Raw genomic sequence first — 288358 nt, 5'->3', positions numbered from 1 at the left:
CCAGCAAGGCCAGGGTTAGTAAGTTGTGGCACATTCCAGCAAGGCCAGGGTTAGTAAGTTGTGGCACGTTCCAGCAAGGCCAGGGTTAGTAAGTTGTGGCACGTTCCAGTATGGCCAGGGTTAGTAAGTTGTGGCACGTTCCAGCATGGCCAGGGTTAGTAAGTTGTGGCACGTTCCAGCATGGCCAGGGTTAGTAAGTTGTGACAAGTTCCAGCAAGGCCAGGGTTAGTAAGTTGTGGCACGTTCCAGCATGGCCAGGGTTAGTAAGTTGTGGCACGTTCCAGCAAGGCCAGGGTTAGTAAGTTGTGGCACGTTCCTGCAAGGCCAGGGTTAGTAAGTTGTGGCACATTCCAGCAAGGCCAGGGTTAGTAAGTTGTGGCAAGTTCCAGTATGGCCAGGGTTAGTAAGTTGTGGCATGTTCCAGCAAGGCCAGGGTTAGTAAGTTGTGGCAAGTTCCAGCATGGCCAGGGTTAGTAAGTTGTGACACGTTCCAGTATGGCCAGGGTTAGTAAGTTGTGGCACGTTCCAGCATGGCCAGGGTTAGTAAGTTGTGACACGTTCCAGTATGGCCAGGGTTAGTAAGTTGTGGCACGTTCCAGCAAGGCCAGGGTTAGTAAGTTGTGGCACGTTCCAGCAAGGCCAGGGTTAGTAAGTTGTGGCACGTTCCAGTATGGCCAGGGTTAGTAAGTTGTGGCATGTTCCAGCAAGGCCAGGGTTAGTAAGTTGTGGCATGTTCCAGTATGGCCAGGGTTAGTAAGTTGTGGCATGTTCCAGCAAGGCCAGGGTTAGTAAGTTGTGGCACGTTCCAGTATGGCCAGGGTTAGTAAGTTGTGGCACGTTCCAGTATGGCCAGGGTTAGTAAGTTGTGGCACGTTCCAGCAAGGCCAGGGTTAGTAAGTTGTGGCACGTTCCAGCAAGGCCAGGGTTAGTAAGTTGTGGCACATTCCAGCAAGGCCAGGGTTAGTAAGTTGTGGCAAGTTCCAGTATGGCCAGGGTTAGTAAGTTGTGGCACGTTCCAGTATGGCCAGGGTTAGTAAGTTGTGGCACGTTCCAGTATGGCCAGGGTTAGTAAGTTGTGGCACGTTCCAGCAAGGCCAGGGTTAGTAAGTTGTGGCACGTTCCAGTATGGCCAGGGTTAGTAAGTTGTGGCACGTTCCAGTATGGCCAGGGTTAGTAAGTTGTGGCACGTTCCAGTATGGCCAGGGTTAGTAAGTTGTGGCACGTTCCAGTATGGCCAGGGTTAGTAAGTTGTGGCACGTTCCAGTATGGCCAGGGTTAGTAAGTTGTGGCACGTTCCAGCAAGGCCAGGGTTAGTAAGCTGTGGCACGTTCCAGCAAGGCCAGGGTTAGTAAGTTGTGGCACGTTCCAGCAAGGCCAGGGTTAGTAAGTTGTGGCACGTTCCAGCAAGGCCAGGGTTAGTAAGTTGTGGCACGTTCCAGCATGGCCAGGGTTAGTAAGTTGTGGCACGTTCCAGTATGGCCAGGGTTAGTAAGTTGTGGCACGTTCCAGCAAGGCCAGGGTTAGTAAGTTGTGGCACGTTCCAGCATGGCCAGGGTTAGTAAGTTGTGGCACGTTCCAGCATGGCCAGGGTTAGTAAGTTGTGGCACGTTCCAGCAAGGCCAGGGTTAGTAAGTTGTGGCACGTTCCAGTATGGCCAGGGTTAGTAAGTTGTGGCACATTCCAGCAAGGCCAGGGTTAGTAAGTTGTGGCAAGTTCCAGTATGGCCAGGGTTAGTAAGTTGTGGCACGTTCCAGTATGGCCAGGGTTAGTAAGTTGTGGCACGTTCCAGTATGGCCAGGGTTAGTAAGCTGTGGCACGTTCCAGCATGGCCAGGGTTAGTAAGTTGTGGCACGTTCCAGTATGGCCAGGGTTAGTAAGTTGTGGCACGTTCCAGCAAGGCCAGGGTTAGTAAGTTGTGGCACGTTCCAGTATGGCCAGGGTTAGTAAGTTGTGGCACGTTCCAGTATGGCCAGGGTTAGTAAGTTGTGGCACGTTCCAGTATGGCCAGGGTTAGTAAGTTGTGGCACGTTCCAGTATGGCCAGGGTTAGTAAGTTGTGGCACGTTCCAGCAAGGCCAGGGTTAGTAAGCTGTGGCACGTTCCAGCAAGGCCAGGGTTAGTAAGTTGTGGCACGTTCCAGCAAGGCCAGGGTTAGTAAGTTGTGGCACGTTCCAGCAAGGCCAGGGTTAGTAAGTTGTGGCACGTTCCAGCATGGCCAGGGTTAGTAAGTTGTGGCACGTTCCAGTATGGCCAGGGTTAGTAAGTTGTGGCACGTTCCAGCATGGCCAGGGTTAGTAAGTTGTGGCACGTTCCAGCATGGCCAGGGTTAGTAAGTTGTGGCACGTTCCAGCAAGGCCAGGGTTAGTAAGTTGTGGCACGTTCCAGCAAGGCCAGGGTTAGTAAGTTGTGGCACGTTCCAGTATGGCCAGGGTTAGTAAGTTGTGGCACATTCCAGCAAGGCCAGGGTTAGTAAGTTGTGGCAAGTTCCAGTATGGCCAGGGTTAGTAAGTTGTGGCACGTTCCAGTATGGCCAGGGTTAGTAAGTTGTGGCACGTTCCAGTATGGCCAGGGTTAGTAAGCTGTGGCACGTTCCAGCATGGCCAGGGTTAGTAAGTTGTGGCACGTTCCAGTATGGCCAGGGTTAGTAAGTTGTGGCACGTTCCAGCAAGGCCAGGGTTAGTAAGTTGTGGCACGTTCCAGTATGGCCAGGGTTAGTAAGTTGTGGCACATTCCAGCAAGGCCAGGGTTAGTAAGTTGTGGCAAGTTCCAGCAAGGCCAGGGTTAGTAAGTTGTGGCACGTTCCAGCAAGGCCAGGGTTAGTAAGTTGTGGCACGTTCCAGTATGGCCAGGGTTAGTAAGTTGTGGCACATTCCAGCAAGGCCAGGGTTAGTAAGTTGTGGCACGTTCCAGTATGGCCAGGGTTAGTAAGTTGTGGCACGTTCCAGCAAGGCCAGGGTTAGTAAGTTGTGGCACGTTCCAGCAAGGCCAGGGTTAGTAAGTTGTGGCACGTTCCAGTATGGCCAGGGTTAGTAAGTTGTGGCACGTTCCAGCAAGGCCAGGGTTAGTAAGTTGTGGCACGTTCCAGCAAGGCCAGGGTTAGTAAGTTGTGGCAAGTTCCAGTATGGCCAGGGTTAGTAAGCTGTGGCACGTTCCAGCATGGCCAGGGTTAGTAAGTTGTGGCACGTTCCAGTATGGCCAGGGTTAGTAAGTTGTGGCACGTTCCAGCAAGGCCAGGGTTAGTAAGTTGTGGCACGTTCCAGCATGGCCAGGGTTAGTAAGTTGTGGCACGTTCCAGTATGGCCAGGGTTAGTAAGTTGTGGCACGTTCCAGCATGGCCAGGGTTAGTAAGTTGTGGCACGTTCCAGTATGGCCAGGGTTAGTAAGTTGTGGCACGTTCCAGTATGGCCAGGGTTAGTAAGTTGTGACAAGTTCCAGCAAGGCCAGGGTTAGTAAGTTGTGGCACGTTCCAGCAAGGCCAGGGTTAGTAAGTTGTGGCACGTTCCAGCATGGCCAGGGTTAGTAAGTTGTGGCACGTTCCAGCAAGGCCAGGGTTAGTAAGTTGTGGCACATTCCAGCAAGGCCAGGGTTAGTAAGTTGTGGCAAGTTCCAGTATGGCCAGGGTTAGTAAGTTGTGGCATGTTCCAGCAAGGCCAGGGTTAGTAAGTTGTGGCAAGTTCCAGCATGGCCAGGGTTAGTAAGTTGTGACACGTTCCAGTATGGCCAGGGTTAGTAAGTTGTGGCACGTTCCAGTATGGCCAGGGTTAGTAAGTTGTGGCACGTTCCAGCATGGCCAGGGTTAGTAAGTTGTGGCACGTTCCAGCAAGGCCAGGGTTAGTAAGTTGTGGCACGTTCCAGTATGGCCAGGGTTAGTAAGTTGTGGCACATTCCAGCAAGGCCAGGGTTAGTAAGTTGTGGCACATTCCAGCAAGGCCAGGGTTAGTAAGTTGTGGCAAGTTCCAGTATGGCCAGGGTTAGTAAGTTGTGGCACGTTCCAGTATGGCCAGGGTTAGTAAGTTGTGGCACGTTCCAGCAAGGCCAGGGTTAGTAAGTTGTGGCACGTTCCAGCAAGGCCAGGGTTAGTAAGTTGTGGCACGTTCCAGTATGGCCAGGGTTAGTAAGTTGTGACAAGTTCCAGCAAGGCCAGGGTTAGTAAGTTGTGGCACGTTCCAGCAAGGCCAGGGTTAGTAAGTTGTGGCACGTTCCAGCATGGCCAGGGTTAGTAAGTTGTGGCACGTTCCAGTATGGCCAGGGTTAGTAAGTTGTGGCACGTTCCAGCAAGGCCAGGGTTAGTAAGTTGTGGCACGTTCCAGTATGGCCAGGGTTAGTAAGTTGTGGCACGTTCCAGTATGGCCAGGGTTAGTAAGTTGTGGCACATTCCAGCAAGGCCAGGGTTAGTAAGTTGTGGCAAGTTCCAGTATGGCCAGGGTTAGTAAGTTGTGGCACGTTCCAGTATGGCCAGGGTTAGTAAGTTGTGGCACGTTCCAGTATGGCCAGGGTTAGTAAGCTGTGGCACGTTCCAGCATGGCCAGGGTTAGTAAGTTGTGGCACGTTCCAGTATGGCCAGGGTTAGTAAGTTGTGGCACGTTCCAGCAAGGCCAGGGTTAGTAAGTTGTGGCACGTTCCAGTATGGCCAGGGTTAGTAAGTTGTGGCACATTCCAGCAAGGCCAGGGTTAGTAAGTTGTGGCAAGTTCCAGCAAGGCCAGGGTTAGTAAGTTGTGGCACGTTCCAGCAAGGCCAGGGTTAGTAAGTTGTGGCACGTTCCAGTATGGCCAGGGTTAGTAAGTTGTGGCACATTCCAGCAAGGCCAGGGTTAGTAAGTTGTGGCACGTTCCAGTATGGCCAGGGTTAGTAAGTTGTGGCACGTTCCAGCAAGGCCAGGGTTAGTAAGTTGTGGCACGTTCCAGCAAGGCCAGGGTTAGTAAGTTGTGGCACGTTCCAGTATGGCCAGGGTTAGTAAGTTGTGGCACGTTCCAGCAAGGCCAGGGTTAGTAAGTTGTGGCACGTTCCAGCAAGGCCAGGGTTAGTAAGTTGTGGCAAGTTCCAGTATGGCCAGGGTTAGTAAGCTGTGGCACGTTCCAGCATGGCCAGGGTTAGTAAGTTGTGGCACGTTCCAGTATGGCCAGGGTTAGTAAGTTGTGGCACGTTCCAGTATGGCCAGGGTTAGTAAGTTGTGGCACGTTCCAGCAAGGCCAGGGTTAGTAAGTTGTGGCACGTTCCAGCATGGCCAGGGTTAGTAAGTTGTGGCACGTTCCAGTATGGCCAGGGTTAGTAAGTTGTGGCACGTTCCAGCATGGCCAGGGTTAGTAAGTTGTGGCACGTTCCAGTATGGCCAGGGTTAGTAAGTTGTGGCACGTTCCAGTATGGCCAGGGTTAGTAAGTTGTGACAAGTTCCAGCAAGGCCAGGGTTAGTAAGTTGTGGCACGTTCCAGCAAGGCCAGGGTTAGTAAGTTGTGGCACGTTCCAGCAAGGCCAGGGTTAGTAAGTTGTGGCACGTTCCAGCAAGGCCAGGGTTAGTAAGTTGTGGCACGTTCCAGCAAGGCCAGAGTTAGTAAGTTGTGGCACGTTCCAGTATGGCCAGGGTTAGTAAGTTGTGGCACGTTCCAGTATGGCCAGGGTTAGTAAGTTGTGGCACGTTCCAGCAAGGCCAGGGTTAGTAAGTTGTGGCACGTTCCAGTATGGCCAGGGTTAGTAAGTTGTGGCACGTTCCAGTATGGCCAGGGTTAGTAAGTTGTGGCACGTTCCAGCAAGGCCAGGGTTAGTAAGTTGTGGCAAGTTCCAGTATGGCCAGGGTTAGTAAGTTGTGGCACGTTCCAGTATGGCCAGGGTTAGTAAGTTGTGGCACGTTCCAGTATGGCCAGGGTTAGTAAGCTGTGGCACGTTCCAGCATGGCCAGGGTTAGTAAGTTGTGGCACGTTCCAGCAAGGCCAGGGTTAGTAAGTTGTGACACGTTCCAGCATGGCCAGGGTTAGTAAGTTGTGGCACGTTCCAGCAAGGCCAGGGTTAGTAAGTTGTGGCACGTTCCAGCAAGGCCAGGGTTAGTAAGTTGTGGCACGTTCCAGCAAGGCCAGGGTTAGTAAGTTGTGGCACGTTCCAGCAAGGCCAGGGTTAGTAAGTTGTGACACGTTCCAGTATGGCCAGGGTTAGTAAGTTGTGGCACGTTCCAGCATGGCCAGGGTTAGTAAGTTGTGGCACGTTCCAGTATGGCCAGGGTTAGTAAGTTGTGGCAAGTTCCAGTATGGCCAGGGTTAGTAAGTTGTGGCACGTTCCAGTATGGCCAGGGTTAGTAAGTTGTGGCACGTTCCAGCAAGGCCAGGGTTAGTAAGTTGTGGCACGTTCCAGTATGGCCAGGGTTAGTAAGTTGTGGCACGTTCCAGTATGGCCAGGGTTAGTAAGTTGTGGCACGTTCCAGTATGGCCAGGGTTAGTAAGTTGTGGCACGTTCCAGTATGGCCAGGGTTAGTAAGTTGTGGCACGTTCCAGCAAGGCCAGGGTTAGTAAGCTGTGGCACGTTCCAGCAAGGCCAGGGTTAGTAAGTTGTGGCACGTTCCAGCAAGGCCAGGGTTAGTAAGTTGTGGCACGTTCCAGCAAGGCCAGGGTTAGTAAGTTGTGGCACGTTCCAGCATGGCCAGGGTTAGTAAGTTGTGGCACGTTCCAGTATGGCCAGGGTTAGTAAGTTGTGGCACGTTCCAGCAAGGCCAGGGTTAGTAAGTTGTGGCACGTTCCAGTATGGCCAGGGTTAGTAAGTTGTGGCACGTTCCAGCATGGCCAGGGTTAGTAAGTTGTGGCACGTTCCAGTATGGCCAGGGTTAGTAAGTTGTGGCACATTCCAGCAAGGCCAGGGTTAGTAAGTTGTGGCAAGTTCCAGTATGGCCAGGGTTAGTAAGTTGTGGCACGTTCCAGTATGGCCAGGGTTAGTAAGTTGTGGCACGTTCCAGCATGGCCAGGGTTAGTAAGCTGTGGCACGTTCCAGCATGGCCAGGGTTAGTAAGTTGTGGCACGTTCCAGTATGGCCAGGGTTAGTAAGTTGTGGCACGTTCCAGCAAGGCCAGGGTTAGTAAGTTGTGGCACGTTCCAGTATGGCCAGGGTTAGTAAGTTGTGGCACGTTCCAGTATGGCCAGGGTTAGTAAGTTGTGGCACGTTCCAGTATGGCCAGGGTTAGTAAGTTGTGGCACGTTCCAGTATGGCCAGGGTTAGTAAGTTGTGGCACGTTCCAGCAAGGCCAGGGTTAGTAAGCTGTGGCACGTTCCAGCAAGGCCAGGGTTAGTAAGTTGTGGCACGTTCCAGTATGGCCAGGGTTAGTAAGTTGTGGCACGTTCCAGCAAGGCCAGGGTTAGTAAGTTGTGGCACGTTCCAGCATGGCCAGGGTTAGTAAGTTGTGGCACGTTCCAGCAAGGCCAGGGTTAGTAAGTTTTGGCACGTTCCAGCAAGGCCAGGGTTAGTAAGTTGTGGCACGTTCCAGCAAGGCCAGGGTTAGTAAGTTGTGGCACGTTCCAGTATGGCCAGGGTTAGTAAGTTGTGGCACATTCCAGCATGGCCAGGGTTAGTAAGTTGTGACAAGTTCCAGCAAGGCCAGGGTTAGTAAGTTGTGGCACGTTCCAGCAAGGCCAGGGTTAGTAAGTTGTGGCACGTTCCAGTATGGCCAGGGTTAGTAAGTTGTGGCACATTCCAGCAAGGCCAGGGTTAGTAAGTTGTGGCACGTTCCAGCAAGGCCAGGGTTAGTAAGTTGTGGCAAGTTCCAGTATGGCCAGGGTTAGTAAGTTGTGGCACGTTCCAGTATGGCCAGGGTTAGTAAGTTGTGGCACGTTCCAGTATGGCCAGGGTTAGTAAGTTGTGGCACGTTCCAGCAAGGCCAGGGTTAGTAAGTTGTGGCACGTTCCAGTATGGCCAGGGTTAGTAAGTTGTGACAAGTTCCAGCAAGGCCAGGGTTAGTAAGTTGTGACAAGTTCCAGTATGGCCAGGGTTAGTAAGTTGTGGCACGTTCCAGTATGGCCAGGGTTAGTAAGTTGTGGCATGTTCCAGCAAGGCCAGGGTTAGTAAGTTGTGGCACGTTCCAGCAAGGCCAGGGTTAGTAAGTTGTGGCACGTTCCAGCAAGGCCAGGGTTAGTAAGTTGTGGCACGTTCCAGCAAGGCCAGGGTTAGTAAGTTGTGGCACGTTCCAGTATGGCCAGGGTTAGTAAGTTGTGACAAGTTCCAGTATGGCCAGGGTTAGTAAGTTGTGGCACGTTCCAGTATGGCCAGGGTTAGTAAGTTGTGGTACGTTCCAGTATGGCCAGGGTTAGTAAGTTGTGGCACGTTCCAGTATGGCCAGGGTTAGTAAGTTGTGGCACGTTCCAGCAAGGCCAGGGTTAGTAAGTTGTGGCATTTTCCAGCAAGGCCAGGGTTAGTAAGTTGTGACAAGTTCCAGTATGGCCAGGGTTAGTAAGTTGTGGCACGTTCCAGTATGGCCAGGGTTAGTAAGTTGTGACAAGTTCCAGCATGGCCAGGGTTAGTAAGTTGTGACAAGTTCCAGCAAGGCCAGGGTTAGTAAGTTGTGGCACGTTCCAGTATGGCCAGGGTTAGTAAGTTGTGGCACGTTCCAGTATGGCCAGGGTTAGTAAGTTGTGGCACGTTCCAGCAAGGCCAGGGTTAGTAAGTTGTGGCACGTTCCAGTATGGCCAGGGTTAGTAAGTTGTGGCACGTTCCAGTATGGCCAGGGTTAGTAAGTTGTGGCATTTTCCAGCAAGGCCAGGGTTAGTAAGTTGTGGCACGTTCCAGTATGGCCAGGGTTAGTAAGTTGTGACAAGTTCCAGCAAGGCCAGGGTTAGTAAGTTGTGGCACGTTCCAGTATGGCCAGGGTTAGTAAGTTGTGGCACGTTCCAGTATGGCCAGGGTTAGTAAATTGTGGCAAGTTCCAGTATGGCCAGGGTTAGTAAGTTGTGGCACGTTCCAGTATGGCCAGGGTTAGTAAGTTGTGACATTTTCCAGCATGGCCAGGGTTAGTAAGTTGTGGCACGTTCCAGCAAGGCCAGGGTTAGTAAGTTGTGGCACTTTCCAGCAAGGCCAGGGTTAGTAAGTTGTGGCATGTTCCAGCAAGGCCAGGGTTAGTAAGTTGTGGCAAGTTCCAGTATGGCCAGGGTTAGTAAGTTGTGGCACGTTCCAGTATGGCCAGGGTTAGTAAGTTGTGGCACGTTCCAGTATGGCCAGGGTTAGTAAGTTGTGGCACGTTCCAGTATGGCCAGGGTTAGTAAGTTGTGGCACGTTCCAGTATGGCCAGGGTTAGTAAGTTGTGGCACGTTCCAGCAAGGCCAGGGTTAGTAAGTTGTGGCACGTTCCACCATGGCCAGGGTTAGTAAGTTGTGACAAGTTCCAGTATGGCCAGGGTTAGTAAGTTGTGACAAGTTCCAGCAAGGCCAGGGTTAGTAAGTTGTGACAAGTTCCAGTATGGCCAGGGTTAGTAAGTTGTGACAAGTTCCAGCAAGGCCAGGGTTAGTAAGTTGTGGCACGTTCCAGTATGGCCAGGGTTAGTAAGTTGTGGCACGTTCCAGCAAGGCCAGGGTTAGTAAGTTGTGACAAGTTCCAGCAAGGCCAGGGTTAGTAAGTTGTGGCACGTTCCAGTATGGCCAGGGTTAGTAAGTTGTGGCACGTTCCAGCAAGGCCAGGGTTAGTAAGTTCTGGCACGTTCCAGCAAGGCCAGGGTTAGTAAGTTGTGACAAGTTCCAGCATGGCCAGGGTTAGTAAGTTGTGACAAGTTCCAGCAAGGCCAGGGTTAGTAAGTTGTGACAAGTTCCAGCAAGGCCAGGGTTAGTAAGTTGTGGCACGTTCCAGCAAGGCCAGGGTTAGTAAGTTGTGGCACGTTCCAGTATGGCCAGGGTTAGTAAGTTGTGGCACGTTCCAGCAAGGCCAGGGTTAGTAAGTTGTGGCACGTTCCAGCAAGGCCAGGGTTAGTAAGTTGTGGCACGTTCCAGCATGGCCAGGGTTAGTAAGTTGTGGCACGTTCCAGTATGGCCAGGGTTAGTAAGTTGTGACAAGTTCCAGTATGGCCAGGGTTAGTAAGTTGTGGCACGTTCCAGTATGGCCAGGGTTAGTAAGTTGTGACAAGTTCCAGTATGGCCAGGGTTAGTAAGTTGTGGCACGTTCCAGTATGGCCAGGGTTAGTAAGTTGTGGCACATTCCAGCAAGGCCAGGGTTAGTAAGTTGTGGCAAGTTCCAGTATGGCCAGGGTTAGTAAGTTGTGGCACGTTCCAGTATGGCCAGGGTTAGTAAGTTGTGGCACGTTCCAGTATGGCCAGGGTTAGTAAGCTGTGGCACGTTCCAGCATGGCCAGGGTTAGTAAGTTGTGGCACGTTCCAGTATGGCCAGGGTTAGTAAGTTGTGGCACGTTCCAGTATGGCCAGGGTTAGTAAGTTGTGGCACGTTCCAGTATGGCCAGGGTTAGTAAGTTGTGGCACGTTCCAGCAAGGCCAGGGTTAGTAAGTTGTGGCACGTTCCAGTATGGCCAGGGTTAGTAAGTTGTGGCACATTCCAGCAAGGCCAGGGTTAGTAAGTTGTGGCAAGTTCCAGTATGGCCAGGGTTAGTAAGTTGTGGCACGTTCCAGTATGGCCAGGGTTAGTAAGTTGTGGCACGTTCCAGTATGGCCAGGGTTAGTAAGCTGTGGCACGTTCCAGCATGGCCAGGGTTAGTAAGTTGTGGCACGTTCCAGTATGGCCAGGGTTAGTAAGTTGTGGCACGTTCCAGCAAGGCCAGGGTTAGTAAGTTGTGGCACGTTCCAGCAAGGCCAGGGTTAGTAAGTTGTGGCACGTTCCAGTATGGCCAGGGTTAGTAAGTTGTGGCACGTTCCAGTATGGCCAGGGTTAGTAAGTTGTGGCACGTTCCAGTATGGCCAGGGTTAGTAAGTTGTGGCACGTTCCAGTATGGCCAGGGTTAGTAAGTTGTGGCACGTTCCAGCAAGGCCAGGGTTAGTAAGTTGTGGCACGTTCCAGTATGGCCAGGGTTAGTAAGTTGTGGCACGTTCCAGCAAGGCCAGGGTTAGTAAGTTGTGGCACGTTCCAGCAAGGCCAGGGTTAGTAAGTTGTGGCACGTTCCAGCATGGCCAGGGTTAGTAAGTTGTGGCACGTTCCAGTATGGCCAGGGTTAGTAAGTTGTGGCACGTTCCAGCATGGCCAGGGTTAGTAAGTTGTGGCACGTTCCAGCATGGCCAGGGTTAGTAAGTTGTGGCACGTTCCAGCATGGCCAGGGTTAGTAAGTTGTGACACGTTCCAGCAAGGCCAGGGTTAGTAAGTTGTGGCACATTCCAGCAAGGCCAGGGTTAGTAAGTTGTGGCACGTTCCAGTATGGCCAGGGTTAGTAAGTTGTGGCACGTTCCAGTATGGCCAGGGTTAGTAAGTTGTGGCAAGTTCCAGTATGGCCAGGGTTAGTAAGCTGTGGCACGTTCCAGCATGGCCAGGGTTAGTAAGTTGTGGCACGTTCCAGTATGGCCAGGGTTAGTAAGTTGTGGCACGTTCCAGCAAGGCCAGGGTTAGTAAGTTGTGGCACGTTCCAGCATGGCCAGGGTTAGTAAGTTGTGGCACGTTCCAGTATGGCCAGGGTTAGTAAGTTGTGGCACGTTCCAGCATTGCCAGGGTTAGTAAGTTGTGGCACGTTCCAGTATGGCCAGGGTTAGTAAGTTGTGGCACGTTCCAGTATGGCCAGGGTTAGTAAGTTGTGACAAGTTCCAGCAAGGCCAGGGTTAGTAAGTTGTGGCACGTTCCAGCAAGGCCAGGGTTAGTAAGTTGTGGCACGTTCCAGCAAGGCCAGGGTTAGTAAGTTGTGGCACGTTCCAGCAAGGCCAGGGTTAGTAAGTTGTGGCACGTTCCAGCAAGGCCAGGGTTAGTAAGTTGTGGCACGTTCCAGTATGGCCAGGGTTAGTAAGTTGTGGCACATTCCAGCAAGGCCAGGGTTAGTAAGTTGTGGCACGTTCCAGCAAGGCCAGGGTTAGTAAGTTGTGGCAAGTTCCAGTATGGCCAGGGTTAGTAAGTTGTGGCACGTTCCAGCAAGGCCAGGGTTAGTAAGTTGTGGCACGTTCCAGTATGGCCAGGGTTAGTAAGTTGTGGCACGTTCCAGTATGGCCAGGGTTAGTAAGTTGTGGCACGTTCCAGCAAGGCCAGGGTTAGTAAGTTGTGGCACGTTCCAGTATGGCCAGGGTTAGTAAGTTGTGACAAGTTCCAGTATGGCCAGGGTTAGTAAGTTGTGGCACGTTCCAGTATGGCCAGGGTTAGTAAGTTGTGGCACGTTCCAGCAAGGCCAGGGTTAGTAAGTTGTGGCATTTTCCAGCAAGGCCAGGGTTAGTAAGTTGTGACAAGTTCCAGTATGGCCAGGGTTAGTAAGTTGTGGCACGTTCCAGTATGGCCAGGGTTAGTAAGTTGTGACAAGTTCCAGCATGGCCAGGGTTAGTAAGTTGTGACAAGTTCCAGCAAGGCCAGGGTTAGTAAGTTGTGGCACGTTCCAGCAAGGCCAGGGTTAGTAAGTTGTGACAAGTTCCAGCAAGGCCAGGGTTAGTAAGTTGTGGCACGTTCCAGCATGGCCAGGGTTAGTAAGTTGTGGCACGTTCCAGTATGGCCAGGGTTAGTAAGTTGTGGCATTTTCCAGCAAGGCCAGGGTTAGTAAGTTGTGGCACGTTCCAGTATGGCCAGGGTTAGTAAGTTGTGACAAGTTCCAGCAAGGCCAGGGTTAGTAAGTTGTGGCACGTTCCAGTATGGCCAGGGTTAGTAAATTGTGGCAAGTTCCAGTATGGCCAGGGTTAGTAAGTTGTGGCACGTTCCAGTATGGCCAGGGTTAGTAAGTTGTGACATTTTCCAGCATGGCCAGGGTTAGTAAGTTGTGGCACGTTCCAGCAAGGCCAGGGTTAGTAAGTTGTGGCACGTTCCAGCAAGGCCAGGGTTAGTAAGCTGTGGCACGTTCCAGCATGGCCAGGGTTAGTAAGTTGTGGCACGTTCCAGCAAGGCCAGGGTTAGTAAGCTGTGGCACGTTCCAGCATGGCCAGGGTTAGTAAGTTGTGGCACGTTCCAGCAAGGCCAGGGTTAGTAAGTTGTGGCACTTTCCAGCAAGGCCAGGGTTAGTAAGTTGTGGCATGTTCCAGCAAGGCCAGGGTTAGTAAGTTGTGGCACGTTCCAGTATGGCCAGGGTTAGTAAGTTGTGGCACGTTCCAGTATGGCCAGGGTTAGTAAGTTGTGGCACGTTCCAGTATGGCCAGGGTTAGTAAGTTGTGGCACGTTCCAGTATGGCCAGGGTTAGTAAGTTGTGGCACGTTCCAGCAAGGCCAGGGTTAGTAAGTTGTGGCACGTTCCACCATGGCCAGGGTTAGTAAGTTGTGACAAGTTCCAGTATGGCCAGGGTTAGTAAGTTGTGACAAGTTCCAGCAAGGCCAGGGTTAGTAAGTTGTGACAAGTTCCAGTATGGCCAGGGTTAGTAAGTTGTGACAAGTTCCAGCAAGGCCAGGGTTAGTAAGTTGTGGCACGTTCCAGTATGGCCAGGGTTAGTAAGTTGTGGCACGTTCCAGCAAGGCCAGGGTTAGTAAGTTGTGACAAGTTCCAGCAAGGCCAGGGTTAGTAAGTTGTGGCACGTTCCAGTATGGCCAGGGTTAGTAAGTTGTGGCACGTTCCAGCAAGGCCAGGGTTAGTAAGTTCTGGCACGTTCCAGCAAGGCCAGGGTTAGTAAGTTGTGACAAGTTCCAGCATGGCCAGGGTTAGTAAGTTGTGACAAGTTCCAGCAAGGCCAGGGTTAGTAAGTTGTGACAAGTTCCAGCAAGGCCAGGGTTAGTAAGTTGTGGCACGTTCCAGCAAGGCCAGGGTTAGTAAGTTGTGGCACGTTCCAGTATGGCCAGGGTTAGTAAGTTGTGGCACGTTCCAGCAAGGCCAGGGTTAGTAAGTTGTGGCACGTTCCAGCATGGCCAGGGTTAGTAAGTTGTGGCACGTTCCAGTATGGCCAGGGTTAGTAAGTTGTGACAAGTTCCAGTATGGCCAGGGTTAGTAAGTTGTGGCACGTTCCAGTATGGCCAGGGTTAGTAAGTTGTGACAAGTTCCAGTATGGCCAGGGTTAGTAAGTTGTGGCACGTTCCAGTATGGCCAGGGTTAGTAAGTTGTGGCATTTTCCAGCAAGGCCAGGGTTAGTAAGTTGTGGCACGTTCCAGTATGGCCAGGGTTAGTAAGTTGTGACAAGTTCCAGCAAGGCCAGGGTTAGTAAGTTGTGGCACGTTCCAGCAAGGCCAGGGTTAGTAAGTTGTGGCACGTTCCAGCAAGGCCAGGGTTAGTAAGTTGTGGCATTTTCCAGTATGGCCAGGGTTAGTAAGTTGTGACAAGTTCCAGTATGGCCAGGGTTAGTAAGTTGTGACAAGTTCCAGCAAGGCCAGGGTTAGTAAGTTGTGGCACGTTCCAGCAAGGCCAGGGTTAGTAAGTTGTGGCACGTTCCAGCAAGGCCAGGGTTAGTAAGTTGTGACAAGTTCCAGTATGGCCAGGGTTAGTAAGTTGTGGCACATTCCAGCAAGGCCAGGGTTAGTAAGTTGTGGCAAGTTCCAGTATGGCCAGGGTTAGTAAGTTGTGGCACGTTCCAGTATGGCCAGGGTTAGTAAGTTGTGGCACGTTCCAGCAAGGCCAGGGTTAGTAAGTTGTGGCACGTTCCAGCAAGGCCAGGGTTAGTAAGTTGTGGCACGTTCCAGCAAGGCCAGGGTTAGTAAGCTGTGGCACGTTCCAGCAAGGCCAGGGTTAGTAAGTTGTGGCACGTTCCAGCAAGGCCAGGGTTAGTAAGCTGTGGCACGTTCCAGCAAGGCCAGGGTTAGTAAGTTGTGGCACGTTCCAGTATGGCCAGGGTTAGTAAGTTGTGGCACGTTCCAGTATGGCCAGGGTTAGTAAGTTGTGACAAGTTCCAGCAAGGCCAGGGTTAGTAAGTTGTGGCACGTTCCAGCAAGGCCAGGGTTAGTAAGCTGTGGCACGTTCCAGCAAGGCCAGGGTTAGTAAGTTGTGGCACGTTCCAGCAAGGCCAGGGTTAGTAAGCTGTGGCATGTTCCAGCAAGGCCAGGGTTAGTAAGTTGTGGCACGTTCCAGCAAGGCCAGGGTTAGTAAGTTGTGGCACGTTCCAGCAAGGCCAGGGTTAGTAAGTTGTGGCACGTTCCAGCAAGGCCAGGGTTAGTAAGCTGTGGCACGTTCCAGCAAGGCCAGGGTTAGTAAGTTGTGGCACGTTCCAGTATGGCCAGGGTTAGTAAGTTGTGGCACGTTCCAGCAAGGCCAGGGTTAGTAAGTTGTGGCACGTTCCAGCAAGGCCAGGGTTAGTAAGTTGTGGCACGTTCCAGCAAGGCCAGGGTTAGTAAGTTGTGGCACGTTCCAGTATGGCCAGGGTTAGTAAGTTGTGGCATTTTCCAGTATGGCCAGGGTTAGTAAGTTGTGACAAGTTCCAGCAAGGCCAGGGTTAGTAAGTTGTGGCACGTTCCAGCATGGCCAGGGTTAGTAAGTTGTGGCACGTTCCAGCAAGGCCAGGGTTAGTAAGTTGTGGCACATTCCAGCAAGGCCAGGGTTAGTAAGTTGTGGCACGTTCCAGCAAGGCCAGGGTTAGTAAGTTGTGGCACGTTCCAGTATGGCCAGGGTTAGTAAGTTGTGGCACGTTCCAGCATGGCCAGGGTTAGTAAGTTGTGGCACGTTCCAGCATGGCCAGGGTTAGTAAGTTGTGACAAGTTCCAGCAAGGCCAGGGTTAGTAAGTTGTGGCACGTTCCAGCAAGGCCAGGGTTAGTAAGTTGTGGCACGTTCCAGCAAGGCCAGGGTTAGTAAGTTGTGGAACGTTCCAGTATGGCCAGGGTTAGTAAGTTGTGACAAGTTCCAGCAAGGCCAGGGTTAGTAAGTTGTGGCACGTTCCAGTATGGCCAGGGTTAGTAAGTTGTGGCACGTTCCAGTATGGCCAGGGTTAGTAAGTTGTGGCACGTTCCAGCAAGGCCAGGGTTAGTAAGTTGTGGCACGTTCCAGCAAGGCCAGGGTTAGTAAGTTGTGACAAGTTCCAGTATGGCCAGGGTTAGTAAGTTGTGGCACATTCCAGCAAGGCCAGGGTTAGTAAGTTGTGGCAAGTTCCAGTATGGCCAGGGTTAGTAAGTTGTGGCACGTTCCAGTATGGCCAGGGTTAGTAAGTTGTGACAAGTTCCAGTATGGCCAGGGTTAGTAAGTTGTGGCACGTTCCAGTATGGCCAGGGTTAGTAAGTTGTGGCACGTTCCAGCAAGGCCAGGGTTAGTAAGTTGTGGCACGTTCCAGCATGGCCAGGGTTAGTAAGTTGTGGCACGTTCCAGTATGGCCAGGGTTAGTAAGTTGTGGCACGTTCCAGCAAGGCCAGGGTTAGTAAGTTGTGGCACGTTCCAGCATGGCCAGGGTTAGTAAGTTGTGGCACGTTCCAGCAAGGCCAGGGTTAGTAAGTTGTGGCACGTTCCAGCAAGGCCAGGGTTAGTAAGTTGTGGCACGTTCCAGTATGGCCAGGGTTAGTAAGTTGTGGCATTTTCCAGTATGGCCAGGGTTAGTAAGTTGTGGCACGTTCCAGCAAGGCCAGGGTTAGTAAGTTGTGGCACGTTCCAGCAAGGCCAGGGTTAGTAAGTTGTGGCACGTTCCAGTATGGCCAGGGTTAGTAAGTTGTGGCACGTTCCAGCAAGGCCAGGGTTAGTAAGTTGTGGCACGTTCCAGCAAGGCCAGGGTTAGTAAGTTGTGGCACATTCCAGCAAGGCCAGGGTTAGTAAGTTGTGGCACGTTCCAGCAAGGCCAGGGTTAGTAAGTTGTGGCACGTTCCAGTATGGCCAGGGTTAGTAAGTTGTGGCATTTTCCAGTATGGCCAGGGTTAGTAAGTTGTGGCACGTTCCAGTATGGCCAGGGTTAGTAAGTTGTGGCACGTTCCAGCATGGCCAGGGTTAGTAAGTTGTGGCACGTTCCAGTATGGCCAGGGTTAGTAAGTTGTGGCACGTTCCAGCAAGGCCAGGGTTAGTAAGTTGTGACAAGTTCCAGTATGGCCAGGGTTAGTAAGTTGTGGCACGTTCCAGCAAGGCCAGGGTTAGTAAGTTGTGACAAGTTCCAGCAAGGCCAGGGTTAGTAAGTTGTGGCACGTTCCAGCATGGCCAGGGTTAGTAAGTTGTGGCACGTTCCAGCAAGGCCAGGGTTAGTAAGTTGTGGCACGTTCCAGCAAGGCCAGGGTTAGTAAGTTGTGGCACGTTCCAGTATGGCCAGGGTTAGTAAGTTGTGGCACGTTCCAGCAAGGCCAGGGTTAGTAAGTTGTGGCACGTTCCAGCAAGGCCAGGGTTAGTAAGTTGTGGCACGTTCCAGTATGGCCAGGGTTAGTAAGTTGTGGCACGTTCCAGCATGGCCAGGGTTAGTAAGTTGTGACAAGTTCCAGCAAGGCCAGGGTTAGTAAGTTGTGGCACGTTCCAGCATGGCCAGGGTTAGTAAGTTGTGGCACGTTCCAGCAAGGCCAGGGTTAGTAAGTTGTGGCACGTTCCAGCAAGGCCAGGGTTAGTAAGTTGTGGCACATTCCAGCAAGGCCAGGGTTAGTAAGTTGTGGCAAGTTCCAGTATGGCCAGGGTTAGTAAGTTGTGGCATGTTCCAGCAAGGCCAGGGTTAGTAAGTTGTGGCAAGTTCCAGTATGGCCAGGGTTAGTAAGTTGTGGCACGTTCCAGCATGGCCAGGGTTAGTAAGTTGTGACACGTTCCAGTATGGCCAGGGTTAGTAAGTTGTGGCACGTTCCAGTATGGCCAGGGTTAGTAAGTTGTGGCACGTTCCAGTATGGCCAGGGTTAGTAAGTTGTGGCACGTTCCAGCAAGGCCAGGGTTAGTAAGTTGTGGCACGTTCCAGTATGGCCAGGGTTAGTAAGTTGTGGCATGTTCCAGCAAGGCCAGGGTTAGTAAGTTGTGGCACGTTCCAGCAAGGCCAGGGTTAGTAAGTTGTGGCACGTTCCAGCAAGGCCAGGGTTAGTAAGTTGTGGCACATTCCAGCAAGGCCAGGGTTAGTAAGTTGTGGCAAGTTCCAGTATGGCCAGGGTTAGTAAGTTGTGGCACGTTCCAGTATGGCCAGGGTTAGTAAGTTGTGGCACGTTCCAGTATGGCCAGGGTTAGTAAGTTGTGGCACGTTCCAGCAAGGCCAGGGTTAGTAAGTTGTGGCACGTTCCAGCAAGGCCAGGGTTAGTAAGTTGTGGCACGTTCCAGCATGGCCAGGGTTAGTAAGTTGTGGCACGTTCCAGTATGGCCAGGGTTAGTAAGTTGTGGCACGTTCCAGCAAGGCCAGGGTTAGTAAGTTGTGGCACGTTCCAGCAAGGCCAGGGTTAGTAAGTTGTGGCATGTTCCAGCAAGGCCAGGGTTAGTAAGTTGTGGCATGTTCCAGCAAGGCCAGGGTTAGTAAGTTGTGGCATGTTCCAGCAAGGCCAGGGTTAGTAAGTTGTGGCACGTTCCAGTATGGCCAGGGTTAGTAAGTTGTGACAAGTTCCAGCAAGGCCAGGGTTAGTAAGTTGTGACAAGTTCCAGCAAGGCCAGGGTTAGTAAGTTGTGGCACGTTCCAGCAAGGCCAGGGTTAGTAAGTTGTGACAAGTTCCAGCAAGGCCAGGGTTAGTAAGTTGTGGCACGTTCCAGCAAGGCCAGGGTTAGTAAGTTGTGGCACGTTCCAGCAAGGCCAGGGTTAGTAAGTTGTGGCACGTTCCAGTATGGCCAGGGTTAGTAAGTTGTGGCACGTTCCAGCAAGGCCAGGGTTAGTAAGTTGTGGCATGTTCCAGCAAGGCCAGGGTTAGTAAGTTGTGGCACGTTCCAGTATGGCCAGGGTTAGTAAGTTGTGGCACGTTCCAGTATGGCCAGGGTTAGTAAGTTGTGGCACGTTCCAGCAAGGCCAGGGTTAGTAAGTTGTGGCATGTTCCAGCAAGGCCAGAGTTAGTAAGTTGTGGCACGTTCCAGTATGGCCAGGGTTAGTAAGTTGTGGCATTTTCCAGCAAGGCCAGGGTTAGTAAGTTGTGGCACGTTCCAGTATGGCCAGGGTTAGTAAGTTGTGGCACGTTCCAGCAAGGCCAGGGTTAGTAAGTTGTGGCACGTTCCAGTATGGCCAGGGTTAGTAAGTTGTGGCACGTTCCAGCAAGGCCAGGGTTAGTAAGTTGTGGCACGTTCCAGTATGGCCAGGGTTAGTAAGTTGTGGCATTTTCCAGCAAGGCCAGGGTTAGTAAGTTGTGGCACGTTCCAGTATGGCCAGGGTTAGTAAGTTGTGGCATTTTCCAGCAAGGCCAGGGTTAGTAAGTTGTGGCACGTTCCAGTATGGCCAGGGTTAGTAAGTTGTGGCACGTTCCAGCAAGGCCAGGGTTAGTAAGTTGTGACAAGTTCCAGCATGGCCAGGGTTAGTAAGTTGTGGCACGTTCCAGTATGGCCAGGGTTAGTAAGTTGTGGCACGTTCCAGTATGGCCAGGGTTAGTAAGTTGTGGCACGTTCCAGCAAGGCCAGGGTTAGTAAGTTGTGGCACGTTCCAGCAAGGCCAGGGTTAGTAAGTTGTGGCACGTTCCAGTATGGCCAGGGTTAGTAAGTTGTGGCACGTTCCAGTATGGCCAGGGTTAGTAAGTTGTGGCACGTTCCAGCATGGCCAGGGTTAGTAAGTTGTGACAAGTTCCAGCATGGCCAGGGTTAGTAAGTTGTGGCACGTTCCAGTATGGCCAGGGTTAGTAAGTTGTGGCACGTTCCAGTATGGCCAGGGTTAGTAAGTTGTGGCACGTTCCAGTATGGCCAGGGTTAGTAAGTTGTGGCACGTTCCAGTATGGCCAGGGTTAGTAAGTTGTGGCACGTTCCAGTATGGCCAGGGTTAGTAAGTTGTGGCATTTTCCAGCAAGGCCAGGGTTAGTAAGTTGTGGCACGTTCCAGTATGGCCAGGGTTAGTAAGTTGTGGCACGTTCCAGTATGGCCAGGGTTAGTAAGTTGTGTCACGTTCCAGTATGGCCAGGGTTAGTAAGTTGTGGCACGTTCCAGTATGGCCAGGGTTAGTAAGTTGTGGCATTTTCCAGCAAGGCCAGGGTTAGTAAGTTGTGGCACGTTCCAGCAAGGCCAGGGTTAGTAAGTTGTGGCAAGTTCCAGTATGGCCAGGGTTAGTAAGTTGTGGCACGTTCCAGTATGGCCAGGGTTAGTAAGTTGTGTCACGTTCCAGTATGGCCAGGGTTAGTAAGTTGTGGCACGTTCCAGCAAGGCCAGGGTTAGTAAGTTGTGTCACGTTCCAGTATGGCCAGGGTTAGTAAGTTGTGGCACGTTCCAGCAAGGCCAGGGTTAGTAAGTTGTGGCACGTTCCAGCATGGCCAGGGTTAGTAAGTTGTGGCACGTTCCAGTATGGCCAGGGTTAGTAAGTTGTGGCATTTTCCAGCAAGGCCAGGGTTAGTAAGTTGTGGCACGTTCCAGCAAGGCCAGGGTTAGTAAGTTGTGGCAAGTTCCAGTATGGCCAGGGTTAGTAAGTTGTGGCACGTTCCAGTATGGCCAGGGTTAGTAAGTTGTGGCACGTTCCAGTATGGCCAGGGTTAGTAAGTTGTGGCACGTTCCAGCATGGCCAGGGTTAGTAAGTTGTGACAAGTTCCAGCAAGGCCAGGGTTAGTAAGTTGTGGCACGTTCCAGTATGGCCAGGGTTAGTAAGTTGTGGCAAGTTCCAGTATGGCCAGGGTTAGTAAGTTGTGGCATGTTCCAGCAAGGCCAGGGTTAGTAAGTTGTGGCAAGTTCCAGTATGGCCAGGGTTAGTAAGTTGTGGCACGTTCCAGCATGGCCAGGGTTAGTAAGTTGTGACATGTTCCAGCAAGGCCAGGGTTAGTAAGTTGTGGCACGTTCCAGCATGGCCAGGGTTAGTAAGTTGTGGCATGTTCCAGCAAGGCCAGGGTTAGTAAGTTGTGGCAAGTTCCAGTATGGCCAGGGTTAGTAAGTTGTGGCACGTTCCAGCAAGGCCAGGGTTAGTAAGTTGTGGCACGTTCCAGCAAGGCCAGGGTTAGTAAGTTGTGGCATGTTCCAGCAAGGCCAGGGTTAGTAAGTTGTGGCAAGTTCCAGTATGGCCAGGGTTAGTAAGTTGTGGCACGTTCCAGTATGGCCAGGGTTAGTAAGTTGTGGCATTTTCCAGCAAGGCCAGGGTTAGTAAGTTGTGGCACGTTCCAGCAAGGCCAGGGTTAGTAAGTTGTGGCACGTTCCAGTATGGCCAGGGTTAGTAAGTTGTGGCACGTTCCAGTATGGCCAGGGTTAGTAAGTTGTGGCACGTTCCAGTATGGCCAGGGTTAGTAAGTTGTGGCACGTTCCAGCATGGCCAGGGTTAGTAAGTTGTGACAAGTTCCAGCAAGGCCAGGGTTAGTAAGTTGTGGCACGTTCCAGTATGGCCAGGGTTAGTAAGTTGTGGCACGTTCCAGTATGGCCAGGGTTAGTAAGTTGTGGCACGTTCCAGTATGGCCAGGGTTAGTAAGTTGTGGCACGTTCCAGTATGGCCAGGGTTAGTAAGTTGTGGCATTTTCCAGCAAGGCCAGGGTTAGTAAGTTGTGGCACGTTCCAGCAAGGCCAGGGTTAGTAAGTTGTGGCACGTTCCAGTATGGCCAGGGTTAGTAAGTTGTGGCACGTTCCAGTAAGGCCAGGGTTAGTAAGTTGTGGCACGTTCCAGCAAGGCCAGGGTTAGTAAGTTGTGGCACGTTCCAGCATGGCCAGGGTTAGTAAGTTGTGACAAGTTCCAGCAAGGCCAGGGTTAGTAAGTTGTGGCACGTTCCAGTATGGCCAGGGTTAGTAAGTTGTGGCAAGTTCCAGTATGGCCAGGGTTAGTAAGTTGTGGCATGTTCCAGCAAGGCCAGGGTTAGTAAGTTGTGGCAAGTTCCAGTATGGCCAGGGTTAGTAAGTTGTGGCACGTTCCAGCAAGGCCAGGGTTAGTAAGTTGTGACACGTTCCAGTATGGCCAGGGTTAGTAAGTTGTGGCACGTTCCAGTATGGCCAGGGTTAGTAAGTTGTGGCACGTTCCAGTATGGCCAGGGTTAGTAAGTTGTGGCACGTTCCAGTATGGCCAGGGTTAGTAAGTTGTGGCACGTTCCAGTATGGCCAGGGTTAGTAAGTTGTGGCACGTTCCAGCAAGGCCAGGGTTAGTAAGTTGTGGCACGTTCCAGTATGGCCAGGGTTAGTAAGTTGTGGCACGTTCCAGCAAGGCCAGGGTTAGTAAGTTGTGGCACGTTCCAGTATGGCCAGGGTTAGTAAGTTGTGGCACGTTCCAGCAAGGCCAGGGTTAGTAAGTTGTGGCACGTTCCAGCATGGCCAGGGTTAGTAAGTTGTGGCACGTTCCAGTATGGCCAGGGTTAGTAAGTTGTGGCACGTTCCAGCAAGGCCAGGGTTAGTAAGTTGTGGCACGTTCCAGCAAGGCCAGGGTTAGTAAGTTGTGGCACGTTCCAGCAAGGCCAGGGTTAGTAAGTTGTGGCATGTTCCAGCAAGGCCAGGGTTAGTAAGTTGTGGCACGTTCCAGTATGGCCAGGGTTAGTAAGTTGTGGCACGTTCCAGCAAGGCCAGGGTTAGTAAGTTGTGGCACGTTCCAGCAAGGCCAGGGTTAGTAAGTTGTGGCAAGCTATATCAGTGCCAGAAGCATGGCAGAACTTGCGGGCTACCTCCAGCACACCCTCAGAATGTATTGGTTTTTGATGCAACACATATCACTATGTTTTGATGTACATGTGGCAAATAAAACTATATATTTAAAAAGGCGGTAGGATGCATAGTTTGGGGAACTATGTCAATAGGCAGTTCAGGGCAAATCTTTTAGAAGCTTTACACCCTGCTGTGGATTCTCACCTCCTCCCTTGGCTCAAGAATGTATATTTAAACTGTACGTAAATAAATATGCAGAGCAGTTGGCCGAGCTTTAGTCTTACCCCCTCATCATTTTCATTTATGATTAAAGAGCGCACAAATATATCACATACGCAGATGTACGTGCACACACACACGCACACGACTGGACTAGAGGTATTCCATTGGAATTTGATATGGGACCCCTTGTTCTTAGTAATTATTTTTGTTTTTTGCTTAATTGATGAAGTGGAAGAGTAGGCTAGTAAGTTTGCAGATGACATGAAGATTGCTGATGTTGTGAATAGTGAAGAAGCCCATAAAACAAAATTGGCCATTCGGCCCATCGAGTCAGCTCCACCATTTCATCTTGAGTTGATCCAATCTCCCATTTAGTCCCATTCCCCTGCTTTCTCATCATAACCTTTGATGCCCTGACTACTCAGATACCTATCAATCTCTGCTTTAAATACACCCAATGACTTGGCCTCCACTGCCACCCGTGGCAACAAATTCCATAGATTCACCACCCACTGGCTAAAAATTTTTTTTCGCATCTCTGTTCTGAATGGGCGCCCTGCAATCCTCAAGTCATGTCCTCTCGTAATAGACTCCCCCACCATGGGAAACAACTTTGCCACATCCACTCTGTCCATACCTTTCAACATTCGAAATGTTTCTATGAGGTCCCCCCTCATTCTTCTGAACTCCAAGGAGTACAGTCCAAGAGCGGTCAAACGTTCCTCATATGTTAACCCTCTCATTCCTGGAATCATTCTAGTGAATCTTCTCTGAACCCTTTCCAATGACAGCACATCCTTTCTTAAATAAGGAGCCCAAAACTGCACAGAGTATTCCAAGTGAGGTCTTACCAGTTCCTTATAAAGCCTCAACATCACATCCCTTCTCCTATACTCTTTTCCTCTAAAAATTAACGCCAACATTGCATTCACCTTCTTCACCACCAACTCAACCTGGAGGTTAACCTTAAGGGTACCCTGCACGAGGACTCCCAAGTCCCGTTGCATCTCAGAACTTTGAATTCTCTCCCCATTTAAATAATAGTCTGCCCATTTATTTCTTCTACCAAAGTGCATGACCGTACACTTTCCAACATTGTAATTCATTTGCCACTTCTTTGCCCGTTCCCTCAATCTATCCAAGTCTCTCTGAAGACTCTCTGTTTCCTCAGCACTACCGGCCCCTCCTCTTATCTTTGTATCATCAGCAAACTTAGCCACAAAGCCATCTATTCCATAATCCAAATCGTTAATATACAACGTAAAAAGAAGCTGCCCCAACATGGACCCCTGTGGAACATTACTGGTAACCGGCAGCCAACCAGAATGGGATCCCTTTATTCCCACTCTCTGTTTCCTGCCACGTATGTAACTTTCCCATAATTCCATGGGCTCTTAGCTTGTTTAGCAGCCTCATGTGTGGCACCTTGTCAAAGGGCTTCTGAAAATCCAAATACACAACATCCGCTGCATCTCCCTTGTCTAGCCTACTTGTAATTTCCTCAGAAAATTGCACTAGGTTTGTCAGGCAGGATTTTCCTTTAAGGAAACCATGCTGAGTTCTGCATATTTTGTCATATGCCTCCAGGTACTCAGTAACCTCATCCTTGACAACCGACTCCAACAACTTCCCAACCACCGATGTCAAGCTAACAGGTCTATAATTTCCTTTTTGCTTCCTTGCCCACTTCTTAAATAGCGGAGTGACATTTGCAATCTTCCAGTCCTCTGGAACCAGGCCAGGACCTATTGACTTTTGAAAGATCATTGCTAATGCCTCCACAATCTCCACTGCTACTTCCTTCAGAAGATGAGGGTACATTCCATCTGGTCCAGGAGATTTATCTACCCTTAAACTATTCAGCTTCCTGAGTACTTCCTCTGTCATAATTGTGACTGCGCATATTTCTCTTCCCTGACACCCTTGAGTGTCCGGTATATTGCTGATGTCTTCCTCGGTGAAGACTGATGCAAAATACTCGTTCAATTCTTCCTCCATCTCTTATCTCCCATTACAATTTCTCCAGCATCATTTTCTATCGGTCCTATATCTACTCTCACCCGTCTTTTACTCTTTATATACTTGAAAAAGCTTTTAGTATCCTCTTTGATATTACTTGCTAGCTTTCTTTCATAGTTCATCTTTTCCCTCTTAATGACCTTCTTAGTTTCCTTTTGTAAGCTTTTAAAAACTTCCCAATCCTCTGTCTTCCCACTAATTTTTGCTTCCTTGTGTGCTCTCTGCTTTGCTTTTACTTTGGCTTTGACTTCCCTTGTCAGCCATGGTTGCATCCTTTTTCCATTCGAAAATTTCTTCTTTTTTGGAATACATCTGTCCTGCACCTTCCTCACTTCTCGCATAAACTCCAGCCACTGCTGCTCTGCCGTCCTTCCTGCTAGTGTCCCTTTCCAGTCAACCTTGGCCAGTTCCTCTCTCATGCCATTGTAATTTCCTTTACTCCACTGAAATACTGACACATCGGATTTCGGCTTCTCTTTCTCAAATTTCAAAGTGAACTCAATCATGTTATGATCACTGCCTCCTAAGGGTGCTGACATTGGAGAGGGTTCAGAGAAGATTCACTAGAATGATTCTGGGAACGAGAGGGTTAACATATGAGGAACGTTTGACTGCTCTTGGACTGACTCCTTGGAGTTTAGAAGAATGAGGGGGGACCTCATAGAAAATTTTGAAAGTTGAAAGGTATGGACAGAGTGGATGTGGCAAAGTTGTTTCCCGTGGTGGGGGAGTCTAGTACGAGAGGACATGACTTGAGGATTGCAGGGCACCCATTCAGAACAGAGATGTGAAAAAAATTTTTTAACCAGATGGTGGTGAATCTATGGAATCTGTTGCCACGGGCGGCAGTGGAGGCCAAGTCATAGTTCACAACAGGCCATTGATAAGATGTGGAGCTGGGCTGAGAAGTGACAGATGCAGTTCAATCTGGACACTTTGGAAGGTCAAAGATGAAGGCAGAATACAAGGTGAATGGCAGGATTCTTCACAGACTGGAAGAACAGGGGAATCAAAGGGCAACACACTTCATGCCTTCTTATGACCCTACCAATTTGAAGATTCCCCTGTCCACCATCCCCTCTGAAAGCATAGAACATAGAAATCTACAGCACATTACAGGTCTTCAACCCACAATGTTACGTCGACCATGTAAACTACTCTAGAAACCGTCTCGAACTTCCCTACCACATAGCCCTCTATTTTGCTAAGGTCCATGTACCTTCTAAGAGTCTCTCAGAAGACCCTGTTGTATCCGCCTCTACCACCTTCACTGCAGTGCATTCGATGCACCCACCACTCTCTGTGTGAAAAACTTACCCCTGACATCCCCCTTGTACCTACTGCCAAGCACCTTAAAACTGTGCCCCCTGATTAGTCATTTCAGCCCTGGGTAGAAAAAAGCCTCTGATTATCCACATGATCAATGATCTCATCATCTTATACACCTCTATCAGGTCACATCCTCTGTCACTTCAGGGAGAAAAGGTCAAGTTCACTCAACCTATTCTCATAAGGCATGCTCTCCAATCCAGGCAGCATCCTTGTAAATCTCCTCTTCACTCTCTCTATAGCATCCACATCTCTCCTGTACTGGGGTGATCTGAACTGAACACAGTTCTCCAAGTGGGGTCTTACTAATAGCAGACACTTCCTATGTAAGATTAAATTTTCCTCACAGATCCCCTTTAAAACTCCTTAAACCTATGCCTTCTTGTTTTTGAAATGACTGCAATGGCTTTGCCCTATCTTTAACACTCATAATTTGATAAACTTCTATAAGGCCACTCCTCAGCTTCCTTCACACCAGGGGAAACAAGCCCATCATAGCCAATCTCTTCACATACTTTAAATTCTCCAATCCAGGCAACATTCAGGTGAGTGTCCCCTGCACTGTCTCCAGTGCACCCACATCCTTCCTATAACGTGACAATCAGAGCTGCACAAACTGCACACAATGTGTGGCCTGGCCAGTGTAAAGTTATGGCAAAATGTCCCAATTTATATATTCTATGCTTGGTCCTGATGTTGGGTGCTATCCAAGTGGAATTTACACACTGTCTCCCCTTTGCCTAGGTTCTCCAGTTTCCCCCCCTCATCTCAAAGACTTAGACATGACATTTGGTAGGTTAACTGTCATTGTAAGTTGCCCCTAGTTTCCCTAGTTTAGGTGGATGAGAGGGGATTGGGAGCGGGGTGGAATCAATGAGTATGTGAGAGAGTACAGATTACCAGGAAATAATGGGGGGGGGGGGGGTAAACTGATAGGATTCTTCCAAGGGGCAGAATAAAGTTAAAGGGCTGAATAGCCTCCTATGGCTAATGGAATTTCCAAGAAGGAAAGATTAGTTTTATTTGTCTCATGGATATCAAAACTGAGAGTGAAATGCATCCTTTGTGTCAAATCAAATAAGTGAAGATTGTACAAACACGAGGAAATCTGTAGATGCTGGAAATTCAAACAACACATGCAAAATGCTAGTGAAATGCAGCAGGCCAGGCAGCATCTATAGGGAGAAGCACTGTCGACGTTTCGGGCCAAGACCCTTCGTCAGGACTAACTGAAAGGAGAGAAGGAGAGAAAGTGAAGTTTGTGCTGGGCAGCCAGCCAGTATCATTGCATGCCCACAACTTACTAACCCTAACTGTACATCTTCAGAATGTGGGAGGAAACCTGACCACTTGAAGGAAACTCACGTGGTCACGGAGAGAATGTACATACTCTTTACAAACAGTGGCAAGGAACAAACACCAATATTACAGCTAGCACTGTAAACCAATGTGGTAACTGCTACAGTACCATGCTTCGCTTTGTGAATATAAATTGATCAAACTTCAAATTCCAAGAAATCTCACGGAACCCACAGGACATTGAAGTGTATTTTTGAAAACTAGCCGGGAGGAATGCAAGAGCTATTTCCACATGGACTCAAACTTAGAATTTATACTAACCCAAGAAAATAAATAGAGTAATCAGACCAGGCTTAAATCCAAGTTGTTACTATTGTATGCCTTGTGGACTATCAGACAACAGGGTTCAGGTAAAAATAATGACATCATTGATTTTCCCTGAACCCTGTTGTCTCACAGTCTACAAGACAGAATAGTAACAACTTCCATTGGAATTCTGTTGCCAAGAACCTCTGTACATATAAACAACCAGCTCACTGCATGGAGGGAAATCCTTTCATCGGTTTTTCCAAATACACAGAATTTCCCTTCAAAGCATCAAACGGGATGATGTCCCTTTTGGAAGACAAGGATCTATTTCACAACGAAGGGTGGGGGCTGGGGGCTGATGATTGGGATGCCGTTCTATTTTGTAAGGTTTAATGTTTCCCTCTGAACAACTTTCATGGTCTTTCTTTGTTTCATGGCCATCTGGAGAAGACAAATTTCAGAGCTGCATGGTTTGATAATAAATGAACCTTTGACACAGAAGTGATCAGGATCCAAAGGTTAAGGCAAAAACAACAAAATCACAGGGGATTGCCACAATTAATAGTCACACTTTGAATGTACATTAGAAACAAGAAATGTTTGGGTAAGCTTTAATAATTCAAAAGCAAACTGTGGGGACATCTGTTAAACCATCTACATGAATATAAGATCTTAGGAAATAGAAGCAAATGTAGGCCATTAAGCCCCTGGAGTTCATCCCATTATACAAGACCATGGCAGATCTAGCTCATCAACACTTGCCTGCATTCTCCCCATATCCCATGATTCTACCAGTATCTAAAAATATTGGCCTTTAATGTGGCCTAAGCTCCACAGTTTCCTTAGATAGATAATTCCAGAACTTCATTCCCCTCTGGGTAAAGGACTCATCTCAGCTCTGACTTCATTCCTCTCTGGGAGAAGGTGTGTCTTCTCATCTTAGTCCTGAATAGCTGATCTCTTACTTAGAAACCATGATCCCTGGAAGCATAGATCCAGGTCACAGGTAACATCAGCCCTACATCCACCTGCTCAAGTGCCTCCAAGACACTTGCATGGTAGGTGCAGGCCATAAAGGACTTGATGTTACACGGAGAGGTGCAGTGTAAGGAGAATTGTAATAAGCCTCGACGAACAGTAAGTGGATGGGTGGCCAATGAAACCTAATGTTAAAAAATGCTAATGTATATGGGGATAGAGAACGGGAAGAAGCATTATAAACTGAACGGCATTATACTAAAAGGCACAAAGAGAGAGAAGGTGTATATGCTTAGTTCTCATAGTAGCAGGACAGGCTGAGAAAGTAGTCAAAGATCAGAGGATCCTGGTCTTTATAAGTAAGAGGTATGGAGACTAAGAATGAAGAAATTATGATGAACCTTTAAAGAATACTGCTTCACTCACAACTGAAGGGGATCTGGTAGAAGTTCTGAAAATCGTGAAGGATAGAGGCAAAGTGCTCCCATTAGCAAAGATGTCAAGAATCAGGTGAATGGCAAAAGAACCAAGTGATGTGACAGCATTTTTTATTTTACACAGCGAGTTACTAGATTGAACTATTAGTGGTGCCAGGTTCATCTGTGGTGTTAATGAGGAGGCCGAGTTAGCAAATGAAAGTTAATGGTTGGCCATGGTCAATATCACAAAGGAAGTCATTTGTGATGTTGGTAATGGACATTTCATCACAGTGCAGGAAAGAAATGAGACTGCAGGCTTTCAAGTACATGACTGAGAGAAAACTGACTATGGATAGGGGAGGTAACAGAATTTTCCAAAACAACTACATGTTTGCGTGAAGCCCTCTTGCTGACAGAACTCATTTCTTATCTCTTGTGATCTCAGCTCTTGCTCTGAGCTCAGACCGAACCAACAGATCTTCTTTTATACTTCAGAAATAAACTTTTCATGGTATCTCGAGTGAATCTGCAGATGCTGGAAATAAATAAAAACACAACATGCTGGCAGAACTCAGCAGGCCAGACAGCATCTATGGGAGGAGGTAGTGACGACCCTTCATCAGGAGGGCTGTCTGGCCTGCTGAGTTCTGCCAGCATTTTGTGTTTTCATGGTATCTGGTGTTTTAATCCAAGGTTCTTTTAGAAGTCAGGAACAAGACCCAAAGCTTATCGTTTCGTGATTGTTTTATTGAGAGTTGATAGGACAGAAGAAAACAGAACAGACAGTAACAGCTAATGTTAAGATTCAAGACAATTAATAAAATTAAAATTGTGATGCTTTGTGTTCAGCTATTATATACCAGTCGAGGTAAGTAAAATTTCATTCAGATCTATAGATAATAAACCAATTGGAGAATACTTATACAATACTACAGTAAATTCACCAAGGAGAAAGCACTGAATCACTTAATGCAGAACAAAGAAGCTTCCAGAATTATACTTCGTATAACCACCAGACATATTAAAGACTCACTGAACATCACAGGAGATCCTTTCTCCCTGTAGCTATAAGACTCTACAACTCCTCCTCCTTAAATATATAAGCAAATGGTTTCATTGCACATCTGTATTTTGCACTATTGCTTTTTAATGCACATTGTGTTCTTTTTCATACCTCAATGCTTACACTTTTTATTTTAAAGTATATATTTTTGACTGAGCAACTTTGCAACAATAATTTCCTTTGGGTTAAATAAAGTTTTATCTTAACTTAAGCTGTTTGTATATCAAGCCTACTTAAAATAAAAGCAGATATTAATAGTTAAACTGCAAAGAAAATGGCAAATAAATGGTCAAATCCAACGTTCTATTCACAATAAAAATATGAAAGAATAAACACAGTGCAAAACATTTGCATTCACTGTCAATACATTCAGCAGCATTTAAGGTTCTTGTTTAAAACAGTAACATTTTAGCCCCCTGGGTGATGCAGCATTTCAATATTTCTCTCTCTGACTCAGCCCCTCCATGTGTGACTGCGGGAGGAGCGTACATTCCCCTCGGAGGCTGTCCTGAGCTCCAGTGCATCCCTCAGGCAGTCGGCAGCAGATGGTAACTCAGGATGCGTGTCCCTCAGACTCATGGTACATTGTACCGACAGAACCTACTTCAGTATCTGAAAGAAGCCACTTTGCAAACCACACTGCCATCAAACATCCATCAAATTCAGTGCTTCCACAATTTCCACAGGTCTACCTCAATTTCTTCCCAATTAGTAAATATTTCAATATTAACATCAATTTGTCCCAGAACAGAAAGCAAATTCTGCCGTGTCAATGAAAGTATTAAGCAACTGGTAAATCAGTTTATCATTGTCATATACAGTAGAAAATCTTTGTTTTGAATGTTAATCCATATAGATAATTTCTTTACACATTGTATTTAGGTAGTACAAGGGAAAGAAATAGCAGAATCTGGAATAAAATTTTCCAGCTACAGTGGAGGCATATCATGATAAGGTAGTGTGAGCTCGAGCGTCGACCTTATACTGGGGGATCATTACAATAGTCTTATAACAGGGAGATAGAAGGTACTCTTGAGCTTGGAGGTATGTGTTTTCAGACCTTTGCATCTTCTGCTCGATGAGTGTAGAGTGGAGAAGAGAGAATGTCCGGGGTGGGTGTGGTCTATGATTATGTTGGCTGCTTAACTAAGTCAGTGAGAAGTGTAGACAGTGTCCATGGACAGGATTGAGGAGTCCTGAACACCTCAATCTGGATCACAATCAGCAGTAACTCTTTCAGCTACCCAGGCACCATAACTCAATGAAGCTCTGACTCTCCAGCTCTTCCCTCTTTTATTAACAGACTTCACTCAAACTAGTCTGGATCAAAGGCTTGCTGACACACTTTCCTGCGTAATGTTCCAAGGAACATGTTGGGATGGATTAAAGGTGAAAAATAAATGCAAGCTATAAACACTTAGGATTCTTTAGATGCTGGAAATCTTGAGTAACTAGCACAAAATACTGGAGTTGCTGTTGTTGAAATGAGGATTGAACAAAGTAAAATACTAAACTTTCAGAATTTGAACTTTGGACTGTACATGAAGAAGCAAAAATCACACTGTGGGGTCAGTAAAGCAATTCAATAAATTCCCAGAGATTGTGAGTTTATCCCAAATTAGGGAATTTGCAGTTCATGCCGCAGAGTACCATGGTCAATGTGTTGAATTATTCACATCTCTAGGCCACACGATTAGAACAACTGAATGGTAATCACTGATTCATTCACAAGTGAAATAGTAAACATCTCACCAAAGATAAACTGGGAACGTTTCCCAGGAATGAATGAGGTTGAGGGATGACATTATGAAAGCTTATAAACTCATGCGAGGTTATAGATAAGATGGATTGGTGGGAATCCAAGACTGGTTTAAGGTGAGAGGGGGAAAGATTTAAAGGTGACACGAGAATTAGGTTACTCACACAGGAGATGGTAGGTATATGGTAAGAACAGCAAGAGGAAGTGCTAGACGCAGGTACAATTACACTTTTTAAGACATTTGAAGAGGGTCATAGATATGAAGTGTTTAGAGGGATATGGACCAAAAGCAAACAAATGGGCCTAGCTCAGAAAAGCACCTTGGCCAGCATGGATGAGTTGGACCAAAGGCTTGTTTTGTGGTGTATGATAGATCTGGACTACAACACCTATTTCTCCAAAAGCTAAATAACCTCTTTACTGGCTACATAAAATTTTCTGTAAATTCAGAGCAACTACTAAACAAAGAAACAATAATGAATTAGTTGTTCATAAAGAATGACTGCTGAACACTTGCCCATGGAGTGGTCAGGTACCAGCAGGCTGTGGCTGGAGTGAGGCAAGAACATAGGTGATGAAACAGAGGTCCTCAGCTGGTGGCTTGCCTCTTACTGTGCCAATCTGGAAGCTCCTGAGGAGAGTGAGGTACAGCTTAGATTGGGGGACCACTTCACTGAGCACCTTCACTCTATCCACCACAAAAATCACAATTTACTGGTGGCCACCCCATTCTAATGCTGCTTCCCATTCTTAATTGTTCATCCATGGCCTCAAGTTAGTCTATTGCCACAATGAGGCCACTCCCAGGTAGGAGAAGCAACTCACACTGCACCTGACTTGGTACTTGGCACCAGGTTAGAGACTACCCAGCCTTATTCCATCTGGGCTTAATGGCATGAACATTGTCTTCCTAGCCTACAATAATTTCTCCCCATTCCCCTTCTCGTATTTTCAATTCTCCATTCTGGCTCCCCTCTCATCTGCCCATCACCTCACTCTGGTGTCCCTCCTTCCCTTTCTCTCATGATCCACTCTCCACTCCTATCTGATTCATCCTTCGTCAGCCCTTTATCTTTTCCACCTATCATTTTACAGCTGCTCACTTGATCCCCCTCACCTATCACCTAGTGTTCCTTCCCCTCCCCCACTTCCACACTGGCTTCTTCCCCCTTACTTTCCAGGGCGGATGAAGGGTTTAATCCAAAAATATTGACCTGTTACAAGCAAGGCGGCAGACAAACCCACGTGCAGAACACAGGCATGGACGCAGAGTCAGGAGCCGTTCTTGACGTAGCGAGCATGGAATCGGTATCCAGGAGTGATGCTAGACTTAGAACTGGCAGTCCTAAAAACCATGAAACTAGGTTACTCACACCAGAGTCAACCAACAAACTGGCAGCACCTTGTTGTGGTCACAGGGTTTTTATCCTGCATTTTCTGATGGAAAGCAGGTGTGTGTAGTTAGTGGAACCTGGGAATGATTGGATACTAAACGAGGGAATTGAGGCCCAATTCCTGAGGTAAATAGCCAGGTGGGGAATTGCCAGAAGGGACCATGACATGACCATCTACTCCCCTCCACAGATGCTGCCTGATCAGCTGAGTTTCTTCAGCATTTTGTGCATTGTTCTGGAAAAAGAATAATTCTGTTAGCTGGAAGGTGACTGTGCTATTTGAGATGAAAAACATTAAGATATTTAAACCCAAGAAGCAGGAGTAGAGTTTTTTGCCTTTCACTCAGATCAATTCTGATCTATTCTTCAACACCACCTCCTTGAACTGGCTCCTCTTTTGACTCAAATTCAGGTGCTCCCACTTTAAAAATGTTCGCTTTACACCACTTCGCTTTTACAAAAGACCTACATTTGTAATCTGTTTTTGCATTACAAAGGGGATTTTTGCTTTTACAAAAAATTTTCCCATATAAATTAATGGTTCTTCGCTTTATGCCATTTCGGTTTAAGAAAGGTTTCACTGGAACGCTCTACCTTTGTAAAGTGGAGGATACCTGCATTCAGTTAATATCTAAAACAAAATTACTAATTTTTGTCTTGAATATTTTGAGTTACTGAGCCTCTACACCACATCAGCCTTGAGTAGAGACTTCACCTTCTGCTTGCTGAAGACTTCCTGCTGAACTTTGTCCTGAACGGCTGAGGCCTTATACTGAGTCTCTGACCCCTGATTCTGGACACTCAACCAGGGAAACATTATGTGTGAATTTAGTATGAGATCGCCTGAGCTCAACAGATTAGACTTAGTCCAAATTGATCTCCCTTTAAAGGAGAAAACCTTTATAGGTAATCAGTCTGACGAACCATACAAGTACATTCTTCCATAGGAAGGGAATCTAGACCTGCACATCAGCATGTGTGCAGCTTGAAGGAGCCCACGTGTTAGATTGCAGCTGCCTTCCCGCTGCTCGAGTGTGAGAGCTGGCAGAGCACCCGTCTATTTTGGCAAGGAAGCACAAGAAGCTGGAAGAATTCTGAAGCTGCCCCTCTGATCTGAAATTTTCCTTCTGTGAGATCTCCACCTTCAACATTTGGAGACCTTTCCCAGTACATACCCACCTGAAAAGGTAATGGAATAGCACTGCAGAAAGCAGCACCATTGTGCAAAAAAAAATCTGAACACTGATTATGGCTTTAACATGATCCTTTGTTTTTTCTCACATATAAATTTATATTCCACAAATACTGGGATCACCTTGACAAGCCCAGCCTCATGCTATCCCGAATTTGAATCGGATTTATTGTCTTACCTTCCCATTCTACTGTATTAATCTGTTTCTCTTTCCACTGTTTCCAGCATTCTCTGTTTTTCTGATGTTCACCACCCTGGAATCTTTAGAAAAGGAGCCATTGAAAGATAATTGTCCCTACTAAATGAACTTCTCACTGAAGCTTCCAGTGACTGTTATTTTGAGTGGGGAAATGCAAGGAATAGTAAACATTGTGATATTTTTGTTCCCAAACCCCTCCTTAACCTTTCCCTCAATACTTCCCCTTAATCACTAAACCTTTGAATATTAAGAGATCACCAGACAAGATTTATTATTCACTTTCAGACTACAATTAACACAGCATTTTGCAGGGGATAAGAGGCCCGTCAGGGCTGTGTTAGTCCACAATGACTCTCAGCATTAGGAAGCAGTGAAGACTCAATTCAGTGGCTCCTGTCCACTGCATACTGAGGGAACCTTTGTCCAATGTTTCTTTCAGCTCCCAACTGATCTCTTACCGTTGTTACAATATTTTGAATAAAAAAATCATTGTTCTCTTTACTTTTTTAATTTGATCCACACAATAAGATACAACAATATACAGCAACAAACAGAACACTTACAAACAAAACAATCTTCCAGTTTACACTAAAATGTACAATCAACAATTGCAAATCTCCATCTTATATATGAGCCACAACTGATAAAACATTAAATACAAATGAGGTCTTCCTGTGTTCTCCCTGAGTTTAGTCATTCGTGGTCAGTGCCGTGCTCTCGAATTTTCATCCTGTTCCTGAAATGGATAGAATGAACACATTGTTATTTTCACTTGCACTGAGTTCAGTCTAAGTTCAGTGTTTCTTTATCAATGTCAATTCGAATCAAGGAAATGTATCTGATGCAAAATCCCAGCTAACACTTACATTGGAAGACTCTTCATGAGACAATTCAGTTGACTTGCTTCTCATCTGTAATAAAATATTCACATTGACATCTTTAGCATTGTAAGCAATCTGGACTTTTAGAAATATTTGCAAATGAAATTTTAAATTATATCCAATGAAAAGTAGTAGTAAGACTTAAAATTTTGGTACTGAGGTTCAGTTTTGAGTGGACATCCTTCACTAAGCCTTTCATGTACTGCAGTAAACAGTAAATCCTATCCTCAGGTATACTGACAAACATTGTAACCTTTCAAGAGTTTCACAAATTTCTCCAGATGAATCGTGGATAACATTCTAACTAGTTGCATCACCATTTAGTATGCAGAGGCCATTGCACAGGATTGAAAAAAAGCTGCAGGGATCTGTAAAGTCAGCTAGCACATCCACTATAGGCACTAGAGTCCCCAGCAATGAGGACAACTTCAAAAGGCAATGCCTCAAAAAGGCAGCATCCATCATTAAGGACTTTCATTACCCAGAACACACCCTCATTTCATTACCACCATCAAGGAGGTACAGAAGCCTAAAAACACATATTCAACATTTTAGGAACAGCTTCTTCCCCTCTACCATCAGATTTCTGAATGGACAATAAACCCATGTATGCTACCTCACTAATTTTTTTTGCTTCCTTTTCCAACATTTATTTAATTTAAAATATACATCTTATGGCAATTTTATTTATTTTATTATTATGTATGCAATGTACAAAACAACACATTTCATGACAGATGCATATGATACTAAACCTGATTCTGATTCTCTGTTGTATTGGCTATCTCCAACCAGACCAGCACAAGAATTACCCACATCATGATATTGTGGAACTTAAGTTCCCTTTATTTCTAAAAAAGATCTAACACATCAGCTACACAAAGGGTCAGTTAAAAACCTCTGTCAAAAATCAGATTACTTCCATGGCATAACTGATGTCCACATCATACTGCTCTTGGGAAAATGTTTGATTGACTGAAAAACCTAATGAACAATATCCAAGCTTCAAATTTATTTCGGTTGATGAACATTTTGGTTATACTTACATCTGAAGGCTCTTCTAGAGATGTTTCTTTTGACTTGCTTTTCACCTGCATTAAACATGAGCATTTATCATTTTAGCACTGAGCTCAATGACATACTTAGCAGTAACTTAAATGTTACTTTTTATATACGCAAGTGTTTAAACTTAAACCCTACAACCAGGCTTTTCTAAGACGAGTTTTAATGGGTCAAAGTTCAAGTGGAAAAGATTGCAATGAAAATCAATAGAGCCCTCATATGCTGGGCCTGTGGAATTACTTGTTAGAGTTATAATAGGCAATAATGGGGTTTTATTCAATGGGACTCACACAGTGGCCCTTTGATCCAACAGGTTCTAATGGTGTGGATTTCACACAGGAACCTCACAAATTCTAACTCTATGAACAAATGCTTCGGTTCTTTATTCTCTTCAAAGTTTCTTGAGCGTCCTAATGGATGCATCTGTCTTAGTTGCCTCAAACATTGATTCTGGGAATGTTCCACGCTGTTGCACTCTTTAGCAAAGACTCAAAGTTATGTTATTATGGGAAAAGGAGGGAACCACCGAGCCAGTGCCTGCATCTTGCAAGGCAAGCCATTCACGCCTATTTTCCTATACTTCTACTGAAGCCCTGGAAGTGTCTACGTAATTCCGTTATGAAAACTCCAGCTGGGTCTACTCCCCATCCCCATGCAGTGACAGATCAAACACACTTGGTTTAAAAAAGCTTTATTTTGCATATCGCCTCCTTTTTTTTAAACAAAAAACTTGATATTGTGTTCTTTGATCCCTGAGCCTTTATTTGCCTCTATTTATCCTCCTCTAAACCACTCATGACCTTGTCCATCTCATCAAATTCCAGATTAATTTACTTAGTACATGATCTCTTGGAAAGATATGGGAAAATACACAAAAAATAAGCACTATAATCTTTTAAAATGAATTCTTCCCATACAATTTGTTCTAATAGTTGAATTAAGGAACTTACACATTTATTGTTAATTTTTGAAAATCAACAGTTTTACTTACATCTGCTAATTCTTCCACTGATGCCTCCTTTGACTTTTCCATCTGGATGAGAAAATATTTTTTGATGTTTAGCTTAGTGAACAAGAGTGACCCTCTATAATTGTGTTTGTGTTTAGAGCATGGACACATTCAGGTTTTGCAATTTACTGCAAACCTGTGACAGACACACAGGCTTGTAAATGCTAATTGCAACATGACATCACCTAGAACCAGAATGTCATGCATTTGGCTGGCTTATTTTATCAGCTGCGCTGAATAAACTCATGTTCTGCATTTGACTTCAATTCAAACTATCTTTTATCAAATGGTGTAAGGGCTCCACAGGAGTCAAGCATCAGAACCCTCTGCCTCTGAACCCAACACTACAATCTAGTCTATTTCAACACGATTGGATTCAGGACTTAACTATCACTGTCAATCCTGCTTAGTAGGAATATTATTGGATAAAGTCCCAGTTTATACTCACACTTGAAATATTTTCCTGTGATGCTTCTTTTGATTCGGTACTGGCCTGTAAGAAAATATTAATAACACCACATCAGACAATGTATGGCCTTAGGCACTTTGTAAATTAACTTAAATTCAGCACCATGCAAAATATTTAATTAATAAATTACAAATAAGTTATTGCTAATTTTGACAGGTTATATTTGTTTTTCAATCACACAGTATTGCAGAAAAGAGCTAACCCACATAGCCCTCTAGCTATCCCACCTCTCCTTCTGCTATCTGGCAATAATTCCTACTGTACTCATCTGGTAGGGTTGTGTATCAATTGATAAACTAATAATAGCAACAGTTCCATGAATTGAGTTGCAGTGTTTAAAAATCTGGGAGGACTGGTGATTATTATTTATTGCCGGTTACAATAGAGCTACCTCAGAACTAGCCTGCTATTGATGTTCAGTTCACTAGAATCTTAAGAGAGAGAGAGGAAACAGTCGCCTTGTTGGGGCACATTCAATAGTCTTTTAATAACGGTTGGAAACCCTCCACAGAAACAGATCATCAGAATCCCCATCTAAATAAACTGTTATTTCACCAGTTGAATCCATACATTTACAGAAAGAAAATCATTTTTTTCACACTTTTCTTGCTTAGTTGGGGGGTTTTTTATTCACAAAAAATTTCAATCCTTAAGATAATTTTTTTGAGGCATTGTAAGTGTTATTACTTCGATGTACCTGTGTTATTTTTGAATAATAATAATAAAAAGGTTTGAAAAGAAAGAAAGAAAATCATTCAAATAATCATGAATTAATACTCACCTTTGATGTTTCCTCCACTGACTTCTCTTTTGATTTGGTTTTGTCCTGTGTTAAAATATAAATTTTACGTGATTAACAAAGTAGACTAAGAAACATTCAATAAGCAATCTCATATGTTAGAAATTCCATTGCCCCGAATTAAATACAGTAACTGAAGTTACCTCAATACTGGTTTCACTTGATTCCGTCGAGTCACTGTCACTGTCAACTGTCTTCAGACCGTCACACTCCACATCAACGTCAGCTACCTTATCGGCAAAAAATTCCACACGACTTTTGCAAACACCATTCTCCTATGAAAAGAAGATCAAATTTCTATGAGCTGACACAAAGTATTCTCTTTATATAAGGGAGTAGCAAAATAGCTCAGGACTTACAGCCGTAGATTCGGGACGGAATTGACAGCTGGGATAATCGAATTCCAGCCCGGAATTTTTGGAGCAAACTGTTTCTTTGACAGAGAACGTCAGATCCACGTTGTACGACAACCTGCCTGTGTGATAAGTCTGGTTAAAAAAAAACAAGGCATTATTGCATTGTGATAGAAGTATTCATACTTTGGTCAGGTAAAAATGAGATCAAGACAAATTTTTAGTTTCCAGTGATTCCAGTGGGACACCGAGATCATCAAAATATTTAAATTATCAAAGCAAATGAAATGTTCCTGTAACCATTGCAGAGATGGTCAATGCATCGGAACCTTTAACTATGAAAGAAAATAAAGAAACGACAGCTAATAGAATTCGGAAATAATTCAAGGGAAAATAGATCATGAATCGCAAATTTGCTTATCTTTTCAAAACTCATCTGCGTTTTTTTCTGCTATTCAGATGTTCTAAGCCAGATTGATTTGGAATTAACATTCCTGAGCCGATCATCATCCAATCACAAGCATGCTTGATTTAAGATTCAGCTCAATTTTAACCACTGACGTCTGATAAAATACTTAAACGTTATTGAAATCAATGAATAAGCCTGCACGTTCCGGGACACACTTACATTTGTCACGCCTCGCCTGCTGATACCACAGAGGTTGGGGATCTCAGTGATTTCATTCAGCTTTATAACCGAGGCTCTCAGAGCTTCCTTAGTGCTTGGCATTCCTGCAGAGAGAGGGAGAGAGAAAATGAAAGTCGTACAAGACAATCCAACAAACTTCAGTGAACTCTTCTCGCATTTCGTTCTCTGAGGTGCAGTTCCCCAGTACCTACCCAAGCAGTGGAGGATCTGTACAGCAACAAGGGCGAGCGGGTAGGATTTCATTCTGCCTCGTGTGCGATCAGCCGGCTGGTCTCTCAGTGAAGGAAATGCTTCTCTCTCTCTCTTTCGATTGCCTTCACCTCGCTGCCTCCAGTCTTTATATCCTGCACCCCCACCACATTCAAACACTGACTCGTGTTTGCTCAGCTCGCTGACCGTGGGCACCGGAACCAGATGAAAGGTGGGTTCTAGTTATGGGCAGAGCTTCCTCCCGGTATCGTCGTCGTGTTTAGATTTGGTGGGAAGCCGGGTGAGATGAGGTTTCATTCCTCGGAAGACGACATCATTACCTGATAACTCTAAACCCTTGGAGTAAGATCATGGAATTATTCAGTATGCTTATAACTTCCCTGTTGCTGGCACCATGATTCCAATGGAATTCTGGGTCTAACTGCTCTGTTCAATTTTAAGAACATTAGGAATTAGAAGCAAGTATAGGCCATTTGGTGCATCCCGCCTTCCCCACTATTCAATAAGTCATTGGTCTACCTGATACCTCTATCATTTTCCTGCAGTAATTTGATTGTTTCTACTTAATACCTGAGAGTCTTTCTCATTCTCATTCATGCTCAGCGATTGAACTCTCACAAGCCTCTTTGGTGGAGAATTTCAATGATTCACTACTGGGGTGATGAAATTTCTTCTCATCTTGGTCCTGCACGGACAAAACTTATTCTGAAACTGTGACCCCCAGTTCTGCACACTTGAGGTGGTCCAAATATTAACTCTGTATCTAACCTGTTGAGACCTATAGGGTTCACAATGATCCCTCCCTTTCTTCTAAGCTCCAAAGTGTGTAGGCATAACCTCTCCTCAGACTCCAAGCTTGCCATCCAAGGAATGAATATCGTGAAACTTCCCCGCTTTCCCCCGTCTTAATTTATTTTTTAGAATTTCATTCTCTGCACGAACCTCAATCAATACACAATCAACTGCCAGTTCCATATATGTTGTGTCAATATCTGTTTTGTCCTTAGACAATGCATCAGTGAAATGCTGGGTAGACTATTATGCAGGACCAAGACCCTGGAGTGTGGTCCTTTCCCACAGAACCTTTGCAGCAGTTGTACTGATCTTTAGCATGCACTTTTGCAACCTGGAGTTTACTATCTGGCAGCATTCATGTATGGATGTCTCAGTCCCCTGGAAAATCATTAAGCTTTGGGCAGACTGAAGTATGTCCTTCATCAGACTGATGACCTTCCAATATCAGTCGATGTTTGTCTTAATCTGGTGCAGCCCATAGATCATAGGGTCCTGAATTACATGTTACTCAGGGCGAAACTCTGATCGTATGAGGGATAAGAAACCAACAATGCTGTCCATGTAGAGGGAGGTTCTATAACACAAATATATTCTTCTTTACAGAAGGAGTCCAAATCTGCTTACAGTATTCCAGGTGTGATCTGTATAAAACATTACAATTTATTTGCATACAATATTCTAGATTTTATTTTGCATACTGTGTTCTAGATGTAATCCTGATTTTTATTGCATCTTTATTCCTCCCTAGTGTCTGTTTCCTCAACATTGGGATGTCTAAAACTAAAAGACATGAGTTTTAAGTTCTTAAGCAGCAAGGATGTCAGAAATTTTGGGGAGAAGCCAGAAGAATGAGGTTGAAAAGGATAATAAATCAGACGTGATGGTATAGTGGAGCAGACTTGGTGGGCCAAATATCCTAATTCTGCTGCTTTGTCTTACGGTCATATGGGAGGAGGAAGTTTAAAGGGGATCAAAAGACATACATTTTTCACAAAAATGATGACTGGTATCTGAGAGGTGGTGAAGGCAGAAACAGTAACAACAATTAAGAGTTATCTAAAATGGCACATGAATGAGCAGATCATAGAGGGATATGAAATTAATATAGTCAAGTGTGATTAATATAGATAGGCATGATGGTCAACATAGACAAAGTGGCAACACACACCAAGTGCTGGTGGAACACGGTAAGCCAGGCAGCATCTATAGGAAGAAGCACTGTCGACATTTTGGACCGAGATCCTTCGTCAGGACTACCTGAAAGAAAAGATAGTAAGATCAGCATCTGCAGATTTCCTCGTGATTGACAGAGTGGGCTGTGTTAGGGTACATTTTGGAGCTAGGGTAAATAGCAAATAATTAAGTTCAATAGTTGCCATTCTTCAGATTGCAGATTAAATTTAAAATGCAGCCCTGAACAATAGTTTCCTGGACTGTGGACTCCAGTTGATTGAAAACCAGATAATGTTGATTAACATTCATTTTGGGTGAATGAAGTGTGAGTGTGAAGAAGTTGTGTGAAAATCAGATGTAATTCGCAGGATGCATTGTAGCTATCGACTTGTCCTGCTGCTACCTTTGATCTTTAGCATATAAAATGTCAGGAATAGACTTCTTCCTCCAAGAGTGTTTCATATTGATGAAGAAAACACTTCTGTATCCGTTAGCTTCCGTGTCTATCTGGTAACTTTGTTCATGGTACTACAGGCTGAATGCCCTGTTTCTATTGTGCAAACCATAACTCAATGATTCAATGGCTTTATAATTCTTCCTCTATTCCTCTTTTTTCTACCTGTTCCTATCTTTAGCTAAATTCCTGGGTGATCAGTTGTTCTTCCCATTATCACTTACATAATTACAGTGCAAACCACATATAGAGCAAAGTATACAATATAAAGCCTAACATGGAATCAGTGTCCCCAAATACTTTGCCCAGTTGGCCAAATATGGTGCAGGAACTCCTGGAGATTGTGGAATTAGTGACTGATATCATTCCATTGGCCAGATTTGTACATACTGGATTACTTGTTCTGCTTTGCACAGGGTTTCACTCAGATATTGAAAAATAATCACCAGCTCCACTTCCATTTAAGTTAATGGGAAAACTGAGTTAGAATTCTTAATTTTGCATTTGAAAGCAATCAATGGAAGCACCTGATCCACAAAGGTCTACCATCAACCATATTCCTGTGTTAATGGTTTACAAGTTTCATTTGCTTTGGATCTCTCAGTGCTCTTGGCAGAGTAATATTTAATCATTAGTTTAGGGGCGTTTAACATCATGAATCACAGTTCAGCTGAGATTGTAAGCTTTCTGACTGAGCTAGCTTCTGAAAAGACACCATTGTGGTGACGCACTTCAAATACTAACACCTCTCCTGGAAGCAGAAGCCATGTAATCCCATATGCGTAGGTGCTCCTTAGAGAGGTTTGTTTTGGAGCAGGGCAGTATTGATGATTAAGGAGAAGTCCAAAACTTGTATATCCTGCTTTTGCAATTACATGGGGCTGTGTGGTGTCCCAAAGTTTTATGTGGGAGTAGAAGGGGGAGTATGAAGATATTAACCATAGAACACTACAGCACAGTACAGGCTCTTCAGCCCTCCATCTTGTGCTGAACCATATAATCCTTAAAGTACTAAACCCACGCTACCCCATAACCCTCCATTTTTCTTTCATCCATGTGCCTGTCCAATAGGCTCTTAAGTACCCCTAATGTTTTAGCCTCCACCACCATCCCTGGCAAGTCATTCCAGGCACTCACAGGCCTCTGTGGGGGAAAAAAAAACTTACCCCTGATGTCTCCCCTAAACTTCCCTCCCATAATTTTGTACATATGCCCTCTGGTGTTTGCTGCTGGTGCCCTGGGAAACAGGTACTGACTATCCACCCTATCTATGTCTCTCATAATCTTGTAGACCTCTATCAAGTCCCCTGTCATTCTGCTATGCTCCAAAGAGAAAAGTTCCAGCTCTGCTAACCTTGCTTCATTTGACTTGTTCTCCAAACCAGGCAACATCCTGGTAAATCTCCTCTGCATGCTCTCCATAGCTTCCATATCCTTCCTATAATGAGGTGACCAGTATTGAACACAATACTCTAAGTGCGGTCTCACCAGAGATTTGTAGAGTTGCAACATGACCTCTCTACTCTTGAAAGCAATCCACCTGTTAATGAAGACTAGCATCCCATAAGCCTTCTTAACTACCCTATCAACCTGTGCAGTGACCTTGAGGGATGTATGGATTTGAACCCCAATGCCCCTTTGTTCATTCACACTCTTAAGTAAATGACCATTAATCCTATACTCAGTCTTCTGGTTTGTCCTTCCAAAATGCATCACCTCACACTTGTCCGGATTGAACGCCATCTGCCATTTTTCTGCCCAACTCTGCAGACTGTCTATATCCTCTTGTAACCTTCGACCACCTACAGCTCCATCCACAATTCCTCCAATCTTCGTGTCATCCGCAAACTTACTCACCCATCTTTCCGCCTCTACATCCAGGTCGTTAATAAAAATCACAATTAGCTGGGGTCCCAGGATAGATCCCTGCGGCACTCCACTAGTCACCGACCTCCAGGCAGAATATTTTCCTTCCACAACTACCCTCTGCTTTCTTCCTTTAAGCCAATTTTTTATCCAAACAGCCAAGGTTCCACTTAACCCATGCCTCATGACTTTCTGGATGAGTCTCCCATGAGGGACCTTGTCAAATGCTTTGCTAAAGTCCATGTAGACCACATCCACTGCCCTCCCCTCATCAATTTCTTTTGTTACCTCTAAGAGGAGGAAAAGAACTTAAAACTTTGTATTAGTTCAACAAGGTGAAGATAAACAACTATCAATTTTTGCAGAAACTCTGAATATGCTATAATTGAAAATCAATGACCTTCAAATACCGTATAGTGGATTTTCTAATGAATAACATGGAAGTGTTCAAATTTGAATCATCTCCTCACATCTCATCATATTCAAAGCAATCTCATCTTGAAACTACTAGAAACTTTTGGTCTTCTATTCCTCCTGGAAATTTCATTTGAATTAACCATTTACTTTGTAAATCTTTTCAACATTGACTCCAGTTTACATTTAATCTTCAGAGTGATGACTATTAAGCCTTTGGAAAGTACCAAATTAGTCAACGCAGATTATGTTTGATTGGTGGTTGGTGTGGAGGTTGATGAGTGAATGAAATGATTACACAAAGGGCAGAATATGGGAGGAGGAACTGAGATGTAATAACTTCAATGTGCTGTCCAGCAAAGGTTAAAGAGGAAGGTCATGTACAAAGTCAACCTTCAGGCTACAACTTTGGAAGATTTTCATTAATTAGTCTGATTTCTTTTACTTAAACCAGAATTTGGGAAAAGGGATTGAAGTCATCACGTTAGGAACATAATGGGCATCTACTTTCACGTGATCTTACTGTTCAAGGTGATGAATATAAAGCTATACTGGCAGCCAAGTGAATCCAAAGGAGAAGCAAGCAATAATGAAGCAACTCTTCAGAATGAGTTCTGCTCTCAGTCAAGGTTTACTCATCCTCACTCCTCACAGAGGAAGAGCTGTGACTCTTATTTCCCTTCCATTGCTAGATGCCGTCTCTCCATCTGGTTTCAGAACCTTGCCCTTTAATGGCAGATGGGTTTTCAATTACAACACACTCCATCTTCATCTGCTAGTCCCGAACATCCACCTGTCATGATATCTGGCTCTTCTAATGCATTACAGTGCTCAACTCATGTAGTTCCTTTGCCAGACATTTCATTATGGCTTAAGTTCAAGGAATAAGACAATCATATAGTCCGACAGCACAAAGCAGGTCCTTTGGCCCAACTGGTCCATGATGATCAAGCTACCCATCTAAGCTAAACCCACTTGCATGCATTTGGCCTATATTCCTCTAAGACTTTCCTATCCATGTACCTAAGTACCTTTAAAAAGTTGTGAACCTCCCTGGCTGAACAACCTCTGGCAGCTCATTCCATACATTGCCCATCCTCTGGGTGAAAAATTTGCTCCTATGCCCTCTAGTTCTCGATTCCCCAAGCTCTGGAAAAATACTGCACACTTTGACCCTATCTATGCCCCCCATGATTTTATACTTCGTGATAACATCACCCCTTAATCTGCTGTGCTCCCATGAACAAAGTCCCAAACGGCTCAACCTCTCTCCATAACTCTGACTCTTTGAGTCCCAGCAATATCCACACAGATCTCCTCTGAACTCTTTTCAGCTTAGTGCCATTGTTCTCTAGCAAGGTGACAAGAAATGATCAAAATATTACACATGTGGCCACAGTAACTCTTGTACTGACTTTATGATGACACAGGACAAGACAGGACAAAGTCAGCATGGTTTCCTTAAGGGAAAATCTTGACTGACGACCCTGTTGGAATTCTTTGAGGAGATTACAAGAAGGATAGATAAAGGGGTGTAGTGGATGTTGTATATTTGGATTTTCAGAAGATCTTTGACAAGGTGCCACACACGAGGCTGCTTACCAAGTTAAGAGCCCATGGTATTAAAGGAAAGTTAAAGCATGGTTACAGCATTGCCTGATTGGTGTAGGAGGCAGCAAATAGGAATAAAAGGATCCCTTTCTGGTTGGCTGCTAGTGACTAGTGGTTTTCCGCAGGGGTTGATGTTGGGACTGCTTTTTATGCTGGTTATGAATGATTTAGATGATGAAATAGATGGCTTTGTCACCAAGTTTGCAGATGATATGAAGGTTGGTGGAAGGACAAGTAGCAGGTAGGATGCAGAAGGACTTAATTAGGAGAATGGGCAAGAAAGTGGCAAGTGAAGTTCAATGTTAAAAAGTGTACAGTCATGCACTTTTGTGGAGGAAATAAATGTGCAGGCTATTTTCTTAAAGGGGAGAAAATCCAAAATTCTCAGATACAAAGGGGATTTGGGGTCCTTGTGCAGTACACCCTAAAGGTTAACTGGCGGGTTGAGTCAGTGGTGAGGAAGGCAAATGCAATGTTAGCATTCACTTCAAGAGGTTTGGAATACAAGAACAGGGGAGTGATGCTAAGGCTTTGTAAGACATTGGTGAGGCTTCACCTTGAGTGTTGTGAACAGCTTTGTGCTCCTTATCGAAGAAAAGATGTGTTAACATTGGACAGTTCAGGGGAGGTTCACAAGGATAATTCTGGGATTGAAAGTGTTATCATATGAGGAACGTTTGATGGCTCTGGGCTTGTACTTGCTGAAATTTAGCAGGATGAGGGGGGGGATCTCATTGAAACCTTTTGAACGTTGAAAGGCCTAGACAGAGTAGATGTTTCCCATAGTGGTGGAATCTAGAACAAGTGGGCACAGCCTCAGGATAGAGGGGCATCCATTTAAAATAGAAATGCAGTGAAATTTCTTTAGCCGACGAGTGTTGAATTTGTGGAATTTGTTACCACAGGCAGCTGTGGAGGCCAGGTTGTCAGGTGTATTTAAAGCAGAGATTAATAGGTTCTTGATTGGCCATGGCATCAAATGTTACGGGGAGAAGGCTGGGGTGTGGGGCTGAGGAGAGGGGAGAAAAAGGATCAACCATGATTGAATGGCGGAGTGGACTCAATGGGCCAAATGGCCTAATTCTGTTCCTATGCTTTATGGTCTTTTACGGTCTAACTGCAACATAACATCACAGCATCCTTACCCAGTTCTCTAAGTGATGAAGGCCAGCTTGCTAAATTCCTTCCTCACCATCCTGTTTACCTGTGACAGCACTTCCACGGAACTATGTACTGCTAGGTCCCTCTGATTTACAACACTCCCCAGGCCCCTCTCATTGACTACTTCCTTAGAGGTTTGCAAAGATTCTGCATGACATCTAAAACTTTGACAAACTTCTATAGTGGTGTGGTGGAGAGTATATTGACTGGCTGCATCATAGGCCAAATCCAAGGCAGTGATGAATCAGCATATAAGAGGGAGATTGAAAATCTGTCTGAATGGTGTCATAGAAAAAAACTTCTTACTCAATGTTTGCAAGGCCAAGGAGTGTATTTTGACTTCAGGAGAAAGAAGACTCTGGTCCATGAGCCAGCCCTCATCGGGGGATCAGAGGTGGATATGTTCAGCAAATTTAAATTCCTCGGTGTTATTATTTTGGAGGAGCTGCAGCACCTCTATTTCCTTCAGCGTTTACAAAGGTTTGGCATGGCATCTAAAACTTTGACAGACTTCTATGGATGTGTAGTATATTGACTGGCTGTGTCACTATCCCTGATAGGGAAACATCAATGACGTTGAACGGAAAATCCTTCAAAAAGTAGTGGATATGGCTCAGTCCATCACAGATAAAGCCTTCCCCTTCACTGAGCACATTACACAAAGCGTAGTCACAGGAAAGCAGTATCCATCATCAGGTCATGCTCTCTTTTTGCTCCTGCCATCTTGAAGAAGGTATGGGAGCCTCAGAACTCTCACCACCAGGTTCAGGAACAGTTATTACCCCTCAACTATCAGGCTCTTGAACCAGAGGGGATAATTTCACACAACTTGCCCCATCATTGAAATGTCCTCACAACTTAGGGACTCACTTTCAAGGACTCATCATCTCATGTTGTCAATACTTACTGCTTATTTATTTATTATTTCTTTTTGTATTTACAAGGTTTGTTGTCTTTTGCACACTGGTTGAACCAAGTTGTTGCAGTCTTAAATTGAAACTATTATGCTTATTATTCTGTTGTGGGTTTATGGAGTATGCCCACAAGAAAATGAATCTCAGGGTTGTATATGGTAACATATATGTACTTCGATAATAAATGTAATTTGAACTTTGAACTTTTGAAATTCCACCCTCATGCATCCTTCTCAAAATACAACACTCTGCACTTATCCAAATTAATCTCCATCTGCTAATTGCCCAGAAGATCAAGATGCTCCCATAAATCCTGACAACCATCTTCACTGTCAAAGACACCCCATTTTTATTGTCATCTGTAGAGTTACAAACGTGTATGCTCTCATCAAAATCATTAATATAGTTAACTAATAGCAATGGGTTTAGCACAAAACTCTGGAGAAAGTGACTAGATATGAGTCTCTCGTCTGTAAAGCAATCCTCTGCTGGCACCTGCTGCTTCCTATCATCACAGTAGTTACGGTGGCATGCAATAGTTTGGGCACCCCAGTCAAAATTTCTGTTACTGTGAATAGTTAAGTGAAGATGAATTAATCTCCAAAAGTCATGAAGTTAAAGATGAAACATTCTCTTCAACATTTTCAGCAAGATTAGTGTATTATTTTTGTTTTGTATGATTTAAGTGAAAAAAGGAAAGGATCCCCATGCAAAAGTTTGGGCATCCCAAGAGATGTGAGCTCTCAGATAACTTTTACCAAGATCTTAAACCTTAAATCGCTTGTTAGGGCTATGGGTTGTTCACAGTCATTGTTTGGAAAGGCCAGGTGATGCAAATTTCAAAGCTTTATAAATACCTTGACTCCTCAAATGTTGTCCCAACATTTAGCACTCTGAAAATTAAAATAAATGATGCCCACAAAGCAGGAGCAGGTTATAAGAAGATAGTAAACTGTTTTCAGGTAGCCGTTTCCTCAGTTAAGAAATGGCAGTTAACAGGAATGGTGGAGGTCAAGTTGAGGTCTGGAAGACCAAGAAAACTTTCTGAGAGAACTGCTCGTAGGATTGCTAGAAAGGCAAATCAAAACCCCTGTCTGACTGCAAAAGACCTTCAGGAAGATTTAGCAGACTCTGGAGTGGTGGCGCACTGTTCCACTGTGCAGTGAGATCTGCACAAATATGACCTTCATGGAAGAGTTATCAGGAAAAAAAAACCTTTCCTGAGTTCTCCCCACAAAATTCAGCGTGAGAAGTTTGCAAAGGAACATCTAAACAAACCTGATGCATTCTGGAAACAAGTCTTGTGGACTGATGAAGTTAAAATAGAGCTTTTTGGCCACAATGTGCAAAAGTACGTTTGGAGAAAAGAGTGCAGAATTTCATGTAAAGAACACCTCTCCAAGTGTTAAGCACGGGAGTGGTTCTATCGTGCTTTGGGCTTGTGCTGCAGCCAGTGGCACGAGGAACATTTTACTGGTAGAGGGAAGAATGAATTCAATTAAATACCAGAAAATTCTGGAAGCAAACATCACACCATCTGTAAAAAAGCTGATGACGAAAAGAGGATAGCTTCCACAACAGGATAATGATCCTAAGCACACATCAAAATCCACAATGGACTACCTCAAGAGGCACAAGCTGAAGGTTTTGCCATGGCCCTCACAGTCCCCTGACCTAAACATCATCAAAAATCTGTGGATAGGCCTCAAAAGAGCAGTGCATGCAAGATGGCCGAAGAATCTCACAGAACTAGAAGCCTTTTGCAAGGAAGAATGGGCGAAAATCCCCCAAACAAGAATTGAAAGACTCTTTGCTGGCGACAGAAAGCATTTATAATCCGTGATACTTGCCAAAAGGGGTGTGACTAAGCACTGACCATGCAGGATGCCCAAACGTTTGCTTCAGGCCCTTTTCCTTTTTTGTTATTTTGAAACTATAAAAGATGGAAGTAAAAAAGTAATATTGCTTAAAGTATGAAATAAATGTGTCATCTTTAACTTTATGCCTTTGGAAATCAGATCATCTTTTACTTACTTAGCTATTCACAGTAACAGAAATTTTGGGCAGGGGTGCCCAAACTTTTGCATGCCACTGTATGTATTAAATTTGCTAATTCTCACTTGATACCATGAGTCTTAACCTCCCAGAGCAGGCTACCATGTGGAACCTTAACAAAGGCTTTTGGAAGTCCATTTACTTCACATTTACCAGCCTGCCCCTTGATTACTTCTTCAAAAAACTGAGTCAGATTTGTGAGACGTGATCCCCCATACTCAAAGCTGTGATAACAATACCTAATTAATCCATGTCTTTCCAACTGTTTGTATATATTATCCCCTCTGGCAACTTACTGACTACAGATGTTAAACTTAGAATCAGAATCAGTTTTATTATCAGCGGCATGTATCGTGAAATTTGTTAACTTAGCAGCAGCAGTTCAATGCAATACATGACAATATGAAAGAAAAATAAATAAGATTACATCATCTCACACCTGGCTAATAATAATGCAAATTTCTCAACCGGGGGTTTGCTATTTCTTCTCTAGCATCCTACAATGTTCTTGGATATACAGTGGTTTCCAGTTAATTGGGACACATTGGGTTCAGTACATTTTGACCTAATTAAGCAGCTGCCCCAATTAGTGGAAGTTTCATGGAAATAGTTAAAAGGTATAAATAAGATATGCTACCGTTTAACTGAATAACATATTATGTATTTAAATGAAATACATAACATATTAGAACAGTACCAATACTGCTGCTGGTTGTCTGTTGTATCCAGCGATGACAGGAAACCTGTGCAGGAGAGTTTTTAAAGTTGAAAAGTTATTGCACTGGGGCAGTTCCACTCTCTTGACCTTGGAAGTCCAAGTCCTCTGTTATGAATAGACATCACAACTGGGTCTTCCCTGGCCGCAGAGGATCACTCACTCTTTCTGTGCCTTGTCATGCCTTTCACTCTCCATGTAGCATTTAGGGAACTGCCTTTATGGCCGTTAGGTCTCACCTGCTGGAGCTGATTTTGCATGCTAGAACAGCTATGTCCCTATCTCATTACTCATTGGTTACCCTCCCCTGGTTTCGCCCACCTGTCGAAGCAGTGTACTGGGTGTTGGCAACTGTCACATGCAAGCAGCTACTTGAAGCCACAGGCGAGAGCTGAGTGTCCGGTGAGGAACAAAGATAAGGTAACATTCAAGATGATTGTCGATACCTTCAAATTCTTCATAGTCCCTAACTTTCTGAAGTAGTGAAATTGTTTCATTTTCATTCCCAGCCATTTCTGGCACCTCCAAGTCTGACTGCTTGAAACCGCAATGAGCAGAAGAGTTCTGAATTGTTTTACTGCTTACTTCTTGCCAACTATCAGTGACAAAAATCAATGCATTTTGAACACAAACACACAACTGATGCTATTAAAAAAACAGTAATTACTTTAAAAGGTAATTTGATTGAATCTATTTATCATTATTACATCATGATGGCTGCAGTATATTTTGTAGTATCTTGACAATAGAACTGCGATTTGTATATACAATGATTGCATTAAGCACCTAGAACTACTTGAGTTTTGCAATTTGAACATGGCACCTGAAGGCTATATTTTGAGCAGCCGTATTTGGAGATATTGGGAGAGGGGTTATGGTTATATCCACAATTATTGTCATCTTTTGCCTCATGATGCTGACCCTGAATTTTCCACATGATGGCAGCACTAAGCAATCTTTCTGTAAGTGAGGACTGGCAGAAGTGGCAACATAAAACAGATGTGGGACTGTGCTGTACAGGAACAGGCCTTTTGGACAACTATATCTTTGCTGATTGTGATTTAAACTGACCCCACCTACCAGCGCATGGTCTAATAGCCCTCTATACTCAACCTGTTCATGTGTCTGTTTAAACGCCTCTTGAACATCACTTTCATACCTGCTTCTGACATTTCTCTTGGCACCTACCACTTACTCTGAGTAAAGAACTTGCCTCATAAACCTTCGATTTCTTCACTTCTCATCTCAAAGTTATGCCCTCTGGTATGTGATATTTCCACCCTGGGAAGATGACTGACCATCTCTTTTTCTACCTCAAATAATTTCTATCTGGTCATGCATCAGCCTCTGATGGTCTAAAGCATAGGTGTCAAACTCAAGGCCCGCGGGCCATATCCGGCCCGGCGTACAATTATAACCGGCCCGCGAGATCATTTTAGATAGATCTATTATTTTAGTTATTAATGGCCCGGCGATATGAAGCCTATGATTGTAAGTTAATACCAATCATAAAAATAATGCTTGCTCAGCAGTCTTCTTCATAAGAAACGGAATTTATGAAGTGAAACACTGTAGTTATAGCAGAGACTGAGACACATGAGAACAGGCTGAAAAAACGGAGGCAATGAAAGCTGCGTTCGCACGCGCCCGACTGATCCGGCCCGCATGAAGCTGCATTTTGCCCAGTCCGGCCCATGACCTAAAATGAGGTTGACACCCCTGGTCTAAAGAAAAAAAAATCCAAACTTGTCCAACCCCTTCTTGTAGGAAATGCTCTCCAGTTCAGACAGCATCCTGATAAACCTTTTCTGCACCTTCTCCGAAGCCTCTCTAAAGCTCTCTGCATTGCACTTATCAGAGCTACACACAATCTCAAGGTTGTATACAGTATACATGCTACACACCATCTCAAAGTTGTATACAATATATACTCTTTGATAATAAATGTACTTTGACCATAGATTTATACAGCTGCAACACGACTTCTCAACTTCTAAACTCAACACTCTGACCAATGAAGGCAAGCATGTCGTACACTTTAATTTCTATCTCTCCCACTTAAGCTGCCATTTTCAGGGAGCAACATACTTGCACACCAAGATCCCCCTGTACCTCAAAACTCCAAAGATACCTGCCATTTTCTATATACTTTCCTCTTGCATTTGACCTTGCAAAATGCAACGTTCTACTCTTGTCCCATCTTCTGTGTCTTTGTGTGTGTGTCTGTGTCAAGTACAGCTGATAATACTGAGTGAGGTCGGTTCATTCAGCCAGTAAACCGACATCTCAACATACCAAGCTCATGTTGACCAGCGCACACGCATTAACAATAATCCCATTTCATTCCCCCCACATTCCCAGCAACTCGCCCCAGAAGCTACCACTTACCTGCACACCGGGGGCAAATTGCAGGAGCCAGTTCGCCTACAGGCACACAGCAGCTGGCAGAAACCCACAGTTTCTCCACAAGGACAACATGCACATTGCTCACAGACACCACATGAGGTCAGGATTGAACCAGGTTTACTGAAGCTGTGAGGCAGGAACCTCTGTTTCTACTAAGTTCAAAGCTTTGTGGTTTGTATTAAATAATAATCGTGCTAATGGAATGAATTAAAATTAATGAATTGTCATTTCTAGACAAGTTAAATTTAATCTTTCTTCAATGCTTTAGAGTCGGTGATACAGACGATTCTGGGGAAGTTATGTGATAGAAAGTTCTGGTTATCATTCATATTTCCAGACTCCACCTGTGACATGCTTTTCACCTATACAGTTTTAAAATATAAACTTTGGTTTATTATTGTCACATGTACCAAGATACAGTGAAAAGTCTTTGTCTTAACTTACTTAACATGTCATCTTTAAGCAAAAGACAATATAAGATGAGATTTCAAGAGAAACAAAGGTGTATAAATTTATATTTCAGAATTGCAATTTAAAGATTGATTCAAAAGTTAGAGTGTCTCACATTTTGCCTGACAAAATGTCTGTATTGCAGTGATGGTCATTGTACCTCTCTTGGCTCAATAGTTTTGCCAGTAAGTGGTGACAGCGTCCCCGAACTGGAAAGTACACTCAGTGGCCATTTGATTAGGTACACCTGCGCATTAATGTAAATATCTAATCAGCCAGTCACGTGGCAGCAACTCCACGCACAAAAGCTTTCAGACATGGTCAAGAGGTTCCATTGTCGTTCAGATCGGATGTCAATATGGGCAAGAAATATGATCGAAGTGACCTTGATCATGGAATGATTTTTGGTGCTGGACAGTTTCTCAGAAACCGCTGATCTGACATTTTCACACACAAAGGTCTCTGGAGTTTACAGAGAATGATGTGAAATGCAAAAAAAAATTCAATGAGTGGCAGTTTGTTTACTTATTGAGACACATCGTGGAATAGGCCCTTCCAGCCCTTCAGACTGCGCCAACCAAGCAATCCCCCAATTTAATTCTAAAAAACAATTAATCATGGGACAATTAACCTATCAGCTACAATGATTTATTAACCTACCAACAGGAACATTTTTGGACTGTATGAGGAAACCAGAGCACCCAGAGGAACCCAGGTGGTCACGAGGAGAATCTACAAGCTCCTTACAGGCAGCAGTGGGAATTGAGCCTGGGTCAGCTGTACTGTGAAGCACTGTGCTAACCACTATGCTACCGTACCGCCTGTAGGTGAAAACACCTTGTTAATGAGAGAGGTCAGAGTATAATGGCCAGACTGATTTTAGCTGACAGGAAGGCAATAGTAATTCAACTCGCCATGTATTCCAACAGTGGTGTGCAGGAAAACGTCTCTGATTGCACAAGACATTGAGCATTGTAGTGACCGGGTACAGAAGGTGCCATAATGAGGCCACTAAGTGGACCGAACCTGCAGTTCTTCAGTGTAAGGAGGAACCAAGATTCAGTTCCTAGCAGGGCAGACACTGTTGTTGCAATGCCATGTCTTGTAAAAATCTAGTCCTGCTGATATTTATCTTTATCTTTCAGATAAGAACACATATCCCATGTGTTTGGGACAAATTCAACCTTCCTTTGGAAAAGTTTGCAAAAATGCTAAGCAGCATAATATCCCTTCATTATGAAATACATTGACATTTCACTGTGGATGTCCAGTCCCTATACACCTCTATTCCCCACCAAGAAGGCCTCAAAGCTCTTAGTTTCTCTCTGAACACCAGACCCAAACAATTCCCCTCCAGCACCACTCTCCTCCATCTAGCAGAACTTGTCCTCACTCTTAATAATTTCTCCTTTGGCTCCTCCCACTTCCTCAAACAAAAGGTGTACCCATGGATATTTGCATGGGTCCCAGCTATGCCTACCTTGTTTTCAGCTACGTGGAGCAGTGTATATTCCAAGCCTACACTGGAGTCCGTCCCTCATTTTTGTACACTACATCAACTGTATTGTAGCTGCTTCCTGCACCCACGAGGAGCTTGTCAACTTCATCAACTTTGCCTCCAACTTCAACTCTTCCCTCAAATTTACTTGGTCCATTTCCAACACCTCCCTCCCCTTTCTAGATTTTACTATCTCTGTCTCTGGAGACAGCTTATCTAATGTCTATTATAAAGCCAAGGATTCCCACAGCTACCTGGACAATACCTCTTCCCACCCTGCTACTTGTAAGAACACCATCCCCTTCTCTCAATTACTCCATCTTCAGGACTAGCCTTTTCATTCTAGAATGAAGGAGATGTCCTCCTTTTTTCAAGGAAAGGGGCTTCCCTTCCTCCACCATCAGCGCTGCCCTCAATCCCATCTCTTTCATTTCATGCACGTCTGTTCTTACCCCATCTTCCTGCCACTGTACCGGGGATAGGGTTCCTCTTGTCCTCACCTACCACTCCACCAGCCTCCATGTTCAGCACATAATCTTCTGGATCTTCCGCTAACCCCAATGGGACCCCACCACCAAGGGTATCTTTCCCTCTCCCTCACTTTCTGCACGGATCACTCCCTTGTCCATTCATCCCTCCCCAATGATCTTCCTCCCGGCACTTATCCTTGCAAGTGGAACAAATGCTACACCTGTCCCTACACCTTCTCCCTCACAACCATTCAAGGCCCCAAACTGTCCTGTGAGTCTGTTGGTATCATCATCCAGTGCTCCTGTGTGGCCTCTTGTATAACGGTTAGACCCAATGTAGATTGGGAGGCTGTTTCGTAAGCACCTTTGCTCTGTCCACCAGAAGAAGCGGGACTTTCAAGTGGCCACCATTTTAATTCTATTTCCCATTCCCATTCCAATATGTCAATCCATGGCCTCCTCTACTGTTGCGATGAGACCACATTCGGGTTGGAGGAACAACACCTTATATTCCATCTAGATAGCCTCCAACCTGATGGCATGAACATCGAATTCTCGAACTTCCAGTAATGGTCCTCTCCCCTTTCCTTTATTATTTCCTTCCACTTTTCCCTCTCTCACCTTATCTCTTTGCCTGCCCATTGCCTCTCTCTGGTACTCCTCCCCCCTTTCTTTCTTCCATGGTCTTCTGTCCTCTCTTATTAGACTCCCCCTTCTCCAACCCTATATCTCTTTCACCAAACAACTTCCCAACTCTTTACTTCATCCCTCCCTCTTGGTTTATTCTTCTGCCAAAGTGCATGACCATACACCTCCCTACACTGTATTCACTTGCCACACTTCTTTGCCTATTCTCCTAATATGTCCAAATCCTTTGCCGACTACCTGTCCCTTCACTTATCTTTGTACTGTACACATACCTGGCCAGGAAGCCATGAATTCCATCATTATTGATATGTAATGTGACAAGTAGCAAACCCAACACTGATCCTTGAGGAACACTGCTAGTCATCAGCACTCAACCAGAAAAGGCTCCATTTATTCCCACTCTTTGCCTTCTGCCAGGCAGCCGGCTTTCCATTCATGCTAGTATCTTTCCTGTGAATGCCATGGACTCTTTATCTTGTTTAGCAACCTTATGTGTGGCACCTTGTCAAAGTTCTTCTGAAGATCCAAATCAACAATATCCACTGACTTTCCTTTGTCTATCCTGCCTGGTATTCCCTCAAAGAATTACAACTGATTTGTCAGGCGATTTCCCCTTAAAGACATCAAGCTGACGTTGGCATATTTTATTGTGTGCATTCAAGTACCCCGAAACCTCTTCCTTAATAATGGATTCTAACAGCTTTCAACTACCGAAGTCAGGCTAACTGCCCTATAATTTCCAGCTTCCCTTCTTAAATAGTGGAGTGACATTTGCAATTTCTAGTCTACTGGAACTATTGATTTTATTCTATCTCGCTGTTCTACTGTGAAAGCTAGCAAGAAAATGAATCTAAGGTAGTGTATGGTGTAACATAGAGCATACTTTGAAAATTTTACTTTGAACTTTCAACTGTTTCAGAATCTAGTAATTCTTCAAAGATCGCTACTATTGTTTTCCAATCTCTTCAGCTACTCTTTCAGAACTAAACAAACAATTATTAATGATGAATTGTTAAACCTGGGCACTTCAAAGTTGACATTCAAAGGACTGAACAAGTCTTTGCCAAATATGTACATTACTCTACATCACTATTGCCCTGGTATGGTCAAGCTGTAATGTTAATAGATAAACTAATTAGACTGATGTTTTGCATCAAGAAGCCTAAGTATATAGGAGCAGAAGTAGGTCCCTCTGCCCCTTGAGCCTGTCCTCCATTCAACATGATCAAGGATTATCTGATTAAATCTTATCTCTGCTTCTAAAACAGATTCCCAACATCTCCCTAATTCCTTAATCTTTCAATGATTAGTCAACCTTCTCTTTATATGTCTCCAATAGTCTACCTTCCACAACCCTCTGGAATAGAAAATTCCAGAGTTCTGGCACCTTCTACAAGAAAAAGTTGCTATATACCTCAATTTTAAATGACCATTCTTTATCTTGTAACTATGCCCCCAATTCAAAACTCTCAACCTGCCCCAGTTGTGTAGGCTCCCATTGAATGTTATTTATGAGTGTTGTCTGTATTGTAATCATAGATCACTCTGAAATTAAGTGAAGAAGAAACACAGGAAAGCACAGGAAATCAAGAGATTAGAGACTGGTGGACTCAACCACTTCCAGCACATTTGGTCAATGACATCTACAAGAGGGGATGCCTCAGGAAGATGGCATCCATCATCAGCAAACCCACCATCATGGCAATGCCCTCTTCTCCAGGGTACAGGAGCCTCGAGACCCGTATCTCAATGTTTAACAAAACTTTCCTCCCCACTGCTATCAAGGTTTAGAACCAATCTGAAAAATCTTAACGTTACCCTGGACTGTTTTCTTTCTCTCTCAACTTTCCATGAATGTTGTTATGTTTAAATTTTTCTTTACTTTGCCCATGTGTAAGTCATAAATAATTTACGTTAATTTCAGTTTGTGTTTACTTATATTTGTCCTTGTACTCTGCTGCTGCTGCAGATTGTTAATTAACATGACATTTGTACTGTTTATGTATGTCTATGATAACAATAAGCTTGAACTTGAATTCTTCCTCAGGGACAAATTAACAATGTTTGGAAAGCATCCAATAATGTTCAAGAACAACATCCCCTCTCCCACTGGCACAGCACAGACATTTTAATAAATAATAACAAACTTTATTCAGGGCATTTCAATCTAGGCTGCAGTATTTGATTGTAGTCTCAAATCCCAGTTGAACTTGTATTTCAATACACTTGTAGTGATGCACCTTTTGACTCTTTTTCTTTGGATCCGCATTTGCCTGTAAGAAAATATTTTCAGTGAGATGTTTATTACCAGTTCATTGACATCTTTGAACTGTGATCATGGATTTATTCTTCAAGTATAATTCCAAGTGGCTCAGGATGCTGGGATGTGAGGTCAATGGATATTCTACTGAGATCTAACACATGTCATCCACTATTGTATCTCTGATCCATGACTAAGGAAAGCCAGTACCATTTTGCTATACTAATGCTGGGAATCCATAGTAACATACACAAAATGGTGGGGGAGCTCAGCAGGTCAGGCCACATCTGTGGAAGTGAATAAAGAACCGAGACCCTTTACTGGGCTCTGAATTCTGCAGCATTCCTTAAGCATTTTGTGTGTGTTACCTTATTCCTATTATTAGCAATGATACAACAAAATCTGCTCTAGTATTGCTGTCCTTTCCAGATGTCCAGTCAAGCCTCATTTATCTACAGAGGAAAGCAAACTTCTTGATGCTGGGATCCATTCAGCACTCATTTACCAAATGTTGAAACCTTCACTGCACCTTCATGGTAGAAGTTGAGCTTCCCATGTGCTCAAACTAAAATTAGTTGACCGTTTACATTGTGCTCATTTTATTCATATAGCTTGAAAGAACTAATGAAAATAATAAAAAATAGAAGTCAGAAGCTAGTAAAAGTATTTAAAAACACTGTTAACTCATTTCAGATATTACAGCAGGCACAAATAATTATAAAATTTATCTTATTCTTAACTTTGTTTATTTGTGGTTGAAAATCTCCATTGAAAATGATGCAGCTTGCAATTATAAGTAGATCCAACCTGCTGTAGCTTCACCCTGTTTTAGGCTCTCTGCTTCTGAGTTCTGTGCCTGAATATGTACAAGAGCACCCTGGAAGATTTGTCAACGGCAATCTGTCAGTAAGCTTGAGACGTCCATTTCTTCATAGACATGTTTAAAGTGACCAACTGAGACCCAGAGCTCTCTATGGATCAGCTGGTGTTTGTCAGCTATCATCCATGGGGCAACATAGGAGGGTAGCGGTTCGCACAATGCTTTACAGTGCTAGCGATCACCGATCAGGCTTCAATTCCCGCCACTGTCTGTAAGGAGTTTGTACGTTTTTCCCTGTGACTGTGGTAGTTTCTGGTTTCCTCCCATGTTCCAAAGACATAAAGATTAGAGCATCAACGCAAACACAAGGAAATCTGCAGATGCTGGAAATTCAAGCAACACACACAAAATGCTGGTGGAACACAGCAGGCCAGGCAGCATCTATGGGGAGAAGCGCTGTCGAGGTTTCGGGCCGAGACCCTTGGTCAGGATTAGATTAGAGCATGCTATTTTGGTGCCGTGAGCCTTCAGCTCATCCTTGAACTGCGTTGATTGTTTACACAAATAACACATTTCACTGTTACATTTTAATGTTTCAATGCACGTGTGACCAATAAAGCTAATCTTCATAAATACATGATTAGGGAATGAGATCAACAAATAAAATGTCTAACAAATTCCTAATCTACACTCAGGTATGAAGCATCTTTATATGATGCCTCTTTTGATTTGGTTTTGTCCCATATTATAGCATTAAGATCGACATTGTTGACATAAGGCTTCAGTAAATAGCCTCATGGAACAAATTCTATTCTCCTAAATTGTGTAACTGTGAAGTAACCTTAATACTGGTTTCACCCCATTCCCAGCTGTCACTCCTGCTACCAACTGTCTTCAAACCTTCACACTCAAGTTCAAGTTTAATTATCATTCGACCAGACACATGAATGCCGCTAAACAAAACAGCATTCCTCTGGGGCTAAGGTGCAGAACACACACAGCCCATATAGTTCCGATAGTGCATACAGTTAGAAAAAATAATATTAGCAAAAGTCCCTGAGTGTCATGGCCTGAAGATTGGTGGTGCACGTGATGTCCTGGACCCATGTTTCTGTAAGAACAAACATGCAGCAGTTCCTCAGCTTGCGCTGGGTCAGCCGCAGAAGATAAATCAGCTTGCCCCACTCTGAACTAGCTGCCGACAATCCTGATTGTCTTCCCGGGAGAGCAGCACCGACGGGAAAGACCAGTCCCCAGCCCAGTATGGATTCCAATGCACCCACTGTACCTCTGTTCTCTCCCACACTGCCTCCCCGGGTAGCTGCCCACATAACACTGCAGCATAAGGGCCTGATCTATGCAAGAAATGAGGCCACATAGCTTCCCTGCCGTCTGTCTCACCACTGAAGCAATGAACTGGACTTACAGTATTTTGTATTACTAATGTCCATTGCAAGGAAAACACAAGATACACATTTGCACCACATCAATATCAACGACATAATCAGCAAAATATCCAGCATGGTTTTTACCTCTCTCCTGTCAATGTGAAATAACATATAATAAGATAATAGATGACTGTGAATACAAGACTGCAACAAGAAATGAAATGCAGCCTACATCAAGCGTACGCTGATGTATCTCAGGACTACTGTCCCTTTTGAGGGTATAATTCAATAACCACAGGCTTCCCAGTGATAAAACTCAAGAATGCCACCCTTTTGTCAATATGAACACTTTGGCTGGTGATCTTGGTGATTTCATTCAGTCTTTGAGCTGAAGCTCATCAAGTGTTGGCAGTCCTGCAAAGAGAAAAATGAAGTAATACCAAATGATTAAAGATTTTCAGTGATTTTTACAGCAGCGATGGTGAGGAGGAAGAATTTCATTCTGCTTTATGTGGGATCAGCGGGCTCGCTTCTCTGAGTGAAGAGGCTACTTCTCCCTTTCTCTGCCTCTTGATCTGCCTTCAACTTCATATCCTGCACCTCAGATACTGACTCCATGATACTTGTAGGCACAAGAACCAGTTGATGGCTAGGCTGTAATATGAGCAGAGCTTCCTCTTAATATCATCATTGTGTGTGGGTTTGGTGGAAGAGGAGAAGAAATGATCATCCATAATGTCTATGAATTCTCATTCTTACTTCATGGAATTATTCAGTATGATTTTAACGCTACTTGAATCATTTCCTGACTAGCCATTATCTCAGGAAAACGGGCTAAAACCAAAGACCTGTTTGAGCACCACTGATTTGAATGGAAACCATAATCCAGGTATTGTATGATCCTCCTCTCCTCTCCTCTCATTTTAAACGTATTTCCTATCCGTCCTTTTTTTTCTCCCTCCCTTACGATGTTGTCTTTTTGGGGATTGGCTCATTGACTCCCCGAAGATGCCCTTTGCCCTTCCCATGTTTCACATCTAAATGGAAAGAGCAGCAAGTACTCAGAGTCAGAGGGCAAGACCGATGGTCAAGCACATTCATGCACCATGTGGGGCTACTTGCTGATCCAGAGCTGGAACCCTGGCTGCTTTCTCTCCCATCACTGGCGAGGAGCAAGGAGTTATCATTTATCAAATGCGTCTGATGTTGATATTTCTGAGCACAGAGTGGGTCACCTTGGGTTATATGACACAGTTCCTAAGTCAACTATCAGAGATGATCAGCCTCAACTTTTCTTGGATTTTTTTTTCAGGCTTCCAAGTTTTGATTATCTAAACCCATTTGATATTTCACAGAGACTATAGGCCATTGTGCTTACAATAGGTAACTATGGCATTGATCTGAAGTCCTGTGTGCATGTAGCCCTTTTAGATCCATTTGTTGCTATACAGGGAGCATAGACCAGTGTTTTCAATGGGTAGTGATAGTATTGGTCTGAAATCTTTTGTAAATGTAGTACTTCTAAATCCATTTCACGCCACTTAGAAACTATAAGCCATTGTGTTTTCAACATGTAACACTTTGATCTGAAACCCTGCATGAATGCAGTGTTCCTTTAAAATCCTAAAAAAGTCAGGACAAACCTTTCAGAAGTGAAAATGTAGCACCCATGGGTGCTGGCCAAATTTCCTCGTGGTTTTATGGGGGCTGACTGTTAGATTTAAGGTTTGGTATACAGTAAATTGCTGGTGTCGCTGAGATTGGAACTATTCATTTAGTTAGCAATCCTCAAGGTTATACAAAGGCCACAACAGAAATACAGCATTCTAGTAACAATTGGAAATTTGAGTCCAAGGTATTGGGATTATTTCAGGTAGAAATAAGTTTGGACATATTTTGTTTCACTGTAGTGTCCTTCGCAGCCTTGCATACCTCACAGTGTCAGCTTACTATATAAAAACCTTCGGAAGAAGCCCACAGCAAACTCCAGGCTTTCTCTGCTTCACGTCACCAACAACAGGGACCAGTCATTGGCGAGTGTGGGCGTTGCATGCAGAGATTTACTTTGGACCAGGTTCTTGTTGACACTTGTGGAGAGGGGTGTGTTTGTTGCTTCCTGCCTGCCCAATTTGGAGTGGTCTCAGGCACCTGGGGGAGGGGAAGGATTCAGAGGCAGGAATGTAGAAGAGGTGGATGAGGATAATTATTGGTGGAATAAACAACTGCAGTGGGATAATATTTATTAAATCTCCATCATCAGCTCAGAACATTATGTGACTGTAAAGAATGATTAAAGTGAACAGGAAGAGGTTGTGTAGGTTACACTCTTGGGAGTATTGTAAGGCTAAATCTGTTCTTCCAGATCAGTCCTTGCACCATTGCCCAAAAATCTGAACATGTTCATATACTAATTATATTTTTATCATTCTGACAGCTTTTTCCCAGTTTACACTTCAAATTCTTCTTTATTTTCCCAACATTGATAAATGATTTCTGATGTACATGCACATAAATACAAGGCAGGGAGAAGTTATGGGTTTATGCAGCTCACATTTTTGAGTAGTTTACAGGCTGCTCAGCCGGTAAGTAGTTTGTATCTCACTTCAATTGGTGCAATGAACAGTGGTCACTCAGCATCTGCAGAGGTAAATGGACAGTCGACATTTGCCAACCTTCACCTGATCAGTCCAGCTGAAAGTCCTCGACCCAAAACTCCAACTTTCCATTTACCTCCTCAAATGCTGCCTGATCTACTGTTCCTCCAGTAGTTGCTTGTTGTTCCATATTCCAGCATGTATTGTTTCTTCTGTCTCCATGGTGCAATTACGCATCTCTTTCAGAAATTATTGATTTGTAAGAACATTTGAATCGAATGCTATTAAATCCAATGTCATATAACTCTCACTGGGAGTTCATAAAACATGATTAGTGATGGGAGAATTATTAAAAATGACTTGCATTTACACATTTCTTTTCACAGTCTCAGGAATCCCAAAGTGATTGATAACAATTGGAGATCTTTTCTTAAAGTAGCCAAGTTTCACCCAGCAGGTGAATATGACCCGACAATTTGTTTTTAGGAAGAACATTGGCCAGGAAGCAAGCAAAGCTGCCATGCTCTTCCTCAGAGTGTTGTGTACTGCAATTTTCCCATTCTGACACTGGATCATTGACCTGAAACATTAACTGTTTTCCTCTATTTAGCTGTGATACCTGACCTCCTGAATGACCTCAGCACTTCCTGATTTCCAGCCTCTGTAGTGTTTTTGATTTTCAATGTTTTGTGTAACGTCTGCGAGGTTATTTAAGATTTCTCTTTAATCTTTGCACATTGCATAAACCTTTCAGCCTTGATCTTGAGCTGGGCATTCTGGAGCAAGATTTGAACTCACCATCCACTAGTTCAAGACTAGCAAGCTGCCCACTCACTGCAACTGAATTTTATGTCACTATCAAAAGAAAATCATGTCAAATACGACAACTTTCGTAAATGAAAGTTCATATCCAGAATGCTACCTTCTGTTCTCTTGGTCTTTGAAAGTGTAGTCAGACTAATCATGTTTCCAGAGCAAAAAAAAAGTGCATGATGAATTCTGCAGGTCAGGCAGTGTCTGTGAATGAAAATGGTCAGTGGAAATTTCAGGACAAAGCCCTCAATCTGGAGCTACTTAACTTTCTATTTCATGCTTACATCATGGTGACCTACTTATGAATCAGTAAACAGTAAAACAGGGATAAAATCAAGGCCTTAGGTAACAGAAAGAGGTCCTTCAACCCATCAAATCCATGCTGACCATTAACCACCTATTTGCCCTAATCTTTCACCCACTTCATTTTATTCTCCCCACATTCCCATCAATTTTTCTGAGATTCTAAAAGGGATGATGGATGGTGGCTGATTAAACTACCAGCCTACACATCTTTGGGACACGGGAGAAAACCAGAGCACCCAGGAGAGGCACAGGGAGAATGTGCAAACCTCCACATAGACAGCATTGGAGATCAAGATTGTACCCAGATTACTGAAGCTATGAGGCAGTAGGTCTATTAGCTGTGCTACTGTTTGGGTCCAAGTTAGATATTTCGGCTAGTCAGGAGCTCCTGAGTCTTGTAACTGGAAATGGAGTTCTGAGAATGACATTCTAGTTTCTTGCTCTGTGACATTTTAATCCTTCCTTTAATCCCAGGTGGCATTGGTAACTTCATTGTAAGACACATGCTGGGTCATGAATCTGAGAACATAGAACATTACAGCACAGGAACGGGCCCTTCAGCCTCAAGGTTTGTACCAAATAGGTTGCTAAATTAAATTAATCCTTCTGTCTACACATTAATATCCCCTCCATTCTCTGCATGGTCATTTGTTCAGGTTACAACCCCTTGAATGATACAATGGTATCTGCTTGCACTACTACCCCTGGCAACATTTTGCATACCACTCTCTGGGTAAAAATAAAACTTGCCTTGTAAATCTCCTTAAAGTGGACACTTGGTTAGAATTGGGCAGATCACTGTTCTGCTGGTGATTTAGACTAATCTTGTGCATTGGTGTTGGTGTAGGTTCATTGTTGTCACATGAACCAAGATAATATGAAAACATTTTTGTTGGTCTTTGACAGATCATTCCATCATTAAGGACCCTCTCCATCCTGGACTTGTCTTCTTTTCATTACCATCATTATGGGGGAAGTACAGGACAAAGACCACATTCGATGATTTAGGAACAGCTTCTGCCCCTCTGTAATCAGATCTCTGAACAGTTCCTGAACTCATGAATATATCTCACTATTCCCCTTTCACACTATATTATTTATTTAAGTGTTTGTTTGTTTGTTTGTCTGTCTATCTATATACAGTATTTACCTATCTATTTGTGTATTTATTTACTTGTTTACCTATTCATTATTTATTTGTAACTAATAGTATTTTTTTGTGTCTTGCACTGTGCTGCTGCCACAAATCAACAAATTTCATGACATGCCAGTGATAATAAGCCCTGATTTTGATTCTGATAAACTGAGATAGTACAAAGAAAGCAGAATGCAGAATGGTGATGTAGATACATAGAAAGTGCAGTACAAGATGACAAATAAAGTGAAAAGGCTATGGAGATCAAAAGTTCATTCTTTATCATTTGAGAGGTCTATTCGAGTCCGCTGAAAGCAGGGTTACTCAGCTGTCCTTGAGACTCATAACTCGTGCTCTCAGGCTTTTTAAAATCTTGTCTCAATGGAAAGTGGAGAAGAGAAAATGACCAGAATGACAAATATTTTTAACTATGTTACCTGTTGTCCCAAAGCAGTTGACGGAGTCAATGGAGGGGAGGCAGATTTGCGTGCCAGGAGAAACCAGATAAACGCATCTCTAGAGCTACATAAGAACATAAGAAATAGGAGCAGGACTAGGCCATCTGGCCCATTGAGCCTGTTCCGCCATTCAATAAGATCATGGCTGATCTGGCCATAGACTAATCTCCACCTACCAGCCTTTTCCCCATAACCCTTAATTCCCCTTCTATGTTGAGGTAGCCTCCACTGCTTCATTGGGCAGAGAATTCCACAGATTCACCACTCCCTGGGAGAAGCAGTTCCACCTCATCTCCATCCTAAATCTACTCCCTCAAATTTTGAGGCTATTCTAGTCTCACCTATCAGTGGAAACAACTTTCCTGCCTCTATCTTATCTACCCCTTTCATAATTTTACATGTTTCTACAAGATCTACTCTCAGTCTTCTCACTTGGATGTGCTTGCATGTCTGACACACATCTGATGAACTCAATAGGTTATGGAGCTTCTGACAACCTATCTTAACCTGCGCTGAAGGACTAACTGAATTAGCAGCAGAGATTTTGCCTTCTAAGTCCTACACTGAAACCTATTGTATCTGATCACCTTCTTGGAGAGTTTGCTGGCATAATATGTGGATCATTGGGATCTCTTCTGGGGAAGGTATGACCTGTACAAAAGGAACAGTTAACATTTGAGCCTAAGGGGGTACAATATCCTTGCAGGCAGGTGGGCTAGAGATGTTTGGGTGGGTTTAATCTAATTTGCCAGGGGGATGGGAACCTGAGTGATAATGCAGAAGGTGAGGTAGCTGGTTTACAAACAGAAGCAATGTGCAGTAAGACCCCTAGCAAGCGGAGGCTGAAGGTAGGGCAAAATTCCATTCAACAGGATGATTTGCAAAATAAAAGGTGGACAAAATCAAAAAAAGGTTTGAAGGTAGATAAATCACCTGGATGGGAAAGAGGTGGTTGAAGAGATTGTGGAGGCATTAGTAATGATCTTTCAAGCATCACTAGATTACGGAAGGGATCTGGAAGACTGGAAAATTGCAGATGTCATTCCACTCTTGGAGAGGCAGAAAAAAAGAAATTATAGATCAGCTAGTCTGACCTCAGTGTTTGGGAAGATGTTGCAACCGATTGTTGAGGTACTTGGAGGTACATGATAAAATAGGTCGAAGTCAGCATGGTTTCATCAAGAGAAATCCTTGCCTGACGAATCTGTTGGAATTCTTTGAGAAACAGCAAGCATGATAGACAAAGGAGAATCAGTTGATGTTCTGTACTTGGATTTTCAGAATGCTTTGACAAGTTGCCACAGATGAGGCTCCTTAACAAGCTATGAGCCCATGGTATTACAGGAAAGGTTCTAGCATGGATAAAGCAGTGGCTGATTGGCAGGAGGCAAAGAGTGGGAATAAAGGGAACCTTTTCTGGTTAGGTTCCAGTAACTAGTGATGTTCAACAGGGATCTGTGTTGGGACCAATTCCTTTTATGTTATATGTCAATAATTTTGATGATGGAATTGATGGCTTTGTTGCAAAGTTTGCAGATGATACAAAGATAGGTGGATGGGCAAGTAGTTCTGAGGAAATAGGGAAGGTATAAGAAGGACTTAGACAAATTAAGAGGCTGCACAAAGAAGTGGCAGATGGAATACAGGGTTGAGAAGTGTATGGTCATGCACCTTGGTAGAAGAAATGAAAGGGTTGACTAAACGGAGAGAAAATACAAAAATCTGAGGCACAAAGAGATTTGGGAGTCCTTGTGCAGGATTCCCTAGAGGTTATTTTGCAGGTTGAGTCTGTGGTGAGGAAGGCACATGCAATGTTAGCATTCATTTCAAGAGGACTAGGCGAATAGCATTTGATGGCTATGGGACTGTATTCACTGGAACTTAGAAGAATGAGGGGTGACCTATTTGAAACCTGTTGAATGGTGAAAGGCCTTGATAGAGTGGATGTGGAAAGGATGTTTCCTATGGTGGGAGAGTCAAAGACCAGAGGAAACAACTTCAGAATCGGGGGATGTCCTTTTAGAATGATGAGGATGAATTTCTATAGCCAGAGTGTGGTGACTGTGTAAGAAGTTCTTTGCCAGGCAGCTGTGGAGGATACGTCTGTAGGTATATTTAAAGCAGGGGTTGATAGGTTCTTGATTGATCAGGACATGAAGGGATGCAGGGAGAAGGCAGGAGACTAGGACGGAAAATTGGATCAGCCATGATGAAATAGCAGAGCAGACTCAATGGGCCAAATGGATCATTTCTACTCCTATATCTTATGGTCTTATAAGTCTGAAATCAGCTAGTTCAAAATGCTTATTTATCCAGTCCTGTCATAGCTTAATTCAAGGTATTAAATATATCTTTTACACATCATGTATTGTCTCATTTATTTTTTAGAGCTGCCACATTGGTCATCCACATACAAAATCGACAACAGTTAGTTCTCTAGCACCTTAGAAAAGTGATGAAAGGTGGCCAATCAGTACAGTCTTCTGTGGCTAATTCAGTGTGCAGGATTTTCTTCAAGCTGCTTTCTCACGCAAAGCGAAGTTGGATTACCAAAAACATTCAAACTTGAGACAAATTAGTGGATCAACGCTGTTAAATGCAGTTCTCCATTCTGCCTTAGACTATGGTGGCGCTAGAACACAAGAGAAGTCAAAGAGCAAAAATAAACCAGTGGCTGTAAAGCAGTTAGTCAGTGATGGAGAAGCTGCAGAGATAATAATCAGGACAAAGTTATTGATTTACTGCCATGGTGAGGCTACACTTGGCTGGAAGAGAAACACCTCATATTCTTATGTTGGGGTAGCTTCCAACTTGATAACAACAACATTTATACCTCTAACTTCTAGTAATTTCTTCCCCTTCCTCTTCTGTTTTTCCATTCTCCATTTTGGCTCCCCTCCTACATCTTCTCTCCTCTTCACCTGCTGCACACCACCCTCTTGTGCTCCTCTTAACTTCCCTTTCACCCATGGTCCACTATCCTCTCCAATCAGATTCCTTCTCCTTCAGCTCTTTACCTCTTCCACCTGTCAATTGCCAGGTTCTTACTTCATCCCCCACCTTCTCACTTACCTATCATATGCTAACTTTTACTCCTACCCCTCCTCCCACCTTCTTATTCTGGCTCCTTTTCCCCTTTCCAATTATCGTGAATTCGTTCTGTCTATTCCCCTCCACAGATGCTGCCTGACCTGCTGAGTTCCTTCAGCATTTTGTATGTGTTCCTCAAAATTATTAATCATCCAGATGGATGAATAATGTGAAGTCACTAAAGGTTGTGAGAGGCAAGTTGCCATTGACCAATGATGAGATTTTTCATTAAACAATGTGTTTGAGATGTTGTCCACGAACTTCCAAAGAGTGTCTGATAAAGTGGCCAGAGGAACCTTGCCATCAGAACAGAAACCAACGAAGTGAAAAGAGCAGAAAGAGCTTGAGTGTGGACAGGAGCAGAGAGTCAGGGGGAGCAGTGTTTGTTGGGTAGACAGAAGATGTAAAATGATAGTCCCTAAAGTCAACAAAGATTTACTGCAGCCCCTTCTCGTACAACAGCTGTCCTCTGTCTCCTCTCACCACCATCCAGGATCCCACATAGTTTTACTATGCAGAACACCAGGCTTCCTGTATTTGTTTTCCTTCAATAAACTGCAGACACTTCTTAGGACTTGTTCTCTTCTCCAGCAGGTATTTGCTTTAACAGTGGGATCATTATTACAGTGCAAAGACAAACTTCTAGTCACTTCATTTCTGTCTTGGTCATCGCCCGACCTCTGCAACTCAGTGTACAGTCAGTCTGAGGAGCATACCCAGTGGGCCTTTCTGATTCAGCACTGCAGTCAACGATTTTACCATTTCAGGCATGTTAAATCCAGATTTCCAGAATTCCCTCCTCATTCCCCTGGTGCAATCAGATCTAACACACACAAAGTGCTGGAGGAACACAGCCGGTAGGCAGCATGAACAGTCAAGACTGATGAAAGGTCTCAGCCAGAAACACTGTCTGTTTATTTCCCTCCATGGATGCTTTCAAAACTACTGAGTTCCTTCGGCAATTTGTGTGCGTTCCTTCAGATTTTCAGCATCTACAGAATTTAAAGTGTTTATATTCAGATCTTTTCCTTTTTTGCTTTATTTGCTCAACTGGCACCTTCTCTTGAGTTTTTAGTCCTTGTATCCTTTATTTTCTGCTAGCTTCCACTCTACCACTGTCCTTTCCTTTCTTCTGCCTTCTCCACCCCCCTTTTCACTGCGTCTTAAAGTTATTTCATCTATTTTCAGCCTGAAACATTAGTGGATTACATCTCTCCCAACACACAGCCTGAGGTCTCACCCACCCCTTGCCTTATTCCAACCTAATCTTTTGAGTCCTAAGTCATTCCATGAGTTCAATATTCAAGGTTCAAAGTAAATTTATTATCAAAGTTCACATGTGGAATTTAAAGTTGCTGACCCTTTCCATCTATGATCCCCTGATAAGGGCTGGCTCACGGACCTCCAGAATGGTTCCCTTGAAGTCAATAGTTGGCTGCTTAGTCTTACTGTTCATGAAGTAAGAGGTCGTTGCCCTAGCACCACTCAGCCAGATTTTCAACCTCCCTCCTGCATGCTGATTTGTCACCACCTTTGATTCAGTCAGCGACGGCAATGATGATGAGCAGGAGGCACACCACCCAGATGGTGGTGGGATAGGTCCTACGAGGATCTTACTGTGATGAGAACCTGAGTCATAGGGAAAGATTGAATAGGTTAGGACTTTATTCCATGGGGAATATCTTGGGTACAACACAGATAGATAGGGTTTTAAAGAGAAATTTTTAGCTCATTGGCCTTCATAAATCAAAGCATTGAGTACAGGAGTTGTATGCTGAAGTTGCATAAGATGTTAGTGAGATTTAATTTGCAGTATTGTCTGCAGTTTTGGTCAACTACTTACAGGAAAGATATCAATAAAATCAAAAGAGTACAGAGGATATTGCTGGGACTTCAGGACCTGAGTTATAGGGAGAGGTTGTATAGATTAGGACTTTATTCCCCGGAGTGTAGGAGAATGAGGGAAGAGTTGATAAAATTATGAGTGATATAGACAAAGTACATGCAAGCAGGCTTTTTCCATTGAGGCTGGGTGAGACTAGAACTAGAAGTCATGAGTTAAATGTGAAAAGTGAAATGTTTAAAGAGAACATGTGGGGGATCTTCTTCATTCAGAGGATGGTGAGAGTTTGGAATGAGCATCCACTGGAAGTGGTGGATGCAGGTTCAATTTCAACATTTCAGAAAAGTCTGTGTAAGCATATGGATGCGACGGGTGTTGACAGCTATGGCCCAAGTGCAGATCAATAAGACTAGAATAAATAATAGTTCAGCACACACTAGATGGACCGAATGGCTGCTTATGTGCTAAAGTGCTCTATAACTATGACTCTGTACCATTAGTTCTACTGATTTGTCATTCAGTCAAAAGTTCTAAGCATTAATTCCAAATACTGAAAAGAGTTAAAACAGTTGATAAAAAATGAGAATTCAGTTGGCTGAGTAGTGTCACAACAAGCAATCCTGCACTCAGCCTGCGCAAAAACAAGGAACTGATCGTTAACTTCAGCAAGGGGAAGTCAGGAGAACACTCACCAGTCCCCATTGAGGGGTCAGTGGTGGAAAAGGTGAGCAGTTTCAAATCCCTGGCCGTTGACATCTTATAGGATCCATCTTGAGCCCAACACATTCATGCAGTTACAAAGAAGGCATGCCAGCTGCTCTACTTCATTAGAGCAGATGTAGATTGAAGAGCAATATGAGTGACTGTATCACTAGCTAACATGAAAGCTCCTGGCCACAAGATTGAAAGAGGCTGCAAAGTGTCATTGGTTCAGTCAGCACATCCCTGGCACCATGGATATCTTCAGGAGATGGTGCCTCAGGAAGGTGGCATCCATCGTCAAAGCGAGAGGGTACAGGAGCACGAAGACACTTGGTTAACTGTACATCATTGGGTATTCACCAAGGAAGAACAAGGGAGAACATGTTAGAGCTGCAGAAATGAGGAAAATGCCCATTTCTCATTTCTAATTATGCCTAAACCATCTCCTGGGTCCCAAAGACTCTTTCCTTCAAAATATAACTGTTGAAGTTTTTAAAAATTAAAAAAAACGAATGGAAAATTTTAACAACCCAAGTGCCACTTCAACCTTGCTGCAGTTCCACATCCATGACAACTCAATTCTATAGATTAGTAATTTCTGGAGTAGGGTTTTGTTCAGCACAACCTTGTGGGCCGAGCGGCCTGTATTGTGCTGTAGGCTTTCTATGTTTCAATGTTTCATACAGTGTTTAAAGCAGCATATTGCCCAATACATCAGGAGATTCCAGCAGACAAAGGAGATACAAAGGGACAGGCTGACTTGAGCACAATATCTGGGTGAATTCTCAATGATCAGTGACATGCAAAACAATTCTACAAGCAAATCCGTGAATATCTTTATTATCTTATTTTGATCCACAATATATTAAACAATCATATACAGAAAGGGACAGAACATTTACAAGGAATCAAATACCCCATTTACAATAAAATCTTCGGTCAGGAGCTCCAGGCTCCTCAGTCCTGTAATCAGTAGGTACAATACAATTGTTAACATTTCATAGATTCTGAATGAGGTTTTCTTGTGTTCACATTCAGTTCAGACTGTGGAGTTTCATTCGTGGTTAGTGCTGGGCTCTCGAGTCCTCATTTTGTTCCTGAAATGGAAAGATGAACAGATTTGTAATTTTCATCTGGACTGAGCTCACTCTGACGTCAATGTTTTGCCATTAGTTTGAATGATGATCACATCAGACACAAAGCCTCAGTTTATACTTACATTTGAAGGCTCCTCCAATGATAGTTCCATTGATTTGCTTCTCATCTGTTTTATAAGATAAATTATTGCAGCATTAGAAGTCATTTCCAGATGCAAGGTTTAAGTAGTTTTTGTTTGTAAATGGGTAAGTGAAATCAATTTAAATTCAGAGTTGCAAGTCACCAAGAAATCCCAGCAAACACTTCACTTTACAATCAGTCTGAATTTCTGCAAAATATTAACATCATGGGCTCAAAGAAGACTTAAAAGGATGTTACTGAGAATAAGGAGTTTATAAGGAGATATTGGATAGGTGAGGAGTTGTTTTTCTGGAGTGCAGGCAACTGAAGATAGATGTAACAGAAGTTTATAAAATTACGACTGGCATTGTTAAAACAAATAGCCAAAGTCTTTTCCCCATGGTAAGGGAGTTTAAAGCTAGAGAGGATAGGATAAGCGTGAGAGGGGAAAGAAATAAATGGAATCAGATGGCAACTTTTTCATACAGAGTTGGTGGGTTTATAGAATGATCTGCCCAAGGACTTGGTAGAGGTGGGTACGATTATGACACTTAAAATTCATTTGGACAGCTCCATGGATAGAAAAAGTTTTACAGGACATCGGCCAAGTGCAGGGAAATGGGATTAGCTCAGTTTGACAACTTGGTGAGCACAAATCAACTGAATCAAAAGTCCCTTTTCTGCACTGTATTAATAGACTATTAATCTAAGAGAGGCCATTTCTTCCATCAATTGGTCTTGACTCCACTGACACCTCCCTGCAGCATACACTTCAGAGCCAGTAATTATATTCAATTAAATGACGGAAATGGAAAAAATGCTCCTTTCATATCTGCCCACAGGCTATGAACAGGAGAGTGTGTCCTTTCTAATTCTATTTGTTTTTCTTGGTCAAATATGATGGCAGAATATAGTATTAATGGCAGGACTCTTGGCAGTGTGGAGGATCAGAGGGATCTTGGAGTCCGAGTCCATAGAACACTCAAAGCAGCTGCGCAGGTTGACTCTGTAGTTAAGGAGGCACATGGTGTATTGGCCTTCATCAATTGTGGAATTGAATTTAGAAGCCAAAAGGTAATGTTGCAGCTATGTAGAACCCAGGTCAAACCCCACTTGGAGTACTGTGCTCAGTTCTAGTCGCCTCACTACAGAAGGATGTGGAAACCATGAGGAGGGTGCAGAAGAAATTTACAAGGATGTTGCCTGGATTGGGGAGCATGTCTTATGAAAATAGGTTGAGTGAACTCAGCCTTTTCTCCTTGGGGCAACGGAGGATGAGAGGTGAACTGATAGAGGTGTATAAGATGATGAGAGGCATTGATCATGTGGATAATCAGAGGCTTTTTCCCAGGGCTGAAATGGTTGCCTCAAGAGGGCACAGGTTTAAGGTGCTTGGGAGTAGGTACATAGGAGATGACAGGGATAAGTTTTTTATGCAGAGAATGGTGAGTGCGTGGAATGGGCTGCCAGCAATGGTGGTGGAGGAGGATACAATAGGGTCTTTAAATAGACTTTTGGATAGGTACATGGAGCTTAGAAAAATGGAGGTCTATAGGTAACTCTAGTAATTTCTAAGGCAGGGACATGTTTGGCGCAACTTTGTTGGCCGAAGGGCCTGTATTGTGCTGTAGGTTTTCTATGTTTCTATGTTTTCTATGAGAATTAAGTGAAGAACAAACTCGTAGTCAGTTGGTCATGCTCTGAAAATGAATAGAGAATGTGTGCATTAATATGCCCTTTGTTGCCCATCTCTAGATAGTCATTTAATTAAGATTACTCAAATTAGATTTCATCACTATATTATAGTTGAAAATCAATAGATAAACATTCCATGATTATACTTACACGAGAAGACTCCTCGACTGATATCTCCTTTGGCTTACTCTCCACCTGCATGAAAAGATCAATATTTATATTGTCAGAATGTTAATCAATGGAAGTTTAAGGTGTAACCTTCGAACAAATCTTTAATGACTGAATTACAAATAAACTTTGATATGATTTGTGTTCAATAATGCAGTGTAGAAGTTCTCGTCAAAACAATAATGTTTTGCAACAACGATCAGCATAGCCTGGATAAAGTGAGGTGTGAGGATCGGTAGTTAATTTGGGAGCAATTTCACTCCATCCCAGTTATTTGGCAATGGGTGTATGAAGCTGCTCTGCATCAACAGGCTCTGGAATTGCTGAGTGTTATAGCCAGTGTCCTTATGCCTAGCACCCAATATTGTTGATATCAAGCACCAAGCTCAGGTTATCCTTGTAGGAGATCAAACCCATTCTCTGCATTGGAGCCAACTCAACAAATTGTCCCTCAACTAGACATCCCCACCAGAATCAATCATTAGAATCCCTTTCTCAATACACTGATCTAAAATTGGCCCTCTGTCCCGCTATTCTGACATGGCTGAAGCTTTTAAACATTTTTTACTTGGATTCAAGATCAGAGAGATCATCAGGATTTTTTCCATTTATACTCACATTGGCTGAATCCTCAAGTGATGTGTCTTCTGATTTGTCATTTTCCTGTATGGAAATAACATTCATATATTTAGGACAGGATACTGAGGAATTTTGAAAACATATAAACTGAAAATTTGCCAGCTTGCACTATTAATAAATATTGAAATGTCATGGAGTCTTTTTTTTTACTCTGGAAATTTCAGAGCTGTGATTCAGTCGCAAATGCAGAAGGCCATCAAGAAGGCAAATTGCCTTTATTGCAAGAGGACCTGACAACAAGAAAACTACAATTATAATGAGCATTGGGGAGTATTGGGTAATTTTGGTCTGCTTATATCAGGAAGGAAGTACTTGAGAAGGAGATGCAAGAAAGGATCATCAGGATAGCTCCCAGGTCTGTCACCTGAGAACAGGTTATTTAGGATGGTCTCTATTTTTCATAGGCTGGAAGAATGAGATGTGATTGCCTTAGAGTGATCAAAATTATGCTTGTCTGTTTCAGTAGGTGGAATATTTCACCCGTCTAACAGCTTGGGTCACAGTAATCAAGTAAGAGGACTTATCCCCAATTAGGAACGAGGTGAATTGAAATTTCTTCACTCAAGTGGTAGAACTTTGGAATTTGCTACCCGAGAGAGCTGTGGAGGTTCATTCAAAACTGGGATTGATGGATTGTTGGATATTAAGGGAATCAAGACTTACAGTGTTACTACAGAAAAATGGACTGAGGTAATGTTCAGTATTCTCTCATCCACTGTCTGAAACAAGGCCTATTATGAAGAAAGGTCCTTGGACTCTATTCTAACAGATCAATCTAGGTTTCACATCTTATTGAGACTCTGAAGGTAGCAACTCCCAAATTAAACTTACATTCAGCGATTCTTCTTGCAGTGAAGTTTCTTCTGACTTGCTTTTCACCTGTGTGAAATAATGAACATTTATAACATTAGTACAAGGTATATTGATTACAATAAAGCACTAACAGATTACCTCTAACTAGTAGAGTAGGATACAGAATCAAAAATGAGGAGTTATTCAGCTTGACATCTCAGTGATAATCCAATGATTTAGCATTAGATTGCAGAAGCCTCAATAAAGAGTCTCAAAAATAATAATATGTACACCAATACTCAAAAGAATACCTAGCTTAGAACCTGGTGCGGAGTGAATGGATATTCCTACAATAGAGGGCATAGGCATCAATTGCCATCTCTTTTATTGAAAGAGATTTATCTCTTTTATTATTATTTCCTTCTTGGTTCCCCTCCAAGAAGGAATGGCACTTAATGATTCTCTTTGCTGAAAGTTCGGCAGACACTCTTCTGGAAGTCCTAACATCAAATATTAGAGTTCTCTCCATGCACATCAGTCTCACCCACTACTTCTAACACTTCATCACTAACAATTGAGATCACAAGAAGAAAATTATAAATTACTAATTAATACTCACATTAGAGGTTTCCTCAAGTGATGATTCTTTTGATTTGCTTTGCGACTGTAAGATGAAAGATACTTATTTTTAGATCTTCCGTATATGACACCAGTGAAATATTCAGTAAATGATCTTGTGTTATAAATTCCATTGTCCTCAATTGTATGAATGCAGTTACCTCAATACTGGTTTCACTTGATTCTGTCGAGTCACTCTCGCTGTCAACTGTCTTCAGACCGTCACACTCCACATCAACGTCAGCTACCTTATCAGCAAAAAATTCCACATGGCTTTTGCAAAACCCTTTCCCCTGTTAGAATGAAGCATAATGTAAGGAAATTATTCATGATTCCAAGCAAGACACAAAACCAACATGATTATGACCCAATTCAATTCTTAACCTTTACTTTGATATAACTACATATGTATGGTCATTTCTATCAAATATGTTGTTATCATAGCTCGTGTTTTGATGCTAAAACATACACGGACTTGCAAGATCTAATATAACTCTGGACTCACCGCAATGTTTTTAGGGCAGAAAGAGCAACTGGGATCATCAAATTCCAGTCCAGAATTCTTGGAGCAGACAGTCTCTTTCACAGAGAATGTTAAATCCACACTGTAGGACAGTTTACCCGTACGATATGTCTGAAGGAAGGACAAGGGATTATTGGTAAATTATTATGTCTGGTGTTCTTCCTCTGGTCTGATAAAGCTCAGTGCTGCACAGGGCTTTATTCTCAGCAGGTAATTAAACTGGCAGAATCAGAATCATCAACCAAACTGGCCCAAGAGACTCAATTTGCCCAATGTTAAAATGACCACTTAAACCATCCTGATATGGATATGGAGTATGCAAGAGCCGTTAATTATTGTTGGAAAAAAAAACAACAAATTTCAAGACATACAGTATGATGGTGATATTGAAACTGATTCTGATTCTGAAATTTGCAAACAAAATTGGAAGCTTTCAGGGACTTCCAAACTAATTAGTAGAACTTCCATCCCTAGTGCCATAACTTTGGTCCAATCAGGGTTTCATGACTCTGAGAATTTAAATTCCTGATCAGATATTCATTGAAAACACAGTATATAATGTAATATTCAGCTCCTGTTTAATGATCAGATTTTATCTTATCTTAACCTATATCTTATACTTAGATTTATACAGATTGAGGCCATTCAGCCAATCTCAACAGAACAATTCCATCAATCCCACTCTCTCTCTCCTCAAATCCCCATAATGCTGCATTGATCTTCCTATCATATATCTTTATCTCTCCTTTCATTTTCTTTTTGCTGTTTATCTACTCTAAGTGTAAATTTCAGTCGCCAACTAACCTGCATTCAGACACACCTATAGACTGTGAAACACAGTTAGCCAAGGACACACTTACGTTTGTCACACCTCTCCTGGAGATACCACAGAGGTTGGTGATCTCGGTGATTTCATTCAGCTTTATAACTGAGGCTCTCAGAGCTTCCTTAGGGCTTGGCACTCCTGCAAAGAGAGAGAGGGGAAATCGTACAGTACATTTCAACAAACTTAAGTAAATTCTTCTTACACATAGGTGAAATATCACTGACTGGAGCTCATTACCAATAACTCAGTGTTCTTTGATGTCCCACTCTCCCCGGTACCTACCTAAGCAGTGGATGATCTGCACGGCAATGATGGTGAGCAGGAAGGATTTCATTCTGCCTCGTGTGGGATGGACCGGCTGGTTTCTCAGAACGAAGGAGCTGCTTCTCTCTCTCTCTCTCTCTCTCTTGATCTGCCTTCACCGCGCTGCCTTTGGTCTTTATATCCTGCACCCCCACCACATTCAAACACTGACTCGTGTTTGCTCAGCTCGCTGACCGTGGGCACCGGAACCAGATGAAAGGTGGATTCTAGTTATGGGCAGAGCTTCCTCCCGGTATCGTCGTCATGTTTAGATTTGGTGCAGCATTGAGTGAGATCATGTTTCATTCCTTGGAATATGAAAAAATAAATTTACAGAGAAGAAGAAACATTCAACTCAAATTGAGGTAAATGTTCATTTTGTTTTATTTTCTGTCAAACTTTCTGTGTAATTTTGATGCCATTATTAGATGTGAGGAAGCTTTGTGGGCAGTTGGAAGAGATTCCTTGATGACTTCTCCAGGAATATCTCCTTTCAGATTAAGCATCTTCAAATTGAAGGTATAATTGATTGTGTAGTGATTGACTTTGGGAAGTTGAATTTGAAGGCAGAATACGGGGTTAATGGCAGGAATCTTTGTGGTGTAACAGAAAATAGGGATCTTGGGTTCCATGCCCATAGATACCATATGCCACAAATGTTTCTGTAAGACATAGGATCAGAATTAGACATTGAGTCTGCTCCACCATACTATTATGACTGATTTATTATCCCACTCAACCCCATTCTCCTGTTTTCTCCTCTGTGAAGCCCTTACTAATCAAGAACCGATCAACCTCCAGTTTAAATATACCCAATTACTTGCTCTATATTTACGACTCTGAAGTTAACTACAGCTCCAATGTCATACTTAAGTTTGCTGACAACTTCGCTGTTGTTTGCTGAATCAAAGGTGGTGACAAATCAGAATATGGGAGGGAGATTGAAAATCTGGCTGAAAGGTGCCACAACAACAACCTCTCACCCAATATCAGTAAAACCAAAGAACCGATTATTGACTACAGGAGGAGGAAACCAGAGATCCATGAGCCAGTCCTCATCAGGGGATCAGAGTAGTCAGCAGCTCTAAATTCTTCCGTGTTACCAGTTCAGCGGATCTGTCCTGGGTCCAGCCTGCAAGTGCCAGCATAAAGAAAGCACATTTGCAAAAATCTAGCATGTCATCCAAAACTTTGCCAGACCACTATAGATGCACAGAGGAGAGTATGCTGCCAGCTTGGTATGGAAGCACCTTGAAAGAAAAGGCCTACAAAAAGTAATGGATACAGCCCAGTCTATCACAGGAAAAGCCCTCCCCACCATTGAGCATATCTACACGGAGTGCTGTAGCAGGAAAGCAGCATACACCGTCAAGGGCGCTCACCATCCAGGCCATACTCTCTTCTCACTGCTACCATCAACAAGGAGGTACTAAGGCATTAGGTCCCACACCTTTGAGTCCCCTCCTTTACTCTCTGTATACCCATGACTGTGTCACCACCCACAGCTCTAATTTGCTAATTAAATTTGATGACAACACTATATTGATTGGCCTTATCTCAAACAATAACGAGGTGATCTACAGGGAAGAAGTCAGCTCTCTGACACAGTGGTGTCAAGAAAACAACCTCTCCCTCAATGTCACGAAAACAAAGGAGTTGGTTGTGGATTACAGGAGGAATGGAGACAGGTTAATCTCTTTTGACATCAATGGATCTGGGGTTGAGAAAGTTTGGTATGGGCCCCCAAATCCTAAGAAATTTCTACAGGGGCACAATTGAGAGCATCCTGACTGGCTGTATCACTGCCTGGTACGGGAACTGTACCTCCCTTAATTGCAGGACTCTGCAGAGAGTGGTGCGGACAGCCCAACACATCTGTAGTTGTGAACTTCCCATGATTCCGGACATTTGCAAGGACAGGCTTGTAAAAAGGGCCCGAAAGATCATTGGGGACCGGAGTCACCCCAACCACAATCTATTCCAGCTGCTACCATCCAGGAAACCGTACCACAGCATAAAAGCCACGACCTACAAGCTCTGGGACAGCTTCTTCCATCAGGCCACCAGGCTGATTAACTCATGCTGATTTAAGTGCATTTCATTGTTACATTGACTGTTCTATTTATTATAAATCACTATGATCGCACATTGCACATTTAGACGGAGACATAACGTAAATATTTTCACTCCTCGTGTATGTGAAGGATGTAAGAAATAAAGTCAATTCAATTGACATGGTTCAGGCACAGTTATTGCCCCTGAACCATCAGCCTCCTGAACCAGAGTGAATAAGTTCACTCAGCCCAACACTGAAATGATTCCACAACCTATGAACCCACTTTCAAGGAGTCTGCAGTTTACATGATCAATATTTACTGTTTCTTATTTATTTTTATTATTAGTTTGTTTTTCTTTTCTGTAATTACACAGTTTGTTATCATTTGCACATTGATTGTTTGTCTGTCTTTGTCTGCAGCTTTTCATTGGATTAGTTGTGTTTCTTTGTATCAACTGTGAATGCCCTCAAGAAAACAAATCTTAGGGTAGTATATGGTAACATACTCAGACATCAATAATAAACTTACTTTGAACTTTAAAGTTTGAACATACGTCAATGGCAATGAATTTCACAGTTTCACTATTCTCTGGTTAGAGAAATCCTCCTTATCTCCGTTTTAAATGGACATCCTTCTATTCTGAAACTGGACCCAATGGTCCTGGGCAACCCCATTGTAAGAAATATCCTTTCTATTTTCACTCTACTGGGCCTTTCAATATCTGATAGAATATTGAATGATATAGGTATCTTATCTTTCAATGAGATCCCCCCCTCATTCTGCTAAACACCAGAGAATACAGGCTTGGAGCCATCAAATGTTTCTCATTCATTCGCCTTTCATTCCTCTTTCCTTCGCTGGTTCTTTCTCGTGAATTTCCTCTGAGTCCTCTCCAACGTCAGCACATCCTTTCGTAGATAAGGGGCACAAAAATGCTCACAATATTCCAAGTGTGGTCTGATTAATTTCTTACAAAAGCTCAGCATTGCATCCTTGTTTTAATATTCTGGTCCTCTCGAAATGAATGCTAATGTTACATTTGCCTTCCTTATTATTGAGTCAAACTGCAAGTTAACCTTTAATGAATCTTGCACAAGGACTCCAAAGTCCCTTTGCACCTCTGATTTCTGAGTTTTCTCCCATTTAGAGAGCAGCCCTTGCCTTTATTCCTTTTACCAAAGTGCATGACTATGCACTTCCCTATACTATATTCCCTGCCACTTCTTTGTCCATTCTCTCAATCTGTCTCAGTCCTTCCGCAGACTCCCTGCTTCCTTAACACTACCTGCCTTTCCACCTATCATCATATCATCTGCAAACTTGGCTGCAAATCCATCCATTCCAACATCCAAATCATTAACATATAACATAAAATGAAGTGGTCCCCACTCTGAGCCCTGAGAAACATCGGCAGTCACCAGCAGCCAATCAGAAAAGGCCCCCTTTATTCAAACTCTTTGCTTCCTGTCAGTCAGCTAATCTTCGATCCATGCTAGTATCTTTCCTGAAGTACCATGGGACTTACCTTTTTTAGCAGCATCATGTTCAGCACCTTGCTTAAGACCTTCTGAAAGTCCAACATCCGCTGTCTCCTTTGTTTATCCTGTTGGATACTTCTTCAAAGTATTACCAACTGATTTCTCAGGTAAGATTTCCCCTTAAGGAAACCATACTGACTTTGGTCTATGTTATCATGAGCCTCCAATACCTTGAAACCTCATCCTTCATAATGGACTCTAACATCTTGCCAACCATGGAAGTCAGGTTTAACAGCCTATAATCTCTTTATCTTTTGCCTCCCTCCGTTCTTAAAGAATGGAATGACTTTTGGAGTTTTCCAGTCCCTGGAACTATTTTAGAATCTAGTGATTCTTGAAAGGTCAATACAAGTGCCTCCACTGTCTCTTCTGCTATAGTATTCAGAATCTTGAAGTGTAGTCCATCTTGTCCAGGTGACTTGTCTAGCTTTAGACCTTTCAGCTATCTAAGCATCTTCTCTTTAGTAATAACAACTGCACTCACTTGTATTTACTAAGGGGTTGTTTGGAAAGCAGAGAAGTCTGAAACGTATGGTTTATTGGCCTTCATTAGTCAGGGGACTGGGTTCAAGGGCCGCTAGGTGATGTTGTAGCTCTATAAAACCTTGGCCAGACCACAATTGGAGTATTGTGCTAAGGTCTGGTGGCACCTTTATAGATTCAAATAGATTTAAGCTTATTTATCACATGCATATCAAAACATGCAGTGAAATGTGTCATTTGCATTAGCAGTCAACACGCCTAAGGCAGTGTTGGGGAAAACCCATAAGTATTGCCATGCATTCCACACCAACATAGCCAGAACAAGAATCAGGTTTTATATCACTGGCATATGTAATGAAATGTGGTGTTTTGTGGCAGCAGTGCGTTGCATTGCAATGGTCTGTTTTTTAATCAATTATGGTATTGCCTGCACTGTTGTAACTATATGTTAACTATATCTATATGTAACTATGTGGTTTTATGTACCTTTAGATTTTGGTTTTTTGGGTGGTAGAGTTGGTCTCCTGACTTGGTGTGTCTGGGTAGTCTTGTTTTGTCTGGTGGGTTTGGAGCTCCTTTCCAGAAAGCGCTAAGATGGTAGCATGATATTAATACGCAGCAGCCTCTCCGGACTCTGGATTGGGGATTGCCAAACGTTATATGGATTATCTGGTGTAGTTTGCTTTGTCATATGCTTTTGTGATATCATTCTGGAGGAACGTTGTCTCATTTTTTAACTGCATTGCACTTGTGGTTTCTAAATGACAATAAACTGAAATTCTATTTAATTCAATTCAATTCAATACCTAATTAAAAAAACTATAAATTACAATAAGAAATATATATATATATATATATGCACACACACACACACACACACACACACACACACACACATATATATATAAAATTAAATAAGTAGTACAAAAAGAGAGAAATAAAAGAAAAAAGGATAGTGAGGTAGCATACATGAGTTAATTGTCCATTCTGAATTCTGATGGCAATGGGGAAGAAACTGTTCCTAAAACATTGAGAGTGTGCTTTCAGGCTCCTGTACCTCCTACTTGATGATAGCAATGAGGAGAGGACATGTCCTACATGATGGGGTCCTTAGTGACAGATGCTGCCATTTTAAGGCATTGTGTTTAGAAGATGTCCTCGATGCTGGCGAGGCCAGAGCCCACGATGAAACTGGCTGAGTTTGTAATATGCTGAAGTTTGTTCCTTTGCAATGGACCCTCCATACCAGATAGTGATGCAACTAGTTAAAATGCTTTTCACAGTGCAGTTTGCAGTCTTTGGTCACATACCAAATCTCCTTAAAGTCCTAATGAAATATAGCGGCTGTCACAGCTTCTTTGTAATTGCGTCAATATTTTGAGCTCAGGATAGGCCCTCATAGTTGTTTCATAGACGCCCAGGCTCCTTGTCCTGGAGTATGTCCGCAGTGCTTGGCAGAACAGCACAGAACACAGCAAGCAACAAACAGCAACAGTAAAAATCCAGCTCCATTCCTCCTTTCCACCCAGGCACATACACAGTCTTTTCACCCCTGGAGAGATAACAGGCTTCAACTCCCCTGTGGATTCAGAGAGGTTTGTACACTTGGCTCTGAGAAACAAACTTTGACTTCTGGACTTCTGATTCATCCTTGTGCCTTGATCCTTGGCATCAATCCTGCCATTCACCAAACACCAGGTCTTGAAATGCCAGATCTTCAGTAGTAGGACCCTGAATGCTGGGCCTCAGGCTCCGGTCTTACTGATTCACAAACCTGTGGTGGCGGGGGTGGGGGGGGGGGGGTGGTCAAGAAAACTCATCCTTATTGACTGCATGGAACTCTGATTCCAGAACCTGCTAACAACCTGCTGACTTGTGGTGAGTTCTCGTCCATTCTCTGAAGGTCCAACATTTGACATCTGACATCTGACCACAGATGGCCCACATCCATGTCGCTTGTTTCAAACACATAGTGGAGATTTAGACTCCAGCCTGTTCTCTAATTCCCCCACATCCCTGTTCCCTAGCCATATCCTGATCCCCAAATGCCCTCTATGACCCAAAAAACATTGCTACAAACATAAAAAAAATTACAAAATATTTGAGAGACAGTGAGAGAGACCCTTCCTCAGAACTGTTCCGATTAACTAGTCAAAAACATGAAATGTTTACTGTTTCTCCACAGATGCTGCCTAACGCACAATTTTTTTCCCTAGCATTTTGTGTTTTCATTTCACACTCATTCTGTTGGTGACATATTAAATCAATGGGCCTCATGACTTGCTCTTCATTCTGCAGAAATAATCTCCATTGCCCATCCAAAATTCTGAATTGTTCTGTTAAATCCCTAATAAACTAATCCTTCCCTTCACCAATGGAAACTATCTTGATATCTCAAACTTCTGAACTGCAGTTTCTAATCATTCCTAACAAGCAGGTAACTCCATCCTATCCACATTTTGTGGTTTTAACTTCCTTTCTCCCACTGTGGCAGATTGATTCCTTGGTACCAGCAGAGCCCACCACAGGATGCTATTGGAGCCAGTGACACGTGGCTAGTTCAACAGGTTTATTAGAGTTGTGATCATTCTTGGCATCACTACTGTAGTGCTTACTTGGTCACCAACCAATAGGCAACGTCAAGAGTGATGTTGGAGAGAACACAGACATGAAGCGTCATTCTGCTCCACCATTCCCAAGGTACTGATGCAAGGGCATTCAGTATCAGCAGCTGCACAGATTTGGCTTGTGGTGTACTGCAAATCTCTAAGCACTGCCAAGATTTTCCAGGCATCATTCCAGTCACCATAGCCTTAACTCATTCATTTTCAGTGGGTGAAACTTGGGGAAAACAGGCAGTGTTTGGTTAATCTGGTCTGAAAACACATGTTGACAATTTTACACACAGTTGAGCATTTCTGAGCAGAACTGACCATTCAGGTAATCTACTGTGCTGTGTGTGGGTGTACCTGTTCACTCATGCACTGGGAGCAGTAGGCACACATTGACAACATCCAACGTGGTTTCGTGGGCGGCCTCTGACTGACTGTCTCTCTGTCTGCTGGCCAAGTTTGTGTGGGATACATTCCCCAGATCACTCCTAAGACTCCTCATCACAGTTTGCTAATACATTAATTACCAATCGTGCAGATAAACTCTTGGCAAGGATTATGAATAATGCAGCATCCAGAAACTAAAGCATTCGCACTGTGAACGGGCAAAACAAGATGTAGCAAAGCCCCAGTGTGATCTGTGAGAAAGTGATATCAGGATGTGTTGTTTTGTTCAAGTTAACTCGTGCCAAGACTAGCAATAGAACAGTAAACACCTGACATGTTCATGACCTGGTTTTCATAGTTACCCCACTGTAAATGAAAAGAGGTTTGAATAACAGGTCCTCGGGACAGTTTAGACCATGGTCATAGATTGCTCCTTGCTGTGTTGTGAAAAACGTCCATTTACTCAAACCTCTATACACATTGAACTCGTGTTATTGCAGTTATTAAAGCAGAGCATTGTCAAAGTAAAAGATCAGCCCTGTTACAAAGCTTTCTCTGCAAGGTGTTCCTGATAACTGTAGCTGTTTATCTCTCCATACATGGGCTTTGTTTTAAACTGGGATTTGATGACAATGGTACTGAAACTTGTGGTCAAGCTTCCTGGCTCCTGGGCTGCATGCTGGCCTCAGAGTTGAAATGGGAGGGGAAGGAGAAAGTGAACGTGGAGGTAAATTGTTCAAGAAAGCGATGGCTGCCAGGGGAATGAGGTGTCAACATCTGCACAGAAATAGCCATCATATTTTGAACAAGAATTAAAGTCCAAAGTGCAAAATAAATTTATTATTGAAGTACATAGTTGGCACCTTATGCAACTCTGAGATTTGTTTTTATTGCGGGCATACACAGTAAATCCAAGAAACATAATAGAACTGATAGACCACACCAACAGGACAGACAATATGCAAAAGACAACAAACTGACCAAATAAAAAAGAAAAAAAAGATAATAATAAGTAAATAAGCAATGAATATTGAGAACAAGAGAAGAAGAGTTCTTGAAAGTGAGCCCATAGATTGAGGAAGCAGTTCAGTGCTGGGGTGAATGAAACTGACCGCAGTTGATTGAAGTTATCCCCACTGGTTCAAAAGCCTGATGGTTGAAGAGTAATAGCTATTCCTGAACCTGTTGGAGTGGGTCCTGAGGCTTCTGTGTCTACTCCCTGATGGCAGAATCGGGATGAGAGCATGGCCTGGATGTTGGGAGTCCTTGATGATGGATGCTGCTTTCCTATGACATCACTTCATGTAAGTATGCTTTGTGCCCAATGGTTTTGAGAGTCTTACCCCTGAAGGACTGGGCCATCTCCACCACATTTTGTAGGATTTTCCATTCAAGGGCATTGGTGTTTCCATACCAGGCCGTAAGGTAACTGGTCAATATACTCTCCATCACATATCTATAGAACTTTATCAAAATTTTAGATGTCATGCCAAATCTTCGCAAGCTCCTAAGTAGATGCATCTCTGTGTCGTGCTTTTTCTCATAGTTACACTTACATGCTGGGCCTAGGATAGATGTTCTAAAATGATAACACTGAGGAATTTAAAGTTGCTGACACCACCACCTCTGTTCCCTTAATGAAGACAAGCTCATGGACCTCTGGTTTCCTCCTCCTACTGTCAATAATCAGCTCTTTGGATTTACTGACATTGAGTGAGAGGTTGTTGTTGTGGTACCACTCAGCCAGATTTTCAATCTCCCTCCCATATGCTGATTTATCATCACCTTTGATTCAGTCAATGACAGTGGTGTCATCAACAAACTTAAATATGGCATTGGAGCTGTGCTTTGCCTCACAATCATGAGTATAAAGCGAGTAGAGCAGGGGGTTAAACACACAACCTTGTGGTGCACCTGTGCTGATGGAGATTTTGGAGGAGGTATTGTCACCAATCTGAGATCCATTTGCACAAAGAGATATTGAGGCCAAGGTCTTGAAGCTTACTGATTAGTTTTGAAGGGATGATAGTATTGAAAGCCAAGTTGTAGTCAATGAAGAGCATCCTGATGTGTTCATCTTTGCTGCCAGGTGTTCCAGTATTGAGCGAAGAGTCAATGAAATGACATCTGTTGTGCTGGTAGTAGGCAAATTGGAGTGGATTCACGTCACTTCTCAGGCAGGAGTTGATATGCCTCATCAATGACTTCTCAAAGCATTTCATCATCATGGATGTAAGTCCATTGATAGTCATTGATGCAGGTTACCATGTTCTCCTTAGGCACCAGTATAATTGAAGTAAGTGAGTAGGTTTGACTGCCAAAGTGAGAGGTTAAAGACATTGGTGAACACTCCAGCCAGTTGATCAGCACAGGTTTTTATTACTCAGCAGGATACTAATCTGGGCCAGATGCTTTCCATGGCTTCAGCCTCCCTCGCATCGGGAAGTAAGAGACAGATAGCTAAGTAATCAGATTTCCGGAAGTGTGGTCTGGGCATGGAACAGTAGGCTCTTCTTGGTGTAGTACAGCAGTGGTATACTATGTTGGGTCCCCTGGTGCTAGAGGTTAGTTACATGCTAATGGTAGTTGGGCAAGGATTTCTTCAAAGAAGCCTTGACTGATGTCCTAGACTATGATTTGAAATGTGTTAATGTGGGCGGTTTCATGTTTGGTATGACAGCGTTCGATACCTTGAGTGTCTGATTCCCATTAGCTTTTGGCTGTATGTAAACAGGTCAGGATCATGGAGGAGAGCTCCCTGGTAAGTGGAATGGTTGGCACTTAACTGTTAAATGTTCCAGGTCAGGCGAACAATAGTGCCACAAGACCACTTTTTGCCTTCTCTGAATCACATGGTTCATCCAGGGCTTCTGGTTGGGGAACACAGAATGATTATGTGGGGACATACATGTCCATGGCTGTTTTTATAAAGTCCTTAAAAACCATACCGTCTTCATTCAGATCCACCGAGTTCTTGAACACAGCACAGTACCCCAACGCGAGGCAATCCTGTAGTTGCTCTTCTGCCGCCTACAAACACCTCTCAGGTGTTTTTTTATGTTTGTAGCTTTGCTGTTATGCAGGCCGGAGGAGGACAGCTAAATGATCATATTTCTCAAAATGAAGTCTAGGCATGGAACAGTAGACACTCCTGATGGTAGTATAGCCGTGGCCGAGTGTGTTAGGACCCCTGGTACTGAAGGCTATATATTGATGATAATTGGGCAAAGATTTCTTAAAACAAGCCTGAATTCCCCGAAAATGATTCAAAAGGTGTCAGGGTAAGCTGTTTCTTGTTTGCTAATGGCAGCACTCAAGATATTGAGTGCCTGTTTAATGTTAGCCTTTGGCAGTATGTAAACTGCGGTTAGGCTCACAGAGGAGAACTCACTTGGTAGGTAGAATGGTCAGCACTTAATTGTTAGATGTTCCAGGTCAGGGGAAAATAAATACAACAAAATCACCACATCCGAGCACTACAGTCAGTTTACCGTGAGGCACCATCTTTTTCCTTCTCTGAATCTGCAGTTTGGTCCATTCTGTGTGTTGAGAAGCCTTCAGGTTTAATTGCTGAGTCTAGTGGGCTCTGAGTGAGCCAAGTCTCCATGAAACACAGAACACCGTCATTCCTCATTTCCCTCTGATACTGCAATCTTGACCTTAGGTCCTCAGTCTTGTTTTCCAGTGACTGGTTAACAAGATGCTGGGTAGAGGGGGTTCCAATCTTTGCTTTTCAGCCTGGCCTGGAGTCCACCTCTTTCCTCCTCTTTCAGCCATGCTGATATACCCTCATTGGCTTCAAGGTGCCATACCTGCACACTTGTGAGTTAAGCTGCTGAGTTCTTCAGAAGATCATGAAACTGCTAGTTCATTAAAACAGTTCAAAAGTATGTTGCTTAAAGGAAAATGTCATAAGGCCTTAGGTTGCTCCATCAGTTTCAGTTTTCAGAGCAAGGCATCTCCAGTTGCTGTAACATTTGAAAAATTGTCTGTTGATTGGCCTCCATAATGGCAAACTTTACCCCATGTTTTTATATCTTCATAAAATGAACTGTTTCTCTCCTCAATCATATTACTGCATTGTTTTAATTGTCCATGAACCCCATTGAGATTGTTCATTCAGTTTCTATATCCAGGATAGCACAAGACATCTCTTCTGTATTGAGAAGTACATGGGCAGCTTTTCGTGGACTTGCAAAAGCATTGCTTTCCAGGCAAACATCTTGTTCAATGAGATTTCATTGTGGAAAGGCTGGGTGAAATGGGTTGTGGGCATTTTGATGCAAAATACTCCTGTTACCACAGTCCATTTTCATGAAAAGTACTTTGATATGCATATTTCCTTATCCTGTTTATGGATGTTTGGCCAGTGTTTACTTCTCTTCACCACGCACCTGATATTTACATCGGGCAGTTAACCCACCAGCTCTTTGGGACTTGGGTGAAATCGAGAGGACTAGGAGGGAAACCTATGCTTTCACAACAAGCAGACTCCACACAGACTCCCTGGAAATCGGGATCGAAATGCAATCTCTGTCAGAGTGAGGTCGTAGCTCTACCTGCTGTGCCACCTTGCTGCCCAAAGCAATAAGACTACAGAATTATAACAGAGCAAAAATTAAATTTGTTCGCTGCTCCTATAATGATATTCTGGACTTCCAGATATATTATTGTCTTTACTTATGTGTCTTTCTCATGTTTAGTCCTGAAACTTAAAAGGAACTTTGAATTCAGTAAATCTAAGTTCAGACACAGAATATTGTGGCTTTGTCCATTCTGAGCACAAACTTTCACTTCTTGATATATATCTTACTTAGTGGCCCAAACTGTCTCATAGTAGCTAAAATCTGGCTGGAAAGATGAAGGTAGTCCTAGGAATGGATTTGGTTTGGTCTGGTGATAAGGCACTAATGAAGTCCTATACTGCTAGGTCCATTGCTCTTTACAGGAATACACAGCTTCTTGTAAATTGCAGAATTCCTGTAGTCACTTCAGGTCAGCCATGCAGGGATTTAAACTCAGGTCACTGGATTAATGTTCCAGCACTCTGGATAGCAGAAGACGAACTTAATTAGAGTACTAAACTCACCCAACATATTGTTCTCATTTGAGACTTTGGGCAGAACTCACTTGTTGTGGGTTATATTGAGGGTGTGGAAATGGTGTAGAGCTTTATAGAATCTGGGTTGTCCAGGTAGGCTGAAAAACCAGGTACATGCGACATTAGAAGAGTGTAGAAAAACTGAGTTCCACTGGGTCCTGCTGAGTTCCTCCAGTGGATTGTCTGTTACTCTACTGAGCACAGGAGATGGGTTTGAGTAATAGTTTTGATCGAGCCCAATCTGGCCCACTTTCTGTTATTGTGAAATACATAAGTCACAACAGCAGCTTTGAGAATTCGCACTCATGCCCTCAAAAATAGAAGCATGAAGTTCCCAGCCAAAGTTCCACATCAACCCCATTTACCTATGTATTCCTCAGTTCACTTGGCTTTGATATTAATGCAAGCTCGTGAAGTCAAACAGTACCAACCATCAATCTCCCACTTACTCTACACCTGCACTGCTCCCATTGCCTACCCTCCATCAATTCCTCCAGTCTCCTCCACTCACCTACATAAGAGAGGTAATATACAGTAGTGCATTACCACTGCACCTGTTAACCTGTATGTCCTTGAGATGCAAGAAGAAACCCATACGGTCACGAGGAGAAATTGTAAACTCCACTTAAGCAGCACTGAAGGTTGGAATCGAACCTGGGTCCCTGGGGATGTGAGACAGAACTTCAACAGTGACATTGATGGATATTTACCCATAGAACAAGGGAGAAAATATTTGACCTGCAGTAATGAGGCAGATGTTCATTTTAATAATATCTCCTTCCTATTAAAGTCTAAACAATTTCCTGAGCCCCAAAGTCACATTCCTTCAAAATATAACTATTGATATTAAACAAAACTTTAATAAATGCTAAAGGCAGACTTTATCAACCAAAGACTTTATCTTCCTACAGTTGAAATAAGCAGTAAGATTTTGGCTGATCTGTGCCATTTAATCACTTGATTCTCCCACCTTTAGATAACAACTTTATAGATATCCATCTATACCCTTCATAACGTTTCAAAAGGGTATCAATATGATGCCCTCTGTGTCTCATTTTCTCAGATAAAGACACTACTTCACATCTACCAGCTGCCTCTACACACATTGGGTTCATATTACTGTAGTATTACTACAGATTAGTGTCTGAATAAAGGATCAACCCATTACAAGGATTTCACTGCAATTTGTTCCTGACGACAGAAGCTGTTCAGTACTCTGAGCATGGGTACTTCACCAGGGTTTTGTTTTTGGACTGGGGGTTGTTGACAGTGGTCAGGGTTCCTGGCTCCTGGGCTGTATGCTGACCTCAGAGTTCACGTGGGAGGGGAAGGGGAGAGTGAAAGAGAAAGCACAATCAATTAGTGCAGGTAAACAGCTCAGGAAAAGAAAACAAGTCAGCACCTGCCTGGAAAACCTGTGCCAACAATTGCATGAGAATATCAGTCCTATTTTGAACAGAACTAGGCTCTCATCTTTTCAGCATAAAGATTTTGGCTGATCTGTGCCACTTAATCACTTGATTCTGTCACCTTTAGATAACAACTTCACAGAAATCCATCTGCACCCTTCATAAAGCCTTAAGTTGCTCCAGCAGTTTCTGTCTTCCAGCAAAGCAGTTCCAGGTTGCAGCAACTTTGGAGAATTTGCCTTTTGACTGGTCCCCACAATGACCAGACTTTACTCATGCTTTTATATCTTCACAAAATGACCTGTTTCTTCTCCTCAACAATATAGCAGCCTTATTTTAACTATCAATGAACCCCATTCAAATTGTTCATCCATTCCCTATATCCAAAAAAAACACAGAACATCATTCAGTACTTAAGAACATGAGCATCTTTTCTTGGACTTGCAAAAGCAGTCCTTTCCACTCAAATATTATCATAAGTGCTGCATAACCTGCTGAGTTTCTCCAGCATTTTGAGTGTGTTTCTCAAACTTATTAATTATTCAAATGAATGAAGTTAAAAGTGAAGCCACTAAAGATTGCGACAGGCCAATCACCACTGACCACTGATTGAGATGTTCCTTCAAACAATGTGTTTGCAGTGCTGTTCATGGACTTTCAAAGAGTGCATGTTAAAGTGGCCAGAGCAAGCTTGTCATCAAAACTGAAGCCAGTGGAATGAAAGGAGCAGAAAGAGCTTGAGTGAGGACAGGAGCAGAGTTTGTTGGGTAGATGGAACGTGTGCAGTGGTGTTCCCCAAATATCCGTACAGATCTACTGTAGATTCTTCTCTTATAACAGCCAGTCCCTGTTTTCTCTCAACACCATCAAAGACACCAAGTAGTTTTCCAGAACAGAATACCAGGTTACCAGCTCTTGGTTCCTTTCCATACACCGCAGACTTTTCTCAGGACTTGTTCTTTTCTGTATCAGGCTATCAATGAAGGAATCATTATACCAGTAGAAAGTCAAACTTCTAGCCGTTACACTTTCTGTCTCAGCTTCTCAATATCCATATGTCTGTGAAACAGCATTTCTTCTCACTGGGCCTTCCTGACAGCACAGAGGCCAACGGTTTCCGGTAATCAGCATTTCCGGCATGTTTAATCTAGGTCTCCAGAAGCCTCTCCATCTTCCTCTGGTACATTGGGAAACAACACATTTACAAAATGCTGGAGGAACACATCAGGTTCGGCATCAAAACTGATGAAAAGTCTTGGCCTGAAACACTGACAGTTCAATTCCCTGCATGGATGTTCTCTGACCTTCTGATTTCCTCCATCATTTTGTGTGTGTTACCCCAGATTTCCAGCATCTGTGCCTACATTTAAATTTTGTTTCATTTGTTACTTTGTCTGCTTAGCTGGCACCTTCTCCTACCTTGAAATTTCAACCTTCTTATCTAATTTTCATTGGCTTCCACTCTATCACTGAGCTTCTCTTCATTCTGTCTTCCCCTTCCCCTTTCCTCTGCATTTTAAAAGTAATTTAACCTATTTGTGAGCAGAAACATTAGTGGATTACATCCCACCCAACCCACAGCCTGTGGTCTCACCCACCCCTTGTCTTATCCCAATTTATGGCTACACCAATCTTTTCAGTCCTAAGATCTCTCTGCCTCAGTCATTCCATGAGCAGGAGCCAGACCACACAGAGGGAGGTAGGATAAGCACTGCCCATAGGTCTTCTGCTGGGTTGTTCTGTCAAAGCATTAATTACAAACAGTTAAAATAATTTTTAAAATATGGATATAAATCAGCTGGTTAAGTGCAGTTACAGCAACAAACTCACATTCAATATCAGCAAGACCAAGGAACTGATCATTAACTTCACTGAGGGGAAGTCAGGAGAACGCTACACCAGTTCCTCGTTGAGGGGTCAGTGGTGGAAAAGGTGTGCAGTTTCAAGTTGCTGGGCTTCAATACCTCAGAGGACCTATCTTGGATCCAATACGCAGAGGCATTTATGAAGAAGACACAGCAATGGCTCTACTTCATTAGGAGTTTGAGAATATTTGGTATGTCACCAAAGACCCTTGCAAGTTTCTACAGATGTAAAGTGACAAACATTCTAAGTGGTTGCATTGCCATCTGGTATGTAGGCTCCAATACACAGGATTGAATCAGGCTGCACAGGGTTGTCAACTCAGTCAGCTCCATCACAGCCATATCAAGGACGTCTTTAAGAGAAACTGCCTCAAAAAGGCAGCATCCATCATCAAGAACTCTCACCAAATGGGCATCCGGGACATCCTGTCTTCTCATTACCAACATTGCGGAGCAGGTATAGGGGCCTGAAGATCCACACTCAATTGAACACTTCTGAATATTCATCCACTGAACAAGGGAGAAAATATTAGAGCTGCTGCATTGAGACAGATGTTCATTTCAATAATATCTCATTTCTAACTATGTCAAAACAATTTCATGGATCTCAAGGTCTCATTCCTTCAAAGTAGCACTGTTAGAGATTTTAAACCAAACTAAAAAAAGGTAATGGTAGATTTGAATAACCCAAAGACTCCAACACTGCCACAGTTGACATAAGCCGTTCGAGATGCATGGTGACTCATTCAGTGCCTTACGTTAACAAGAAAGCAGCAAATTACCCAACACATTAGGAGATTTCACTGTACAAAGGGGATTTACCGTTGAGAGTTCCCAAATCATGAGGTCCCACCATACATAGGAGATACATGCAATGGGAAATTCCACATCCAGAGGTCCCATCAGGCAAAGAGGATGAACCACTAGGAAACTGTACATCTGGCTGGCCACCAGACAATGGAGATACATTATCAGTGAGGGACAGGCTGATTTGAGCATAATACCTGGATAAGCTCCTGTAGATCAGTGACATGCAAAAGAACTTCATAAAGCAAATCCATGAATAATGTCATTACTTTATTTGAACTACAATAATATGCAGCAAAGGTCAGAGCAATACAAACAATCAAACGTCCCAGTTACAGTAAAATATAGAGTCAGGAGCTCTAGGCCCCTCAGTCCTGTAATCAGTAGGTACAATACAATTATTAACTTCTTGTATATTCTGAATGAGGTCTTCTTGTGTTCACAGTGAGTTCAGGCTCTGTGGAGTTTCATTCGTGGTCAGTGACAGGATCTCGAGTCCTCATTTTGTCCCTGGAACAGAAAGGTGAACAGATTTGTAATTTGCAGCTGGGTTGAACTCACTCTGACCTCAATGTTTTCTCATTAGTTTTAATTATGATCACATCAGGCACAAAGCGTCAGTTTATACTTACGTTTGAAGACTCCTCCAGTGACAATTCTGTTGACTTGCTTTTCATCTGTTTTACAAGATAAATTTTTGCAGCATTAAAATTCATCTTCAGACACCGCGTTTAAATAGTTTTAATTACCAATGAGTAAGTGAAATCACTTTAAATTCAGTATTGCAAGTAACTGAAAAATCCACTACAAACACAATACTTCACAATTTCAGCAAAATATTAACGTAATAGATTGATTGTCACAAACGATGGCATTTAAATTGGAGAGGGGACGCAAGAGATATATGAGATGTTACTGGGACTGGAGGGCTTGGGTTAGATAGGTGAGGAGCTGTTTCTGTGCAGCTCAGGAAACTGGGGGAAGATGTAATAGAGGATTATAAAATAATGAAGGGCATAGTTAAAATGAATAGCCAAAGTCTAGCATAGGTTTAGAGTGAGAGGAGAAAGAGGTAAGAAGGTATCTAGGGAGCAATATTTTCACAAGGAGGTGGGGGGTTTATGGAATGATCTACCTGAGGAATTGGTAGAAGCGGAAACAAATATGACACTTAAAATACATTTGGACAGTTCCATGGAATGGAAGTGTTTCAGGGGAAATGGGCCAAATGCAGGGTAATGGGATTGGCTCATTTAGGGAACCTGGTCAGCAAAGATGAACTGAATGGAAGGACCCGCTTCTGCATTGTATAATTCCAGGACTCTATTAATCTGAGAGAGATGATTCTTTCACCAATTGGTCTTGACTGCTGAAATCTCCCTGAACAGTACACTTCCAGACCCATGCCCAGTAATTACCCACAGTCCATGATTGTACCCAGGAGAGAGTGTCCTTTCTAATTCTATTTCAAAATTAAGTGAAGAACAAACTCACACTCAGGCTGATGTTGGTCATGTTCAGAAAATGAATACAGAATTTTCTAGAGTATTTGTGCATTAATGTTCCCTCACTGCCTGTCCCTTAATTAGGTAGTAATTTAATTAAGTTTGCTCATATTAGATGTCATCACTTCACATATTATGGTTAAATCAATGAATAGACAGATTAGACTTACATTAGAAGACTCCTCAGCTGATTTCTCTTTTGACTTGCTGTCAACCTACATGAATAGATGAATATTTATATACTCAGCATGTTTGTTAATGAACAGTTATGGAATAGCCTTTGAACACAATGTTTAATGATTTAATTATAAATAACCTTAGATATATCATGATTTGTGATTCATTACTGCAGTGGACAAATGCTCACAGAAACAATTAGGTTCTGCAATAACTATCAACATAACCTAGATAATCTGAGGTGTGAGGCTCTGGAGAAAACTGGAGGATCAATGCCAGGTGCAATCAATTAATTTGCAATAGTTATATTGAAACTGCTCTGCACCAACGTCTCATCTTTGTTACTGGTGAGTGTTACAGACATCGCTCTCATGTCTACCATCCCATCCTGCTGATGCCAGGCTTGCATTATCCTTGAGGGGAGCAAATTGTTCCTCAGATTGTTGCAGTTTACTCCACATCAGCCCCTCAGCATAACATCTGCACAGTAATCAAAAATCAGAATCCCTTTCATCTAAGGAGTTGAGAGCTTGAGTCGGAGTTTCAGAACAAGGGATTTTCCAACTAGAAATGAGGTAAGATGCAGTCTCTTCAATCAGATCGTGAATCTTTGGAGTTCATTGCCTCAGCGAGCTGGGCAGGCTAATTCACTCTCATTCAAATGGTGGATTGTTGGATATTAAGGGAATCAAGGCTATGGTGTTCCTGCAGGAAATTGGTTTGAGACAAAAGACAACATTCAATATTCACTTTGTTTTCTCTCACCCTCTGTCCTGAACAGTCTTATTATGAAGTAAGTTCTTCAGCATCTATTCTGACAGATCTACCTTTGTAGATTTCTCATCTTATTGAGAATCTGAAGAAAACTCCAAAGTTAAACTTACATTTGGAGATTCTTCCACTGAAATTGCTTCTGACTTGCTTTTCAGCTTTATAAAAGTACAAAGATTTATAGCATTAGTACAAGATATATTTATCAATAGAAAGCATTAGTGGATTACCTTCAAATAGTAGACCTGATACTAAATTATAAAAGAGAAGCTATTAATCCTAAGCAACACACACAAAATTCTGGAGGTGTTCAGCACGTATCTATGGAAATGAATGAACATCAACATTCCAATCCTGATGAAAGGTCTTAGCCCAAAATGTCAACTGCTTATTCATTCATTTCCACAGATGCTGTCTGACGTGCTGAGTTCCTACAGCAAGTTGAGTGTGTTGCTTTGGATTTCCAGCATCTTCAGACTTTCCAGAGTTTATGATTAGCTGTTAATCCTGATATTTCTGAATGATGATCCCATGACTTAGCATTAAATTACAGCAGTCTCAATAAAAAGTCTGATTCCCCACGGTACACCAATGTTCAGAAACATGCCTGGCTAAGTGCATGGTGTACGGCCAATGGAAATTCCTACAACAGGTGAAACAGGCATTATTACCATCTGTTTTATTGAATCCATGGAAGGATTGGTACTTGGTGAACCTCAGTGATGAGAGTCTGACAGACACTTCTCCTGTAGTCCTGTTCTGCTGATGCTCAGTTCATCTCCAGCAGAGAAGCAACTCATCACACACTGAAATCTAATATTAGAATTCCCTCCCTACACATCAGACTGGGATAACATGCTGTCTCATCCACTATCTCATCCCCTAATCTGAGGAAAGACATTCTTGCCATAGAGGGAGTACAGAGAAGGTTCACCAGATTGATTCCTGGAATAGCAGGACTTTCATATGAAGAAAGACTGGATTGACTAGGCTTATACTCACTGGAATTTAGTGGATTGAGAGGGGATCTTATTGAAACATATAAAATTCTAAAGGGATTGGACAGGCTAGATGCAGGAAGATTGTTTCCGATGTTGGGGAAGTCCAGAACAAGGGGTCACAGTTTAAGGATAAAGGGGAAGCCTTTTAGGACCGAGATGAGGAAAAACGTCTTCACACAGAGAGTGGTGAATCTGTGGAATTCTCTGCCACAGGAAACAGTTGAGGCCAGTTCATTGGCTATATTTAAGAGGAAGTTAGATATGGCCCTTGTGACTAAAGGGATCGGGGGTATGGAGAGAAGCAGGTACAGGGTTCTGAGTTGGATGATCAGCCATGATCATACTGAATGGCGGTGCAGGCTCGAAGGGCTGAATGCCCTACTCCTGCATCTATTTTCTATGTTTCTATGTTTCTATTCCTAATGGAGAACTTAACATTTCATTGCTAACAATTATAATCACCCCATCATGAACAATTGAGATCAACGAGAAAAAAATCTGATAAATTTCTTATTAATACTCACATTTGAGGTTTCCTCAAGTGATGTTTCATTTGATTTGCTTTGCGCCTGTAAGATAAAGATATTCGTCAGCATACATAAACAATGAAATGTTCAGTAAAGGATCTTCTGTTAGAAATTCGATTGCGCTGAATTGTATGAATGCAGTTACCTCAATACTGTTTTCACTCGATTCTGTCAAATCACTCTCACTGTCAACTGTCTTCAGACCACCACACTCCACATCAACGTCAGCTACCTTATCAGCAAAAAATTCCACATGGCTTTTGCAAAACCCTTTCTCCTGTTAGAATGAAGCATAATGAATGGAAATTATTCATGATACCAAGCAACACACAAAATCTATGTGATTATGATCTAACACAATTCTTAGCCTTTAATTAGATATAGCTACATATATGTATGGTCATTTCTATGAAAAGGGTTGTAATTATAGTTTGTGTTTTAATCCTAAAACATACAAGCACTTGCAAGATCTAATATAACTCTGGACTCACCGCAATGTTTTTAGAGTGGAAGGAGCAGCTGGGATCATCAAATTCCTGTCCAGAATTCTTGGAGCAGACAGTTTCTTTCACAGAGAATGTTAAATCCACGCCGTATGACAGGTTACCTGTGCAATATGTCTGAAGAGAGGAAAGGAGGTTATTAGTGCATTGTTATCTCTACTGCTCTTCCACTGGTCTGACAAAGAGCAGAGCTACACAGGGTTTTATTTACAGATGATGGTACACTAGATTAGTCAAAATAGACAAGATAATTAATTTGTTCAATGGAAAATTGCCACTTAAACTGTCATGATAAGGATACTCAGTTTGCAGGAACCCTTAATTATGGGAGGAAATTAGCAAACAATATTTGTGAAAACTTTCAGTGATTTCCAAATCAAAGACTGGAAGAATTTCCAAACTTAATTATAAAACTTTGGCGCAATCAGAGTTCCACAACTGAAATATTGATTGAGAATTCGAAGTACTGATCTGATATACATGGAAAACTCTTTATATAATATCATCTTCTGCAAGTTTTTCTCCCTATCACATAGCATCATCTCCCATTTGATTTTTGTTCTTGCTAACCTACCCTTAGGGTAAGTTTTAGTAGCAAATTAACCTGCACCCAGACGCATCCATATTTTGTGAACTACGATTAGCCAAGGACACACTTACATTTGTCACGCCTCTCCTGGAGATACCACAGAGGTTGGGGATCTCGGTGATTTCATTCAGCTTTATTACTGAGGCTCTCAGAGCTTCCTTGGTGCGTGGCACTCCTGCAGAGGGAGAGGGAAGGTTGTAGAACAGATTCCAATGAACCTAATTGAATTCCGCTTACGCATGGATGAAATATCATTGACTAAGGCACCGAACCAACAACTTACTGCTTTCTGAGGTCTCTATCTCCCCAGTACTTACCTGAGCAGTGCAGGATCTGCATGGCAGCGAGAGTGAGCAGGAAGGATTTCATTCTGCCTCAAGTGGGATGGACCGCCTGGTTTCTCAGAGAGAAGGAGTTACTTTCCTCTCTGCCCTCACCTCACTGCCTTTGGTCTTTATATACTGCACCTCCAACACATTCAAACACTGACTCATATTTGCTCAGCATACTAACCGTGGGCACTGGAACCAGATGAAGGTGTGCTCAAATTATGGACAGAGCTTCTTCCTGGTATTGTCATCATGTTTAGATTTAGTGCGAAACTGAGTCTGTTCATTTTTTTATTCCTTGGAATATAAGAACATAAGAAATAGGAGCAGGAACAGGCCATCTGGCCCATCATAAGATCATAGACTCATCCCCACCTACCTGCCTTTTCCCTATAACCCTTAATTCTCCTACTAGACAAAAAATGTATCTGAAATTATAAAGTTACAGAGGAGAAGAAACAATCTTCTCAAATGTATATGAAGTCACCTGTAGGTAAACTCAACTCAGTGGTGATTTACTGCAGGGCATTTCCAATTTTCCAGGAATGTTTTGGAATTCCCAAGAGACTGCTGCAATGAACCTGAGAGATAAATCCCCAGTTTGTTTAGAGAAGTCTTGTATTATTTCATTTTCTATGATCATTTCTGTATGATATTGATGACATTAGTGATGGAGGTTAAAAAAAACTTTGTGGGCAGATCAGATAGTTCATTTGCTGACTTCTTCAGGAATATCTCCAGTCAGATTTGGCATCCACAAGGATACATTTCATTGTGAAGCATTTCCATTTGGAAAGTTGAATTTGAAGGCAGAATACGGGGTTAGTGGCAGGATTCCTAAAAATGCAAAGGAATAGAGGGATCTTTGGTTCAATGTCCATTATTGGTCCCTTAATGTTGCCATAAATATTAATAGTGTTGTTAAGAAGGCGTACGGTGTGTTGGTCTCCATTATCATGCAATTGCCTCAAGGTTAAGCTGCACTACTATATAACCCTGGTTAGACCACATTTGGAATATTGTGTTCAATTCTGGTTGCCTCATTACAGATTGAAATAGGTTCCAAATAGATTCAAGTTTATTTGTTGCATATCCATCAAAGCATACAGTGAAATGCGTCATTAGTGTTAGCAACCAACACAGTCGAGGCTGTGCTGGGGCAGCCCATAAAAGTCACCACACATTCCAGTGTAACATAGCGTGCCCACAATGCTCGGCAGAGAAACATTGAGCTCAACAAGCAATGAAGGAGAACAGCAAAATTAAGCCCTGTCGCTCCCTCACGCCCTCACACATAGACAATTCTTTAACCTCAGGAGAAACATTGAACTTCGACCTCTCCAGTGAACTCACAGAGACCTGCAGACTTGTTTCAAGCCCATGGGCCTTGATTTCTGGACTACCAATTCATCCTCAGTCCCCGATCCTTGTCATCGATCCCAGGACACACCAATCACAGAACAACTGGCCTCAAATTCCATACTCATTGATAACAGAACCCAAGCCTCAGGCCTTGAATACCAGTCTCAATGATTCACAAATCAAGAGGAATAATCAGAACTTATTCCTCCTCCTCACGTGAAACTCCAACTCTGGATCATTGCTAGCTGGTGGTGTCCTCATCCACTCTGTTCAGGAGCAATATCAGACATTGGACCTCCGACCATGGATGTCCCATGTCTATGTTGCTGGTCTTATAACACCGAGAAGAAACTTAGACTCCGGCCTAAGCTCTAATTCCCACACATACTTGTCCCTAAATCCTAACCTGACCCCTATCTCCCTTTCTCCCCAAACCATCCTTACAGGTCTAAAAGTGATTAAAATTTAAACAATTATACAATTACAAACAACTAATTCTGAGCAGCAGCTCAACAGAGGTCACAGTTCAGCGCCATCTTGGAAAATATAGGGATGATGTGGATGCTGTAGAGAGGGTACAGGGCAGATTTACCAGAATGCTGCTTGCATTGCAGAGCAGGGCTTATGAGGATAGGTTAGAGTGAAGGAGGATGAGAGGCGACTTGACAGAGGTGTAGATGGGAAGAGGCATAGGTCAAGTAGACAGCCAGAGACCCTTTCTCAGGGTAGAAATTACTAACACAAGGTGAAATAATTTAAAGGTGATTGAATGAAATTAAAAGTGGATGTCCAAAGTAAGTTTTATACACAGAGGTCTATGGAATAGGCTGCCTGGAGTGGAGTAGAGGCAGATACATCAGGGACATTTAAAAGGCCCATAGGTACATGGATGAAAGAAAAATGGAGGACAATGTGGGAGGGCAGATTGATATTAGAGTAGGTTTGAAGTTCAGCACAGTTTCATGGGCCAAAAGGCCTGTAGTGTGTTGTAATGTCTCACTGTATGTTCTAATTCAGCAGATACTAGAAACTGCAGATGGTAGAAATCTGGAGTAACACACAAAGGCGTTAGAGAAACTCTGCAGGTCAGGCAGCATCTATGGTGGGAGGCAGACAGGCAACGTTTTGGTTTCAGTCCCTTCATCCAGGCTGGAAATAAAGGAGGAATCTAGTCAGTGTAAAATGTTGCAGAGAAGGGGTGGGACAAGAGATAACAGGGTAGAACACTGTCAGCTGGTCTAATCATTATTAGAATTATTTCATATTGCTTTTATAACCTTCCTTTAATGTGTCCAGGTTGAAGGACAAGGATATTTCTAGCTGCTCCACATGAAGAGTCTTCAGCCCTCAGTTCACACAAGGTGAAAACTAAAATACTTTATTTTATTTTATTTAGAGATACAATGTAGAATAGGCCCTTCTGGACCCCTGAGCCATGCTGCCCAGCAACCCAGACAACCCCATTTAACCCAAATCTAATCGTGGGACAGTCTACAATAACCAATTAACCTACTCGGTACATTGTGGGTGTTACACGGAGCGACTGGGGGTGAGCCCGAGGGCTGGACACAGACGCAGAAATGGGGTTGAGAGGTGCTTGCACAGTCGTGAACGTGGAACACATAACCAGGAGGAATCTTGACACAGAGCTCTGATATAGAGTCTTGACACGGAGACGGGGTTTTTATGGAAAGACTGGAAACTAGAGCTGAACTTAGAATTAACGGTTCTGAGTGGTCGGGAAATGAAGTTAATGCATGGGAATCAACCAACAAACTGGTAACTCGCCTATCCTGCAGTCTCTGATGGAAACCAGGTGTGCTGTAATTAAGTGAACTAGCAGCAACTGGGAATCTAACGATTGGAATTAAGGCATGTTGAAGGAGATAGGGACAGTGGGAGGAAACCAGAACACCCGGAGAAAATCTACACATTCCACAGGAAGGACATACCGAGTCTCCTTACTGAGGATGCTGGGATTGAACTACGAACTGCGATGTACCAAGCTGTAATAGCATGCACTTGCTCCTACGCTACCATGGCTCCCCAATAGCTGCAGGCACTGCAAATCTGAAATAAGATTTGGGTGGCTAATCGGCAATTGAAAGGTGAGAAGATGTACCTCACTCAGGTTCGCCAATTGAGTACATAAGGCATTGATCTGCGGTGGTTCTGTGTATTGAATCAGCAAACACAATTGATTGGCAAGAACAAATTAAAATAAGGCAGTTGCAAGCGGAGTGGCCATTGTTGAAGTGTACAGTGTTAGAGTGGTTATTTGAGGCTTCAGTGAGGAGAGGCTTATGTGAGAGAAGACGAAAAAGCTGTCGGCTTTTTTATATTTACACAGTTAGAGCAGTAGGGATGCCAGACAGAACAGTTGAATGTTCCTCTTGCAGGATGTGGGAAAGCGGGGAGACCGCCAGTGTCCCTGACGACTTCACCTGTGAGAAGTGCATCCAGCTGCAGCTTCTAACACTTCGCATTGAGGATTTGGAGCTGGAACTGGATGAACTCTAGAGAGGCTGAGTGTGTGATAAATAGGATATATAGAGAGGTAGTTACACTCAAGGTGCAGAAACTGGGGAAATAGGTGAATCAGGAAGGGGAAAGGTGTTCAGAAGTCAATGCAAAGTACCCCTGTGGCCAACTCCCTCAACAACAGGTACACTTTGGATACTGTTGGGGGGGGGGGTGGGGGTGGAGAATGACCTAGCACAGGAAAGTCACAGCAGTCATGTCCTTGGCACTGAGTCTGACTCTGTGACCCAGAAGGGAAGGAGGGACAAGAGGCAAATTATTAGTTTGGGGAACAGAAAGAAGGTTCTGTGGACAAGAACAAAGTTCCTGGATAGTACGCAGCCTCTTGGGTGCCAGGATCTCAGATCAAGTCCTCAGCAGCAGAGGTCGTGGTCTGTTTAGGTATTCACGAGTTACGTAGGAAGAGTAACAATGTTCTGCAATGTTCACGGAGTTAGGTGCTAAGTTAAAGGTCAGGGCCTCCAAGGTTGTGATCTCAGGATTGCTATCCATGCCACATGCAAGTGAGGCCAGAAATAGAAAGATCAGGCTGTTTAACAGGCGCAGGTCAATGGGAATTGGTAGTTTTAAAAGGTTTGGCAGAGACTAGATGGGTCAAAGGGCCTGTTTCTGTGCTGTAATGTTCTATGATTCTCTGACTCAAAAGAAAGTCTGTATGCCTTTGGGGGAATGGAGGAGAGAGAGAGAGAGAGAGAGAGAGGTGGGAGAGAGAGAGAGAGAGAGAGAGGGGGGGGGGGGAAGAGAGAGAGAGAGAGAGAGAGAGAGGTGGGAGAGAGAGGGGGAGAGAGAGGGGGAGGAGAGAGAGAGGGGGAGAGAGGGGGGGAGAGAGAGAGAGAGTGGGGGGGGGGGGAGAGAGAGAGAGAAGCAGAGAAGCAGCTGATGTTGCAGATTGAAGACCAGTCCACAGGAACATTTCTCTATGGTTGATGCCAGAGCTACTAACTTCTTTCCAGCATTTTCTGTTTTCACTTCACTCTCACTCTCTTGGTGACAAGTTTAAATCAATAAACCTCACAACCTGCTGTTCATTTTTAGGAGCTGATCATCTCAATTGACCACAACAAAACCCTGAGCCATTCTATTCAGTTCCTATTAAATTAGAATCAGAATCACAAATTTCCTAACTGCAGTTTCTTATCATTCTTAACGTGCCATCCTATCCCTTTTTTTGTGATTTTAACATCATTTCTCCTACTCTGGTAGATCAATTCCTTGGTGCCAGCTGCACCTAACACAGGATGTTACTGGAGCCATTGAAAAGTGGCTAGTTCAATAGGTTTATTGTTCATAAGACTGTTTCTTGACATCACCAATCCAACACTTACTTGGTCACCTACGAGCAGGTAACTTTAAGCGTGATATTGGAGATGGACACAGAACTGAAGTGCTCCACCTTTTCCAAGGTGCTGACGAAAGGGCATTCAGAAACATCAGCTGCACAGGTTATCTTGTGGTGTGCTGCACATCTCTCAGCCCTGCCAAGATTTCCCAGGCATCGTTCCAATAACGTTAACCTTAACTCATTCATTTTCAGTGGGTGAAACAGGCAGTGTTTGGTTAATCTGCTCTGTAAACACATGCTGATGATTTCATGCAGTTGAGCATTACTGAGCAGAGCTGACCATTCAGGTGATCCACTGTGCTGTGTGCGGGTGTAACAGATTAGTCATTCACTGGGAGCAGTGGGATCATGTTCAAGATGGTTTGTGGGTAGCCCGTGAACAGACGGCCTCTTTATATGCTGGCCAATTTTGTGTGGGATACATTCCCCAGTTCACTCTGAAGTATGCATCGTCACAGTTTGCGCATATGTAAGTGATCAAACGTGCAGTTAAATTGATGGCAAGGATTAGGACTAATCCAGTACCCAGGAACTGAAGCATTCACTCTGAAACAGGCAAACGAGATTCCAAGAACAAGATATTGCAAAGCCCCAGTGTGATCTCTGAGAAAGTTATATCAGAATGTGTTATTTTGTTTAAGTCACCTTGTGCCAAATCAATTAATAGTGTGGGAAGCACCTTACATGCTCACGGCCATGTAGTCACACTTACAACAGTGTTACTGCTCAGATATTTGACTCACGGGTCCTTGGGACAGTTTGGCCCATGGTCATGGATTGACCCTCACTGTGATGTGCAGATTGCCCATTTGCTCATACAATAAATTCAGTTTGTTGCAGCATTTACAGCAGAGGAGAGTCTGAAAAAACTCTGAGCCCCATTTCAAAGCTTTCTCTGCAACATGCTCCCAATAACAGAAACTATTGAACACTCCAAGCATTGGTGCTTTTCTGAGGGATTTGTTTTGGATGAGGAATTGTTGACAGTGTTGCTGAACCTATAGTCAGGTTTTATACCTCCTGGGCTGCGTGCTGTTTGTGGGGAGTGAGTAGAGAGCAAAAGTGAGAATGTCAAAATAATTAGTTTAGAGAAAAATGGCTGCCTATAGCAGATGTCAACATCAGCACAAAAATTGTATTTTGAACAAGAACTAGGTTGTCATCTTTTCAATGTTAGTGAATTGCAATTTGTTTTAGAAGTAGGAAGATTTGAATCCAGTTACCTTGTGAGAAGTTTTTGCTGTGCAGTGCATTTGAGTTAATCATTTTCATGACAAAATTCAATAGCTGTGGCTGGTTTTTCCTCATCACGTTGCTGATTGAAGCGAAGTTTCAGTCGATATTGTAGCTATATGAGGATCTGCAAACTCTTCTTCCAAATGGAATGGAATGTCAAGATTGGCATTGGCAGCATCATCCTTACACTCTATACATTTTTAAAAGGTGAATTTGATCTGCAATAACACCAGAACACCACCTATAAATTTGACAATGTCATAACTGTTGTTGGCAGAATCTCAGATGGTGATGAGCAGCCATACAGAAGGGAGATTTTGGCTGGTTAAGTGGTGTCATAACAACAATCTTGCATTCAATGTTGGTAAGGCCAAGGAACTGATTGTGGTTTTCAGGAAGGCAAATTTGGGAGAAGACGTACCAGTTCTCATTGAGGAGCCATCCGTGGAAAGGGTGAGCAGTTTCTAGCTCCAAAGTCTCAAATTATCTGAAGATCTATTCTGAGCTCAACACATTGATGCAATTATGAAGAAGGCACACCAGTGACTACATTTCATTAGGAGTCTGGGAAGATTTGGTACGTCACCAAAGACTCTTGCAAATTTCTACAGATGCACCGTGGAAAGCATTCTGACATTCTGATGCATTATCATCTGATATGGAGGCGCCAATGCACAGGACCAGAAAAAGCTGCACAGGGTTGTAAGCTCAGCAAGCTCCTTCATGGATTCTAGCTTTCCCACCATTGAGGTTATCTTCAAAAGGCAATGCCTCAAGGAGGCAACATCCATCATTAATACCCTCAGCATCCACAACATGTCCTCCTCTCATTGGCACCATAGGGAGGAGGTGCAAGAGCCTGAAGGTACACACTCAACATTTTAGGAATAGTTTCTTTCCCTCTGCTATCAGATTTTTGAAGAGACCATGAACCTATGAACACTTAGCTCTCTTTTTGCAGTACTTATTCTTAAAATATTTTTTATTGTAACATAGATTTTTTATGTGTTGCACATACTGCTGTTGCAAACCAACACATTTCACAGCAATTTCAGTGATAATAAACTTGATTCTGAATGGGCCTTGACTATTCAGTAGTATTGTGGCTGATCTGTGCCATTTAATTATGTGACCCTGAAACCTTTAGGTAACAATGTCACAGAAATCCATCTGCCCCCTTCATAAAGCCTTAAGTTGCTCCATCAACTCCAGTCTTCTAAGCAAGGCAGTTCCAGGTTCCAGCAACCTTTGGGAAATTGTCTTTTGATTGGTCTCTGCAATGGCTAAGTTTTACCACATGCTTCTATATCTTCATGAAGTGAACTGTTTCTCTCCTCAACAATATTGCTGCATTATTTTAATTCAGTGAATCCCATTCAAACAGCTCATACATTTTCTGTATCCAAGACAACACAGGACATCTCTTTTGTATTTAACAGACACATGGGAAGCTTTTCCTGGGCTTGCCAAAACAGTGCTTTCCAAGCAAACATCTGTATGGATGCTACCTGACCTGCTGAGTTCCTCCATCACTTAGTGTACCCAAAATTATTAATCATTCAGATGGATGAGTAAAGTAAACCCAGCATTAATTATGACAGACAAATTACCTTTGATCAATGATTGAGATGTTTCATCAAACAATCAGTTCAAAGCGCTGTCCTTGAACTTTCGAAGAGTGCTTGATGAAGTGGCTAAAGCAAGCCTGTCATCAGAATGAAAGGAGTAGAAAGATCCTGAGTAAGGACAGGATCACAGAGTCAAGGGGAGCAGTGTTTGTTGGGTAGATGGAAGGCATGGAGTGATATTCCCCAAAGGACTGCACAGATAGATCATCTGCAGTCCCTTTTCATACAACAGCCAATCTCTGTCTCCTAACCATCATCCAGACACCACACAGTCCTTCTACCCAGAGCAGCATTTTGCCTGCACTTGTCCAAACATTCTACTTATCCCCCATCCCCCTCTATCTAGTACCTCAGTCACTGCACTACACTGTAAACTCCTTAAACCACTTTTTATAATGGTGTTTATGTTGCAAATACATGCTGGTATTTGTGCACATTTTACTACATATTTTTATTTTAACTTCTGTTTATATTTCATATAGTTCTTTATATTTTATAATTGATAAATGTTATTTTTTGTTGTATGTCAAACTAAAAGCCAACAGCGAAGAGCAAACTCCTAGTACTTGTAAGTGTATATGTAACCCTTAGGTTTGGCCAGCAATGAGTCTGGGGAAGGCAGTCTCTGGTTCCGCCAAACGCGTGAAATCTGAGGTGCAAAACTGCTTGTTTGTGAGGATGCTGTGTGATGTGTTACCCTGTTACAAACCAGTACTATGAAATAACAGACAGTACACTATATGCAATTAAATGATTTAGCTTTATAATTCGTAATTTGACTGGAGGGTTAGTAAAGGAAAAGGGCCCATTTTAATGGAACAGTCTAATGTGCAGTTTGGAGCTCACCGTTTCCCTTCTGGTGGTCCTCCATTGATTTTCCCCAGGCTTCATCGACTCCCCTCCAAGTCCACTCCTTTCAGGCATCTTCTCTTTTCATCTTCCGCTGAACAAAAGACCCAGATCTCCTCGTTCTCAGGCACTCAATAAGAAAAAGGACTCCCTTCATTGGATGGTGCACATTCCAAAGCCTCCATTATCTCTAGCCATGACCCAAACACTGCTGCTACAGAGAAACTATTACATTAGCAGTGAAACCTTTCCCAGGGCATTACATATATGACAGACAAAGTTGGTCTTGATGATCCATGATGCTTAATGATCCTTTTTTCCAGTCAATGCAATCTCTTCTCAGGACTTGTTCTGCTCTGAAGCTCACAGATCAATGAAGGGATCATTATCCCAGTGCAAAGCCAGATTTCCCGTCACTTCATTTCCTGTCTTGCTCACCCTCTGACCTCATATCTCGAGTGTAAGTCTGAGGAACAACATAATATCTTCTCACTTGGTGTTGCATGAAATCAGGTTCACGGATTCGGTGAGTGGGGACAGAAGAGGCTCACTGCCAGCAGTAAATTAACCATTTAAAAGACAAGACAGACACTGAGCATTCAGTAAACCCTTCAAGCTAAACTCAGTTATTGATATTTATCTAAACTGAGCACCTGAAGTGGCAGGACAAAACAGACACTAAACATACACGCAGTGGCAAATGCTTATCTAAAGTGTGCACCCAGACCCACTTTGCTGCAGCACACCCCTACCATTTACTGTTACTATGGCACCTTCGACTACCTGGTCCATGGTGACCCAGAGAGCATGTATGTTAGATTTAAACTCTACCAGCACTATGACGTCATAAATGAAACACAGTGTCTAATAATTAACTAAAGTGTGCCCTCTTTACTGCACACCCCCCACTGTTTACCATTTCTTTGGCACCCCCGACTACCTGGTCCATGGTAACCCAGAGAGTGAAAAGGGACTGTGTGGTTACTGTATGCTAGATTTAAACTCCACTGGCGCTGTGACATCATCAGCTAAATAGAAGCTAGCGGGAGGGTGCTAGAGTGCTCCTGACATGGGCCAATCTCCACCTCCCAGGGATAAGTGGCTTTTGATGAGCACGTAAAGTAGACACTTCAATGTATCACCCCTCAAAAGACACAACGCCATGACGCTCGGCCCGCAGACTAGTATAATCCCCCATGGATGCTCCGCTATACTGCATACAAAGCATAACACAATAATCCCCAGAATTATCAGCTCACCAGTTGCTACCCGATGTATTACAGTAGTCCACCAGCCTCAAACGCTCCAGAAGACAACCACCTTTCCCCTGGGATGTAGTAGTTATGGAGCTGAACCACTACTTTCCTGATCTTATTTACTGACTGTTGGGTGTGATCAGCCGGGTGAGGAATGTTCCCAGACTCATTGGGGACGTAGGTGCAGCACTTCTGACCAATCACGACACAGATGCCACCTTTCTCCAGGTACTCTAAGGCCATCCAATTCTGCATGTAACCATTCGAATAGCCACCATCTCAGCTGACACTCTGGTTAGTGCAACCTCTGTATGCCTGAACACTGTGCCCGTCTCATTGCCCATCACAGATGCCATGTTTATTTGTTCCCAGGACAGCCTAGCAGCTGTACCATACAGGGGCCAGGCTATCATCCAGAACTTTTCTGCCTCGGTGATATGCCCTTTACTGCGTCACCCCTCATGGGCGGGTAGTTAAGGCGGTATATGTATGGAACCACTGCAGGATAGCTGTGCCATCCTGCAGGCAGCCAGGGGTAGGCCTGGGCAGCGCATATCCAGTACGTAAAATTTAGTGTTCAGGGAGTGCCCATCTTCAGAGTATCAATCAGTGTCGACACAGTCATCCCAAGATATTGCTTCCCCTTACACTCGTTGTGCCCCACTGACTGTTTGGGCCTGAGCTCATTGTACCACCTGCACCATCCCTGTTGGCCAAGGGATCACCTCTCTGAGAAATCATATGTCAGCAAGTACCAGTCCTGAAAACACTGACTCCACTGGGAGCTACTGAGATTCAAGTTCTTTAAGGCCATTCCCATAATATGGGGTGAGGTTGGCTGGAAGGGACTATGCCCTCCCAATTTCCCCAAAGCAGAATACCAGAACCTACGAGTCTAGACAAGGTTCTCCTACAGTTCTGATCTTCTTCATTAAAAAGTCTTGTTCTACTTCATTAAAGGGTATCGGTATCAGCAGCACCCTTTCTGCGGTGTGGAATGGAACCCGCATGCAGACTCAACAGTGTGAAACATTGTTGTGGATTGCACACTTGTATGCCATCATAGAAATTTGCTTTAGGATGTCACACCCACCACCCCTGTCAACATTTACTGCTTTGCCATTCTGTAGTGTAAAGAGACAAAAAAACTTCCTCCCTCCTGGTTAGTTGCTGGGTACCTGGGCAGACTATCCCCCTTTCCAATGGTAATGCCACCTATCTCATATTCCTTGGTTTGCCTGCCACAATCTCCCCCTACCTTGGGTGTCTCAGTGGTTGATACACCTACACCTTCTCTGCTTCCTCCTGCAAATCCACCTCTCCTATCTTTGGAGGATTTGACACCGCCAAGAGCCAGGACATCGGGAACTCTCCTAGGCCCACTGGCTGAGAATTCAGGTTATCCACCGTCTGCTACAGCACACTCAGCTGCTCCTGGTGCGGTGGGGGTTGAAAGCTTGATCTGCTGTTTCAACAGCCTGTTCATTCACTCGATCAGACCCCCGGCCTATGAGTAGTAGGGGATGTGGAACACCCACAGAATGCTGGACTCCACAGCCCACTGCTGGACTTTGACCCCTGCAACATGTGACCTATTGTCCGAGTAGGCTTGTGGGACCTCACCACCCATTTACTCAACACCTGCTGCCACTGATGATCCAATGGTGTTCCAGTAAGGGATGTAAAGAACTCTGGATGGAATGCAAGGGATTCTTGGGAGGGCAGAAGGAGCCCTCATTGGGGGAGGGCTTGCACATTGACCCTTCTCCCTTAAAGGTCTCTTTGCCTCTCTTCTCCAGTAGAACTCCCTCATCATAGTGTAGAGGGCGGGAGTGGGAACCACAGTTATCTGCTCCTTAGGGACTTTGACACTGAGTAACACCAAAAACATTTCCTTGTGGGTTACGCAGGGTCCTCCACCCCCCAGGCTGCTTGTCTAATTTGAGCACCCAGGTATGTGGACATTCCCCCATGTACTCTCATCCCTCCAGTAATCTCATAGTGGCATCTACAGTACCCCTTACCACTAGTCCCAATAAGGGCACCACCACTCCCTTTAGACCGTGAGCTGCTGCTTTAACTAAGTACCCCATCATGGTCAAGGTTAAGCTATGACGCTCCAGTGGGATCACAGTGTCCAGAGCCTATTGGTAAAGGGCTCTGGTCTTTTCTTCCACTATGTTCCACTGCAAATCCCACTCGAAGAGTGAGGACTATCTGATCTTTACTGCCACTATCATTCTGCCCCATAGCAATTCCTCACCCTCTTGGGAAGCAGGTGGCACTCTCAGGACGTTGTTAGTTACATGGTGAGATGGTAGACTACCCCCAAGCCACCTTGCTCCCTGTTGGATAAACTCACTCCAGCAAGTCCACATCCCAAATCCTCAGAGGCTCCCCGGCTATACTTGTCTCCCAACTCTGCCAGTTCCTTAGTGAAGAAGTCCTTGCTGCTAGTTGTCTCAGTGAGGCTGACAGAGTTATCCTCCCCACGACCCTCTCCCTCATGCTGTTCCTCTCCCCCAGGTTGCTGTTCTTCCTCACCTTGTTCCATGGAGGCCGGTGGCCAATATGGGCCAGTGGCCTCTTTTCTGGGTCTGGGACCATGTGGCTACTGGTCTGGGTTGCGTTGGTGCAGCTGTATAGGGGCGGCGAAGGGCATACACTTAGAGGAGGAACCCCGATGGTCTCTTTTAAACTCTCATCCCCATTCTCAATTTCTAACCAAACGCCCCCATCCCTCATCCATGTGTATGGGTCGCCTCCCCACAATATTGGCCCTTAATGGGGTTCAGTTGCCAGTTAGCCCTGCAGGTAGCCTTTAACTGCTGCAACTTTACTAGCCAACCAGACCTCTCTGTACTCTTATCCTCTAGCTCTTTAGCCAAAGTCTATGCTGATGTTGCAGCTCCCCAATCCATGGTAACTCATCTCCTCTATGAAATTGTCTCATACTGTGGCTTCCAATATCCAGGAAGCACCCCTCTAGCTCCTTATCCTCTTAAGGATCCCTCATTTAGTACAGACATGATGTGATGTCTCATTTTCACCCCACGGGAGTAAAACTTTTTGACCAGTCTACAGGTCATAGTCCAGCAGTAAGTTGGCAGGACTTCCAGCACTGTTGTCAATCCACCCCAGAGCTCGACATTCCTCACACAGAGGTGGGGTGGAGGGTGGTTCCCTCTCTTATTTTTCCTTTTAAAGATATTCATCTTCTGTTCAATGAACAAACCCTGCTTTACTGTGCCAATTGTGTGAAGTCAAGTTCACGTGTTCGGTAAGTGAGGACAGAAGAGACCCACTACTGACAAATAGGTTTACTATTTATTTATAAGACAAGACAGACATTAAATATTCAGTAAACCCTTCAAAGCTAAACTCATCTACAGATACTTATCTAAACGGAGAACCTGAAGTGGCAGGAAAAAACAGACACTAAACATACACACAGTGGCAATTACTCATCTAAAGTGTGCACAGGGGCCCACTTTACTGCAGCACACCCCTACCGTTTACTGTTACTATGGCACCTCGACCACCTGGTCCAGGGTGAACTGGAGAGAGTATATGCTAGATTTAAACTCGACCAGCGCCATGACGTCATCAACTAAACAGAAGCTCTGCTCCTTAAACGAGCAAATCCCCACCAACCACGGAGGAGACACTTACTTCAATATTGGGTCTTCCTGACTCAGCAATGCAGCCAACAATTTCCGTACTCAGAATTTCCAGCATGTTTAATCCAAATTTCCAGAATCCCTTCCACATTGCTGTTGTATGTTCAGACTTAACACACATAAATGCTGGATGAACGCCTATGAACAGTAAGTTGGGCAGCATCTATGAAGAGTCAAGACTGATGACAGTTCTCAACCTTAAACACTGACTGTTCATTTCTCTCCATGGATGTTGTCTGACCTGCTGAGTTCCTCCATCATTTAGTGTGCATTCCTCTAGATTTCCAGCATCTTCAGAATTTCTGTGCCTACATTCAATTTTCTTTTATTACTCTGTTTGTTTAACCAGCACCATCTTTTTCCTTCAGCTTTCACTCTTTTTATTCTCTAGTTTCTACTGGCTTCCACTCTATCAGTATTTCATTTGTTCTGCCATTCTGTCCCATTTTTGTCTGCACCATATAAGTTGTTTCATCTATTCACAGCCTGAAGCATTAGTGGATTACATCCCATGCAAACCACGGCATTGTCTCACACAGCATTTGCCTTACCCCAACCTATGGCTGCACTAATCTTTTGAGTCCTAAGATCTTCCAGCTCAGTCATTCCATGACCAGGAGCCAGACCACACAGCTGGTGGTAGGAAAAGCTCTGCTGATGGATTGTTTTATCAAAAGCTGTTTGCACTAACTTTAAATAGGGAAAATAGTTCAAATAATTTAAAAAAAGATGATGGATCACCTGGTTTAGTGATGTTGCAAAAACATCCTCGCACTCAACGTCAACAGACCAAGGAAGTGATTGTTAACTTCAGGAAGGGAAAGTCAGGAGAACACACACCAGTCCTGATAGAGGAGTCAGTGGTGGAAAAGGTGACAGTTTTAAGTCCTCGGCATCAACATCTTGGAGGATCTACCTTGGGCCCAACACACTGAGGTAATCATGAATAAGACACACTAGAGTCTCTACTTCTGTAGGAGTTTGAGACAACAGAGATTCTTTGTATGTCAACAAAGATTCTTGCAAATTTCTAAGATGTAGAGCAGAGATAAATCTAACTGGTTGAATCATCACCTAGTATGAAGGTTCCAAAGCACAGATTGAAGAAGGTTATAGACTCAGTCAGTCCCATCACAGGAACATCCCTCCCACCATCAAGAAGTAGTTCCTCAAAAAGGTCACATCAACTCTTTAAGGATCCTCTCTATTTGGGACATGCCATCTTATGCCATCTTCTTTATACTATCAATGGGGAGGAGGTCCAGGACCATGGAAACCCATCCTCAACTGTATATTGGATATTCACCTACCGTACAAGGGCAATGAAGCACATAATCATTTCAATGATACCCCATTCCTAATAATGTCTGAACAATCTCACGGTTCCCCAAAGACTCATTCCTTCAAAATATCACTGTCACAGATTTTAAGTTTCAAGAAAAAGCTGATGGCAAATTTGAACAACACAAAGGCTTCAACCTTGCTGCGATTGAAATAAGCAATCCAGGATGCATGGCAACCTGTCTAGTTTCTGACGTTAATTTTAAAGCAGCAAATTGCCCAACATGTCAGGAGAATGCATCAGGCAAAGGAGGTACCACTTACAGTAAGGGACAAGCTGACCAGAGTATAATAACTGGATGAACTCCCATAGATCAGTGACAACCACAATAACTTCTAGAAGTCATTCCGTGAATATACAGTACAGTATATTTTATTACTATAATTTGATCCATAATATATTAAACAATAATATACAACAAAGGACAGAACATTTACAATCGAATCTCCCGTTTACAACAAAATGTACGGACAGGAGCTCCAGGCCCCTCAGTCTCAGACAGGATGAGTAAGGTACAATTGTTAATATCTCATAGATTCTGAATGAGGTCTTCTTGTGTTCACATTGAGTTCAGACTCTGCGGAGTTTCATTCATGGTCAGTGCTGGGCTCACGAGTCCTCGTTTTGTTCCTGGAATGGAAAGATGAACAGATTTGTAATTTTCAGCTGGACTGAGCTCACTCTGACGTCAATGTTTTCTCATTAGTTTTAATAATGATCATATCAGACACAAAGTCGCAGTTTATACTTACCTTTGAAGGCTCCTCCAATGATAATTCTGTTGATTTGCTTTTCATCTGTTTTATAAGTTAAAATTTTGAAGTATTAGAAATCATTTCTGGATACAAAGTCAAATGAGGTTCAGTTTGTAATTGGGTGTGTGAAATCACTTTAATTTCAGAACTGTTAGGTTAGTGAGAAATCCACAGCAAACACCACTATCAATTTTAATTTCAGCAAACTCTAAAGGCAATGGGACTCTAAGATTGAATGTTACAAAGGATGGCATTATATTGGAGAGGGAGCACAAAAGATATATGGATCTGCTACTAAGTCTGGAGGGCTTTGGTTATAAGGAGATGGATAGACCTGGAGATGTTTTCGTTGACCATAGGAAGATGGATAAAGATGTAATTTAGGTTTATAAAATTATAAAACAGAGAGCCAAAGTATTTTCCAGAGGGTAGGACACTCTAAAATTGGACACCGCAAGTTTAACATCAGAAAGGAGAGATTTAAAAGTGATCAGAGGGGAATATTTTTTCACAGTGGTGGTGGATTTATGGAATGATCTGCTAGAGGAATTGGTAGAGGAAGATACAATGGTGGCATTTATAATGCATTTGGACAGCTTAGTAGATGGGAAAAGTTTCAAGGGATATAGGCCAAATGCAGAGAAATGGGATGAGCTGACTTAGGCAACTTGGTCAGCACTGATGAATTGAATCAAGTGATCTGTTACTGCATTGTATAACCCTGTGACCCTATGAAGCTCGGAGAGATGATTCTTTTACCAATTGGTCTTGACTGGGCTGACATATCTCAGCACCATACACTTCTAGCCTCTGTGCCAGTAATTATATACAATTAAATGAGGAAATTTAAGAGATGCTCCTTTCATGAAGCCACAGTTACAGTATATCTTTCCACAGACCATGATTGCCCTTCCTAATTCTATTTCAATATTAAGTGAAGATCAAACTCATATTCAGGCTGAAGTTGGGCATCATCAGGAATTGAATGGAGAATATCTTATCGAATTTGTGCATTTATATGCACCTCTATCGATCTCTAGATCCAGGGTTCCCTACCTTTTTTATGCCAAGGACCAGTACTATAATGCAAGGAGACCGTGGGCCTCAGGTTGGGAACCCCTGCTTTAGATAGTCATTAATAAAGTTTATTCAAATTAGGTTTCATCACTATATTATGGTTGAAAATCAATAGATAAAAATTCCAAGATTAGACTTACAATTGAAGACTCCTCGACTGATGTCTCTTTTGACTTGCTGTCTACCTGCATGAAAAAAAAATCGATATTTATATGCTTAGCACGTATATTAATAAAGATTTGTGGAGTAATCTTTGAACAAATCTTTAATGATTGAATTAGAAATGACCATAAATATATCAGGCTTTGAGATTCAGTACAGCAGTGGATAATTGCTCACCAAAGCAATTAATATCTGCAACAGCGATCAATGTAGTTTGGATATTGTGAGGTTTGGGCGGAGGTGGGGTCAGAAGATAATTCAGGAAACAGTGTCAATCCCACCAACATTTGGTCTATAATTGGTGAATGTTACAGACGCTGCCCTCATGTCTAACACACAATCTGGTTAATATCTAGGTCACTTTATCCTTGAGGGAACAAACTCATTCTCTGTATTGGAGTCTCAATTTGCCTCTCAGCCCGATTTCCCCACAGGAATCAAATCACAGAATGTCTTTCTCGATGCACTGATCAAAATAAATGGTTCTCTTTTCCTCTCTTCTAACATGGTCAAGTCCGAGATGTTAAACATTTTAACTTGCAACCAGGATCAAATATTTCATCAGCATTTTTTTCCACCTATACTCACATCAGCTGAATCTTCAAGAGATGTCTCTTTTGATTTGTCTTTTTTCTGTGTGGAAATAATATTTATATGTTTAGTACAGGGCAGTGAGAAATTTTGAAAACACATAAACTGAAAAATTCCCGGCTTGCACAAGTATTAAATATTGAAATATAACAGAGTCTATGTTATTTCTGGGCTTTTCAGCAGCAAATGCAGCAGGCCATTGGGAAGGCAAATTGCCTTTATTGCAAGAAGGCTTAAGAAAAAGAGTACGACAGTTGTATCAAGCTCTGGTGAGGATTGTGTAGTTTTGGTCGGTTGATCTGAAAAATGATATGCTTGTGAAGAAGGATGAAGCATAGTTCCACCTGGGTAGAGTCTGGGATGGTGCATATGGCACATTTATTATTCACAGCTTGAAAGAATGAGAGGTAATTGCCTTACAGTGAACAAAATTATGAGAGGTCTTGACTGGTTAGAAAGGTGGGATATTTTGCCTATCTAAGGAGTTGAGAGCTTGGGTTGCAGTCGCAGAATAAGGGAGTGACCAATTAGAAATGAGGTGAGATGTAATCTCTTCACCAAGATGGTGAATCTTTGGAACTTGCTACCCCAGAGAGTTGTGAAGGCTCATTCACTGAGTTAATTCTGAACAGTAATTGGTGGATTGATGGATATTAAGGAAATCAAGAATTGCAGTGTTACCATAGGAAAATGGTTTGAGGTAGAAGTTAATATTCAATATTTTCTCCGTCTTCTCTCTCTCTCAACCACAGTCTGGAACAAGCCTACTATGAAGCAATATCCTCGGTATTCTGACAGATCAGTCAAGGTTTCACATCTTACTGAGAATCTGAAGGTAATATTTTCCAAATTAAACTTACGTTTAGAGATTCTTCTTCCACTGAAGTTTCTTCTGACTTATTTTCAACCTACATAAAAAACATCAACATTCTAATATTAACACAATAGGACAGAAAGCATTAATAGGTGACCTCCAATAAATAGAAAACATTAATAGTTTTCCTCCAAAGAGCAGACTTGCATACTTAATGCTAAATAAAGGATTGTCAATCCTGACATTGCCGAATGAAGATCCTATGACCGATCATAAAATTGCACAAGCCTCAATAAAATCCCCAGTCTCTACCGTACACCAATGTTCAGAAAAGTGCCTGGCTAAATGTCTGGTGTAGGGTCAATGGATATTCCTACAATAGGTGGCACAGCTCCGATTATCATCTTTTTTACTGAATCTATGATTCCCCTCCAGGAATCAATAAAATGTTACTCCCATTGGTGTGGGTTTTATAGACACTCCTCTTTCAGTCCTGTTCTGCTGGTGGTCAGTTCATCTTTACTGGAGACTAAACTCAGCATGCACTGTTAGAATGTTAGAATCCCCTCCCTGCACACCAGACTAGGATAATATGCCATCTCACCCACTATTTCTAATGAAGAGCTTAACATTTCATTGCTAGCAATTATAATCACTCCGTTACTAACAATTGAGATCAGCATGAAAAAACATCTGATGAATTATTAAGTAATACTCACATTTGAGGTTTCCTCTAGTGATGTCTCTTTTGATTTGGTTTGGGCCTGTAAGATAAAGATATTTATATTTAGATCTTCAGCATACCACACTAATATATTCTAATGTTTAGTGAATATCTTGTGTTAGAAATCCCATTGACCAGATTGCAGATTCTGTACCTCAATACTGGTTTCACTCGATTCTGTCGAGTCACTCTCGCTGTCAACTGTCTTCAGACTGTCACACTCCACATCAACGTCAGCTACCTTATCAGCAAAAAATTCCACATGGCTTTTGCAAAACCCTTTCTCCTGTTGGGATGAAGCATAGTGCAAGGAAATTATTGATGACTCCAAGCAAGAATGTAAATCAAAGTGATTATGATCTAACCCAATTCTTAGCCTTTCTGTCCATATCTATGCTCATTTCTATGAAATAGGTTGTAATTAAAGCTCGTGTTTTAATGCTAATACACACACGGACGTATAATCTAAGATATAACTCTGGACTCACCGCAATGCTTTTAGGGCGGAAGGAGCAGCTGGGATCATCAAATTCCTGTCCAGAATTCTTGGAGCAGACAGTTTCTTTCACAGAGAACGTTAAATCCACACTGTAGGAAAGTTTACCTGTGCGATATGTCTGAAGGAAGGAGAAGAGTTTATTAGTGCTTTGTTATCTCTGGTGTTCTTCCACTGGTCTGACAAAGAGCAGAGCTACACAGGGCTTTTTTCCCACCAGATAGTTACACTGACAGCATCTGAATCATCAGCCAAAATAGACAAGAGATTTAAATTGCCCGATAGTAAAATGACAACTTAAACCATCAGGATAGGAATATCAGTTTGCAGGAACTCCTAATTATTGGTGGAAAATGACAAACAAAATTTGAAAACCTTTCAGGGGCTTCCAGATGAACAAATGGTAGAACATCCAATCTTAATTCCAAAACATTGGTCCAATCAGAGATTCACAACTCAAATACTGATAGAGAATTTATGATCCTGATCTGATATTCAGTGTAAGTTCTGCATATAATGTAATATTCAGCTCCAGTTTAGTACTTGGTCACCATCATATCCTAAATATACCTTATACTTAAAATTGTACAGTTTGAGGCCACTCAGCCCTTCAAGCCTACACTAGCTCTCAGCGAAACAATCCATCAATCCTATTCCCCTTTCCTCAAATACCCATAATACTGTAAGTTATTGTCTCAACCACATCAGCATCTCCCCTTTGATTTTTTTTTTGCTGTTAACCTACTCTCAGGCTAACTTTTAGTAGCCTATTAATCTATACTCTGATGCATCCATGGACCGTGAAACACAATTCTCCAAGGACCCACTTACATTTGTCACTCCTCTCCTAGTGATACCACAGAGGTTGGTGATCTCAGTGATTTCATTCAGCTTTATAACCGAGGCTCTCAGAGCTTCCTTAGTGCTTGGCATTCCTGCAGAGAGAGAAAGAGAAAAAGTTCTAAAATACATTCCAACCAACTTCAGCGAATTTTTCTTACACATGGGTGAAACATCACTGACTGAAGCTCAGCACCAAAAAGTTATTGCTCTCTGGGGTCCCTCTCTCCCCAGTACTTGCCTGAGCAGTAGAGGATCTGTACGGCAATGATGGCGAGCAGGCAAGTTTTCATTCTGCCTCTTGTGGGATCAGCTGGTTTCTCAGAGTGAAGAATTGCTTCTCTCCTCTCTCTCGATCTGCTTTCACTTTGCTGCTTCAGTCTTTATATCCTGCACCCCCACCACATTCAAACACTGACTCGTGTTTGCTCAGCTCGCTGACCGTGGGCACTGGAACCAGATGAAAGGTGGGCTCCATTTATGGGCAGAGCTTCCTCCTGGTATCGTCATCATGTTTAGATTTGGTGGGAAGTGGAATGAGATGGGGTTTCATTCCTCAAAAAATGAAATAATAAAGTTCAGAGGGGAAGAAACATCATCTCTAATTTGTACAACCTAAATTCCCTGATGGATTCCTTGTGATGCACCTCCTGTTCAAGGACTGTGTTGGAATTTACAGGACACTGTTGTAAGAAACGTAATAGATAAATCCTAAGTATGTTTAGAGAAATCCTGTATTTCTTCATTCTCTATCAACACTTCTGAGTAATATTGATGATATTATTAGAGGGCAAGAAACTTCGTTGTCAGATGGGAGAGTTCATGATGACTTCTCCAGGAATATCTCCAAACAGAGTTAGCATCTTTAATTCAAGGATGCAATTAATTGTGAAGTAATTGACTTTGGAAAACAAATTTTGAAGGTAGAATATGGCATTAATAACAGGATTATTAGCAGTGTGGAGAAACAGAGGGATCTTGGTTTCACATCCACAGACTCCCTCAAAATTACTGTGAAAGTTGATAGAATTGTTAAGAAGGTGTATCGTGTGTTTGCTGTCATTAGTTGAGATATTGAGCTCAAGAGCCATGAGCTATAGTAATGTTGCAGCTCTATGAAACCTTGGTTAGACCACACTTTGAATATTGTGATCAGTTCTAGATTCCAAGTAGATTTAAGTTAGTTTGTCACATGCACATTGAAACATTTAGTGAAATGCATCATTTGAATGAATAACCAACACACAGAAAGCTATGCTAGGATCAGCCTGCAAATGTGGCCCTGACACCAGCGGCAACGTAGCAGGCCCACAATGCTTAATAGAACAACGTAGAATACAACAAGGAACAAACTACAGCAGCAACATCAAGCCACCTTCCTCCCTTCTACCGAAGCACATGCACAGTCCTTCAATCCCAGGTCACACACTAGAACCCATCGACGACTTACTGACCTGGTGGACGGGGTTCTCATCCACTCTCTGCAAGTCCAACATCTGACATCGGATATCTGATCACAGATGTTCCACATCCACATTGCTGGTCTTTGAATGTGGATCAACGACTTAACCTCTGGCCTGACCCCATATCCTCATTCCTTAACCCATCTTGACCCATAACTGACTTCTCTATCCCCAAAACCATGCTTACAAACCTAATAAACAATTAAACAATTAAAAACAACTAAATCTGAGCTGCTACTCAACAGAGGTGGCAGCCTGGTGCCATGTTGGAAAATTTTGGGAGAATGCGGAAGCTTTAGAGAGGGTGCAGAGGAGATTCACTGCATGGCCTGGAAAGCAGGTCTTATAAGGATAGATTCAGTGAACTAGGGCTTTTCACTTTAGAGTGAAGGAGGATTAGAGGTGACTCGACAAAGGTCTACAAGATGATAAGAAGCATAGATTGAGTCGCAGCCAAAGACTCTTTCCCAGGGTGGAAATATCTAAAATGAGGGAAGATAATTTTCAGGTGATTGGAGAAAAGTATAAAGGGCATGTCAGAAGTATGGTTTTTTATACAGTGGGTGGTGGGTGCATGGAATGCCCTGCCAGGGAAGGTGATCGATACATTAGGAACATTTAAGTGGCACATATATGATGAAAATATGGAGGACAGAAAAATAGAAGAAAGCGTTAGATCAGCGGTTCCCAAGCTCTGTTTGGGCTATTCCCCTTTGACTCCCAGATCACATTCCCAGCACACTCTTTCTGGTGATTGTGACTCTGAGCCTGTACTCACTGTAGCTTAGAAGAGTACAGGAGGAATCTCACAGAAATCTATTTGAATATTGAAAGGCCAACATAGAGTGGATGTGGAGAGGATGGTTCCTATAGTGGGTGACTCTAGGACTGGGGGGACAGCCTCAGAATAGAGGGACTTAAATTTAGAACAGAGATAAGGAGGAGGGTGATGAATCTGTGGAATCATTGCCACAGATGCCTGTGGAGGCCAATTCATTGGATATATTTAAATCAGAGGTTGATTGGTGCTTGGGGTGTCAAAGGTTATGGAGAAAAGACAGCAGAATGGAGTTGAGAGGGATACTAAATCAGCCATGATGTAATGGCAGAGCAGAGTAGATAAGCAGAGTGGCCTATTTCCACTCCTATGTCTGATTGTGTTATTACATAAAAGCTATAAAGAATTTTGATTTATGATGCACAATGAAAAGAATTGGGATCTGCAAATTCAAAACAATGACAAATAATTGCAAAAATTATTCAAATCTATTTAAAGCTACAAATAAAATTATGACTTTATTTAATTACAATTTGAACAAATTTCATCAGCAAATTTAAAGTATTTATTAGTAGTCCAATTATTCATTGCTTTCTCGCCTTTCAGTCAGATGGATGAGTTTGTACAGTAATATCAGCTTCCCAACATCAGGCTGAAAGTCTCTGAGAAGAAGTTTCAGATCCCTAAGTTCAGTAATTTGCAGTCTGTTTCATTGTTTTGAAACAAGTTGGACGACTGCACTAAAATAGCACTCCATTAAATGTGATATTGGAAAGGCTAAAGAGAATATCTTGAACTTTATCCACAGTGCAGGATAGCATTCAGAGATTTTTTTCTGCAAACGATGGTCTTGATTTTATGTTTGAACCTCGATTTCAGGTCAAAGTCATTCCTCTATCGTTCCTGCTAATTTCTCATTACAAGTGTTCAGAAATGGATTTAGTACCCAGTCTGGAGTTTAGATTGAGAGAAGATCCTGAATTCTATCTGACATGTCTTTATGCAGCTCATCCACAATATACTTGAAAATCATCATCTGGTAACCTTTCGTTTTCTTCCAACTCAGAGAGGCTTGGAAACTGGAAAAGGTGGCGAAGACAATAGAGGTGGCAATTAAATAGAGTTAACTTGGACAGAAATATGGAGACGACTAATTTGACTTTGATAAGATGCACATCATTTCCTTGCAATTGAAGATTATTCTGACAAACAAGCAATGTCATGCTTAATATTCTTGAGCTGATTACTGGATGAAGCATTCGAGTTTTCAAATAATTTTATCACAGTTTTTAAAAGCACAAGAAACTATCTCAGGCTGTTTCCTTTGGAGAGCCATCTGACTTCTGTGTACATCATTCTCAATACAAAAGCTCTCGAAGTAGTCGAGAACTGAATGCATGGGACCTGATTTTATTTACCGCAGTCTTAACAGTATTTAATGATTTATGCAGACGATCACTTACGACTTTTTTTGCAACAAAGCATCGTCTGTTAATTACACAATAAATGATAAATGTGTTAGGTACAGCTTTTACAAGAAAGTAATAACCCCCTAGTGGCATCCTGTCATTGATGGTGCTCATCTTTTCCAGAAGCATGATATTGGTGAGCAGAATGTCCTTCCCTTTGAAAAATTGCACACCAACCCAAAATATTGGTTCCCCCTTTGTATCTGCTTCTAGTTCCCTTGCAAATAACTCTTGAACCATGCTTTCATCCTTTATGAAACAAATATACCCAAGAAGCAAAGATTTGTTGCCTGACAACGTTGGCTCATCCAACTGCAGGGAAATGTTGTTGTCCTTTGCATGTTACGCAAATGTCTTTCACATCCCCATACATTTAGTTTATTCGTCTTTGAATAAAGATGTGGCTGAGTGGAATCACTTTAATTATTTGGTCCAGTAACTTACTCTGAGTTGGAAGAGAGAGAGAGAATACCAAATGATGATCAAGTATACTGCTGGCAGAATCAGTTCTTCTCCAGAGCTTTCCAGATTTAGCAATGAGCAATGAAATGTTGATTAGAGCACACAGACCATCACTGTTTTGTTATGAGGTGCTGGTAAACATGTTTTGAAGTGTATCATTGCATGTATTCTTGTTTTTATTTGTAAGGGAAGGATTTGAGGGTTTCATGTTATCGTTGCTGTTTTTTTTTGCAAGGGAGGGAGTGGGGGGGGGGGGGTTGGTCTTTTTGATGTTCCAGCTGCCGTTTGCCATGTGGGTGATCTGTTAGTTTTTTGTGCGGGGGAGGGGGTAGGGGATTTTAGGGCTTGCGAGTTTTACTTATTTTTCTTTTTCGTGCTAGGGGTGGGAGGGGGAGAGTTGCTGTCTTTTCTTTCAACAGCTCCCATGTCTCTTCTGTATTTCATGACTATCTGGAAAAACGAATATCAGGGTTATATTGTACATGCATACTTGAACAAGAAATGATCCTTTGAAAGTTTTCTCGGACTGACTGAAAATAAGTGTATTCTCTTTAAATGTTCAAGGAGCCTGGACAATTTCATTGTCTCATTTGAAAAAGAAACTTTTTCACACATCAGGCTCATTGGCTGCTGTTGTTTGCATGACGCTGGTATAAATCTATATTTCAGATACTTCATAAGATAGTGTGTACACTTCTCTTTCAATTGCTCTGATTCTGACATTTTTGTTATGGATTAATGACCACAGTCAATTGCCTATTGTTTAAGACTAACCTCAACTATTGTGATCAATGAAGGGTTAAGTTATGATATCATTATAGCACAGGCCAAACCCGACTTTCTGCCTGAAGGTATTTAAACTGGAGCAGCAATATCTACGTTGGGTTTGGTCTAGAGAAATGCAGTCAGAACCATTTGAAAAAGGAGATTCTGAACCATGCCACTGAATGCCATAGTCTAATTTACAGGAATTACGTCACTGCATGATTAGAGTATAGAATCATATTAGCTGACTGTGTACTACAGTAAGTGAATGGCAATAATGCATGGGGGGCGTGTCCAGAAATAACACCATTTCTTCAGTCCAGATTTCTCTTGTCATGCCAAATACAGAAGTGTCTCATTGCTTTTTAAGAACTATAATGCACTTTGAGCAAAGTTTAAAGGAATGGTGAGTTACCAAGAGATGAGGTGATTATGTGATCATTCTAATCGATTATAAAGCTGTGAAGGCTAAATGCTTATAATAAGTAATTCATTTCTTAAATTAAGCCTGTAATCCTTCTGCTGCCCCCCCTTGCTACTGAGAGACATCACAACCCTTTAATTTTATTGCCCCCTTAGAAGCTCCCACTGTCCCCAAGAGCTTGACATCATCCACTTTGGGAACTACCGGATCAGATGATATTAGAGTAGGTTAAAAGGTTAGCACAAGATTGTGAACTGTGCTGTAATGTTCTATGTTCTAATTCTGGAGACTTAAAGTACTTGGTAGAATTCTGCAGTAACAGTCAAAAAAGTTGGAAGAACTCTATAGGTCAGGCAGCATTTATAGTGTGAAAAGGATAGGCAATGCTTTGGCTTGAGTCCCTTTATTTAGGCTGAAAATAAAGCAGGAAGATTAATAGTAAATAAAGGGGAAGAGAAGGGGTGGAGCACAAATGGACAAGGTACAACACTGTTGCCTAGGTTTAAGCATTATTAGAATTATTTCTTTTCCTGAACCAGTGTGGAAAATTTCACTCAACACAACACTGAACTGATTACTGAACACAACCTACAGACTCACTCTCAAGGACTCATTTTTTCAGTATTATTTAATTATCTGTCTATCTATTTATTCATTTTGTATTTGCAGTTGTCATCTTTTACACATTGCTTGCTTGTCAGAGTTTGCTTGTGAGCAGCTTTTCATTGATTTTCCTGTATTTCTTTCTTCCAATATGAATGCCTGCAAGAAAATGAATCTCTGAGCAGTATTTAGTGACATATATGTACTCTTATAATAAAAACACTTTGAACTTTTATTGCTCTTATACCTTTTCTTTAAACTGAACAGATTTTTCGAGTTGCATGTCAATGAGTGCTCTTATTGCTTAACATGAAGAAGTATCTGAGAGAGAGAGAGTGAGAGAGAGAGAGATTTCTTCTGTTGTCATTCCATAAGACATAGGGGCAGAATTTAGGCAATTTGGCCCATTGTGTCTTCTCCACCAGTCCATCAATTTTGACTCATTATCCCTCTCAATTGTAGTCTCCTGCCTTACTAGTCAAGAACCCATCAAACTCCACTTTAAATATACCTAATAATTGGCTTTTACACCTGTTGGTGGCAATGAAATCCAATGTAACACACACAAAATGCTGGAGGAACTCAGCAGACCAGGCAGCATCTATGGAAAAAAGTCTGATTATCCTCCCATTATCTTCTACACCTCTATCAGTTCACATCTCATCCTCCATAGGTCCAAGGAGAAAAGGCCAAGTTCACTCAACCTATTCTCATAGGGCATGCTCCCCAATCCAGGCAACATCCTTGTAAATCTCCTTTGCACCCTTTCTATGGTTTCCACATCCTTCCTGACCAGAACTGACCACAGTACTCCAAGCGGGGTCTGACCAGGGTCCTATATAGCTGCAACATTACCTCTCGGCACTTGAACTCAATCCCACGATTGATGAAGGCCAATGCACTGTATGCCCTCTTAACCACAGAGTCAACCTCTGTGGCAGCTTTGAGTGTCCTATGGACTCGAACCCCAAAATCCCTCTGATACTCCACACTGCCAAGAGTCTTACCATTAATGCTATATTCTGTCATCATATATGATCTACCAAAATGACCCATCTCACACTTAACTGGGTTGAACTCCATCTGCCACTTCTCAGCCCAGTTTTGCATCCTATCAATGTCTTGTTGTAACCTCTGACAACCCTCCACATTATCCACAACATCCCCAATCTTTGTGTCATCAGAAGATTTACTAATCCATCCCTCCACTTCCTCATCCAGGTCATTTATAAAAATCACAGGGGTAGGGGTCCCAGAACAGATCCCTGAGGCACACTTAAATCTGTTAAATCTGTTTCTGACTCTGATTTTGATTTTCCAGGCATCATTCCAGTAACACTAACCTTAACTCATTCATTTTCAATGGGTTAAACTTGGAGCAAACATGTCAGTGTTTGGTTAATCTGATCTGTAAACAGAATGACGATCTCCCACAGTTGAGTATTTCTGAGCAGCGCTGACCATCGTGGTGATCCACTGTGCCGTGTGTGGGAGTACCAGTTCACTGATGCAGGGGCAGTGTGCACACATTGGGCACGTCCAGCATGGTTTTGTGGGAAGCTCATGAACCGATGGTCTCTTTATCTACCGGCCAAGTTTGTGTGGGATAAATTCCCCATTTCACTCCCGAGAATCCAATTTGCTGATAAATAAACTAACAAACATGCAGATAAACAGTAATTAAGGATTATGAGTAATCCAGCACCCAGAAATGGAAGCATTCACACTGTAGAAGGCAAATACGATGCTGAAAAGCCCCAGTGCAGTCTCTGAGAAAGTGATATCAGAATGTTCCTGGCTCCTGGGCTGTATGCTGACATCAGAGTTCACGTGGGAGGGGAAGGGGAGAGAGAAAGTGAAAACAGAAAATTAATTAGTGCAAGTAAACAGTTCAAGAAAGGTAACAAGTCAACATTTGCTGGGAATCGTGTCAACAATTGCATTAAATATCAATCATATTTTAACAGAACTATGCTCACATCTTTTCACCATAAAGACTTGCAAAATGTTTTAAAAGAATCAGATTCAGACTTATTATCACCGGCATACGCCATGAAATTTGTTACGGCAGCATACAAGGCAATACATGATTAATAAATATTGAGAAAAAATTGAGTTACATTAAGTGTATATATAAAATATCCATTTTAGTATTCATTTAGAAATTGGATGGCAGGGGAGAAGTTATTCCTGATAGCTGAGTGTATGCCTTCAGGCTTCTGTAAAAGCAGGAAGATTTGTATCCTGTTATCTTGTGAGAACTCCATTTATCCCCAATTTTTACTGGGTAGTACATTTAAGTTAACCCTTTTGATGATAAATTCATTAGTTGTAGCTGGTGTTCCATTTTCATGTTGCTCATTGGAGCAAAGTTTCTGTCAATAATGCAGCTGGATGAGGTACTGTAGACTCTGCTTTCAAAGGATGATAACATGCCAAGAAAGCTTTGGTGATTGGCATTTGCAGAGGAAACTAAGTAGGTATGAGCAAGTTTACCCTCTATGCATTATACAAGGTGGATTGGACCTGGGGAGCCCAGAATGCCATCTATTCACCAATGACACAACTGCCGTTGGCAGAATCTCAGATGGTTGCAAGGAGGCATACGACAGCAAGACAGCAGCTAGTTGGGTGGTGTCACAACAAGAACTATGCACTCAGTATCAGCAAGACCAAGGAATTTACTGTGGATTTCAGGCAGGGAAAGTTGGGAGAACACACATACCATTCCTTATTGAGTAGTGGAAAGGGAGAGCATCACCATCTACATCTCCATCAAGGCCACCAGACTTCCCACCATCAAGGACATATCAAACGGCAATGCTTAAACAGTTTTGTTCTCTCAGCCATCAGATTTCAGAATGAATCGTGAGCCCATAAACACTATCCCACTTTTTGGTCTCTTTTTGAACTACATATTTATTTTTTATATTTCCTACTGTAATTTATAGTAATATTTGACATATTGTTCTGTACTGCTGCCACAAAACAACAAATTTCATGACCTATTTCAGTGATAATAAATCTGATCCTGATCCTGAATGGGCCTTGAATATTCAGTAACATTGCGGCTGATCTGTGCCAACTAATCACTTGATTTTGACACCTTTATGTAACAACATCGATGAAATCCATCTGCATCTTTCATAAAGCTGTAAGTTGTTCAATCAGTTCTTGCCTTCTAGCAAGGCAGTTTCAGGTTACAGCAATGTTTGAGAAATTGTATCTTGACTCCACAATGGCCATACTTTACCTCATGCTTTTATATCTTCATGAAGTGAACTCTTCTCTTTCAATCATATTGACACATTATTTCAATTAACAATGAACCCTATTCAAATCACTCTAGACATTTTCTATACCTGAGACAAGACAAAACATTTCTTCTGCATTTAAAAATTTCACAGATTGCTTTTCTCGATCTGTGCCACTTAATTCTGACACCTTGAGTACCAACATGACAGAAGAAAACAGTGCCTTCCGGGTAAATATCTGCATAGATGCTGCTTGACCTGATGAGTTTTTCCAGCAGTTAGTGTGTGTTCCGCAAGATTATTCATCATTCCAATGGATAAGTCAAGCAGTTTGCATTGATTGTGAGAAGCAAATTACAATTGATCAATGATTGAGATTTTTCGTCAAACAATGTGCTGGAGGTGCTTCAATGAACTTTCGATGAGTGCCTGATAAAGCAGCCAGAGCAAACGTCATCAGAACTAAAGCAAATGGAATGAAAGTAGCTGAGCCTGAGTAAGGACAGGAGCAGAGTCAGGAGGAGCAGAGTTTTTTGGGTAGACAGGCATTTGCTGTGGTGTTCCCCAAAGTCTGTACAGATCTACACATACAATGGTCTCTTATACAATGGCAGGCCTCCATTTTCTCTCACCATTATCCAGGACCCCACACGAAAAAAGGGGGTGCATAGCAGTTGTAGGCAGGTAGGAACACATGGGGTACTAATGGGGTATAAGAAATGCAAGAGAGCATTGAAGAAAGAAATCAGAAGGGCTAAAAGAAGGCATGAGGTTGCCCTAGCTTACAAGGTGAAGGAGAATCCTAAGGGATGCCATAGATACGTTAAGAGCAAAAGGATTTACAAGGGACAAAACTGGAAAGTCAGAATGGTAATTCATGAGTGGAGCAACAAGAGATGGGGAGATCTTAAATAATTTTTTGTGTCAGTATTTAATCAGGAGATGGACACTGAGTCTATAGAAATGAGATTGACAAGTGTGAGTTGTTGCATTTTGGTGGGGCCAACCAGGGTAGGCCTTACACAGTGAATGGTAGGGCACTGAGGTGTGCGGTAGAACAGTGGGATCTGGGAATACAGATCCATAATTCATTGAAAGTAACATTACAGGTAGATGGGGTCGTAAAGAAAGCTTTTGGCACAATGGCCTTCATAAATCAAAGAATTGAGTAAAGGAGATGGGATGTTATGTTGAAGTTGTATAAGACACTAGTGAGGCTGTATTTGTAGTAATGTGTGCAGTTTTTGTCATCCACCTACAGGAAAGATGTAAATAAGATTGATAGAGGACAGAGAAAAGTTACAAGGATGTTGCTGGGTCTGGAAGACCTGAGCTATAAGGAAAGATTGAATACATTAGGACTTTATTTCCTGGCATGTGGAAGATTGAGAGGAGATTTGATAGAGGTGTACAAATTTATGAGGGATATCAAGGGGGGAAGTGCAAGCAGGCTTTTTCCAATGACAACAACCAGAGGTCATGGGTTAAGGGTGAAAGGTGAAAAGTTGAAGGTGAACATGCGAGCAACTTTTTCATTCAGAGGGTCATGAGAGTGTGGACCGACCTTCCAGCACAAATGAAACATGCAAGTTCGACTTCAACATTCAAGAGAAATTTGGATAGGCTGGAGTATGGAGGACTATGGTCCAGATGCTGGTCGATGGGAGTAGGCAGTTTAAATGGTTCAATGCGGTTTAGATAGGTTGAAGGGCCTGTTTCTGTGTTGTACTTTTCTGTGACTCAATGACTCTGTGATAGATCAGATCGTTAAATGATGCGGCAACAACAAACTCTCATTCAGAGTCATCAAAATCAAGGAACCGATAGTTAACTTCAGAACGGGGAAGCGTGAGAATACACACCAGTCCTCACTGAGGGGTTACTGTTGGAAAAGGTGAGCAGTTTCAAGTTCCTGAGTGTCAACAACTAGAAGGATCTATCTTGGTACCAGCACTTTGATGCAATTACAATTGAAATCTCACTGGTTTCCTTGGCTGTGTGAGTCTAAGGAATACACACTCCTGTCCCAACAAACCTGCGAGACTGAGACTGCTATCCCACCCCAAATGCTGGTTTCTGTGGATGCTGTGTAATTTGCTTCCCTGTTACAACTCAGGGCCAAGAAATAACAGACAGCACACTGCATACGATTAAAGGAATTATATTTATGAATCTTAACTAAAGGGTTAGTTAAGAAAAAAATCAAAAAGGGCCCGTTATAATTAAACAGTCAAATGCGCACAAGTATCAGAATCAAGTTTATTATCACCGGCATGTGACATGAAGTTTGTTAACTCAACAACAGCAGTTCAGTGCAATACATAATCTAGCAGAGAGAAAAAAATAGACAAGTAAACCAATTACATATATTGAATAGATTTTTAAAATGTGCAAAAACAGAAATATTGCATATTAAAAAAAAGTGAGGTAGTGTCCAAAGATTTAATGTCCATTTAGGAATCGGATGGCAGAGGGGAAGAAGCTGCTCCTGGATCGCTGAGTGTGTGCTTTCAGCTCAGCTCTTACAAAGGTCATAAATATTCACCCACCCACAGTCAAAATTGGCTCCTTGCTCCATCAAATCATGGACCCCCACTGGGTTGAATCCTACTACCCGTTCTGTCCAGTGTCTTCTCTCTTCACCTGCCGATGAACAAAGGACCCAGCTCACATTCCAAAGCACCCATTATTCCTAATCATAAGCCAAGCACTGCTTCTAAAGAAAGACCATGGCGTTAGTAGTGAAACCTTTCCCAGGGTGTTACACAAAGAAGGCACTCCAGCAGCTGTAATTCTTTAGCAGTTTAAACAGAGTTGGTATGTCACTAAAGATTCTTGTGAATTTCTACAGATGTAGAACGACAAGCTTTCGAAATGGTTGCATTGGCACCTGGTATGAAGGTTCCAAAGCACGGGATTGAAAGAGGCTACGGAGAGTTGTAGGCCCAGAAAGCTCCATCACAGGAACATCTCCCACACGGCCAAGGATATCTTCAAGAGTTAGGGCCTCAAGAAGGTGGCATTCTTCAAAAAGACCCTGATCATTTGACTCATGCAGTCCTTCAGTTACTGCTATTGGGGAAGAGGTACAGGATCCTGAAGATATACACACATCAGGACAATTGTGGATATTTACCCATTGAACAAAAGAGAAAAAAATTTCCCTCACCCTCTGCTTTTTTTCAATTGCCATCTTTGGCCTCATACCTCTTCTAACCTGCTTGTTACATATTACACCCCACCCCTAGTCTCCTCTGCCTTCCCTTACCCCTATGGTCCATACTCCTGTACTATCAGATTTGTTCCTCTCCAGCCCTTCCCTCTCCAATCCACCTGCTTTCACCCATCACCTCCTATCCCCCCCTCCACAGCTGTTATTCTGGCATTTTCCCACTCCCTTTTTAGTCCAGAAAAAGGGTCCTGGCCCGAAACACAAAGAGTTTATTTCTTTCCATAGATGCTGCCTGACGTGCTGACTTCCTCTAGCATTTTGTGTGTGTTGCTTCGATTTCCAGCATCTGCAGACTTTCTTGTGTTTATAAAAGAGCTGTTGCAATGAGGCAGATGTTCATTTCATTGATACCTCATTCCTAATTATGTATAAAATGTCTCCTGGGCCCCAAGGTCTCATTTCCTTCAAAATGTGACTTTTGGAGATTTTAACCAAAATTAAAAAAGGCAAAATTAAACAATCCAAAGACTTGAGGCTTGCTGCAATTGGAATAAGCAGTCCAGGATGCACAGCATCTCATTCAGTGCCTGATGTCAATATTAAGGCAGCAAATTAGGCAACATATCCGGAGATTCCAATAGAAAAAAGAAATACATCACCAGGAGATCCCACATCTGGAGGTCCCACCAGACAAAGTATCTGCACCAGCAGGTGGCCCCACATCAGGAGGTCTCACCAGACAAAGTATCTGCACCAGCAGGTGGCCCCACATCAGGATGTCCCACCAGACAAAGCATCTGCACCAGCAGGTGGCCCCACATCAGGAGGTCTCACCAGACAAAGTATCTGCACCAGCAGGTGGCCCCACATCAGGATGTCCCACCAGACAAAGCAGATACACAATCAGCAAGGGACGGATGAACCTGAGCATAATAACTGGATGAACTCCTGTAGGTCAGTGACAAACAAAACAACTTCCGGATGCAATTCTGTGAATATACAATACAGTATTTATTAATTTATGTTGATCTACAATACATTAAACAATAATATACAACAAAGGACAGAACATTTTACAAACAATCAAATTCCCATTTACAATAAAATTTACAATCAGGAGCTCCAGGCCCCTTAGTCTTGTAATCAGTAAATTCAGTATAATTGTTAACATCTTGTAGATTCTGAATGAGGTCTTCTTGTGTTCACATTGAGTTCAGACTCTGTGGAGTTCCATTCATGGTTAGTGACGGGATCGCGAGTCCTCATTTTGTTCCTGGAATGGAAAGGTGAACAGATTTGTAAATTTCAGCTGGACTGAGCTCACTCTGATGTCAAAGTCTGGTCATTAGTTTTAAGGATGATCATATCAGACACAAAGCTTCAGTTTATACTTACGTTTGAAGGCTCCTCCAATGATAATTCTGTTGACTTGCTTTTCATCTGTTTTACAAGATAAAATCAGATTTGCAAATCAGTGATAGATCCAGATCAAAAACTTCACTTCACAATTAATCTGAATTTCAGCAAAGTATTAACATAGTGGACTCAATTACAAAGAATGTCACTTTCTTGAAGAAGACGCAAACAAGAATTGTGAAGATATTACCAAGGCTGGAGGGTTTGTTGCGTAAGGAAAGGCTGGATAGGTGAGGAGTTGATTCTCTGAAGTGCAAGAAAGTAGGTGAAGATGTAATACTGTACAGGTTAATAAAATTTGGAGAGGAATAGATAAGGTGAATAGCCAAAGTAATTTCCTCAGGGTAAAGGAGTCTAAAGTGAGAGAACATAGATTTAAAGTGCAACGGGGAAGATTCAAAAGTGAGGTGAGGGGCAATTTTTTCAAATAAAGATGGTGGTTTTATGACATGAATGACCAGTAGAAATGTGACATATAAAATGCATTTGGACAGTCCATTGATAACGAAAGATATTTAAGAGATATAGGCCAAATGTAGAAAACTTGTTCAGCACAGATGAATTGGACAAAGGACTAGCTCCTGCATTGTATTACTCGATGATTCTATTAATCTAGGAGGGGTGATTGATTCCTTCATTTGTTCTCCACTGTGCTGACTTTGATTGCTTGAGGTTGTTATAGGCACTGTTGTAGTGGGGATAAGCTCCCACTACCTATTAAATGCTCCCAGTAGCATACATTTCAAATAGCCTCTGACAATCAAACCAAGCTCCAGGCCTTCACATGTACGTTAGTTACTAAGTCAATGGAACGGTTGCTACTGAAAGATGGAGGGGCAAAGATGGTTTACTGGAACTTTAAAACTAGTTGCTTCAGGCACATGGGGCTCATCAGCTGTGGTTAGCAGTTCATCTTGGAGAATGAATATTCTGATCTCAAACCTCCACTGCATTGCGTCTACAGCCACCCATGGGAATGGCTTTCGGAATAACCCACAAGGAAAACTCTGGATCTGCAGTCTTATGTTGAGTTCAAAGCTGACTGGCAACTCCCGTAACACCACTGGTGCCAAGCTGTATCAGTCTCTGCCATCCTTTGGATTCATCAGCTACATAGAGAGGGTGAACCTGCTACATAGACAACAGCTTGCTCTCCATATCATACTACCTTGGCTTATGTACCGGCTTGTGTGCCACGTAGACAGCTGGGACACAAATTCTACGTTGACCTGACCAGTGGAAAGTCTCAGTGCTGACATCTCCCTGCACCATACACTTGTAGACTCAGAGCCAATAGTTATAGTGATTTAAATGAGAGGATCCTCCTTTCATGAAACTACCAGAAATATCAATCCACAGACCATGATTGTCCCCAGGAGAGAGTGTCCTTTCAAAGTCTATTTCAAAATTTAGTGAAGAACAAACTCACACTCAGGCTAATGATGGGCATCCACAGGGCATCCACAGAGAATCTGTGAATTAATATGCCATGCTCTCCCTGATCTAGGTAGTCATTTAATTATGTTTGCCCAAATTAGGTTTTGTCAGTATATTATGGGTGAAAATCAATAGATAACAATTCCAAGATTAGACTTACATCAGAAGACTCCTCGACTGATGTCTCTTTTGACTTGCTCTTGACCTGCATGAAAAGATCAATATTTATATGCTTAGCATGTTAATTTATGAAAGTTTATGAAATAACCTGAGAACAAACCCTTTAAAGATTCAATTATTTATAAACCTAGTTTTTATCCCCTTTTAAAATCTATTACTGCAGTGGACAAGTGCTCATCAGAACAACTACATTCTGCAAAAATAATCATATCACCTGGATAATGTGAAGTGTGAGGGGTCTGTAGATAATTTGGGGAAATTGTCACTCTCACCCAATTAATTGGTATTGGTGTGTTGAAGCTGATCTTCACCATCACTTGGTCTCTGTAATTGGTGATTGTTACAGACTTTGCCCTCGTATCCAGCACCCAATCTTGTCAATAATTTATCCTTGAGGATAAACTCAAGGGCAAACTTGGGCATCCTTGAGGGCAAACTCATCTTCTGTATTGGAGCGCCTCAGTCAAACTTCCCCACAGGAATCAAACATCACAATACCTATCTCAATAGACTGACCTAAAGAAAGTGGTGCAGACTAGATGACCAAATGGCCTTATTCTGCTCCTATATCTTATATTTTATGGTCTAAATGGCCCTTTCTCCCTCTACTCTGACATAGCTGAATCCAATATGTTTAACATATTTACTTAGCGTCAAGATCCAAAAGATCACCTTTTTTTCCATTTATACTCACATCAACTGACTCCTCAAGAGATGTCTCTTTTGATTTGTCTTCTTCCTGTATGGATATAATATTTATATATTTAGTACAGGGCAGTGAGGAATTTTGAAAACATATAAACTGAAAAATTCCCAGTTTGCACGTATTAAATATTGAAATATAACGGAGTCTTTGTTCATTCTGGGCATTACAGCAGCAACTACAGCTGGCCATTGGGAAGGCAAATTATCTTTATTGCAAGAGGACTTGAAAAAAAGAATACTGTAATTGTATTGAGCCCTGGTGAGGACCGTGTGGTTTTGGTCTGCTTATCTGAAGAAGGATATGCTTGAGACAGAGGATAGAACAAAGTTATACAAGTATACTACCCATGAAAATACATCTGCCACATGAGGAGAGATTAAGTGCGATAGACTCTACTCATTACGGATTGAAAGAATGAGAGGTGAACAAAATTGTGAGAGGGCTTGATTGCTTATCAGGGAAAGGGTTTTCACTAATCTGTGGAGTTGAGACCCTGGCTCATAGTGTCAAAATAAGAGTTTGGTCAATGAGGAATGAGGTGAAACTCAAATGGTGAATCTTTGGAATTCGCTACCCCGGAGAGCTGGGGAGTCTCAATTGCAAGTTCATTCAAAACAGGGATTGGAAGAATTGTTTGATTTTAAGGGAATCAAAGCTTACAGTGTTATGACAGGAAAATGCTTTGAGGTAGAAGCTAATATTCAATGTTCTCACTGTCTGTCACACCCACCATCTAGAACAGTCAAGAATGACGTAAGATCCTCAGACTCTATTCTGACAGATCGACCTAGGTTTCATATCTTATTGAGAAACTGGATATCAAATCCTAAATTAAACTTACATTTGAAGATATTTCTGGTGAAGTTTCTTCTGATCTGCTTCTCACCTATATAAAAACATGTACAATTATATCATTAGTACAAGGTATATTTAGTAAATCTAAAACATTATTACCAAATAATAGACCAGAATGTTGAATTATCAATGGACAGTTATTAATCCTAACATTTCTGAATGATAATCCTACGAATTAGTGTTAGATTGCAGAAGCTTCAAAAAAAATCTCTCTATACTACACTGATATTCAAAAAACTGTAAGGAGCAGAGTGAATGGATATTCCTGCCACAGTTGCTATAGGCATCATTGCCATCTGTTTTATTGAATCCATGGAAGGATTGGTACTTGGTGAATCTCAGTGATGAGAGTCTGACAGACACTTCTCCTGTAGTCCTGTTCTGCTGATGCTCAGTTCATCTCCAGCAGAGAAGCAACTCATCACACACTGAAATCTAACATTAGGATCCCGTCCCTACACATCAGACTGGGATTACATGCTGTCTCATCCACTATTCCTAATGGAGAACTTAACATTTCATTGCAAACAATTATAATCACCCCATCATGAACAATTGAGATCAGCAAGAAAAAAATCTGATAAATTACTGATTAATACTCACATCTGAGATTTCCTCAAGTGATTTTTCTTTTGATTGCCTTTGTGCCTGTAAGATAAAGATTCTTATTTTTAGATCTTCAGCATAAATAAGCAATGAAATGTTCAGTAAAGGATCTTGTGTTAGAAATTCCTTTGTCCTGAATTGTATGAATGTTGTTACCTCAATACTGTTTTCACTCGATTCTGTTGAGTCACTCTCACTGTCAACTGTCTTCAGACCGTCACACTCCACATCAACGTCAGCTACCTTATCAGCAAAAAATTCCACATGGCTTTTGCAAAACCCTTTCCCCTGTTAGAATGAAGCACAATGTAAGGAAATTATTCATGATTCCAAGCACGACATGAAGTCAACATGATTATGATCTAACTCAATTCTTAGCCTTTACTTTCAAATGACTGGATATGTATGGCCATTTCTATCAAACAGGCTGTAATTAAAGCCTGTATTTTGATGTTAAAACATACACGGACTTGCAAGATTTAATATAACTCTGGACTCACCGCAATGTTTTTAGGGCGGAAAGAACAACTGGGATCATCAAATTCTTGTCCAGAATTCTTGGAGCAGTCAGTTTCTTTCACAGAGAATGTTAAATCCACACTGTAGGATAGTTTACCTGTACGATATGTCTTAAGAAAGGGAGAAGGATAATTGGTGAATTATTACCTTTGGTGTTTTTCCACTGGCCTGATAAAACTCAGAGTTACAGAGACTTTAACAGTGGTTACAACAACAATCAACCAAAATGGACAAGAGAATTACTTTGCCCAATGGTAAAATTGTCACTTAAACCATCACGATAGGGATACTCAGTTTGCATGAATCCATAACTATTGGAGGAAATTAACTAACGTATTTGGAAAAACTTTTAGTGACTTCCAAATCAAAGATTGGTTGAACTTCCAAACTTAATTCCAAAGCTTTGGTCCAATCAAAGTTGCACAACTCAAACACTGATAGAGAATTAAAAAGCTGACCATTCTATACACAATATAATATTCAGCTCCCGTTGAATACTTAGATTCCATCTTATCTTAAAATTTATCTCATAGTTTGAATTATGCAGTTTGAGGCTAATCAGCCCTTCAGGTAATATGGGCTCCCAGCAGACCAATCCCATCAATCCCACTCTCTCTCTCATCAAATCCCCATAATGTTACAACTTATTCTCCCTATTATAAAACATCATCTATCCTTTGATTTTTTTTTTGTTGTTAGTCTACTCTTAGGGCAGGCTTAAGTGGACAGTTACCCTGCACTCAGACATGTCCATAGTTTGTGAAACACAATTAGCCAAAGGCACACTTACATTTGTCACACCTCCCCTGGAGATACCACAGAGGTTGGTGATCTCGGTGATTTCATTCAGCTTTATAACCGAGGCTCTCAGAGCTTCTTTGGTGCTTGGCATTCCTGCAGAGAGAGAGGGGAAGTCATACAATATGCATTCCAAAAAACCTCTGTGAATTCTTCTCACACCTCGGTGAAATGTCACTGCTTGATGTTCAGTACCAACAACTTCCTGCTCTTTGGGTTTCCGTTCTCCCCAGTACTTACCTGAGCAGTAGAGGATCTGCACAGCAGCAATGGCAAGCAGGAAAGTTTTCATTCTGGTTTGATGGAATCAGCTAGTTTCTCACAGTGAAGGAACTGCTTCTCTCTCTCTTGATCTGCTTTCACTTCGCTGCCTTTGGTCTTTATATCCTGCACCCCCACCACATTCAAACACTGACTCGTGTTTGCTCAGCTTGCTGACCGTGGGCACCGGAACCAGATGAAAGATGGGCTCTAATTATGGGCAGAGCTTCCTCCTGGTATCGTCATCGTGTTTAGATTTGGTGAAGAATTGAGTGAGATTATGTTTCATTTCTTGGAATATGAAATAATAAAATTTATAGAGGTGAAGAAACAATCCTCTGAAACTTGTACAAATTCATTTAACACTTGAACTAAATTCCATGATGATTTACCTCCAGTGTTTCGGGAATGTGCTGAAATTACCAGCACACTGCTACAAGAAACCTTAATGATAAATCCAAAGAATGTTAAGAGAAATCTTATATGTTTTTTATGTTCTATCAACATTTGCAGTAATATTGATGACATTATTAGAGGTAAATGAGTTTTGTGAGCAGTTGGGAGCATCTGTGTGATTGGATGATTGAAAAATCGAAGATAGAAAATAAAGAAATTAAAAAGGTTAACTCAACATTGTTGGCTAGAAAGCCTGTAATGTGCTCTAATGTAATTTTGGAGACACAGGAGACTGCAGATGGTAGAAATCTAGACTAACATACAAAGGCATTGGAAAAACTCAACAAGTCAGGCAGGATCTATGACGGGAAATGGACAGGCAAGATTTTGGTTTAAGTCTCTCACTGGACTGGAAGTAAAGAGAGGAGGTAGTATAAAAGTGAAGAAAGTGGTGGAGCAAGATTTGACAGCATAACACACTGTAGCCTGGTTTATTCATTATTAGGATTATTTCATTCCTTTATTGCTTTTTTGCCTTTTTTAAGTGTACAGATCTTTAAAACGACAGTGCAATGAATGTTCTAACTGCTCCACATGAAGAAATTTCTGTAAATTTCACATCTAACATTTGAAAAGCAAAATGCCCACAGTTGTTGGAAATCTGAACTTCACTCTCGCTCTCTAGATGACAGGTTTAAATAAATGGCCCTCACACCCTGCTCTTCGTTCTTAGGAATTGATCGTTTCCATTGACCACAACAAATTTCTGAATTGTTCTATTAACTTCCTATTAAATTAGTCCTTTTCTGATCCAATGAAAATTGTCTTGAAATCTAAAATTTCCTAACTGCGGTCTCATATCATTCCTAATATGCCAGAAATTCCATCCTATCCACTTGTTGTGGGTTCGACGTCCTTTCTCCCTCTCTGGCAGGTTGATTCCTTTGTACCAGCAGAGCCCAACACAGGATATTAACAGAGCCAGTGACAGGTGGCTAGTTCAACAGTTTTATTGCTGTTAAGACCATTTCTTGGGATCATCAATCCAGGGCTTATGTGGTCACCAACCAGAAGGCAACATCAAGGGTGAAGTCTGAGAGAAGAAAACAGACTCAAAGGAACATCATTCCACTCCATCATCAAGTTCTGACGTAAGGGCATTCTGTAACATTCTGCTCCAATTTGTCTTGTGTTCCACTGTGCATCCCTTAGCCTTGCTGTGATAAATCTGTTAAATCTGTTTCTGACTCTGATTTTGATTTTCCAGGCATCATTCCAGTAACACTAACCTTAACTCATTCATTTTCAATGGGTTAAACTTGGAGCAAACATGTCAGTGTTTGGTTAATCAGATCTGTAACCAGAATGACGATCTCCCACAGTTGAGTATTTCTGAGCAGCGCTGACCATTGAGGTGATCCACTGTGCCGTGTGTGGGAGTACCAGCTCACTGATGCAGGGGCAGTGTGCACACATTGGGCACGTCCAGCATGGTTTTGTGGGAAGCTCATGAACCGATGGTCTCTTTATCTACCGGCCAAGTTTGTGTGGGATAAATTCCCCATTGCACTCCCAAGAATCCAGTTTGCTGATAACTAAATTAACAAACATGCAGATAAACAGTAATCAAGGATTATGAGTAATCCAACACCCAGAAACTGAAGGATTCACACTGCAACAGGCAACAAGATGCTGCAAAGCCCCAGTGCTGTCTCTGAGAAAGGGATATTAGAATGTATCATTCTGTTCCAGTCATCTAGTCTCAACAATAGCAATAGTGCAGTAAACACCGAATGTGTTGCTGGCCCTGTGTTTACATTTACCCCAGTATTAAAGCTCATAGATTTGAATCACAGGTTCTTGGGACAGTTTTGACCATGGTCATACATTGATCTTCAATGTGTGGAGCATTTGCTCAAACCTCTTTATGGTGCAATATTAACTATTAACTTCAGCTACTAACTGCTTCCACCAAGCTCCAGATCTGAATATGGACTGTAGGTTAAACTTAAAATTCAGCTGTGACCAATGGGTTCCAAAGAGCTGTGAACTGCAACTAATTGAAAAACCAGACAATGCTGATTTAACATTCATTTGGGTGTCTGTAGTGTGGGTACAAAGAAGGATGTGTGAAAGATATATGTAATTCAAAGGAAGTATTGCAGATACATCATAAATATAGAATTGTCCTTTGATCTTTAGCATATAAAATGTCATGTAATGTTGGGTCGAGTAGGTCTCTTGCTCTGAAAGGGTACCAATATGATGCCCTCTGTGTTTCATTTTGTCAAATAAAGACACTACTTCATATCTACCAGCTGCCTCTGCACACATTGAGTTCATATTACTGTAGTATTACTACAGATTAGTGTCTGAATAAAGGATCAACCCATTACAAGTATTTCACTGCAATTTGTTCTTGACGACAGAAGCTGTTTAGTACTCTGAGCATGGGTTATTCACCAGGGTTTTGTTTTTGAACTGGGGGTTGTTGACAGTGGTCAGGGTTCCTGGCTCCTGGGCTGTATGCTGACCTCAGAGTTCATGTAGGAGGGGAAGGGGAGAGTGAAAGAGAAAACAGAAAATTAATTAGTGCAGGTAAACAGCTCAGGAAAAGAAAACAAGTCAGCACCTGCCTGGAAAACCTGTGTCAGCATTTACATGAAAGTATCAGTCCTATTATGAACAGAACTAGGCTCTCATCTTTTCATCATAAGGACTTGCAAAATAAGTAAAGACACTTTTTATTGTCACTTCAACCATAACTGCTGGTGCAGTACACAGTGAAAATGAGACAACGTTTCTCGGGACCATGGTGTTACATGAAACAGTACAAAAACTGCACTGAACTACATGAAAACAACAGAGAAAAAGAAACTACACTAGACTACAGACCTAGCCAGGACTGCATAAGGTGCACAAAACAGTGCAGGCATTACAATAAATAATAGACAAGACAATAGGCACAGTGGAGGGGAATAAGTTGGTGTCAGTCCATTCTCTGGGTATTGAGGAGTCTGATAGCTTGGGGGAAGAAACTGGTCATGAGAGCCGGAATGCTCTGATGCCTCTTCCCAGATGGCAGGAGGGAGAAGAGTTTGTATGAGGGGTGTGTGGGGTCCTTCCTAATGCTGTTTGCTTTGCAGATGTAGCGTGTAGTGTAAATGTCTGTAATGGCGGGAAGAGAGATCCTGACGATTTTCTCAGCTGACCTCACTATCTGCTGCAGGGTCTTGCGATCCGAGATGGTGTAATTTCCTAACCAGGCAGTGTTGCAGCTGCTCAGGATGCTCTCAATACAACCTCTGTAGAATGAGATGAGGATGGGGGGTGGGAGATGGACTTTCGTCAGCCTTCGCAGAAAGTAGAGATGCTGCCAGGCTTTCTTTGCTATGGAGCTGGTGTTGAGGGACCAGGTGACATTTTCTGTCAGGTGAACACCAAGTAATTCAGTGCTCTTAACGATCTCTACCGAGGAGCCGTCGATGTTCAGCGGGGAGTGGTCGCTCCGTGCCCTCCTGAAGTCAACAACCATCTCTTTTGTTTTGTTCACATTCAGAGACAGGTTGTTGGCTTTGCACCAGTCCGTTAGCTGCTGCACCTCCTCTCTGTAAGCTGACTCGTCGTTCTTGCTGATGAGACCCACCACGGTCATGTCATCGACAAACTTGATGATGTGGTTCCAGCTGTGTGTTGCAGCACAGTCGTGGGTCAGCAGAGTGAACAGCAGTGGACTGAGCACACAGCCCTGGGGGGCCCCCATGTGATGATGTTGGAGATGCTGCCTCTGATCCAGACTGACTGAGGTCTCCCAGTCAGGAAGTCTAGGATCCGGTTGCATAGGGAGGTGTTCAGGCCCAGTAGGCTCAGCTTTCCAATCAGTTTCTGAGGAATGATTGTGTTGAATGCTGAACTGAAGTCTATGAACAGCATTCGAACGTATGTGTCTTTTTTGTCCAGGTGGGTTAGGGTTAATGTTTTTAAAGTAGGAAAATCTGAATTGAGTTATCTTGTAAGGAGTCTATTTATCCCCAGTTTTTACAGGGCAGTACATTTAAGTTAACCCTTTTCATGCCAAGATTCATTAGTTGTAGCTGGTGTTTCATCTTCATGTTGCTCATTGAAACAACGTTTCAGTCAATAATAATGCCATAGGACCATAAGGTATAGGAGCAGAAGTAGGCCCTTTGGTCCATCGAGTCTGCTCTGCCATTCAATCATGTGCTGATCCAATTCTTCTAGTCATCCCCACTCCCCTGCTTTCACCCCATACCCTTTAGTGCCCTGGCTATTTAAGAACCTATCTATCTCTGCCTTAAATACAACCAAGGACTTGATCTCCACAGCCGCTTGTAGCAACAAATTCCACAGATTTATCAAACTCTGACTAAAGTAATTTCTCTGCATATCAGTTCTAAAAGGACATCCTTCAATCCTGAAGTTGTGCCCTCTTGTCCTAGAATCCCCTACCATGGGAAATAAATTTGCCGTGTCTAATCTGTTCAGGCCTTTTAACATTCGGAATGTTTCTATGACATCACTCCTCATTCTCCTGAACTCCAGAGAATACAGTCCAAGAGCTGACAGACATTCCTTATATGATAAACTTTTTATTCCTGGAATCATTGTCGTGAATCTTCTCTGAACCTTCTCTAATGTCAGTATATTCTTTCTAAAATAAGGAGCCCAAAACTGCACACAATACTCCGTGTGGTCTCACGAGTGCCTCATAGAGCCTCAACATCACATTCCTGCTCTTATATTCTATACCTCTAGAAATGAAAGCCAACATTGCATTCCCCTTCTTCACAACTGACTCAACCTGGAGGTTAACCTTTAGTGTATCTTGCACAAGGACTCCCAAGTCTCCTTGGATCTCTGCATTTTGAATTCTTTCCCCATCTAAATAACAGTCTGCCCATTTATTTCTTCCATCAAAGTGCATGACCATACGCTTTCCAACATTGTATTTCATTTGCAATTTCTTTGCCCATTCCCCTAAACTATCTTAGTCTCTCTGCAGGCTCTCTGTTTCCTCAACACTACCCACTCCTCCACCTATCTTTGTATCATCAACATATTTAGCCACAAATCCATCAATACCTTGGCCCAAATCATTGACATACATCGTAAAAAGCAGTGGTCCCAACAACGACCCCTGTGGAACTCCACTGGTAACCAGCAGCCAGCCAGAATAGGATCCCTTTATTCCCAATCAATGTTTTCTGCCGACCAGCCAATGCTCCACCCACTCTAGTAACTTCCCTGTAATTCCATAGGTTCTTACCTTGCTAAGCAGCCTCATGTGTGGCATCTGGTCAACGACCTTCTGAAAATCCAAGTACACCACGTCTGCTGCATCTCTTTTGTCTACTCTGCTTATAATTTCCTCAAAGAATTGCAGTAGGTTTGTCAGGCAGAATTTTCCTTTCAGGAAACCATGCTGGCTTTGGCCCTATCTTGTCATGTGCCTCCAGGTTCTCCATAATATCATCTCTAACAATTGATTCCAGCAACTTCCCAACCACTTATTTCAGGCTAACAGGTCTATTGTTTCCTTTCTGCTGCCTCCCACCCTTCTTAAAAAGTGGAGTAACATTTGCAATTTTCCAGTCATCCAGTACAATGCCAGAATCTATCAATTCTTGAAAGATCATTGTTAATGCCTCCACAATCTCTCCAGCTACTTCCTTCAGAACCTAAGGGTGTATTCCATCAGGTCTAGGAGATTTATCCACCCTCAGACCAGTAAACTTCTTGTGCACCTTCTTGGTCACAATTTTCACTGCATAAACTTCACTTCCCTGACACTCTTGAATGTCCGATATACTGCAGACATCTTCCACTGTGAAGACTGATGCAAAATACGCATTCATTTCCTCTGCCATCTCTCATTACACTATCTCCAGTGTCATTTTGTATTGGTCCTATATCTACCTTTGACTCTTTTTTACCCTTTATATACTTAAAAAAGCTTTTAGTATCTTCTTTGATATTAGTCACCAGCCTCCTTTCATAATTCATCTTTTCCTTCTAAATGACGTTCTTAATTTCCTTCTACAAGTTTTTAAAAGCTCCCCATTCCTCTATCTTCCCACTAGCTTTGGCTTCCTTGTATGTCCTCTCTTTTACTTTTACTTTGCCTCTGACTTCACTTGTCAGCAATGGTAATGTCCTTCTTCCCTTTGAAAATTTCTTCTTATTTGGAATATATCTGTCTTGCACTTCCCTCATTTTTTGCAGAAACTCCAGCCATTGCTGCAGTGCTGTCCTTCCTGCAAATTTCCCTTTCCTGTCAATTTCAGCCAGTTCCCCTCTCATGCCGTTGTAATTTCCTGTATTCCACTGAAACACCGACACATTAGATTTTATTTTTTCCCTCTCAAATTGCAATGTGAACTGTATCATATTATGATCACTGTTCCCTAAGGGTTCCTTAACCTTAAGCTCTCTTTCCACCTTGTTATGTACTCGTGACACATGACAGTGGTACCCTTGTCATGTGACTGGGGTGGAAGCTATATTGGACTTGAGGTAATGGTCTTGTGATGGTGGAAAGACGTCATTTTCCCGCCAGTAAAGATCATGTGACAGGTTTTTTTTCAGGTTATAAAAGGAAGACCCCACCCCGTGAGGAGGGGCAGTTCGTGGCTGGATTTGCCAAGTTGACTTCATGCCACTGCGTGATTTAATGTGATGACACAGTTTAGTTGAAAGATGAAGTTTTATCTAATGCCTGAAGTTTAAAAGGTCATTGCCAGCAGTTTCTTTACAATACTGCTAGTTGAGAAATCAGTGGAGAGTGAAGATCGGAGTTCGGGAGTTAATGATCGAGGAGAGTCGATTTACGATGGTGAAACGGGTTCGACCTTGTTTAATCCTTATTTGGAAGGAATTCATTGACTGTTCTCGTGTTAAACTCTGCAGGATAGCAGAAGATTGAGGACAGTGTGATAAAGGAAATGTCAGTGCCTTTAAGCCATTTCGTTTAATTTCGTAAATTCTTCGTGGGAAGTTCGACGTCGGGGATCGAAGCAAAGCGACGTGAAAGAGAATTTAACTAGTCTTAAAAAGTCTCTCCTTTAAATGGACTGTGAGCATTTAGAACTTTTGGCAATACTACTTTAAAGAACTGTGTTTGCAACATCGCTTTAAGAACTGTTTGAGCTGCATCGCTTTAAGAACTGTTTAAGCTGCCGCACAGCAGCTGATTTCCAGTTACGTTAGTGTTTGTTTACTTTTGGGGGGGGGTTTGTTTTCAGTGTTTAATAAATGTGTTGTTTGTTATAAAAACCCTTGCTTAACTCATATATTTATTGTTGCCTGAATATGTAACAACCTCCAGATCATTGCACAACACCCAATCCAGCACAGCCTATCCCCTCCTGTGCTCAACAACAAGCTAATCCAAAACACCATCCCTTAGACATTCTGCATATTCTCTCTCTTGAGGCTCAGTACTGACCTGGTTTTCTCAAACCACTTTCCTGTAGCTGTATGTGATAGTGCTGACCCTGCTTTCTAAGAAGGATGGCATCCCAAGAAAGGTTTGGTGATTGGCATTTGCAGAGAAAACCAAGTATGAGCAATTTACATTCTATGCATTATATAAGGTGGATTGAATCTGGAGGAACACCAGAATGCCATCTCTCAATTCAGCAATGACACAACTGTTGTTGGCAGAATCTCGGATGATGATGAAGAGGCATACAGCCGTGAGACATCAGCTAGTTGAGTGGTGCCACAAGAACAACATTGCACTTAATATCAGAAAGACCAAAGAATTTATTGTGGATTTCAGGAAGGGGCCATTGGGAGAACACATACTAGTCCTCATCGAGTGGCCAGCGGTGTAAAGGGAGAGCAGCTTCTAGCTCTGGGTTGTCAGCATCTCTGAAGATCTATCCTGCACCTAGCATATTGATGCAATTATGAAGAAGGGACAACAAGAACTATATTTCATACAGTTTGAGGAGATTTGGCATGTCACCAAATACTCTTACAAATTTCTACAGATGTACCATCAAACGCATCCTGCCTGGTTGCATCACCATCTACATCTCCTTCATGGGCACTAGCCTCCTCACCATCAAGGACATATTGAAAGGCAATGCTTCAACTGGATGTCATCTATAGATTCATTCTCTCAGCCATCAGATTTCAGAATGAATCATGAACCCATAAACACTGCCCCACGTTTTGCTCTCTTTTTACATTTCTTGTTTTTTTAATATTTCCAATTACAATTGTTGTTATTTTTTATGTGTTGATCTGTACTACCGCCTCAAATCAACAGATTTCATGATGTGTATCAGCAATAATTAACCTGATTCTGATTCTGAGGGACCAGATATATAAGTGTTTGGATGGACATAGACATTGCTTTGTGTGTGCGGAATCATGTCTAACCAATCTTATGGAATTTTCCAAGGAAGTTAGCAGGAAAGTTCAAGAAGGCAAGGCACTGAATGTCATATACATGAACTTTAGTAAGGCCTTTGACAAGGTCCAACATGAGAGGTTTCAGTCTCTCAGCATTCAAGATGACATAGTAAATTGTATTAGATATTGCTTTGAGCAAGAGCCAGAAAATGGTAGTAGATGTTTGCCTCTCAAAGTATTGATGTTATATTGAAGACGTGCAAGGTATTGGTGAGGCCTTATTTGGAGTATTGTGCACAGTTTTGGTTATCTACCTACCAGAAAGATATCAGTAAGGTTAAAAGAGTACAGAGAAAATTTACAAGGACATTGCCAGATCTGGAGTACCTGTACTATAAGGAAAGATTGACTACATTAGGATTTTATTCCTTGGCATGTAGAAGGTTGAGAGGAGATCTGACAGTGGTGTACAAAATTATGAGGGGTATAGATAGGGAATCTTTTCATTCAGAGATCCGTGAGAGTGTGGAACAAGCTGCCAGCACAAATGGGGCATCCAAACTCAAGAGAAGTTTGGACAGGTAGGGGTATGGATGACCATGATCTCAATGCAGTTCGCTGGGAGTAGGCAGTTTAAATGGTTCAGTCTGGAGGGAACCATTTCTGTGCTGTACTTTTCTATAACTCTATGACTCTGTGATAGATCAGATCATTAAATGGTGCCCCAACATTAAAGTCTCATTCAGAGTCAACAAGATCAAGGAAATGATTAACTTCAGGAAGGGGAAGTCAGGAAAATGCATACCAGTGTTCATTTGGGTGTCAGTGGTGGAAAAGGTGAGCAGTTTCAATTTCCTGAGTGTCAACATCTCAGAGAATCTATCTTGGTCCCAATAATTTGATGCAACTACAAAGAAGGCACATCCCAGTAGCTCTACTTCATTCGTAGTTTGAGAAGATTTGGTATGTCACCAAAGATTCTTGTGAATTTCTACAGATGTAGAGTGACGAGCTTTCTAAATGGTTACATTGGCAGCTGGTATGAAGGCTCCAAGGCACAGGATTGAAAAAGACTGCAGAGAGTTGTAGACCCATCACAGGAACCCCACCCTCCCCCCAACCCTGGGTCCCCTCTGCCTTCCCTTGCTCCTGTGGTCCACTCTCCTCTCCTATCAGATTCCTTCCTCTGCAGACCTTCCCATTACAACCCACCTGCCTTCACCTGTCAGCTCCTTCCCCACTCCCCACCTTTTTTATTCCAACATCTACCCACTTCCTTTCCAGCCCAGATAAAGGACCTTGGCCAGGAACTTCAACCGTTTATTGATTTCCATAGAAGCTGCCTAACCTGCTGAGTTCTTTCAGCATTTTGTGTGTGTTGCTTCGATTTCCAGCACTTGCAGAATTTCTTGTGTTTATAAAAGAGCTGCTGCAATGAGGCAGATGTTCGTTTCACTGATACCTCATTCCTAATTATGTATAAAATGTCTCCTGGGCCCCAAAGTCTCATTCCTTCAAAACATTCCCATTGGGAGATTTTAACAAAATTTAAAAGGTAGGATTGAACAATCCAGGGACTTTAAACTGGCTGCAAATCATTCAATGCTTGATGCTGATCTTAAGGCAGCAAATTAGATAATGTAACAGGAGATTCCAACAGAAAAAGGAGATACATCACCAGGTGGCTCCACATCAGGAGGTCTCACCAGACAAAGTATCTGCACCAGCAGGTGGCCCCACATCAGGAGGTCCCACCAGACAAAGCATCTGCACCAGCAGGTGGCCCCACATCAGGAGGTCTCACCAGACAAAGTATCTGCACCAGCAGGTGGCCCCACATCAGGAGGTCCCACCAGACAAAGCATCTGCACCAGCAGGTGGCCCCACATCAGGAGGTCTCACCAGACAAAGTATCTGCACCAGCAAGTGGCCCCACATCTGGAGGTCCCACCAGACAAAGCAGATACACTATCGGCAAGGGACAGGTGAACCTGAGCATAATAACTGGATGAACTCCTGTAGGTCAGTGACAAACAAAACAACTTCCAGAAGCAGTTCCGTGAATATACCATATTGTATTTATTAATTTATTTTGATCCACAATACATTAAACAATAATATACAAACAACAGAACATTTACAAACAATCGAATCTCCCATTTACAACAAAACGTACAGTCAGGAGCTCCAGGCTCCTCAGTCTCAGACAGGATGAGTCCAGTACAATTGTTAACATCTTGTAAATTCTGAATGAGGTCTTCTTGTGTTCACGTTGAGTTCAGACTCTGTGGAGTTCCATTCATGGTCAGTGCTGGGCTCTCGAGTCCTCATTTTGTTCCTGGAATAGAAAGATGAACAGGTTTGTAATTTTCAGCTGGACTGAGCTCACTCTGACATCAATATTTTGTCATTAGTTTTAATGATGATCACATCAGTCACAAAGCTTCAGTTTATACTTACGTTTGAAGGTTCCTCCAGTGATAATTCCATTGATTTGCTTTTCATCTGTTTTATGAGATAAAATCAGATTTTCACATCAGTGATAGATCCATATCAAAAACTTTACAACTTATGGAAGGAACAGCCAATAGAATTGGTAGAGACAGGTTGAAATGTGACATTTAAAATGCATTTGGACAGTTCCATAGATAAGAAAGATTTTTAAGTGATATGCCCTGATTTAGTATTGCCTTGCATAACATATAGACAGCTGGGACTCAAGTTGGTCCCTGTTCAACCCAATGAACGAAGGTCTCAGTGTTGACATCAATGCCATACACTTCTAGACCCTGAGCTCATAGTTAAACTCAGTTAAATGAGAGAAATGCAATGGATCCTCCTTTCATGAAACTACCAGAAATATCAATCCACAGACCATGATTGTCCCCAATAGACTTTTCAAATTCTATTTCAAAATTTAGTGAAGAACAAACTCACACTCAGGCTAATGATGGGCATCCTCAGGGCATCCACAGAGAATCTGTGCATTAATATGCCATCCTCTTCCTGATCTAGGTAGTCATTTAATTATGTTTGCCCAAATTAGGTTTTATCTGTACATTATGTTTAAAAATTAATAGATAGAAATTCCAAGATTAGACTTACATTAGAAGACTCCTCGACTGATGTCTCTTTTGACTTGCTCTTGACCTGCATGAAAAGATCAATATTTATATGCTTAGCATGTTAAGTTATGAAAGTTTGTGGGGTAACCTTTGAACAAAACTAGGAATATCACGATTTTTAATTTATTATCGCACTGGAGAAGTCCCTGCCAGAACAATTACATTCCATATAATGATCAATGTAGCCTAAATAAAGTGAGGTGTGGGGTGTCTGCATATAAATTGGGGAAAATGTCACTCTCACACAATTAATCGCATTGGTGTATTGAAGCTGTTCTGCACCATCACTTCAACTCTGTAATTGGTGAGTGTTAGAGACTTTGCCCTCACACCTAGTACCCAATCCTGTTGATTTCCAGCTCACTTTATCCTTGAGGGGAAGCAAACTCATTCTCTGTATTGGAGCCCCTCAGTCAAACTTCCTAACAGAAATCAAATAACATAATCCCTTTCTCAATGCACTGACCTAAAGTTAGTGGAGCAGATTTTTGGGCAAAATGGCCTAATTCTGCTTATTTGTCTTGTATCTTATGGTCTAAATTGCCCTCTCTCCTTCTATTCTGACAAAGTCGAATCGAATATGTTTAACGTGTTTACTTAATGACAAGATCAAAAAGTTCATCTGAATTTTTTTCCAGTTATACTCACATCAGCTGAGTTTTCAAGAGATGTCTCTTTTGATTTGTCTTTTTCCTGTACGGAAATAATATTTTAATGTTTACTACAGGACAGTGAAGAACTTTGATAATATATAAACTGAAAAATCCCCAGTTTGCTCAAGTATTAAATATTGAAATATAATGGAGACTTTGTTCACTCTGGGCATTTCAGCAGCAAATGCAGCAGGCCATTAGGAAAGCAGGTTATTTTTATAGCAAGAGGACTTGGAAAGAAGAATACTACAATTGTATCGAGCCCTGTGAGGATTGTGAAATTTTGGTTGCTTATCTGATATGCTTGAGACAGAGGATATTGCAAAGTTATACTAGTATAGTGCCCATTAACGTGGATCTGTCGCATGAGGAGAGATTAATTATGATAGACTATTCATTACAGATAGGACAAATGATTGCCTAACCATAAGCAAAATTATGAGAGGATTTGATTGGATATCAGGGGAAGGGTTTTCACCTGTCTAAGGAGTTGACAGCTTGGCTTACAGTCTCAAAATAATAGCTTGGCCAACATGGAATGAGGTGAAACTCAGATGGTGAATCTTTGGAATTTGCTACCCCCAGAGAGCTGTGGAGGCTCAGTTGCAAGTTCATTCAAAATAGGGATTGGTGGATTGTAGGATATTAAGGGAATCAAGGTTTACAGTTTTACTATAAGAAAATGGTTTGAGGTGGGCACTAACTAATATTCAATATTCTCTCTGTCTTCTCACCCCCACTGTTTGGAACAGGCCAAGAATGAATTAAGATCCCTAGACTCTATTCTGACAAATCAATCTAGGTATCACAACTTATTGAGAAACTGAAGATATCAACTCCCAAATTAGACTTACATTTGCTAATAATTCCAGTGAAGTTTCTTCTGATTTGCTTTTTGCCTGTATAAAAATGTACATTTATAGCATTAGTGCAAGATATATTTAGTAAATCTAAAGCATTATCATCAAATAATAGACCAGAATGCCAAATTATGGATGGAGCTATTAATCCTGACATTTCTGAATGATAATCACATGAACTAGCATTAGTTTGTAGAAGCTTCAGTAAAAATTCTCTCTACACTACACTGATATTCAAAAAAATGTCAGCAGCAGATTGAATGGATATTCTGACAATAGGTGAAACAGGCATCATTACCGTTTATTTTATTGAATCCATGGAAGGATTGGTTCTTGGTGAATCTCAGTGATGAGAGTCTGACAGACACTTCTCCTGTAGTCCTGTTCTGCTGATGTTCAGTTCATCTCCAGCAGAGAACAAACTCATCACACACTGAAATCTAATATTAGGACCCCCTCCCTACACATCAGACTGGGATAAGACCATAGACTGTAAGATCATAAGACATAGGAACAGGATTAGGCCTTCTAGCCTATCGAGTCTGCTCTGCCATTCAATCAAGCCTGATCCTTTTTTCTATCTCCTCAACCCCAGTTCCCAGCCTTCTCCCCGTAACCTTTGATGCCACATCCAATCAAGAACCTATCAATTTCTGCCTTAAGTACACCCAACGACCTGGCCTCCACAGCTGCAAGTGGCAATAAATTCCACAATTTCACCATCAAAGCCAAATATTTCATCATCTAAATCATTTATATACAGCATAAAAAGATCTAGTCCCAACACCAACCCCTGCAGAACACCCCTGGCAGCCAACCAGAAAAGGATCCTTTTATTCCCACTTGCTGCCTCCTACTAATCAGCCAATGCTCTAACCGTGTTAATAACTTCCCTGTAGTAACATGGGCTCTTAACTTGGTAAGCAGCCTCATGTGTGGCACCTTGTCAAAGGCCTTCTGAAAGTCCAAATATACAAAATTCCCTTTATCTATCCTACCTGTAATCTCTTCAAAAAATTCCAACAGGTTCATCAGGCAGGATTTTCCCTGAAGGAAACCATGCTGACTTTGTATTATCTTGTCCTGTGTTACCAAGTACTCCATCATCTCATCCTTACCAACTAACTAACATCTTCCCAACCACTGAGGTCAGGCTAACTGGTCTATAATTTCTTTTCTGCTGCATTCCTCCTTTCTTAAAGAGTGAAGGGACATTTGAAATTTTCCAGTCCACTGGCACCATGCCAGAGTCCAATGATTTTTGAAAGATCATTTCTAATGTCACCACAATCTCTAACGCTACCTCTTTCAGACCTCAGGATGCCGTTCATCTGGTCCGGGTTATTTATATGTCTTTAGGTTTTCCAACTTTTTGAGCATCTTCTCCCTTGTAATAGTAACTGCACCCACTTCTCTTCCTTCACACACTAGAACATCAGGCACACAGCTAGTGTTTTCCACAATGAAGACTGATACAAAATACTCATTTAGTTCAGCAGCCATCTCCTTGTCCCCCGTTATTATTTCTCCTGCCTCATTTTCTAGTGATCCTATATCCAGTCACATTTCTCCTTTATTTTTAACTTGAGAAATCTTTTACTATCTACTTTGATATTATTTGCTAGCTTGCTTTCATATTTCATCTGTTCCCTTCCAATGATTTTCAAGTTGTTCTCTGTAGATTTTTAAAAATTTCCCAATCCTCTATCTTCCGACTAATTTTTGCTTTGTTATATGCCCATTCATTTGTTTTTACAATAGTTTTGACTTCCCATGTCAGCCACAGTTGTACTATTTTACCTTTTGAGTATTTCTTCATTTTTGGAATACACATGTCTTGCACCTTCCTCATTTTCCCCAGAAACGCACACCACTGCAATTCTACTGAGATCTCTGACAGCAGCTCTTTCCAATTTACTTTGGCCAACTCCTCTCTCACACCACTGTAATTTCCCTTACTCCACTGAAATACTGCTACATCAGTCTTTACTTTCCCATGATCAAATTTCAAGTTGAACACAATCACATTGTGATCACCGATTCCTAAGGGTTCTTCTACTTTAAGCTCCCAAATCGCCTCTGGTTCTTTACATAACACCCAATCCAGTATTGCTGATCCCCTAGAAAGCTCAACAAGAAAATGCTCTAAAAAGCTATCTTTTAGGCATTCAACAAACTCACTCTCCTGAGATCCATTACCAACCTGATTTTCCCAATCGACCTGCATGTTAAAATCTCCCATGACTACCATAACATGCTGTCACAATTCCTAATGGAGAATGTAAAATTTCATTGCTAAGAATTATAATCATTTCATCATGAACAATTGAGATCAACAAGAAAAAAATCTGATAAATTACTGATTAATACTCACATTTAAGGTTTCCTCAAGTGATGTTTCTTTTGATTTGCTTTGCGCCTGTAAGATAAAGACATTTATTTTTAGATCTTCAGCATACATAAACAATGAAATGTTCAGTAAAGGATCTTCTGTTAGAAATTCAGTTGCGCTGAATTGTATGAATGCAGTTACCTCAATACTGTTTTCACTGGATTCTGTGGAGTCACTCTCACTGTCAACTGTCTTCAGACCATCACACTCCACATCAACGTCAGCTACCTCATCAGCAAAAAATTCCACATGGCTTTTGCAAAACCCTTTCTCCTGTTGGAATGAAGCATAATGAATGGAAATTATTCATGATTCCAAACAAGACAATAAATCAACATGATTAGCAACTAACCCAATTCTTAGCCTTTCCTTTGATATAATTACGTACCGATAGTCATTTCTATGAAATAGGCTTTAATTAAAGCCTGTATTTTGATGTTAGAACATACACGGACTTGCAAGATCTAATATAACTCTGGACTCACCGCAATGTTTTTAGGGTGGAAAGAGCAACTGGGATCATCAAATTCCTGTCCAGAATTCTTGGAGCAGACAGTCTCTATCACAGAGAACGTTAAATCCACGCTGTAGGACAGTTTACCCGTACGGTATGTCTGAAGGAAGGAAATGAGATCATTGGTGAATTGTTGCATCTGGTATTCTTCCACTGAACTGAGAAAACTCAGAGTTATGGAGGCTCTATTTCCAGCTGATGGTTACATTGGTCGTGTCTGAGTAATCAACCAAAATGGACAAGAGAATTACTTTGCCCAATGGTAAAACTGTCACTTAAACTATCATGTTAGGGATGCTAAGTTTGCATGAATCCATAATTACTGAAGGAAATTAACTAACAAATTTGGGAAAATTTTCAGTGACTTGCAAATCAAAGACTGGCAGAACTTCCAACCTTAATTCTGAAACTTTGGTCCAATCAAAGTTCCACAACTCAAACACTGATTGAGTACTAAATTGCTGAACTCTGTAGATAATATGAAATTCAGCTCCTGTTGAATGCCTAGATTCTATCTTATCTTAAAATGCACCTCACAATAAGATATATGCAGTTCATGGCCACTCAGCCCTTCAGGTTTATACTGGCTCCCAGCTGAAAAATCCCATCAATCCCTCTCTCCTTCTCATCAAATCCCCATAATGTTACAATTTATTCTCCCTATTACAAAACGTCATATTTGATTTGTTTTTTGCTGTTAAACTACTCTTAAGGTAGGTTTAAGTAAACAATTACCCTGCACTCAGACATGTCCATAGTTTGTGAAACACAATTAGCCAAAGGCACACTTACATTTGTCACGCCTCTCCTGGAGATACCACAGAGGTTGGTGATCTCGGTGATTTCATTCAGCTTTATAACTGAGGCTCTCAGAGCTTCCTTGGTGCTTGGCATTCCTGCAGAGAGAGAGCAGAAGTCATACAAGGTATCCCAAAAAAACTCTGTGAATTCTTCTCACACCTGGGTGAAATGTTGCTGACTGAACCAACAACTTCAGTACCAACAACATTCTGTTCTCTAGTTTTCCGTTCTCCCCAGTACTTACCTGAGCAGTAGAGAATCTGCACAGCAGTGATGACAAGCAGGAAAATTTTCATTCTGGTTCACGTGGAATCAGCTAGTTTCTCACAGTGAAGAAGTACTTCTCTCTCTCTCTCTCTCTCTCTCTCTCTCTCTCTCTCTCTCTCTCTCTCTCCTCTCTCTCGTTCTACATTCACCAGGCTACCCTCAGTCTTTATATCCTGCACCCCCACCACATTCAAACACTGACTCGTGTTTGCTCAGCTCGCTGATCGTGGGCACCGGAACCAGATGACGGGTGGGCTCCACTTATGGGCAGAGCTTCCTCCCGGTATCGTCATCGTGTTTAGATTTGGCGAAGCATTGAGTGAGATCATGTTTTATTCCTTGGAATATGAAATAATAAATTTTCAGAGGCGAAGACACAATCATCTCAAACTTGTACAAAATCACTGTGCATTTATACTAAATTCCGTGATGATTTACCACCAGTGGTCCAAGAATGTGTTGGAATTACCAGCACACTGCTGCAAGAATATCTGAGTGATAAATCCAAAATATGTTGAGAGAAATCTTGTATTTTTCCATGTTCTATCAACATTTCTATGTACAGTGATATTGATGACATTATTAGAGGTAAAGGAGTTTTGTGGGCAGTTGGGAGAGTTTGTGTCATGACTGCTCCAGGAATATCTCTCATCAGTTAGCATCTTCAACTTGATTGTGAAATATTTGACTTTGGAAAGTCAAATTTGAAGGCAAATGAGGAGTTAATGGCAGGAATCTTAACAGTGTTGGAAGAAGAGGTATCCTGATGCTATGTCCGTAGATTTCCTCTAAGATGCCATGAAAGTTGATCAGTTTGTTAGGAAGGTAATTAGTGTCTGGGGGAATTGTGCTCAAGAGTCAAGAGGTAATTTTGCAGTGATATAAGTCCCTGATCAGACTATCCTTCAAATATTGGTTTCAGTATTAGTTGAGTCAATCTGGATTCAGATAGATTTCAAATAGATTTGAGTTAATTTGGCACATGTATATTGAAACATACAAAGTTTGTATAATGAGATACGTCTTACATGAACAACCAACACACCTGAGGCTCTGCTGGGGGCAGCCCACCGTGTGGCCACACATTCCAGCGTCAGCTTAGCAGGCCCTCAGCACTCAGCAGAACAATACAGAATACAACAAGCAAAAAACAGCAACAGCAAAAGCAAGCCCTGTTCCTCTTTTCTCTATGGATTGAAGGAGGATCAGACATGAAGTGATATACATGATAAGAGGTATTGATCGAGTGGGTAGCCACAAACATTTTTCCCAGGATGGAAATGGCAAAAAATGAGTGGACATAGATTTAAGGCGATGAATGTGTAAGAAGAAAGTTTTTTTTAATAAAGTAAGTGATGGCTCCATGGAAAGGCCTGCCAGGGATGGTGGTAGAGGCAGTTACATCAGGGATATTTAAGCAACACTTATAAAAGCACATTGATGATTGAAAAATAGAGGATAGAAAATAAAGAGAAGGGTTAGATTGATCTTACAGTATATTAGATGCTCAACACAACATTGTGGGCCAAAATGCTGGTACTGCTCTCTGATGTACTGTGTTCTAATTTTGAAGGCACAAGAGACTGTGGATGGTAGAATTCTGGACTACCACACAGCATCTATGGTGGGAAATGGATAGACAAGATTTCAGTTTAAGTCTCTTCATCTGGGCTGGAAATAAAGAGAGGACATAGTATAAAAAGTGATGAAGGTAGAGCAAGAGCTGACAGGCTAACACACTACAGCCTGGTTTAACCATTATCAGAATTATTTATCTTTCTTTATTGCTTTTATACCTTTACTGTAAAGTATATAGATCTTTGAACTGGCAATACAATGAATGTTCCAATTGCTCCACATGAAGGAAAGTCTCCAACCCAGCCCCCCCCCCCCACCCCACTTCTCACAAGATGAAAACAAAAATTCCCATAGGTGCTGGAAATATGAAATAAAAACAGAAAATGTGAGAGTAAGTCAGTGGATCAGGCAGCATCTGCAGAGAGAGAGAGGGGGAGAGAAAGAGAAAGGGGAGAGAGAGGGAGAGTGGGGGGAGAGAGGGAGAGACAGGGGAGAGAGGGAGGGAGAGAGAGAGAGGAGGGGGACAGAGACAGAGACAGAGAGAGAGGGGGAGGGAGGGAGAAAGAGAGAGTGGGGGGAGAGAGAGGGAGAGACAGAGACAGGGGAGAGAGGGGGAGGGAGGGAGAAAGAGAGACAGACAGTTGCTGTTGCTGTCCCATAAGACCATAAGGCATAGGAGCAAAATTAGGCCATTTGGTATCTCAAGTCTGCTCCATATTCCATCATGGCTGATTCATTATCCTTCTCAAATGCATTCTCCTGCCTTCACCCAGTAACCTTTGACACTGTTACAAATCAAGAACCGGTCAAACTTCACTTTAAATATACCCAATATTTGGCCTCCGTATTTGTCTGTAGCAATGAATTCCACAGATTCACCATCTTCTGCCTGAAGAAACATTCCTCATTTATGTCCTAAAGGGACATCCCTTGTTGGTAATGCTCTTATTAACTGGTAATCAAACTGAAATGTCAACTGTTTCTCCATAGCCTGACCTGGTATTTTTTTTCCAATATTGTCTGATTTCACTTCACTCTCATTTGCTTTGTGACAGGTTCAAATCAATGGACCACACCCTTCTCTTCACTCTTAGAAACTGATACTCCCCTTTGACCACAACAAATTTCTGAATTGATCTGTTAACCTCCTATTAAAGTAATCCTTTTCTGCTCCAATGAAAATTGTTTTGAAATCTCAAATTTCCTAACTGCATTTTCTTAACATTCCTAACATGCCAGAAATTCCATTCAATCCACGTTTTATAGTTTCAATGTCCTTTCTTCCACTCTGGTAGTTTGATTTCTTGATACCAGCAGAGCCCAACACAAGATCTTGCAGGAGCCAGTGACACGTGGCTATTCAATAGGTTTATTGCTGTTGAGATCATTTCCTGGCAACACCAATCCAGTGCTTACCTGGTCACCAACTGGAAGGCAACGTCAAGGGTGAGGTCTGAGAGAACACATACCCGAAGCAATATCGTTCCGCTCCATCATCTGCAAAGTTCTGACGTAAGAGCATTCAATAACATTCAATTCCAATTTGTGGTGCGCTGCACATCTCTTAGCCCTTCTGCAATTTTCCAGGCATCATTCCAGTAACACTAACCTTAACTCTTTCGTTTTCAATGGGTTAAACTTGGAGCAAACATGTCAGTGTTTGGTTAATCTGATCTATAACCAGAATGACGATCTCCCACAGTTGAGTATTTCTGAGCAGCGTTGACCGTTGAGGTGATCCACTGTGCCGTGTGTGGGAGTACCAGTTCACTGATGCAGGGGCAGTGTGCACACATTGGGCACGTCCAACATGGTTTTGTGGGAAGCTCATGAACCGATGGTCTCTTTATCTATCGGCCAAGTTTGTGTGGGATAAATTCCCCATTGCACTCTCAAGAATCCACTTTGCTAATAAATAAATTAACAAATGTGCTGATAAACAGTAATCAAGGATTATGAGTAATCCAGTACCCAGAAACTGAAGCATTCACACTGTGGCAGGCAAACAAAATGCTGCAAAACCCCAATGAAGTTCCTGAGAAAGTGATATCAGAATCTGTCATTCTGTTCATGCCACCTAGTGTCAACAATAGCAATAGTGCAGTAAACAGCTAATATGTTTATGGTCCTGAGTTCACTTTACCTCAGAGTTTGAATCACAGGTCTGTGGGACAGTTCTGACCGTAGTCATGCATTGATCCACAATGTGTGGAGTAGTTCCTCAAACCACTGCTTGGGCATTTTTGGGGTTAGGACAAATATGGAAAAACATTAACTACTAACTTCATCATCTAACTGTAGCCACCAAAGTTCAGATCTGTATATGAACTGTAAATTAAACTTAAAATGCAGCGCTGGGCAATGGGTTCCAAAGAGCTGTGAACCACAGTTAATTGGAAAACCAAATATTGCTGAATTAACTTTCATTTGGGTGTCTGTAGTGTGGATGAAGAGAAGGAGGTGTGGAAGATATATGTAATTCAAAGGAAGTATTGTAGATACATCATAAATATACAATTGTCCTTTAATATTTAACATATAAAATGTCATGTAATGTTGGGTCGAGCAGACCTTCTCCTCTGAAAGGCTGTAAATATAATGCCTGCTGTGTCTCATTTTGGTGAATAAAGGTACTACTTCATATCTACCAGCTGCCTCTACACATATTGCATTCATATTATTGTAGTATTACTATAGATTAGTGTCTGAATAAAGGATCAACCCCATTACAAAGATTTCTCTGCAATATGTTCCTGATAACAGAAGCTATTTAGTTCTCTGAGCATAGGCACTTCACCCAGGATGTTGTTTTGGACTGGGATTTGCTGACCGTGGTCATGGAAGCTGTGTTCAGGGTTCCTGGCTTCTGGTCTGCATGCTGACACCAGAGCTCATGTGGAAAAAGAACATTAAACAAGACACCAGACAATAACCAAAGCTGGGTTTGTGATTGAGCACTGAACCTCCATTCAGGTGCTCTTTAAATACTGAAATACTGGTTTAAGAAAAAATGGAGGTGCATAGCAGGTATAGGCAGGTGGAACCAATGGGGTACTTATGGAGAATAAGAATGCACAAAAACACTTAAAGCAGAAGGACTAAAAGAAGGCGTGAAGTTGCTCTAGCCAACAAGTTGAAGGGAATCCTAAGGGATTCTACAGATATGTTAAGATCAAAAGGATTGCAAGGGATAAAATTAGTCCTCTGGAAGATCAGAATGGTAATCCATGTGTGGAGCCAAAAGAGATAGGGAGATCTTAAATAATTTCTTTTGCATTGATATTTACTCAGGAGATGGACACAGATTCTATCTAAGTGAGGGAATGCAACATCAACTTCATGGGCTCTATATGGATTACAAAGGAGGAGGTAAATTAGAGTGGATAAATCCGCTGGGTGTGACAAGGTGTTCTTGCAGACCCTGTGGCCCCACCTGCAGCCCTAGCAGACATATTCAAATCATCTTTAGTGACAAGTGTCATGCCAGAGGATTGGAGGGTAGCTAATGTGGTTCCGCTGTTCAAGAAAGGTTGTAAAAATAAACCAGGAAATTTCAGGCCGATAAACCTGACATTAGAAGGTCGTCTGAGGGACCAGATATATCAGTATTTGGATAGATTAAGGACAGTCAACATGGCTTCATGTGTGGTAGATCACACACTAGCTATCTATCTAATTTAACTAACTATCTAACACACTAACTATCTAACTAACCTTATGAAGTTTTCTGAGGAAATTACCAGGAAAGTTTATGAAGACAAGGCAGTAGATATTGTCTGCATGGGCTTTAGCAAGGTCTCACATAGGAAAATGATCAAGGATGTTCAGCCTTTTTCATTCAAGATGAGGTAGTAAATTGGATTAGACATTGGCTTTATGTGAGAAGTCAAAGAGTTCAGTAGATGATTGCCTCTCTGACTAAAGGCCTGTGGCTAGTGGTGTGCCACAGGGAGCAGTTCTGGGTCCATTATTGTTTGTCATTTCTATCAATGATCTGGATGATAATGTGGTTAATTAGATCAAAAAATTTGCTGATGTCGCCAAGTTTGGGGGTACAGTGAAGAGTGAGAAAGGCTGTCATGGCTGGCAGTGGGATCTGAACCAGATGGAAAATGTGCTGAAAAATGGTAGATGGAGCTTAATGCAAACAAGTGTGTGGTGTTGTACTTCAGCAGGACCAACCAGGATAGGCCTTACGCAGTGAACAGTAGGGCGCTGAGGAGTGTGATAGAACAAAGGGATCTGGGAATACAGGTCCATAATTCATTGAAAGTGGCATCACAGTTAGATAGGGTCATAAAGAAAGCTTTTGGCACATTGATCTTCATATATCAATGTACTGATGGGATATTATGTTGAAGTTGTATAAGATATTTGTGAGGCCTGATATGAAGTATTGTGTGCAATTTTGGTCACCAACCTACAGGAAAGATATAATTAAGGTTGAAAAAGAACAAAGAAAATTTACAAGGATTTTTCAATATCTGGAAGACCTGAGCTATAAGGAAAGATGGTATAGATTATGTTTTAATTACTTGGCATGGAAAAGATAGAGAGGAGATTAGATAGAGGTACAGGTGTCCCCCCTTTACGTAGGTAGAGCATTCCTATGAAACCTTTCTTAAACTGAAATGGCGTAAAGTGAAGAACCATTAAATTATATGGGAAATATTGTTGTAAAAGTGAAAATCGTCTCTGTAATGTGAAAACAGGTTACTAATGTACGTCTTTTGTAAAAGCGAAGTGGCGTAAAGCAAACATTCATAAAGCAGGGGACACCTGTATACAAAATTATGAGGGGTATCAATAGAGTAAATGAAAACAAGCTTTTTCCACTGAGGTTGAGTGGGACAACAACCAGAGGTCATGAGTTAAGGGTGAAAGGTGAAAATTTTAAGGGGAACATGAGGGAAAACTTCTTCACTCAGAGTGTCATCAGTGTGTGGAACAAGCTGCCAGAAGAAATGGGACAAGCAAGCTAAATTTCAACAATCAAGGGAAGATTAGATAAGTAGGGATATGGAGTACTATGGTCCCAATGTATGTCAATGGGAGTACATAGTTTAAATGATTGGCTCTGCCTAGATGGGATGAGGGCCTGTTTCTATGCTGTATTTTTCTAAGACTCTGTGACTTCATGATAGATCAGCTGGTTAAATGGTCCCACAACAACAAACTGACATTCAGCATCATCAGGATCAAGGAACTGATTGTTAACTTCTGGAAGGGGAAGTCAGGAAAACACACACTAGTCCTCATTCAGGTGTTAGTGGTGGAAAAGGTGAGCAGATTCAAGGTCCTGAGCGTCAACATCTCGGAGGATCTATCTTGGTCCCAACACATTAGTGCAATTAGAAAGGCACTCCAGCAGCTCCAATTCATTAGTGGTTTGAGAAGATTTGGTATGTCACCAAAGATTTTTGTGAATTTCTACAGATCTAGAAGATGAGCTTTCGAAATGGTTGCAATGGCACCTGGCATGAGGGCTCCAAGGCACAGGATTGAAAGATGCTGCATAGAGTTGTAAGCCCAGAAAGCTCCATCACAGGACACTGCCAAGGACATCTTCAAGAGGCAGGGCCTCAAGATGGTGGCATCCTTCAAAAAGACCCTGATCATCTGACATCTGCTGTCCTTTAATTTCTGAAATTGGGGAGGAGGTACACGAACCTGAAGAGATATACTCAACTGTACACTTTTGGATATTTACCCACCAAACAAGAAAAAAATAAATTGCTCTCTTCCTTCACTTTCTTCTATTCCCCACTCTGGCTCATGCCTCTTCTCACCTGCCTATCACCTCCCCCTGAGTGCCCTACACCTTCCCCTTGCTCTTGTGGCACACTCTCCTCTCCTTTCAGATTCCTGTCTCTCCAGCCCTTCTCTTTCCAACCCACCTGCTTTCGCCTATCACTTCCTTCCCCCCTCCCCACCTTTCATTCTAGCATCTTCCCACTTCCTTTCCAGTCCAGAAACAGTGTAATTGGTAAACAGCAACAGATTAATGATTTCCATAGAAGATGCCTGACCTGCTGAGTTACTCTAATATTTTTGTGTGTGTTGCTTGGATTTCCAGCATCTGCAGAATTTCTTGTTTATTAATATTAGAGTTGCTGTAATGAGGTAAGAGTTCATTTCAATGATATCTCATTTCAAAATATGTCTAAACAATCTCATGGAACCCACAGTTTCATTCCTTTGATTGGAGAATTAACCAGAATAAACAAAAAACAATTTGAACATTCCAAAGATTTCAGATTTGTTGCAGTTGAAATAAGCAGCCCAGGATGCATACCAACTCATTCAGTACCAGACCTTAATCTTAAAGCAGCAAACTAGCCAACATATCAGGAGATTCCAACAGAAAAAGGAGATACATCACCAGGAGATCCCACATCTTGAGGTCTCACCAGACAAAGTATCTGCACCAGCAGGTGGCCCCACATCAGGAGGTCTCACCAGACAAAGTATCTGCACCGGCAGGTGGCCCCACATCAGGAGGTCTCACCAGACAAAGTATCTGCACCAGCAGGTGGCCCCACATCAGGAGGTCCCACCAGACAAAGTATCTGCACCAGCAGGTGGCCCCACATCAGGAGGTCCCACCAGATAAAGTATCTGCACCAGCAGGTGGCCCCACATCAGGAGGTACCACCAGACAAAGTATCTGCACCAGCAGGTGGCCCCACATCAGGAGGTCTCACCAGACAAAGCATCTGCACCAGCAGGTGGCCCCACATCAGGAGGTCCCACCAGACAAAGTATCTGCACCAGCAGGTGGCCCCACATCAGGAGGTCTCACCAGACAAAGTATCTGCACCAGCAGGTGGCCCCACATCAGGAGGTCTCACCAGACAAAGTATCTGCACCAGCAGGTGGCGCCATATCTGGAGGTCTCACCAGACAAAGTATCTGCACCAGCAGGTGGCCCCACATCTGGAGGTCTCACCAGACAAAGTATCTGCATCAGCAGGTGGCCCCATATCTGGAGGTCCCACCAGAACAAGTATCTGCACCAGCAGGTGGCGCCATATCTGGAGGTCTCACCAGACAAAGTATCTGCACCAGCAGGTGGCCCCACATCAGGAGGTCTCACCAGACAAAGTATCTGCATCAGCAGGTGGCCCCACATCAGGAGGTCTCACCAGACAAAGTATCTGCATCAGCAGGTGGCCCCACATCAGGAGGTCTCACCAGACAAAGTATCTGCATCAGCAGGTGGCCCCACATCAGGAGGTCTCACCAGACAAAGTATCTGCACCAGCAGGTGGCCCCACATCTGGAGGTCCCACCAAAGCAGATACACTATCAGCAAGGGACAGGTGAACCTGAGCATAATAACTGGATGAACTCCCGTAGGTCAGTGACAAACAAAACAACTTCCTGAAGCAGTTCCGTGAATATACCATTCAGTATTTATTACTTTATTTTGATCCACAATATATTAAACAATAATATACAGCAAAGGACAGAACATTTACAAACAATCAAATCCCCAATGTACAACAAAATGTACAGTCAGGAGCTCCAGGCCCCTCAGTATTGAATATGAGTGAGTACAGTACAATTGTTAACATCTTGTAGATTCTGAATGAGGTCTTCTTGTGTTCACATTGAGTTCAGACTCTGTGAAGTTTCATTCATGGTCAGTGACGGGATCTCGATTTCTCATTTTGTTCCTGGAATAGAAAGATGAACAGGTTTGTAATTTTCAGCTGGACTGAGCTCACTCTGACGTCAATGTTCTGTCATTAGTTTTAATGATGATCACGTCAGACACAAAGCTTCAGTTTATTCTTACATTTGAAGGCTCCTCCAGTGATAATTCCATTGATTTGCTTTTCATCTGTTTTACAAGAAGAAATTTTGCATTTTAGAACGTTTTCAGATGCACAGTTCAATGAGATTTAGTTCGTAAATTATTAAGTAGAACCACTTTAAAATCAGAATTGCACAACACTGAGAGATCCTTATCATACAATCAGTCTGAATTTCAGCAAAATGTTAGTATAATAAGACTCTAAGATAGATTATTACAAAGGACGTCATCATCTTGGAGAAGGTGCCAATAAAAATTATAAATGTATTACTTGTACTGCAGGGTTTGTTATAAGGAGAGGCTGGATAGATGAGGTGTTGTTTCCATGGAGTGCAAGAGGAACTGTTTCTGCATTGTATAACTCTGTGACTCTATTAATCTAAGACACATGATTTATTCCTTCAGTGGCTCATGATGTGCTATCATCGGTTCTTTTTGACTGTTATAGCTGGATAATGTAGTGTATAATGGAGACAAGCTCCCACTACCTATTAAATGCTACTAATGGTGTGCATCTCAAATAGTTCTGACAACCAAGTTCAGCTCCTGGCCTTCATGCGTGCCTTAGCTACTAAGCCCAGTGGAACCGTTTCTACTGACAGGAGAAGGGGCAAAGATGGTTTACTGGTGCCTTGAAATAAGTCCTTTGGACAGATGGGGCATGTCAGCTGTGCTTGGCAGCATATCTTGGAGAAGGAAATCTCTGACCTCAAACCTCCACTGCTTTGTGGTTATAGCGACTCACAGGACAGGGTGCGGGAATAAACCACAAGGAAAGCTTTGGAGCTGCAGTCTCTAAGGAAATCCTATGTTGAGTTCAAAGCTGGCTGGCAACTCTTGCAACACCAATGGTGCCAATCAGTCTCCGCTGTCCTTTTCTTTTGATTCATCAACTGCATGAGGAGGATGAGCCTGCTACATGGACAACAGTCGGCTCTCCATATCATACTGCCTTGGCTTGTGCATTGGCTTGTTTAACACATAGACAACTGGGACGTAACTTTCATAGTCAACCCTGACCAACAGACATCCTCAGTTCTGATATTTCCTGCACCATACATATATAGACACTGAGCCAGTAATTATTCATTTAAATTAGGAAAATGCAATGGTTCCCCCTTTCATGAAAACACCAGTTATGTCTTCCCACAAACCATGTTTGACCCCAGGTAACAGTGCCCTTTCAAATTCTATTTCAAAATAAAGTGAAGAACTAACTCACATTCAGGGTGAAGTTGGTCATCCTCAGGAAATGAATAGAGAACGTTTTGGAGAATTTGTGCATTAATATGCCATCCTCTCCCTGCTCTAGGTAGTCATTTAATTATGTTTGCCCAAATTAGGTTTCACCATGTATTTTGGTTGAAAATCAATGGATAAAAATTCCATGATTAGACTTACATTGGAAGACTCTTTTGCTGATGTCTCTTTTGACTTGCTCTTTACCTGCATGAAAATATCAATATTTATATGCTCAGCATGTTAATCAATGAAAATTTGTAGAGTAACCTTTGAACAAAGCCTTTAATGATTTAATTACATGTAAACCTAGATTTATCACAATTTGTGCTTCAGTATTGCAGTGGAGAAGTGTTCACCACAATGATTACATTCCGTACAATAATCAGCATTGCCTAGGTAATGTGAGGTGTGGGGATCAGTAGATAATTTGGGGAAAATGTCACTCTCAATCCATTAATTGGCACTGGATATATTGAAGCTGCTCTGTGTCAACACTTGGTCCCTGTATCTGGTGAGTGTAAAACATTGCCTTCATATCCAGCACCCAATCTTGTCAATATCACTTGTTGATACTTTATCCTTGAGGGGAAGCAAGCTCATTCTCTGTATTGGAGCCCCTCTGTCAAACTTCCCCAAAGGAATCAAACTTCGCAATACCTTTCACAATGCACTGACCTAGAGTAAGTGGGGCAGTTTCAATGGGCCAAGTGTCCTAATTCTACTCCTATATCTTATAGTCTAAATCACCCACTCTCCCTCTATTCTGGCACAATTAAATCTAAGATGTTTAACATATTTACGTAGCATCTTTTTGACATAGGTCAAAAAGATCATCTGAATTTTTTTCCATTTATACTCACATCAGCTGAGTCTTCAAGAGATGTCTCTTTTGATTTGTCTTTTTTCTGTATGGAAATAATATTTTTATGTTTAGTACAGGACAGTGAAGAATTTTGATAACATATAAATGGAAAAATCCATAGTTTGCACAAGTAAAAATCCCCAGTTCGCCTTTACTTCCTGACAAAGCTGAAGAAATTTGGCCTGTCCCCTAAAACCCTCACTAATTTTTATAGGTGCACTGTAGAAAGCATTCTTCTAGGATGCATCACAACCTGGTATGGAAGTTGTCCTGTCCAAGACTGGAAGAAGCTGCAGAAGATCATGAACATAGCCCAGCACATCACACAAACCAATCTTCCATCCTTGGACTCACTTTACACCACACGCTGTCGGAGCAGTGCTGCCAGGAAAATCAAGGACACGACCCACCCAGCCAACACACTTTTTGCCCCTCTTCCCTCCAGGAGAAGGTTCAGGAGCTTGAAGATTCATACAGCCAGATTTGGGAACAGCTTCTTTCCAAATGTGATAAGACTGCTGAACGGATCCTGGCCCGGATCTGGGCCGTACCTTCCAAATATCCGGACCTGACGTGCACTACCTTACTTTCCCTTTTCTATTTTTTAATTATGATTTATAATTTACATTTTTATTATATTTACTTCAATTTGTACTTCAGGGAGCTCAAAATGCAGAATCAAATTGTATGCTCTAGTATCAATTGTCTGGTGACAATAAAAGTAAAGTATTAAATATTGAATTATCAAGGAGTTTTTGTTCTCTCTGGGCATTTCAGCAACAAATGCAGCAGGCCATTGCGAAGGCATATTGCATTTATTGCAGGAGGATTTGAAAAGAGGGATACTACAATTGCATTGATCCCTGTATTGTATAGTTTTGGTCTGCTCTCTGAAAAAGGATCTGCATGAGGCAGTGGATACAGCAATGGTATAGTTTCCTGGGAAGATGCATATGCCACATGAGAAGAGAATAAGTTGGATGAATTGTGTTGGATAAATTGGATAATCATTACAGGTTAAAACAATGAGAGGTGATTGCCTGACCATGAGCAAGACTATCAGAGGGTTTGATTGGTAATGTAGATATGTTTCTGTCAGTCTAAGGCATTGAGAGATTGGCTCACAGTGTCAAAATAGGTGCTTGTCCAGTGAGGAATGAGTTGAAACTCAAATGGTGAATCTTTGGAATTCTCTATCCCAGAGAGCTGTGAGGGCTCAGTCATGAGTTCATTCAAGACAGGGATTGGTGGATTGTTGGATGTTAAGGGAATCAAGGCTTACTGTTTTACTATAGGAAAGTAGCTTGAGGTGGGCGTGAGCTAATATTCAATATTTTCCGTCTTCTCAGCCCCGCTGTCTGGAACAGGCCTAGACAGATCAACCTAGGTTTCACATCTTATTGAGAAACTGAAGATACCAGACCACATTACCAGCAATTAACACCAGAATGATAAATTATGAATGAGGAATTATTAATCCTGACATTTCTGAATGATGATCCCATTACTTAGCATTAGATTGCAGAGGCTTCAATAAAAAGACTACCCTCAATAGTAAACTGCTATTCAAAAAAAGTGCCTGGCTACAGTAAATGCTTGGAGCAGAGTGAATGGATATTTCTACAGTAGGTGGGGCAGGCATCATGCCATCTTTTTATTGAATCCATGGAAGGATTGGTACTTGGTGAATCTCAGTGATGAGAGTCTGACAGACACTTCTCCTGTAGTCCTGTTCTGCTGATGCTCAGTTCATCTTCAGTAGAGAACAATCTCATCACACACTGAAATGTAATAAACATCATCCACTATTCCTAATGGAGAACTTAACATTTCATTGCAATTATAATCACCTCATCACGAACAATTGAGATCAACAAGAAAAAAGACTGATAAATTACTGATTAATACTCACATTTGAGGTTTCCTCAGGCAATGTTTCTTTTGATTTGCTTTGTGCCTGTAAGATAAAGATATTTATTTTTAGATCTTCAACATACATAAACAGTGAAATGTTCAGTAAAGGATCTTGTGTTAGAAATTCAATTGTCCTGAATTGTATGAATGCAGTTACCTCAATACTGTTTTCACTCGATTCTGTTGAGTCACTCTCGCTGTCAACTGTCTTCAGACCATCACACTCCACATCAACGTCAGCTACCTTATCAGCAAAAAATTCCACATGGCTTTTGCAAAAGCCTTTCTCCTGTTGGAATGAAGCATAATGAATGGAAATTATTCATGATTCCAAGCAAGACACAAAACCAACATGATTATGATTTAACTCAATTCCTAGCCTTTACTTTGATATAACTGCATATGTATGGTCATTTCTATGAAAAAGGTTGTAATTAAAGCCTGTATTTTGATGTTAAAACATACACGGACTTGCAAGATCTAATATAACTCTGGACTCACCGCAATGTTTTTAGGGCGGAAGGAGCAGCTGGGATCATCAAATTCCTGTCCAGAATTCTTGGAGCAGACAGTTTCTTTCACAGAGAACATTAAATCCACGCTGTAGGACAGTTTACCCGTGCGATATGTCTGAAGAAAGGAAATAAGATTATTGGTGAATTATTCCATCTGGTGTTCTTACAGTGATTGATAAAACTTAGAGTTACACAGGGCTTTATTTCCAGCAAATGATGACATGGATAGTGTCTGAGAAATCAACCAAGACGGACAAAGCAGTTAATTTTCCCAATGATAAAATTACCATTTAAACCATCATGATAGGGATACATAGTTACATAGTTTTCAGGAGCACTTAATTATTGGAGGAAATTAGCAAACAAAATTGGGAAAGCATTCAGAGACTTCCAAATCAAAGACTGGTTGAACTTCCAAGCTTAATTCCAAAGCTTTGGTCCAATCAAAGTTCCACAACTCAAATACTGATGGCGAGTTAAATAGCAGACCACTCTGTACATGATATAATATTCAGCTCATGTCGAACACTTAAGACTTCATCTCATCTTAAAATATATCTCTTACTTAGAATTATCAAGTTTGAGGCCACTCAGCCTTCAGGCCTATACTGGCTCCCAGCAAACCAATCCAATCAATCCCACTTTCCCTCTCATCAAATCCACATAATGTTGCAACTTATTCTCCCTATCACATAACATTGTCTTTCCTTTGATTTGTTCTTTGCTGTTAAACTACTCTTAGGTTAAGTTTTAGTAGCCAACTGACCTGCACTCAGACACATCCATAGTTTGTGAAACACAATTAGCCAAAGGCACACTTACATTTGTCACGCCTCCCCTGGTGACTCCACAGAGGTTGGTGATCTCGGTGATTTCATTCAACTTTATAACTGAAGCCCTCAGAGCTTCCTTGGTGCTTGGCACTCCTGCAGAAAGAGAGGGGAAGTCATACAAGGTATCCCAAAAATATACTGTGAATTCTTCTCACACCTGGGTGAAATGTTGTTGCTTGAATCTCAGTACCAACAACTTTCTGCTTTCTGGTTTTCCGTTCTCCCCAGTACTTACCTGAGCAGCAGAGGATCTGCACAGCAGCAAAGGCAAGCAGGAATGTTTTCATTCTGGTTTGCGTGGAATCAGCTAGTTTCTCACAGTGAAGGAACTGCTTCTCTCTCCCTTGATCTGCCTTCACCTCGCTGCCTCCGGTCTTTATATCCTGCACCCCCACCACATTCAAACACTGACTCGTGTTTGCTCAGCTCGCTGACCGTGGGCACCGGAACCAGATGAAAGGTGGGTTCTAGTTATGGGCAGAGCTTCCTCCCGGTATCGTCATCGTGTTTAGATTTGGTGGGAAACGGGGTGAGATCATGTTTCATTTCTTGGAATATGAAATAATAAATTTACAGAGAAACAACCATCACAAACTTGTACAAAATCATCATACCGTTAAACTAAATTCCGTGATGATTTACCTCCAGTGCACATCCAATGTTCAAGAAATGTGATAGAATTACCAGCGAACTGCTGAAAGATACCTGAGTGAAAAATCCGAAGTATGTTTAGAGAAATCTTCTGTCTTTTTCATTTTCTATCAATGTTTCTATATAATACTGATGACATCATTAAAGGTAAAGAATCTCTGTGCGTAGTTGGGAGAAGTTGTGCAATGACTCCTCCAGAAGTATCCACCAGTCAAAGTTGATATCTTCAAACTGAGTGTACAATTGAGAAGTAACTGACTTTGGAAAGGCGAATTTCAAAGCAAATTACAGTAATAATGGCAGGATTCTTAGAAGTGTGGTGGAACAGAGGAATCTTGAATCCATGCCCAAGGATTACCTCAGAGTTGCAGTAAAAGTTGACAAAGTTGTTAAGAAAGCTCTTGGTGTGTTGGCCTTTATCAGCTGGTGAATTGAAGTCACGAGCCATGAGGTAATGCTCAAAAAACCCCTCACACTTCGATCACACTTCAAATATTGTTGTCAGTTCTGGTTGTCACAATATAGATTCAAATACATGTAAGTTGATTTCACATGTGTACATCAAATTGTCCAACACACTTGAGGCTCTGCTGGGAGCAGCCCCCAAGTTTCTCCACACATTCCAGCGTCAGTTTAGCAGGCCCACAGCACTCTGCAGAACAATACAAAACACAGCAAGCAAGAACAAGCCCTGTTCCCCTCTCCCACCCAGGCACATGTACCCTCCTTTAAACCCAGTACAAGCACCAGGCTTTGACCTCCTCAGTAGAGGTTCACAGACTATCAGGGATCGGTGCTGGGTCTTTTGATGTTTACCATCTGTATCAATGGTCTGGATGAAAAAGTTGTTAACTGGATCACCAAATTTGCAGATGACAACAAGCTTGAGAGTGTAGTGACAGCAAAAAAGACTATCAAAGAAAACTACTTCAAAGATACAGGCACTTTGGCCCATCTAGTCTATAGTGAACCATTCAATTTACCTTGTTCCATCACCCCGACCATAGCCCTCCAAACTCCTCACATCCATGTACCTATCCAAACCTCCCTTAAACGCTGAAATCGAAATCATATCCACCACTTGTTCCACTTCTTCCAGTGGAATCTGGAACAGCTGAAAAAAAATGGGTTGCAAAATGTCAGATGGAATTCAATGCACACAAATGTAACGTTTTGTGCTTTAGGAGGATCTTACACAGTGAGCAGTGGGGCCCTGAGGAATGCAGTAGAAGAAAATGATCTGGGAATACAGGTCTGTAACACATTGAACGTGATGTCACAGGAAGATGGGCTCGGAAAGAAAGTTTTAGCATATTGGCCTTCATAAATCAAAGTATTGTGTACAGGAGTTGGGATGCTATGTTGAAGTTGTTATTGAGGCCTAATTTGCACTTACTACAGGAAAGATGAAAGTATAATTGAAAGAGTACTGATAAAATTTACAAGTATGTTGCTGGTACTGAAGAACTTGAAATATAAGGAATGATTGAATAAATTAGAATAGCTAGAGGTATACAAAATTGTGAGGGGTATCGATGGGGTAAATTCAAGCAGGCTTTTTCCAATGAGGTTGGTGAGACTACAACCAGAGATTATGGGTTAAAGATAAAAGGTGAAATATTTAATGGTTATATGAGATGAATATTCTTCACTCAGAGGGTGTTCATAGAAGAAGCAATGGATGTGATTTTCATTTCAACGTTTAAGACAAGTTTGGATCGGTACGGGGATGTGAGGAGTTTGGAATGTTATGGTTTGGGTGGTGGAGCAAAGCAGACTAAATGGTTCAGCATGGACTAGATGGGCCAAAAGACCTGTTTCTGTGCAGTATGACCTTATGACTCTTTACTCTAACATGCTGCCTTGTTGGGGTGAGCGGAGGAGGTTCATGTTCACTTCCTGCAGGTCCGACATCTAACATCCAATATGCGACCATGAACGTCCCTCATCTGCATCATTGGTCCTTGACTCTGGAATGGAGACTCAGACTCTGGCCTGATCTCTAATATCTAACATCTCTGATCCTAAACCCTAACCTGACCCCCTAACTGTACTTTCCGTATTCAAAACCATCATCAGAAACCAATAAAAAGCTATTAAACAATTAAAAACAACTAAAGCTGAGTTGTTACTTCACAGAGACTGCAGCTCAGGGCCACTTAGGAAAGCATAGGGGTGATGTGGAAGCTTTAGAGAGGGTGCAGAGGAGATTTACTCAGATGCTGCCTGGTTTGAAGAGTATCTCTTCCAAAGATAGGTTGAGCAACCTGGAACTGTTCTGTTTGGATTGAAGGAGGATCAAACATGAAGTGATATAGACAAACAAGCCAAGAGGTACAGATCAAATGGGCAGCCAGATATTCTTTCCCAGGGCAGAAATGGCTAATATGAGTGGAGATCAGTTTAAGGTGATTGGAGGAAAGTATAAAGAGGATGTCAGAGGTAAGCTTTTTAACCAAAGAGTGATTTGTCCATTAAATGTGCAGCCTGGGTTGGTGGTAGAGGCAGTTACATCTGGGATATTTAAGAGACACTTGGAAAGGTGCATAGATGATAGAAAAATAATGGACAGGAAATTAAACGGAAGGGTGAGATTGATCTTGGAGTATGTTAAAAGGTCAACACAACACCGTGGGCCATAAGGCCTGTATCGTGCTCTAATGTACTATGATCTAATTTTGAAGACACAAGGGACTGCGAATGGTAGAAATCTGAACTATCATACAAAGGTGTTGGAGGAATTCTGCAAATCAGGCAGCATCAATGGCATGAAATTGACAGGCAAGATTTCATTTAGTCTCTTCATTTTAGCTGGAAGTAAAGAGAAGAGATGGTTTGTATAAAAAAAGAGGGAAGAGGAGCAAGATTTGAATGGGTACCACACTGTAACCTGGTTTAATCATCATTAGAGTTATTTCCTTGGCTTTTTTGTTTTTATACCTTTACTTGAAAGTGTACAGATCTTTAAAACAGCATTGCAATAGCTATTCTAATAGCTACACATAAAATGTCTCCAACTGTCACTCCTACAAGGTGAGAAGAAAAATACCTGAAGATATTGAAAAACTGAAATAAAAACAGAAAATATGAGAGAAAGTCAGTGGCTCTGGAGAGGGAGAAAGAGAGTGTGAATGTGTGAGAGAGAGAGAGAGAAAGAGAGAGGATCAAGAACTGCTCTGATCAACTGGGTCAACAACCTGAAATGTCAATTGTTTCTCCACAGTTTCTCTATAACACCGCCTGACCTGACATTTATTTCCAGCATTGTCTGATTTCACTTCACTCTTACTCTCTTGGGGACAGGTTTAAATCAATGGCCCTCACAACCTGCTCTTTATTCTTAGGAAGTGACCACCAAGTGACAACAATAAACTTCTATTGACTTCCTATTAATCCTTCTCTACACAGATGAAAATTGTCTTGGAATCTCAGATTTCCTGCTTTCAGTATCTCATCACTCGTAACATGCCAGTACTTCCATCCTATCCACATTTTGTAATTTCAATGCCCTTTCTAACACTCTGGCAGGTTGTTTCCTTGGTACCAGCAGAGCCCAACACAGGATGTTACAGGAGCATGTGAGACATGACCAGTTCAAAAGGTATATTACTGTTGAGGCCATTTCTTGGCATCATTGATGTAGTGCTTTACATGGTCACTAATTAGTAGGCAATGTCATGGGTGAAGTCTGAGTGAAGGACAGAGACCTGAAGCAATATCGTGCCACTCCATCATCTGCAAAGTTCTGATGTAACAGCATTCAATAACATCCAACACTGAGTTGGCTTGTGGTGCGCTGCACTTCTCTTAGCTCTGCCACAATTTGCCAGGCATCATTCCAGTAACACTAACCTTAACTCATTCATTTTCAATGGGTTAAACTTGGAGCAAACATGTCAGTGTTTGGTTAATCAGATCTGTAAACAGAATGAAGATTTCCCACAGTTGAGTATTTCTGAGCAGCGCTGACCATCGTGGTGATCCACTGTGCCGTGTGTGGGAGTACCAGTTCACTGATGCAGGGGCAGTGTGCACACGTTGGGCACGTACAACATGGTTTTGTGGGAAGCTCGTAAGCTGATGGTCTCTTTATCTACCAGCCAAGTTTGTGTGGGATGCCTTCCCCATTTCACTCCCAAGAATCCAGTTTGCTGATAAATAACTTAACAAACGTGCTGATAAACAGTAATCAAGGATTATGAGTAATCCAACACCCAGAAGCTGAAGCATTCACACTGCAACAGACAACAAGATGCTGCAATGCCCCAGTGTTGCCTTTGAGGTAGTGATATAAGAATTTGTTGTTCTGTTCCAGTCACCTAGTGTCAACAATAGCAATAGTGCAGTAAACACCTAATGTATTGATAATCCCATGTTCATGTTTACTCCAGAGTTAATGCTCGAAGATTTGAATCACAGGTCTTTGGGAAAGTTTTGACCATGGTCATGCATTGATCTTCAATGTGTGGAGCACTTGCTCAAACCTCTTTAGGATATATGGCAAAATATTAACTATTAACTTCAGCCACCAATCTTCAGATTTGAATATGTTCTGTAGATCTGGTCAATGAGTTCCAAAGTGCCCATTGAAAAATCAGAAAATGATGATTTAACATTCATTTGGATATCTGTAGTGTGGATACAAAGAAAGAGGTGTGAAAGATGTATGTAATTCAAAGGAAGTATTGTAGATACATCATAAATATAGAATTGTCCTTTGATCTGTAGCATAGAAAATGTCATGTAATGTTGGATCAAGCAAGCCTCTTCCTCTGAAAGGGTCTCAATATGATGCCAGCTGTGTCTCATGTTGTTGAACAAAGAGACTATTTCATATCTACCAGCTGCCTCTACCCACATTGAGTTAATATTATTGTAGCATTACTACAGAATCATATCTGAATAAAGGACAGGGTATCAGAATAAACAGAAGCTATTTAGTGACCCGAGTATGGGCACTTCACCCAGGGCTTTGTTTTTGGACTGGGGGTTGTTGACAGTGGTCATGAGAGCTGTGGTCAGGGTTCCTGGCTCCTGGGCTGTATGCTGACCTCAGAATTCACGTGGGAGGGGAAGGGGAGAGTGAAGGAGAAAACACAATCAATTAGTGCAGGTAAACAGCTCAGGAAAAGGAAGGAAGTCAACAACTGCCTGGAAAACCTGTGTCAACATTTGCTTGAAATTATCAGTCCTATTTTGAACAGAATGAAGCTCTCATCTTTTCAACATGAAGACTTACAAAATGCTTTAAAACTAGGAAGAGTGCAATCCAGTTATATTGTGAAAAGCCCATTTATTCTCAGTTTTTACTGGGCAATACATTTAAGTTAACTCTCTTCAAGACAAAATTCATTAGATGTGTCTGGTGTTCCATCGTCATGTTGCTCATTGAAGCAAAGTTTCTGTCAGTAATGTAGCTGTATGAGGTGCTGCAGACTCTGCTTTCAAAGGAGGATGGGATACCAAGAATAGTTTGGTGATTGACATTTGCATAGAAAACTAAGTATGAACAAGTTGACACTCTATGCATTATACAAGGTGGATTGGATCTGGAGGAACACCAGAATGCCATCTCTCAATTCAGCAATGACACAGTTGTTGTTGGTGGTGTTACGAAGGTGAAGCAACTCTGAGGAGCCGAAGGGTACAAAGTCGCCCCCTCCTTTTTGAGAATCGCAAGATCACTATTATTTCGGGTCTGAGACCCAGGAAATGAGAGGGATACACATCATGAGGGAGAAAGACACAGAATACACAACCAGGTGGAATGTCTCCTGACATCAGCGGAACGGAACCACTGATAATGGCCATTGTCTCTTGGAGAAGGAATTGTGTATTGAGTACTGTACTATTCATTGAAACCCCTCAGGGGACAACCAGAGTGGTCTGGTTGAGGGATTGCATCATCCCAACCTGATTGACACCTGAGACCCTGTGAGTAAGAATAAAAGAGGGTCTGGGGAACAACCCCTTTAGACGCACCAGGAGAAACGCTAGAAATCCCGTGACAGCGTTTTATAGCAAAAGCCGGTGGGGGCTCGTGTGCCACCCTTGCCAGGGTGGCGAGCTCACCACAGGAGAATGGTTTAGCTAAAGGAGAGGCCACACTTGAACGGCCACGACAACAAGACACCTGACGGATCGAAATCACAAAGGAAAGCCGGCAAGTTTTTCTCCAAATCTCTCTCTTTCTCCAACAATTGCAACACAGTGGTCCCCAATGGCTGCAGCCTGTATGAACTGAACAAACTATATATTTCCATTGGACAATACATTATCCCCTAGACAACGATAGAGCTTATTTCTTATTGATTATTATTATACCCGCACTTTTAGATTTAGTATTGACGATGTATATTATCTGTATATTTGCATTGATATTATTTTTGTGTATTTTTACTAATAAATACTGTTAAAAATAGTATCATCAGACTTCAACGGACGTCTCTATCTTTGCTGGTAAGTAACCCAGTTACGGGGTTCGTAACAGCGGAGTCTCAGATGGTGACAAAGAGACATACAGTCATGAGACATCAGCTAGTTGAGTGCTATTGCGACAACAACATTGCACTCAATGTCCATAAGACCAAAGAATTTATTGTGGATTTCAGGAAGAGGAAGCTGGGAGAACAGTCCTTATTGAGATGCCAGCAGTGTAAAGGGAGAACAGCTTCTCGTTCCTGGTTGTCAACATCTCTGAAGATCTATCTTAGGCCTAACATATTGATGCATTTATGAAGAAGACACAACAGCAGCTATATTTCATACAGTTTGAGGAGATTTAGCATGTCACCAATTACTCTTACAAATTTCTACAGATTTACTGTCGAAAGCATCCTGTCTGGTTGCATCACCAACTGCATCTCCTTCATGGGCACTAGCCTTCTCATCATTAAGGACATACTGAAAGGCAATGTTTCAACTGGATGGTATCCATAGATTCATTCTCTCAGCCATCAGATTTCAGAATGAATCATGAACCCATAAATACTGCCCCACTTTTTGCTCACTAATAATGTCAGAAGAATCTTATGGTCCCCAAGGACTCATTCCTTCAAAATATCATTTTTGTAGATCTCAAACAAAGTTAAAAAAAAGCTGATGGAAACATTAAACAGCCCAAAGACTTCAACTCTGAAATCAGCAGCCCAGGATGCATGGCAACCTAATGAGTATCTAACGTTTATTTGCCAGAAAGAGCTATAGTCTACAAATCAGTCAGTTTGAATGAATCAAGAACACTGGAAGCAGACAGATCAATTGTCTGTTCCCTTGCCACAAGATCAAAGGAGATGGAGGCTGCCATTTTGTGGAACAGCTTGGCATCCTCCGTTTTGTGAGCTGAAGTTGCTTGGTTTGATTAATATTTTAAAATAGACACAATGATGCTCCATGTAATCTGCTGGACTAGAGATCATTTCCAAATAAGAAGTTAGTTGTGAGGTGTTCTTTTATATAATAAAACATACAGGTTTGTGAACATTGGGGTCTGTGTCTGCCCTGAGTGATTTGAGCTGTTTACTGATTGAGATCAAATAACCATAAATGACCAGTTGTCACTTGCGGAAGAAGGGCAATAAATGGATGCTGGCTTGGATTGGAGCCTGTGGTGAACTATGTGCCTGTCGGGACACGCCCCCTGCTGAATGCTCCTGTGGCTCCTCCCACAGGCCCCTGTATAAAGGAGATCTGAGGCCTGACGCTCGGCCTCAGTCTCCAGGACATTGTATGATAGACACTCACTCCTGGTTCCTTCTTCCAGTCAATAAAAGCCGATATCTCGCCTTACGTCTCAGTGTGAGTTATTGATGGTGCATCAGAGCCAATAAGAAAGTGATAAATGTCAGTGAGATGACACTTAACCAATAACACTGAAATACAATATTTGAATTGGTAAGGAATGTATACAAAAGCAGGAGACTAGAGAAGGACCACAAAAGTGAGAAAGAGAAATGTGGGGCTGGGTAGTTATTTATTACTGCCCAAGGAATTCTGCAAGTCTGGAGTATTTGGATTGTTTTGATTGAAGGGGATTCCTCTAGAAATACACATTGGGGAACAGGCCCCAATATTGGGGAGTATGCTGGTCACACTTGTGCTGAAGGGAAAACTGCTGGTGAAGCTCTTTTTAAGATTGCTCGGGGGAAATTGTCAGATGAGGAATCTAAAGGGTTACAGAAACCAATAGCAGTTGCCTGACTGAGGATTTGAGACAAAGTTGGCACAAGCAAGGTATATTGAGACAAGAAGACAAAAGACTTTGCAAGGAGGTATTAAACCTTAAGGGGAAGCTTACTGATTTACAGGGACAGAGAAATATGGATTTCAGTTAGAGTGTGAAGAATTGATTAAAGAAAAGAATAAACTGGAGAAAGAAACCAATTTAGCTAAAAACGAGGTTGAGAGATTATAGAAACAGTACAATGATTTAAAGAAAGCAATGAATGTGATACAGAAATCAGTAAGTGAAAATAAACTCAGCACTGAGGACCATGCAAAGTGTTAAAAGCAGATATGAAAGCTGTAGGAGCAACTTGCTACCTAGAGAGGAATAATATGTGCTTTTGGATCTGAAAGAGCTGGGGAGGATGAATATGGAGATATGGATTGGAATGATTTAGCAAATAAGGAGACAAGATATGATTATGCTGAGGAGCCTTCACCTGAGAATTCCCCACCAATGCATAACCAAAAAGAGCCTGTGCTATCGACAGCATGATTGGCACCCCCTAGTTACTATCAGAGAGGGAGAAACCAGGGCATGAAATCAAAACCAGAATAAAACATACACTGTACCGTTCAAGGTACAGTCGCTGAGGGATATTGCTAAGGATATCAGCCCGGGGATGATCATAGGGAACTGTTCCAAGCAGTTAGTTACCAGAGAGCAATACATGGACTAGATGATGCCGAACAAAGGAGATTGATTATAATGTGCTTGGATCCTAGCATGCATACCACTCTGCCAGAAACACAGCGAAAAGCAAGGGAAACAAGGAATGCCATGCTGACTGTTATGAGTATTACTAGTGGGGATCCAATAGATGAGTTACATAAATGCTACCGGAAAAAAGGAGAACACCCCATTGCATTTGTCTCCCATCTCTGGATGGTGTCCAAGGGGTGTATGGATCAACATTAGATCGCAATCATTTAGAGCCAGAACCCATAAATAGACAGTTAAGAACATTAGTGTCTCATGGTACTGATGAATCTAGAGAAGTCAGAATTGTTTGATCCCAGTGATTCGACACATGCTGAGGTATGAGTAGTTAGGAAAATTATTAGAGCATGGGAGAAGGAAGTATGAGAGTGAGATTTTAATTTTAGGAACACTCCAGGGACAGCGAAGGTGTTTTCAAATGCACAGGATATCATGTGGGGACATAAGCCAGCAGAAAGGGAGTAACGCAGTGCTGGAGTGCACCTTCTTTCAATCATGGGCGCCGTTGTCAGGGGCAGTACGGTGTTCAAACCTGCTGTTTTATCTGTAGTAACATGGGTTATTATGCCTGGTACTGTACAGCAAACAGTTAATTTAATCTAAATCCCAACAAAAATCAGAGGTTGGAGTTACAGAAAGGTCAGAGTATATTGGAATTTTGTTAATGTGGGGATTTCATGCTTTAATCTTGTTGACAGTTGTGTACTTGCACATGATGAATAACTTCCAACATTCCTTTCTTTTAAAAGCTTAGAATAGCATATTTCCTCAAAGTTATCAAATTGTAACTTAATATTGTGGTAATATTTTAACCCTTAGGGACAAGAACTTTTCTGAAATAATTTAAAGTGTGGTAGGTATGCAGGTTTCAATTGTGCATAGTATGGACATCTGTGAGTTCACTTAAGAGTAAGAGAGAGACAGATTTTGTGTGTGTGTGTGTGTGTATGTGAGAGAGAGAGAGAGAGAGAGAGAGAGAGAGAGAGAGAGAGAGAGAGAGAGAGAGAGTGCAAAGGCTGTTTTTAAGAGGCTGTGTCTTTAAGAAGTTGCATCAATGTGTTAATGTGTTGGAGCCCCCCACCCCACAGTTCTTTCTCTCTTCTTGGTTCTTTGAAAAATGTGTGAAAGCTATTCATGAAGGGAATAAACTGTTTATTTTAATTTTTACTGTTACTTGTGGATGGTTCAAAAGGAAGAATAGTACAAGCATGGATTTTTGTTTGTCCTGTCTGTGTTTTTGGTTTGTGTTTCTTTATTTGTTTTCCATGGAATTGATTTTAGTGAAACTCAGATTCCACACTGGCTAGGTGTAATCTGGGTTGAGATGGAAATCTGTGCATCTCTATTCCGAGCATGTGATGTCCACATTTCTGAGGGAAATTCGCATTCAGGGAAATTGCTCATTAGTGGACAGTTAAATTTTGATTGGAGCTTGTTGGGAGTAATCCTAAAAGTTGGTTTAATTAACAAGAGCATTTTCATTTATAGAATATAAAAGACATTGCTCAAGACTTTTGACATATTGATTTTGAGTTTGAGATCCTTTGGAAAATAATTTTGAAGTAACCAATGTTTAGTTATGCAAACTGCAAATGGAGGTTCAATTTAAATATTGGACTGATGCAAGCAGCATTTCATTATTAATTTCATCACCATTTTAAAGCACACATTTATCTAACTGCTGCTCGATGTTTGAATTAAAATTTCAAATTTCAAAATTTCTGTCAACCTTGGCAATGCAGGGTTGCGATGTAGCTGTAAAAGGTATTAAAGTTTCTACCTTCCTTGAACAAAATCGTTATGGTATTTGAGAACCACATGGGCATCAGGTTATGATAGTAAATGATCCCAAAGGACCATTTATATCAAAAGAGGAACAACAGGAAGCAATACTCAAGAACAAAGACACAACCAAAGGAAAGAACCGTATTTGAAAATTTCTTGTAGATGGCTCATCAGTACAATGGATGAGAGGAAAACTGGGTGTGGTACATATGTAGAGGATGAACGTGGCCAGAAAGGTATAAAATAGCTTCAGAATTACCCAACATCATGAGCGCAGAGGCAGCAGTAGCTGCATATGTGGTCTGCCTGGATCAGTCATACACTCTGATAGTGTGTATGTTTGTAATAACCTTACAGAGCATATTTCTCTGTGGGAAGCAAGAGAGTTTGTTTCAGCTGACTGGAAGTCCCTCCAATTTACTGCTCTGTTGCAGTATATATGTGAAGAAACAAAAGAATATGGAATCTTAAAGGTGATAGTCCAGTTAAAAATTATTGCCTGAGGGGAATAGGAAGGCTGATGAATTAGTGAAGCAAGGTATTTTAAATTGCTAGGCATGGCAGCTGAAAACTATGGAGATGGGAAGGCAAAATGAGCAACAGGTTAAGGCTATGGATTTAATTCATTAGTAGAAGTAATAATTAAAAAGAAATGTAAAGAAAGCAACCCTCTGACATACCAACAGTGGATGGGCATTGGACTATTTTGCATTAGACTTTGTTGGATCCTTGTCACCCACCCCAGAAGATTACAACCATATTCTTGCAGTTGTAAGTACTGTCACCAAGCAGGTTGAAGCTATCCTGACTTAGTCAAACATGATCAAAGGCACTGCAAAAATCTTATTGGAAAGGGTCGTTACTCACTGGTGATTACCTCAGAATGCAGAACCAGATTAAGGCACACATTTTACAGCACAGATAATGCAAGATATCAAGGCATTTTTAGGGATCAGGCAGAGATTTCACATATGCTATTGTCTTGTGGAATTATGGAAAGGATGAATTGAACACTAGAATATATAATTGCCAAAATGGTGCAGCAACATGGGAAGTAGTTTTGCCTTAAGTACTGTTGATGATAAGGAATAGTATCATCATATACGGGTCATAACCCTTATAAACTCATGACTGGAAGAGACATGAGAGGGTTGGAGGAATTGTTAGGATTAGATTTGTCAGAACCTGAAATAGAGTAGATTATGTCAGAAAAGTAGGTACAATAATTAGTAGAGGTAGTGAAAGAGGCCTACTATGTGGGGCAGCCCATCAACTAGGAAAGGAAAGTCAACCGAGCAAAGCCTACTTTGACTTAGAAGTCAGTTCCATAGAATTAAATCCAGGAGAAAGAGTGATGATTAGAATACACTAATCCACCTGATTTTTAAATGCAAGTTTTGTAGGGCCCTATTAACTTATAGAGAAAGCAAGTCCATCAGTGTATATAGTACTGATTTCTCCGGATAAAAGTGAGTGGTGCCACACCACCCAGTTGAAATTGGTGGAGAGAAAACCAAAGTGTTATCACCATCAGCACGTAACAATTGAAGCACATGATGGTCCTGATTTCGGAGACTTGACAATCAATGTACATGGTAATCCTGATTTGAAGGACTTGGGGTTGGAACAGCTGTTCCAAGAAAATGGAGACGGACTTGACCGAGGAGGAATTTGTCCATTCTCTTAATTTTGAGAATCAGTAAAGTTTTGTCAAGAAAATAAGGAAAAAGTTGGTTCCTACCTCCCTAGACCTCATGTCTAAAAAAACACAGAAAACTGAAATCTATGCTACGTGTGGTAGTTGGTTGCTTGCCATGAACGTTATGAATTTACTACAATTCAATGCACATCCAGTTCCAAATTGGGTATCAGATAAGCAGCTAAAACACTGGGTTGGGGAAAAGGTGCCCTTATGTCATATTAGAAGTCCTACACTGTCCAATAGAGTACTGGATACCTGCGATGATAGTAAAGGAATGTTGGTGCAATATTTCACAATCCCTGACATGGAAGCAACTTAACCAACCTTTTGAGAAGAGTTCACTATGTGGGCAAATATCATGAGAAGACTTAGATATTCTTAAGTAACCCACTAAAACATGCTATTGTTGTGAATGGTACCAGGAAAGGGATATATTTATCAAGATGTCATCAAAGGGGAGACCACTGAGTGCCCAAAAGAAATGACACAACGGAAACTTCTGAATTGTCGTTTCAGTACTTATGAGAATTGTTTTTTGTCGATTCTACCTGTAAATAATGAGTTTTTCTTACAATAGGCATTGATGGGACAGACATATTACGTAGCAACAACAACGAGTTATTCCAAGGAATGGAAATAATGCCCTTTGTAAATCCATAATATTGCACATGGGAGTAAAACTTTAGATCTGTCTGTTGGAAAATGAACTTTGTCTCAGCTAGCAGTAACTGCTGTAGTGAATAGAAGCTCACAATGCAAAGAACTCATATGGGTTGATATTTGTGGGGCTGTGTTACTTCAGAGTTGCCACTGATTCCTCACTGAACTGCAGACTGGCCATGAGTTGTGGAGGAGGTAGAGGAGATAATTAGAAATGGAGTGAAGGAGACAGTGGAGAAAAGATGGATCAGTTTTCTTCGTTCTTGCCATGGATTTGAAGGAGATGAAAACTGCCATTTTGTGAACTGCATCTACACTCCCTAGTTTTTGAACTGAAGTCCCTTGACTTGATTAATGTTTTAAAGTAGAGACAATGGTGCTCCAAGTAATCTGTTGGCCTAGAGACCATTTCCAAATAAGAAGTTATCTGTAAGGTGTTCTTTGATATAATATAACATGCAGGTTTGTGAATGTTGGGGTCTGTGTCTGTCCTGAGTGATTCAAGCTGGTTACTGATTGAGAACCAAGAGCCATAAATTATCAATTGTCACTTACGGAAGTAGTGTAATAAATGGATACTGACTTGGATCAAACCCAATAGGAAGGTGTTAAAGATCAGTCAGATTATCCTCAGCCAAAAGCACAGAAGTGCAACATTTGAACCGGTAAGGAATGAATATAAAAGCAGATGCTTCCGGTATGCTAGGTATGCAATGACTCTTTGGAGACACACCATTGCTAGTGTGAGGTGTCCCATGGCACGTTATGTGGAGATTCAAAATGAACCACGAGGAAAACATGGCCAGCAGAGACTACTTTTTACTGCTATTACCTTTTATATTCTTTGACTGTTCATGGAAGGTCAGGAAGACTTAGTAGGTGCGCACAAAGGCACTTGCTGACTAAGTTCATGTGTTCTTCCATTGAGACAATAAGGCTTCTTGTTGGCAATTACAGATGCTCTCTGCACCTCCCTGAGGGGTAGATACTTGTAACATGTTAATTTGAAGGCGGTGAATTGATCAACGTGTCAAATCAATGCACCCGTCAAAGAAGATTCGTAAGTAGCAAGGGACATCATCGAGGATTTATTCAGGAGGCAGTGCATCAGGAAGGTGCAATCCTTCATTGAAGACCCTAAGCATCTGATATATGCTGTCTTCTAGTTACTGAAATTGTGCAGGGTGTACAGGAGCCTACACTCAACTGCACACTTTGGGATATTTACCCACTGAAGAAAAAAAATTCCCTCCCGTCCCCTCTTCTTCTGTTCCCCATGGACTTCTTATCTCTTCTCACCTGCCTATGACCTCTCCCTGGGTCTCCTCCTCCTTTCTTTACTCCTATGATCCGCTCTCCTCTCCTATCAGATTGCTTCTTCTGCAGCCCTTCAGCTGCTACCGTCTAGCTATCCTCCTTCCCCTCCCCCTAACTTTTTGTTCTGGCTTCTTTCCCCTTCCTTTCGTCCTGAAAAAGGGCCTCAGCCTGAAATGATTACTGTTTATTAATTTCCAGAGAAGCTGACTGATCTGCGAGTTCCTCCAACATTTTGTGTATGTTGCTTTGGATTTCCAGCATCTGTGGAATTACCGAGGTTTATAAATATTGGAGCTGCTGCAATGAGGCAGACATTCATTCCAATGATACCTCATTCCTAATTACGTCTAAAAAATATCTCGTGGGCCGCAAGGTCTCATTCCTTCAAAATATAGCTGTTTCAAATTATAAACAAAAGAAAAAGGCAGAATTAAACAATCTAAAGACATCAAACTTGCCGCAGTTTAAATTAGCAATCCGAATGGACGACAAGTTATTCTGTGCCTGATGTCAATCTTCAAGCAGCAAATTTGCCAACACACCAGGAAGTTCCAACAGAAAAAGGAGATACACTATCAGCAAGGGAGAGGTGAACCTGAGCATAATAACTGGATGAACTCCCGTAGGACAGTGACAAACAAAACAACTTCCATAAACAGTTCCATGAATATACAATATTGTTTTTATTACTTTATTTTGATCCACAATATATTAAACAATAATATACAACAAAGGACAGAACATTTACAATCGAATCTCCCATCTACAACAAAACGTACAGTCAGGAGCTCCAGGCCCCTCAGTCTCAGACAGGATGAGTACTGTACAATTGTTAACATCTTGTAGATTCTGAATGAGGTCTTCTTGTGTTCACAGAGAGTTCAGACTCTGCGGAGTTTCATTCATGGTTAGTGCTGGGCTCTCGAGTCCTCATTTTGTTCCTGGCATGGAAAAATAAACAGATTTGTAATTTTCAGCTGGACTGAGCTCACTCTGACGTCAATGTTTTGTCATTAGTTTTTATGATGATCATGTCAGTCACATATCCTCACTTTATACTTACATTTGAAGGCTGCTTCAATGATAATTCCATTGACTTGCTTCTCATCTGTTTTACAAGATAAATTATTGCGGCATTAGAAATCATCTCCAGATGCAAGGTTTAAAGTTTTCGTTTGAAAATGGGTAAGTGAAATCACTTTAAATTCAGAGTTGCAAGTCACCGAGAAATCCTGCAAACCCTTTACTTCACAGTCAATCTGAACTTCAACAAAATAATAATGTAATGGTTCTCTAAGACTGAATATTACAAAGGATGTCATTATCTTGGAGAAGTGTAAACAAGAATTATGAACATATTATCAGAACTGGAGGGTTTGCGCTATAAGGAGAGACTGGATAGATGAGGAGTTGATTCTCTAGATCCTCGAGAGTGCAGTAAAGTAGGGGGAGCTTTGTAAAATTATGAGGTGAAAAGATAAGGTGGATAGTCAAAGTACTTTCCACAGGGTAGACGAGTCTAAAGTGAGAGAACAGTTTTAAAGGTGTAAGGGGAAAGTTTCAAAAATAATGTGAGGGGCAATTTTTCCAACAGAGATGGTGGTTCTATGGAATGGATGACCAGTAGAATTGGTAGAAGTGGGTGGAAATGTGCCATTTAAAATGCATTTGCACAGTTCCATGGATAGGAAGGATATTTAAGGGGTATGGGCCAAATGTAGGCAACTTGCTCAGCAATGTATAGTTCAATGATTCTATTAATCTAAGAGACGTGACTGATTCTTTCATTTGTTCTCCACTGTGCTGACATTGGCTCCTTAAGGTTGTTATAGGTAGGGGTGGTAGTGGGGGATAAGCTCTCACTACCTATTAAATGCACCTAATGCCGTGCATCTTAAATAGCTTCTGACAACCAAACCCAACTCCAGGCCTTCACGTATGCCATAGGTACCAAACCCATGGAAACGTTTTTACTGACAGGAGAAAGAGCAAAGATAATTTACAACTAGCTAGCAGCTCATCTTAAAGCAGCAAAACTCTGATCTCTAACCTCCACTGCATTGTGTCTACAGTGACCCATGGGAATGGCTTTCAGTAAAAGCACAAGGAAAGCTCTGGATCTGCAGTCCCTAAGGAAGTCTTACGTTGAGTTCAATGCTGACTGGCAGCTTCTGCGACACCAGTGGTGCCAAGCTGTATCAGTCTCTGCTGTCCTTTGGATTCATCAGCTATGTGGAGAGGGTGAGCCTGCTACATGGGCAACAGTTTGCTCTCCATGTTATACTGCCCTGGCTTGCATGCCACGTAGACAGCTGGGACACCACTTCCATGGTCGGCCCCGACCAACAGAGGGCCTCCATGCTGACATCTCACTGCACCCTACAATTCTAGACAATGAACATAGAAATCCCCAGCACAAGTTCTTCAGCCCACAATGTTGTGCTGACTACTCTAGAAGCTGACTAGAATTTTCCTACCGCATAGCCCTCTAATTTTTCTAAGCTCCTTGTAGCTATCTAAGAGGCCCTTAAAATCCGCCTCTACCACTATGGCTGGCAGTGCGTTCCACACACCCACCACTATGTGAAAAACTTACCTCTGAGATCCCCTGGAACCTACTTCCAAGCATCTTAAAACTATGGTCCCTTGTGTTAACCATTTCAGCCCTGGGAAAAATCCTTTGGCTATCTACACGATCAATGCCTCTCATCATCTTTTACACCCCTATCAAGGTCACCTGTCATCCTCTGTCGCTCCAAGGAGAAATGGGCAGGTTTACTCAACTTATTCTCGTAAGGCATGCTCTCCAATCCCGGCAACATCCTTGTAAGTCTCCTCTGCACTCTATAGCATCCACATCATTCCTGTCGTGAGGCAACCAGAAATGAACACAGTACTCCAAGTGGGGTCTAACTAAGGCCTTATATAGCTGTAACATTATCTCACGGCTCTTGAACTCAGTCCCACAGTTGATGAAAACCAACACACCATATTCCTTCTTAACAACACTGTCAACCTGAGCAGCAGCTTCGAGTGTCCTCTGGACAAGGACCCCTGATCTCGCTGATCCTCCACACCATCAAGTAACCCTGAGCCAGTAATTATAGTCAATTGAATAAGGGAAATGTAATGGATCCATCTTTAATGAAAACACCAGTTATATCAATCCACAGACCATGACTGACCCCAGGAGAGAGAGTGTCCTTTCTAATTCTATTTCAAAATTAAGTGAAGAACAAATTTATACTCAGGGTGAAGTTGGTCATCCTCAGGAAATCTAAGATGGTGAAATTGTGTGTTATATGCCATCCTCTCCCTGCTCTAGGTAGTCATTTATTAAATTTACCCAAATTAGGTTTCATCAGTATACTATGGTTGAAAATCAACAAATGAAAAATCCAAGATTAGACTTACATCAGAAGAAATGAATAGAGAATATTTTGGAGAATTTGTGCATTATATTAATATGCATTAATATGCCACTGCTTTCACTGCTTTCGGTAGACATTTAATTACATTTCATCACTATATTATCGTTGAAAATCAATAGGTAAAAATTCCATGATTAGACTTACGTTGGAAGACTCCTTAAATGATGTCTCATTTGATTTGCTCTCTATCTGCATGAAAAAAAATCAATATTTATATGCTCCGCATGTTAATCAATGAAAATTTACAGAGTAACCTTTGAACAAAACCTTTAATGATTAATTACATGTAAACCTAGATTTATCATGATTTGTGCTTCAGTATTATAGTACAGAAGTGCTGACCAGAACAATTACAATCTGCAGCAATAATCATATCGCCTGGATAATGTGAGGTGTGGAGGGTCTGTAGATAAATTTGGGGAAAATATCACTCTCACCTAATTAATTGGCATTGAATGTATTGAAACTGCTCTGCACCTTGGTCTCTGAAATTGGTGAACGTTACAGATATTTCCCTCATGCCTAGCACCCAATCTTGTTGATATCCAGCTCACTTTATCATGAGGGGAAGCCAACTAATTTTCTGTATTGGAGCCCCTCAGTCAAACTTCCCCAAAGGAACAAAATGTCACAATACCTTTCTCAATGCATTGACCTAAAGTAAGTACAGCAGACTTGATGGGCTAAATGGCCTAATTCTGCTCCTATGTCTTCTTTCTCATGGTCTAAATGGTCCTCTCTCCCTCTGTTCAGACGTAGTTGAATTGAATATGTTTAACATATTGACTTTGTGTCAAGATCAAAAGGATCTTTTTTTTTCCATTTATACTCACATCAGCTGAATCTTCAAGAGATGTCTCTTTTGATTTGTCTTTTTCCTGTATGGAAATAATATTTATATGTTTAGTACAGGACAGTGAGGAATTTTGAAAAGATATAAACTGAAAAATTCAGTTTGTTCAAGTATTAAATATTGAACTATAACGGAGTCTTGGTTCACTCTGGGCATTTCAGCAGCAACTGCAGCTGACCATTGGGAAGGCAAATTGCCTTTATTGCAAGAGGACTTGAAAAGAAGAATACTTCAATTGTATCAAACCTTGGTGAGGATTGTGTTGTTTTGGTCTACTTTTCTGAAGAAGGATATGCCTGAGCAAGAGGATGCAGCAAAGAGATACAAGTATAGTTTCCAGAATAGTGTATCTGCCCTATGAGGAGAGTTCAAGTACGATAGACTATCTATTACAGATTGGAAGATTGAGAGGTGCTTTAGCATGAGCAAAATTATGAGAGGGCATGATTGGTTATCAGGGGAAGGGTCTTCACCTGTCTTAGGAGTTGAGAGCTTGGCTCAGTCTCAAAATAAGAGCTTTGCCAATGAGGTGAAACTCAGGTGGTGATTTTTGGAATTTGCTACCCCCAGGGAGCTGTGGAGTCTCAATGACAAGCTCATTCAAAACAGGGATTGGTGAATTGTTGGATATTAACGGAATCAAGGCTAACAGTGTTCTACAGGAAAATGCATTGAGGTGGAAGCTAATATCCAATATTCTCTCTATCTTCGCTCACCCACTGTCTGGAATTTGGCCGAGAATGATGTAAGATTCTCAGACTCTATTCTGACAGATCAATCTAGTTTTCACAAACTATTGAAAAACATCAATCCCAAATTAAAGTTACATTTGAAGATATTTCCAGTGCTGTTTCTTCCAATTTACTTTTCTCCTATAAAAGCAAGAACATTTATAACATTAGACCAAGATTAGCAATCCTGACATTTCTGAAAGATGATCCCATTAGATTCTGCATTAGATTGCAGAAGCTTCAATAAAAAGACTACTCTAAATAGTACACTGATATTCAAATAAAGTGCCTGGAGCAAAGTGAATGGATATTCCAACAATAAGTGGCGCAGGCATCATGCCATCTGTTTTATTGAATCCATGGAAGGATTGGTACTTGGTGAATCTCAGTGATGAGAGTCTGACAGACACTTCTCCTGTCGTCCTGTTCTGCTGATGTTCAGTTCATCTCCAGCAGAGAAGCAACTCATCACACACTGAAATCTAATATTAGGATCCCCTCCCTACACATCAGACTGGGATAACATGCTGTCTCATCCACTATTCCTAATGGAGAACTTAACATTTCATTGGAAACAATTATAATCACCCCATCATGAACAATTGAGATCAACAAGAAAAATGAATCTGATAAACTACTGATTAATACTCACATTTGAAGTTTCCTCAAGCGATGTTTCTTTTGATTTGCTTTGTGACTGTAAGATAAAGGTACTTATTTTTAGATCTTCAACATACATAAACAGTGAAATGTTCAGTAAAGGATCTTGTGTTAGAAATTCCTTTGTCCTGAATTGTATGAATGCAGTTACCTCAATACTGTTTTCACTCGATTTTGTTGAGTCACTCTCGCTGTCAACTGTCTTCAGACCATCACACTCCACATCAACGTCAGCTACCTTATCAGCAAAAAATTCCACATGGCTTTTGCAAAAGCCTTTCTCCTGTTGGAATGAAGCATAATGAATGGAAATTATTCATTATTCCAAGCAAGACAATAAATTAATGTGATCTAACTCAATTCTTAGCTTTTACTTTGATATAACTGCATACGTATGGTCATTTCTATCAAATATGTTGTAATTAAAGCTCATGTTTTGATGCTAATACATACACGGACTTGCATGATCTGATACAACTCTGGACTTTACCGCAATGTTTTTAGGGCGGAAGAAGCAGCTAGGATTATCAAATTCTTGTCCAGAATTCTTGGAACAGACAGTTTCTTTCACAGAGAAAGTTAAATCCACATTGTATGACAGCTTACCCGTGCGATATGTCTGAAGGAAGAAAAAGAGATTATTGATGAATTCTTGTGTCTGGTATTCTTTCACCACGCTGATAAAAGTTAGAGTTGCTAGGGGCTTTATTTTCAGCTGAGGGTTACACTGGTCGTGTCTGAACAATCAACCAAAGTGGACAAGAGAATTACTTTGCACAACGGTAGAACTACTACAAAAACCATAATGATAGGAATATTCAATTTGAAGGAACCCTTAATTATTGGAGGAAAAACACAAATAAATTTGGAAAAGCATTTAGAAACTTCCAAAGCAAAGTCTTATAGATCTTTGAATCTTAATTCCAAAACTTTGGTCCACAACTGAAACACTGATTAAGAATTAAATTGCTGAACACAATGTAATATTCAGCTCTTGTTGAATACTTAGATACCATCTTATCTTCTATGTTATATAACTTATACCTAGAATTATACAGTTTTGTGCCACTCAGCCCATCTGGCCTACACTGGCTCCCAGCAGACCAATTGCATCAACCCTACTCTCCTTCGCGTCAAATCTCCATAATGTTGCATTAGTTGTCCCTATCACATAACATCATGTCTCCATAGATTTTTTTTTCTGTTAAGCTAATCATAGGGCAAGTTTTAGCAGCCAATTAACTTGCACTCAGACATAGTTTATGAAACACAATTAGCCAAGGATGCACTTACATTTGTTACTCCTCTCCTAGTGATACCACAGAGGTTGGGGATCTCAGTGATTTCATTCAGCTTTATAACCGAGGCTCTCAGAGCTTCCTTAGTGCTTGGCACTCCTGCAGAAAGAGAGGGAAAGTTGTAAAAGACATTTCAAGAGACCTCAGTGGATTCTCCTTACATATGGCTGAAATGTTGCTATCTGAAGCTCATTATAAATAACTCACTGCTCCCTGAAGTTCCATTCTTGCTAGTACCTACCTGAGCAGTAGAAGATCTGCACAGCAGCAATTGCAAGCAGGAAGGTTTTCATTCTGTCCCGTATGGGATCAGCCAGCTGGTTTTTCAAATTGAAGGAACAGCTTTTCTCCTTCTCTTGATCTGCCTTCACCGCGCTGCCTTTAGCCTTTATATCCTGCACCTCTACCACATTCAAACACTGATTCATATTTGCCCAGCTTGCTGACCGTGGGCACTGGAACCAGATGACAGGTGGGCTCCACTTATGGGCAAGCTTCCTCCTAGTATCGTCATCATGTTGATATTTTCTGGGAAATTTAGCCTGTTTATGTTTCATATGAAACATATTTTCATATGAAAATGAAATAATATATGTATGGAGAAGAAGCAATCATCTCAAACTTGTACAAAACCACTTTGCACCATGATGATTTACCTCCAGTGCATCTCCAATGTTCAATAGGTACATTTAATATCAGAGAAATGTGTACAATATACATCCTGAATTTTTTTCTTTGACAACATCCACAAAAACAGAGGAGTGTCCCAAAGAATGAATGACAGTTAAATTTTAGAACCCCAAAGCCCCTCCCCAGCTCCCCCTCTCCACCCACAAGCAGCAGCAATGTGACGACCCCCCTCCCCACATGCAATAACAGTATTAGCGCTCCCCACCGAGCACTCAAGCATGCAGCAAAGCATCAATAAATTCACAGACTTGCAGTAGCCAAAAGACTACACGTTTCCCCAGTAATTTGACATACCACAGGCTCTCTCTCCCTAATATGGGAAAAAGTGTCCTTCTTTCACAGAGAGGGGAGGCATAAAAAACAGCTCACTGATTTATGATGTTTGAAGTCTGTTGTGTCGCTTTTTCTGAGCTCTGCACCCCAAGACACACATTTGGCAGCAAACTTGCCGCTCCTGATGTTCCATGTTCTCCTGTGACGCCTCTGTCAGGGGCACTGGCCTTAAATCAGCTAGTCTCCAGAGCCACGAAAATCCGGCACCCTGAAAGCACACTAGTCTTCCAGGCCACATCCTTGGGATATCAAAAAGCAGCCTTCATGAGATCCTGAGAGCGGGTCCCATTCTCGCAAAGCACTGAAGTCAATGTGTAACTCCAGGTCAGGGTCTTCAAAAGAACCTTGAAAAGGGAAAAAAGAGATATCAAAGATAGAAATAGAACTGTTTCCGAAGATCCAAGCAAAGGAGTTACCGTTTAAAACCATCTTGACTTTGCTCTGCCCTTCGAGGAACGTGCTGGAAGAAACCTGAGTGATAAATTCAAAGCATGTTGAGAGAACTCTTGTATGCTTTTCAGGTTCTATCGATGTTTACAGTAATATTGATGATATTATTAGAGGTAAATAAGCTTTGTGGGCAATTGGGAGAATATGTCCAATGACTGCTCCAGGAATATCACCAATCAGAGTTAGCATCTTCAAATTGAGAGTACAATTGAATTGACTTTGGAAAGTCGAATTTGAAGGCAAAGTACGGTGTTAATTGCAGGATTCTTTGGAGTGTGGAGGAACAGAGGAATCTAGGTTCTATGTCCATAGATTACCTCAAAGTTGCAGCAAAAGTTGATAGGGTTGTTAAGAAGGCACTTGGTCTGTTGGCCTTCATCAGATGGGGAATTAAGTTCAAATCCATGAGATAATGTTGCAGCTCTATAAATGCCTGGCCAGACCACTCTTCAAATTTTGTTTTCAGTTCTGGTTGCCCCAATATAGATTCAAAAAGATTTCAAATAGATTTAAGTTAATTTGTCACATGTACATTAAAACATACAATGACATATTTCTTTTGAGTGAACAACCAACACACTTGAGGTTCTGCTAGGGGCAGCCCACAAGTGTTGTCACACATTCCAGCACCAACTGAGCAGGCCCATAATACTCAGCAGAGCAAAACAGAACACAACAACCACAACAGCAAAAACAAGCCCTGTTCCTCTCTCCCACCCAGGCACATATACTCTCCTTTAAGCCGAGTACAGGCACCAAGCCTTGACCTCCCCAGCCGAGATTCAGAGACTTAGTTCAGGGAAATGAACCTCACATTCTAGACTTCTAATTCATCTTCAATTCTTGCTCCTCAGCATCGATCCCAAATCAGACTGATTATCAAACACCAGGCCTCGAGAGCAAGATGCTGAATACAAGGGCTCGAACTCTGGTCTTGCCAACTCATTAACCCGCTGGTGGGATTGGGGTGGAGAGGGTCATCAAAACTCAGACTTCTGATTCCCCAGCTCCCTCTGATAACTCTGACTGGAGGCCTGAGACTAGTGAGGTGCTGTAGGGTCAGTGCTGGTTTTGTTGTTGTTCGTTAACTATTTCAGTGATCTAGATGATAATATGATTAACTGGATCAGCAAATTTGCAGATGACACCAGGCTGGGGGTGTAGTGGACAGCAAATAACCCTATCAAAGCTTGCAGAGGAAGAAAATGGGCTGAGCAGATGGGATTGAGTGCAGAGAAGTGTGACGTGTTGCACTTTCAGAGAACCATCCAGGGTAGGTCTTACCCTGTGGGTGGGAGGGCACTAGAGCAGTGCAGTAACAAAATGATCTCGGAATACAGGTCCATAATTCATTGGACGTTGCATCAAAAGTGGATAAGCTCGGAAAGAAAGTGTTACGTATTCAGGCAACAATAAATATATGAGTTCGGCAAGGGTTTCTTATAATAAAACAACACGTTTATTAAACACAGAAAACAAACCCCCCAAAAGTAAACAAACACTACCGTAACCGGAAACAGCTGCTGAGCGGCTGTTCAAACAGTTCGTAAAGTGATATTCCAAAACAGTTCTTAAAGTGATATTGCCAAAAGTTCGATATGCTCACAGTCCATTTAAAAGGAGAGACTTTACAGGACGATTTAAGTTCTCTTTCACGTCGCTTGCTTCGATTCCCGACGTCGAAATTCCCACGAAGAATTTACGAAACAGAACGGCTTAAAGGCACTGACCTTTCCTTCTCCACTACCTTCAATCCTTTCTAGGTAAACCTAGGGATTAACACGAAGATAGTCAACGAAATCCTTCCAAATAAGGATCAAACAAAGGTCGCCCCCGTTTCACCGTAGAAAGCGATTCTCCTCGATCTTTACTTCCAACCTTGAATCTTCACTCTCCTTTAATTCTCAAACTAACAGAATCATAAAGAACCTGTTGGCATTAACCTTTTAAACTTTAAGCATTAAATAAAAACTTCATCCTTCAACTAAACTGCGTCATCACTTCAAACACGCAGTGGCATGAAGTCAACTTGGCAAATCCAGCCACGAACTGCCCCTCCTCACAGGGTGGGGTCTACCTTTTATAACCTGTAAAAAACCCATCACATGATCTCTACTGGCGGGAAAATGACGTCATTCCACCATCACAAGACCATCACCTCAAGTCCAGTACAGCTTCAACCCCAGTCACATGACAAGGGCACCACCGTCATGTGTCACGAGTACGTAACACCTCCCTCCAAAAAAAAACATTTTTGGTCTGACAAGAACAAAAATTTTTAACAATTGCTTACAAGAAAAACAAAGGTATAAATTTTATAACATACACAATACACAACACCATCATATAACAGCTTATAAGTCACAATACAGTAGGAGTGTTACAATTGAAAAAAAACCCCTCCATAAAAAAAATTACAGTGTACATTCAACATCGAGATAGACAATCAGCAACCACATTATCTTTACCTTTAATATGAGTTATCACAATATTGTACTCTTGTAACATCAAACTCCAATTTAATAACCTTCTGTTTTTGTTTTTCATCTTACTCAGAAAAACTAACGGATTATGATCAGTGTAAACAATAAGTGGTTTCTGAGTTGTACTAACATATACCTCAAAATATTCCAAAGCTAAAACAAGAGATAACAATTCTTTCTCTATTGTCGAATAATTTCTTTGATGCTTATTAAATTTCTTAGAAAAGTAAGCTACTGGATGATCAAGCTCATTCCCCTCATTCCTTTGCATTAATACTGCTCCTGCAGCCTCATCACTAGCATCCACAGCCAATGAAAAAGGTTTTCCAAAGTCAGGTGCCTTAAGCACAGGTTGTTGACATATCATGGTTTTCAATTTTTCAAATGCTTCTTGACAAGGCACCGTCCATACAAACTTCTCATTCTTCCGCAGAAGGTTAGTTAATGGAAGGGCAACATTAGCAAAATTCTTACAAAATTTCCGATAATATCCTACCATTCCCAAAAACCTTCTGAGAGTTTTTTTCCCCGTTGGAGTGGGAATCTCTAAAATTGCCTGAACTTTTGCCTGAACAGGAGCTACCTTACCTTGACCCACAACATAACCAAGGTAAGTCACAGTGGCATGTCCAAATTCACTCTTAGCTAAATTAATAGTTAAGTTAGCTTTTGAAAGCCTTTCAAACAATTTCTCCATCGCAATAATGTGTGCTTCCCAAGTATCATTTCCTGTCACTAAATCATCAATATAAGCATCAGTATCTTTCAATCCCTGAATCACAAAGTTAATCATCCTCTGGAAAGTACCTGGGGCATTCTTCATCCCAAATGGAAGAACATTATACTCATATAACCCAGATGGAGTTACAAATGCAGAAATCTCTCTACCTCTGTCCGTTAATGGAACACACCAATACCCTTTCAATAAATCAATCTTTGTAAGGAACTTTGCCTTTCCAACTTTATCTACACAATCATCTACTCTAGGAATTGGATATGCATCCGTTTTCGTTACAGCATTCACCTTCCTATAATCCGTACAAAACCTAATACTACCATCTGGCTTTGGCACCATAACACATGGCGAACTCCAATTCGAGTTAGAATGTCTAATGATATTATTCTCTAACATATATTCAATTTCTTTCTCAGCAAGTTCACATTTTTCCTTGTTCATCCTATATGGATGTTGTTTAATAGGTTTGGCATCGCCAACATCTACATCATGTGAAGCTATAGTAGTCCTTCTCGGAACATCTGGAAACAACTCCCTATATTTAAAAATCAACTCCTTCATCTGTTGTCTCTGCTCTAACTGTAAATGTGCTAATTTTTCATCAATATTTTCCAGAATGGTTGAATTTGGTAACCTAACAGAAACAATGTTGGATTTAGAATGAAAGTCAGATGAATCATCTATCATGTTCCTAGTTAAATCAAACTCATTCTCACTAACCACAACAGTCACAGTATCAGATTGTTTCTCAAAATATGGTTTCAACATATTTATATGGCAAAGTTGTGTTGACCTTCTACGATCTGGAGTTTTTACCACGTAATCCACATCATTAATTTTAGACACAATTTCATAAGGACCATGAAATCTAGCTTGTAAAGGATTTGTCTGCACTGGGAAAAGAACCAACACCTTATCTCCAGGCTTAAACATCCTCATCCTAGACAAAGATAAATGTTTATAGTTAGACTTACTCCCAGAATCTTGTTCAAACAACGAAGATAAGAAAGTCTCTGACACATCCTCAAAACTCGAATCCTGAGTTGAACAGTCCTGAATAATAACCTCATTCTGCGCATCAATCTTTTCAGCCATAGCTCTAGTCACAACACAGGAAGAATCTGTGTTAGAATTCAACTCTGGTTCCTCTGACTCCATTGTCAAATGCACTTCAGGAAAAACTTGTCCACCTGCCAAGTCATTACCTAACAATAAAGAAATACCCTTCACAGGTAAGCTATGCTGTAATCCTACTTTAACAAATCCAGTAACTAACCCCGACTTTAAATTTACTTTATGTAAATGTACAGGCATAAAATCACTTCCAACACCTCTTATGTAATTTACCTCACCAGTATCAGACTCTTCATTAAAGTTCAACACACTGTCTAACATCAATGACTGAGAAGCACCAGTATCCCTAAGGATTTTTATTGGCACCAAAGTAGATCCTTCCTTCAAGGATACAAACCCTTCAGTTATAAAATGATCATATCCCTTTCTAACTTGGTCAGACTCTAACAAAGCCTCATTTGTTTTTATCAAACCCTGTAACTTTACAGGTGCTTCAGTATGTTGCACACAAGCATCTGGAACTGCTTCCTTCTCTTTCTTTTTCAATTTGAAACAGTTAGCTATTACATGGCCAGGCTTCTTACAATAGTTACAAGTAAGACCAAACTGTCTTTCCTTCACAGGCTTTCCTTTCTCATTAACTTTCTCATTAACCTCCGATTTAATTTCAAATTTATCTGGAGTCTCCGTGTTATTTTTCCTCTTAAAAATTCTGCCTTGAGGAAATTTGTTCTTATGGATCAAAACATACTCATCAGCTAATCTAGCACAGTCCTGCAATTTATCAGTATCCTTCTCATTTAAGTAGGTCCTTACTTCAACAGGAATGCTTCTTTTAAATTCCTCCATTAAAATCAGCTCTCTCAATGTATCATAGTCCCCATTTACATTTTTAGAAGAAACCCATCTCTCAAAACACATAGCTTTATCATAGGCAAATTCCACATAAGTTTTTTCCACAGACTTTTTCAAACTTCTGAATCTTTCCCTATATGCTTCTGGGACTAACTCATATGCGTTTAAAATATGACTCTTTACAATATCATAATCAAGAGCTTGTGCAGCTGTTAAAGCTGTGTAAACTTGTTGTGCTTTGCCTTTAATTACACTCTGTAACAACACTGACCATTTATCTTTCGGCCACTCTGACATCAGAGCAATAGTTTCAAAATGTTGAAAATACCTTTCCACTTCTGTTTCACTAAATGGAGGGACCAATTTAATTTCTTGACTAGCAACAAACGTTTTTTTAGAACCAGAAGACTGATTTCCAGTCCTTAATTCCTCCATTGCATATGCAAACTCTCTCTGCTTTTGTTCCGCCTCCAATTTACACCTCTCCAATTTCATTTGTTCGATTTGCAACTGCATCTCCAGATTACTTATTTGAAACGACTCTAAAATCGATTCATCAAAAACACCCGAATCCACATAGTGTGACGCGATTTTTCTCTGTATCACAGCCTTAGAAGTAGTCTGCAAAATACCTTTAAGTCGCAATCTACTAGCTATCTCAAACACCTCAGTTTTTCTCGCCTTCGCCAACACCTCTGCAGCTGGCGAAGCCAGAAACTCATCAATATTCATTGCTGCCGAATACCACAACAAGCCAAACAAAAGAACCGAGTAATCCCCGTTTCCAAAACACCGATTTAAAAGTTAGCAAGCATGTAAACTCAAAAAATTCAATCCCGGACGAGCCCCCATATTTAATGTTACGTATTCAGGCAACAATAAATATATGAGTTCGGCAAGGGTTTCTTATAATAAAACAACACTTTTATTAAACACAGAAAACAAACCCCCCAAAAGTAAACAAACACTACCGTAACCGGAAACAGCTGCTGAGCGGCTGTTCAAACAGTTCGTAAAGTGATATTCCAAAACAGTTCTTAAAATGATATTCCAAAACAGTTCTTAAAGTGATATTGCCAAAAGTTCGATATGCTCACAGTCCATTTAAAAGGAGAGACTTTACAGGACGATTTAAGTTCTCTTTCACGTCGCTTGCTTCGATTCCCGACGTCGAAATTCCCACGAAGAATTTACGAAACAGAACGGCTTAAAGGCACTGACCTTTCCTTCTCCACTACCTTCAATCCTTTCTAGGTAAACCTAGGGATTAACACGAAGATAGTCAACGAAATCCTTCCAAATAAGGATCAAACAAAGGTCGCCCCCGTTTCACCGTAGAAAGCGATTCTCCTCGATCTTTACTTCCAACCTTGAATCTTCACTCTCCTTTAATTCTCAAACTAACAGAATCATAAAGAACCTGTTGGCATTAACCTTTTAAACTTTAAGCATTAAATAAAAACTTCATCCTTCAACTAAACTGCGTCATCACTTCAAACACGCAGTGGCATGAAGTCAACTTGGCAAATCCAGCCACGAACTGCCCCTCCTCACAGGGTGGGGTCTACCTTTTATAACCTGTAAAAAACCCATCACATGATCTCTACTGGCGGGAAAATGACGTCATTCCACCATCACAAGACCATCACCTCAAGTCCAGTACAGCTTCAACCCCAGTCACATGACAAGGGCACCACCGTCATGTGTCACGAGTACGTAACAAAAGTTATCGGCACATTCATCTTTATAGATCAAAGTATTGGGTTCAGGAAATGTTATGTTGAACTGTTGAAATGTTGATATGATGTTAGTGAGGCCTAATTTGGAGTATTGTGTACAGCTTTGGTCACTTACCTATAGGAAAGATGTAAATTTTGATTAAAAGAATACAGGCAAAATTTACAAGGACGTAGCAGGGACTGGAGAACTACAGACAGAATAAAAGCAAGCAGGCTTTTTCAAATATGTGAGACTACAACTAGAGGTCATGGGTTAAGGATGAAAGGTGAAATGATTAAGGGGTTCTTGAGGCAAAACCTTTTCACTCAGAGGGTGTTCAGAGTGCGGAACAAATGGTGGATGCGATTTTGTTTTCAATGTTTAAGAGATGTCTGGATAGGTATATGGAAGGCAGGGGTATAGAGGGCTACAGTCCACGTGCAAGTCATTGGGTCCAGGCAGTTTAAATGATGGGCCAAAGAGCCTGTTTCTGTGCTGTAGGCTTCTATGCCTCCATGACTCGAACTCACTGACCTGGTGGAGAGGGTTCTTGTTCACTGTCCGCAGATTTGTCATCCAACATCTGACATCCAACCACAAATGTCCCTCATCTGTGTCACTGGTGATCAAATCCAGAGCGGAGACTTAAACTCTGGCCTGACCTCTAATCCTCCTTACAAAATATAGGACGGATGTGCCACCTTCAGAGAGGGTGTAGAGGAGATTTACCCGGATGCTGCCTGCATAAGAGCATAGGTTGAGCAAGCTCTATCATCTTACTTTGGAGTGAAGCGGGAAGAGAAATGAAGTGATAAAAGTGAACAGTTAAGATGCATAGATGCACTGTTTGCCAGAGACTTTTTCCTATGGTGGAAATGGCTAATATGAGTGGACATAAATTTCAGGAGATCAGAGGGAAGTATGAGGGAGTGTCAGAAGTAAGTATTTTATGCAGAGAGTGATGGATCCATGGAATGCCCTGCTAGGAATAGGGGTGGGCAGGTAGAGGCAGATACATAAGCAATAGTTGAGACTCTTAGAAAGGCACATGGATGATAGAAAAATGAAGGGAAGGGCTAAGGAGAATATAATCTAAAAACAAGGAGATAATGCTAAGGCTTTATAAGACATTATCCCAAATCAGGCTCTGCCTTGGAGTACTGTCAACAGTTTTGGGCCCCATATCTCAGAATGGATGTGTTGTCATTGGAGAGAGTCCAGAGGAGGTTCACAAGGATGATTCTAGGAATTAAGGGGTTAACATATCAGGATCTTTGGGCCTATACTCATTGGAATGTATAAGAATGCATGGGGACCTCATTGTAACCTACTGAATGTTGAAAGGACTAGATGAGGTGGATGTAGAGAGAATGTTTCATATGGTGGGCATGTCCAGAACTGGAGTGCACAGCCTCAAAATTGAGGGGTGACCTTTTAGAACAGAGGTAAGGAGATAATTTTTTAACCAGACAGCAGTGTATCTGTGGAATGCTCTGCCATAGACAATTGTGGAGGCCAAGTCCGTAGGTATATATAAAGCAAAAGCTGATCATTTCCTGATTGGTCAGACATCAAAGGTTATGGCGAGAAGGCAAGTATATGGAGTTGAGTGGGATCCGGGATCAGTCACGATGGGATGGCAGAGCAAACTCGATGGGCTGAATGGCCTAATTCTGCTCCAATGTCTTATGGTCTTGTGGTTAGATTGATCTTAGAGTAGGTTAAATGTCTGCACAGCATCATTGGCTGAAGAGCCTGTACTGTGCTCTAATGTACTATGTTCACACAAGAGACTGTGGCTGGTAGAAATCTGGACTACCACACAAAGGCATTGGAGTAACTTTGCAAGTCAGGCAGCAGGAATGACGGGAAATGGACGGGCAAGATTTTCATTTAAATCTCTTCATCTGGGCTGGAAATAAAGTGAGGAAAGGGGTGAAGCAAGATTTGACAGGGTATGACACTATAGCCTGGCATTATTAGAATTATTTCTTTTGCTTTATAGCTTTTATATCTTTTCTTTAAAATGTACAGATCTTTAAAATGGCAGCGCAATGAATATTCTAATTGCTCCATATGAAGAAATTTATCCAGCCTTCACTTCTCACAATGTAGGAACAAATGTATCTGCAGGCAGTGGATATCTGAAGTAAAAACAGAAAATATTTAGAGAAATTCAGTGAATCAGATAGCATCTGCAGAGAGAGAGAGAGAGAGAGAGAGGAGAAAGAGGGCATGTCAGAGACAGCTGATTTTGCAGATCCATAAGATATAAGAGCAGAATTAGGCCATTCAGCCCATCCAGTCTGCTGCTCCACCATTCCATCATGGTGGGTATATTATCCCTCTCAACCCCATTTTCCTGCCTTCTCCCTGTATCTTTGATGCCCTTACTAATCAAGAATCTATAAACCTCCACTTTAAATATGCTCAATAACTTGGCCAGCATAGCTGTCTGTGGCAATGAATTCCTTGGATTCACTAGCCACCATTGCCTAAAGATATTCCTACTCATCTCCATTCTAAAGGAAAATAAGTGTGCCTTCTTCAGAAATGTTCTGATCAACTGGTCATCAACCTGAAATGCCAATTGATTTTCCACAGGTTCTGCATGGGCTGCTAACCTTTTCCAACATTTTCTGTTTTCACTTCTTTCCCACTTTCTTGGTGACAAGTATACTGTAAATCAATGGCCCTCACAGCTTGCCCATCATTCTGAGGAAATAATAGTCTCCACTGACCACAACAAAATCCCATATCCTTCAATTTAGTTTAAATTAAATTAATCCTTCTCTGCACCAATGGCCATGGTCCAAGTATCTCAACTTTCCTAACAGTGGTTTCTTATCTTTCCAAATATGTCATTAATTCCATCCTATCCACTTGTTGTGGGTTCATTGTCCTTCCTCCCACTCTGGCAGATCGATTCCTTGATACCAGCAGAGCCTACAGCATGCTACAGGAACCAGTGACAAGTGGCTAGTTCAATAGGTTAATTGCTTTTGAGACAATTTCTAGGCCAGTCCAGAGCTTACTTGGTCACTTTGCAATCATCTTGGTCATCTCCCCAATCTGTCTATGTCCTTCTGGTGACCTCCTGCTTCCTCAACACTACCTGTCCCTCCACTTACGTATCTTCATTTCATCCTCCAAATTCGTCACAAAGCAATCAATTCCTTCATCCAAATCATTGACGTATGACGTGAAAAGAAGCGGTCCCAATACCAACCCCTGCTAAATTCCACTAGTCTCCAGCAGACAACCAGAATAGCCCTTTTTTCTTCCCTTTCTTTGCCTCCTGCCAGTCAGTCAATCAGTTACACATAGTAGTGCTTTCCCTATAAAACCATGAGCTCCTATCGTTAGGTGGCCTCAGTCACCTTGTTAAAGGTCTTCTGAAAATCCAGATAAACAACATCCACTAACTCCCTTTTTTTTCTATTCTGCCTGTTATTTCTTTGAAGAGGTCCAAAAGTTTTGTCAAGCAAGGTTTCCCCTTAAGAAAATGTTTGGTTCAAATGTTTGATTTCCCCTTAAGGAAACATGGCAGTGTTTGGTTAATCTAATCTGTAAACACATGTTGATGATTTTACACAGTTGAGTATTTCTGAACGGCACTAACCTTTGAGGTGATCCACTGTGCCGTGTGTGGGTGTACCAGTTCACTGATGCAGGGGCAGTGGGTTCATGTTGGCCACGACCACCATAGTTTCATGGGCTGTTTATGAACTAACAGTCACTTTATCTGCCAGCAAAGATTGTGTGAGATACATTCCCCAGTTCACTCTCAAGATTGCACCTTCACAATTTGCTGATAGATAAATGAGAAAACATGCAGATAAACAGTTGGAAGTGTTCCGGCTTCCAGGAATTGAAGCATTCACAGGGCAACAGGCAAACAAGATGCTGCAAAGCCCCAGTGGAGTTCTGACAAAGTTATGTCAGAATGTGCCATTCTGTTCGAGTAAATTCATGCCAAAGCAATCAATAGTGCAGAGAATACCTGGCGTGCTCATGACCGTATGTTCACATTTAACCCATTTTTAATACTCACCGGTCCTTGGGGCAGTTTAGACCATGGTCACAGATTGATCCTCACTGTGTTGCACAGACTGTCCATTTGCTCAAACCTCTACATGCAATGAGTTCCGTTTACAGCAGAGTTGTGTCTGTATACAAAGATTTCTCTGCAATGTGTTCCTAATAACAGAAGCTATTTAGCACTCCGAGCATGTATGCTTCACCTAGGGCTTTGTTTTAGATGGATAATTGTTGACAGCTGTAAAGAAACCTGTGGTCAGGCTTCTTGGCTCCTGGCCTGCATGCTGGCCTCAGTGTTTGTATGGGACGGGATGTGGAGAGTGAAATGAGAACATCAAAACAATTAGTGGAGATAAATAGTTCAGGGGAAGGCTGACTGGCCAAGAACAGTGTCAACATCTGCACAAAAATATCAATCGTTCTTTGAACAAGAATAATGTTATCATCTTTTGAACAAAAACAAATTGCAAGGTATTTTAGAAGTCGGAAGACTTGAATCAATTTGCCTTATGAGAAGAGCACTTGTCCCCAGATTTTGCTGCGCAGTGCATTTCAGTTAACCCTTTACATGGAAAAATTCATTGGCTGTGGCGGGTATTTCATCTTCATGTTGCTCACTGAAGCAAGCTTCAGTCAGTAGTTGCTGCTGGAAGTGCTACTGACTCTTCTTTCAAAGCAGAATAGGATGCCGAGATTGTCATTGGCAGAGGAAACAATGTGTGAGCAAATTTACATTCAATACATTATTACAAGGTGGATTGGATCACCAGAATGGGCCTTGACCTGTCAGTAAGATTGGGGATGACCTGTGGCACTCAATCACTTGATCCTGATACCTTAAGATGACAGAAACACAGAAATCCATCTGCCCCCTTCATAAAGCCTTAAGTTGCTCCTTCAACTCCAGTCTTCTAAGCAAGGCAGTTCCAGGTTCCAGGTTCCAGCAACATTTGGGAAATTGTTTCCTGATTGGTCTCTGTGATGGCCGAGCTTTACTCCTTGTTCGTATTTCTTCATGAGATGAACCATTTCTCCCCTCAATCACATTGTTTTAATTATCAATGAACCCCTTTCAAATTGCTCATCCATTTTCAGTATCCAAGGCAACACTTCTGTATTTAAGAGACACATGGGCAGCTTTACCTGGACTTGAAAAAGCAGGGGTTTCCAAGCAAGCATCTTATTCAGTGGAAATTTCATTCAGAGAAAAGGCTGGGTGAAATGGGTGATGAGCTTTTTGAAGCAAAATATTCCTATTCATATAGATCAGAGTAAGTACAGAAAGCAAGTGTCTAGTACAGTATTTGATGACATTGAATTATTGCTGCCGGATTCCACCACTCACCTGTAAGTCACTGTGGCAGTTAACCTACAAGCTCATACGTCTTTGGTTCCTGGGTGGAATCAGGAGGACCTGGAGAGAAACTAGCCTTACGTGCCTCAGCGCTGATCTGACTCCACCGCTGTGCCCACTCGTTCTAGGAGTCTGCAGCTCAGGTTCAGAATATTGTGGCATTGCCCAGTCTGAGTTCAAACTCTCATTTCTCTCTCTATTTACATATTACTTTGTGGCATAGACCTTCTCATAGTCTGTCTGGAAAGGTGAAGGCAAAGCCACAGATGGATTTGGATCTCTCTGATGATCAGGCTCCCGCGGTGTCCCATACTGCTGGCTCCATTGCTCTTTACTGCTTTAGGAATCCGCTGCATGATGGTGTTCAAGCGTAATTCACAGATGATGCCAAGGGCCACGTGAGTGTTTGGACCATAAGTAATATTTAGTAGGTCCAGCTGGACCTCAATGTGTCAAGAAAGCAGCCTCGTCACTGGAGAATAAACTTCAGTGTTAAGCAATAAACAACCTCGGTCAAAGCCTACTTTCGAGGTCTCCAGTTCTCATTGATAGCCACAGAGTACAACACTGTCAGCCTGTGGAGATAAGGCATCTCTCTGCTGGCCTTTACCATGGCAATGGAAGTCATCATTAGAGTTTCTAAGTGGGTAGTAGCAGGAGAACAACTGAAGTTAGGATTACACCTACCAACAATCTGGGCATTTATGGATGATTTAACCATCCCATGTACCAAACGGTTGCTTGAGAAGCTCCATTCAAACATCAAATGGACCTGAATGACAATTAAACCAAAGAAGTCTAGGAGCATTTCTATAGTCAAGAGAAGGCTGGTGGACTTTAAGTTCCATGTGGATGGGAAAGTAATTCCTACTGTGTCAGAAATGCCAGTTAAAAGCTTGGGGCATTGGTACGATGTAAACCTCAGTAATACAAATCAAATGAATCTGCTGAGAAAATAAATCGTCAGAGGACTTAAAACCATTGATAAGACCTTGCTGCCAGGAAACCTCAAGCTCTGGTGCCTTCAGTTTGGATTGTTCCCTTGGGTGTATGAAGTCCCCATCACTCATGTTGAAAAGCTGGAGAGGACAGTTCGCTCCTTCATTAAGAAGGGATGGGCCTACCAAATTCGCGAAGTAACATCTACCTGTATGGCAAAGGAGCTCTGGAGTTGACTGTCACGGGGCTGACTGAAGATTCAAGCGTGCCAAGGTGAGGCTTGCGATGACTCCTTTGGGATCTTGTGACGGTGTTGTCCAGGATACTGTACCCAGGACCTTAACAGGGAGAAAGTAGTGTCCAGCAGAGTCAGTGAAACAGGCAAAATCAGTACTCAGGTTTGCAGATATGGTGGGCCAGGTGCAATCTGGAAGAGGGGGCCTTGACACAAGTTCAAATAGGCCCATTTGGCAAAAGGTGGCAACACAAAAACAAAGGCAACTATGGTGGTGGAGCAAATACAGTGACAGGAGGAGTATATGAGATATGCAAGAGCAGTGTCTCAGGTGAAATGGGGACAGTGGACAAGGTGAGAAGACATTGAGGAAAGAAAATTCAGCTGGAAAGATTGATGGGAAAAGGAAGAAAGAAAAGTTAGCTTCTTTATAAGAGCAGTTTATGATGCTCTCCCAACTCGCAAAGATCTGAACCAGTGGCTCGGTGAAGACCCAGCTTGTCCACTCTGTGGAAGAACAGCAAAACGCAAGAACATCCTCTCATCTTGCAAAGTAAGCCTCACTCAAGGACTATGCACATGGAAGCACAACCAGGTCCTCAGACACTTGGCATTAATTGTGGAGAAGCAAAGACTGAATAACAGCTCTGAGCCCCACAAGACAGGAAGAACCATCCATCCCCTTTGTCTGGCAAGGACAGACAGCGCCAACCTCACTGAAATAGTTGATGTCAGGCACACTGTTGACCTTGACAAAAGGCTGATATTTTCCCTGGAGATAGCAACTACAACCCTCAGACCAGATCTGGTCTTGAGATCCAGTAGTTTGGAAGCTGTAGTAATCTCAGAGCTCACCATGCCCTGCGAAGATGTAGTCTGTGAGGCAATGAGCGGAAACATGTAAGGTACACTGAGATGGTCACAGATGACAAACAGCGTGGATGGAAGGCACTGATTTCACCAGAAGAGGTTGGTTGCAGAGGGTTTGTTGCTACTTCCATGTTCAGATTGCTGGAGGAATTGCAAGTCCATGACCAGGGCCAGTGCAATTTATGAAAGAACTCTCGGAGGCAGCCGAGCGAAGCAGCCACGGGTTATGGATGAAGAGGAGTGATGGCAGTTGGGCCTAACATGATGCGTGGGTGGCCAGATGTGAAGGGGGTTCCACCTGGGACACCGGGTCATGCTGTTGAGCCCTCTGAAGATGTAGTGGGCTTAAACAGACGAAACATCTAAGAAGGAGGATGCCTACCTGATGACCCCTGAGAAGCATCTGCCACCCAGCAAACCCAACCTCAAGATCTCTATGCTGTGACCCGAGTTAGGATCTGCATATCAAAGGGATTGAACTACCTCACCACACACGGAAGCTGTCTGACTTGCCGGGTATTCCAGCATTCTCTTTAATGTCAGATTTTCAGCAACTGCAGTGGTTTCTACTGATAGTTTCAGCATTGCACATTTGCAGCATGAAATTTTGCCCCACTTTCAGAAATGTTCCTTTTATACTCCCCCCCTTTCCCTTTCTCGGCTTCTTTTCATATTTTCTCTTTCTCTGAAGTGTACCTGCGAAGTTATGTAACTTCAAAATATTAAACAATTCAAAAGAAAGACACAGGAGTCCTAAATATAGTGGAACTTGGTCTTTACTTTAAGTAAGGCACGCCCATAGTAGTGTGACAATGTATGCAATTGATGTACTTATGCATTTAAATGAACAAGAATGCTTAATTGAACTACAGATGTATATGTATACAAGATTACTCACAAATACACACACTTCTCCCTGCTTGGCTATAAACTCCAACTCAATGCAGAACTCATCTCAACTATATACACAATATATTACATAACATAACTACTATATTCAAACACCCACAGCATAGTAAATTTTAAATTGCCCTACTCACTCCTAATGATTTAATTGCTGTGGAAGATCTCTTACTCTTGTCGGATTATATCTTTCCTGACAAGGGGGGATCACTCTGCTTATCAGGTGAGACTTGTGGCTGTGAAACAATTTTAAGTTCTGGGGCCTCCTCCATGGTGGTTGTAGCAGTTGACTTCAGACTGCAGAAAGTGATTCTGATAATGTTAGCCAACTTTCTACTCAATCAATTGACTCTGCTCTCCTCAACTGACCGATGTGTCACCTCCCGATGATATCAATCTCCATTGTATAGGAAAGTGGTCCAGTTCTGTCCTTAATCCTCCTGAGTACCCTCTTCTAATCACCCCTGTAGTCCGTTGCCAGTACGCCTTGTCCAGGAGCGAAACATCGAACCTCTTTGAGGAGCTCTCTCAACTGCTTGTTCTGCATTTTGATTCTGAGATTGGGTTTGCAGCGGTCTGAGCATGACCACAAGGGACTACCAAGGAATAGTGTCGCTGGTGAGTCATTGTTTGTGGAGTGTGTGGCATTATAATGTGCAGGAAGGAAACTGATGAGCTTCTGATTCAGTGTTAGTACAGTGAGTCTGCTGACAGTATTCTTTAGAAGCTGGACAAACGTTTCCACCAAGCCATTTATAGCTGAGTGGTACAGTGCAGATATACTATGTCTTATTCCATTCATTTTTAGGAATGATTGAAACCATTCCCACACGAACAGTGCTCCATTGTCACTGACTACGTTTTCTGCAACACCAGTCCTTGAGAAGAGGCTTCTCAACACATTAACAGTGTCAAACCTGTAGGGAGGCTATTGGGAACACATCTGGACACTTTGCAGCTGAAATTTGGACAGTCCAGCAAAATCCACATGATTCTTCCACCAGGGCAATGCAGACCATTGGCATCCTGTACAGTACACAGCTAGCTGCTCGATCTGCTAATCTCTTCCAGGCCACCAGACAAAGCTTTGAGCCAATGCTTTCATTTTAAGCATGCCTAGATGACCGGCATGTAGCTCATCTAACATTTAGCTCTCAGCTTGGATAGTACAACAACTCTCAATCCCCACATAAGGCGATCTCTGTCAAGGGCAAGTTCATTTTGGCACTGGTTAAAAAAAGGGAAACTGGATATTCTGTTGCACATTCCAGCCATTTTTGGTGGCCATATAGACCTCAGACAGTGTGGCATCTTTTCTAGTTTCCCTATGGATCACCCTGCTGTAATAGAGAGTTAGGGAGAATACTTCAAGGGGAGTGTCTATTTTAGTATAATTTTCTGGTACTTCCTTTCCTAAGGGTAAACAGAACAATCCCTGGCCCATAGTTTTCTACCAGTGTGTAGCTGCAGATGCTACTCCAAAAAGAAGCCTATTATAGTGTTAAAGCCCATTGAGAATGTTTATGGTGAGAAACACTTCATATTCTTCTTCCATTTCCATCTGTAAATGGGCCTCGGCTAAGTCCAATTTTCTGAAGAGTTTTCCTCCAAAAAAGTTTGCAAAGATATCCTCTATCCTGGGTAGAGGGTACTGATTTGCTTCCAGTACCGAGTGGATGGTAATCTTAAAATCATCACACATCCTGACAGATCCATTCTTCTTGGCTACTGGGACCACTGGCATTGCCCATGGGCTCCACTCAACCTTGGAAAGAATTCCTTCAGCCTCCATGCGATCTAGCTCACTGGGTACTTTATCACGGATGGGCTCTACAAAATTTGAGTGTGGCATTTTCATTTAAAACCTTTGATATTTTTGAGTTTTTCAATGACATTCTTGAGCACTGCTGTGGCATCATCCAGTATCTTTCTTAATTCAATTTAATATGGCATCATTGCGGGGATATAGCATGCAAATTGTGAATGGATCGCCAATCAAGTGATAGTTGTCTCCAAATTTGATGTCATCCTCAAATTTGTTGATCCAGTTTACCCCATTATCATCTAAGTCATACAAAATAGATGACAATTGAACCCAACACCAATTCCACTAGCATACTACTAGTCACAAACCTCCAGTCAGAGAGACATCTATCTACTACCACTCTCTGGCTTCTCCTGCTAAGTTGATATTTAATCCAATTGAACACTTCTCAGGCACCCTACCATGCATAACTTTGTCAAAGGCCTTGCTATAGCCCATATAGATAACATCCACCACCTTTCCTTCATCAACCTTCTTGGAACCCATCTCAAAAAAACTCTATAATAATCAGGAAACATGACAAGCCATGCACAAAACCATATTGATTATCTGTAATCAGGTCTTATCTATCCAAATACTTATATATCCTGTCCTTTAGAATACCTTCCAATAATTTACCCATGACTGACGTCAGGCTCACTGGCCTATAATTTCCCAGTTTATTCTTAGACCTTTATCTTGAACAAGAGAGAAGGTGAGGAGTGTTTATGATTGGAAACTGCAATGCCTCTCCACCAAATACTCCTACATCCTCCCACCCCAACCCACACAAGCCCTACACAAGCAAACCTACCAGCAGCTGTCAATAGATTGAGGACACTTCACCCAAATGTATGCATGGATGGTTTGTGTGAACTGAGAAACAGCAGTTGGAAGATGAGTAAATATTTTCTTTATACTTTTAATTTGATTCACAGAATGCAGGATTACAATACAAACTGAATGACAGAACATATACAATCTATGGAATCTTCCAGTTACAGCAAAATTTACAGTCAGGAATCCCCAGAACCCCCACTAAATATGAACATGTACTGTATAATTGATTAAATATTTAAACTAAATGAGGTCTTCTTGTGTTTACACTTGATTTTTCAGGCATTTCATTCATCTTTGGTTTTCGACTTTTGAATCTTCTTGTTCTCCTGGAATAAAGAAATCACAGAATGGTCATTTTTAATTAGATGATTTCCATCTGAACTTAGCGTTTTATAATTATTGATAAAGGTGATCAAGATCATTGAAGTGTCTTACACAAAACAGTGTACACTTACATTTGAAGATTCTTCAACCAACGATTCGTTTGACTTGTTTTACACCTGTAATGAAATATTAAGTCTCCTGTTTAATCTAAGTACCAGAGGATATTCTTAATATTTGAAATCTATCATAATAATCTGTAAGCAACAGATACCATATAACTAAATGAAAGTATGCTTATGTGCTAACTCTATAAATATCTATGTTGCTTCAATGACTAAGTGAAATGGAAAGTCCTTATTAAATATGACACATTCTACAGTACCACTTCAGTCAATATATCCCAGATAGAGTGAGACTGTGGAGTCAATGGATAGCTCATGATTGCTGAAATTAATTAGCCTATATTCTGCTCTACACCCAAAAGAACTAACAATGATGACCTAGTAGATGATGTCAATGGAAGCAGCTATACCTATGAAACCAAGATATTAATTTATTTTGACCTAACATTAACAAAATAATAAAATATCTCTGTTGTTTAGGCTGAATTGAAAATCTTTTGGTTGGCAATGGATTTCTCCAGTGCTCAGCAATGTTCAAGTAATTGCAGAGTACTGGAGGACTCAAGTAGTATAAATGCCTTTATTTGAAAAGGGGAATGGGGCATGTCCAGGGAATCACAGACAGGTCAGCTTAATGTTCGTGGTGGGAACATGCATGGAATCTAAACAGTTACATGGATAGCAGAGGTTTAGAGAGATATCGCTAAAATGTAGGCAAATAGGACAAACTCTGATAGCCAACTTGGTTGACATGGGTGATTTGGGCTGAAGGTCCTATTAATGACTCCATGGGAACTAATTCTGAATCATTGTTGTGACAAATTGTAATCCAGCTGGTAAAGTCCAGGTGTTGATGCTGCATTATTAATAATCTGGCAAACAGTACTTACGTTTATAGACTTCTCGAACAGGTGTTCTCCAGGCTTTCAGCTATATAAAATATTAATATAATTAGGATTAGAACAATGCTAGATGAGGTTCTTTAATTCAATGCCTCAAAAGTATTACCTCAAAAGGTATTACCTCAAAAGTCAAACTTCTAACTGAGAATTATTGACTATTGTCTTTTGTTGCATGTCACGCAAACACGCCACTGCTAATTCCCTTACATGAAAATGCACAAAGCAAATAAAGTTGATAAAGTTTATCCTAAAATAAAAGAAGAAATGAGGAGACACTAATACTGTATCTTTAATATTCACTTGTAGTTGAATTGGCTCAGGAAGGGCACGGGATTTGGATATCCTAGCAATAGCAATACAGCCAGTCACGCAATGAACTCTGTTGTCTTATTCCTTCATCAATAGAGAGGTATTGTTTGCTTAGCTCTGACTGCAATTGGACCTCATTTGCAAACTCTAAACACCCAGTCTTGTAAGGTAGGCATCATGCAATACACTTCTGAAATTCCATTCTATTGACTTGAACAGAACCATATTTCAGAGAAGCATTGTGTCCATTACTGTCTAATGTACAGCACACTTTGCACAAGGAAGTTTTGACAGAATTCTGATGTTTCCTGACATCTGTGCATCCAATGAAACAATAAAATAGAGCTCAGAGGTCTGCTCCAGTGCTTCCCGGCATTCTCCATGTAAAGTAAGCAAAGTTATAAACCTGATCCAGATCACAAAGGCCCACTAAACTGAACTGTATCAAAAACACAAGATGGGTCTTAACCGAAAACTGTTTATTTATTTCCATATTTCAGCCTGACCTGCTGAGTTCCTTCAGTATTTTGTGAGTGTTGTCTTGTATGACAAGGAACTTACCTCTATGCTGTTTTCGCTCGACTCTAATGAATGACTGTTGCTACCAATTGTCCTCAGACCTCGACACTCCACATCAATGTCAACAACCTTGCCAGCAAAGTATTCAACACTGCTTTTGCAGATTCCTTTTGCCTGTGAAGATAGCAAAAGAGAAATTATTGTTACGTGTTGCTCTTTATTGCACAATGTAATTAATAGGCAATTGCTATGAAATAACTCAATACTAATGACCCTTTGGTAAGATAATAATTCAGTGCCTGCAGTAATTTCTTTGATATAATTCACCACTCACAGCTATTTCTATGATTTAAGTCAGTACCACTGGCATATTCCATGATTAACTGCAGTATAACTAGCCCTTTCTATCAAATGGCTCAGTTTTCATGCCTCTATCGATCATTCAAACATTCATAGCCTTTTTGTGATACACCTCAGTAGAAACAGTGGTTTGGATGCTATAATGTAAATCAGGTCTTACCGCAGTCTTTTTGGGACGGAAGTGACATCTGCGATCATCAAATTCCAGTCTGGAATTTTTGGAACAGACAGTTTCTTTCACTGAAAATATTAGATCCACGTTGTATGACAGTTTCCCCGTGCGGTAGACCTAATGATAGGAAACCATACAGTTAATGTGTCACCATTTCCAAACAGATAAAACTCAGAACACAGGTCTTTACTTTCAGGGTCTGCCCCCCCTGAGGTACTCAGAATCATCAATGGCAAAGGCATGAGATATAATTTGTCCAATAACTAAATCACCTCTTTAACCATTAAGCCAGAGATGTTTGAAATGCAGGAGTTAATAATGAAAAGAATCTAACAAACAGGTTATCCTATTATGGGATTTGGAGGTAACCAAGACAGAAATAAACCCCAAATCTCAACATCTGGAAATTTCCATTTTCTAATCTGAACCCTAGTTCCAATTCAAATCTCCAAAATAATAGACACAGTTTTCATCTGAACAAAAACTGGCCAGTTACATGCCCATCATGTACAGCTCCTGTGTGAATATGACTGGAATAATCTTACTTATGTATGGAATGACCTGTCTCCATGGCATTCAAGTAGAAGCACTTCACTGTACTTGTGTCTATAATGAACCAATTACCAATGATGGGTCTACCTACACTTAGTAACACTGTTAAAAGAGCATCACCTGTGAAGAATCTGGAAACAGAGCAAACTTACATTCTTCCCTCTTCTGTCAGTGACACCACAGAGGTTGGGGATCTCGGTCATTTCATTCAGCTTTATAACTGATGCTCTCAGAGCTCTCTTGGTGCTTGGCACTCCTGCAGAGAAAAAGAGAAAGTTGTACAAGACATTCCAACAAACCTCAGTGAATTCTTCTTGCACACATGTGAAGTGTTGCCAACTAGAGCTCATTAGCAGGATTATCACCACTCTCCCCTGTACCTACCTGAGCAGTGGAGGATCTGCACGGCAGCGATGGCGAGCAGGAAGGTTTTCATTTTGCCTCGAGCGGGATCAGCCAGCTGGTTCTCAGTGTGAAGGAGCTGCTTCTCTCTCTCGATCTGCCTTCACCTCACTGCCTTTGGTCTTTTTATACTGTGCCTCCACCACATTCAAACACTGATTCATATTTGCTCAGCTTGTTGACCGTGGGCACAGAAATCTGCTGAGTGAGCTGTGATCTGGGCAGTGCTTCTTCCGAATAGCATCATCATTTTAAGATCCACTGGTAAAAGGGAGAGATCAGGCTTTATTCCTGAGAGGGGAACAAAAGTAAGCAGAGTTCTGATGAAAGGTCTCGGCCGGAAACATCAACTCTTTATTCCTTGCCATAGATGCTGCCTGACCTGCTGAGTTCCTTCAGCATTTTGTGTGTATTAGTAAGCAGAATTGGTTCTGATATCTGTATCTATACAATGCCACTTTCATCTATTACAATTAGTACTTGAAATTATTGGAACAATTACCACTTATAGCAATGGCAAGCTTACTTCAATGCTAGTTGAAAGCCAGAAGTGCAATCATAAACTCCCTTGCCCAATCATCTATTTACACAAGAGAAAATCTCACTCTGCCAATGTCCAAGCTGAGACATCTCTGCATCAAAATCTCTTGCATTGGTGGGTCTTTTTTAAGTCAGCGGCTTAGGTTGTCTTTTTGTGAGATGTTGAATTTGCTAGGAAGGTTTCAAATCGCTTGGAACTTACACAAGAAATATAGAATATGCAGGAAGTTCTTCAGTATATCAGACAGTTCCAATGTGCAGAAAGAAACACAGTTAATTTTTTTGATGAATCATCAAAAACTGGGAAACGTTTGAGACAAAAATAGATCTTACAATAAGGAGGAAGGAGAGTGGAGATGGAGGGTGAAGAGTGGGATGAGAATAGGGATAGGCGAAGAAACAAACACATCACTTATGAAGTGGAAAGCAGCAGAGGATAAATGATTAAAAATGTGAAAGTGTAAAAGGATGTGACATTACTTCTTTGCTTGTTATTTTGAATTATATTACTTGCTAATTTTGAATGTTTGCTTGCTATTTTGAATGTTTTGCACCTTGGCCCCAAAGGAACACTCTCTTGTTCAGTTGTATCTATGTATGGCGTGAATGATAATTAAACTGGATTTGATTTGATTTGATTTGATTTTTGATTTGAAATAAATCATGGCACTGGATGAAACGTATGTGGAAATAGTAACATTATAATCTGAAATTGTTAAACTTGATTTTAGACCTGAAAGGATGTAAAACAAATGTGAAACACACTTAAAATGTTGACAGCTGCAAATGAGTCGCTTATGATCATGTTGAATATCAAAGTTCAAAGTAAATTTCATCAGAAAATTAGAGGAAAATGAGGAAAATAAGTGACTAAGTAAGATCATGGACCAAAAGTCAGATTAAGTTATTAAAGATAGTAAATAACATCTTGCTGTTTATTTTAATGAGATAATGTTATAAAGTAGGTAAGTTAGACATGTAGATCTTTGATTAGTGCACACTTGGTGTACTCCAAATTGTTTGTGTCTCTATGTTATAAAACTGTCATAGAAGATCCAGTGAAAGTTCACAAGGGTGACATTAGGTCTGGGGAGATATTCTGACCGGGGAGACCAAACAGGCTATTTATTTTTCCCAAGAAAAGAGAGGTTCCCAGTGGCCTGATTAACGTCTTCAAGGTAACAATATGGCGGGCGTGGAGAAGACGCTCCCAGACTTGGGTGAAACCAATGCCCAATTAATATAAGATTATCATGATCAAATTCAATAGGTAGTTCAGAAATATCTCTTCTACTCAAAGAATGTTAAGAACGTGATAAGCCCTCCACAAGTACTGGATAAGAACAGCAGCAGAGACCGAGATGGAAAATTAACGGGGAATATTGAGTGGAATGAGGTGAGAGGAGAACTGTGTGAAGCATAACTGGCAATATATGCCAGCGGGGCGAAACAAGCTCTCCCTAGCCTGTGGAATCTGTAACTATACATATGCATGGAATATATTTATAATTAGGTCCTGCAAAGCTTGGTATCTTTCTCTCTACAGGTAGACATGTAATTCATTTTCGGCATGTTCTCATAATGTGGCAAGTTAAGGCAGAAGAGCATTAGCCTACATCTCCCACCCAGCCACAGTATTTGCAACAGTTCCTGAAACACAACTGTATTTTTTTTTACTTCCCTTGATTCACACATAGTTTGAATTTTTAAGAAGGTTTAGAATAAAAACTGGTTTACAACGGTTAAAATCTTAACCTTAAGATCCAAATTAGATTTGCACATTAAGATGTTTTTCTGTTTCAGTTTGCTGTTCTCAAATAAACAGCAGATTTATAAAACCCCAAATTACATTTTAAATATAACCTCAATTTTGCTAGCTAAAGCCACCCTGGTTCCATCATTTCAGCTGATTGATTGGAGATGAATTTAGTCATTAGTTTCCTTTAATTCATTTTCAGTGGAGCTGATATATGAGAAGGTTATGAAAAGAAACCTTTGAGAGTGATCTCAGCAACGTATGCCTGACAAGAGAGGTCATTCAGTCCACATGCGTAGGAAATACACTAGGGATTTGTTTTGGACGAGGGGTTTGTTGACCCATGTGGAGAACTTCATACTTGAGGTTTCCTGCTTTTCGGCCCTGATGGAACTGAGGGCAAGATGTTTTGAGGGAAGGGGTGCTTAAGGTCAAGAGAGAAGAATTTTGAAGACTTAGGAGAAGATAAACCAGACATGTTGGTCAACACTTGGCCGAGGTAACCGGAAGCAAATAATCTAATCATTTAATCAATGCTGTTTGTGCCTTTTGCTGAGCATTTATGAACAGTTGCATCTTCTTACATCACTCTAAGCTGTTTTCACATTATTGGAAGGGAGGGAGTGGTGGGGGCCAGAAGTAGTCCTCTGCCTCCTAACCAATCCATGAGCAAAGCATTCAGAGGAACTGATTTCTTGTCAATATAAGAAACTGAAGATGCTTGAATCCAGAGTAATTATCAAGATCTATGGGAACTTAACATATCAGGCAGTATCTGCGGAAGGAACTGAACAGTCAACATTTCAGGCCAGGACACTTTGTCAGGAATGAAAGACTAGAGAGGAAAGGTGAAGGGAAGGGCTGGAGCAGGAGCTAGCGAGCAATAGGTGGATCCATATGAGGATGGGTGATAAGCAAATGGAAGAGATTTATTCCCTCCTTTTCCAATTCTGCTGTCAATCTTCTATCAACTATTCACATCACTCCTGACATTTTGGGCTCCTTAGAAATATACTGTGTCCCACCGTTAATCATTTCTCCTTAAATAATGACTTTACACACCTTATATCTGACCGGAGGGCCTTATGCTTCTTCAGAAGCCAAACACTGCTCGGTCCAATGTAATGTTCTTTATTTAGAGATATGGTATGGAACAGGCCCTTCAGCCCAACAAGCTGCATTACCCAGCAGCCCATCTATTTAATCTTAGCATAACCACAGGACAATTTACAATGACCAATTAACCTGCTAACCGGTATGTCTTTGGACTGTGGGAGGAAACCAGAGCACCCAGAGGAAACCTATGCACTCACAGGACAGACGTCTAAGCTTCTTACAGACAGTATCAGAACTGAACTGCAACTCCAACTCAGCTAACCCCTGTGTTACTGTGGTGCTCTAAAATGTTCTCACATTTCAGCAATTTCTTCCCCTACTGCTCTCACTTTTTCTCTTTCTATCTGTTTATCCCACGCTCCCTAACCTGCTGACATTTTCTGTTTTACAATAGACTGTTGAGATGACCATTTAACCCTCCCTTGTCCCAAAATGTCACCTCTTTAACTTTCTACAAGCATCCCTCACTTCAATTAATCTTCGTCTTTTTACTTTTGAAAGACATTTACTCCAGATCTTTGCTTCTTCCTCTTTTTTATACCCCAAAGCCTGCCACGTCTTTACATCCTTCCTCTTATGATGCAAAGATTTCAACCTGAAGTGCAATTATTCCTCAGCCGATGCTCCCCATCCTTTTGGCTCTTTCCAGAATAGTGTTTTTCCCGTTTGTTCGTTTTTTTGTTTCAGATTTCCAGCATCTGCAGCATTTGATAGCAAAATAATTAAGTTTGCATCTAAGTTTACACACAGATTTGCTGTTTTTGTTTACTCCAACCAAAATTATTTTTAGGGATAACATTCTGAATTGTCTGTTGTGTCACTGGGATGTTATGGGAATCAGAATTTCTATATCAAGAAATGTGCATTTCACCACATCCTGGTTTTTCCACACGATGGCGAAACTGAGCAATGTTCAGTGAAGTTTGATAGAAGTCATGAAGAAACTGACCCATTGCCTCTGCGTGTGTGATTGTGTGTGTGTATTTGTGTGTGTTTGTATGTATGTGTGTGCGTACGTATCTATGTGCATTATGCATGTCTGTGTATGTTTGTGTGTGCTTGTGTATCTCCATGTATATGAGTGTGTGTGTTTGTTTATGTAGGTGCCTTTATCATTTGTATGTGTGTCTGTAGGTACGCATATGTATGCATGTGTATCTGTGTATGTGTGTGCGTGCGTGCATGCGTGTGTGTGCGTGTGTGTGCATGTATGTGTGCGTCCGTGTGTGTGTGTGCGTGCGCGCGTGTGTGTGCGTGCATGTGTGTGTGTGTGCGTGCAAGTGTGTGTGTGCGCGCGCGTGCATATGTGTGTGTGTGTGTGTGTGCGCGTGCAAGTGTGTGTGTGTGCACGCGCGTGCATATGTGTGTGTGTGTGTGCGCGCGTGTCCGTGCGCGTGCATGTGTGTGTGCGTCCGTGTGTGTGTGTTTGTGTGTGTGTGTGTGTGTGTGTGTTTTCATATGTGTTTGTGTCTGTGGCTGATGTCTATCTTTATCTGTTGGCACCAGAATGTGTGGTGACACTTGTGGGCTGTCCCTAGCACATCTTTGGGTGTGTTGGTTGTTAATGCAAATGATGCATTTCACTGTATGTTTTGAAATACACTTGACAAGTAAATCTGAATCTGAAATTCTAAGCAAGCCCTGGACACTGGGACCAGTCAGCCCCTCAGATTTGCTTCACCGTTCAATGCGATCGTGCTGATCTCTTTATAACCTCACCTCCACACACTGTATAATCTTTCAGCCACTTGTCTTTCAGGTATCCATCTGCACTAGCCTTAAAGAAATTCTTGAATCATAAAGTTGCTAAGCATAGAGAAAGAAATGGCTCATTTGTCCCACTTCCTCAGTCCCAACTATCATGCTTATATGGTTGCCTGCTTTCTTCTGTGCCCTGTCGCTTTAATATCGTACTGTGGCGACCCATTTCCTAGCGTATCCGAACCGACTCACAATTAGATAGCCTACGGGGGTTTGCGAGCACAGAGCTTTGGAGCCTCTGCGCCATGGGGGGCCGGTTGACAGAGGCTTAAAAGTGAGGCTGAAGTTTTCGAATAAAGTTTTTTCCTTCGACTGCAGTTACCGACTCCGTGTCGTAATTTTAGCGCTGCGTGTAGCACACCGCTACAGTACCCTCTAGATTTAAATACCACTACCAAAGGAAAGAGACACCCACTATCTACCTGATAACTTTATAAACTACTGTAAGATCACCTCTCAAACTCCTTCACTACAGGGAAAGCAGACAAAGCCTTTTCAGCCTTCCTCCATAATTAAAGCCCTCTGATCTAGGCAACATCCTTGAGGATCTTTTCCTGCAGTTTCACCAACATTTTATACAACTGTAACATGATGTCCCTACTCCCACAGCCAATGCCCCATCTAATGAAGACAGGCACACTAAATACATTCCTATCACCACTGTATGGCATGGTCAATACCTGTCTTTTCTGTAGAAAGGCAGCCTAAAACATGGAAACTTTGGAAACATTACTGTCAAGGACAAAATAAGGACAGCCAAGATTTTCCATTCAACTGCCAGAGAATACCTTCTCCTTGCCCGATTCTGCCACTGCCCACAGTGCTTCTGGTATAGTCTCTGCATGGCCTTGCTGAAATCGGGTGTCTGTTCTTGTATGGCACCCTTCAGTGGCTGTGCCCATTTCAACAAGTCAGGGTGAAAATATTCACACCAAGCTATTCAGGATCAAAACCAGGGAGCTCTGATTACCTCTGCATCGTGTGCAAACTGTGAACTAAAGATATGGAAGGAAAGATAGAATTAAAAGCTAATTTATCCTTCAATTCAGCTAATTCAATGTTTACTGCCACATTTAATCTGATGCATGTATACGGGTATTTCAATCTCTTAAGTTATTCAAAACATTCTTTATTCACAGAAGATCGTAATTATGTCATACAGATCATTCAGATCAATATTTTTATGTCAACTCACAAGAACACAAGAATATGGAAACAGGAATAGGCCGCTCAGCTCCTCAAGCCTGTCATCCATTACTAAGGGCCCCCACTACACAGGACATGCTCTTTTCTCATTACTGCCTTCAGAGAGGAACCCAGAAACACACACTCAGCAATTCAGGAACAGCTTCGTCCCCTCCACCATCAGATTTTTGAATGGACAATGAACCAACCCACAAACCCTACCTCATTATTTTTGTGCTACATATTTAATTTAATTATTTTATATACAGCCACCAAACAACAAATTTCATGACACAGTAAGTCAGTGATAATAAATGTCACCCTGATTTGGAACTGGTCCTGCGATTCAATGTGACCATGAGTGATCTATGGTGATCCCAGTTCCCTTTCTGTGCCACCTACCCTCAGTCTTCCAAACATTTGTTTGTCTTCCCTTGAAATATACCTGATGACCTGTCCTTCACCATAAATTCCAGAGATTCCCTACCTCAGTTTTAAACATCTTACTTTATAATGAAGAAACTCTTGCAATTACATTATTCCTATTAGCTAATGTCAGCACATCATCAATTATAATTGGTTTACAACTTTAAAGCAAATAGCTTATGCAGTATTAACAAATCTAATCCAATTAATGTGTATTGTTAGGAATGGAATAAACTTGCACTTTTTTAAAATTGAATTAACTTTATTTCTTACATCCTTCATGTACACGAGGAGTAAAAATCTTTGTTACGTCTAGAACATAGAACATAGAATAGTACAGCACAGTACAGTACAGGCCCTTTGGCCCAAAATGTTGTGCCGACGCCTAAACCCTGCCTCCCATATAACCCCCCCCACACCTTAAATTCCTCTATATACCTGTCTAGTAGTCTCTTAAATTTCACTAGTATATCTGCCTCCACCACTGACTCAGGCAGTGCATTCCACACACCAACCACTCTCTGAGTAAAAAACCTTCCTCTAATAACCCTCTTGAACTTCTCACCCTTTACCTTAAAGCCACGTCCTCGTGTATTGAACAGTGGTGCCCTGGGAAAGAGGCACTGGCTGTCTACTTTATCTATTCCTCTTAATATCTTGTACACCTCTATCATGTCTCCTCTCATCCTCCTTCTTTCCAAAGTGTAAAGCCCTCGCTCCTTAATCTCTGATCATAGTCCATACTCTCTAAACCAGGCAGCATCCTGGTAAATCTCCTCTGTACTCTTTCCAAAGCTTCCACATCCTTCCTATAGTGAGGCGACCAGAAATGGACACAGTACTCCAAGTGTGGTCTTCGTCTAAATGTGCAATGTGCAATCATAGTAATTTATAATAATTTTAATAAATAGATCAATGTAACATAGAATACACTCAAATCAGTGTGATTTAATCAGTCTGATGGCCTGGTGGAAGAGTTCTGGATTTAACGCTGCGGTACCGTTTCCCAGATGGTAACAGCTGGAGCAGTTTGTGGCTGGGGTGACTCGGTTCCCCAAAGAAGCTTTGGGCCCTTTTTGCACACCTATCCTTGTAAATGTCCTGAATCAAAGGAAGTTCACAACCACTAGGCCGTCCGTACCACTCTCTGCAGAATCCTGTAATTGAGGGAAGTTCAGTTCCCATACCAGGCAGTGATGCAACCAGTCAGGATGCCCTCAATTGTACCCCTGTAGAAAGTTCTTGGAAGTTGGAGGGCCATACCAAACTTCCTTAGCTGTCTGCTGTACCTTTTTCACCACACAGCTGGTGTGTACAGACCACGTGAGGTCCTTGGTGATGTGGGTGTCATGGAACTTAAAGCGGTTTATCCTCTCAACCCCAGATCCATTGATGTCAAAAGAGATTAACCTGTCTCCATTCCTCCTGTAATCCACAACCAGCTCCTTTGTTTTTGCAACATTGAGGGAGAAGTTGTTTTCTTGAAACCACTGTATTAGAGAGATGACTTCTTTCTGATTTTTTTTTAGATTAGGCCAATCAATGTCCTGTCATCAGCAAATTTAATTAGCAGTTTAGAGCTGTGGGTGGTGACACAGTCATAGGTATACAGGGAGTAATGGAAGGGACTTAGTACACAACCTGAGGGGCTCCTGTGTGGAGAATCAGAGGGGCAGAGGTGAGGGAGCCCACTCTTAACACCTGCCAGTGATCTGACAGGAAGTTCAGGATCCAGCTGCACAAGCAGGGTCAAGGCCAAGGTCTCTGAGCTTCTTGTTGAGCCTGGATGGAATTACGGTGTTGAATGCTGAACTGTAGTCCAAGAACAGCATTCTCACATAAGCATCCCTCTTCTCCAGGTGTGTAAGAACGGTATATAGAGCAGCGGCTACTGTGTCTTCTGTTGATCGGTTGTGTCAGCAGGCAAATTGTAAGGGGTCCAGTGTGGGTGGAAGCAAGCTGCTGATGTAATCCTTGACCAGCCTCTCAAAGCATTTGCTTATTATTGAGGTGAGTGCGACAGGATGCCAGTCGTTCAGACATGTTAGCTTGTTCTTCTTTGGTACATGTACAATGGTGGATAATTTTCATGGAGCCTTGCAGCATCCATCCCTTTGCAATTATACCTGGACATTCAAGCCTGCCAGTTTGAAACTCTCTGTCTGGTTGATACTTTGCTCGGGAACGTAGTGAACCTGAGGCATACTAGTGAGTATCCTTCACTCAGTTGTTGGCATCCCATTTATTTCAATGATATTCCTAGGATCTGCCATACATCACTGAGTCCTGTGCTATATAATAATTCAGGACAAACCCTATCATAACATCACAACTCTCAACAAAACTCAACTAAAATGCAGAACATGTGAAGATGCACAATGCTAGATAAAGATTAGCTTTTTTTGGAACATGTACGTCAAAACATACTGTGAGATGCATTGTTGGCACTAAATCAAATCAGCAAGGATTTTGCTGGGTTGCCTTCGAGTATCAACACTCTTCTGACGCCAGCATACCATGCCCACAACTCGCTAACCTGAGCCATATGCCTTTGGAATGTGGGAAGAAACAGGAGCAACTGGAGGACATCCACATGATCACAGAGGGAATGCACAAACTCCTTACGGACAGTGGTGAGTATTGAATTCCAACTGGAAATCACTGGCTCTGTAAAATTGTAATGCTAACAGCTATGCTACCATACTACCACATCAGTGAGATGTGGTTACATATTGCTTGTAGAGAATTTCAGTTTCCAGAGCTCCAGGTTTAGCAGTATCTGGCAGAGATTGATGCTGTGCTTGCTCCCTGATAATAATAAGGATTGTAAATTTCTTTGTTAGTTTCAGTGCAAAATCTGGATCATTACTACTCTGATCATATTATCATTGGAAAAATTAATTGACTTCCTTGAAAGGACTTCAATTATTCATGGAAGATCAGTTCAAGATCCATCATATGCACAAAACGCAGGTTTTTTTTCCCCGAAGAAAGATCACAAGACATAGGAGCGGAATTAGGCCAATTAGCCCTTCAAGTTTGCTCTTCAATTTGATCATGGCTGATTTATTTTCTCTCTCAGCCCCATTCCCCTTCTCCCCATAATCCTTAATGTCATTACTAATCAAGAACCTATCAACCTCCCCTTTAAATATAACCATTAGCTCTTTTTCTATTCTGCAGTCTTTGAGACTTCAAGGACTCAATAGAATAACAGCATTTGACATCTGCCAGTCCTTCCACTGGAAGGGTCTGGCAGGGATTCCAATGACAGTAATTGTTGTGAATTGATCAGGTGTTCTCGAAACTGACTAGTTTTCAACATTTTTCAGGTTATATGGATGTTGATAGTAATGGGAGGCCCATCTGGGTGCTATTTAGAATGAAGTGAAAAGTTGAAACTTTCCACCTAGGAGAAGAAGAAAGAAAATTGGGTATTTAAGTGAACATTCCAATATGATATGGTAACTTATTCCGTGCAGCTGGAATAAATAAATTGCTTTTGGTCTGCAGATAATTGATTTCCTATTTTTCATTGGATGAACAAGTGAAGACATAGAAATCCCATATAAATCCAGAAAACAAGTTACTGCTTGCAGGGTTCATCTTCAAACACAGACCTTGTTATTCCACAAGGAATGTGCAAGATGCTTGCTGAAACGTGAATACAATACCTAGAGTATGTCAGACTGAATAATAAGGTCACTTTCTTGCACAAATGTTGTCTGAGATCCTCTACGTGCATATGTTTATTGTGATCCTCTAGATTAGTATGTTTTCCAGGAATGTCTGCTCATGCATGTTTACTGAGGTCCTCTAAACACGGATGTTTACTGGGATCTTCTGTTCATGCTTGTTTACGGGGTGTATCTGCTTTTCACCATTTCAAAAGCTAATACTTTTCAATCGTTTCATACTCACATAATGCTCAATTGTTTCATTGGTGTATGTATCTTTGTAAACACTTTAGGCTAGAAATTGGATTTCATCCAGTTTTGTGCTCCCCAGTATGGCTACATTTTTTTCTTACAAAATCAGGGGAACTTTCAAACAATGGGAAAGTTGTGCAAAGTGGCCATAAAAAATTATTGTTACAGTTTGCACACAGAGTCATATTTCGACTTGTTCATTTTGTGCAGCAATCGACCTTAGTTTAGATTATTGTAGACTCATCTGTTTGGCAGGCTCTCAGCCCATAACTGTACACTGACTGCAACTGGACACATTATATGCAATGGGGCCAAGCAGAGATTCTTTCATGAAGAGGGATCGAGCTCCCAGATGTATGCAAAGAGAAGATGAGGTGCTGGTATCAGCAGTAGACCCAGGACAGAGGTCCTCTGCTTAGAGGAAAGAGTGCAGAAGATTGACCAGGGCTGCTCTACAAAAAGTCAAGCAACTGGAGGCCAGAGCGGTCATCGCCCGGAGTAGAAGTCCAGTAACCATGAAGTGACGACTTAGTGACTTTATGATTTTTCACTTGTCAAAGTCCATGAGCCAATTATCATTGTAGGATCAGTGGTAGAGAAGGTCGGTAAATTCTTATGTGCCACTATCTCAGAGGACCTACCCTGGACCCATCATAAAAACATGATTACGAGGAAAGCACGGCAGTACCTCTATTTCATCATGAACCTGCAGAGATTCAGCATGTCATGGAAACCCTGGCAAAGTTCTATAGACGTGTGGTAGAAAGTGTGCTGACTGGCTGCATGACAACCATGTATGGGAACACTAATCCCTTTGAGTGGAAAATCCTACAAAAGATAGTGGATTCGGTCCAGTGCATCACTGGTAAAACCCTGCCAACCATTGAGCAAATCTACAAGAAACATTGCTATAGAAAATCAGCATCCATCATCACAGATCCTTACCGCCCGGGCCATGCTCTTTTCTCACTACTGCCATCTGATACCTCGGGACTCACACCACCAAGTTCAAGAAGTGTTACTGCCTCTCTTGAGTGAGAGAAGATAACTAAATTCATTTAAAGACTCTGTTATATTGTTTTTTCACACTCGTTATTTATTGCTATTTATTTATATCTGCATTTGCACAGTTTGTTTACAGTTTATAGTTCCTGATGATTACTATTTACAGTTACTTTTCTATAGATTTGCTAAGTATGCCCACAGAAAAAGAGGAAAAGTATCTCAGGGTTGTATGTGGTGACATGTATGTACTCTGATAATAAGTTTCACCATGAACTTTGAACTTTGCTGTATTCAGGGAAAAGACAACAGGAACAGAAGGAAGGCCAACAGAATGAAAGGGTCACCTTTCTAGGCCCAGCATGTCTTATACTTGCAGGTGACAGCTTTGAGACTCATGGGGCAAGGATGTTCAACTGTGGATTCTGCTAGATATGTGCAAGAAGAAAACTTCAAAATATTCCCTTGTGTTTTTTTACATTGTGCGTACAACCATTGCCATTATGGTATCAGAGTGAAACAGTGTAAGAGCATGCACACAGTGAATCCACACAGACATCATTAACCCTTTCTAACACCCATTTAATTCCTGGATGAAAACACCCATTTGTTCCTAAACAATCTAATTTTATTCTCCTCGCATTCACGTTGTCCAAGATTCTACCCTTCATCTGTACACGAGGGAGCAATTTACAGTGGCCAATTAATCTAGCCATCTGCATGTCATTAGGATGTGGGAAGAAACTGAAGCATCTGAGGAAATCACACACACAGTCTCAGGGAGAACGTACAAACTCAGATATCACTATCAAACCGGATGGCCGGAGTTGTGAAGCAGCAGCTCCACTAAATGCGCTGCTGCAATGCCACAATTGTGTCATAATGTCTTTCTCCAATTACTTCTGCTTTGTTCCTAAAGGGTATCAGCAGTCACTGCTTGTTCACCAAAGTGAAGGGTCCAGGAATGTATCAATGATGCGGAGTGTTCACATTTGATTTAGGGTAACAGTGCGTCTGCAATTGTGTCATGATTTTTCCTTCATCTCCCTGTTACTCCAACTATGAATGCATTTATGCAGTGGAATATCACATCCCCTCTTGCTTCAGGCAGGGTGCTGGATTTTCCAAATTGCTATAGAGGACAAGAAATGGAAATGGAAATGTTATCTTGAGTGTTTGATTTCACTGGCACTGTCCACGGGTTCTTTTGGGTCATTCTGCATTTGGAGAGAATATTGAAGGGTATATTATACAAAACATATTAATCCTTAGGAGCATAAACAATACAGATTAGGTGAAATAGTTAGCTTGGTGTTAATTAACTTGAACAAAAATAAGTAGCGAAGATGAGGGCTTGAGATCCACATTAGCAAACATCAAATAGGACTTGTTATATAACTCACCGAATAACACTCTTGCTTTCCCCTTCCAAGTTTAATTCTGTGATGTGATATTTCAGCCTCTCTCCAGCATTCAACTTCAAGACCGTCCCATTTATTTTTTTAACCATTCAGTTCCAAATTCTCTCTTTCTCTAAATTAAAGACAGATCATTTCTGCAAAATTTCATCACTGACATATCTCTGTTACAATGTTCCCTCTAACTTGTAATGACCAGTGTGCGCAAAAATCTTGTGCTGTGCAGTTTTTTTGCCCAGTGACCACAACGTGTACACACTGAATAATTTTTTCAATAAAAACAGTATATATTAAGCCAGTTCTAAAATCCACAGGCAAACCATAGCAAACTCCACATTGTCAGCACCATCCACATCAGGAATTGGAAAAGGAAATGTGATAGTGAATGATCATGAAATATACTTAACATGCCAACAAGGTAGAGGGTGACAACATGTTGTGTGCAGTGCAAATTCCCTTATGCGCTAGTAGCAAAAAGAAAAAGATGTTTGCGCATGCACACATGCACACCTTAGAGCGGACATTGTTGAATCATTGTTGCCGCTGAATTTATAGTTAAGGTATGATACCTTTGTGCAGTTTGACAGTATAAGTGGCTAGTATCTTGCTTGCTTCCGTATGGTGTCCCTCATCATGTGAATGTTTCGGGGTTTAATCAAGTCATTGTCCATACTACCATTAATTTCAGCAGCCTACTATTGAGATCTTATTGGAGGTAAAGTATTGTGCCTACTGGTTTTAGTTGGCCTGGTGAGGGATGAATTACTTCTTCAAGCCAATTAGAAGCTTTAACAGACAATGAGTATTTAATGCATCATGAACACTTTTTTTCATTCATGAATAATGTTATCACAAGTTATTCAACTTTTCCATAACTCACACTTATCACCCCGTATCAGTTTAAACATTTTGATCCAAATTTTGCTATTTTCAGGTGCAATTTTGTGATGTGGTCATAACTCTGGTGGAGTTGGAAAAAGATTACATACTTGAGCTCATTACACACGTTTAACTCAGACTGAAAAAAAGAAAATTACAGGGGAGCCTGTAACAATGCACAGTGTGGGGTTAACAGTTATTAAGCAGAAACAGGGCAATGAATCGTTCTTACTGTCAACAATAAAATCATTTTTATTGATTCTCTTTCAGTAAACTGTAGAATTAGATTTAAAAAATACATTGCATTGACATTGGCAGCAAAAGGCAACACATGAAACAGGCAGAACATTTAAACAGTTCTCTGAAATTATTTGTCTGTTTCAAATATGCAAGTTCTTCTTACTGGAATTGGCGAAGGCCTCTCCAACCTCAAGCACACACACGGACACACACACTCACACATACACTGCGCCAGCTGAAAGTAGACCAGTGTGGAGAGCAGCTGTAGAGAGCTGCACCCGACAACCTGGGGCAGGAAACAGGTGCAATCCTACGTAAACACTGAAGAAGAAAAGTGGGAACAAACAAATAAGAGGATAATTTACAGGCTTCAGTCTCACATCCACATCCTTCTCTCTCCTCTTGCTCTTCACTCCCAACAGCTGCTGCCCTGAACCTCCAGTGAATGAGACTATTGAAGCTTTCTTGCCAATGTTTCTTAATGAGCCTTCCGTTAATGCCACATTGCCCCTCGTTGGAGGAAAGGTACATACAGTCTTTTAAGTTCAGCTAAATTCTTAATCTTGATCTAGACTTTGCTGGATGGAAAAATGTTTAGGACTGAAGGCTCCTGCTGAAACATTAACTTCATCTCCCTCTCTTCGTAAGTTTACAGACCTGCTGCATATGTCCTGCCCTATTTTTTTTTTTAAATCTCACTATACTTAGGAGACTGAAGTTATAAGTATGGCTCTAGGAACCCAGTTGAGGAGGGAAGTTTTCAACAAAACAAGACTCATCTATATTCATTATTTGCTTCTGTCCAGCTGTAGGCACCATCTCACAAATGCTTCCAGCATGCTGTTGTAGACCAGATGTAAGTACAGGTACCTCATGAACTTAAACCTTCATACTGGGAAGGTAAGACGCTCTAAAGTTGTAGCCTTTCTATCTCACACCAGTTTGCAGCTAATGGCCCATTTCCAGAAGCAGCAACCATTAGACAGAGGAACCTTGTTATAAGCATTTCATAGGCAGGTTACTAGGTGCCTGAGTTAGAATTCCATGCTTGGCATTGAAGGGAAAAGTAACAGCAAGTTGATGAATGTTAGAGTGCAATATTTCACATATGTTTAAAATGAAAGGCAGTATACATAGGAGGACAGTTACAAAGTACAGAGATTTCTTTGTTGTCGCAAAATGTCTCCCTTATATATCAACAAATACAAATGTTAACTTTAATCTGAACAAGGTCTCCTTGAATTCATCCCAAACTTTGCCTTTCAAAAATGCCATTCACGTTTAGTGTCTGCGATGTCGGACTCTTGAATCATCATTGTATTCCTGCAATGAATGGAATCATTTATTAACCAAATCCAATTTTAAACAAGTTATTATAGTTGATAATATAAATATGAAATCATAGAAAAAAAATCCAAAATTATACATACCCTTGAAGCACCGAAAGATGACTCTTCTGAGGTGAATTTCAGCTGCATTAAAATATACAATATATTTAGTACAATCAGGGGTCCAATGATCTCAGACTTTGGAAATAACACTGAACAAACAACCTAAGGAATATTGGACAAAAATATGAAAGCTATTAATTTCTTAATTACAAATGTGAGCCAAGACTCAATCTTTCTTTGGGTTCTTCTTACACACCTTTTAGTACATGAATGAAAGAAGTGTGAGGCAGTAAGTTCCAGACTGCAATCACCTTTTAGTTAAAAATAAAACTTCACAGACATCTCTGACCTATCACCTTAGACCTCTGTCCTCTGGTTCCCCAGTCTAAGGTCCTCAAAATTTAGCATGTGTCTATGAGGACCAGATTCAGCCTCCTTTGCTCCATGGAAAATTTCAAGATGTAGACAGAGTAGTGAAGGTGGGATTTGGCATGCTTGTCCTCCTTGGCCAGTTACTGAGTACAACAGCTGGCAAGTCATGCTACAATTTCACAACATTTTGGTTAGATTGCACACGTGCAGTTCTGGTCACCACAGTACAGGAAGGAGAGTCATCATTTATCTAGAGACAGTGCAGGAAAGATTCATAAGGTTTCATAAGGATTCATGAGTTGCAAGGAAAGATTGGAGAGGCTGGATCTAGTTTGTTTGCAGTAAAGTAGGCTGAGAGGTGATATAGTATAACTGTATACCAGCTCATTAATGCAATTATCTAATCTGCCAATCATGAAGCAGCAACTCAATAAATAAAAGAATGCAGATATGATCAAGAAATGTGATCTAAGTGACTTTGACCATGGAATGATAGTTGGTGCCAGACAGGGTAGTTTGAGTTTCTCAGAAACTGCTGATCTCCTGAGATTTCTAGAGTTTACAGAGGATGGTGCAACAAACAAAAAACATCACATCTAGTGCACGGCAGTTCTTGGGTGAAAACACCTTGTTAATGAGAGAGATCAGAGGAGAATGGCTGAGCTAGCACAAGCTGACAAGATGGTGGCAGTAACTCAAATAGCCAGATATTAGAACAATGGTGTGCAGAAGCACGTCTCTGAATGCACTATATGTTAAACCTTTCTCCCCCTTTCTGATGTTTACTCTGAACGACAACTGAACCTCTTTACCTAATAAAGTGACTGCTGAATGTATAAAAACTACTACAACTGCATTCATGCCTTGCGGAAGGTGACACCAAAGTAATCTTAAACTGCTTTGTAGGAAAGAATGTAACATGGCAGAGGTTATCAATGATAGTTTTGAAAGCTTTAGTTGCTCTAGACTCAACAGTGGTCAGTCTGAATGCCAAAGGAAACATACTAGTATGCGTGCTTCTCGATCCTTAGAGTATGCTATTTCTAATCCAAGAAAGCTCAGCTCACATACCTTCGATGATGACTCATGTGATAATTCTTCTGAGGTGATTCTCAGCTGTGTTAAAATATTAAGAAGTTCATGTTAGTACAGGGGAATGAAGAAAATATCTATGTTTAGCAAAGTGAAATCAGTCATCAAGCAATACTGACAAGCAACAGAACTCTATGCTGCCATCCTCAATGTTATTCCCAACAAGGGGCACAAAAAAACAGATTGATGAACAGATCTTAGAACATGGAACATAAATATAGAACAGTAAAGTCTGTGCAAAGGCCCTTCAGCCCAGCATATCTGTACTGTCCGTGGATGGTTGGTCCTTGGGCATTGAACAAGCAGCACACCAAATCAGAGGTTGGGAAATGCAGGAGTAATATTTGGGAATAAGAGAGGAGTGTGAAGCCAAGCCATTATTTAGGGAGGAATTTCTAATTGCTCCTTGCTCATAACTTTCCATCTTTGCAGAATATGTGCCACTATGGTGCTATTGTTTCTGTTCTTCTCTGCAGGGGGAAGGGGTTGGGTGTTTGAAGTTATTGTCACTTGTTTTTTGCCAAGGGGAGGGGTTGGGGATTTGATGTTATTGTTGCTATCTTGTTTGCGAGGGAAGGGTTGCGGTTTTGGGTTTTTTGAAGTTCAAGCTGCCGTTTACCATGTGGGTGATCTATTAGTTTTTTTTTGTACAAGGGAGGGGGCGGGGTATTTTGGGGTTTGGGAGTTTTATTTATTTTTGGTTTTTTTGTGCTGGGAGGTGGGGATGTTGATGCCTCTTCTTTCAATAACCCCCATGTTTTTCTTTATTTCATGGCTATCTGGAGAAGGACGAAGATCAGAGTTGTTTTGTACATGCATAAAATTAACCTTTGGACCTTTGAATAACTTTGGGAACTCAGGTTAGTACAATCCGAGCTCTGCCAATGGGATCTATAAATTCTATTTAGCTTCTGCAAAGAAGCGCAGGCAGCCTCCTGGCTATCTCTTGGGCCAGCCAGGTTCCGGAATGGAACCACCTTGGAGAATGATGTGGAAAGACAGTCTCATTGCAGTTTTGCATGCCCTGGTAATTTATTCTTATAGCTGGAGCTAACTGAGATCAATATTTACCTCTACTTGTTGAAAGCTTAATGGCAAGGATTAGAGGAAAAATTGATATAAATACATCACATGATGTCATCTAACTAGACAAAATAATGTTGCTCTCTCAGACTCCTTTGGTAAGTAGAAAATGCATTGAATCATAGAGAGATGTGGCACAAACACAGGACCTTTGACCCAGCAAGTGAACACCAACCAATGAGCTCCTATTCGCATTGATCCTAACTTATTCATTTTATTCTCCCCACATTGCCACATTCTCCCCCAGATTCTACCATGCACAGTTTCTGGTGTTTAATTAATCTACTCACCCACACATCTTTGGAATGTGGGAGGAAACTGGAGTACTTGGAGGAAATGTTTGCAGTCATTGAGAGAGCATGCAAACTCCGCGCAGACATACCCAAGATCAGGATTGAACCTGGACCTCTGGCAGCTTCTCTAAAAGGTATATCACTGTGCTGCCCAGCAAATACACAAGTTTCGGGAGAGTGGTTTCTGCTTAATAGAACTCACAAAGTTTGTTAAAGAAAATTGAATTTTGAAGGTAAATGTGGCAGATGTAGTGCATAAAGGACATAGGGAATTCTTCAATAATCAATCACTTTGCTGATTATAGGAGAAGATTAAACAGTATGGAATAAGCATCTGTGTTGCAATCTAGATCTGAGGACAACACTATCTTATAACTGAAAGTTTTTTTTCTCTCCTCCATATTATACATTCTAAAAGATGATCATCTTGTTAGCATGATATGAGAACGGGTCCAGACGGCCTGATATAAGATCTCAGAACATCATGAGAGAGCACAGCCTCAAAATAGAAAGAAGTCCCTTTAGAACTGAGGTGAGAAAGAATTACTTCAGACAGAGAGTGGTGACTCTATGGAATACATTGTCACGTGAACCTGTGGAGGCCAAGTCATTGGGTACACTTAGAGGGTAGGTTAATAGGATCTTAATTAGTAAGGGTCTTAAAGGTTACAGGGAGAAGGCAGGAGAATGATGTTGAGAGGCATCATAAAGCAGCCATGATGGAATGGTGGAGCAGACTCAATGGGCTGAATGGTCAAAATCTGCTCCTGTGTCTTATGTTTGTTTGGAGGTTACCTCTTCACTGCTGTTTATTAATTCTGAAGATACTCCACTATAGATGAATCTTTGGAATGGCCTTCTGTGTCCTTTCCCCCTTTTGGGTGGCTTAGTGTGGCTCTTTGTTCCTGCAGCTGGTTCACTCTGACCTCTCCCTCCATTCACTTTCACCCTTTCCATCGAGTTTCCGTTGCCCTTGCCCTTCCTGAAGCCATGGCATTCCACATCCACGTCCAGCACCTCATCAGCCATGTACTTAACACGACTTCTGCAGTTAGCAGTTTCCTGAGAAAACAAAACTCAAATTCTTGAAGCATAATTACTGGGCCCTTTAAAATCCTGTGCTTCATTAACACACTCTCAAGAGTTGCAGCTTACACTTTCTTGAGTAAAATAGTCAAATGAAATTATTGTATTTTACTCTTGGCATTATTCTAACAATATTCATAATGAGAACCTAACCATCTTATTTAGTATCTAATTTGTTTTTATAGACATAGCACAATAACAGGCCTTTCCAGCCTAACAAGACAGCCTGTTCAATTACACCCATGTGACCGATTAACCTACTAACCCATAGATCTTTGCAATGTGGAAAGAAACCAAATCCCACACGGTCACAGTGAGAATGCACAAATTCCTTACAGGCAGCAGTGAGAATTGAACCCGGATTGCTGTTGCTGACAAAACATTACACTAATCGCTATGCTAGCATGCTGCCCCAGTTGGTTAATGAAATAAACTGATGGAATGATTTAACAGAGAGGTATCTTGCTCTTAAAGAATTGTGGTGCATGTTAAGGAGGCAAAAATTGATCTTTTCAATAGTTTATATTTACAGAATGTAACTATAAGACTATATATGACTATATTTTTAGCCTGAGTTTGGCGTCTACCTGGAGATTCTGAGTGGAGTCTGTTAGGTGTTCATATATCAGGAGACGTGCAAGGTGTCGCCAATACTTGGGATGAGCTCAGACAGGTAATCTTTTCCTGGTCCTTCACTTACAGTATGTCTGTAGTGACAGTAGGGTGGAATTTGTCGGTACGCTCAGTCTGCACAATTTCCTGGTCTCCACCCCACCAGCATCATTTTAGTAGGGAGTCAGTGCAGTGGGCATGGGAGGGGAGGTGGTGGCGGCGAATGCCAAGAGTAGCTCTGACTTCTGCCTCTATGTACGAGACCTCACAATTTCTTGTGGTCGATGTTTCCTCAAGGTAACCCAGTTTAAGACCTCAGAACATCATGAGAGGAAACAGCCTCAGAGTAGAAAGAAGTCCCTTTAGAACAAGGATGGGGAGGGGCTTTCATCAGCCAGAGGGTGGCAATTCTGTGGAATGCATTGCCACAGCAACTGTGGAGATGAAGGAATTGGGTATAATTGACATTCGCTTTAAAAGCATTGTTTTTTAAATTTTTATAAATGTTTTATTTCTCTTAGGTGTTATGAGCAGAAGGTAACAGGGAACAGAGAAGTTGGCCTGTTCTTTTGCCAGAGAAAAGTAAATAATGTAGAAGGAGCTGCAGTATGGAGGAGTGGATTGACCAGTCATCTTGCAATTTGGCCCATTCTGTTTCCACCCAACTAAGAACATTTGTGCAAGGAGTGAGGAAGATGACTGCCTCACAGAGCTGATATTGGGATGCAATGGGATGTGGTATGTAGTAGCCTCTGCTGTACTCCAGCATTACACACTTTCTCCGCTGCTCAGCTTCTTTCCTGCTCGTCCATTTCCAGTTCTCTGGAGATCAAGGCAGGGATGGAGCTCAGCCAACGCCTGCCACTTGACAGTCACCTAGTCATGGAAGGGTTAAGTTCTCAGCAAGCTGTTGTTGGCCAATTTCACAACAACATGCTGAAAGAGGAATGCAATATAAAGAATGTGGACGTTAATGCATTGAAATATTAAATTTTGAGTTATTTTTATATCTGCCTTGATGTCCTCTCATATACTGCCTCCCAGGATCAAACCACAAAACCATGCGAATTATTTAACATCTCCATAATGTGGAGTTTTGTTCACATCCCTTCCAGTACAAGAAATGTAAAGGGCCGAGGTTTACAGGAATTGATGCAGCAAAATAGAATCGAACTAATTAGAGAATAAAATCACTTCAATAGGGCCGTATCCTTTTATCCCTGAGGCGAATTTGGATTTATTCAACTTATTTCTGATTGAAGCCATAATTTGCTTTATTGGCAGAGTTGCCTCTGCCACACTCCCCCCCCCCCCCCTTTCTTCAGGCCTTCTATTTGGAGAGAAACAATTTCTGCATTTCAGTTCTCCGCAGTGCTCAGAACAGCCAACTCGACACCATGCCGAGTTGAATGCCTCTGACCATGAACATAATACAGAAACTCTGTGCTGAAACCTCTTGGATGTCAGGCGCAACACTGTCTTCACTTTAATGAAAATATGTGAGGATCTTGTAAAGTAAGAGTGCAGGACTCTGTGGCTGAGGGCTGACAAACTCCCAGTAAACAGGGGTTGGATAATATTTACCATTGTTTATGAAGTGTTTTGTATTGTTGGTTAACTTCACTGAAAACTACTGAAGAGAGAGGCATAACCTCAGTACTTACAGCTATCCTTGCTGGCCGGAAAGGGCAACTAGAGTCATCAAATTCTAGCCCAGAATTTTTGGAGCAGACCGTTTCTTGCACAGCAAATGCCAAATCCACATTGTATGACAATTTTCCTGTGGGAGAAAGCTACATGAAAAAACAGGTGTCAGTTACAAACTCTCAAACATGACCACCAGCTATGCTTTGAGGTGTATCAGCTGTTGCTTTCAGCATTGCAACAGGAAAATTGCCCGGTTTCCAGCTTAGTTATTTTCTGCTTCATGTGATGTGGCATTTAGAAGCTTGGTGCACTCGTCTGTGACAGATGGGCTGTAGAAAATCATCAGCAAGTTACGCCGAAGACTATTCACTCCAGGTAATTTTCTGACCAAGAGTCCAGACCACTTCCCAGGTTTCTGGGGCAACTCTTCTGGTAAATGGAATGCTATACTCCTCTTACAAGCAATATCTTGTCAGGACTGCTACACACTCCACATAAAGAGATCAGAATGAATTTAATCAGATTAAGCAAATTAAATCAATGTGTCCTTCTGGTGCAAATTAAAAACTGTTGTAATTGAGGGAAGCAGATGTGGTCTAACATCGTGGGATTGGGTGGATGTTATTATGGGAGATTTGTGAAGAGTGGTGTGATCATGAGGGGTTAGGCTGTTGTGGGGTGCTCGTATTACACTGTGAAGGAATTGAAGGGATAATGGAAAAATTAGAGTGTTGCTTAATGATTGTAGAAGGATTGTGTTTACTGTGGGTGGGGCTGTGATCACAGGAAGCATATGATTGTCTTCCGTGGGGAGCTGGCCTTGTAGAATGAGGTGTGATGGTGTTAGTCACGGTGGAGGCAATGATGACCTCAGGAAGGGGGTGGATTGTTCATTCAGGGGTTGTAGTTGTGTGTGCTGTCTGTGACTAGGGGTGTGTGGTAGCAACAGTAAGACTCGGATTTTGGAAGGTTAAGTGTGCGGAAGGTTGTCAAAGGGTTTTGATGGGGTGGCTTTCGTGTGAATGGAACTAAGGCGCTACGATCACAGGTAGTTTCTGAACTAGGTGACAGTGATCAGCAGCTGGTTGTGTGGAGTCACAGGAGGTTAGGGATGGAATGGATGACATTAGTGCACATAATGATTGCTGTGCCTTCAGGAGGCGTTGCTGCTCACCCTGCTCATGGAAGAATGGGATTAACCTTCTTAACGTTCAGGGTCTCTTGATCCTGGCATTGGATGACACTGAGTAGATCATATACTACTTAGCCCAGGAGGCCACTGAACTGCAATAACCTCCAATGTGTGAAATGAGGTCCTCATGTGATCTGGGTTGACTATGGGAGGCCCCAGGAGAACAAGGCCGGGCTGAAAGCCAATCCTAACACTACCTTGCCTCCAGGGGTGAGAGCGAATCAAAATCTCCTCTTGATAATTCACCAGGTAGTTAATTGCAAAACAGCAAAGAAGCAGAAAATGAAAGAGGACTTCTTAGCAAACCCTCAAAAGAACTTTACATTTGTTTTGCACAGATTTGACTCTAATCGGAATCAAAGAAGGGCTGATGTCCAACTGGGGTTCACCCTCTGAAGAGCGAGTGACAATAAAATTCTGCTCTCACTGGTATTTTTCCGGAGTTTAAGCAATGAAACACTCAGGGACCAGAACATGCTTACGTCTGTTACTGTGCTGCTGACAATGCCGCAAAGATGACTGATTTCACTTATTTCATTCAGCTTTATAATCGCTGCTCTCAGGGCATCCTCGGGGTTTGGCACTCCTGTAGACAGAAAAGGAACAGTTGCAGAAAATATTCCGGAATAAACTCAGTTGCTTTGTTCAAGTGGTATTAGTCAGAACTCATTAGAATAAATTTACACAATGCACCCTTTACAATAAATTCTTCTTACACATGGGTGGAATTACGCTGATGGAAGCTCATTATCAATAACTCCCTACACTCTGAGGTGCCAGTACCTACCTAAGCAGTGGAGGATCTGCAAGGCAGCGATGGCGAGCAGGAAGGTTTTCATTCTGCTTCGTGTGAGATGAGCAGGCTGGTTTTTCAGAGCGAAGGAGCTGTTACTCTCTCTCGATCTGCCCTTGCCTCACTGGCTTTGGTCTTTTTATACTGTGCCTCCACCACATTCAAACACTGACTCATATTTGCTCAGTTTGGTGATTGTGGGCACAGAAATCTGCTGACAACTGAGCTGTAATATGATTAAAGTTTCTGTAACTACAGCCAGATGTTTCTGTTCTAAAAATGTAAACGCTCAGTTGCAAACTTTTCAGAGTGCAGAAGTAACAGCAAATAACAGAACTATGCATGGATTCTTAGTAAAATAATTTCCTTTAAGAATTTTTCTTCAATTTGTGTGAGTTGATTATTGGCAAGTTGTTGTAGTGAGTCTCTCTTTCAAAAGGTTTATTGTTTCCTCAGATGAAAATATATACAAAGCAACCAAATTCTCCCACATGACTCATTCATTTAGTGCATGAAGTATATGGTGGCAATGATCTTGACCAGAGGCTGGAGAAAAAACAAAGCAACAATTGTGAGAGAGTTAGAAGGATTATCCCGCCAGAGATTCTTAAAGCAAAACAGTACGAATCATTAAGTAAATCAGAAAATGCTGAAAATATCCAGTCGGCCTGACAGCATCTGTGGAGAAAGAAACAGTCAGTGTTTCAGCTGAAAAACCATTGATCAGAATGTTTCTTTTTACTTTCTACTTTCTTTCCATGACCTTCAACTACCATTCAACCCAATGAGTCCTTATTTTTTGTGACTGTGTTTTGAAAGGCAGATCATTAACTGAATGGTGAAGATCCAAATATTCTTCATCCACCAGTTCCCACATTCTATCCTCAAGAATCTCCATTTCTCCTCTATAAAATGTCATGTTAACTAATCAAGTTACAATTTCCTTGGAAGTCCATTACTAAATCCTTAATAACTAAGTTTAGTAAATTACTAATCACTGACAATAGGCATTTACATGCAAATATAACACAGTAGCTTTGCTTTACCTGGATGTTTCCTGGATTCAAGAGTATATAATGAGAAGCTGGATAAACTTCTTTGAAGTTTGGATAAACTTCTTCTGGTTTCTTTGGAGTATGAAAGGTTAGGGGGCAATCTAATAGAAGTACATTAAATTTTGAGAGGTATAGATAGGGTAGGGAGTTAGAGTCATTTTCCCGTGGTGGATGTGTTAGATCCTAAAAGGTATAATTTTAGAGTGAGAGGTGGTAAGTTTGAAAGAGATTTGTAAAGCAAATTCTTTTTTTACACAGAGAGCAGTAGGGACATGCTACCTGGGGCAGTGGAGGAAGCAGATAACAGAGCAACATTAATGGGCACGTAAACTGGCAGGGAATGTAAGGATGGAGACAAGGTTCAGGAAAATGGCATTGTCCAGATTGCCATCATGATCAGCACAACCATTGTCTATCTGCCTCTTCAAGTCAAGCGAGGAGCCATACTGACTGTATGTTGAAATCTGCCTCAAGGATCTGCATTTAGCAAAACTTGATCAAGAACTGTATAACAATGAATTTCATTTATCTGGGTTGGGCAGAAATGGAAGAACCAAGTTGCCTAGAACAATGATAACAATTCCCAGCAAATCTGGGGTCCACACTGAGATTCACGGTAAGATGTTGTTTCCTTCTTGGCATGGCTACCTGCCACGCATCCAACTGTACCCTTAGGTCAGCTGCAGGGTCATCAACCGGGGACCACCACTCATTAACGCTTAGCCCTGGTGTGCCTCCTGGTGGTGGAACAGTGACAGGGACGTTCTCCCTGCCACCACCTGCATTCTCCAATGGGGTTAGTCCATCATTCAAGTTCTGTCCTTCCTCCTCAGCCACAGGCAAAAGTTGCCCTTTTCTGCCTCCTCAGCCATCTCTCTTGTGGCCTTCCTGAGCCTCACTCCAGTCACTGCCCCATTAAGGAATAACAAAGTGCCGATGAAGCCCCAGCATCCTACCTTCACAGGGTAGATGATGGTCCTCCAACCAGCTTCCTTACACTCAGCTGCCAGGTCTGAGTACTACAGAATGAGAAATGTAAGTGAAAACTGTTGGTTTCGAAGTCTTACTCTTGCAGTGGCTCCACATATGTTGGGAATTTATGAATGTGGTAATCTATGTGTGGAGTGATGGGAAATGGGCGAGGTCTTAAATAAATACTTCCCATCTGTATTTACCATGGAGAAGGAAGTGGAAGCTAGTGATAAACACAAACTGCTGCAGGAAATCAGCAGTTCAAACAGCAACACACACTAAATGCTGGAGGAACTCAGGCAAAAACATCATCAGGACTGAAGGGACTTGGTCAGAAATGTCAGCTGTTTATTCCCTTCCATATATCATGCACGATCTGCTGAGTTCCACCAGATTTTTGTGTGTATTTCTCTGGATTTCTAGCATCTGCCGAACCTCTTGTGTCTAGTTCAAACCACATCTGTGGGGATAAAGGATTTGTCACTATTTCTGTAACAGGACATCAGAAGCTAATATACACAGACTGAATAGTGGTATCCTGGAATATGTCAACATAACAAAGGAGGATGTGTTAGATGTCTTAAAACATATTAAATGGATAAATCCCTGGGGTCCAAACAGGTGTTAACAAGGATATTATGGAAAGCTAGGGAGGATACTGCTGGGATCCTGCAGAGGTACTTGTACCTTTGTTAGCCATGGGTGAGGTATTGGAAGACCACAAGGTAGCTATTGTTGCCTTTATTTAAGAAGGGCAGCAGGAAACCTCATATCTGTGGTGGGAAGGTTACTGGAAGGAATTCTAAGGAGCATGTTTAATTCCGTAGGACATACTTTATTTACATTCAGGAAAGCAATAGCAAATTATGAATAGTCAGCATGGCTTTGTGCATGGAAATATTTGAAGGGAGACCAAGAGGATTGATGAGGGCAAAGTAGTAGATGTTATCTGTATGGTCTTTATTAAATCCTTTAATGTGATAGCTGATCTAGAAGGTTAGATTACATGGAATCCAGGGTAAATTAGCTAGTTGGATACAAAAAGGCTTCGTTTTAAGTGTCAGAAAATGGTAGTGGAGGGTTGGAGAATTGGATTTTTATTGTCACCTGCACAGAGGCACGGTGAAAACCAGTGTTATGCATGTTATCATTGCAAATCACTTCATCACATCATACACTGAGATAGTGCAAGGGACAAGTAATGACAGAATATAGTATATAGTGTTACAGCTACAGAAAAAGCATAGTGCAGGCAGACAATAAGGTGCAAGGCTTGACAAGATAGGTTGTAAGGCCAAGACGCAATCTTATCGTACAGTAGACCATTCAATACTATTATAACAGTGGAGTAGGAGCCTTCCTTGAGCCTGGTGCTACGTGATTTCAGGCTTGTGTAATTCCTGCCCAATGGGAGCCAGAAGAAGAGAGAACAACCAGGGTAGGTTAAGTCCTTGATTATATTGGCTGCATTACTGAGGCAGCAACAAGTGTAGACAAAGCCCATAGAGAGGAGACTGGATGCGTTGATTTGCGTCCTCAATAGTCTCAGGCAGAGTGTTTGCCATACTCCATGATGCATCTGGAGAGGATGTTTTCTATGGTTTTTTTTATCAAAAGTAGGCTTTATTGATAATAAAAATACATTCAAATGAAGGAGTGCAAAGAGTTTTTACATTCATGGTTACTGCTTCAGTGGTGTAAACTTTTAAAAGACAAAAAGTAACACCATTGTCACACACATGGTGCTGTGAGGAAACACTTCTTCATTGTTTGAGGGGCTCCCCCCCCACTCAGCCTTTCCATATGAGGTAGCAGAAGGAGACTGGACTGCGGTCCTTCACTGGAGAGCTTAAGCATTGGCTGCACTGAGCTTCAGTGCGACCCTCGGCACATACTCCTGCTTCTGGACTGTGCTTTTCTGTAGCATTCCCTTACTGACATCTTCAGCAAGCTTTGAGCAGAACAAAGTGCATCTTTCATTAAGTTGATGGCCTTGCAGTAGCATTTCATGTCTGTCTCAGTGTGTGCCCATAGATCAGAAAGACCTCTGATGCTCCGCTGCTTGGGATGAACCAGGTCACGGAACTTTGCATATAATTGCACACCCTGTTAGCAAGAACATAGTTTGCAAAATGGTGAATAACCATTTCTTTCCATCACAGCCATCTCAAGGGCAACATGCAAAGGGGAGGGGACAGTGGAAGTGATAGAGGAAAGCTCTGACTGGGAGGGTCCCTCTCACCACCAGACAAGTGAAGTCTTGATGCTTGTTGGTGAGATCTAGTGATGAAGCATTCTGCCAGGTGATTTGGATTGTTTGCTCAGGGAACCACCCAACAGTATTCAAAATGTCCCTGTCCCACAGTGTCTGCGCAACGTTTTGTACTTAACACTGCCTGATAGACTTGTGGTCAAAATGTTTATTTGGAAGAACTCTTCCATGAATGACAGGTAGGGCAGCAATGTTCAGCTGACTAGGATGTTGCTTGGTAACAGGATGAGGCTGATCCTCAGCAACACCAGCAGATAGAAGCTCAGCATGTAGTGCCCATGTTCTTTGGTCCTTACACTGCCTGATACAGCTACACTTGAAGATAGTCATCAGGTTGAGAGCTAAGTTGGATATGATTTTGCCCACATTCTCAGGGGTGTGCACCTGCCCTTACAGAGTAACTTCATCTCAGACCCTCTGATAAATTGGACTTTGTCCCAGGCAATTACGAAGGCAGAGGAATGCAGAACAGTCCACAACTTCACCAAGTACAGCAGCGCTGAGAGCACACCGTACTTTATGACCAAGTTCTCCCCAGTTATTGACAGAGAACACCATTTTCACAAACACAGTTTTTGTTTTACTTTCCCAATCCACCAGCCAATTCTTGTTACATATCTTAGACTTTACAAACCAGAGTCTCAGCACTTTCAGGTAGTTAGACCTGACAGTGAAGAAGACATTGGATTGGTCAGCCATTTGCCAAAGACCATGGCCTGATCTTGTTTTGACTACGCTTGACTCTGGGAACAAATTCAATCTCAGACCGGTCGCAGATGCTGATCAAGCTGTAAATTTTCATTGGATCGAGGATGAAGATGGGAACATCGTCCATGTACCAGGAACTTCTGTCTTGTGTGACTCCACTGACTGACGGTGTCACCCCTCTTATACTCTCATCCTTCCTGACAGAATCAGCAAAGGGCTCTATATAGCACACAAACAAAACAGTGGAGAATGGAAAACCCTGCCTGATTCTAGACGATGGGGAAACTATCTGTTTCCCATGCATTAATTCACTGCACACTGCACTAAAACATCCAAGTACAACAATTGGATCGAATTTCTGACTCCCTCCCCAAAGCTCAATTTGGAGATCTTGTCCATCATATACACATGTGATATTCTGTCAAAGGCCTTCCTCTGATCCAAGCTGACTAGACAGGATCCATTCATCTGTCCTACATGTAGGCAATGCTATCCCTGAGCAGTGCAAGGCTGTCAGTGATTTTCCTCTCAGACCCAACTTGAGACAGTTGACATGGTGTGCGATGGCCTTCGAAAGGATCGCTCAATCCACATTCAAAAGAGAAATGGAATTCCACTCGGTGACATCCTCCCTCTCTCCCTCCTGCTTGTGGATGAAGATGAGAATGCTGTTCTATATGGAGTCTGACATGTAGCCAGCCAGGGATGTAGCAATATACATTTCCAGCAGCTCCGGCAGAACCAAGTACAATTCTGCCAGTAAGCCATGTCTTCTGGGAGTTTTATTCATGCCGAGGGAGTGGATGGAGCCAAGCTGCTCCTTCTCCAGGGTTAGTGGCAGGTCCAGACTTTCTTGCTTGCTGTCATCTAACACCTCTGTGTGATGGAAGACAGGAAGCTCTTGGAAGTTGTGTTGTCTGTAGTCTTCCTATCATATGGATCAGCATAGAAAAATCTGTAGATCCTGTATGTCTGCCTGCAAGGACAACTACTGAGTGGTCCTCTTCCTTAAGGTTGTGGATCTCAGAGCTCCTCCATGAACCTTTCAGAAGATGAAGCATGAGCACATCTCATTTTGCTCCACAATCATCAAGACAGCAACAAAAACCAGCAGGGACATCAGCCCAACAGACAGAGGTAAGGAGTAAAGCAGACGAAAAAACATAATCATTCTATATGTAGCTGGAGTTTCAGAGAAACTCAGAAGGATTTTCAATAAACACCAATTCCCGGTATTTCTCAATCCTGCAAACACACTCAGATAGAAAATCGTCCACCCTAAGGATCCTATACCCAAACATAAACAGAGCAATATTGTATATGCTATCCAGTGCACTGAGAACAGCACAGATTTGTATATTGGTGAGATAAAACAGCCACTTCACAAACGGATGGCCCAGCATCCGTGGGGTAAATCCTCAGGTCAACACTCAGCTGTATACCTACACCTGAAGGACAAAGGGACACTCCTTTGATGATAACAATGTGAACATTTTGGACAGGGAGGACAGGTGGTTTGAAAAAGGGGTCCAAGAAGCCAGCTTTGTCAAACGGGAAAACCCATCCCTGAACAGAGAGGTTGGAGTATGACACTACCTATCTGCTACTTACAATGGAGCCCTAACATCTCCACAACAGTTCACATCTCCATTCATGCAAAGATAAGACTAATGACCCTCTAATTAACTCCATGACTCTTAACGACCCTCACGTGAGTGCTATTAGAGTTTATAAAGGTTTATAAGCCGGAAGACTACCCACCATGGATCAGAACTGAAGAAGCCTCTGGGTGAGTGGTGAAATGGCTTCTAGACAACACAGCAAGTCCAGTTGCCTTGATTTGCTACTGCTTGATATCTGGCAAGTTTCTTCTTCATCCTTTATCAGTTAGTGCATAAATAAAGTAATGAGGATGTCTCAAGGGGTTGTGTTATGTTCTGTGTGTGAGATGTGGGGATTCTGGGAGACCTTCAGCTGCACTAAGCTGCAACTCCTCAGAATGTGTTAAGGAACCAGAGCTTCAGCTTGATGGACTTTGGCTCATATGTGAAACAGAGAAGATGATAGAAATAAGCTACAAGGGAGGTAGTCACCTATTACCTGGGTGAGTGTTAGGAGAAGGAAAAGAAATGGGCAGCCAGTGCAGAGTACCCCTGTAGCCATTCCCCATAATAATGTATACAAATTTGGATACAATTGAGGGGATGACCTACTGGGGGAGTTGCAGCAACTGGGTCTCTGGCACTGTGGTTCAAAAGGGAAGGGGAAGAAGAAGATGTAGTGAAAGGGAAATCCACAGTCTGAGGAGTAGACAGAAGATTCTGTGGATATGATAGAGATAACCAGTTGGTATGTTGCCTCCCAGGGTCAGGGATGTTTCAGGCTGGGTCCATGACATTCTAAACTGGGAGGGTGAACAACCAGAAGTCTTGGAACATATTGGCACCAATGACATAGATAGGAAAAGGGAGGAGGACCTGAAGAGAGAATTTAGGGAGTATGGTAGAAAGCTGAAAAGCAGGACCTCCAGGGTAGTACACCCTGGATTGCTGCCAGTCGCATATGCTAGAGAGGGTAAGACTAAGATGGCTTGGCAGATGAATGTGTGGCTGAGGAACTGGTGTACATGGCAGGGCTTCAGATTTCTGGATTATTGGGATCTATTCTGGGGAATGTATGACCTGTACAAAGGGGGTGAGTTATACCTGAACCCAAGGGTGACCTATATCCTTGCAGGTAGGTTTGCTAGGACTGTTGGGGAGGGTTTAAACTAATTTGGAGTGATAGGGCTGAGGATGGGGCAGTTGGTTTACAGGGAGAAGCAGTGTGCACTGAGACTGTCAGAAAGGACAGGCAGATGAGAGGGGAAAAATTTCAGCCAAAGGGATCATATGTGGTGTAATGGGGGACAAAAATGAAAGAGGTGACAAATACAAGACAGAAAGTGTTATATCTCTATGTATATAGAATGCAGTATAAGATAGATGATCTTGCCATCCCTCAACACTGTAATAAAAATGATATATTTTGCCAGGACTTTGTGCTGAGAAGCTTTTGGTCTAGCTACCAGTAATATAATTTTTCAATACGATTCTGCCAGTTGGGATATACTCCCATTATAAATATGCAATTCTGCACAGTTAGCTGTCTATATTGAAATGTCTTAGAGTACTAGAAGGCACATGATAAAATAGGCTGTAGTGTCACACACAAGGCTGCTTAACAGGCTACAAACTCATGGTATTACAGCAAAGGTTCTAGCATGTACAAAGCAGTGGCTGATTGGCAGGAGACAACTATTAAAGGGAGCCTTTTCTGACTGGCTACTGGTGATTAATGGTGTTCCACAGAGATCTGGTTGGGACCAGTTCTTTTATGTTATAATTCAGTGATTTAGATGATGGAATTAATGGCTTTGTTGCAAAGTTTGCAGATGATATGAAGATAGGTAGAAGGGCAGGTTGTTTTGAGGAAGAGAGGCTATAGAAGGACATAGATAGATTAGGAGAATAGGCAATGTGGCAGATGCAATACAGAATTAGGAAATGTGTAGTTATGCACTTTGGTAGAAGAAATGAAAGTGTTGACCATTTTCTAAATGGCAAGAAAATACAAAAAACTGAGGTGAAAGGAGATTTGGAAGTCCCTGTGCAGGATTCCCTAAAGGTTAATTTTAGGTTGAGTCTGTGGTGAAGACGACAAATGCAATGCTAGCATTCATTTCAAGAGGACTAGAATATAAAAACAACAATGTAATGTTGAAACTTTGAAGCACTGGAGAGGCCTCACTTGGAGTACTGAGCAGGCTTGTGCACCTTATCTTGAAAAGGATATGATGACACTGGAGAGGGTTCAAAGGAGGTTCATAAGAACCATTCCAGGATTGAATGGCTTGTCATATGAAGAGTGTCTGATGGTTCTGGGCCTGTATTCACTAGAATTCGGAAGAATGAGGGGTGATCTCATTGAAACCTATCGAATGGTGAAAGGCCTTGATAGAGTGGTTGTAGAGGGGATGTTTCCTATGATGGGAATGTCTAAGATCAGAGGACACAGCCTCAGAGAGGGGTATCTTTTTAGAATGGAGATGAGGAGGAATTTTTTTTTAAAGCTAGAGTGTGGTGAATCTGTGGAATTCCTTGCCACTGGCAGCTGTGGAGGCCAAGACCTTATGTATATTTAAGGCAGAAGTTGATAGATTCTTGATTGGTAAGGGTATGAAGGGATACAGGTAGAAGGCAAGAGATTGGGGCTGAGACGAAAATTGGATCAGCCATGATGAAATGGCAGAGCAGACTAGATGGGCCAAATGGCCTAATTCTGCCCCTATATCTTTTGGTCTTATGTTATAATAGGTGATTATAGCCATTGAAACCGTGGCTAATCATTTATTGTTGCCTTTGTGTTGGGTGGGGGGGGGGGGTGGGTGTGTGGAGGAGATTTCTAGGTTCTTTCCGAAAGACCTGATATGTTCAATAAAAATCTTTTATACTTCCCAGTTAATGCTTCATGTGATGCAGTTTAATCAGTCACAGCAATGGAATGGATAGCAGATTCATTGTGCAATGCCCCTTGACAATGGGATACATTTCATGGCCATTATCAATTTTTTTTACTTGTTTTTGCCTCTTTTCTGATAATGCCTCTTCTCCACTACTAATTTCTGTCAGCTTTAAAGTTTGTGGTTGTATGCTTCACACCAGTATTTAAGACTGTATGGTCTTTGGCCTGAAATGACTACTGCCCATTTCCCTTTATAGACACTGCCTGACTTGCTGGGTTCCTCCAGTACTTTGTGTGTGCTGCTTTAAGATTTCCAGCATCAATAGAATATTTTCCTTTTATGGTCTTTGGCTACTTTTCCCACGTACAGGAAGGCTGACATGGTTCCACTTATCAGTAGAGCTGGATTGTACTGATTATAGTTGATTTTTTTTCCCCTGGAAGGAAATATCAGTGTTGAGCTATTCCAATCATGAAATAAGAACAGGCCCTTTATCTCCCTGCCAGCCATGATGCCTAGCTACACTAATCACACATGTATGCATTAATTCTGTATCCCTGCATGCATTGCTTCCATGACTGCTGTCCTGGGAGATCAGCACTGGTGAACACACATTCTCCCTGTCAGGTGAGGCCCTGGTGATCACTGATTATCCCTGTCTGGTAAAAATTGGACACTTAAACAAGCTGAAGAAAAACCAAGGAGAACTGTCTTTCTGAGCATATTCTCTTTCCTGTTCACTCCAAGGAACTTAAAGCTCTCATCTCCCGAACTCAACACTTTTGATGTACACAGGAGTATGTGTACTGACCCCCCTCCTGAAATCCAGGTTTTTTGTCTTATTGACATTGAGGGAAAGGTTGTTGTCATGAAACCATGGAGTACAGGGATTACTGCTGAGTTATTTATTGTTTATCATATATATTAGTGAGTTGGGCATGAATGTTTTCATGATTATTAATTTTGCAGATGGCACCAAAATGAAGATTGTCAAGGATACAAAAGGATCTAGGCTAACTGGAAAAGTGGATAAGGGAATGGCAAGTCAGCAAGTTTGAAGTGATGCATTTCTAAAAACTAGACTGAGGCAAAATCTACATGGTGGATTGTAGGGTCAAGGGCAGTTTTATAGAACAAAGAGACCTTAGGGTACAAGTACATAGCTCCATGAAAATGGTAGCACAGTTTGACAGGAAGGTGAGGATATTGAATGTCTTGTTTGCCTTTATCAGACAAGGCACCAAGCACAAATGTATGGGTGTCATGTTACACTTGATGAAAATGTTGCTGAGGCCACGCTTAGAGTACTGTATGCTGTTCAGTAGAGAAAGATGAAGCTAAGTGGTGCAGAAACAATTCACAAGGATGTTGTTTGGATTGGAGAGCATGGGTTAAGTGAAGAGATTGTATAGTCTGAGATTGTTTTCCCTAGAGTGGAGAAGGCTAATAGATGACATGATAGATTCATACAAAATCACGAGAGGCAGAGATAAGGGTAAATAACCAGTGTCACTCATCTGTTTCTTACGTTCAAATTTCAAAGTAAATTTATTATCAATTTTAATATACATGTCATTATATACTACCTTGAGATTAATTTTCCTCCAGGATTTTACAGGAAAATTAAGAGTTTCTAAAACTAGAAGGCATTGGTTTAAGGCAAGGAGGAAGTTCAAAAGGAATCCAAGGGTCCACTTTTCAGAGTGGTTGGTATCTGGTCTGAGCTGCCAGAGGAAGCAGGAAGAGTAACAGCATTTCAAGTGCCTGTTAAGTTGGCAGATGTTGCAGGATGATCGGAAAAAGGGGATAAGGCTCCACCGTCAACGTTGAAGACACAGCCACTCTTCACCTCCCCCAACCAGAAATAGTGTACGTGCCCATTGTGAATGTCCTCATGCTCCTGGCTTGTTACTTTGAGGGAACAGGAAAGTGCATGGCCACCCGGAACCAGTTTTAGATTTGGACCAACAAACAAGTGCCAGGTGAAGCTCAAGACCATAGCACATAAGAGCAGAATTAAGCCACTCTGTAATTTGTGTTTGCTCTGTTACTCGATCTTGACTAATTTATTGCCTTCTCAAATCCATTCGCCTGCCTTCTCCATGTAACCTTTGATGCCCATACTAACCAAGCTATCAAGCTCTACTTTGAATAGACCCCATGTTGTGGCCTCACAACCATCTGTGACAAGGAATTCCACAGATTTACTACCCTCTAGCTAAAGAAATTCCTCATCTCTATTCTAAACGTATACCCCTCGATTCTGTGTGTAGTGTGAAGCAAACCATTTGAAGTGTTAATGCCTTGCAATACCTTGCTAAGATCAAGGTGATTATGATACATAGGAGATGAATTTGACTATTTGCCTTATCAAGTCTGCTCTGCCATTTCATGATGACCGATCCATTTCCCTTTCAGGCCAATGATCCTGCCTTCTTCCCATTGCCTTTCAAGCCCTGACCAAAAACCTATCAAACTCAGTCTTAAATACACCCAGTGATCCGGCCTCCACAGCTGCCTGTGGCAACAGGTTCCACAGATTCACCACTCTCTAGCTAAAGGAATTCTTCCTCAACTTCCATTCTAAATGAATGTCCCTCTATTGTGAGTCTGTGCCCTCTGGTCTTAGATACCCCCACTATAGGAAACATCCTCTCCACATCCACTCGATCTAGGCCTTTCAATATTCAATAGATTTCTAATAGACCCCACATTATTCTTCTAAATTCCAGCAGGTACAGGCCCAGAACCATCAAATGCTCTTCATACAATAACCCTTTCATTCCTGGAATCATTCTCATGAACCTCCTATAAATTCCCTTCAATGCCGGGACATCCTTTCTTAGATAAGGAGCCCAAAACTGCTCACAGAACACCAAGTGTGGCCTCACCAGTGCCTCCACATTACATCCTTTCTTTTATATATTCGTCCTCAAAATGAATGTTAACATTGTATTTGCCTTCCTCACCACCTTCTCAAAGGCCTTCTAAAAATCCAAATACAAAACTTCCATTGATTCTTCTTTGGCTATCCTGCTTGTTATTTTCTCAAAGAATTCAAACATATTTGTCAGGCAAGATTTTTCCTTGAGGAAACCATGCTGATTACAAACTACAGTACATTATTATGTGCTTCCAAGTATCCCAAAACCTTGTCCTTAACAATTGACTCCAACATTTTCCTGACCACTGAGGCCAGGCTAACTGGCCAATAATTTCCTTTCTTCTGCCTCCCTCCCTTCTTGAAGAGTGGAGTGACATTTGCAGTTTTTCAGTCCTCTGGGACTGTGCCAGCATCTGTTGATTCTTGAAAGATCATTACTAATGCCTCAGTAATCTCTTTACCTTCCTCTTTTGGAATCCTGGGGTGGAGTCCATCTGGCCCAGATGACTTATCTACCTTCAGAGCTTTCAGCTTCCCAAGCACCTTCTCCCTAGTAATATCATATCTGCCCCCTGACACTCCAGAAAATCTCTGGCATACTGCTCTTGTTTTCCACAGTGAACATTGATGGAAAATACATATTCAGTTTGTCTGTCATTTCATTATCCCCTATTACTACCTCTCCAGTGTAATTTTCCAGCAGTTTGGTATCTACTCTTCCCCCCTTTTACTCTGTATCTGAAAAAAACTTCTGATATTCTCTTTGATATTATTGGCTAGTTTGCCTTCATATTTCATCTATTCACTCCTCATAGCTTTCTTAGTTGCTTGCTGGTGGTTTTTAGAAGCTTCCAATTATCTTACTACCCACTAATTTGTGCTCTATTATATGCCCTCTCTAGTGCTTTTATGTTGGCTTTGAATTCCCCTGTCAGTCACAGTTGCATCATCCTGACTTTAAAATACTACTTCTTTGGGATGTGTCTATCCTAGGCCTTCCATTACACATTACAGTGTTGAGGGATGGCTCCGCGAACATGTAACTAGCCAGAATATTACATAACAAAAGGACCTGCCCTGAAGTACATTAATTGAATTTGAATTGTCATGGGTACAGTGAAAAGCTTGTCATGTGTATCATTTATATAATTTTTTTATAACTGTGCACTGAGGTAAAAAAGCAATCACAAACAAGAGAAAATCTGCAGATGCTGGAAATCAAAGTAATACACATAATGCCAAAGGAACTCAGCAGGCTAGGCAGCATGCATGGAAGAGGGTGAATAGTCCTGATGAAGGGTCTCAGCCTGACAAATTGACTGTTTACTCTCTTCCAAAGATGCTGCATGGCCTGTTAAGTTCTTCCAGCTTCCTGTGTGTATTGCAAAATACAGAATAATGTGTTACAGTTATAGAGGAAGTGCAGTCTAGGTAGATAAGTAGGTGCAAGATCATAATGATGAGAATTATGAGATCAAGATTCCTTCTTATCAGTCTATGTCCATACTACACCAGATAAATCTGTATCCGAAGCTTTTTCTGTTCATTTTTACCCTTCGTCCTTCATCCCTTCATCCCCTGAAACTGGAGATTTTCAGAAAAGCTCTCCAGGGTGTGTAATTTTGAAAACGCCACTTGGGCAGTCAGTGTGGAGGGGGTAACTGGAGAAATCTGAAAATGTCATGACTTGCCGGAACAGATTGTGACGGCAGCACGGCCATTTCATTGTTTTCTTGAACGCAACCTAACAATTTCAGAACAGACGGCAACAAGACTGAAGCCAGAAGAGTTAGAAATGTACTCCTCTAAAACTTTGACCCATAACTTACTGAATAAATAAGTATACACATCTATTGTCAGAGAAGTATTTGGACCACCTTCGACAATAGATGTGTAACAGCCTAATGTAACATTGTAAGGAAATACAAGATAACACTGATGCAGATGTGTTTTATACATTTAACAAGGGGCTTTATTAATGCAACAGAGTTAGTCAATTTTTCAATGTTCGTCATCAGCTGGGTCATACTGTCCATGAACTTCCTGTCCATTGCCTCCTTGCGCTCCAGTATTTGTTTTTATTTTACTTTTAAGTCCTCCTGCGTGAGAGCCAAAAGCTGTCTGTCTTAAGTTTTTTCTAGTCTGTAACTGAACAGACGTGCACCATCTTTCACAGCGAGATTCGACACCAAACATGTCACTTGTTTTTGGTAGATGTGTCCTGCGCATGCGCAGTAGGAGGAGATTCACTGAAATATCCGTTTCAATGTGGACAGAGATATTTTTAAAAATGCATGGTGTGGAGGCCTATCACTTTTATGCAAAACCAACATTTTCAAAATTATCCAGTCTAGTGTGGACGTAGCCTCAGATAGCCCTTGACATTTATATAGACGACCACTTAATGTTTTCACTGATCTCCTCCTGAAGTTTTCAATGGCTACCAATTAATAGGAACATGATGCAGAATGCCCCACACCAGTGATTGGTTTTAAAGCACGCTTTAAAGTATCAGTTGAAGTTACATTGGAATAGTTTTTATTTTCTAAATGCTTGCTCTGCCAAGTCTTGAGTCCTCATTTGAATAAATATCTGCTATCATAATTGCAGAACTCCAGAATAATCCCTAATGCTAGATTGTCTGAAAGATGACAAGATATCCATGCTTCATTTCTAGAAGAGCTGCTCACATCATTTTCTTACCTGCATTTTCATTATGTCCTTGTGTTAATTGTTAAGTTTCAGATATGAGCCAAATATTAGAATGGCAAACACTTAAGTAACTATCTGTGGGATATGAAGACTCGAACTCGGATCAGTTAAATGGTATCAAAATCACATCACTATTGAGTTCAGTGTCCAGTTCCTTCCATAGATTCTGCCTGACCTTCTGAATTCCTCCAGTGATCTGGCATAATGAATGAACTGTCCATTTCCCACTGTGTTGCTCCAGAATTCTAGCACTTGCAGTCACTTGTGTGGTGACTGTGAGCTACTTCAAGCAAATTGTGAAGTACATTGTACTTTAAAAGGTATTGCTGGGCAATCCATTTTCAGGATTTAGCATTAAAAATAATGTTAATTTATTCCAGCAATGTTCTTATAAAATAATAATGCATACCTTCTGTTCAGATATCTTGCCCTTTTTAGAAGAATGGTGACACCTTGTCTCTGTCCTCTGGAGCAGCCTTGGCTTAGACTCTTAGTTTTGATAAAAGGCAGTCCTCAAGTCAGTGTTCAGTAGATGTTGTGGAGAAAAGGCTTGGTGTTAGTTGTGCAGTAACCTCTCACCATGCACTCCACAACTTCCCCAATGAACTTGTGGGTGGGCTTGTTTTTCTGAACTGAAAAGTGAAAATATAAAACTTAAAGGAAATATTGACCTTTTCCTCAGGCAGGCAGTACCAGCAGTAAAAGATCTGGCTGTCTTTCAGCTTGGCTAACATATGAAGGGAATGGGACAAAGCTAGTTTATAACAAACATCAGTTTCTCTAATGTCTAGTAATTTCTCCCTCTTCCCCCTTCTCACTTTTTCCATCCCATATTCTGGCTTTCTTGCCTCTTTCCTCTTCTCCTCACCTGCCTATCACCTCCCTCTGATGCCCCTCCTCTTTCCCTTTCTTGTTCACTGTCCTCTCCTATCAAATTCCTTCTTCAATCCATTACCTATTCTACTTATCACCTCCCAGTTTCTTATTTCATCCCTGCTGCCCCACCCATCCACTTTCCCTCTCACCTATCAACTGACAACTCGTACCTCTTCCCCTCCACCATCTTTTTATTCTGGTTTTGTCCCCTTTACTTTTCAGTCCTGATGAAGGATCTTGGCCCGAATTGTTGACTGTTTATTCCTTTTCATAGGTATTGCCTAATCTGCTAAGTTGCTGCAGCACTTTGTGTGTGTTCTAACAAACCTTTTAGTTATGTTATGAGGTTTGTTTTCCAATCATTGTACTCTTTCATTATCTTTCCCACACCACAACAGCGATGGAGGTTATTTCATTGGTTTGGAATCGTGTCTTGAGAAAGGTGCCAGGTAGATGCAGGAATGGAACAAAAAAATGGGGCAGTTTTAAAATGGGTAAGCGATCTCTCAATTATCATGTTGCCACCAGTTCTCAGAAGTTCTGTCAACCCAAGTCCACTTGGCGCATGTAACTGACCAGCTCAACTTAATTATCCCAATAAGAATTGTTTCTTTTTTCCTCTTTTAACAAAATCCTGGATTAATTGACTTCTTTGCTCTTGAGTAACCTTTTTCACTCATCTGCTCTTACTTGCGTTAAATCTATTAATGTCAGTCATTTGATTGACCTCTGATTTGGTAGTCGTGCCAAATATTGCATATAAGTTAATGCAGTGCAGATATCCCATGATATACAAGCATCTAATTTACAAATTTTCACAGTAATGCTGTTGATTTTTCAGGATAGCTAAGATTGATTAATGACCCTTTTGCAAAAAGTAAAGCACTCGTGCTCTTAAATGCAGTCTGCATTCTTTCTCAAACTATCTTGTTTTTCTCAAAATTGTAAATTTTCCAGAGCATGGCATTTCAGAATACATTACAATTTATTCTGTGCATCATTCAAAATGGCTTTGAGAATCCCTCGGGCCTCTGAAGAAATCAAGGCAAGCTGAATGCATTAAAAGAGAATTGGATGTAATTAGCAGAAACATAAGATGAGCATTGTTGGACATCATTAAATCTTCTATAGTCAATGGTGCAAACAGTCCTTGACAACATGGACAAAAATAAAAGTTAATGCCTTTCATGTTTTCCCTGAAGTGTGTGTTTCGAAGGGACGGAAGTTATAAAGGAGAGAATCGAAGTATTAAGTGTGTTGTTGGAAGATCAGGATCAAATGTCTTTCAGTTTGATGTAGGAAAAAAATCAAGGCTGTTTCTGCAATATTTGTGAAAACATGAGGTGAGTAGTGGATAGAATCTGAGAGGCATACAGAGCTAAGACCTTCCCCCTATCATGTCCATGCCAGCCATCAAGTACCTATCTATACTAATCCCATTTACCAGCACTTGGTTCATAGTCTACTATGATTTGGGAATTGAAGTACTCGCCAAGATACACTCAGTGGCCAATTTATTAGGGACCTCCTGTGCCTAAGAAAGTGGCCGCTGAGTGAATGTTCATGGACTTCTGCCGTTGTAGCCCATCCACTTCAAGGTTTAACGTGTGGTTCAGAGACGCTCTTCTACACATTACTGTTGTAATCCATGGTTGTTTGAGTTATTGTTACCTTCCTATTGGCTTCCTGTCAGGTCGAACCAGTCTAGGCATCCTCCTCTGACCTCTCTCATTAACAAGAGACTTTTGCCCACAGATCTGCTGCTTACCAGATGTTTTTGTTTTTGCATCATTCTCTGTAAGCTCTAGGGACTGTTGTACATGAAAATCCTAGGAGATCAACAATTCTGAGATACTCAAACCACCCTATCTGGCACCGACAATCATTCCACAAAGTCACTGAGGTCCATTTCTCCCCCATTCTGATGTTTGGTCTGAGAAACCTCTTGACCATGTCAGCATGCTTTTATGCATTGACTTGCTGTCACATGATTACTTGATTAGATATTTGCATTAATGTGCAGGTGAACAGGTACCTAATAAAGTGGCCACTGAGAGCATTTTTTACGAGGGAACTTGCCTCCATCACCCACTCTGGAGGTACCTTTCAACCACCTTCGGAGTGGAAGAGTTGTTCCTCACATTCCTTCAGGATCATTTATCCCTGCGAGGTGGGTTAAAACTCTGAGCAAGAGTAAGACGGGGTTCATGCAATCTTAACCAGGATAGCCAGGGACACAATGAAGGCAAGGAATGTAATATTGAGTTAAACCTGCATTTAATTCAATGCACAAGGTTTAGCAGGTAAGGTGGACAAATACAGAGTGTAGATTGTCTCTGAGGACTGGGAAGTTATAGCCATAACAGAAGCATGACAGAGACTGGCAGCCCAATATTCCAGGATACAGAAGCTACAGGTGAGACCAAAATACAGGTATGCAAGGAGGAGTGTAGCCATTTTGATAAGAGGACAAAACAATAGTACTTTGAAGTGATGTTTTGTAGGATTATCTAGTGAGGTCATATGGGTACAGCGTAGAAGCAAGAAGAGGAGGGTCAATCTAGTGGAGCTATATTAGAGATACAACACCCAGTTGTCAGAAGGGACTTCAGGATCAGGTGTGTGGAGAACTTGATCATAATTCTAAGGATAAAGGGGTTGTATTAGTGCTAGATTATAATTACTCTGGTGTTGATAGGACTACACAGGGTGCTAAGAGTCTGTGTCCAGGAAAATTTCCTGAATCAATAGAAAGACAGCACTGCTTGAGAGGTGTAATACTGGACCTTCCCTTAGGGAATGAGGCAGGGCAAGTGACAGAAGTGGCAGTCAGGGAGAACTTTGTGCTTAGTGACCATACTTCCATTAGTTTTGAGATAGTCATGGGAAAAGGTGAGGACAGGCCTACAGGCTAGGGTCCTAAACTGGAGCAGGGCTAATTATGTAGGAGTTAGACAGGATCCAGCAGAAATTGTATGAACCTACTTGAAGGGAAAGGAATGGAAAGCAAGATGGAGCTTTTAAAAGAGTGATATCAAGGTCCAGGATTCACAAGTTTTTGTTAAGGGGAAGTGTAAATCTGGCAAGTTTAGGGACCATTGTCTGACAAGGGAAATTGAAACTCTTAGTCAAAACAAATGAAGTGTACATTGGGTTTAGGAGGGTTGATTCAAGTGAATCCCTTGAAGATTATAAAAAGATTAAGAATATCCTAAGAGAAATCAGGAAGGCAAAGAAAGGATTTGAGATGAACCTAGCAGGTAAGGTTAAATATCATCACAAAGGGTTCTATAGCTGCAGTACATTAAGAGTAAGAAGGTGAACAGGGAGAGTAATTTCTCTTGGAGGTCGGCAGGGAAGCCTACATCTTGAGCGATAAGGAGATGGGTGGGATTTTTAACCAATATTTAGTGTTTACTGAGGAGAAAATCATGATTGCTCAAGAGAAAAGGACAACAGAAGGGTATTCCTATTATGAGGATGTACTTGCATCCTTGCAGCATATTAAGGTGGATAAATTGCCTAGACCTGACCAAGTGCATCCTTGGAATTTGTGGGAGGTGAGAGAAGAAATTGCAGAGGTCCTTGTGGAAATATTTACTTTGTTACCACTGATGAAGTTCCTCAAGACCGAAAGATGACTGATTAGGCAGAGCCAACATGGTTTTGTGACTGGGATGTACCATTTTGTGTTTTGCTGAAAGGTAAAATAGGATGGGGCTCTGAAGGTTGTCTCTTTCAACTTTAGCAAGGCCTTCAAGGTCCCACATGGTTGGCTGCTCTGGAAGATTAGGTCCCATGGAATTCAGGAAGAGTTAGATAGATGAATTTAGCCACAAGCAAGAGAAAATCGGCAGATGTTGTAAATCCAATCAACACACACTAAATGCTGGAGGAACTCAGCAGGCCAGGCAGCATCTATGGATTCAGCATTGGCTCGGAGATAGGAAGCAGAGTTTGGTAGTTTCAGAATGGACACTGGTAGCCAGTGGTATGCTGCAGTGATTGGAATTGCGATCCTTGTTACTTATAGAAATGATTTGGGTGGAAATGCACAAGGGTCAATCAGTAAATTTGCAGATGACACAAAGTTAGAAGGTATTGTTGATTCTGAAGAAGGTGATCCTAGATTATAAGTGGATCTTGATTGGTTAGGAAAGTGGGCTGAGGAGCAGCAAATGGATTTCAGTACAGATAAGTAATGCATTTTGTAAAGTCAAACCAGTATGGGACATACTCTGTGAATGGTGGAACACAATGGAACAGAAGATCCCGAGAGTACAAGTGCATTGTTTGTTAGTGGTGTCACTGATATATAATGTAATACATTTAGCATGCTGGCCTTCATCAGTCAGGACACTGAGTATAGGAGTTAGGATATTGTGTTGCATTGGTGAGTCTGCACTTAGAGTACTGTTTACATTTTTCGTCATCCTGTTATAGGAAAGATGTGGTTACTCTTTAAAGAGTCCAAATATAGGTTTTGCCCAATAACACCAGTTCATTGTCAGAGCACATGGTCCAGATACCACTGCCAGCTCCCTGCAGTGCATAATAAAGGCATATTTCTTCAAGCAATGACAACCGTCTTTCTGAGAATTTGGAATAGGTACTGATAGAGAACGTAGACCTGAATGTGGATTGTAGACTAAATTTAAAATGCAGCCCTAGCAATAGTTTCTTGGAGCTGTGGACATCAGTTAATTGAAAACCAAACAATGCTGATTAAAGGCATTTTGGGTGTTTGGAGTGTGGGTGCAAAAATTGTATGTAATTCAATAGAAACATTGTAGATCCATTATAACTATATGATTGCCTTTGATCTTTAGCATATAAAATGTCATGCAATATTGGGTCGAACAGATCTCTTCCTCCAGAGAGTCTCCTTTTGTTGAATAAAAGACTTGTATCTACCAGCTGCATCTCTCTGACGACTTTGTTTGCATTACAACATTTGGGTTCATGTGACCCAACACGTGGCCAGCGATCTCACCAATCTAGGTGGGTAAATATTTTTGAAATTAGCATTCACACTTGCAACTGTTCGGGTCGGTGGCTGCAGGTTCATGAATGTTCACAAACACAACAGAGCTGAACGAGTAGATAAAAAAGTAGTGTGTGCATGCATATGCGTTTAGGTAAGAGACTAAACATTTGTGTTTTAGTTTGGTGAGCCAGGGCCACCATTTGTGAAGGGTGGTTACTGATGGTTCGGGATGCCATTGGAAGCACGTATATTCGTTCTGGGAGCTATATTTTGGCAGACGCGTTTGCGGTGTGTGTGGTTTAAAAACACATTTGTAACTTTGGTGCAACATAGAACCATAAAAAACCTACAACACAATACAGGCTCTTCGGCCCACAAAGCTGTGCTGAACATGTCCTTAACTTAGAAATTACCTCGGGTTACCCATAGCCCTCTTTTTTCCTGAGATCCATTTATCTGTCCAGGAGTCTCTTAAAAGACCCTATTTTATCTGCCTCCACCACTGTCGCCGGCAGCCCATTCCAAGCACTCACCACTCTCTGCATAATAATAATAATAATAATAATAATTAATAATAAAAACTTGCCCCTGACATCTCCTCTGTACCTACTTCCAAGCACCTTAAAACTGAGCCCTCTCATGCTAGCCATTTCAGCCCTGGGGGGAGAAAGCCTTTGACTATCCACACGATCAATGCCTCTCATCTTGTACACCTCTATCAGGTCACCTCTCATCCTATGTCAGTCCAAGGAAAAAAGGCCGAGTTCACTCAACCTATTCTCATAAGGCATGCTCTCCAATCCAGGCAACATCCTTGTAAATCTCCTCTGCACGCTTTCTATAGTTTCCACATCCTTCCTGCAGTAAGGCGACCAGAACTGAGCACAGGACTCCAAGTGGGATCTGACCAGGGTCCTATATAGCTGCAACATTACCTCTCGGCTCCTAAACTCAATTCTATGATTGATGAAGGCTGATGCACCGTATGCTTTCTTAACCACAGCAACCTCTTTGAGTGTCCTGTGGACTCAGACCCCAAGATCCCTCTGATCCTCCACACTGCCAAGAGTCTTACCATTAATACTCTATTCTGTCATCATATTTGACCTACCAACAGTTAGATGCAAAGGAATGCAACAAGCATTGTGAGTTCCGAAACACAAGTACATATTGAACTCTGTGGATTTAAGTGTGTGCTGTTTAATTTTTACCCCTCATTTATATTCTGCATAATGTGGGAAATAGTGTGGAGATATTTGAGGGAAAGTTTTACCCATGTACGTTGGGATAGCACCTACTGAGGTCTGGCAGAGTCAGGTCGAGAACTCTGATGACCTGAGCCAGCCCTTGACCTTGACTACAACCATCCATAAGCCCTTCACCCCTGGGGGAGAAGCAAAACGTTTTGTCAGAGCTGCCCTCACTGAAGTCACATGTGAGAATAGAGAGCTTTGGTACAAGTTCAAGGAAATGGTTGAAATTCACCAGATGCACCCCAAAGATATACATGTGCTGGTAAAAGCAAAGTGCTCAGAATATGTGGGACAGTATGGTCCGGGGGTGCAGGATGGTACATGGGCAATAACTGGGAATGCCAGCACTGAAGAGAGACATCGCTTCTTTAAGGGGGAAATGAAGCAGTGACTGGGGAACGATAATGTCAAAGGTTCAGAGAGCTGATGAGCCAACTTCGATTATGCAGATTGTAAATATCAGGCATACGAGTATTCAGGGTTTGATAATCAGGGAGGGACAACCCAGTCTTCCTGAAAATGCTGAAGGATGGCCTGTGCTCAGCCCATCAGAAAGGGTTTGATTTGGAGATAGTGGTGGGGTTGACTTGATAGTGTCTTGGGCCAGTGAGATGGACCAGCGGAGGAAGACAAGTCATAAAGCAGCTGTAGTGAATGTAATTTCCATGACATCACAGAGAACTTGCTTTATGTGCTGGTAGCTGGGTCACAGGGCAAGGAAATGCTGGAATAGATGAGGGAGGTAAAGGAGATGATTTGTTACAGTTATGTCTTCTCAGGTCATGGTTGGCAGTGTCCTAAAAGCAGAGAAAAGTGTGAAAATCACTCACCAAACCAGGCAGAATCCACAACAGCACCCTTTCTTTCCAATTTGACTGCTGAACAGTGAGGTCAGACAAATAGCTGACAGCCACCTCTATTGCCAGTAGTGGTCATCTGCAGATGTATACAAGAGGTTTATTAGCAATGTGAAGTGTTACTGGACAAGGCATTGTCAGTATCAATAACTGATCTACCCTTGCTCATGTCTGGAAAGACTATTTGCATTAGCAGTGCAGGAGGTGAAACAATGAAGGTGGAGAGAAGTCAACCCCAGGTACTTGGGAGTGCAGCTTCCTGTAGATTTCTGGCTGTGCCCAAACAATGAAGATATTATCCTGGGGACAGACACACTGAGTAAGGCAGGAGTTATCATAGAGTCAGGAAAAGGAGAAATAATATGGACAAGACAGGGACAGCAAATGTTATAACCCACAGAGCAGATCACATGATCCAGAGAAAGACAACAGCACCAACCTGGAAGAGAGACAGGGCAATATGTGGGAATCATATCAGAAGTTCCCAAGAGTCTGGGCTGATAAAGTTCCATAACTTCAACGGCATGGTAGACTGATAAAGAGAAGAAAGTACACAGTGACTGAGGGTAGACATCCAGCCTGAATAGGGAGTGAATACAAAATGAGTTGGGCCTATTCAGCGGTTGGGACAGCGAACGACTGAACAGTCCAGAAGGAAATGCCTCCTAGGAGAGGTCCTTGCAGTCATTCAAGTAGAGACAGCTGCCACCGTACATTGATGACAGGGCCTGTGAGCCTAATAACTAACTTTGCTGGTGCCCCTAACAGAACAACCACTAGTAGTCACAGAATTTTAGCTATCAGAGAAGGAAGGGGTGAAGATAAAGAGTGTGATTAAGCTGTAATCAGTCAGCAGGGAAGGAGGCAACTGTCATACAAATGACAAAGCAGTGTTGTCAAGACTGTTGGTCAAATTTCTGGAACAAAATCTGTTTAGAGTCTTGTATATAGCCATTAGGAATGACAGCGTAGATGTAGATGCACATAAGATAATTGAGGAAGGGGTTCCAAAGCACAGGGCATTTTTGCTGCCATATTTCATTAGATCCTCCAAGGTTTGGCCTTTTTTTGTTGTTTTTGGAACAAAGTTATTTTTGTCCAGAAGAGCGGAGAGGTAGGACTGTTAGCGCATATTCTGGATTTGTGGTATATAACACATTAACCAGCAACCAATCTTTAGACTTAAATGTGGATTATAGGTCAAAATTTAAAATACAGCCCTGGACAGTAGTTTCCTGGATCTGTGGCCATCAGTTACTTGAAAAACCAGACAATGCTGATTAACATTCATTTTGAGTGTCTGGAGTCTGGGTGCGATAAGAAGGTGTGAATATTATATGTACTTCAAAGGAAGCATTATAGTTACATTGTAACTATAGAGTTGTCCTTTGATCTTTAGCATATAAAATGTCATGGAATATTGGGTTGGCAGGCCTGTTCCTCCAGAATGTCTCGTTTTGTTGAGTAAAGACTACTTTTTTGTCTGCCAGCTGCATCTCTCCAGTGACTTTGTTCACGTTTCAACCGGTGCAAAATCTTCTTTTTTTAAATTTATTTACAGTATGTGGGCATGACCAGCTGAGCCAGCATTTATTGCCCATCCCTAGTGCCCTCGAATGTGGTGATAAGATGGCTATAGACTGCATTAATGCTTCTTAGGATGATGCAAGCAATGATAAATGGTGTATGAAGAAAATTTTGACAGAGAGCACACTTAAGAATCTTTAAGTCCTCCAAGATGGCAAAATCCAGGTTGTGAATAGGGTTGAGTTGGAGTGAGATAATGTGAGAAGGTTACTGAAGCATTCAGCAAGGAGTTTACTCATGGAGCATGACAATCTTATTGAGCATATTCTCAGATTTGTTTGAAGTTGGAAGATACCAAATTTGGCTAAGAGGAGCTTTATAAGATGAAAAGGGGAGCTCTCGGGATTTAAACCAATACCTTCCTAAAGCCTTGTTCACCAGCACCCTCCAGGAACAGGCACAACAGGAAACCCACCGTCAGTGCTGCTGACTGTATCGAGCTCAAGTTAACCACTCCAACACCAATGACAAATCAACTTCTTCCCACCTCCAATCACACAATAGTGTGCAAATGCACAAAACCATCACTATCACTCAGGAAGGAATGAACTTGGAGCAAGATTCAAGATTACTTATTACATGGAAATCAAATCTTGCGGTGAAATGAGTCACATCCAAGGGAGTGCTGGGAACAGTCCAGTGTTGCCTCGCCTTCCAGCCCCAATATAGCAGAACAACAGACAGAACATGACAGAACATAACCAACAAAAAAACACGAGCCAAACATGGCTCCCGTCCAATTACATACATGCCTTCTAACCGCAAGACAGGTCATATTTTTGGACTCCAACATTCAGCTGGAATCACAGATTCTGATTTGGACTTGCAGATTTTGGGTCCTTGGCTAACCCTGCAGACTTGCAGAGATTTGCAGATCCAGAGCTCCAGTTAATAGGCGTCAACATCTGGACTTCAGATCAAACCTCTGGGTATCAATCCTCTGCATTTACTCCATTACCTGCTTGGCTCATCAAACTGCCCCTCCCTCATTCAATGAGATTATTACTGATCTAAATCCATCATCATCCCCCGGCAACTTTTCTCCCTTGCTCATCAAGATTCTGTCAACAAGAAATGTTTTGCTCACACTGGACTTCGAAGAAAGCTTTGTCTGAAATTCTTCAGCTCTAGAACATATGATGAAAGTAATGAGGAACTTTATGAATTTTCCTTAATGGTTTTCCAGGAATGCAGTTCCTGGCTAAGTCAAGGAATAAATCTGCCACATTCTCTGATATCACTTTGAAACTGAAGACAAGTCCTCACCCAGCATCAGATCCATTTACCTTCGAGCCATTTCAGGTCACCATCAGCTCTGTGCCAGAACCTAGGCTTTCCATAAGCTTTTGGACAAAACATATACAAACCCGAGTGTGCGCATCTACTGTAAATATTTTATATGACCTCAAAAGAAAATTCTTGGCAAAGCAAAGCTGTTGGAGTAATATTTATATGTGGTATAGTTCAATCAACACAAAGAATCGGCCAATACACCACTTCAAACAGCTATAGTTTCATTAGTTTAATTCATCCATAGAAAGATATTTTATTCAAGATTTATGATGCACACTTATAGATCGCTTAGCATTTCCCTGGAACCTCTTTTGATTTGTTTCTATTTTGCAATTTGGGATGTGTTTAGATATGCAAGTAGAACGGTAGCGTAGTGTTAAGGCATCGCTTTACAGCGCGAGCCAGCAATCAATGATCAGGGTTCAATTCCCACCACTGCCAGTAAAGAGTGCGTATGCTCTCCTGTGACCGCGTGGGTTTACTCAACATTCCAAAGCTGTACGGTTAGGGTTGGTGAGTTGTGGGCATGCTATGCTAGTGCCAGAAGTGTGGCGACAATTGCGGGCTGCCCAACACAATCCTCGATGCCCTTGCAAATGGCATGTTTCAATGTACAGTACATATGACAAATAAAGCTGATCTCCTTAAGAATTAGAAGTAAAAGAGGATTTGTCTTTTCAGTGGGTGCATCTGCTTTTCCTTATGTACTGCTTCAATGTACTTGTATATGGAATGTTCTGTCTGGATGGAATACAAACAAAGCTATTCCCTGCATCTTTGCACATGTGACTGTAAGAAACCAGTTACCAATTATAGTATGCCTCTAATTAGGAGAGCCTTCCAGGAATAGATAATACCTGTTCAAATAGGCAGAGGTGCCAGTACTGTGGCTTTGATAATTGTTGCCGATTATCAGTGGTGCAGAATGAACCAATCTATATATTTAGGAGAATACAAATTTAACTTGATTACATCCTTCCATTATCATGCTTTATTCTGTGTACACAGAAACAATTCCTCCTCTCTGTAATTTTCTGAGAACAGCTGCATGCTGTGTACAGGGGTAATGGTTCACCTCATCCCAGGTGAAATGAAATGGAGAATGGCATTGGATCTTTTAGCTGACTCTGCAGCAGGGTTCTGCTGAAAGAAATTCTTTGAAAGGGAAGTGCAATGAATCCTCCCCCAGAAACATATTGAAGTGTCGGCATGCGAGGAAATTTTATTGCATAGCAAAACATTTTTATCTACCAAACGCTAGAGTCTGAGCTGAAAATTAGCCATTATAGATGCAATCTACATCACTCATGTACACAGTGCACTGAAGAAAACTGGAGCACAGATCTCCATGGGTATAAATCACCAAGGCATAGAGACTGCAGGCTATGCAACAATGCCACAAATCCGCTTGGACTGCACAATTGCCACCATTGCATCCATATTCTGGCGTAACTATACGCGTTCTGATCAATATGAGTGTCAAACAGTAAAGAAAGCTTTTTAGTAGATGACTCAATTCTTCTTCAATTCCTCTAGTCAGTTGGGAAAAAAAACTTACTCCTAAAATCTTCAAAGATGATCTGATCTGTTATTCCAAAATAAGAGAAAAAGAAACCATTCAGCCCATCAAACCCATTTCCATGCACAGAGCAGTCCCATCCCTTCATTAGTTTTCCCTGTAATCCATATCCTACAAGATTCTGCCCCTCAACCACACCTGAAGGGCAATGTAGTTCTCAAATATCCTGGTAAGCTACACATCCTAGCGTGTAGGTGGAAACCAGTGCAGCCACAATCAGAGGAAGGGCATGTAATCTCCATAGGTTGGACAAGAGGGATTGAACCCAAATCATGGGAACTGTGAGGAAGCAGCTCTACGAGCTGTGCCACAACACCATCAGGGAAGCACTCTGGGCCGTTCCCATTTCTCTCTTTTCCTTTCTTGGAAAAGATCCAGGAGCTTGAAAGCCAAGGTGACCAGACTTAAGAACAGGTTCCTTCCCACTGATATCAGACCAGTAAACCTATCACTTTTTAAAAATCCCTTTCCCTGAGATGCTGCAACATTCTTGGACTTTTAATTCTACCTTTCTCGGTTATTTTTGTTGTCATTTCAGCGTTTCTTTTCTAAACTATAATAAACCAGTTACAAATTGTAACATGGCTCTAATTAGGAGAGCCTGCCAGAAATGGGTACTACGGGCTTAAATGTCAATGAAAGGCAGATGTGCATTCTGTTACTGAGCAGTCATCATTGTACTTGTTATGTTACTGTGCATACGTTTACTCTGTGAACATCATGCAAGCTTGGAATATCATTGCGCTGTGGTATATAGGACAATAAACTATCCGAAGTACCTCAGCTGAAATGAGACCATCGATGTGGTGATTCCAGACAGTACTTCCATGCATCATAACAGTAGGGTTCTGATATCTCAGCTGGTCAGAAAAATGAGTCATGCTGCAGCTTGGAAAATGAGCAAATAAATCCATTACAGAATATCAGGACCCACGCATCCAGGACGTCACTGAACCAAGATCCTTCCTGCTAGAGGATGCAAGGCTCATAAATTCAAACCTGGGCAAAGCCAAGGATGGAAGACAGCTCTACTGAAGTGGATTTTGTAATCTCTTTAAAAGGGCAGAATGAGCGCTGAGCTAGAACTTAGTTGCATCCACAGGAATGCTACAGAACCAGAGATTCGGCCAAATGAGAGAAATAATAAAATGTCAGACTGTCAGCTTTGATCAGACACTGGAGAATTCTAATGAGCCAACTATAATAAAGCGGACTGGGTAGATTACGGGGCATTTGTTAGTATTTGCATACCTGCAAATGCATAATTAGTTGTTAGACAATGTGCCTTGAAATTTAAAGAGTTAGCTTTATTTAAAGATTGGCTTTATTTGTCAAATGTACATTGAAACCTGCAGTGAAATGTCTCATTTGTGATGTGCTGCCATGCTTTTGGCACTAACATAGCATTCAGTCAAATCACTAACTCTAACTTTGGAATGTGGGAGGAATCTAGTGCACCCTGAGAAAACCCACGAGCTCTCTGGGAGAATGTACCGTCCAGTCTCCTGATAGACAGTGGTGGAGCTCAAACCCTGATTAGTAATTTCTGGTGCCATAAAGCAATTGCACTAACCACTATGCTTCCATGCATGTGTTCTTTGGATTATAGAAGTAAAACCTCAATATTATCCTTAAGGAATTAAAACTGAATGAATAAGAAATGAGTCTCCATCCCACCACATACGCAACTTCTGCCATTTCACAATGATGGTCTTCAAAACATGTGGCAAACCTGCTGAAGAGGGATGGAATACTGCATCCACATATTTCCCTGAGCCTGATTTGGAATTCACTGTGACTGCATAAGATGCAAAGAGATCAGGAAACTTGGTAATGAAGGGGAGCAGAACTGTTGACCAATATTCTAAATGCCTGTCTCAGTGCTGGGCCATAAGATGCTAGCATGAGGAGCTGTTCCCTCACTTACTGATTGAATTGCCGTTCTGCACCAAAGCTCCATTCATTTCAGTATCAATGCCCTCTCCATTTCCACTCATTGGAGAACAAGGTCAATAACATTTGATAGGGCTATGTTCTGTGCCCTGGGGAATGTGTTGCCCATATTCCTGGCAGCTCCAAAACCATATGCTGGGCTCCATTTGAGTGCTAGTGAGGATCCAGGATTACCTTCTATGGACCCCCTCTGCCAGTCAGAGGAATAAACTTCTCCTGTCTCCACTAGTCCGGAGACTCATTCATTCCCAGGGCACAGATGCAATACCAGCATTTATTGTTCATCCCTGTTAGCTCTAAGCTTGCCGAGCCATTTCAGAAGGAGTGTGGGGTCACGTGCACTGGAGGTTAGACCAGGAATGAAGGCAGACGTCCTTTTCTGAAGGACAGAGGAGACGCAGGTGACAATTAAAATACCTTCATAGTTTCTATCACCATGACAAGCCCCTTAATTCTAGATTTATTTAACAACTTGAATTTAAGTGTCTTGCTTGTCTGAGTAGTTAATTAAATTGTATCTGCATTGAATAATCTAGACCTCTAGATGCTGATCCAATAGCATAATCAAAAAATCACCAAGCCATCCACCTCTGTCCATCCTTTGGATTTTGTCTTCCTCTATCTTCCTTGATCAGCCTGCTTCTGTACCAAATTGTTCTATTCAGGTTAATATCTATGAACTAAACTGTCACAGCCCTTGGGGTAGTAAATTTCAAACCATTATAGTTGTCTATATGAAAAAATATCTCCATCTCAAACTCAAATAGCTGAATCCTTAAATTAGGGCTTTTGTTTCTCAGCCCTAAACTCTTGAGCAAGTGAAACCACCCCATCAACATCTAGTCAGACCCTCTCAACGGTTAAAACTACCTACTTTACTTGATGTGTTGTGAGTTATACAGACATTGGAATAAAACCAATAATTAGCCTGGATGTCAAGCTAATAGAGGGTGTGAGCTCATCCTGTGCTGTACATATTGAGTCTGTAATTCTTTGATTACCTTTTAATCTCAGAATGTTTATACACTTATTGAACATTTCATTACCCTGAAGGTTTCCTGATGGATGAAATTTGTCTTTTTGTCATGAAGCAATCATGATTAGAGAGAACGCCCTGAGATATAGTAGAACTGAAATCCAGCAATTTTATTTTCTTAACCTTACTTTCAACCTGAGTTAGAGATGAGTGTAGCTTTCATTTTACAGCTCAGGTCAGGTTAGGTTATGCTTGCATAACCTTATCTCAAATCCTTTTTACCTTAAAAGGAAATATAGAAATTTCAGATCAACAGGTGTGAAGACCAAGCATGCCCCTTCTTTTGAAAAATAAAGGTAGCCTTTCACGACACTGAGTTGAATCTTGTTTAAGAAGTGTCGTGTACTGTGGAATCATTTGTGCTTAACATGTTGACAAATTGTCTGGAAACATTTACAGATGGAGCATTGAAGAATAAATTGGACTTTACTGTCTTGTGACACTTAAGCACATAACTAAGATTCCCAAATAATCAGTCACTAGACAACTCATTGATTAAACTCTCTTTAACAAGGCTAGGTGGTAACAAAAATAAGCATAAAAGAAAGCCAAAACTTTTTGCCACATTCAGCTCTGACTTCTATTTTCCTTTCCTCAGATCGTTTCTTTCCCATGTTGTTAAGGGTCAGTGCAAGGTCAGGGAGAAAGATAAAGGGAACTTTAGCACCAGAGTAATGGATTTTTGCCACTGTGGTAAACATGATTAAGCTCTGCTCTGCTTATTATAGCAAAGTCAGTATCATCTAGAACCCACACCAAATGCCAGAGGAACTCAGGAGATCAGGCAGCATCTATGGAGAAGAATGAACCGTCAATGTTTCAGGCCGAGAACCTTTGCAGAATCTCTCGTGTTTATCAACAATAACTTTTTTTTACAAAGTTATCTTTCCAGCTATCACCAACTTTAAAGAACCGAGAACGCATATATCACAATTTCCAGAGCTTCAAAGAATGTTACAGACAACTACTATTTTTGAAGTGTGGTCACTATTGTTATGTAGGGAAATTGTGATCAGCTTGTGGAAAACAAGGTACTGTTGACATGGATGTAGATTGGAGAAATGCAAAATTGATGCCCCTGTTGCATCAAGGAGGTCATTAAGGTCCTCCGCTCATGAAGAAGTGAATTCTATAAAGTTCATAGATTTACAATGTTTTTAAAAGCACTTAGTTATATCTTAAACTTTTGAACATTTTAGTTGATTTATACTAGTTTCTCTACAAATAATACAGAATTACTTGTTAGCCAGCTATTTTACCTCTTACCCATCTTATGATTTGTGCTAGTACTGTCTTGCCGCATTTGATGTCTCTCACACATCCATGACCTTGCACAAGACTTGCCTTTGATGATTGGACCATCACTTGGCAGGAATTAACATTGATGAGTTGGTCAACAACTACGACATTCCAAGAGGGGTGATATGGGGAGTGGGTATAGGGAATTCTAGACCACTTCTGCATCAAGCAAATGCTTCTGTTTGACATCTCATGTGAACAGTCTCACCTCTGACAGATTTGCTTTTGTTTAGTACTGCAGTGCATTATTAGCCTGATTTTTCCCAGTTGGGAAGAACTGGAAAAAAACACCTTACTGACATCACTGCAAGAGACAAAGATGGCACAAGGACAGGGCTTCAGGTCTCTTTCAAAGCCTGTCCTGACAAATAAATCAATCAATGCTGGCAATCTCTAAACCCCATCCTTCTGAGCTGTTATTGATTTATAGCAGCTCTCTGTGGAGGTGAAGATCATTTAATGGGATCCGGAAACTGAAAGTCTGCACTTCAGAGTTCACACCTTCTTTTGCTTTTGTCATGGACATTCAGCACATAACAACATCGTGGTTATTGGTGGTAATTCCACTTTAAACCTACCTGCTCCTTTTTCAATTGAAACCAAATGTGGTGAGTGTTTGGAAATGACAGTGATGTTGTCATGAAGGCTGTGGCATTATTTAAGAATCTGCAATCTGTTCCTTCCTGTTGTAATACTGTAGTGAGATCAGTAATGTTGACTTCTACCCCACTCGCTGACTATATTACCTGATTTGTCTGCAAGGTACCTATAATTTATTCTGAGTCACTTCCAAGTGTTTAATCTTTCAACAACATGGTTTTCAGGACAAGCAACATCACATTTGAAGTGTGTTGTGAGGATATAAATGATAAGTTGTTTTTTTTTCATTGCAATGGTAACAAGATTAGTTCTCACATTAGCTCATCATTGCAACTACTATTTTCTTTATAAATACGATATGTGCTTTATAAATATCTAGGCACAATGCATTGTTAGCAACATCATCAATAATTTCTAGATATTTTACAGAGTTTAAAATAGCACAGACAGAAAGTTGAAATTTGTTCTGTTTCTCATCCCATATTCAACTGAAGCCTCAGTATCTGAAACCCCAAAGAATCAAAAAAAGCTCTCACACAAAATATGATCAAACTTTCTTCCCTTTCTCTGATCTCTCTACTATGTTAGGCTGTTATAAATGTCATGTTATAAGTTACAAAGGACAAGATAGATTTTGTCCATTGCTACTTTAAGGTTGCTTTGGGAATCAATTGATTCAGTGAACATGATTTACAAAAAACTACTTGTTTTTTTTTGTCATGCATATGGCCAGTCATTTTGAGAGCCAAACCAAAATGGCAGCATGATGACTTTCAGCACATATGGAAGACTGAGGAAGTGATGGATAAGAGTTATAGGGAGGTAGTCAGCCTTTGGTTGCAGGAGGAAGGGTAACTGGGTGACTGTTAGAAGGAAGGAGACTGGACAGCCAATGCAGAGTACCCCAGTGGACATTCCCCTCAATAGTAAGTATACCACTTTGGATACAGTTGAGGGGATGACTTACCAGCAGGAGCTGCAGCGATTGGGTCACTGGTATTGAGTCTGGTGCTGTGGCTCAGAGAACTGAGGTGAAGAGGACTGCAGTAGTGATAGAAGATTCTATAGTTAGAGGAATAGCTTTTCTGGCTTCTTTATACTCCTCATGTGCTTTGCTTGATCCAATCTTTGAAAGCTTTACATACTTTTCCTTTTCCTTCTTGACTAAATTCATCATGTCTCTGGATATCCAAGGTTCTCTTATCTTTCATCTCTCGTCCTTCCTTCTAACAGGAAGATACCTTTCCTGTACACTGTGCAACTGATCTTTAAACACCCTCCACATTTCTAATGTGGACATGCCAGAGAAAAGATGTTCACAATGAACTCTCTTAGTTTCTGTCTAATGCCCTCGTGATTTGCCCTACTCCAGTTTAAAACTCTCCCACAAGGACTATACCTATCCTTATCTATAGGTATCCTGAAAGATAATGATTGTGGTCACTGCTCCCTAACTGTTAATCCATTGAAAAGTCGGTCACCTGGCCAGGCTCATCACCCATCACCATTTCCAGTACATCCCTCCTTTCATCGGACCATCCACATGTTGATTTAAGAAACCTTCCTGGATACACTTTTCAAATTCTAACCCATCTAACCCCTTGCACTTAAGGAGGTCCCGGTTTATATTAGAGAAGTTGAGATGCCTCATGACAACAACCCTTTTATATTTACACACTTCCTTAATCTGATTACATATCTGTTCCTCAATGTCCCCGTGGCTATTGTGGGATTGGTAGTACAATCCCATCAGTGTGATTGCACCCGTCCTATTCCTTAGTTTGACCCAAATGTGTCTGATTCCATTATGAGAGCAGCTATGATATTGTCCCTGATTAGTAGTATCCCAGCCACCTTGAAAAGGAAATCACCTATTCCTGTCCCTCTCTCAACCAATTTTCAGTAATGGCTACAACACTGTAGTTCCATATACAGGTCCAAGCTCTAAGTTCATCATCCTTACCCATAATACCCATTGCATTAAAATATATACACTTCAAACTATCTAAGTCCTCATACCTACTAATATGATTTTGCCTTTCAGTATTTTCCCTGGTATTAGTTCCCCTCTAGTTTAGGTGCAACCCAAATTTCATGTAAAGGTCACCACATCCCCAGAAAAGGTTCCAATGGTCCAAGAACCCTGTCTCTTGTACCATCTTGTCAGGGAGTAATCCAGAGATTACTGCCTTGGAGTTCCTCCACTTCAGCCTCTTTCCTAAATCTATATACTCACTACATAAGACATCTTCCCCTTTTCTGCCAATGTCATTGGTGCCAATATGCACAAGACCTCTGGGTGTTCATCCTTCCCATTGAGAATATCCTCCATTCACTGCAATACATCCTAGACTCTAGCACCCTGGAGGCAACACTCCATCCAGCTGTCTCTTTTCTGGCCACAGAACCTCCTTTCTGTCCCCCTAATATCCAGTTTGCTATAACTACCACACTGCTTGATTTTATTCTTCTCTGTTGCACCCCAGAGCTAGTCACAGTGCCACCGGTCTGGCGGCTGCTGTCATGCTTTGATGGACCATCCTCCCAGCAGTATCTAAAGGGTATACTTGTTGCTGAGGGGAATGGCCACAGGGAAACTCTGCACTGACTGCTTTCTCCCCTTACCTCACCTGAGGTCACCCATCTCCTGTCCGAAGCCTGTACTCTGAGTGTGACCACCTCTTCAAAAGCCTCATCTATCATATCTTCAGCCTCCCAAATGGTCCTGAGTACATCCAACTCCAGCTCCAACACCTTGACCCTCTTCAGTCAGGCGCTGAAGCTGGGAGAACTTTCCACTAATATAGTCGTCAGGTATCCTGAATTTCCACATCCGACAAGATGAGCTTTCCATCCTGACTACTCTCTACTGTTACAGATTCAAGCAACAATAAATATATGAGCGAGGCAGGGGTTTCTATAGCAAATAGAACATTTATTAAACACTGAAAAACAAACCCCCAAAAAGTAAACAAACCACTCACGTAACCAGAAATCAGCTGCTGTGCAGCAGCTTAAACAGTTCTTAAAGCAAGGAAGCTTAAACCGTTCTTAAGGCGATGTTGCAAAAACAGTTCTTCAAAGTGGTATTGCAAAAGTTCAAAATGCTTATGGTCCATTTAAGGGAGAGACTTTTTAAGACGATTTAAATTCTCTTTCACGTTGTGTTGTTTTGGTTCCCAAATCGAACTACTTTTCCCATGAAGAATTTTACGAAGATGATATATAACGGCTTAAAGGCACTGACCTTTCCTTTACAAAACTGTTACCAATCCTTTCTGCTATTATTCACAGGGATTAACACGGGCACAGTCAACAAATTCTGAATGAGTACCAAACAAGGTCGAACCTGTTTCACCATCGAAATCGATTCTCCTCAATCTTTTAACTCCCAAACTCCAATCTTCACTCTCCACTGATTCTCAACTAGCAGTGTTATAAAAAAAACTGCTGGCAATGACCTTTTAAACTTTAGGCATTAGATAAAACTTCATCTTTCAACTAAACTGCGTCATTACATTAAATCACGCAGTGGCACGAAGTCAACATGGCAAATCCAGCCACGAACTGCCCCTCCTCACAGGGAGGGGTCCTCCTTCCATACCCTGTTTAAAAAAAAACTGTCACATGATCTCTACTGGTGGGAAAATGACGTCACTCCACCATCACAAGACCATTACCTCAAGTCCAGTATAGCTTCAGCACCTGTCACATGACAAGTACACCACTGTCACGTGTTACAGGTATGTAACACTACTAAAAAGAAAAAAGGTTTACTGATTGTCCATGCTGAAGGCTGTTAAGGCAAAGCCTTCCCACTCTATCATTGGCTCACTCCAACAATGGCCACTCTGCCTAAGCCTACTTTCCTTTTATGTGCAGCTGAGTTTAGGCCTCTCATGCTGGTACCTAGCACACCTGTGCATCCAAAAAGCACTGGCATTACATGAATCTGCTCCTTTTAAAATCTCTCCCCCGACCCTTGGGCTCTGACACTGACTCCCACACCTTGAGCTGCCAAAAAAGCCATTTATAAATTCACCAATGACACCTTTGATGGTAGAATCTCAGATGGCAACAAAGAAGTGGGATAAATTGGCTGGTTGGGTGGTGTTGCAACATCAGTCTTGCACTCAATGTCAGGAAGACCTAGGAAATGATTATAGACTTCAGGAAGGAAAGTCTGGAGAAGACACACCAGTGTACATTGAGTGGTGAGCAGTGGAAAGGTGAAGAGAATGAAGTTCCTGGGCATCATTATCTCAAAAGATGAATCCAGGGCCCAACATTGATATAATCATGAAGAAGGTATGCCAGTGACTGTATTTAGTTAGGTGTTTGAGGAGATTTGGTCAAACAAGGACAAGCAACTCTCTATAGATGTACCACAGAAAACATTCTGATCATTTGCATCACAGCCTGATATGGAGGCTTCAATCCACAGGATCAAAAGAAGATGCAGAGGGTTGAAGACTCAGCTAGCTCCTTCGGGGTCTCAACCCTCCCCAACATTGAGGACATCTTGAAAAGGGGATGCCTCTAGAAGAAAACATCTATCATCAAAAACCCTCTCCAGCCAGGACATGCCATCTTGTTTTTACTACCATTGGGAATGAGGTACAGGAGCCTGAAGACCCACATTCAAAGTTTTAGGAGCAGCTTCTTCCACTCCACCATCAAATTTCTGAATGGTCCATGAAACCATGAACTACCTTGCTCTTCCTGTTTTGTACTAATTATTTATTGTAACTTCTAGGAATGTTCCTGCTTTGCACTGTACTACTGAAACAATGCATTTTACATCATTGTGTCAGTGATAATAAACCTGATTCCGATTCTGAATGTGGGTTCAACAACACTAAGAATCTCAGTGTTATCTAAGACAAGGCAAATTAGTTTATTTGCATACTATTCACCATCCTGAACTTCCATTCACTCCACCAATGACACACCATGCTGCTGCATGTGCTGTCAAAAAGGTAATTCATTATGGCTTCTTTGATTAAACCTCCTAAACATGAAACCTCCTCTCCCAAGAAAGACAAATGTAGCTGCCTTTCATGTATTCCATTCCAACTTGCACTAACCTGACTTGGAAAGATACTTCCATTCCTTCAGCGATGGTTAAAGTCCAAAATCCCAGCCCTGTGGGAGTGCCTTCACCACACAGACTGCCGTGGTTCGAGAAGGTGGCTCACCACTACATTCCCATGGGCCATTGGGGATCAGCAGTAAATTCCAACATTGCCAGAGACGCCTACACACCATGAATAGATTTCAAAAAATATATTCAGATATTGAAGCCAATCCAAATAACACAACAGCTTTTAATCAGTTTATCAGATTGCTCAGAGAAATGAGTGAACCAGTTTCCTGTAAATATAGCAATTCTTCATATCCTATTTTATCACTGCAATTTAGTGATCCCTTTTCTTCATTATTGAACTGCTAGCTGCACTTAAATATCAGCTGATATTTGGTGTGCATCACATACTCCTCCATGTCAGGTTCTGGTTTCAAGATCCCCCTCTGCAGATTTGAATACCAATATCTCGACTGACCCGCCATGCAATATTGATGCAATCCTGGCCTTTGGGGGGTGATCCACAGATAGGATATAAAATACTTTTGCAATATGTTGAAAGAGCACAAAGCAGTCATCTGTTATGGTAACTGATACTTATTAAAGTAGCATCCACTAGCGATCATTCTCACCCTGGAGTTTTTAAGAGCTTCCTACCCATCAAACTGTAACCCATAATTGCTCAAGGTCCCTGTGGGAGGTATGAGTGCAAAACCAAAGTAGCAATGGGCAGGAGTGAGTTCCTTCCAAGTCTCTTTTATTAAACTCTGTAAATCCAACAATACAGTCAAAGTTCAAAGTAAATTTATTATCAAAGTACATATATGTCATCCTTTGCACCTATGAGATTCATTTTCTTCGGGCATCCACAGTAAATACAAGACACAGAACAGAATTAACGTAAGACTGCACCCAACAGGATGGACAACCAACCAATGTGCAAAAGACTACAAATTGTGCCAATACAAAAAGGAAAAAAAAAGAAATAATAATAATAATGCATGAATAAGCAATTAATATTGAGAATGAGATGAAGAGTCCGTGAAAGTGAGTCCATAGGTTGTGGGAACATTTCAGTGATAGGGTAAATGAAGTGAGAGAGGTAATCCACTCCGGTTCAAGAGTCTAATGGTTGAGGGGTAATAACTGCTCCTGAACTTAGTGGTGTAAGTCTTGAGACTGCTGCACCTTCTTCCTGATGGCTGCAACAAGAAGAGAACATGGCCTGGATGATGGGGTCCTTGATGATGGATGCTGCTTTCCTGCAACAGCCCTCTGTGTAGATGTGCTCAGTGGTGGGGAGGGGGCTTTATCCATAATGGACTGGGCCATGTCCACTTCTTTTTGTTGGTTTTACCAGTCATGGACATTCGTGTTTCCATGCTAGTCTGTGATACAACCAGTGAGTATACTCTCCACCACACATCAATAGAAGTTGATCAAAGTTTTAAATGCTGAATCTTTGCAAACTTTTGAGAAAGTAGAGATGCTTCAGTATGATTCATTATGATCATGGCTGCTCATATAAACTTAACCCCATTCCCACTCCCTCCCCGTATACTTTAATGCCTCTAGTTCAAAGACCGATATCTACAAATCATTGAATATAACCAATGATTGGACCTCAACTACCTATTGTAGTAGGGAGTTCCACAGGGTCACCACTCTGTGGGTGAGGAAGTTTCTCTTCATCCCAGTCCTAAATGGGCTAACATGCATCCTCATTCTGCAACTCCTGATCCAAAATATCCCATATCTCCAGGAACATCTTTTCTAGATCCAGTCTGTCTAGTTTCATCAGGAACATTATAAATTTCAATGAAATCTCCTCTCATTCATCTAAACTCTGTCAAACTTTATTCTCACTCCTTTTTTGTCAATTCTGCCATCCTAGGTCTCAATCTATTGAAACTTCACTTCAGTGCAAAAACATCATCGAGGGTGATGCATGTATGGAATGAAAGGCCAGGGGAAGTGGTTGAGTCAGTTACAATACTAAAAAAATAACAGTATGGGAGTGTCATGGTAACATGGCAGTTAATGTAATGCTTTATAGTGGCAGTGATCAGAATCAGGCTTCAATTCCTGCCATTCTCTGTAAGAAGTTTATCTGTTCTCCCTGTGACTCTGTGGGTTTCCTCCAGGTGCTCTAATTTCCTCCCAAAGTCCAAAGGCATACAGGTTAGGATTAGTGAATAATACAAGGCTACGTTGAGGCCAGAATCATGGTGACACTTACAGGCTGACCCCAACATAATCTTCATACTGCATTGGTTGTTGACAGAAATGGCACATTTCACTGCATATTTTGATGTGCATGTGACAAGTAAATCTAGACTGTTTAAAAGAAACCTTTTAACCTTTGCAGTGGACAGGTTTATGGATGGGAAAGCTTTAGAATAATATGGGTCAAACACAGGTAAATAGTACTGGCTTAGATGGGCACTTGGTCAACATGGACCTTTTGGGCCAAAGGGCCTGTTCCCATGCTGTATACTTCTATGAATCTATCCTTCCTCCGATAAGGACACCGAAGTTGAGGATGTGGGCTGTACAATTGCAGTAAGACACGTTTTGTACCTTTTGTACCTTTTGTACTCGAACTGCCTCACCAAAAAGGTTTACAACACACCATTTGCCCTCTTAAACATCTGGTACATCTGCTTCCAATGACTGGTATAAAGGGAGACCCAGGTGTTTTTTTTGTACCTTCCCCTTCCTAGTTACTTGTCATTCACAGAATCAATTGCATTTTTACTTTTGTTACCAAAGAGGATAATCTCACATTTATCCACATTACTCTGCATCTGCATGTATTCATCCACTCATTCCAACTGTCCAGTTGCACACTGGATCCTCTCTAAATTCTTCTCACAATTCATCCTCCCACATAGCTTTGTGCCATTTGCACACTTGGAGTCATTGCAATTAATTCACTCATTTAGATCATATATTTTTTGACTAGCTGGTCAAACTACTGACCCTTGCATTGCCCCAGTACACACTACTTGCCACTCATAAAGAGACCTGCTTATTCCTGATTAATGTAGTTGTTAATTCCCACAGAGAATCTGCCAAAAAAATCCGGATACTTTGAGATTTGCATTGGATTTGATACATATTTCCCTTCTTTAGGATTGCCTCTGATCTGATTCTATAGAAAGCCTATAGCCTTCTAGTGGACAGTCGTCTCTTCCTTCAAGTTTAACAAGTTTACTGTTATGTTGTAAGAATCATGTATGCACAGGTGAAATGAAAAACTGACTTACAGTGACACCACAGGCACACAGCATCATTTAGCAGCATTCACATGATAATCAGAAATTAAACATAAGTTGTACACAGTTTTTACAAGAAAAAATACAATTCGATCAAAAGTAAATGGTCCATTTTAGTGCAAAGTAATCTAAGTGGCCATTGTGTTACTAAGCTGTAGTAATTAGGGCTCTGACAGTTGGTTCGAGAACCGAATGGTTGGAGGGAAGTACCTAAGTACCTATTCTTGAACCTGGTTGTGTGGGGCTCCAGACTTCTGGTCCTACTGTCCACTAGTAGCTGTGAGATGGCACGGCCTATATGATAGACGATGCTTTCTTGAGGTAGCGCCTCACGAAGGTACTATTGGTGGTGGGGAGGGATATGCCTCTTGTATCGAATTGCTGTACCACTCTTTGATGAAACCTATCAGAGAATTTACAACAGTACATCTGTAGAAGTTTGTGAGTGATATGTTGAACTTCTTTAACCTTCTAAGTAAAGACATTGGTATGCCTTGCCTTGTTAAAGCCCAGAAATCTAAGGCTGCTGACTCCAAATATTTGACAAACTGCCTTACCCTTTCTCTCTCTCTCAGCTGCTGAGAACTTTCTTCAACTCCAACTGATCCCCAACCCCCAGGCACAGCGCCACAGTACTGACTCAGCCTCAGAGACTCAGCTTCCATCTTGACCTTGGTTGCTGTCTGTAAAGGGTTTGCACAATTTCAGTGAGACTCTGTGGGTTCCCCACAGTGGAAACAGTTTGAAACAAGCTGAGAACTTGAAATTTGTGTAAGCTAGCAATACTTACTACATAGTATGTATCAAATGTGTTGCTGTTTTGTAACCATTCATTTGTGGTATACAAGTTATAAAGCCAAGTGAAGGAAGGGTTAGACAAACTAGAAATAAACTATCTCAATAAAGAAAAACCAGAGAGAATACACAACCCCAAGGGCAGTATTACACAAGTTTGACAGAACAGATTATGCAGTATTCACAACATAACTCTCAGTCGCAAAGCCCCTCATGAGCAATCTCTCAAGGCCTGTGTGTGCATTGGTGATTGCCAACTTTCCATTAAGTTATATTCGCTACGCACACATATAACTATCTCTCTCTCTCTCTCTCTCTCTCTCTCTGTCTCTCTGTCTCTCCCAGCCTCAATATTTCTATTTCTTGAAAACCAAGGTTCCCTAAACTTATTGTCTTTAGCTTTTATTCTGACAGGCACATACTCTCAAAGTTTCCACTTGCCAAGTACACCTTTGCCAGAAAACGTCCTGTCCCAATCCACACTTGCCAGATCCTTTCTGATAACATCAGTGTTGGCCTTCCTCCAAATTAGAATCTCAACTCTTGGATCAGACCTGTTTTTTCCAATTTTATTGAAACTAATGGCACTATGATCATGAGATGCCAAGTGTTCCTGTACACAGACTTCCATCACCTGAACCGTCTCATTCCCTAATAGCAAATCAAGAACTGCACATTTTCTCATTGCAATGTCTACATACTGATTCAGGAAACTTTCCTCAACATGTTTGACAAACTCTATCCCATCTTATCCTTTTATGGGAGTCACAGTCAATAGGCGGGAAGTTAAAATCATCTATTATAACAATTTTATGTTTCTTGCATCAGTCTATGATCTCTCTATAAATTTGTTCCTCTACATCACACAGACTGTTGGCTGGTCTGTAATACAGCCCAATTAACATGGTCATACCTTTCTTATTCCTCACTTCCACCTGTAATGCCTTACTAGTCCTGACTGAGCACTGCCATGACATTTCCCCAACTAGTAACACCATCCCTCCTTCTTTGATTCCTCCCACTCTGTTGCATCTAAAACAACAGAACCCTGGAATACTGAGCTGCCAGACCTGCCCCTCCTGGAACCAAGTCTCGCTAAGGGCTACAATATCATAACTCCAGGTGTTTATCCATGTTCTGAGCTCATCTGCCTTTCTTACATTACTTCTTGCATTGAAATATATGCATCTCAGGACATTAGTTGCATCATGCTCAACCTTTTGATTCCTGACTTTGTCTGAGATCTTAAGGATGTGTCTCCACAACCTCTCCACTACCTGTTGTGGGGCACTCTGGTTCCCATCCCCCTGCAACTCTAGTTTAAACCCCACCACCACCACACCCCACCCCCGGCCTGTGCAGCACTATCAAATGTTCCCTCTCCATTCCAGGTACAGGATGCAGAAGAGAGCCCAATGATCCAAAAATCTTATTTCCTGCAACCTACACCATCTCCTTAGCCATGTGTTAAACTGTATAATCTTCCAGTTTCCAGCTTTACTAGCACATGGCATGGGCAGCAGACCTGAAACCACAAACCTGGAGGTCCTGCCCTTTAACCTAGCGCCTAACTCCCTGAACTCACTTTGTAAAGAATCATCACTCTTCCTACCTATGTCATTGCTACCTACATGGACCTCAACCTCTGGCTTTTCATCCTCCCACTTAAGAAAGCGGAGGCACCTTGGAGGCAACGTACCATCCGGGAATCTCATTCTCATCCACAGAGCCTTCTTTCTGCTCTCCCAGCTAGAAAATCCCCCACCACCACACACAAGTGTTTGATGATGCTGGAATCAGGAGCAGGAAACAAAACTGGAGGAAGTCAGCAGGTCAGGCATCTTCTGTGGTGGCAAAGGGTTGGCCAACATTTCATGTTGAGACCTCTGTATCAGGAATGAGACTATAGAGGGAAGATAGCCGGTGTGTAGAAGTGACAGACAGAGACAAAGAGAGAGAAAGCATTATTTTGACACATGCACATCAAAACATGCAGTGAAGTGTGGGATTTATGTCAAATTAAGTCAGCGAGCATTGTGCTGAGGCAGACTGCAAATATCACCATGCTACCATGCTCCAGCACCAACATAACATACACACAACTCACTAACCCTAACCACATGTCTTTGGAATGTGAGAGGAAAATGAAGAATGCAGAGGATACCCACACTTTCATGGGGGGAACATACAAGTTCCTTCCAGACAGTAGTGGGAATTGAACCCTGATCAGTGGTAACTGGTACTGTAAAGCGATTGCTCTAAGGGCTATGTTACGGTGCCAATCTGTGCCGTACCATGGGAGGATGAGATAGAGGGTGGTCAGTGATAGGTGAAATCTGGTGAGGTGAGGGATGATGGAGAGACAGAGTCAAAAGCAGGAGTGAGCAGATTGAGACAGAAGTTGGTGGTTCCAACTTACCTGCAGCATAAGAATGGCTCTCAGGCCGCTCACCAAAAACAATCTGTGTGAATGTTTTCATTTCTATCCCAGTATTTCTTTAACCTCTCCGAACTAAGGTTGATTTACAATGAAGATTGTGTTATATCATTGCATGGTTTGAGAACTGGATTCTCACTGCCAATTTCCCCTTTTTTTAAGGTGCGACATCAGTTGTACGTCATTTATATTCAAAGAGAGTTACATACCACATGAAGAGTTCTGATGGAAAATTTCAAAAGAAGTATCCTCAAGGGTTCCAATAGTTCTGCTTGATCTGAACACATAATGGGCAAGTCTGGCATTAATCCAGCAGCCAGATGTGAAAATCAGAACAGTGATCCATTCTTGGCCCTTTATCTTCAAGTCCTTTTAAAATCTTTGTCAGTTTTGAACGATCTGCCTTCTTAATGGCTTACAAAACTTATACCATCTGGAGACTGCATTTTAACTCCTCTAAACAGAGGACATATTTGCTCTGAAATCTTTCCACACTTAATCTTTCTTAACACCACAAAGTTGTAACTCCTTGTTTTTCCTTCCATATCATCTTTATTCTGTAAATTCTTGTGTTACATTCAGGTCTTCTTGTCAGATAAAAATATCAAGGCTTTGATTAATTCAAGTCAATGTGATATAAGATGAGTTATTTCAGGATGATGAATTTTCCTTGCTCTCTGGAGTTAAAATGACAATGAAAGAGCTGAATTTGTGTGGCACCAATCAAGTGTTGCTCAGGTTGTCTGGTTGGAAACAAGGCAACTGTTTGACACACAGTGTGTGTCTAGAGACAGCAGTGACCATGTCTGCTGTTCTCGTCATCTCTGAGGACAAATTAGTGAGATACTGAGGATAGTTCCCCTGTCCTCTGAAGTAATTCCACCTGAAAGTGCAAAATTATCTTCTATTTCACATTTGCATCAGCACCCACCCCACCCTAGCAATGTGACCCTCCCTCAGCACTGCACTTACGGTTAGCCAAGACTTCTGCACCCAGATCTTGAAAAGCAGTTCATCCACATCCAGTGGGGGATATGAGGGAGCTCACTACCCTATCAGGCAGAATTAGCAGATGATACCAAATCTGAGTATTCCATTCATAATGCAACAAATACAAGAGCATGTTCATAAACTTGGCCAGGCATTGCATGTGTTTGGTGAATGAATTCTCAATGAACAGAGCTTTCACGCAGTGCATTTTGACCAATGATATCAAGAGGTAACATAGGGACTAATACTCAGAGACTTGTGTTCATCTTTGGGTATAGAATCAACCCAATTCAGAGTTCCAAAGGACTCTGTGAAATTGGCCAAAGTTACATGAAAAGTAGTGCACCATACAAGTCTTCATGCAGAGGAATGGGAGTTTAGTAGTTCCTATGACATCTCAATGCAGATATTACAGTTGTCACATCACTGTTACACTGAACACTGGGAAACAAGTCAGCATTTCAAAGATGCTTTCCCAAGGACAGCCACAGTATAGCCACCAAGAAGGTTATTATGGAGGGGAGTCTTAGTGTGAGAACAGACCTTTCCAGTCTGTCAATGAACCCACCTCACAATAAAGGACTTGTTGGACCATGGTATTGTGAGTATGTACAAAATGTTACTGTAAAGGAAGGCTGAGATAAGTGACAGGAACTCCAGTAAATTATTAACATAACACTGTATACATAATATGGAGTATAGAACATTGGACATAGAAATCTACAATGCATTTACAGGCCCTTCCGCCCGTAATGCTGTGCCAACCATGTAATCTACTCTAGAAACTGCCTAGAATTACCTTACCATATACAGTAGCCCTTTATTTTTCTAAGTTTCATGTACCTATCTAAGAGCCTCTTAAAAGATCCTATTGTATCCACCTCCAACACCATCACCAGAAGTACATTCCACATACCCACCACTCTCTGTGTGAAATACTTACCCCTGATGTCCCCTCTGTACATACTTTCTGTCACCTTAAAATGATGCCCCCTTGTGTTAGCTATTTCAGCCTTGGAAAAAAACCTCTGGCTATCCACACTATCAATGCCTCTTATGATCTTTTACACTTCTATCAGGTCACCTCTCATCCACCATTGCTCCAAGGAGAAAAGACCAAGTTCACTCAAACTATTCTCATAAGACACCTTATCCAATTCAGGCAACAAACTCATAAATCTCCTCTGCACTCTCTCTGTAGTATCCACTTCCTTCCTGTAGTGAAATGACAAGAACTGAACACAGTACTCCAGTAGGGTCTGACCAAGGTCTTAAATAGCTGTAACATTATCTCACAACAATGACCTTGCAGAGTAACTGGTGTTTATCAGCCATGCCGATAGTGGGTGGCCTGGTGGAGTAGCAGTTAGGGTAACATTATTACAGCATCAGTGACCCAAGTTCAGTCCCCGTCACTGTCTGTAAGGTGTTTGTATGTTCTCTCCATCACCAGGTGGCTTTCCTCCGGGTACTCTGATTTACTCCAACATACCAAAGACATTGCTCTAGAATGTTTCGCTTGCATCTTTATCGTATCTTGGTTCCCAGGCTTAAACAAAAAGCCTATACAAAGAAGAGTTAGGTTTTCCATGGCTGTGTTCAGCCTGCTGACTGCATTAGGATATAGATAGATAGATACTTTATTCATCCCCAAGCGGAAATTCAACATTTTTCCAGTGTCCCATACACTTATTGTAGCAAAACTAATTACATACAGTATTTAACTAAGTATAAATATGATATGCATCTAAAATCACCCTCCCAAAAAGCATTAATAAATAGCTTTTAAACAGTTCTTAAATAGTTTACTAAAGTGCATTGAGTGGTAACTTAAGCTCAGTCCTA

General features: G+C 41.9%; 10 protein-coding genes across 12 annotated transcripts; all 10 read right to left on the bottom strand.

The window, feature by feature from the left end:
• Window positions 1–35294: 35294 nt before the first annotated feature.
• Window positions 35295–40252, bottom strand: LOC132392265 (secreted phosphoprotein 24-like). Its single transcript, XM_059966096.1, has 10 exons — window positions 40154–40252; window positions 39942–40045; window positions 39320–39448; window positions 39104–39235; window positions 38943–38987; window positions 38141–38185; window positions 37675–37716; window positions 36668–36712; window positions 35607–35651; window positions 35295–35476 (listed from the first exon to the last, which is right to left on the bottom strand). Exons 1-10 carry the CDS (start codon window positions 40203–40205, stop codon window positions 35444–35446), a joined length of 672 nt encoding a protein of 223 aa, XP_059822079.1. The 5' UTR covers window positions 40206–40252; the 3' UTR covers window positions 35295–35443.
• A 33023-nt stretch (window positions 40253–73275) lies between these two features.
• Window positions 73276–79024, bottom strand: LOC132392117 (secreted phosphoprotein 24-like). Its single transcript, XM_059965965.1, has 8 exons — window positions 78973–79024; window positions 78725–78828; window positions 77847–77975; window positions 77503–77634; window positions 77343–77387; window positions 76763–76810; window positions 75275–75319; window positions 73276–73308 (listed from the first exon to the last, which is right to left on the bottom strand). The coding sequence occupies exons 1-8, from the start codon at window positions 79022–79024 to the stop codon at window positions 73276–73278; spliced, it is 588 nt and encodes a 195-aa protein (XP_059821948.1).
• Window positions 79025–86721: 7697 nt separating this feature from the next.
• Window positions 86722–100694, bottom strand: LOC132392116 (secreted phosphoprotein 24-like). Its single transcript, XM_059965964.1, has 7 exons — window positions 100643–100694; window positions 100397–100500; window positions 99725–99853; window positions 99379–99510; window positions 99231–99275; window positions 95885–95929; window positions 86722–86847 (listed from the first exon to the last, which is right to left on the bottom strand). Exons 1-7 carry the CDS (start codon window positions 100692–100694, stop codon window positions 86722–86724), a joined length of 633 nt encoding a protein of 210 aa, XP_059821947.1.
• A 15805-nt stretch (window positions 100695–116499) lies between these two features.
• LOC132392115 (secreted phosphoprotein 24-like) lies at window positions 116500–121642 on the bottom strand. The gene is made up of 9 exons (XM_059965963.1): window positions 121591–121642; window positions 121341–121444; window positions 120502–120630; window positions 120168–120299; window positions 120009–120053; window positions 119336–119383; window positions 117863–117907; window positions 116643–116687; window positions 116500–116520 (listed from the first exon to the last, which is right to left on the bottom strand). The coding sequence occupies exons 1-9, from the start codon at window positions 121640–121642 to the stop codon at window positions 116500–116502; spliced, it is 621 nt and encodes a 206-aa protein (XP_059821946.1).
• A 13147-nt stretch (window positions 121643–134789) lies between these two features.
• Window positions 134790–140660, bottom strand: LOC132392264 (secreted phosphoprotein 24-like). Its single transcript, XM_059966095.1, has 10 exons — window positions 140497–140660; window positions 140249–140352; window positions 139440–139568; window positions 139096–139227; window positions 138937–138981; window positions 138320–138364; window positions 137467–137511; window positions 136753–136797; window positions 135135–135179; window positions 134790–135012 (listed from the first exon to the last, which is right to left on the bottom strand). The coding sequence occupies exons 1-10, from the start codon at window positions 140546–140548 to the stop codon at window positions 134980–134982; spliced, it is 675 nt and encodes a 224-aa protein (XP_059822078.1). The 5' UTR covers window positions 140549–140660; the 3' UTR covers window positions 134790–134979.
• Window positions 140661–151600: 10940 nt separating this feature from the next.
• Window positions 151601–157936, bottom strand: LOC132392263 (uncharacterized). The gene is made up of 9 exons (XM_059966094.1): window positions 157885–157936; window positions 157632–157735; window positions 156811–156939; window positions 156467–156598; window positions 156308–156352; window positions 153928–153972; window positions 153069–153113; window positions 152401–152445; window positions 151601–151633 (listed from the first exon to the last, which is right to left on the bottom strand). The coding sequence occupies exons 1-9, from the start codon at window positions 157934–157936 to the stop codon at window positions 151601–151603; spliced, it is 630 nt and encodes a 209-aa protein (XP_059822077.1).
• A 9195-nt stretch (window positions 157937–167131) lies between these two features.
• On the bottom strand, window positions 167132–172957 carry LOC132392261 (secreted phosphoprotein 24-like). Its single transcript, XM_059966093.1, has 9 exons — window positions 172906–172957; window positions 172660–172763; window positions 171824–171952; window positions 171480–171611; window positions 171321–171365; window positions 169407–169451; window positions 168706–168750; window positions 167287–167331; window positions 167132–167164 (listed from the first exon to the last, which is right to left on the bottom strand). The coding sequence occupies exons 1-9, from the start codon at window positions 172955–172957 to the stop codon at window positions 167132–167134; spliced, it is 630 nt and encodes a 209-aa protein (XP_059822076.1).
• Window positions 172958–188637: 15680 nt separating this feature from the next.
• LOC132392767 (secreted phosphoprotein 24-like) lies at window positions 188638–194995 on the bottom strand. The gene is made up of 9 exons (XM_059967090.1): window positions 194944–194995; window positions 194698–194801; window positions 193895–194023; window positions 193556–193687; window positions 193397–193441; window positions 192841–192885; window positions 191990–192038; window positions 191305–191345; window positions 188638–188670 (listed from the first exon to the last, which is right to left on the bottom strand). The coding sequence occupies exons 1-9, from the start codon at window positions 194993–194995 to the stop codon at window positions 188638–188640; spliced, it is 630 nt and encodes a 209-aa protein (XP_059823073.1).
• A 19167-nt stretch (window positions 194996–214162) lies between these two features.
• LOC132392260 (secreted phosphoprotein 24-like) lies at window positions 214163–218061 on the bottom strand. Its single transcript, XM_059966092.1, has 7 exons — window positions 217673–218061; window positions 217441–217544; window positions 216725–216853; window positions 216247–216378; window positions 215365–215404; window positions 214484–214528; window positions 214163–214354 (listed from the first exon to the last, which is right to left on the bottom strand). The coding sequence occupies exons 1-6, from the start codon at window positions 217722–217724 to the stop codon at window positions 214497–214499; spliced, it is 489 nt and encodes a 162-aa protein (XP_059822075.1). The 5' UTR covers window positions 217725–218061; the 3' UTR covers window positions 214163–214354; window positions 214484–214496.
• A 13859-nt stretch (window positions 218062–231920) lies between these two features.
• On the bottom strand, window positions 231921–285632 carry LOC132392765 (secreted phosphoprotein 24-like). Of its 3 annotated transcripts, none has more exons than XM_059967088.1 (10): window positions 285506–285632; window positions 264557–264662; window positions 257020–257242; window positions 241498–242049; window positions 241193–241296; window positions 239536–239664; window positions 236969–237235; window positions 234777–234821; window positions 233373–233414; window positions 231921–233265 (listed from the first exon to the last, which is right to left on the bottom strand). In XM_059967088.1, exons 4-10 carry the CDS (start codon window positions 241547–241549, stop codon window positions 233224–233226), a joined length of 681 nt encoding a protein of 226 aa, XP_059823071.1. In that variant the 5' UTR covers window positions 241550–242049; window positions 257020–257242; window positions 264557–264662; window positions 285506–285632; the 3' UTR covers window positions 231921–233223. The 3 variants fall into 3 exon arrangements, with proteins under 3 accessions (XP_059823071.1, XP_059823070.1, XP_059823072.1); XM_059967087.1 differs by lacking the exon at window positions 285506–285632 and adding an exon at window positions 279018–279124; XM_059967089.1 differs by lacking the exons at window positions 264557–264662; window positions 285506–285632 and adding an exon at window positions 279018–279142.
• Window positions 285633–288358: the final 2726 nt, after the last annotated feature.

Source organism: Hypanus sabinus, chromosome 4, assembly GCF_030144855.1.
Source record: "Hypanus sabinus isolate sHypSab1 chromosome 4, sHypSab1.hap1, whole genome shotgun sequence".
Classification (NCBI taxonomy): Eukaryota; Metazoa; Chordata; class Chondrichthyes; order Myliobatiformes; family Dasyatidae; genus Hypanus; species Hypanus sabinus.
The sequence above is the reverse complement of the archived record's forward strand: the minus strand, read 5'-3'. Positions and strand labels throughout refer to the sequence as shown.

What these genes read in the sequence shown, in the direction of transcription:
- LOC132392265 (XM_059966096.1), bottom strand. Translation starts at nt 40,205, where the DNA reads ATGAAATCCTACCCGCTCGCCCTTGTTGCTGTACAGATCCTCCACTGC. An exon ending in CACAGGAAAATATTTCAAGT is followed by an intron (nt 37,717 to 38,140) that starts GTGAGTATAAAC and finishes TTTCTCATCCAG; the next exon opens with ATGGAAAAGTCAAAGGAGGC. An exon ending in CTCATGAAGAGTCTTCCAAT is followed by an intron (nt 35,477 to 35,606) that starts GTAAGTGTTAGC and finishes TATCCATTTCAG; the next exon opens with GAACAGGATGAAAATTCGAG.
- LOC132392117 (XM_059965965.1), bottom strand. Translation starts at nt 79,024, where the DNA reads ATGAAATCCTTCCTGCTCACCATCATTGCCGTGCAGATCATCCACTGC. An exon ending in CCAGGAGAGGTGTGACAAAC is followed by an intron (nt 77,976 to 78,724) that starts GTAAGTGTGTCC and finishes TCCTTCCTTCAG; the next exon opens with ACATATCGTACGGGTAAACT. An exon ending in CACTTGAGGAAACCTCTAAT is followed by an intron (nt 76,811 to 77,342) that starts GTGAGTATTAAT and finishes TATTTCACACAG; the next exon opens with GTGAAAAGCAAGTCAGAAGA.
- LOC132392116 (XM_059965964.1), bottom strand. Translation starts at nt 100,694, where the DNA reads ATGAAATCCTTCCTGCTCACTCTCGCTGCCATGCAGATCCTGCACTGC. An exon ending in CCAGGAGAGGCGTGACAAAT is followed by an intron (nt 99,854 to 100,396) that starts GTAAGTGTGTCC and finishes TCCTCTCTTCAG; the next exon opens with ACATATTGCACAGGTAACCT. An exon ending in CGAGTGAAAACAGTATTGAG is followed by an intron (nt 99,276 to 99,378) that starts GTAACTGCATTC and finishes TTTATCTTACAG; the next exon opens with GCGCAAAGCAAATCAAATGA.
- LOC132392115 (XM_059965963.1), bottom strand. Translation starts at nt 121,642, where the DNA reads ATGAAAACTTGCCTGCTCGCCATCATTGCCGTACAGATCCTCTACTGC. An exon ending in CGAGTGAAACCAGTATTGAG is followed by an intron (nt 120,054 to 120,167) that starts GTACAGAATCTG and finishes TTTATCTTACAG; the next exon opens with GCCCAAACCAAATCAAAAGA. An exon ending in TGGAAGAAGAATCTCTAAAC is followed by an intron (nt 117,908 to 119,335) that starts GTAAGTTTAATT and finishes TTTTTCATGCAG; the next exon opens with GTAGACAGCAAGTCAAAAGA.
- LOC132392264 (XM_059966095.1), bottom strand. Translation starts at nt 140,548, where the DNA reads ATGAAAACTTTCCTGCTTGCCATTGCTGCTGTGCAGATCCTCTACTGC. An exon ending in TCCGCCCTAAAAACATTGCG is followed by an intron (nt 139,228 to 139,439) that starts GTGAGTCCAGAG and finishes TCATTCTAACAG; the next exon opens with GGGAAAGGGTTTTGCAAAAG. An exon ending in CAGTCGAGGAGTCTTCTGAT is followed by an intron (nt 135,180 to 136,752) that starts GTAAGTCTAATC and finishes CTTGTAAAACAG; the next exon opens with ATGAAAAGCAAGTCAACAGA.
- LOC132392263 (XM_059966094.1), bottom strand. Translation starts at nt 157,936, where the DNA reads ATGAAAATTTTCCTGCTTGTCATCACTGCTGTGCAGATTCTCTACTGC. An exon ending in GCAGATTCTCTACTGCTCAG is followed by an intron (nt 157,736 to 157,884) that starts GTAAGTACTGGG and finishes CTCTCTCTGCAG; the next exon opens with GAATGCCAAGCACCAAGGAA. An exon ending in CAGTCGAGGAGTCTTCTAAT is followed by an intron (nt 151,634 to 152,400) that starts GTAAGTCTAATC and finishes TTTCTATTCCAG; the next exon opens with GAACAAAATGAGGACTCGAG.
- LOC132392261 (XM_059966093.1), bottom strand. Translation starts at nt 172,957, where the DNA reads ATGAAAACATTCCTGCTTGCCTTTGCTGCTGTGCAGATCCTCTGCTGC. An exon ending in TCCGCCCTAAAAACATTGCG is followed by an intron (nt 171,612 to 171,823) that starts GTGAGTCCAGAG and finishes TCATTCCAACAG; the next exon opens with GAGAAAGGCTTTTGCAAAAG. An exon ending in CACTGGAGGAGCCTTCAAAT is followed by an intron (nt 167,165 to 167,286) that starts GTAAGAATAAAC and finishes TTTCTATTCCAG; the next exon opens with GAACAAAATGAGAAATCGAG.
- LOC132392767 (XM_059967090.1), bottom strand. Translation starts at nt 194,995, where the DNA reads ATGAAAACCTTCCTGCTTGCAATTGCTGCTGTGCAGATCTTCTACTGC. An exon ending in CTAGGAGAGGAGTAACAAAT is followed by an intron (nt 194,024 to 194,697) that starts GTAAGTGCATCC and finishes TTCTTCCTTCAG; the next exon opens with ACATATCGCACGGGTAAGCT. An exon ending in CACTGGAAATATCTTCAAAT is followed by an intron (nt 192,039 to 192,840) that starts GTAACTTTAATT and finishes ATTTCCATACAG; the next exon opens with GAAAAAGACAAATCAAAAGA.
- LOC132392260 (XM_059966092.1), bottom strand. Translation starts at nt 217,724, where the DNA reads ATGAAAACCTTCCTGCTCGCCATCGCTGCCGTGCAGATCCTCCACTGC. An exon ending in CTGACAGAAGAGGGAAGAAT is followed by an intron (nt 216,854 to 217,440) that starts GTAAGTTTGCTC and finishes TCCTATCATTAG; the next exon opens with GTCTACCGCACGGGGAAACT. An exon ending in TCCGTCCCAAAAAGACTGCG is followed by an intron (nt 216,379 to 216,724) that starts GTAAGACCTGAT and finishes CTATCTTCACAG; the next exon opens with GCAAAAGGAATCTGCAAAAG.
- LOC132392765 (XM_059967088.1), bottom strand. Translation starts at nt 241,549, where the DNA reads ATGAAAACCTTCCTGCTCGCCATCGCTGCCTTGCAGATCCTCCACTGC. An exon ending in TCCGGCCAGCAAGGATAGCT is followed by an intron (nt 237,236 to 239,535) that starts GTAAGTACTGAG and finishes TTGTTTTCTCAG; the next exon opens with GAAACTGCTAACTGCAGAAG. An exon ending in CATCTTTCGGTGCTTCAAGG is followed by an intron (nt 233,266 to 233,372) that starts GTATGTATAATT and finishes CATTCATTGCAG; the next exon opens with GAATACAATGATGATTCAAG.